This window comes from Chiroxiphia lanceolata, chromosome 9, assembly GCF_009829145.1.
Source record: "Chiroxiphia lanceolata isolate bChiLan1 chromosome 9, bChiLan1.pri, whole genome shotgun sequence".
In the NCBI taxonomy this organism is placed as follows: Eukaryota; Metazoa; Chordata; class Aves; order Passeriformes; family Pipridae; genus Chiroxiphia; species Chiroxiphia lanceolata.
In genome coordinates, this window is record NC_045645.1 from 30586820 (window position 1) to 30869042 (window position 282223).

At 45.0% G+C, this 282223-nt stretch overlaps 7 protein-coding genes and 1 long non-coding RNA gene across 13 annotated transcripts; 5 read left to right on the plus strand and 3 right to left on the minus strand.

Moving 5' to 3' along the window:
• Positions 1 to 63830: 63830 nt before the first annotated feature.
• TSEN15 (tRNA splicing endonuclease subunit 15) lies at positions 63831 to 75591 on the minus strand. The gene is made up of 4 exons (XM_032696757.1): positions 75396 to 75591; positions 74664 to 74745; positions 73174 to 73309; positions 63831 to 64275 (listed from the first exon to the last, which is right to left on the minus strand). The coding sequence occupies exons 1-4, from the start codon at positions 75570 to 75572 to the stop codon at positions 64071 to 64073; spliced, it is 600 nt and encodes a 199-aa protein (XP_032552648.1). The 5' UTR covers positions 75573 to 75591; the 3' UTR covers positions 63831 to 64070.
• A 4276-nt stretch (positions 75592 to 79867) lies between these two features.
• On the plus strand, positions 79868 to 127536 carry COLGALT2 (collagen beta(1-O)galactosyltransferase 2). The gene is made up of 12 exons (XM_032696755.1): positions 79868 to 80139; positions 108966 to 109076; positions 110515 to 110632; positions 111895 to 112029; positions 115581 to 115785; positions 120260 to 120379; positions 120797 to 120873; positions 122671 to 122777; positions 124031 to 124163; positions 124668 to 124795; positions 125328 to 125534; positions 125931 to 127536. Exons 1-12 carry the CDS (start codon positions 79877 to 79879, stop codon positions 126205 to 126207), a joined length of 1881 nt encoding a protein of 626 aa, XP_032552646.1. The 5' UTR covers positions 79868 to 79876; the 3' UTR covers positions 126208 to 127536.
• Positions 127537 to 127908: 372 nt separating this feature from the next.
• On the plus strand, positions 127909 to 130970 carry LOC116791059. The gene is made up of 3 exons (XR_004358599.1): positions 127909 to 128057; positions 128682 to 128775; positions 129517 to 130970. It is a non-coding gene; the product is annotated as an uncharacterized LOC116791059 (long non-coding RNA).
• Positions 129759 to 183518, minus strand: RGL1 (ral guanine nucleotide dissociation stimulator like 1). Its single transcript, XM_032696723.1, has 18 exons — positions 183416 to 183518; positions 182424 to 182534; positions 163541 to 163749; positions 158533 to 158610; positions 149246 to 149430; positions 145994 to 146118; positions 145133 to 145348; positions 141917 to 142020; positions 140818 to 140902; positions 138844 to 138933; positions 137590 to 137676; positions 137327 to 137359; positions 136400 to 136521; positions 136001 to 136090; positions 134577 to 134760; positions 133470 to 133877; positions 131626 to 131740; positions 129759 to 131086 (listed from the first exon to the last, which is right to left on the minus strand). Exons 1-18 carry the CDS (start codon positions 183440 to 183442, stop codon positions 130989 to 130991), a joined length of 2367 nt encoding a protein of 788 aa, XP_032552614.1. The 5' UTR covers positions 183443 to 183518; the 3' UTR covers positions 129759 to 130988.
• An 8103-nt stretch (positions 183519 to 191621) lies between these two features.
• Positions 191622 to 202614, plus strand: APOBEC4 (apolipoprotein B mRNA editing enzyme catalytic polypeptide like 4). The gene is given in 6 exon segments (XM_032696773.1): positions 191622 to 191645; positions 191909 to 192010; positions 201259 to 201376; positions 201379 to 201414; positions 201417 to 201461; positions 201464 to 202614. Coding segments are annotated over 6 exon segments (1002 nt in total). The 3' UTR covers positions 202141 to 202614.
• Positions 202615 to 204158: 1544 nt separating this feature from the next.
• On the plus strand, positions 204159 to 209054 carry ARPC5 (actin related protein 2/3 complex subunit 5). Its single transcript, XM_032696959.1, is given in 7 exon segments — positions 204159 to 204188; positions 204190 to 204302; positions 205112 to 205184; positions 206859 to 206919; positions 206922 to 206969; positions 206972 to 207033; positions 207824 to 209054. Coding segments are annotated over 7 exon segments (450 nt in total). The 3' UTR covers positions 207887 to 209054.
• A 1787-nt stretch (positions 209055 to 210841) lies between these two features.
• NCF2 (neutrophil cytosolic factor 2) lies at positions 210842 to 220978 on the plus strand. The gene is given in 18 exon segments (XM_032696774.1): positions 210842 to 210874; positions 211929 to 212138; positions 212140 to 212157; positions 212566 to 212648; positions 212959 to 212975; positions 212978 to 213066; positions 213254 to 213388; positions 213707 to 213814; positions 214546 to 214605; positions 215440 to 215483; positions 215701 to 215842; positions 216127 to 216189; positions 216548 to 216626; positions 218159 to 218202; positions 218704 to 218855; positions 218933 to 219044; positions 219274 to 219436; positions 220739 to 220978. Coding segments are annotated over 18 exon segments (1650 nt in total). The 3' UTR covers positions 220837 to 220978.
• Positions 220979 to 221994: 1016 nt separating this feature from the next.
• Positions 221995 to 272237, minus strand: SMG7 (SMG7 nonsense mediated mRNA decay factor). Of its 6 annotated transcripts, none has more exons than XM_032696558.1 (24): positions 272131 to 272235; positions 251492 to 251523; positions 250174 to 250291; positions 249037 to 249169; positions 245937 to 246108; positions 245009 to 245080; positions 243833 to 243983; positions 243361 to 243496; positions 241630 to 241792; positions 240406 to 240562; positions 239247 to 239317; positions 238865 to 238925; positions 238089 to 238208; positions 237420 to 237855; positions 233743 to 233887; positions 232397 to 232537; positions 232146 to 232279; positions 231073 to 231438; positions 229414 to 229563; positions 226954 to 227034; positions 226242 to 226401; positions 224896 to 225066; positions 224632 to 224783; positions 221995 to 224128 (listed from the first exon to the last, which is right to left on the minus strand). In XM_032696558.1, exons 1-24 carry the CDS (start codon positions 272157 to 272159, stop codon positions 224015 to 224017), a joined length of 3465 nt encoding a protein of 1154 aa, XP_032552449.1. In that variant the 5' UTR covers positions 272160 to 272235; the 3' UTR covers positions 221995 to 224014. The 6 variants fall into 6 exon arrangements, with proteins under 6 accessions (XP_032552449.1, XP_032552448.1, XP_032552447.1 ...); XM_032696557.1 differs by adding an exon at positions 266345 to 266429 and having other exon boundaries at positions 232146 to 232537; positions 272131 to 272170; XM_032696556.1 differs by having other exon boundaries at positions 232146 to 232537; positions 240409 to 240562; positions 272131 to 272237.
• Between the last annotated feature and the right edge of the window lie 9986 nt (positions 272238 to 282223).

Consider the following 282223-nt stretch of genomic DNA (forward strand, 5'->3'; position numbering starts at 1 on the left):
TTTTTACCCAGGCTGATGTATATTATTTCCAATGCAATCGTAGTGGGAATATGGACTTGTTTCTCACTTTTGTACTCATTTCACACTGTCAGAGTGCCCTGACATTCACAGAGGAGCATTTTCACTAAATAACACTAACTACACAGGCAGAGGTAAAAGTGTTACTGATGGTGCATGTGTAGAACAAGCCTTGAAGATGCAAAATGCAGACAGGAATGCTGGAAAGAGCAAACCTCTTAAGAAAGCAGTTAAAACAGTGGTGGAGAAACACCAGTTTGGCCTCTTTATGAAGAAAAAAGTTATTTGGCTTTCATCCCACTGCTGCAGTGAAATCAATGTCTGTGCATGCGTGCCACACGTTGCCTATGTTATAACAATACAGCAATGCTTACAGGACTCTATCTGCCTTCTTTTCTCCTAAAAATGGGAATGCAATTCACTTGTCTATGCCAAAGGTATGCATGTTGTACCTGTGTGCTAGTTGTTCTGGGTAAAAAATAGACCATTACTTCAGTCAGGTAGTTGTTAGCAGCACAATTCTCTGTGTTTCAAGCTGAAAACTGTTGCAAATGCCTAAGTTACCCTGTTTTATTTTCTGAAAGACACCGGTGATCTCCTGATACTTCAGTGAAGCTCTTCACTTCAGAAATGGGAGCAGTTATATCTCAGCTTATAGATAAATAGGTGAAATTGCTGCACATTTATCCCAAAGAACAGGAATTCAGAAGGAAAACTAAAAATTAAGTATTCTGATTAATTGGTGTCACCTTGATCCTGGCAGAGAGATGCTAATGCAAACCTCACAATGACTAATTCATTTTCCCTCTAAGAATTGTAGTCCCAAAACATTGAACTATTTCCTAACTGTGCTGATATTCAAAGATCTTTGTAAACCTTTGTAAGATCCTGAGGGTTGGAAAATACAGTCGCTGTGAAAGGACTCTGACTGCCAGGGTGATGAAGCCATTCCTCCATCCTCCAGGACTGGAGGAGAATCAGAGTCAGGCTTACAAGGACCGCATAGCTGGTGCTGCTGGATAACAAAGAGAGGGCACAAGCTCTGCAAATGCAGTGCCTTCACATGGATTTTCCATGTCCTGTAAAATTTGAAATGTCAGGTACCAAAAATTTTTACAAGATGCCAAACTTGCTGAGGTGGGTTTGATGCTGCAAACCAACAAGCTGCTCTTTGAGCTGTTCTGCTGCTTGACAAGCAACACAGGAACAGACAGTGTGAACTTCCCAGCTCCTTTTTAATGGTGCATTAACATCAAAGACTAGCTTTACCTATTTAAATGACTACAAATTTGTGAATGTTTGTTTTGCACAGTCTGGCCCTGCTTGTTGCATTCACTATCATTATTAAAATGGAAATGGGTGTCAATCTGCAAGAAAGAAAAACTTGGACTGCAAATTCTGGGTGTATCAGAGAATGCATTTTAACCAATAAATAATTATGAATCCCTCAATGGCAGGGAGGCCCTGCAGAGAGACCTCGACAGATCAGAGGACTGGGCAATCACCAACCACATGAAGTCCAGCAAGGGGAAGTGGCCACATTCTGCACATGGGATGTGTGGACAGACTGGGGATGAGAGCCTGGAAAGCAGTGCTGGGAAAGGGCCCTGGGGGTCCTGGTGGGTGCCCAGTTGGCCCTGAGTCAGCAGTGCCCTGGCAGCCAGGAGGGACATCCCTGTCCTGGGGCATCAGGGAGGGGATTGTCCCGCTCTGCTCTGCCCTGGGGGGGCCTCACCTCAACATTGGGGCAGTTTGGGGGGACACAATGGAAGGAAGAGATTGAACCATTGGAGAGTGTCCAAAGGAGGGACAGGGAGATGGGGAAGGGCCTTGATTTGAAGGCGTGTGAGGACACTGAGGGCACTTGGTGTGTTCAGCTGAAGAAGAGGAGACTGAGGGGAGACCTCACTGCAGTTCCAAGTGCCTGGGCAGGGGCAGAGGAGGGGCAAGGACTGAGCTCTGCTCTGGGGGGAGCAGGGACAGCACCCAGGGAATGGCTGGAGCTGTGTCAGGGCAGGGTCAGGTTGGATCTCAGCAAAAGGTTCTTCCCCCAGAGGCTGGTTGGGCACTGCCCAGGCTCCCCAGGGCAGTGGGCACAGCCCCAAGGCTGCCAGAGCTCCAGGAGGGTTTGGATGATCCTCTGGGGCACAGGGTGTGACTCTTGGGAATGGGCCTGTGCAGGGCTAAGAGCTGGACTCAATGATCTTTGTGGGTCCCTTCCAACTCAGCATATTCTGGGATTCTCTGACCTCAGAATAAATAATGCCCTTGGAAGCATGAACTGCTCTCATTCACCTCACCCAGCAGTACACCTGTTCAGAGGGCAAAAAGGAGTCTGAAGTATTGAAAAAGAGTCAAAGATTAATCTGCATCAGTTACAGCTGCATAATTCTCCAGAACTTTCTTTTTCACATTTTCATCATCACAGAACATTAAAGCTCTGGGACAGAAAGCTGTAAGAAAGAAAAGAAAAGAGAAACCTATAGATACACATGGGAATTTTCAGATAATCTTTACTTATTTCAATTCTGTGTGCAATGTTTGTTTATTTACAGATTCAATTATTCTCTTTATACCTGAGCTTGCAATTAGGCAAGATAAGACAAAATAGGTAGATAAGCTCTCGGATAAACCATCCACATTTTGGATACCGTATAAACAAGAACAAAAGATCTGTGTCAGAGCATCCGATTCTGAGGTCCTAATTCCAGATTAACAGTTTAGCAAAGCTGTCTGTTAATTTCAGGGAAAGGCAGAGAGAGGAAAGAATAAGCAGGAACTTTAGTTTTCAGTTGTTCAATATTTGGATGCAGCATGGATACTTCTAAAGTTAATACATTGGGGGGTTTATCCTAAATTATGTTATGTTCTGTGTGCCTGTACAATAATAAGATTAGTCAACCAAGATCATAGAATCACAGAATCATAGAATACCCTGAGTTGGAAGGGACCCACAAGGATCAACAAATCCAGCCCCTGGCCCTGCACACAGGATCAACTTTGATTTGTGTGTTTGGAGGCCCAGTTTGTCAGAAACCTCCATCCTTTGCTATGCTACTTCTCTAAATAGGCAATATATGGTCTGAAAAACCAGGAAATTAGTGGTAAGTGAGGACTGGGTACTATGGTCCCATTCAGGACACCACCTCTTACTTTGGTTATGCAGAATTGCATCCAAAGCACATGCTGAGTTGTGCTCATTACTGAGTTAGCACCAAAAAAGCCAAGAACATTTTCTTCTAGCCTACACATTTGTTTCTCAGTACCACATAGGCGAGCACAACTTTCTCTTTAAGCCTCTTAAGCTTTAACACAGCTCATTTTGACACTAAATTATACAGAGAACACTTATGCGAGCAGCTCTACCTCCTCTGGAGAGGTGGGCATCTCCTGGTGGGAGCACTGAGGGACACTGCTCACTAGTGATTTTTTCTCCTAGCACAGGTGTTTGCAAAGCACAGACCCACTTCCACTCCTGACCTCCATCAGGAGTATACAAAGTACTAAGTTAGAGCCCAGTTTTAAGTTAGAAATTTAAGTTAGAGAAAGGGCACTTGTCTGACCCAGAGACCCTCCATACACCAATATTTTGGGACCTGCACTGCCAGCTCATATGGGCTCCTGATGACCACAAACCACATCCATTGGGATGTGCTACTGTGGCAAATGCCCATGAGGAATCTGCCGAGGCCTGGGATCAAATGGGAAGGGTTACTGGGGAGCAATCCTTCACATAGGGTACTTTGTGTTGGATTTTGCTGTCTGGGTATTTAGGAAAGGATTGGGTTAGTGTGATGGGAGATAGTAATGGCTGTGTAATGGTTCCTTGGCAGGATGGCCAGAATACAATAAGAGTAGTTTAGTTGTGATAAGATCTCAACTGCTGATGTTGAATATTGAGATGACTACATTAAGAGATAAACATTGTTAAACTGTATGTAAATCAGTCCTTCAGGGGCCCATAAAAATACTGCTTGCAAGAACATAAAGCAAAAACAAGTGACTATAACAGTAATGAAGAATTTGGGCATTTTTAATGTGTTTTATGCAAACACAGAAAAAACCAAAAGCAAACCACAAAACAACAAACAACATTGCAAATTCATAACTAGTTGAAGAATGGCTTCAAACAGTAAAACTGGAATGGGTGAAGTCATCATTTCTGCTCTACCCAAGCCATTTATCAGCATCTCAGTAAGGAACTGTGCACCATGTGCAAAGTTAAACCTGTACACAGTTTTTATTAGATCAAGTCTCAGGTCTCAACATCTCAAACAAGCAAACAGGGGGTTCAGTAACTACCCTAAAGCCCAGAGCAGGCCTGTGAAACAAAGCTACAAGCCATGGCTAACAGGCCATGTTCTAACTTCCTCCTTTTCAGGTACTGGAAGTGGGCATTAAAGAGAAACACAGATGGATTTTCCTGCATCACTTTTCATACCAGAAAGGAGAACAAGCTAACTTGAGAATCCTGCTGTCCATATGGAATTGAAGGTCTATTTCCTCATGCACCACTGTGTGTTATTCCCTTTTAATTTCCAAGCTGAGGAAATAAAGAAAAAATACTCTTGTCATTATGCTGCTATTATGGCAAAGAATTTAATTGCATTCAAATCAAGGCAAAGTTATGATTCCCTTAGAAATTGTAACTTGGTCCAAAACACTGAGCTCTTCTGGAGCGATGGTTGCTACGCACCTTTACAGAAAATATTAAGTTGACAGAAAGTGTGTATTATGGTCCATAAGGGAACTATTACATGGAATTTCACAGCTTGTAAGGATATGTGATTAATCGCAAATGCATTTTTATTGTAGCTTTTATATGTAGGTTATGATACAGAGCTGTAGGGTAGGATTTACCTGCCTTATCCGAGGCATCTCGGAATTAGATGTCCGTGCTACAGCTAATGCTCGATGGATCTTTTTAAAGTCAAATAAAGGCAAGTAAGGACCTCCAAAGGCTGATTTATCTCGAGATGAAGTGAATGACCTTCTAGAGGCTTGTGCTCTGCTGGGATAACTGGCACCAGCACAGGCACCTATGTCATGATGTCTAACCCATGTGAGGTGAATCCACCCTTGGGGGCAACTCAATGGTGTTTAGTAAGACAGTAATTCCATCATCACTTTAGAGAGTTTTCTCTCAATAAACCTGTCAAAAGTTTTGCCTTTCTTGCTCTCTCACTTTTTTAATGTCTATTTGTCCTTCTTCCTCCTTGCCATTTTCAACTCAGAAATTTGTGGAAATGCCGCCTCTTTCTGAAACAAAAAAAGTGGTTTCAGTTCATTATCATAACTCCCTTTCTCCCTAGGCTGTTCAAAAGATTCTTGGAGCAAGAAGAAAAAAAATTAGTAGAAAGAAGGATGTGCCTTTAAAAAAGGCAGAGAGGGTATTGCCAGCAGTTTTGTCTTAATCGCCTCTGTAGCTTAGAGACAGAGAGAGGAATTGGGATGGCAATAGGATGCATTAAAAGGTAGGCATCTGAGACCACACTTTGGAAAAATCTACATGAAAGTCATAATAGACACTTATCATGATTAAGAGTTGCAAATTGCTTAGGAGTTCACTCTAGATAAGTTTAGTTGGTTTGAGGCCAAATCAGAATTAGTGTTTCTATTGAACTGTATTAAATACGACACATGGTTTGGATGTTATTTATGCATGTTTAAGCAGAATGAAAAAATGGGCTTTCCATCATAATGTCTGGACAATGGGTACTATTATGGATCTAGAAATTCAGATTCAATGTCCAGCTCAAAAATTTATACATCCCAGTGAGAGGCTGTGGAGAGGCTGTTTGGTCAAAACTGGCATGAAAGCATTCTGGCCACTCTCAAACCAGTGAAGGGCAGTAGCAAAATGTAGTTCTGTGTTATTTGTTCTCACAAAATTCAACTATATTTCCTTGTTCTTTGAAGTCCAAAGACCTCTGTGAAGTGGGGTCTTCTAATCAGCTTCTTCCATTGCTGAACAACAAAGAGAGGTGAGGGGAAAGCCAAGATAGGTCCATAGGATGATGTGGGAAAGGCTGAATGTCTTACCCAGCCCTCCCTGAGTCTGTTTTGCAATAACCTCTCTGAAGGACTATGCAGAAAATCTCCTAGTGTCTTTATTCTTGTGCAAGATGCCAAATGGATTGAGTAGGGTGCCCATCTCCTGTCTTGCCCATCACAAAACAAGTCCAAATTCGGACCTCTGAAAGGAGGAGAGATGCAAGTCTGCACGTGGGTCAAATTGTGCTTTTCATGGCAAAAAGATAGTGGATCCCCAGAAGAATGTCCATCACCAGTGGACATGAGGAATGGAAGGGAATCTGACTAGAAAAAAGATAGAGGGTCATTTCTTCTGCAGTCTGAGCCTGTGATAATCCATGTTAATTGTAGTTTTACAAAACCAGCTGAGGGTCACTAACAGCTTCCCTAAACTGCTGAGCCACAGCAGAGGCAGGAGTTGGGCACATGACTATGTATTAATATATAGTCACCTTGACCTGGGTGATCAAGCTAAGTATAGAGATAATGCATCCTTTCCTGAGTGGGGGTACAGGAGACGAAAGGGAAGCTGCAACCTTTCTGCATCAGCTCCAGCAACATCTGCAGCCTGCTGCTGGTGGGATGGGGTGCTCCAGGCTTCAAAAAATACGGAGGCATCTCCCCTAAGGTTACTATTGCCCTGGGAGTCTGAAGAAACCATAAGGCAAACTAAATATTAACCTACCTCCAAGGACTGCAGCAGTGTAATTTTTTACGGTATGCTACGCCTGAGACCATGCAAACATCTGTTACTGGGTTTGTTGTTTGTTTTGTGTCTGTTTCTCTGTGTGTATGTGCTTTTGGAGAGGGAAAGAACTGCCAGTCTCTGAAGTTTACTGTGACTCAGAAGTCCAGGTGCGAAGCTAAAGAAAAGTTGAATAAAAGTTGAATCGAATGAGATTGAAAGAAAACACTTTAAAGAGCCTTAAACAAGCCTCTGTTAATGTTCAGAGGTGGCACACTTCATCTGGTGTTTAAAAAACCTTGGTTTACATTGTCTGTGCAGTGTTAAAGGGAGATTTCCCAACTTTGCACAACTGTGGTAAAGAAGTACAAAGTGTTGTTTCCTCCGTTTGTTGCCGTGGGGTTGTGCTTGTCCCCATGGCTGTTGGCCTTTCAAAGGAGCAAACCTGAACCTCTAGCTCATGCTATTCATGACTCCTGCTCTTGGCCAGAAAGGGGAAGGCAGTTCTCAATACCCAATGTCTGTCCAGCAAAGCCTTTCAAAGATGGAAGAACACTGGTGTTGTGTGGTGTGAATGGATGTCACACTGTCTCCAAATGTCTCCTTTAGGCTGACCTACTCCACGTCAAGCTTTGAGGTGTCTGGATGAGCAGGACCTGATATTTCATTAGTTCATTTAATGTGCTGAAAGTGGAGGAAAAAGCCTGACCCATTTGTACTCTTTAGCAGACGCCACTGCTTGTGGCTTCAGCCGTAGGTGAAGCAGTTAAGTGAATGAAAAAACAGTAGTTAAGAGACTGAGCACATCCCAGTTATCAAGAAGCAGAGGATAAGTGCTTTTTTGCTTTTGTTTCAATGAGGACCAAATCAAGCTCTTAAATGACCTAATACACATCCCAATAACTGGGGAACGAGAAGACTCAACTCATCTCCGTAGCCACCTGTGCTCCTGTACTTCCTTTCAGAAAATAGCTACCTCCATTAATCTTATTCCATTTAAATGGATTAAGTGCTATCTGTATTTTCTACACTGTGATCAGAAGGGAGAATGAATGCTATACACAGTCTCATACATTTATGTGTACAACTAAAAACGTACTAGAGGAGGTTCACCCTTGCCCAACTCTGTGGTGTTGGACGGGGAGAAATTTAGCCGAGTAAGTTCTGAGACTGCATGGGAACACACCAAAGGCTCTGTTTCTGTGGTTCGAAATCGTCTTAGGGCTTCTTCAAACGTGAATAAGCATTTCCAAAATAAAAGGAGCCTGCTCTTTGCTCGGTGTGCTGAAGTCGACACCATGCCCCAATATCGACTTCAGCCACTCGCTTTCTGGTGAAACAGGAATAAATACTTCTCAGCTCCTCACCCCAATGGTACAAAGTTTTATTTGGCTGTATTTGAAGAGCACTTTGAAGGTACAAATCCCAAGCATCACGATTTGTTTCAACATGCATGTCCTGCTAGTAAAGTGCAGTGAAAAAGCCCAGCACTCCCCTCAGCCACAAGGGTATTAAAAATAATGCAAATGATTCAGAAATGTCAGTGGTGCAGAGCCCATAAAACATAGCAGATGTAAGCCAAGCCAACAAAAAAAGTCTACATACTACAAAGGTGTGTTACAGAAGACTCATAACAAAAGGTGCAGAATGTAATTTGTATTGTAGGAGAAGTGCTCAGTATCCTCTCTGGCAAAAAAATCATAGGTAAATCAAAAAATCTTTTCCAAGATATTCTATGAATACATAAACTTTGTAGGCCAGGAGATGAGTTGGAGACTGTTACCCAATCTGCCCTGCAGCAGGCCAGGAAACTGGACCTGTTGCTGAAAGAGAAACAATTTTCCAAGATTTACAGACTGTAAATATTTTTTTTACCCTCCAAAGATGAAGTCCATACTTGTAGCAAAGAATGTGTACAAAGAGTGAGGAAGGTTGGGTCCTCTTTGTTTTGGTGTGACTGAAAGTAAATTAAAGCCTCCCTGGAAGCCAAGAGAGTTCAGGTGCCCTTTGGCCCCATCCCATTCATCACATGGAGGGATGAGGAGGTTCCTCAGGCACGTCTGTCCTGGGAGCACTGCAATGTCCTCACATGCCTGTGACTGCACAGAGAGTTTTTCAGACCTTACTCTGAGCTGGAAAAATACAGATGAACCATGAATACAGAGCATTTTGATGTCATTTCCATTTCACAAGATTGTGTCCAGCACAAACTGCAAGGTCCTTCTGCTTTTAGCTTTCTTACACTTGGGTCTAAATTAGCTGAGACACAGCACATCTTTCCATCGCTCTGTACCCTCTAAGCAGTGCCTGAGGGTAATGAACAGGGGGGTTTGGTGTGTGCATTCTCCAAGTCTCATTTGACGTAGCACTAATATTTACCTGTTTGCATTTCAAATGAAAGGGAGTCTATTTAATACCATCAGCGATTTGGTCAATATTGGCACAGTCCAAGTGCCAAGTGGAGAACTGGAGGATGCTTTCCTTAACCTCAGCACTCTCTGTAATGCTGCAGATTTCCCCAGGAGACTGTTTTCTGTCACCACAGTGTGACAAAGGCTGCAGAGGAAGGGTAGTTGGTAGGGCTGTCTGCTAAAATCTCAGGTTGGTTCCTGAATGAGGTGCTAAAAGTGCCTCCAAGTTTTACTCCAGCATGGTTGTCTCCATCTCAGAAACCAGCTTGTCTGTGCTTGGTATGTTAAGCATCTTCTCTTCCTTCTTCTGTTCTTCCTCCTCAGGTTGAGCCCCGCAAATCTTCTACTCCATGTGGGAGACCTCAAGTTTTTCCCCTGACCTGCCACACCACTTGATCAGTGGTGCAGCTGACACTTGTTCATCAGCATTTGCTGATTATAGTTGTCAATATAACTTCCCATTCTTAAGTGTGGTAGCTGGGAAGAGGGATGTAATATATGTATTCATTTATGGATACTCTTGTGAGAGAACATTAAGGATTTTGTTGCTTGCATATTTTTCTGTGGCAGTCATTGCAGTATTTTGCAGATAGAAGTGGATTTGTTCTTAAAATTGATCCAAGGAAGGGAAGGTTACTGATTCCCATGTTAGAGATGGAAAAGCTGAGGCAGAAAAGGAAGATGACTTGCTCAAGAAGACTGTGGAGGAAGAGTAGGAGGGGAAATCCCATCTGCCAAAGAAGGAATTAATCCAGACTACAGGAAACATGGGAGATGACTCCAGCTGCAGATTGATAAGGAGATTGAAAGGCAAGTGAAAGCTGGCCTGAAATCTGGATGGATGAGAGAGAGAGAGGAACTACATTTTTTTAAAAGACTCAGAAGAAAGTACCTGTAAATAGGCAGCTGAAAGGGAAACCAGTACCTGGGACTTATCTGTCAGAAAATACAGAGCCTGTAAATTCCAAGGTCTTCTCTATTTGGCTGCAGCACACTGCTGGACAGCAGGCTTGGAGCAGCTTCTGCACACAGGGAGTCTCAAATCAAGTCTGAGCAAAACACCCACTCTCAGATCAATAGTTCTGTTCACAGCAGAGGTTGGTAGACATGGTCACCAGAAAGAAGTGTTATTTTGCTACTGAAAATTCTCAGTTTCTAGCTTTTAACCATTGCTGTTTTCTGCCTGGTTGTATGTTACTGGGCTTTGAGCTCATGTTACTTTATATATTTTATATTTTTATCTTTGAAAAATGATGGTGAATTAGTCCTCCATCATGCTCCTAAGAGTTTTTATCATTCAGGTTTTTGCATAGTGACATGATGGCAGAGATTTAGGTGAAATCTAAAACTACACAAACAGGTATTCATATTAATTTAGTTAAGATAATCTATGCTGGACCAAGTCCATAATTCATTTAAGTAGTTTTTCACTTGTCCAAATACTTCCCAACGCAACCATTCCAAGATGATTTCTCTTACTCTTAACTCCAAGCTTTGTATTCAATCACCAAAACACACTTCTACCTCTGCATCATCTGATGGTCCTACTCAGTTGTCTACTAATATACATGTCGATGTCAGTAGTGAAAAAACTATGTCTAAAGTCAAATGTTCTTAGGGAAAGGAAGAAGAATGAAATTAGGTCAGCATGAATTAGTTCAACAACTGTTGTCTTGCTGGGATCAGGATTTCACAGTGCTCTTAGTGAAGAAATATTGCATTGTATGAGTAAAACTCCAGGCTTGTATCTCCCATCAGAGGAACTTACCCGTGTCTTCCTTTTAGCTGCTGACAGAGCAAACAGGTGTGGTGCAGAGACAGTACCCCAAAGGAAACAGTGACTCAACAGGAATGAGTAAAGCCCGGTGAAATGTGAGCCGGGATGTTTTCCCTGGGGACAGTTCAGATAGCTCCTATTTCTATGTGGGCTACAGATGGTGAGCAGTGATAGCTTCACAGCAGCTCTCTGAATCACAGAGAGCAAAAGGGGAGGCAAGTGTAAATCATCAGGCCAAGGCAACTCAGTCACCTGAGCTGATCATCTACGGCTGATTTGAGGTTTGCAGGGAGGGTTGTTGGATTGACTCGAAGGACTCCCCTTGTCAATTCGAATAGATCTATTATTGGTAGTTTCTGTTGTGTAAGGTGGCTACGTGTGTTCTAGAGCTACTATCTGTATATACCTTGGTGCTGCAATGTGCTGCTGTTACTTTATCTTCAGCTAAAAGAGGAAATGAGGAAGTCTTGCCCCCTGTGATCTCTTCTGGGCCAGCCCAGACGTGTCCTGAGCGTTCCCCATTGTTGTCCCCTGGCATCTCTTGTGACCACTGCCCATGGACCTAAATGTGCTGTCTAATAAACACAGTATTCCTACTTGATGCGAAGCCAACTGTCCTTCCCTGGTATTCACAGCTTCCTGACAGAGGCAGTTGCTGATTTTATTAACAAACACAACCCTCCCCTTCTGGAGCTGGTTTTAATTTACCTCAGCTCTGCCATGAAATTTCCTTTGGATGCCAGTAGGAGGTAAAAGAAACTTCTGGAAATAAAGACCCAATAAAATATAAGTAAAATGTAGCTCCAAAGGATGTAATATTTTAGATGAAAGGCATCCTTCAAAGCGGTCCAGGGGATAGTGAACACGATGCCTTCAAAACTGGCAAGCACCCCAAACCAGCTTCAGTGTTTAGATAACTGAAACATCCTTCTTTGAAACCTGATGGTGGGAGAAATTGATGCAAAGATAAAAATCTCATTTGCAAAGAAAGAAGGACTGGCAGAGACATACACATTTTTAAGACCTGATGAAAGAATCTCTTCATAAAATTATATATTGAATTAGCTTTACTGCTGCAGTGTGCAAAACAAGTCTTGAATGATGTTATAAATGTCACTGGTATATTTGCAGTCCCTCACTGGTTGGACACTGGAACCAGCCTCCCCAGGGCAGTGGACACAGCCCCAAGGCAGCCAGAGCTCAGGAGCGTTCGGACAACGCCCTCACGGACAGGGTGGGATTGTTGAGGTGTCTGTTCAGGGTCAGGAGTTGGACTGAGTGGTCCTTGTGGGTCCCTCCCAATTCAGGATATTCTATGATTTTATCACTAAACTACCTGTCATGTTGATGTTGGTCTGTCACCAAAATGAAATGTTTAATACAATTTATTCTTTTAGTCCTTAGGGCCACAATACCACTTCCATCCTGAGTGTTGTTAACAGGACCCTGACCTTGCTTTAGGCAGTAAAAATAAATTTTTGACTCCTGCACTATCCTCCAGTAACGTGATATGTAATTCCCACCTCTTCGCTGTGGTCTTTAAATCTGAATGGTCAACTTGGGATGAGCACTGGGCAGGAATGGACATTCACTAAAGGGACAGTGCAGGCAGTAATCTCATTGCCTAATTTAAACATCCACAGTGGAAATCTGCTTTGCCTTGGCTCTGCTTACAGTAAGTGGAGCCTCATTCACATTTGGTCCATCCCAGCCACACTGTGCTCTCCGGTGAACACCTTTTTTTTTAGCATTTCCTAAGGCCCCAGTGCTGGATGCATGAAACCAGGCAGGGTGAATAACCTTCCCGAGGGAGGCAGTCCTGTGGTTTTGCCGCTCAGCCCTCACTGGGTGTCCCACTGTGCTTCCCCACAGGACCAAGAGTTCCTTTACAACAGGCTGGAGGAGTCCGTGTGGTACCACACACGTGCACTGAGGTGGGCCCCAGACTGACCCTCCAGCCACTGCTTTTTAATCCAATGCTGCAGCAATTCCTTACCAGGAAGAGGAAAAAGCGGGTGAGTGGAATGCCCATTTGCTGGTAACTGTATGTTCTGAAGCACAGCTTGCGGGTAAAAGGATCATCTGGGGGTAGAAGGGAAAATGCAACTGTTAGTCTGCAATGGCAACTGCACCTCCCTGCACCTGCAACTCCAGGTGGGATTTTTCTTTTCTGAGAGCAACATGCACCAGAGGTATGACCTCGTAGGAAGCTGAGTGAAAATTGACCAAGCTATCAAGAAAAAACTCCAATTCGGGAAGGAAGTGTGGTGAAGGTCACAACAGAAGGACAATAGATAGATTCAAAATACACACAGTTTAACTACAAAGGTGTAAAAGGAGTAAACTTCTTTGGGACAAATGAGAGAAGATTTAGAAATCTTCTCTTGAAGGAAATCTTCTCTTCCCAGGAAACAGCTGGTATATTAGGAGGAATATATTTGAAGTAGCTTAATGTTACTTAAAGATGTGTCAGCTTAATCATATTCATTAACAACTCTTCTTAACATACAAAATCAAGTAGATGGAGAACCAGAGAAGAGACCAGATTTTATGCTCGGCCCTGAAAAAAAATCAAAGAATAATAAAACAGCTGTGGAAAGAGAAAGAACTGTTTGCACTTTGTACCTAAGCAGAGCCTTGTATCAGGTATGCAGGATGTTCATCTTTGGTCTGGTTTGTGTGTATTTTATTGTTCCATTTCCAAACTTTCTATCTGATAATGTGTAAAAAAATATGTATTCTAGACAAGCACCTCATTAAAGTAGAGATTTGTTTCGTGGAAAGCCGGATGTTTTCAATGACATGCAAAAATGCTGAAGCTAAAAAGCATTAAAATAGCTACAGCTTGTGATGCATGTTAACACAGAGGGAGCCTGCTCGAGTATACTGTGCAAATAGCTGCACTTCTTCCAGTGGGCTGGAAATTATTGCTTGGTTTTCCTTGCTAAATGAAAGATGTGCTGTTAAAGTTATGCCTTTGCATTGTACACAATTTTATTTTCCCCATTGAAAAAGTGGAGAATAAGCTCTTCATTTTTCAATGACATTTGCAGATGTTTTCTGAAATGTGAAACCTCCTCATTACTCCATGTCACTTTGGAAGGTGCCATTGGGAATTTGGGGTGGGGAAGGGATTGCTCAAAGCTCTTCCACAGTCATGGGTAATTAAAAAAAAGTCTTTCTAAGATCTCATCAAAATAATATGTATTCCTGATTTAACTCCCAAATTTGAAATAACGGTTCATTTACAAATTTCCCAGTGCCTCCCATTAGCTCAGCTGGTTAGAGCATGATGCTAATAATGCCAGGATTGTGGGTTTGGATAATTCACGTAAGAGTTGGACTTGATGATCCTTGTGAGTCCCTTCCAACTCAGAATATTTTGTGATGAGAAATGTGGAAGCAGCAGCTCTTTAACATCATGGAGTGATATTTCAGAATTGTCTAATTTTGTTAGAGGAAGAATCTTTCCAGTTATAGGTACCAAAGACAGTAATTTTCTGATTTATACTGTACAGCTAGGTATGTATCACTCCGGTGTGAGAACAGGGAACAGCTGAAGCACCCTTGTTGTGAGGCAATGATACAACTAATTTGCATTATTTTGTGTTCTCTAAGGATATAAAAGACAACAATATTGTGGCAAAGAGCAGCTCGTTGAACGTGTGTGACGATCAGGGCCTCGCCAAAAGCCCCTCGGAGACATTTTAGTATTGTTAATTCTTGTGATCACATCAAGTTATTCATCTTTTATCAGTTCAGATGGCTTTCCTTCTGGGGACAGCCCGTCTCCCTGCTGACATGTGATGTGTGCTGTGTGAGCGTTGCTGCGTCTCCAACAACGACGGGAGGGGACGGGAGATCAGGTGGAGCTTCAGAAAGATGTTCCTGCAGTGCCACCCGGACCAGCGGGGGCCAGTCTGGTGGCCACAAGCGAGGAAATCAAGGACAGAGATGCAAGCCCAGCGCATCGGTGTGAGCTGGAGCTGCCTTTCACACTACAGGGCAGCGCTGGCACGTTGGACCAGCGAGGCCCCCAGTCCCTCTAAGAAAGGAGAACTGTGCGTCCAGACGAAAGATGCCCCGGTGATGAAATTGGGCGCGACGTGCAGAGTGTGCTCTGTCGCTCCCAGCGAGCGGGGGCACGAACCGAACCCGTTTCCTCCTCCCTGTCGCGGAGGAGCAGCCGAAGGGAAAGGAAAAGGCAGCGCCTCTCCGGGGCCGGGGGCAGGACGCGCCCCCGGGAGGGCAGCGCTGCTCGGGCTGTGGGGCAGGGCTGGCACAGCATCCCGCGGGGCGTGTTTACATCCCCTGCATCAACTCACATTACTTTCTCGCTCTATGCACTGACCCTTGGGAAGACAGCCCTGCTGATTGCTCCTGCTGCAGTGCTTTAACTCTTTCCTGTTGGATCGCAAGAAGCCGTCTGGAATTCGTCTGGAACGGTGTCATTTTCTATAACTGATTCTTTAAGGATGCTGGATTTCAGTGGCAGCAGGCCTTTGAGCAAGGCCAGCAAGAATTGAATGAGGCACAGCCTTGGCAGCTTCCAGGACACAAATGGTCTTATATAGACAATTGAGATGAATAGAGAAATGTAATTTTGTTTGCAGTGGGAAGATGCTAAGGGAGAAGCAGAGATTTTGAGGGGTGAGCAAACCACGCCAGAAATTAGTGTAGCTTCTGGATCCAGCTAGGGCTGAGGTTTTTTCCTTTTGTTTTATGTGTCAGATGAAAATTCCAGCTCTACAGAAGAATTTTCTACCATAAGAGTAGAGAAAAACTGGTGTCAGTTGGCCAGAGAGGTTTTAAAACCTCCTCTTTGGAGACATCTAAAATTCGACTGGACATGGTTCCAAGCAATCTGCTGTATCTAGGCCTGCCCTGATGAGGAGGTGGGAGTAGAGGACCTCCAGAGTCCTTCCCAACCGCTGTGATTCCATCCCAACAGTAACGTGATCTCTTTCATTTGCATATCAAATACCAGCAGAGGTGGATCCGTAAAATGTTTAGTGATATTACCTGTTAATATAAGTTTAAAAGCTCTCATCCTTTTCTTTATTGTCTTTAATATGATCTTAGAATAGGAGAAAACAACACTTTTCTGGTTCAGTGTCAGCTAGGTGAGTGGGGACACAGGCAGGTACATGCCCTGATCGGAGCAGTTGGATGTGCAACCACAGCCTGAGAAACAGCAGGAACAGTGACTCCAACTCCAGTCCCCAGTTAAATCCTGACACACAGACCTGCCAGGAGATGCACTGATATGTTCAAGGGGATGTCAGTGTCACACTGAGCAAACACATGGATGTACCCTGAGGGCATCGTGCATGACCCACACCTACAGCTGTGGATGGCTTTACGCTGCAGGGGGGAAGGTGAGGAGCATTAACCCCACTCAGCACTGCCATGCAGGACAGGATGTGAAGAAGGATATGTCCCTCACTCAAAACAATGTGAAGCTTTTTTTTTTAATCTAGTCAAAACATAGAGATTGGAATTTGGCTGCAAAACCTGGGCCAGCCTGTCTACAAAGATGAAGTGAACCAAGGTTATTCAACCTTGGTCCTTAGAAATGTCTTTGGGTTTTTAGACCATGAGAATCTGAGGCTGCCCCATCCCTTTTTTATGGATGCTTTATGATTAACCTGAAAAATCATGTGAATTTTTTAAAACTTTATCTACTTATGCCTACATTCCTGTTAAGCCTAAAGTCAAACTGCTTCTATGGGAGTAACAGCTCAGATGGGAGTGAAGAGCCAAATGAAAATTATGTGGAGATCTCATTGACAAGGCCACTTCAGACAAAAGAAATGTTAAACAAATAGCCTTACACAATGGGAAATGGTGAACTTGAGCTGAACCTCACTGGTGGCTGGGTGCCAAAGGAAAGTTTGAAGCTACCCACATGTTCTCTTTTGGAAAGCTCTCTGGTTTTAATGTCTGGCGTTTGTATACCATTTAAAATGGAAAATGAAGAGTGTTTAATTATCTTACCAGGATATGACAGCTGATGGAAATTAAAATGTCTGCCCAGGACTCCTCTGCTTCGTGGAGTGAAATTCTGGCAATTACTCAGAATATATAAACCTAGGCCATACTGAGCTGTAAACAATAAATAGATAAGATAAGACTAGATATTGCAACATAACCATAGTAACAAAGAAAATAGAAACATTCAGGTGTATCACCCTGGATGAGTGTTGCTTTCAGGCTGCAATCTGCTGCCACAAGCAGTAAAAAAGATCATGGTCTGGGTAACTTCAGATTTGTCTGCTTGGCCAGGCAATGAAATGTAAGGTCTGTGGTTAGAATTTCTGTGGGTAAACGGATTTAGAAGAAGCTTTTCAGCTTTCAGGACCGCAGGTCCATCAAATTTTAAAATAAAACTTTGTTTTCTCTGCCTTATATAAACCAAATTATGGCCAGGAATATGAACTCTGCCTATAAAACACTATAAGGGTCTAACATCCAATCACCTTGTTACTACCTTCTGATATTCCAGATTTACTTTTATTTTGGCCATTACAGAAAAGCTGCAGTCTAATATTGTAAATACTATGTTCATTGCTGTCTGCAATGACTGCAGAGAACAAATTGCTAAAGGGTTTGATCTCACAAAGTAAAATTAACTATTTGGAATGGAGAGCTGCCATTACAATCTGATGGCACCAATTACACTTGCAGAAAATGCAGCTCAGTGTTTGAGGCAAAAGAAAGACAAACCCCGGGCCAAGTTGTTTTAAGGTTTGTGCTGAGCATTATCATTTTAACTCAAAATGAATCTGAGGTTCCAATGCAAGTGTCCCGAGAGGAAGAGGCAGTTTTGGGAGTGTTAGTCACTTCTCTCAGGTAACAAGCAATAGGACAAGAGGAAACAGTCTCAAGTTGCACCAGGAGAGGTTTAGTTGGATATTGGGACATTTTTTTTCCTCCCAAAAGGTTTTCAAGCCCTGGCACAGCTGCCCAGGCCAGGGGTGGAGTCGTCATCCCTGGAGGGATTTAAAATACATGTAGATGTGGCAGTTTGGGACATGGGTTAGTTGTGGCTTTGGCAGTGCTGGGTGGACTTGATGATCTGAGAGGGCTTTTGCAACCTTAAATGATTCTATGATTTTGTGATTTTATGTTTCCTTCCCCAGCCCCATTTACTGGGTTTGGCCTGTTTTGTTTAGGGAAATGTTTCTGCTCTCCTCACCTGGCACAGGTTCCTGAAGTGAAGAAAGGTGGCTGATGACTTGGCTGCACTGGTGGCTTTAGGGGATGCCATGACATTATGGGACAGGGCTTGCTAGTCAGGAAACACAAGTGTCAGGCAAATCCAATGGAAATACTGATTATACAAAATTGGCCTGATGAATAATTTGTCTTCTGAGGAGATGCTGGTTAAAATTTCACTGTCAAATAGCAAGAGAAGCAGGATGGGTCAGTCCCTCTCATTAAATCCTCCTTCACAGAGATGATTTGACCCCAAGGAGTTACAAAAATAAATCACAAAGCAGCTGAGCCTTTCACATGGGCCAGACTGCAGTGAGTGGTGGGTGTTCTAATACAAGATACACCTGAATCCACAGACTCCTTGTGAGATAATTGCCCAGCTCCCTTCCTTCAGCTGATACCAGCTGAACACTTTCCAGTGTGATGACATACTCAGTGCTGTGTGCAGGAACGAATTATAGATACCAAAACAAATTATAAACACTAAAACAAATTATAAACACTTCTAGCTACAGGCTAAACACAACTTGGTTTGCCAAGTGTGGCTGAATGTGAGATGTATTTCTGCTGATGCAGGAAGACCCATGAACAGCTCGCCCAGCCTTCTGACCCTGTTCTCTGCAAAAACATTAATATATGGCACAAAAATTACTACAAAAGACGCACGAAAATAATAATAAAAAGAAATCCACAAAGCCCTGGCTTCTTGCAGACTGACTTCTTGCTACACCTCTTGCACTGCCATAGCCCATAGTCGAGAAAACCTCCTATGATACACAATCATAGGGCTATGCTCTCTTCAAAACAGCTTCAGCTCTCCTCTCCTCATCTCCTGGATCTTTCCTTTCATCAGTTCTTCTCTCACGTCACCTGTGGCCACCACAGAAAATATGTCCCTCTTTTCCTTTAGTGTCACCCAGCCAAAAGACCGCAGAAGCCGTTCCCTGGGGTGCATTAGTTGGTGAGTACATCCATGGCCAGCGGTGGCTGCTGAAGGCAATATCTAGGAGGAAAGCTATCCCTGCCCTTCCCTCTGTGACAGCATCAATAACATCACTTTTCTCTCTGGGCTTCTCTATTCTTATGATATTTAGAGGACTTCAATTTTAAAAAGATCTTTAGAGGACTTCAATTTTTTAAAGATCTTTACCGCAGCTTGCTCGCTAGCTTGGGTTACAGCTGATCACAGCCTGATGGTGGCAGGCTCCTTTCCACAGGAAACCAGGCTAAAAGCCTTCTCCTCACCTGCACTTGAAAGCTGCCAGTTTGACAGGCTGCCAGAGCCTGCCTGACAAAAGCAGACCTCTTCACACTTCCTCCTGCAATTACTTTCCCATGGAGCCTAAAGGTGAACTGCCAGGTCATGGATCTCACTGCAAACAAGGCATTGGCAGGAGATCTCCGTGGGGATGAGGTGTCTGGGAATGACACATGCTGATTGCTCGTTACATCCATCTGTTACTAACTAAATGAAGAGGAGTCACCGAAAGTGAGCCACAGGCCATTTGACTTATTTTCATTAGTAACTCCAAAAAAAGTCAAAAGGTAGACAAGGCCAGGGCATATCACAACTTTATTTCAGCTTCAGCTCCCTTGCAAGTTCCCCCAGTTTTTGAGTGGAACCCTCGCTTTAATCTTCGGAGTACTAAATGCCAAATCAACAGCACAGGCTACTTCTTCCTCATTATGCAGTGACTGATCCTGTTTCATTTCAGCACAGATTGAAAGGCTGATAGGAGATGGAGTTTATTCATTCCTGCATGTGCTGGTGAGTGGCATCGCTCAGTCTGCTGCCTCACCCCCCCTGCCAGGCTGGGGACTGGCACTGTGACTGTCCTCTGGATAGGGCAGGGTTAGACGAGATATTAGGGAGAAATTCTTCCCTGTGAGGGTGGTAAGGCCATAGCACAGGTTACACAGAGAAGCTGCCACATCCCTGGAAATGTCAGGTTGGATGGGGCTTGGAGCAACCTGGTCTAGTGGAAGGTGTTCCTGCCAGTGGCACGAGAAAGGTGGAAATGGATGATCTTTAAGGTCCTTTCCAACCCAAACCATTCTGTGATTTGATGACAGGGATCTAAAGCTCCTAAAGTTAAAGCCAAAGCCAAAGCTCTCTTAGTTTGAGTATCCATCCATCCGCCCAGGCTCCGGCTCTCCAGAGAGACCCTTCAGCCCTTGCAGCCACGGTGGCAGAGCCACCAGACTCCAGTTGCAGTTGTGAATGATGCACATTTCTGTAAATCAGACGAGCAGGACCTCAAGCCAGTCAGCAGAAATCTGGGGAGCCGTCAGCCAGCCGCCGCCTCTGAGAAATGTGTCACACGACACCCCAGCGACAGTGGCACTGGTGGCAGCTGTGGACTTTCCATAGTCTGGTCCATAAGGTCACTCCTTGCCTTGCTGTGGGCTCTGTCTCACTCTGCAGCAAAGAGGAAGGGGTTCCACAGGACAGTTTCCATCCTCACAGGGACCTTTTCACCCCCAGGCTGACACAGAGCACATCCCTCCCATGCACTGCAAGAAATGCTACACTTTGGGGCAAAGCCATTCCTTTTTAGACTGGGTAATGTCCACAGCTGAGCTGACAGCCTGGCCCCACAAAGAGTTGTCCTGTCACCACCTGGGGACAAGAAACTGTGGAACAGAGGAAGCCTATGGGTAGCTGGTGAGAGAAAACTTTGGGCCCATTACCAGTTTTGCAGCTGAAGCCAGTGTCATGTCAAACCACGCGTTAACCACACATTCCTGAGGTCTGTCTGCTCAGGGGAAAAGCGTGTGTGAGCCAGTGAACAACAGCTTAGAGAACTGATTTGAGTTGGATATGAAACTTTAATGGTGGCACTTCTGAAGTGCTTGTACTTGCAAATCTAACAGCCCCAGCTGAACACTGATATTTGTAGGTGTTCAGGCTTTTGAAAAGGAAGCTGAGCTCCTGACTGTATCCAGAAATCCCACCCTGTGGGATTTATCAGGACCACCAAGAAGGCTGAAATCCTTCGGTATGCTGCCCAGACCTCTGCCTTAATGAGCTGAATGATGGATGATGGGGCAGAGAGCACCCTCAGCAAGTTTGCAGGTGACACAAAGCTGAGAGGAGTGGCTGATGGACCCGGGTGGGTGTGTTGCCATCCATGGGGACCTCAACAGCCTGGAGAAATGGGTTGGCAGGAACAGCATAAATAAAGTTCCACAAGCAGAAGTGCAAAGTCCTACCCTTCCGGAGGAACAACTCCAGACACAAGTATGTGCTGGGCACCAACCACCTGGAAAACACCTCGGCAAAAATCCTCCCCTGGCTTCCATATCCCATCTGAGGTGTGCCACTGAGGGGAGCAGGTGGGGACCTGCCTGCCAGCAGCTCTGTCTGCATGGATATGTGGAGACAACCATGTAGAGAGCTTAGATGTTAAAACAGCCATTTCAACAGCTTGGCATGACATTTCTTACACTGTGGAAGGGCCTCAGGCTTCTGTTCAAGGGGTGCAAATGGAAACCAACAGGAGCGTGTGCATGATCCAATTCACCGCCTTCTGCTCTTATCTTTTACCTCCACATCTCTTTTAATCCATCAAGACATGGGATCAGAGCCATGCACTATTTTTTCCATGATGTCTGTCTGAGACAGTGAAGTCATAATGAAGTTTTTTAACATTAGAAACAGAACAAGTTAATTATGGTGCCCAGAACCCCAGGGAGATCGATTTCTCAATGCTTACAGATGTCTGAAAAAAACCAAGGTTTCAACATTTTTTTATCAAAAGCTGGGACAATGTGTGAGAGCAGGATGAAATGGCTGGAAAACCTGACTCTTATCAGGTGTGACTGAAACTATTTCAGTATATCCCAAAATGCTCTTGCAACTCTCTTTGCAGAAAACTTCTTTGTTAGAAGAGGTGCTCAAGGACCAGGATGGAGCTGGAGATTGTACTATTATTGATTTGCATCTGCACAAATGCACAGATTTGTATAATGTGTCGTGTTAACCAAAACCTCACCCAGTAGGAGCGATTTTTAACTGCAGCAATTAGTTTATTAAAGCAATACATCACATTAACCAACAGAGTTTATTCCTAATGGAATAAGAAGAGCTGGGTTTTACCTTTTCCCTTTATCACGTGGAAAAGTCTGACCAATACAGAAGACAGAATCTCATTTTCACATGACAGTTCCCCCCTGCCCAGGGTAGGAGCAAAGAGCCAGGGCTGTGCATAGTGAAGGGGCTGGTGGTGATGGGAACTGTCTGCGGCAGTAATTGGCAGGAGGCAGGCTTTCTCCTGAATTATTCAGAGCTGTTAACTAGAAACCAGTCTAGGGTGAGATGAAACCATGACATTAATTTTGGTTTAGTTTAAACCAAGACCAAATTAGTGGCCAATTAATTTTCACTGTTTGTACACAAACACAGCTCCTCTGGTGTGTCAAAGCTTTCACCTCTGTCATCTGCTGATACCTTCTCATCTAAAAAACCTTGACAAATCTCATCATACGTGGGTATTACTAGTCGCTGCAGCCTGTGTGCACAAAGATGCTTTGCAATTCACATCCTATTCCTTCCTGCTTCACTAGGTTTTGAGTCTCTTCAGACAGGACAAGTAACATGTTCAAAAATTACAGTTGGTGGGTTTCATGGCTTAGCCAGAAAAGTCTGCACTCAAAATATGGCACTTAGTCCATGTGGCTATCCCGGTAAGCAATAATCATAAAAAAAGCTCTGGGGGAAGCAGCTGGACTGACTTTTATCTTGGTTTTCTAAATTACGTGTCCTAAATCATGTTTCTAAGTTTACCCTCTGTAGAGAAAGGCAGAACTTTAGCTGGCTTTTCCCCCTCTAACTGCTTCAGCCACAAAACTTTCCACTGGTGGAACAAATTCCTTCCAAATGCCAATAAGCAGCCTCAATCTCAACATCCTCATCAGTAGCCCCACGGGGGAATCTTGCCCTACAGTGGGACCTTCGGCTGATGTTTTTTAGCCCAGTGGTACTCAGAGGAAGGAATATTTATTTCCCATTCCCCTGGGCTCCTCAGAGCCATCACTGCTATTTACAGGCTGATGAAGCTCGTCATGAGGTGGGCATGCACTTTTTTCCACTTGCCAGAGGCACTGCAGTGATGTTGTACATCTGCCCAGCACGGCAAGAATTCCTTGATGAGAATAAAAAGTGGGGGGAGGAAAGAAGTGTCCTTAAGTTTCGCAGTCCTTGGGACAGATCTGAGTGCATGACTATAACTTTAGCCATTTAAATGGTGCCATGGGTGTTAATCTGGGGAAGACCAAAGAGTACAGTTGATGTTTCTTGTTCATGAGATAATTCATAGTCTAGTCAGCTTCCCCCTTGCTGTGATGCTGCTGAGCTCAGCAGATGAGAAGACCTGACTGCTGGCTTTACCCTGGGGTTTTCACAGCCCTCACACATGGATGCAGGCAGGAGCAGCATGACCATGGGCTCCTGTGGAACCTGAGGTGCTTCTGCAAAAATCCCACCATGCAACTTGCCAGCAAGGGATGCAAGGTTTGTGTTCAGGGTCCCTGCTGCTTCCAGCTCCTCTCAGGGAGGAGATCATCAAAGTTACTGTCTTCCATTTTTTCCTTCACTTGTGTTTGTAACTGGTGTCAAAGCCTCCTCAGTCCATGGGGGGGATATCTCTTTCCCTTAACTGTTTTCCCAGTGACCCTCATGATCTGCCACCTTGGGTTTGCAGCTGAGGCCCTGTTCAGTCAAGGTTTGCAGGTGAAGAAGGATTTTAATGTCAAACCCAGGTTTATCAAACCATGATCCACTTTCTAATAATTTGTCAGTTGCTCTAGCAACTTTATTGTCCAAACATGTCATAGAATTGTGGAATGGTTTGGCTTAGCAGGGACCTTAAAGCTCATCCGGTCCCACCCCTGCCATGGGCAGGGACACCTTCCACTAGCCCAGGGTGCTCCAAGCCCCGTCCAACCTGGCCTTGGACACTTCAGGGATGGGGCAGCCACAGATTCTCTGGGCAACCTGTGCCAGGGCCTCCCCACCCAGTTAAGAGACAAAAAGAGCCCTTTGTGGAGGCTTAGATGCATAATTCAGAAAAGCAAGATAAAGCATTGGCTTGGGGTGTTATCTGAGGCACTGCCTGTCCTCCGGCTCACAGTGGGCTCAGTTCAGCATCCCTGTGTTCCAGCAGGTTTTGTGCCAGTTTCCCTAAGGAGATGTCCATCCTAAGCCTAGCTAGAGCTGAGTAGGGCCAAAAGAAGAGCAGAGGAGAGCAGGAAGACCCAAATGGCATGAGGGTGTCTGTTCCCTCCCCCTCCCCTTTGGGGCAGCCCAAAGACAGCCCCCACCATGGCTGAGCACAGCAGCAGTGCCTGCAAAGAGAGGCCAGCACAGACACCACACGGCTCAGGGGCTGAGGGGACAGCTCATCCCTTCACCAGTAGCAGCTCCTTGGATCAGTGGAATATCTGGATATGTGACAATACCATTTTCTAGAAGAGACTCTGAGCATGCCCAAATTTCACGTCTCTGTTCCCCAGGGCTTTTGGAAACAAATGGCAAGTATTTTTCTCCTGATGTTTTTTTAGCAATCACATGCCTGGGACTGACAGGAAAGACCAAGCATACTATTTTTAATTTTTATTTTTTTTTTAACATGTCATGGATGTAAAATCACAGGGTGATGACTCAGGACACAAGAGGAATATCATTTCCTGCTGGACACAGAGTATCAGAGCCCAGGGCCCTGCCAGCATGTTGATGGTGATGACTCGAGCTGTGAGGAGCCTTGGACATGGCCAGACTCCCCCAGCCCTGCCAGTGCCACTTGTCATCCTGACCTTATGTTCCAGTTTGAGGGCAAAGGGGCCTATTTTTCCTTTCTGTTAATTTTAAAGAGATAAATATTGTCAGTGAAGTGACCTCCTACCTCCATGGAAATCTTTGAGTTTGAGGCTGAACATGTGAAATTTAGCATTAGCTCTTTGTTATTTATAGGCTGTTCATTGTTTTGCTTAGCATGAGGTTATGCTGTGTGCCTTCAAGCGTGGTTAATTAGCACAAGGTCAGCAAGCTTTGCAGAACGATGACATGAGCTTTTATTTGCTAAAAAAATATTTTCTAAGGAAAAACATGTTAGCAGCAGCAAATAGTGTCCAATGTTGAAACGTGATTGAATATAGTAATGAATAAAGTTTCCCAAATGCATATTTTTGTTTGAACAGTCATCTGTTCAAAGGTAATTCTGGTCCCACTGAATTTGCCAGGGCTTGGGTCTGGATTCCACCCTGACTGATATAACTCCCAGACCTGCACTTTTATCACCCAGTACATGTGTCATGGTCAACAAGAGATGGACATCTACAAGGGAGAAATTATGTTCCCATAACAGCAGATCCAAGGAGGACCCAAATGAGCAGCACTGACCAAAAATAGGCTGTGATAAAGAAAATTGGCTTAAAATTGAGACCCTTCCTAGAACTGTCCAAAGCTTTTTATTTTCCCCATGGTGACTGCAGGACTAATAGGACACATGTCCATTAGTCTGACAGAGGTTATTGTAATGAATAATAATGGATTTGACAGCAACCCTGAGGTAACTCAGTGACTCTGATGCTGCTTCCTGGCTCTCCCATGTTTGGCTTTTATCCTCCCTGATTTCTATCTTCTGCCACACGCAGGAAATAAAAAATGATTGGGACAATGCTTTATGAAAAAAAAATAATGGAAATGAAACTGTGAACAAGATTTCTGTTTGGGAAAGCCTTTGCTTAAGGCTCAGGGAAAGAAGCATGGTTATGGTGCCTCCTTGGAGACAAGCTTTTTCCCAAACCTCAGCCAAAAAGGCTGTGAAAGCACATCCATGTGCTACAGAAAGATGTTTGCAACTCCTTTCAATAGTCACAATGATGTTTTCAGCTGAGGTGACCAGATCATGGAACATGAGGTTGGGGATCATGGATCATGAGGTTGGGGATCTCTCCAGGAGCTCTGAAGATGTCTAATCCAACCCTCCTCAAAGACGGACCAGCCAGAGTAGCTTGTCCAGCTCTGCATCCAGGCAGTGCTTGAATTTCTCCAAGGACAGATAATCCACAACCTCTCCTGACAACCTGCTGCCTTGTTCATCCGCTTTCACAACAAATAAGCTTTTCTTGTGTTTAGATGGAATTTCATATATTTCAGTTTGTGCCTGTTGTCTCCTGTCCTGACACCACTGAGAAAAACCTGGCTCCATCTTTACCCCTTTCCACCTATTTTTAGGTAGGATGGAGACAAGTGAAGTATCCTCACTGAAGATGAACATGAAGGTTGGACCTAAGGAGGATTTATGTGGAGAACCAAAGTGCAGTTTGCTAAAATGGGAGCTCTAACTGTACTTTGGATCTCATCTGTGACTCCACAAGAGCATCATCTTTTATGTCAGAGGGAAGCACAAAAGCCTGTTTGGAAGATCATTGGAAATAACTGTACCAGCGAGCCAAAATCTGCTCCTCTTTCCCCTGGAAAAAGCAAGAGCTGCTTTACTTGAGTTTGGATTCACCCCAAAGCTGCTGCAGATGGAGGCGATCCCAGGCTGTGGCTGGAGACAGGAGGTTCCTGTCATCACTCCAAGGGCAGGAGGGACATTCTTTTCAGCCAGAAAAAGGGGATTTGAGGGAGCGGATGCTCTCAGCACCACGTGGAGCTGCCAGCACAGCCCTGGGGAGCTGCAGAGATGTGTGAGGAGAGACAGCAGAAAGCAGAGCTCTGCAGGGACTCCTGCCAGAGGCTGGGTGGAAGCAGTAGGGGCTGCTGGCTCTTCCCAGGCTGAGCCCATGGAGAGATGGCACAGCTTGGTAAATGCCTGCAGACACACCACGAGCGTGGGCAGCAGTGGGGGAGGGAAACAAGAGCCTTTTTGTGGGTACCAGATAGAGAGCTGATGGTAGGCTGCAATATCTGGTCAGGCAGAGCTCAGAGCAAATGCCTGCTTGCATAGTGTCCTGTTGCCTCCAGGGATGGACAGTGTCTCCATCCATCACTTTCTGAGTTCTACAGGATTAAGAGATGCTCCTGGTGAAGGAGATTGGACCCGCTGGGTGCTGCTTACTGTGCTTTGATGCTTTTACTCAGTGTGCCAGGGTGAGAAGGAAGAAAGGGACCCAGGAAACTCAATTTCTGTGAATTTTGCATGGACCTCTGTGTTCAGGTGAGCAGTCCTAATCATTCTGGATTTCCATTTCACTGGGAGGAAAAACATTTGGGTCTGAGATAGCTCTGGGTAGTATTTTATCTCCTGGGGGGTTGTTTTCTCTCTGACATGGGGGGAAGTTCTGTACTCTTAAGTGATATGCCTTGTTATAAACATAGATTGAAGCTCCATATGTTATAGAAAATGCTCCCTCAGCTAGGACGCACAGAAAGCATGGTGTGCAGTTCCTGCTAGACCACTAACAGGAATGCTCATTTGAGTTGTCACAACACCAAGCTTTGAGCAAAGGCTGGAGTGTTTGAAGCACAGGGATCCGGTCTTCCAGCTGGCTGTAATGAGGAACACCTTCCCAGAGATGATTAGCAGTCTTATGTCTTCCAGATCCACCTTCTTAGCAGGCTCATCTTTGAAAGAGCCTCCACAGTGAACCATCATTAGCAAACAGACAAGGAAAACATGAACAGATGGATGCTCAGGGTGACACTGGGTGGGAGACAGTCAGTGTGACACAGCTCCTCCAGAACGGCTCTTGGGTAACAAGTTCAAAGCCATAATCTCAATGGAGGTAGTTTTCCTTGTGGAAGTAAGGAGTGATGGGAGTACCCTGATGGGGTACACCCCAATGGATGGTCACTGAAGCACAACTTGAGCTCAGGTATTTGGTGTCAAGCACCCAGATTTGAATTCTGGTTTTGTGGGATCACTGAGCGCCGTAAACATGAGCAAACTGGTTACAGAACACAGGAATTAAATGGATTTAAATCACTTTGATTTCCATGAGGGGAAAAGATTTCACAGCTGCACCCTGTTTTTTGTAATTTTTGAACCTTTGCATGAAGAAATAAATTCTAAGCACAGACTTGGGCTTGTTTGGCTTTTTCAAGTCAAATTCCACATCAGTGGTAGTCCTGTAAAGTCTTTCCCCCTATTTATATTAAAGCTACAAATAATTTCTAAAAGTGTTGGTATTTTCACAAAAATTAATTGTTTAACTTCTGCATTAACAGGCAAAACCCCTCAAGCAGAGTCACTCTCTGGTACAACCACTCACCCCCTGCCAATTCAATCTGTTGACTCAAGCTGGATCCCACAGGTCCTTTGAAAACACACAGCATGCTACGGCATCCTCAAAGTTCAGATAGCTCTGAGGTGGCTGTTCTTGCCCTCTGGAGACCGAAACACAGCAAAACATGTACCAGCTTGGGATGTACCAGAGTAGGTCTGTACCAGAAAAATGTTACTTGCTTCTATGGCAACACTGGGGACATGCAAGAAATAAGACACTGCACATCCCGCACATGAAAGTGATGGAACCACCTGCAGTGACCATAAAGCCCTCTCAATTCATGTTCTTGTTTATTCTCCTGTGTGCATGACTCAGGTGTCTCAGTGCAGAGCACCACAGAGCCTGACATCTCCCACCGTGACCCTCAACAGCAAGTTTTGAGTTGACTGCAGCTCAGCTGCCTCTGATCGAAATTTTAGGAGTCCTGAGGTGTAGGGAGGCTGGGAGGAATGAACTGGTGGCTGAGGAAGGCTGTTGGCAATCCTGTCTTCTGCTCTCCTGTTTATACAGGAAAGAAGACAACATCTCACTCTGTATACAAGATTATCTGTCCATGGTCTGGTGCTTCAAAGTTTAAATACTATCTCTGCCAAGGGTGGTCCTAAAAGCAAAGTCCACATTCTGGGCCTCCCCAACTGGAATACAGGGTGTGGAGTTTGGGGTTTTTCTCTTTTCCCCCTCTGTCAGGGTGCTCTGAAGATAAAATGACTTGCTTGAACCTTATGTACTGCAAGAACAGCATGAGGGTGAGAACAACATGTGGTGGGATTTTTGTGGCCATGGAAAGTTTTCCGGGCCTGACTTTGTGCAAAAAATGTCTGCAATTTTCCTGAGCTCCTGAGGTGATCTCAGTGTTAGGTCAGGGAGGCAAAACATCACTTTTACCTCAACATCATGGATCCCAAGCCCCAAAAATGCCCCACAAACTCACCAGATAGCTTGGGGTTTCCCACCCTGAGGGTCTGGTAGCAGACACAACTAGCTTAGGTGGCAGGAGATGGAGTTCCCAGGCTGCCTGGACCAGGGAACTTAGTAGGGGTGCCAAGGGCAGACCAGACTTGAGGTGCTGCCGGATGGCCCTAGAACTGCTCCACCTGGGACCACACATTCCCTTGCCCACAGGTCTGGGGGCCCCTGAAAGCCCACAGAGCTTCATGGGAGCCACGGGTTTCAGAGTGCTCAGCTCAGGGCTTGAGATGGCTCAGTTGATGTCGGGGAGCAGCAGGAGACTGCCCCAGGAGAGGACATGAGCCAAGAGCCCAGGGTACCACACTGACCACCTGTACCTCAGTGAGGTGACCACGCTGGTTTCCAGCAGCCTCACGATCTTGCAGGGCAGCAGCAGGTCCAGGCTGAGGTCGGTGCAGGAAGGACAGACAGCAAGTCAGTCAGCAGCACAACCCAAGGCATGTCTCAGTTGTGGCCTGGGAGCACCTGGGCAGCCAGGGGTGAGGCCCAGGGGAGAGTGATCAGGGCAGTCAAGGCCCATTAATGTCCTCAGTCCCACCTGTGGAGGAGTGAGAGAAGGATGACTCCAGGTGTGACTCCAGGGGTAACTGAAGCCTTTACCTACACACCTGCACACAGGAGGTGTCAGTAGGAATTAAAGCTGGAGTCTCACAAGAAACACTGTGCTTTCCTGGCTGGAGCCTGTCTCATCAGTTCAAAGGACTAAAAGCTGCCTGCTGCCCTGAAGGGGAGCAAGTGGCTCCCTTGGGCTGACTCATCACCTCTGCTGCATCCCTCCAGGAGCTCTCAGGATGGGGAGGTTTGAAGGTAATGTGCTTAAGCAGCTTTCTGCTTAGTCAGTGGTACAAGTGAAGGTTTTGTTTGCTGTCATTGTATGCCTTCTCCTTAGTTCTCTTGTTCCAACCTTACTTGAGCCAGCAGGAGTGGTGGGAGAAGCTTCCTTAATAATGTCAGCTCGTAATTGTGAGCTTGGCATCTGGTGGATCAGAGGGGATGAAATCATTTGTGCTGCTGTCTGCACAAGGCTGGAAGCAATGCAGAGGAGGCAGCTTTAATTAAAACCAGCCACCATAGATCATAAAGCAGCCTTATCAGCTTGCAGGCGCAGCACACCGTGCTCCGGAGAGCACCAGGCTCTGGGAAACAGAGATGGCCCACAGCAGGAGCTGGAATAACAAGCATGGAGCAGTGATATCTACTGCAAAGCAACCCTATCAACCCTGTTCCTGGCTTTTTCTCGTGAGAAAGAGACCCCTAAAGCCATCCAACTCCACCATGTGGACGTTGGCACCGTGCAGCAAGGGTGAGTCCGTGCTTCTGGGACCACGTTGCAGGACACTTGCTCTGTCCTGTATGTTGGGTACCAGAAATCCTGAAGGCTCAGCTTCTCCTACCCAGTTTGTATGACATCTGAAAGTCTTCTAGACTCCTGGGGATTTGAAGTGGTGCAGCAGTGGATATAAAAATATTTTGTATATGTATAAAAAAAAAATTTGCATCCCATCCTTGGAAGTGTTCAAAGGTCAGGTTGGATGGGGCTTGGAGCAACCAGTTGCTGGGAAGTTTCTTTGTCCATGGCAGGGAGTGGAACTAGATGATCTTTAAGATCCCTTCCAACCCAAACCTTTCTATGATTCTATAATTCTCTGATTTTCTAGTGCATAAAAAATATTCATGCAGCAGTACACACAAAAAAAATCTCTGCGCTGATTGTGCTGAAAGAGAACATCCAATAGTGTAAACCAATACCTATAAATCTAATAGGTGAAGCAGCACATTTAAAGCAAAGCTTTGGCTTTCTGTGTGCTCCAGGCTATGCCAGGCTGAAGGTCTGCATCCTGCCCCTGACCGTGGATTTGCATCACTGGGATCTGACCTGGTGCCCAGCGAAGCTCAAACTGGGAATATGCCTTTGCTTTTCATTAAAGGTTTGGATTTGCTGAAAACAGCTAGATGTATTATTCATATCTCCTGTAGAAGTCACAAGCCCGTTTTCCTGGACTGCATTCAATGGAACAGATTTCCATGGAGCACGGCAATGGGGTTGAAAGGCTCGTGTGAAACTTCTCTTAGCTATGAGCAAAGAAAGTCATGGAAGTCTCAATCCACAGGAGACTACAGAACTACAGAGTTCACTGCCTCCAAGAATTTGAAAATCATGAGTCAGGCCTCAGTCATAACTTTTTTTTTTTTTTTGCTTTTAAATACAAAGAAACCTCGGGGTCTTTATTTGCTTACTGGTTTGTGAACATTGAGTTCTTGTTCTCAAACACTCAGGTCCTCATAGTCTGGAAATAAATCTATTTCTAAATGAAATTCTCTTGCAGTAGCTATCCTAGAGAAGCTAACTGCATGTTTCATAACTTTTTTGGAGTGAACTGAACGCTCCTACAGGCTAATGCTACCACCTACCATGGACCTTCTTCAACGTGGACTTATGTGTAGTGCATCTTATCACCTCCAAGGTTAGGAACTGGTAGCTGGTTTTAAAAATCTCCCAAACTGAGCTTCCTAAACCAAGCAAGGCATGTCTGAGGGAAGAGCTGCATGAAGCTGTGGACACCTCATCCCTGGAAGTGTTCAAAGCCAGGTTGGATGGGGCTTGGAGCAACATGGTCTAGTGGAAGGTGTCCTTTCCCATGACAGGGGGTGGGACTAGATGAGCTTTAAAATTCCTTCCAACTGAAACCATTCTGGGATTCTATGGTTCTGTGAATGTCTCCAAATAATGGCTGTGAAAAAGGATGTTTCTTGCCTCCTGCTTGTTCCAGAGGAGCCGGAGCTCGCACGGTCCACGCTGGCAGCAGGGGCAGAGCAGCTGACAAAGCACAGAGGTGCCCTCTGCTTTTGCTTTGGGATGACACAAAGAGATTATTTTAATCTTAGGTCTGAACTCCTGCCAAGCTTTATTTAAAATTATATATATATATAAAGGAAGGCAGGCATTGCAAGCATGGGAAACTTCTGGGTACATTTTAGCCACGCAAATAGTGCCACATCTGTTTCCATTCACCCTTCCCTCCTCCAGTGCCCAAATGTGATCCTTTGGACTGATCTCTTCTCTCTGTCACAAGTGTGGTGGGAGGTACATCAGCCGCTGATGCACAGGGACTGTGTTTTGCTGGGGTGTTGAGGTGTTGGATCAGCTGTAGCGGGGAAAAGCCAGCACACACAAAGGACTCGAAACTTCAGATCTAGTAAAGTTTCATGACAGAAACCAAGAGCATAATCAAAAGGAGTCTTTCAAAATTCATTCATTTCTGTGAAATGCTGCCCTTAAATGTCCCTAATTGTCGAAAACTTTGGTTTGCAAAGTGCCTTCTGAAGAAGGTGCATTGCACTCGTCTAGACCTGATGTTGGATCAAGTTCATCAGCTGCCACAGTTGCATTTAACCATCCAACACTTTGCCTGTTTTAACACGAATTCCACTTGCTGTTAAGCATTTTATTTCAAAAAGCATTTTATTTCAAAGCTGATCTCTCGATGTGAGTCCCTATTTGTGAGGAAACATCTCCAAAACAACCTGGCCTGTGCTTCCTCCTGTGCTCACCTGGGCTTGGAGGTCAGTTGTCTGAGTGTCAGGTTCCACTGAAAACATTCAGCATAGCTTTGCTGACAACCTTTTCACCTTAGCAGTTAATCTCTCCTACTGGCAACCGTTGCTGTTTATCCATCCAAATTTAATGTCCCTTTCTGAAGCGTGTCCCTGCAAGGAGAACCTGGTGGGATGGAGGTGGCTGATTCTGATAAACTGAATTAGAGCTAAATCTCTGCACCGAAAGCTCATTGGGCTAAAAAAGCCAGTGCCACAGTCATGATGTCAAAGGTCAGTAGCTGCATTTGTCTCCTGAGCTATTTACCTTCTCCCAGAGGGAAAGCTTCCCAACATGTTTCTCAGTTTTGTAATAGCTTTAGGAAGAGGATCAGGGTGTGAAGATCAGGTGTGCCATCCCTTTCAGAGCTGCTCTGAGTGTTGCAACTCAGGGCTTGTGAAAACTCACCATGGTGGCAGGTGGCACAGATTCATGCAGCTTTCAGAGAGGATTAAGCACTGCTTGGTTGTGAGGCTGTGAGTAGCTGGGCCAAGAAGAGCAGGATTAGTGCCTGGGGGAAGCTTTCATCTGGAAAGCCAAGCACTGACTCGAGCAGCCATAACGCCTTTGTGCAGTGACCTCCCGGCGTGGCTGGAAACGCTCCCCCAAATGGGAGATGTTCCCATCCTGCCCAGGGCAAGCATCAGGGGAGACAGAGGGAGAACAAGGAAGGCAGGAAAAAGCATAAAACTGTATGAGCTTTTTGAGAACTCGGGAGATTCTGGTAGGGCACATCTGAGTGCACCATCTGGGACGAGAGCTCTCTCAGCTCTCATGTGGTGCTATGGAGGTTGGACTGTTGGATATCAGAATCTGGCTGCTGTCATCTGACAGAAGGCTGAGTCATTGACTGTTGAGTCTTAAAAGTGCTCTGCCTTTCCTCATCCCCTCTGCTCATGGGCCTGGCTGCTGCACAGCTGTCCTCAGGTGCTCACTCGGGGGTGAGCAGGGGTGTTTAGTCCACTTGGGTTCTCCTTGGAGTGCAGTTACAGGTGATTTCTGACTCAAAGGCGGCGTTTGGTTTTCATTCTCTGGGTTTTGGAGAGGGTTTTTTTGTTTGTTTTTCCTTAGCAAAGGAGCCAAACTTCTGATTTCTTAAGGAAAACAAATTCTCCAAGAAGATGGTAATCACTTAGGTGGTTTCAGAGGCGCTGAGGTTCCTTGCTCGCTTCTGGTGGCTCATCTGGCCACTGTTTGACCCGCGGTACTTGAGACTCCTGCCCATCAACAGCAGTCACTTTTATGCAACTTGCCATAAAGAACAGTTTTGGTACTACTCCAGAGGTGGGTGGGGTTTCTTCTCTCAACACTTGTACAACACCAGAACACTTGGTGTTCTGGGGGCATCTAAAATGGCAGAAATCTATGTATGCAACGTGCTTCTTAAAACATGAGCACTCTGAGCTCTGATATTGCTTTTAGTCAGGCTTTTTTAATATCTGCATATCTCTAAATCTGGTGTGCAAATTGTTCTGTATACATATATTTTTATTTTCTCTTTGCAACCTCTTTGTGGCTTTGACCTCTAAAGGACAGTAAAATGAATCTGTTTATAAGAGTGCTGAGCCAATGTCGAGACACCTGGGTTTTGTTACCTTTTCTTTTTTTTTTTTTTTCAAGGACCTTCAGCAAGTTTCTTAGTTTCTTTTGACCTTCCTTTCTTTCTTGGCTTAAACACTTGGTGAACTTAAGAAAAATATGCTCGATAGTACTGTAAATTGTGAATGAAAAATGGGAATTACTTAGAGATAATAGATTATTAGCATAGTGGGAATGTCTCCTGGGAACTTAATGCAGGATATCAAATGTACAGTATATTTTAAATGTTCATAAAGTTGGATTTTTATTCTTGCAGAACTTTTAAATGGCTCCTAAGATTGATGAGGCCTGGCTGGCTGTGTGTGGAGGTGCAGGGAGCCTTGCCTGGAACTGCTTTACATTTCCTTGGAGATTGTGGGACATTCATGAGACCAAAAGGCCTGAAACAAATATTTTTTGTGATAATCAGCACGTTTGTCTCAATGCATTTGTGAACAGATGCAACCATACTGTTCTTCTGCTAAAGAAGAGTAGGGCAGAACAGTGACATCATACTCGGATTAAGGACCTGGATAACAGGCTGGGAAGGGCAGAGGACGGCCTGTGCTGCTGAGCAGGACTTGCTGCCTCCCTGCTCTTGGACAGTGCTCATATAGCCTGGTGACACAATTATAAATGTCCCGACAGGTCTGACTGGACCGCTGGGTTTGGGAGCTGTAAACAAGTCTCCAAATTCATGTAACATGAGCTTGGATGTCCTGTAAGCAGATCTTTCAGACTGGGAAATACAACGTGTCCTGTGAACCACAGTAACTCATTTCTGTGTGCAGGAGGACACTGAGGGGACAGGGACCCCCTGTCCTCATGTGGCCTGCCTGAGGCAAAATTTTAGGGGAGAATAGCAGGAGCTTTCGGACACAGTTACAAGAATAGAGGACACCCTCAGATGCTGAGCATTCATTATTGGAGCTTTGCTGGTGTAGAAATTGGAGACACCCGAGAGCAATCTCAGCTTTATTTCTACCTGCTGGGCACAGATCATTGCAGCAAGAGCTCCCACCCTTGTTTGTGCAATAAAACACTGCCCCGGTCTGGTGTGAAACCACGCTGGGTGTCCCACCTGCACAACAGCATCATCCTGGAGGGACTGCAAAACACAACCCACTGGTTACCTCAGCCTCCACAATTCAGGTTGAAGAGATGGTTTCAAGTACTAAAGGTACTCCAAATTGATAACTAATATATGGAAAGTTGTCTAGGTGTCAATATAGACTCCAAAGAGCTGTTTGAAGCAGATGTTTTATTCCTGGTAGAATTTATACATTCATTATTCCTCCTGTAGGCATTTGGAGTAAGGTCCCTGCTTGCTCAGAGGCTCCCAGTGAGGTTTTTAAAGTCAATATTTGTTAGGGACATAGAAGGTGTATTTGGTGAAGAGGTGCTGTAACTGTGATATCCTCTGAAGGGTCAAACAATTATTCCTACCTGTGGTCAAACAAAACATTAGAGCAACACAATCCTAAAATCTTCCTATGACCTCAGTGCTTAATTACATTTTCTTCAAATGGATGCTAAATTACAAAGATGTCTTTTCACGGACCAGAAGTAATAACTGTTGCATTATTTTAGCCTAAGTCATTGATACCTGTCTTGTGGTCTGTTACTTTCTGTGCAAAAATGGTCCCCTCTGGTGCAAAATTCTCACTTGTAAGCAAATAAATGAAGGGACCATTAACAGCAAACCATCCTCTGGGTATTTAGTTAAAGAACATTTGAAATATTCAGCTAAAAAAAGAAAATGGGTTGGAAAATCCTCTGAAAACTGGATGACTTTATCTTTACTGGCATCAGTCAGCTCTTGAGTTAATAAATCAAAGCCTTGCCAGCTAAAGTGTCTCATCAGGAGTGTCAGTAGCTGTACAAGGTAGTCCTTTGTCAGAGGCTGGATGTGTGTGCATGGTGGGCATGGACGGATGGCTTTGGACTTGTTAGGCACCAGAAATATCCCCTCTGGAGAGCCAGATCCATCTGTTTTCCCAGTCTTTGCCTGGATTCTGTACTTCGTTACGTGACTTCCCCTTGAGAACATTTCCTCTGAATATTGTTCATAAATATTTCCAAGAAACCAACAAACTATTGTTTGGCTTCTGTCTCTATTTTGTTCTTTTTTTTTTTCTTTTCCTTTTTTCCCTCTGGGTAGTTTTACAGCAGGGAACATTGGTCTTTTCAGCAGGTTGGGAGGGAGGGGGTTATTGTTCTTGGGTTTGGGCAGTTTGTTTGGATGGCTGTTAACTTTGTTGTTGTTGACTTTCCCCTCCATTTTTGGCAGTCTGGGGAAGTGGGTGGTTCCATGTTTTGTTTTTTTGACCGTTTGTGATTTATTTATGCAGGCAGAGTGAGGTTTTCTTTGGGGTTTGGTGTTTTCTTGGAGGGTTTGTTATATCTTGGGGCATTTTTTGTTGTTGTTCAGCATTTGTTTTTCTGAAGTTCAGCTTGCTCTTGGTAACTTCCAAGTGGCTCCTGTGGCTGGGAGCTTCTGTTGCTGTTTCTTGACAGTCTGATTTACAACCTAAAAGTGCTTTTCCCTTTACTCCCAGGCTGCCACTGCTCAGGGAGAATGAGGCTCTGAGAAAAGTCATGGAGCAAGTCCACATTCCTGAGCAGTGGAAAAAGAAGGTGGTGACTGGCAATAGCCAGCATGCACTTGCAAAGGGTTAATTATGCCTGTCCAACCTGATTGCCTTCTGAGAAGAAATGACTGGTGTGATTCTTGGAGTTGTCCTGTGCAGGGGCAGGTGTTGGACTTCGATGATCCTTGTGTGTGTCCCTTCCAACTTAGGATATTTTATGATTCTATGACTGAATCTACAGATGAGGGAAAGCAGTGGATGCCACTTGCCTTGTGTTCAGCCAGGCTTTCAATGTGGTCTTCCTCAGTATTCTCATATCCCAGTTGGGATGTTGCTGTCTGGATGTGTGGACAACTGGAGGTGTAGGAAAACTGTCCAGATCATGGGGTCAAAGTGCAGTGATTGGTGGTTTGTGCTCAGTCTGGTGGCTGGTTACAAGTGAGGTTACTCAGGAGTCCCTCCTGGGACCTGTCCTGCTCCTGCTTTGGGAAGGAGGTTGACTAGAGACCTCTGGAGGTCCCTTTTGGCCTGAGTAACTGTGTTATTCAAGCTGGTGCCAAACAGATATCAATGTCAAGAGCACATAGTGCAGACTGACAATTAAAATCGGGTTGTGTGGAGGTCTGGTTGTTTTCCAGCTGTCAGGATGGAGATAAGACTGACTCTGGAGCCTGCTCTGCCATCAGGAGCAGGATTGCAATGATGGAAGATGCACTGATGGGCCATTTGTGTACTAACATCCTCATTTATTCCCAAAATCAATTCGGTGCACACAAACTACACACACCCTTCACCACACTTTTTTACTTACTAAGCTGCAAGAGCAGAGTTTTGCTGCCATATCCAGGAGCAGGAGCAATAACCCTCTCAATAGATTTCCTTCCCTTAGTCACAGTTAGAAGCAGAGGAGCTTCTGCTTCAGCATGCACAGGAGGAGAAGGGAGACCTGCCTTCAGCTGGATCCTAAGCTCTCATGGCCCATTCAGAAAAGCTTGGGAAGACAGTCTAGATCAACTCCAAAAGGGAATTGCTGCCTTGACAAAAATTGTTTTGGGAGGGATGAGTAGCGATCCCACAGCCGTGTCATCTGAGACTTGCATTAGAGCTACTCCCTGATTTTTAGGCTCAACAAAAACTTTTTGCATAGCTCCACGGTATCCAAATAGCACCTCTGAGTTATTTCCTAAAGTGCTGATCCTATAAGGCACTAGAAAAACCCATAAAACAGAAAAAAACCCACGAACACATTCCTCCATTAGCTCTACAGCTCTATAGGTACCTGGTGGTCACACCGGACATTTCGTCCACCTACCCTAGCCAATTCCCAAAAAAGGCCACCCTCAGAAGGTGTTTTATCCCTAAAATATCCCTTCCAATAGGCTATGAGGTCTCCAGTGTACTGAGCCAACTTAAAAAGATTCAACAAAGTTTACACTTGTTTGCACAAATGGTGAAAACTTGAGTTTTCTGGATTTTAAGTTGATCAAAATCAAAATTCAGAAGCTGAAGTATTGGGGTGGGAGGTTTTTTCCTCATTCCTCTTCACTACTCCTGCACTCCCCAAGGGTTATGAGATGGAGGGTGCTTTCTCCTGCCTTACTTTCTTCCCCTTTCCAGTTGAAGATCTGGAAGGTGAAGATCTGGACTAACAGAGTAGGGCTCCTGCAAGTCTGAAAGAGGCAGTACCACCTCTCTTGCTGCACCTTCATCCTTGAACTTCCAAGCACAGGAAAACTGGCCTTGCCCTTCTCAACAAAAACCCTGACCTGGGAGCACCATCCTTATTTAAACCTGAGCTGGTCTGAGCTGGTTTATCAACTCTGCATTTCCGCATTGAACTCTCCTGTCAGGGAACTTGTTTGGAGAAGAGATCATGGGCTCATGTGGGTCAGGACCTTGAGCCCTGTTCCTACCCTGGGCCCCTTCCCTTACCCACACTGAAATCACCCAGCTGGGAAGAAATTCCCATTTTTCATTCCTTTGATATCTATCAGTTCTTTTTTTTGCTGCCCTAAAACACATTTTAAAAAAGCAAAAATGAGCAGGCAGTTCCTTCAACACCTTCATGAAAAGATGTAGAAACATTATAAGCTGATTTCACTCTGTCTCCTTAAAGGGAAAGAAATAGCCTGTGGTATAAATGTGCAATTAAAAATAGTAGCAATTAGTGTGTCTCAAGAATGAAACAGGAGCCTGCTGTGAGGTAGAGCTGCTTTCCCTTTTGCCTGTGCTTCTAATTCGAAACTCTTTGACATTGGGATCCAATCCTGGCAGTCGACACTCAACTCCTGGTTTTGCCACACAAGTTAAATGTCATAAACTCAGACCTGCTCCAGACCTTTGCTGCGTGTCACTGTGAGGATATCCACGTGAACCGCCTCTTCGCTTCTCTGGGCACACCTGCACTGCTCAGTGACACAAGCCAGGGCCAGGAGGCCAAGCCTGAACACAGGTGGTCTTGTGCAGGCTGCATCCATAGGACTGCGCTTCCCTTCTCTGCTCCACTTCTCCCCAAAAACTGGGAGGATTTGTCCTGCTGCCTTCTGGGGTGAACCAGGGACTCATGCTCTCCCAGTAACCAGGTGCTGCTTGAAAGAGTGATATTTGGTGCAAGCTGAGACCTCATCATCACTAAAGCTCAAACAGCCCCTGCCATGGCCCTGAAATGGTTTGGTTTGGAAGAGAACTTAAAGATCATTTAATTCCAACCTCGTGCCAGAGACCAGGTTGCTCAGAGCTATTTCATTAAAGCTAATTGGTCTAGTACAAACTGGGAGCCCGTGGAGCTTCAGCTCCATTTCTGCAGGGTCCTTAAGGCTGTTTAGAACTCTGAGGCTCTTCAGTGAATGCAAACAGTTTTCAAATGAACTCCCCAATCCAGGTACACAGCTGCATTCCAGTTGCTCATGGTTGGCACTCGTGGCTGACCCGGTGATTGCCCACCACTACCTCTATGTCAGCTTTTCTAGCTGATGTTTTAGGGCATGCAAACATAGAGGTCACCACAAAGGATATATTTCCATTAATTCTTCTCATGCCATGCTTTTGGAGCCTGCTGCTCCTTCTGCACCAGTCCATGTCCTGAGGTGCAGACATTTAGGATGGGCAGAAGTGACAGCAAATGGAGGTTTCAAGCCCCTGTGTTCCTCAGCATCCAATTCCTTGTGCTGACTTCAGCCACAAAACCAGAGTGTTTGAAGACAAATGCATTTTCTCCCTGTTCTCCATTACTTCTGACATATTCTAGTTGTATTTCTAGTCTACTTTCGACGTACTGTTAGTAAAACCTAGAAGGTTAAAGGCTGGGTAGGTAGGCAGCAAGCCTCTGTCTCAAGGAGTGCTTTCCATTTGGGGATCAAAGCTTAGTGCAGAGCATGGAGGTGCCCAGAATCTTTTAAGCACTGTCTCCCATCTGCAGTAAGGAATTATATTGGGCACAAAGCAGCATCTTGTGCTCCTGACACATCGCTTCCATTCTGCAGCAGTCTTGAGCATGACTCAAGAACTGCTGTTACCACACTTGTGTCTAGACACTACTGGCTTTTTTTCACTAGTCATTGTACACTTAGAAAGAATAATAACCTTTGATGTGTGCTTCAGGTACTCGGCTGCATGTGGATGACCCTGGTCATGAGCATAACTCTGCACACAAGTGGGTGGATGGATGGGACAGCCTGGATCCCTCTTTACCTGGGAAAACCCTGCATGAATTTACTTACCTCCGAGCAGTGCAAATGAAGTTGAGTTTAAAAGGGATCAGGCATTGGAGAGTTGTTGGCTTCACAAACAGCTATTTCAGTGCACTGCAGGCAAAGGGATGCTGACTCAACCCTCTGAGCAACCCATGTGTCCGTGCCTGTTATCATCATCTTCCTGAGCTTTTGCTGTGACATCTGTGCCTGTCCCCAGATGAGCTGGCAGACTCCTTGGGGCAGGGAGCACAACTCACCCGGAGGAGTTTAATTACCCCAAACACCCTTTTTGTTGCTCTCAAAGGGATTTTGGCTTCCATGGCTCATGTTGGATGAAGCTCAGGGAAATGTCTCTACCAACAGTGTGTGGGTTGAAGGCAGTGCCAGCACTGCCAAGCTCTGATGGTTCTCCTCACCAGCAGGTATGTTCTGCATCTTGGAAGGAGGAATGGATGGAGAGGATTCAGCAGAGCAAACCAACAGCAAACAGGTCACTGCAACACTCCTGGCTGCCAACGGAGCCAAAGTGGGTCTCCAACGCACTCGGGGCACCAAGTCTGTTTAAGCAGTGACAATGCAATGTTGCAGCTCCTTCTGTGCACACAGAGCAGACACGGGAACAACATACCCTTACGAGCTCCTGTTTTCCCTGGTTGTCCTTATTTCTACTCGTAGGGTGGCCAGTCTTTGCAAAGAAACACAGGAGGCAGGCCCCCCAGGCTGGGTCATGCAGGGTGACCATGAGCAGGGGTAATGACCCTGTGAAGAGACGTCTGTCCCTGGCTCCTGCCGGGCGCTGGGAACAAGCTCATTCCCAGGGCTGCAGCCTGGGTGGGGGTGACAGGAGACAGCACGAAGCCTCTGCCCCGAGCAAACCCCAGGGCAGCATGCTGACTAATCTCACAGACCCAGTTAAACCAGGACTTCTGGGCACATCAGTGGTCCCTCCTCATAGCCTTGGAGATATCATAAGGTGCAGACTCTTGTTTAAAAGCTTAGAAGAAGTGTTTACATCTTTTGTTGTCTTGTTCTCTAGAAGGTTGTGTTTAACTGGCCATGTGGTGGGAGGTTTTTCCTACTGTAGGTCAAAAGGCAATTGGGAAGAACTGAATTTTTATTTAAGGCAGTGACCTGCCTTCTGTGTGGCATCAGACCAGCACATATGAAAAAGCAGCACAGCCTGAGGTGTGAGAGATGTCTAGAAGTGGGGATCCGATCCTTGATGCTACCACCCACCCATCTGCTTTTAGCTAGAAGCCTCCTGTGTCTCCACTTCGCAGCCTGGGAAGTGCAGAACTGCCTCAAACACAGCTTTTACCCATGCTGGCACACTCCCTAGTGCTACTCGCTCCAAGAGTGCTTAGAATTTTTTCCCTGACTCTTTGCAATCCCCATGCTTCTCCTGTGTGCTTCTGCTCCAGGCCGTTTGCTGAAAGCACAGCAACATCTCCTGGAACTGGGTGGCTATTGCAAGTTCAGTTGTCAAAGTGCCATCCTTAAATCCCCATAAATTTACTCAATTCGAGAGACTTTGGATTTGTTTCCATTGTGCAGGCACCAGGGATGGCACAGGGGTAGTGTGTATCCTGCATGTTTCCTCACCTTTGTGAGGAGGAGGAAGAGACCAGCTACTGGAAACTGCCTGTTTGTTATTCAGATGTCCCTCAGGAAAGTTTATCACACCTAATGAGGCAGACACCATGTTAGGTGAAGCATTTAGAGGGAAACCAGGGAGAAAGAACTGAACTGGTGATACCACACCAAAGGAGACGGGAGGGATTCACCTCACCAACAAGCACATGAGCTGCTCAATGTCTGGATTTAATTACCAAGCAGATGGTCTCCTGTAGAGAAAAGCAAGTGGGGACATGAACCATCGTATTCTTGACACTGGAACAAGAAGCCACCAATTGCTGTCCTTGCTGACCTCCTTTATAAGGAAGAGGCAAATACAGAAGGGCAACAATTGGCACCTCTGAGGAAATGTAAGAGATGACAGCAGTAAGGTTGGGTAGGATTTGTCTCTCAGCTGCATCTTCTCTGCTTTCAGTGACTGCATATCATGGTACCACCTCAGTACACAAAAGCCCTCGGGGCAGAACTGAGCTGGACAGCAGCCCAAGCCCACCTGCAGGTTCCCTCCCTTCTCCTTCTTGCATAAGAAGGAGGGAAATACTGGAAGGGAACTGTTGCTCCCATGGCTTAGAAGAAACTGGAAGGAGAGCGAGGATGGAGGTGAATGTAGATTTCTTGTCTGGTGCCATACAAAGGCACTGCCTGTACTACAGCAAACCCGGCAGCATTAGCAGCCAAATTATTTGTTTAATTTTAACTGCTGTCCTTGTTGCATCTTGGCTTGCTAATTAGTATTTTAAGTGCTTGTAAAACAGTTTGGATGTATTCCTTCAGCTTTCACACACATCACTATTGCTGTTGCTATTCCTTCCTCCTGTCCTGTGCCATCACCTAAGTAACATCCTTTCTGCTTCCAGATGGGTTGAATTCTCTAAAGCAGCAGGAAAACACAACCTTCTTTGCTTATTCATGCACAGAGCACTCTTATTTGCATGAGAAGAGATGAGGCTGTGGAGCAGCACTCCCTAAAGGCTGGGGAGAAGGGAATCTGTGCTCACAGGCAGGGAATAATAAGGCATAAATGTGGATAAGCTGAATTTTTTTGTTCTGCAGCTATGCTGGGTTTTGATACCCCATTTTCATCATTCAGACTGCTCTGTGCAGCTGATATGTGGAAATGGTGGGATGGGAGCACCACTGGCAGTCTCAGCTGGATTGCACCGGGCAACTGCCTTGGCTCGGTATGCAAAGGATGCAGAGGAGGAGGACGTCCTACATGGCTGGCTCCAAAAAACAGGCACGGATTTCTGAATGAACACAGAGACTGGTGTGTCATGGTGTGTCAGGCTGCTAAATCTGCTTCAGCAGTAACGCTGGCAGACATGGACAAAGGTGCAGCAACGGGGGGGACCTGTTGGATCTGGACAATAGCTGAGGAATTTGTTAAATTGCCCCCACAAGCTGATTAACTTTGAATTACACTGACAGGGAACCTCAAATGCTGCTTTTTTTTGCAAGTAGTATCTGGCAGCTGAACAAAGGACCAAAAAAAACCCCTTATTTAACAGATTTCCTCTTAGTTTTTGGAATGTTCCTTTTGTAAGTATGAAGGTAGGAACTATTACAAACCATTTTCAGCAGATTTCAAAGCACACAGTCATGTGAGCTGCTATTTATGAATGATATTTGGGGGGTTCTGCAAATGGAAGAACAAATAGATTTTTGAACATGCACAATTCTGGATATTTAGCACACAGAGGCGCTTCCCAAATGTATTGTGAGAACAAAAAGCCCCTTCCCTGGCTGTTTACAGATGACTTGCAAAGAATAAGCGAGAGGTTCGAGCGTGGCTGAGCAGCTGCTGAGAATTCAAATAAATAGTTTCAAACCCTGTTTCTTCCACAAGCTCCGCTTTGGAGGATGCAGGAATGAGACACATCGCAGGCTACTGCTGTCCATCAAAGCAGTGGTGAGAAGGAAACTTTGCCTCATTTCCACTCTCCCCACTTGCTCTTTGGAAGTTGGTTCTTTAAGCATGATCGTTTCTGAAAGGTTTTTAGTGCTTAGGCTCCAGCTGTGATCTCATGGGCTTTGATGAGCTTTTTTTGAGCTGAAAGGAGCTTGTGTGAACCACTTGCACCTGTATTTCGTGTGCACTGGGATGTGTCAATCCATAGGATAAAAAACTCACCTTTGGTTTTCCCAGCATTGATTTTCAACCGTTGCGTATCTTCAGTGAGGCAGAGTCTGGCTTTCCAAATTTCCAAGGCCTTCCAAATGTATCTTCTGTAGCGATACTGCTGTGATGAAGACCACAGGATTTCTTCCAAAGCCAAGTTGGCCCCTAATTCCTGTGTTGCCAACACCTGCATCCAAAAAAGCTGAAAACAAAGTCACCTGTAATGTGTCCTGTGCATCCTCCATCACCAGAGCTAATAAAACAATCCCCCATTAGGCCATTCAAGGACATAAAAAGAGGTTTTAAATCACAAAAACATTTTTGCCTCAATATAAGCAGGAGGTTTTTTTGTAAGCTTGTTTTACTTTTCCTTTTTTGTTCATGAACTGGGAATCTCTCACATCCTATACAGAAGCTGTTTAGGATATTTCTTTCTTTGTAGGTGAGGTTACTGAGCCCACAAGAATACTTGGCTCAGACTTTACAGCAGGCAAACTGAGGACTCAAATGCTATTTAAACCAAAACAAAATCAAAGTAAAAATGCACCTCTTGTGAAGGTGTTTCTGCACAGCTGGTGTAGTGCAGGTGGAGGCCCTCAGTGTTGCCACAAAGCTTTCCCAGGGCTCGTTAGACTCGACCTACCTCTCTGCTGTGTTTGAAACTCGTGGAGAGCAGCTCCTTCAGGCTCACGGTGACATCGGCGCGAAGGAGATGTCTTCCCACTTCTGAAACACAGGCTTCAGCTTGGCTAGAGTAGCAATGGCATCCTGCAGGGAGGGTGAATCAGTGGTGACTGCTTTCTCTAACACATAGTTGTGCATCGGTCTATAACATAAAATGAATACCTTCATTGTTAGATGTAAGACATCGTTTAATTTTTCACTCTGGTGTGTCAGAGTTCCCACTGGAATGTCCACTAGAAAAAAAAGAAAAAGGACAAGTCGTGGTTGTACTCTACTGCTTTGACATAAAAAGGGAGTGGAATAACTAAAATCCTAAATTTGCACCCCTTCTGTACAGGGTAACAAGATGATTTACTCTACATCAGCTCCTACCTTCACACATGAATTTCTAGGGCTACAGAAGTTGACTAAATTTGGTCCAAGCTGATATCCCTTGGGTGGGAATGGTTGTCACAACCTCTGTCCTGCACAGAACAGGGACATGTCAGGGGCAGATCCAGAGTGGGTGTTACTCTTCCTTTTGTGGATGGCTTTGGGGATGTGTCTCTGTTTTGGTTCCCAGACACACTAAATAACCACAAATGAGGTTGTTATGAAAACCCTCAGAAGCGTGAGACAAGGGAAGCAACACTCTAGACTGAAAGGTCAGAGCATCACAGAATCATTTAGTTTGGAAAAGACCTCCAAGATCAACTCCAACTATTAAGCCAGCACTGCCAAGGCCACCACTAAACCATGTCCCCAGGTGCTACACCTACACGTCTTCTGTGAAGAAATTTGCCTTAATATCCAACCTAAACCTCCCCCGGCAAAACTTAAGGCCATTTCCTCTTGTCCTATTGCTTTTTACCTGGCAGAAAAGAACAACCCCCACCTGGCTCCACCCTCCTTTCAAGTCCTTGCAGAGAGCGAGAAGGTCCCTCCTGAGCCTTCTTTTCTCCAGGTTAAACACCCCCAGCTCCCTCAGCCTCTCCTCATCAGACTTGGGCTCAAGTGGTCAAGTGGTGGTGAGGTTTGTCAGGCCAACTTCAGCTTGCCCATGGGTAGAATTAGCTGGGTGATGTTTGGACAAAACCTTTGTCTCTGATTGCATTTAGTTTGTAGTTCTGTAATTCTGTAATTTGGTAAAAGGAGGATTTCTGACCTGAAAACCTGCTGCCTGGTTGGTATGGACATGCCCCTGTCCATTTTCTTGGAGCAAACCCAGTTCGTCCCATTGCCTCCAGGGAGTCTGTGCCCCCCATGTACAACAGTTCACTTCCACTGCCTACGTGTGGTTGTGACTGTAGTCAGACTTCTTCAGGAAGGTGTGCACATATTCCATGTGGGATTTTTGAGCTGACAGAGAATGACTGGGACAGACTTCACTAAAACCTGCTCATGAGCTGGACACTAATGTCATCTGTTCTTTGGATCAAAGAACTGATGGCGAAAGTGCATAATAATGAATTAATAGAGACCTAGGGGGACTCAGAAGTCAAGTGTTTGACAGCAGTGGTCTGCTTTGCCTGTTTTTCTGACAGTTTCCTTGTCAGGTCATATTACACAGTCACTTCCAAGTCTGAGGGATGACAAAATGGATTAGCATATCCAAGATAGATGACATGGAAAACAAACATCTTTCATCTGCTAAGTATTCCCTTTTGGAGCCATTCCCATCCTGATGGCTGCAAGGGCCTGTCAGAGGCCACACACTTTCTGCTTCTTCCTTCTGCAAAAGGATCAACATCCAGTGATGGCATCTCAGAGCTGAGACAGGTACGTGCCAGCTGGAGCTCTTATCCCGGGACTGTCATCAGCGCTGGGTTCCTGCCCGTGACCCTTCAGCCCATAAGCTGTACAGCTGGAGATAAGGAGCTCGGAAGAGCTCTAGGGCTCATACACCCCCAACCATGGAGACATGAATAACTCATAATGCACTACAGTGCATTAATCAGCAAAGGTTGTAGAGGCTGTTGGAATCAGAGGGAGGGTGCTCTATGGTCTTGAAACAGTCAGATTGCATCCATGCTCCCTCTGAAGTCAGTAGGAGCTGGCTTGTTATACTGTTAGATTTTTATTGTATTTATCTTGGATGAGCTCTAAAAAAATTGGTTTTAGGTATCCATTGATACTGACGTGTGAAAACTCCATCTTGGAAAATAGTCACATTAGTACTAGCCCTGTGGATTTATTATAAGAGCAGATCCACTCTATGTGTTGGTGGCGTCTCCCAGACTTACCCTTTTTACATTTTTGGGGGGAAAACCTTTCCAGGCACCGGAGAGTCTGCCAGGCTTAAGGAGGACAATATCGAGTAGACTAAACCGGTTTCTGCTTTTCAACTGGGATTGCATTTCTTCTGTTCCAACAGGTTGAGATTAGCACTTTGGGTGAGCACCTAAGAGATGTATGTCAAAGGAAAGAGTAACCTGGCAAGTATTCATGTTTACTCCTTGCAAAATATCAGCACAAACTGCAGGGAGTGACTGAGGAAAGGACCAGCACCACCCCATCTGAGATGGTTCATCAGGTAGAGGTTTCCCCACCCCAGGCTGGTGTATTGACTAGATCAGTCATGCTGGGGCCTGAATTAGTTCACTGCAAATCGATTTCTGTGAATGAACACAACTGTAAATGCAGATGAAGACCCAAACCCACCTACAGGGTCAAAAGATGAGGCACCAATTAGGAGACAAGCTTGTCTAAAATGAGATCAACTGTCAGTGGGGGTGCCACCTCTGTGTGAGGTCCCACACCCTGTGCAAATGGAGCTCAGACCCTCACCCCCCGTAATTCAGAGGAGGTCAGCAAGAGCTCAGCACCCACAGATCTATTAACAGGTTGGTAGCAGGAGGCTGGCATGCATTCATGCTGGCTAACACAATCTCTCCACTGACTGGCACCACGTTTCCTGTTTCTGCTGTGACCCGATGTTTATTTAGAGCCACAACACGAGAAATTTGCTGCAGAGTGCTCAGGACGTTTGTGACACCCAGCTCTGTACGTCTGATGCTGGTGTATTCCCATGCACTGGTATCCATCGGGGTGGAAATGCAGTGTTTGGGAAAAGGCTGGATTTGACTCTTCTGTCACGACCTCACATCCTACCCCACTGCTGGCACAGTTATGTCAATACTGTGTTGTAAAGACAAAGTCATGATGTCTAACACTTGCCTGTGAAAATGCTTCTCAATACTGCTATTCACAGCACCTCAGCTGGGATTGAACACTGCAGAAGATGCATTTCACCCACTTGAGCAATCAGGTTTATTCCAGCACCAACAGTAATAGTCATTTTTCTAGACAGAATTGACATTATAAATGAGTTGTTGGTTAATTTGCTGCTTTCTTAACATCATTGATCCTACAACTACATCCTTAAGCAGCAATGTCTGAATATAAACTACCCAGCAGTAAAATTATAACTCTATTTGGATGCAGAACACAACCTTCTTATTGCCAGACTTTCAATCCCATCAAGAGTTTCAGGGTTACTCATGCAAAAATAGCTTGTCTGCTTGAGTGAGTGTACGAGGGCTGTTCATCAGCACCATACACAGAAGTGTAAGTATTTTACCATCATGAGCTGGGGAGCAGTTTAGGAAAACCTGTCTTTTCAGGGATATACAAACCCATCTCCCAGGGAACTCCCCGTGGAGCTCAGTCCCATCTCCCATCAGCAGTGCTGGCTCAGCTTGGTCAGGCCCTCATCCTGCTCCAGAGATTCCCTGTTTTTGATAAGGCCATCCTCCAAATGTACATCTAGTTTAGCAATTTGGGGAGGACATTAAAATAGGGCAAGTTTTAATGCTTGTAGAAGCAGAACCGCCCAGGTGAGCGTGAGGATGCTGGGCCTCACCTCAAGGGGTTTCTGTCTTAATTGGAAAAACTGTGTGGTGGAAGCCTAGTGGGAGGTGTCCCTGCCCATGGCAGGGTGGGTGGAACTGGATGATCTTTAAGGTCCCTTCCAACCCAAACCATTCTGTGATTCTAAGATTCTCTCTTTCAAAAGCTCTCCTCCAAAATGTAGGCAGCTGTATTTGATTATAACTGCTGCCTTTCCCATCCCGACCTTTTGGAAATGCGACCTGCTCCCAGGCAGTTGTTGGAGGGAGCTACCCTTGACAAAACTTCCAGGCAAGAAATTAAGGGAAGTGGGTAAAAAGCACAGGAATATCCCCCAGAGGGGGAGCAACCATGCAGAAAACAGGGAACATGAATAGTAAAACCGAATGGTGAGGAACAAACCACAGCCCGTGTTGTGCACCTTCTGGAGCAGAAAGCAGAGCTATAGCAGAGTGATGGCATATTTTTCCTTGAAGAGTTTGCCTTGGTCTCCGTGGGAGTGCACAAAGACCTCTGCTCACCTTGCTGTGACAAGTCGCAAATGGAGGTTAAGAAGAAGATTATTAAACTTGGCCCCTCTTGTCCACCAGAGGAATATAAAACCTTTAAACACAAATTATTTGATGTAAGTAGGACAATCCAACCTTTATTCTTTGCCAGGGGCTTGGTTAAATAAATGCTTTTCTCTGGGTGAGAAAAATGAACTTTTTCAGTAAAATCTGTCTGCCAGAAATAACTTCCAGCAGACAAGGCACTGAGGGCCATAGTGAAACATCCCCAGACACTCAGGAATAATTTTTTTTCCTTATTAAATCTACTTTTGATATAAACAGCCCCCTCTCTCACCTATACTTGTGTGTTTTTATGCACATCCCCACACAGATAGATATAGAGAGATATATATATGAATGCAGAACTATGTATTCCTGAAACTTAAAGTAGCTTTTAAATCATGTGATGAGATGTAGATGCTCATCTCACAGGCTCATACCCATGGCTGAAATGTCAGACCTGCTCCCACCAGCATGGATGCGAATATTCAGCCACACCTGGCTTGGAGCTGGGGCTGGAACCATCAGATAGCAAGGAAGGGGTGGATCTTGATCCTATACATTTCCAAGTCACTCTAAGTCATGTTTCCTTGGGAGCTGAGAAGTGGGGGAATAAGATTTCTACTCCGAAGGTACGTGCCCAGAGCACCAGGCCTTTAATTATGCAAGGGACTGGAGCCAGCTTCCTCCTGCCTTTTCAGATAAGTGGTTTCACCAAGAGATTACAGCGAGCAAAATTTGGCACCTGGCTCTGTTGGCACAAAGGGGCTTTTGTTCTTTGCCCACACAGACTCCTGGCATGGAAATTTGTGCTTATCCGAGGATCCACCCGAGTGGATCCAGCTGTCATGTCAGCAGATTAGTGCCTACAAAAGACCAGCAGCCCTGGGCAGACATTTAGCATCTCCCAAAGCCTGTGAGCTGAATCTACAGATGCTCATTTGTCCTCTTCATCCCATGTGGGAAAAGCTGGCTCCAGCCCCATCCCACTCCAGTCCCTCCAGCTCTGGGAACTGGAAAAGCAGCAAGCAAGCCCTCCTCCTGCTGAGCTGGCTGTGCTGGAGGCTGTTTTACCCAAGCACAAACTGGTTATGTGTGTGTGAGTGATACCTGTGCAGGGGTGAATTGCAGAAACCATCAGAAATTCAGTGATCTCACTAATAGCAGCTCAGTAGCCTTGGAATAACTTTCACTGTCTGATAATTCAACACAAACCCAGCCTTGTTTTAAGGAGGATTCCTCCTTTGCAATCTTGTAGTGGCTGGGCAGGGCAGCTGGTTACCAAGGCAACGGAACTTTACCCAGGGAGAAGCAGGACAGGGTGGCCTCGAGACTGGGGTAGTTCCTGCTATCAAACAGTTTCATATCCAGAAATTAGCTGAAATCAGATCTATAAAAGTGTCTTTTAAGTTCCTACGGATACAGTGAATTGCTGCACTCACAGAAAATACACAGAATATGTCTTGGGAAGCTTTGGGAGAGGCGAACCTTGGTAGTAGAAACTTGGGTGGAGGCTTTGGAAATGGCCTCAGTGTTGGGTGAATACTTCTAATGGAAGTGAATGCTAAAGCTAATACAGATTTCAAGGGGAGAAGTTACCCCAAGGGTAAATCTTGGAGATAACTGGGAAACTTTCTCTACATTTCAATGTTTACATGAAGGATAGCTGTGTATTTACTGTGACTGTACTGAAGAGAGAGTGACATCTGAAGAAACATATGCAGCCTTTCTTCTCCAAAGAGAAAATTGGATCAAGACAAAAATGAACTAAATAAACATTGGAGGATCATAGGAAACTATTCCTCAGAGGCAGAGAGAAGGAACATATACATGCAGATAAGGATTGTGTGCGAAACTTGAGTATTGTTCTTTGGGGAATTTCAGTGCATCAAAGGAGCCTGATATCAGCCCTGGAATAACATCAGAAGAATCGCATGAGGAGAAGTAGAGGGGCTGAAAGAAATTTATCTGAGCACAGGAAGATACAATGGACTCTCCAGTGTTAAATACTGAGGCGGTTTCTGGCTTTTCCATTTTTCTCACAGGGCTTGAGAGTGCTTCTCTCAGCTCAGATGCTTGTGATGATGGAGAGATGGATGAGTAGAGTTTGTGTTGGGGCCAGGAAATGACAGTAATTTATTTGATCAGTTTATATAATAAATATTATAATTTATGGGCTCAGTTTTCTATTACTGCTTATTTCTATTACTTTTCTATGTATCTGCTCTGTCTCCATATTGGAACAGTTTATCAGCCCACTGTGGCAAAAACCCACAGGATAATTTAGAAAGGAAAAAAGCATCAAAACAAAGACAATGAAATTCAGGAATACTTCAACAGTATGTATGCTATGGAGCACTGACCTCAGGATGCTATTGAAAAGGCTATCATAACACATGAGTTTTAGGGCAGAATTTATTGCTAAGAACAAAGAAAAATTCAGGACAGAATTTGCTTGCTCCTGCCCACCTCCCTTTTTCACTGCAGGTAAACTAGACTGCAAGAGGGAATGTGCAGCTTCTGAAATTATTGTAAGCCTCCAATGAGCAAACTGCTGGGCTTCATGAGCACCTTCCTGTGTGAAAATAGTGTAAAAACTAAACACAGCTTCAAGACAGTGCTGGGTTAAATGCATCACCCTCAGAGGCACCAGTGTGCTGTCTGTGTGAATGAATTGATGCTGCCAGTTACAGAGAACGAATGAGCTTTTAAAAATAGACCTGTGGGCTTGAATCCAGCTCGGTGGCTTCTCCCCTTCGGCTTGGCTGGATGCTAATGGGCATCAGGTGGTGGCTTGTCATTGTGTGCTGTCCCCATCAGTCCAAGAGGGTTTGGAGTAATCACTGAGCAGGATTTTCAGCTTCAGGTTCCTCCAGTTGTTGTGCCAGAGTGTCACAGCACTGCTGTTTTCACCTGCTTTGGGTGAGTTTCTCAGTCATGGGGCTATTTATATACTATCTATCATGCTAATTATATGCTATATTTATACATATATATATTTTTACATTTATATAGTTATACATCTATCTCCATGCAACCCCATGTGGGCAGAAAGAAACGGCTGCAATGAAGCAGGAACCAGTCTCCAGCCCTATAGTGCCCTGACCCGTGCAGGTGTCAGAGTAGGGACGGCAGTGGGGAGGATGCCAAGGAGAAGGAAAACCTTTCCGGGTGCTATAGGGGAAGGGGGAATAGGTGTGGGATGTGCTACAGGAAAGGGGAATGGGCTGTGCATCAGCATCCCACTGGCAGAACTGGGCAGTGGCACAGGTGAATTATCCATGTGCACGGCAAACAGAGAGCTTCTCCCTCCCAGTGCTCGCACGGATCGGAGGCGGCTCAGCTGCTTTCCTGGGAAATGGCATTTACAAAAATAGAAAGCTGGAAATGCCACCAAACAGCAACTAAATATAGCCTGACCGAGAGACGAGCTGCAGCGCTCGCTCCAAAACCAAAGGTGGGGAAAGGGGACACCCGGCTGCCACGTGGGATGGAGGGAGAGGTGCTGGAGCTGCTGGCCATGGCTTTGCTCTGGGGCCACTACCTGTGAGCAGGAGCTGCACAGGCAGGGGAGTTGCCCAGAGATGATACTCTGGCTCATTGTGAAAAAAATGAACTACAAAATGTCCCAGCTTTCCGTTAAAATCATATTTTCTTCCCTAATGCTTGTACAATGTGATTAGGAGCACTGGGGATTTTTTCCCCAAAACTGATGACAGTAGGAAAATAAGCAACTTTTGCTGAGTCAGACTTCGTTGGTTTCCCCCCCCCCAGCCCCAATGTGAGGGTTTCTCTGGCTCATACAGTAAATGCTGGTTTGTGCTGGCAGCTGGGAGCACACCAAGATTTGCCAGGGCCAGGACACTGCCACAGCCAGCTCTGCTGACCAGGAAAACAGGACACATGCATAGAAGCAGAGAAACACAGAAGGACAGAATGCCCTGGGTTGGCAGGGAGCCACAAGGACCATCCAGTCCCACTCCTGGCCCTGCACAGACACCCCAACAATCCCACCCTGTCCCTCAGAGCATTGTCCAAACCCTCCTGGAGCTCTGGCAGCCTTGGGGCTGTGCCCACTGCCCTGGGGAGCCTGGGCAGTGCCCAACCACCCTCTGGGGGAAGAACCTTTCCCTGAGATCCAACCTGACCCTGCCCTGACACAGCTCCAGCCCTTCCCTGGGTCCTGTCCCTGCTCACAGAGGGCAGAGATCAGTGCTGCCCCTCCTCTGGTCCTCACGAGGAAGCTGTAGAATGCATAATTGAGCTGCTCTTCTATAGGGCTGCTGATTTTGCCATCCTTGGAGATGCTCAGCATTCCCCCCTCCCCAAAATAATACCAACTTGGTTACAGTTGTATGTTTGCCAAATGCTGATTTGGGGGCTAATTCCCCAAAGGCACCGAAGCAGAGGAGGATGGATGTAGTGTGACCCTTCCAAAGGTGCTGGTGGTGGAGCTGGGCCTGGGGCTCAGCACATGAGATCAGTGGTTCTCTTTTTTATTTTTTAATAGCCAAGTCTCCTCAGCAAACTTGGTCTGGATCCAGCAGGGAGGTAAGCAAATAATAGATCTCAACGCAGAGGAAATTGCAAATTTATTTTGGGAAGGGGAAAAAACAACAGAGATTTAGAAAATGAACTTCAGCACCAACAGTAACAATAAACCAAGACAATTCATCACAGGCAGCTAGGACAAAAACTGAGCTAAAAGTGAGATTGTTTGGTAAATGGAAAGGCTGAGGCATTCTGATGAGGGCCCAAGTGTGTGAAGTTATCTAAAAATAAACAAACAAATAAACCCCCAAAGCTCTGAAGATTTCAGCACCATCTGGAGACTCTGGGCAAAGAAGAACAGCTTGCTGCTGTAGGAGGCATTAAAGAGCAGGGTTTCTATATACACAGGTAGATGTATGGAGAGGTGTATCAAAGCAAAGCACATCACCAACAGAGGGGAGTCCAAGGCTCAGAAGTTGAATCCAGTCGGCAATATCTGAAGTAACAGTGGAATATGTCCCTGTTCATGGCATGGGGTTGGACTGGGTGACCTTTAAAGGTTCCTTCCAACCCAAACCCTTCTGTGATTCTGTGATTCTAAAACTGCACACCAATCCTGGAGCAGCCACTGCCTTGGAAGGGTACAGTAAATCCAACAGAAAACCATCTGAGCTGCAAAGGTGTTGAAAAACCCATTAAGATTTGAATATATTGGCAGAAAAACAATTCTATGAAGAAAAAAAAAAGATGTTTTTGCCAGTTTGCTTGGCTGAGGTGCCAAGTGCTGAGAAAGGCAACGCTCAGCCAGAGCCCAACTCTCCACCCCAGAAACACCAAGTGTCGGGAGCTGTGCCAAGCCCCAGCCAGGGGACTGAGACTTGTAGCTATCTTAACATTGTTTAATCCACAGGATTATCCCTGACATGAAATTTAAAAATAACCAAAAAAAAACAAAACCAAAAACTAATCAGGAGGTGCAGGGCTTTATTGCTGTGAGGAGTTATTTCAAGGTGGACTTGAGGACTCCCGAGTCTTCAGGAGAAGAACCATGCTGCATACCAAAGTGGTGGGAGCACACACAAGCCCTGAACAAGTCCCTTCTCCTCTTTATATCCCAATTCAACCCCCTGAAATGAAGTTTACTTCAAGGTGTGAAGACTTTTTGGTTTAGCTATTGCTTCAATGGCAGGTTGAACCAGTGAAGTAAAGCTGAATTGCTAGGCACAAGCAATTAAATTAAATTAAAAAGTTAAGCACCCATTATCTGAAACTCAGCACTGGAAATTAATAGACACTTACGGCCTTAATCTCTGTTCTTCAGATCTCTGGCTGCAAAAGGAAGCAGCATCACCCCTGCCTAATTTTCTTATCTAATTATATAGGATTACAATGCTCACAGCTCACTAATATTTGTGCTTTGTTTTGATATTCTGGTGAAACACCCCAAAGGTAGGACTTCTGTATTCAGGGCCACATCCAGACACCCTTTGATTTATAACTTATAAAGTAACATGCTGATGAGAAGGATAAGAAGGACTTTTGAGCAGCTCCACATTTACTGAATGGAAAAATAAGTACTGAAACCTACAATAAAAGACTTCTTAAAACTTATTCACAAGAAGATCAAGCCCAGGGTGACAAGAAGGTCAGGTTCAGGATGCACAAGCAGCCTAAATTCTGGGATCTCCTAGTGCCAGGCTTTTCAACCCTAAAACTTCCTATGACAGACCCAAATTCCCTCTTGTTCTTTGATGTGCCAACAAAATTCACCTCCCTGAAGTATCCTAGAAATACCCTGGACAGCACAACACAAACACCCTACCTCCATCCCAGCTCTCCCTTTTATCAAGCCACTAGAACAAAATGATTTAACCAAATGATAAATGTTGGAAAGGAAAGTCCCTGCAGGCTCACAGCAATGGCAAGAAAAGTGCTCAGCTAATTATTATCTTCCTTTCCTCACGCGGGCTCCAGCAATTAAAGATGCTGCTGGGGAACGAGCTAGAGGGTAAATTACCACCCAGAGGTTTTTGATTTTTTTCAGCTGCTATGTAAACCCCCTTTGCTCTGCTAAAACTCTTTTAGCTGAATGCATTACTTTGACAACATATTGTAATAGCTGGGTTTAAAAAAATACCCTTCAAAACTGTTTCTAGCTAGCTCTGATCCTAGCCTGATGATCTTGAAACCAAATTCTTGGATGTAACACAACCTCCATGCTGTGGGAGGCAGCCTGCATGTGGGAACTGTTTCCTCTCATTCCCACCATGGAGAAGAGGGTCTGTGTGTGTGGAGTCCTCTGAGGAGCTGCCTCATCCTCTGAGGGCCAGAGGGACCAGCAGAGCGCTGCCTGACCTGATATTCCTCACTGTGGAGTTCCATTTCCAGGAGAATCGGGGTTTATCATGTGGGGAAGAAGCCTGTGAGCATGTGCAGATGCCTATTTAAGGACCCATTTGTGCTTTCTGACCCCCAGTTCTTCACGCTCTGTTCTAGGAGGGATTCACTGTTCCCACTCTGGCTGATGGAACCCGAATGCCCAGCACTGCAGGCTGGCAGGGGCCTTGTTCAGTGCTGGTACCTACTGGGATACATGTCTCTACTGAGAATATTTCGCCTGAGCAGTCCTAGAAATTGCATTTGTCTTCTCACAGCCTTGTCATTTGGAGACACTTCGCTGAGAGTGACCAAATTACTGGGTTTGCCTGGCCACGTTTTGGTGCAGAGGTGCTACAGGGGTGGCTTCTGTGAGAAGCTGCTAAAAGCTTCCTCCGTACATTCAGAGCTTGGTTTCCATCCATCCTAATCTGGAAACCAAAGTTTACGGCACAGAATTTCCATATTTTTCCATATTTTTTTCTGCCTTGACACTTCATTGACTTTGTGCTTGTGTTTAGTCCAACACCATCAATTAAAACACTTGAACCATACCAGACCTGAGATCAACCATTGAACAAGTCCATGAGCAACCTCCTTCCACCCTGATACTTCCCTTGATATCTACAACTCACAATTTCTTTCCTAAACACTTTCTCACCATCACACTATCTCATCTCCAAACCCATTTTGCTGATAATTATGATCACTCTGTTTTGGTAATTTTGTTTTAGCAATAGCTCAGCAAGGGCATCAGCTCAGCCCATCCCTTCTCAACACAGGGATGATTATAAATTCCTGACTAGTAGCAACCTGCTTCTCAGGAAAACAATCAATATATTTTAAATGCTGGAGTTCAAGTGATTTAATACTTTCCTTCTACTTTCAATTTTGTTTTTTCAGTAAATTAAATTTTCCTGAGAGAATGACCAATTCCTCCTTAGCTCTACAATTTCCTGAAGAATGCAACATATTTTTAGGCACAGCAAGTAATTTTTGTCTCTCTTAGCCACTTATTTTGTACAATACTGTATTACTTATGCCATCTTTATGTTCTTTTATAGTGAATATGATCTTTTATGACTGGTTTCAAGCTGCAGTTTTCCCTCTGGATATTTATTCTAGGCTTTCAAAAGGTACATGTATGAATCCAGGAGGTAGACTGCAAGGTTCTGGGCAGGAGGTGTGTGGGCAGTTGGGATTACCACTGTGCTGGACTCAACTATTACAGAGGATGTAATTTTATATCATATGAGGGGGAATTAAAAGATAAAGGGGTCTTGAGAAACCTATTGGTTGTTTAATTAGAGGCTACCACAGTGTCTAACATATGCAGACAGCAGAGGGGAAGCACTGGACAGCCAAAAGACTCTTCTGTGGTGTTTTGCTGTAACTGCCTTTGCTTCACACCCTGCCCGAGGCTCCGGGCTGGAAAAATCAGCTGCAGAGGATCCAGACGGTCAGGAGGGATTTAAACACCCCAAAGTCCTGTTTTTCTGCTAATAGATGGACAAGTGGACAACAATCAGTGTTCTGAACCCTCTACCATTCAGCCTAATTAAGTCATGTAATGCCATTAATAAGCAGGGAGGTTTAGCTGAGCCCCCCTGGAATGCCAAAATCATGGTTTTTTTCACTCCATTGTTTAAAAGTCCATTGTGATGGAAAATCTCACCCACCAACTTTATGGTGATACCATAAAATGGTCCTATCAGAGCAGTGTGTTGAGGAGATGCTCACTTGTCACAAAGGAGGGGACACCTGAGTACACAGGGTCTGGGCTGTCTGGGAGCATGGGGAGGGCAGGGGACTTCAGGTCTGCAGAAGGATTTGGTAACTCCTGCCCATGGAAATCAGGGGCATGGTCAGACAACGGAATCAGAGAATCATTAAGGTTGGAAAAGACCTCCAAGATAAAGTCTAAACTTCAGATCCATTTAGTTTCTATGATTTGCAACGCGTTTGTCCGTGAGAATACGAAACTACTACAGCAAAGTCACTTGCAGGACTCAAAATTAATGTGAAAAACGGGGCAATTGTGGTCTGTATAGCTCAGGGCACGGGATTTCACCTCACAGCATCACGCAGCATCCCCCTCAACAGACATTGTGTTTCCAGGATTTCAGGTGGGAGGGCAAGGGCAGCCTCAACTTCCACAGCCCTTTGGCCCTTTGGTTGTTTGGGAAGATCCAGGACTGAACCTGCCAGCATCCCTGAGCCCTGTTCTTAGACTGAGCCATCATTCCTTCAGCATCAACCCAGGCTGGCATTTCAGAGAATCATAAAATCCTAGAATGTTTGGAGGGGACCTTAAAGATCATCTCATGCCAACCTCCCTGCCATGGGCAGGGACACCTTCCACCAGCCCAGGTTGCTCCAAGCCCCGTCCAACCTGGCCTTAGACACTTCCAGGGATGGGGCAGCCACAGCTTCTCTGGGCAACCTGTGCCAGGGCCTCCTTACCCTAACGGTAAACAATTCCTTCCTAATATCTAATCTAAACCTACTCTCTCTCAGTTTGAAACCATTCCCCCCTTGTCCTGTCACTACATTCCCTTGTCCAAAGTCCCTCTTCAGCTAGGTTTCAGTAATATCATTCCAGCATTAAAGAATGGAGCATTGCCATCGCAGGGGTTGCTGCTGACAGGTTTTTTCCCCCCTCCTTTCGTTTATGAGATCCAGGAGCAGAGTGCAAGGGGAGTTTTGCAAACTCCAGCTTTCCCAGAGCAGGAAGGCTCGGGCTCGGCAGTGTCTAAGCGCCCTCTGGTGCAGACACCTCCGGCTGGCTCCAGCCAGCTCCACCTGCGGATTTATCCAGCCAACAGCCGTGCTGGGGGTTCATTGAGGTGTTTGGGGTGGTGGAAGGGGGGTGACAGCCACCCTGCACCACGAAGGCAGCGCTTTCCAGGAGCCTCTTGATCTCTGCTCTGGGTGAGCAAGGACAGGACCCTGGAGCAGCTGGAGCTGTGTCAGGGCAGGGTCAGGTTGGATCTCAGGGAAAGGTTCTTCCCCCAGAGGGTGGTTGGGCACTGCCCAGGCTCCCCAGGGCAGTGGGCACAGCCCCAAGGCTGCCAGAGCTCCAGAAGGGTTTGGACAACACTCTGAGGGACAGGGGGGGATTGTTGGGGTGTCTGTGCAGGGCCAGGAGTGGGACTGGATGATCCTTGTGAGTCCCTTCCAGCTCGGGACATTCTATGATTCTGTGCAGGCTGGACATCTGAAGCAAGACCTTGCTTCAGATTTTACCCAAATTCTTGGTGGTAAACGAAATTGGTCTGGTGAAATTAAGAGGACCAGTTGGTAGCTGGATTAGGACAGAGAAAGGCATAGATGGCTCTTCACGGATCATCCAGGCATCTCAGTTGAAGACAGGAAGGTTGGAAAGAAAGGAGACCTCCCAGATAGCATGAAAAGATAAATTTGAGGGTAATGAAAGGATGTGGAGCTATGTATGAAACACAGGCCAAGAGGGCAGCAAGCAATAGTAAAAAATTTGCTGATGAGATGACTAGAGGAGTGAGAAAGGAGGAAAAAAAAAAGCCATGAAAAAGATGAGCAGAGCCATTCTGGATTGGCAAACTTGTCTGGAAGGCCAGACAAGAAACATGAGGAGAAGCTTGTAGCTAGGTGGGGATGCAAAGAATGATTAATGAGAGAATAAATTGTCAGGGCAATAAATTATGTCAGTCAGGTGCTTTGAAAACAGCACACTGTGTGTAACTAATCAGGAGTCAGAGTGCTCATTAATTCTGCTGGTAAATGGGCTGTCAGTCTGATTTGCTGAAGGCAATGAGTCTGGGTTCCTTGGCCTTATGGTGCCAACCTAGGTGGGAGCTTCTGAGAAATGAGGGAAAGAAACAGAGAAGCCATCAGCTCCCTGGGGTACTCTGAAAATATGAGGTGCAGCTGCAGCTGTTTTTAGAATTATAGAATATCCTGAATTATATCCTGAGAATATCCTGGAAGGGACCCACAAGGATCATCAAGACCAACTTCTAGCTCTGCACAGACACCCCAAAATCCCACTCTGTCCCTGAGAGCATTGTCCAAACCCTCCTGGAGCTCTGGCAGCCTTGGGGCTGTGCCCACTGCCCTGGGGAGCCTGGTCAGTGCCAACCACCCTCTGGGGGAAGAACCTTTTCCTGAGATCCAACCCAAACCTCCCCTGGCAGTTTCATGCCATTCCCTTGTGTCCTATCACTGGTCCCTGGAAGACTAGAGGAGGTTAACAATGAGCCCATTTATAGAAAACAGGACTTGCAGGCTAGTTAATAGCATTTAGTTTCCTGGAAAGTACTGGGACAACTTATGATACATCTAACTCCTACGGATCTGCAATACTGGTAGGATGATCAGTAGATTCACATGAATTCTTTATTAGAAAAAAAAAAAGTTTTAAATTAAACAAATAAACTTTGTTGGTTTGCTGACCCAGAAAAAAGATGAAGATTGCTTGGCTTTAGTAATGTTATTAATATTCCAACGTTGTGTCCAAGCAAAAGATCCTGAGGAAAACCTTGTCCAGCTTGAGAACGGGTTGCAAGAGCCCATATATTTCTTCTAGTGATTTCTGAGTAACAGGAGTGTTTTGTAGGGATGCTGAGGGCCATTTTTCAGGGGATGGGATCCTGCTTAGGATGTGGAAGCAACACACCTTCACCCCATCACTGTTTGCCATCTCTGCCCCCCTTGCATGCCCTGGGAAGCAGGGATGGATGACAGGCCAAAGCTCCAGTGTCCCTCCATACTGAGCTGACACAGAGCACACACAGAGCCACAAAGGGGACTCCCAGAAGAGGAGCTGCTGCCCAAACAGCCACACGTGCTCCTGCTTGCCCAGCGTGGACACAGGGAAGCAGGAGTTGCTCCCTTCCGCTGCAGCGTGTTTCTTGCAACTGCAGCTCCCCTTCATGCATCTGACAAGGCTCCCTGCTTCTCCACTGGTGTTTTTTCACATCAAACGTTCTGTGTGCATTGCAAACAGTCAGGCTGAATGCAGGAGTTGGGGTGATGGTGCCAGCAATGCCTCAAGGAAGCACAGTTTGCATAAGCAAAGGCGGGCACTGACTTACGTAACTGGGCACCAAGTCTCGCCACCAAACCCACACCAAAACATCACTTTGCTTTTCCGTCATTCTTAACTCGGTGGGGAAGCTTCAATGCAAACATCCTTCTGAAGAGAAAAAAAGCTTGAAACAATAATCTAACAGAAAATGATACTGTCAAGATTTTAAAACACCTGCTGTTGGTCAAGGGGGATCAGTAAAACAAATCAAGCTGTGCTCAGCAAATAAAACTTAAAAAAAACACAACCTTTAAAAGATGGCAAGATGTAGCCTGTAAAATGTTTTGGGCTGAAATAAGAGCTGGCTTTGCAGTGGTGTGAAGGCCAGCTGTCATGGCTCATGCTTCCATGGATGTCTCACAAACACTTAAAGCAGAGTTATGCTTGAACACTTCAGACACAGCACCAAGATACTACAGATTCAGGAACGTTAATGCACAACTGCTCTGAACTGATACACTTCTAAGGGAATTCTCTCCCCATCTTTATTCAGTGCCTGGAAGACCAGAGGCTCCAGTCTGTTTTGTTGACTTGACAGAGAGAAATACTTCAGTGGCATGTAAAGGAACAGCACAGCTGGCTCCGAGCTTATTTAACATCCCCATGTTTACATTGTAATACCTATGGGACAAACAGTGCTGTGATATTATTTATTCTTCTATGCTTTTTTCCCCTCAGAAAAAAGGAACCACCACAATCTAGAGAGGCTGGAAAAAGGCCCATGTAATCATTTCTCAGTGGGACACAAGAAGAAACAGAAACCAAAGCCTCTGGACACAGTTTCCCCAACTCAGCTTCTGGAGCCTGGATCAGCAGTTTTCAGAGGATAGAAAATGAGGCTCGAGTTATACTCCTCTTTCTGTGCATGGAAATAATAAAATGAAGGGTAAAGCCAAGCATCAGTCATACAGCAAACTGCAAACTGGCAGCATTTCCCAGAAATTGAAGCAAATGCAAAATAGTTTGCTTTTGGGGTTAAGTACGTGTCACTTAGATATAAATTCTGCCATGTGCACCATTTGTTAAAGCCTGTCACACAAACCCAGCTCTTTTCCAGCACATGCTCACAGCAGGGCTGAGGTACTTAACAGCTTCTAACAAGGACAATTTACCTGGTGGGATGTAGCCCAGTGAATTGCAAGACCTACTTTATGGAATAAGCCACAGAGCACATGAAATATTGATGTGAAGGGCACACGCAGCACATCAAGAGTCAGCACACAGGTACCCTTTTAAGGCAGTATGGCATTGGACCAAAATAAAATGATGGTTTTCCTCCATGAGAGGAGCAACACAGAGAGAGAGAAGTTTTCTTTGCCTTCCTCCATGACTAAAGCTCTCAGACCCACAGTCCTCCCTTGCTCTATGGGAAAAAGGTGCTATGCAGAGCTCCAGATGACAGTGACCCTTCTCCTCCAAGGGTGCAAGGGTCATCCTGCCCCAGGCTCCTCCTGTGGGATCATTCTGTCTCTCAGCACATTTGGCCAAAGCAGGTTCAAACTCCATAACTAGAGAAACATCCACCCTAGTCACAGGGATAGTAAACAGTCTTTCATTTCCAGCTTGGTTTTTTGGATTCACTCCCATTCTTATACCCACGCAGAAAAAGAGCTCTTGTGCTTCACGTTCTGAATGTGTGATCCTTGGCCTCATAGCTGTCACACGGACATTTTTGTGCTCAAGAAGCTGCTCCTAGGATGCTATCTGATTGCCAAGGAACTCTAAGTTTAACCTGAAGAAGATTTCTATGTGAAAGAGGTGGAAAATTCCTGTAGAAGAAACTAAAAGTAATTTTTTTCCTCCTAACTGACTCCTAGCTGAAGCACCTCTTGGGCAGCCAGTTCCAACATGCAAAGCTATGTCCAAAAAAATAATAAATCCTAGGAATGACAATGGGCTTAGAAACCTGCTTGGTCCATGAAGTAGATAACTAGTGTTCACTTATACCACAGAAGGTGACATACTTTGGTGTTTTAGTTGCCTGTGGTGTTGCTATAATCAGTTTTCCCTCTGCAGGGAAAAAAATTAAAGTATTTCTGTGGAAAAGCTTTTTCTCCAAAAGCAGAGGAAAGCAAGCAAGCGTTCAGAAATGTAGCCTGGGGGGCAGCATGAGTGCTTCTGACAGTGCTAAGAACAAAGACACTGTAAACTACAAAGCTCTTCACTTGGTATCAGTATTCCTGCCAAAAACCCTTCAGATTTACCTGTAAGCAGTAATTACAGTATGGGTAAGGATGTGTTTATTCTGCTGTATACCTGACCAGATAGAAAGGAGCCCAGCTCTGGAAACATCTCACAGGTACATTTATTAGTCAGGATCAATCTGTCTCAAAGCATGACCCATTTCATACCCCAAATGGCATTTCATTACAGTGCAGCTGCACAAGCCTCTGTTCTCCCTGACCAGATCCTTGATTTGCCAAGTCAGAGGGTAGCACAGCCCTTATTTACACACATCACTTCCTGGATTTGTTTAGGTTTGAGCACAGGAGTTCAAGAAAAGTCTTTGGTTTTGTCCTAATCATTTGAAAAGCTTCTTTCTTTTCTTTCTCCACTGTTTATTGTCCCCATCTTCAGTATCATCAGGAGGGTCTGGCATTACAAAGCCATCAGTCATTTTATAATAGACTATTGTGGAATCTGTCTCAACTATGGCCAAGGTAACTGACAGCGGGGTGTCAGGATCCTCTGGGGGGAGAGAGGCTTCTTTCAGTATTTCCCTTAACCTAGAAAAAGAAAAAAATTCAGTTAGAAAGGAGTCCACAACCACCTGTGATGGCACAAAGGCAGAAGTGCACAATTGCTATTTTTATTCAGCCTAGTTTTATTCTGCAAACTTGTCTTCACTAAAGAAAACATCGTATCTGTTCTAATAAAATTCCAAATTCATATAATCAAGAAACAAAAGAAAATAACAGAGAATCTTATACAAATATACCGGTTTCATACATTTCTGTTGGAAATGGCACAACATATGCTTCTAAGCTTTCCTTAGGTGCATTCCTGTGCACGTGCCTCAGGCATCCTTCAACTACCACAATCCTAGCATGGCAATCTCTAATGGCCCTGTTTTCATTAGGCTAAAATAAAAAATCTAATTAAATAACACCTGGTGTTCAATTAGAGAACTAAATAATTAAGACTTGATCCATCTGTAGAGGCAAGTCTTCCAGTCTCTGTGCCACAGTTCTCTGCCAGATTGTGGAAGACCCAGGAGCCCAAGCCAGGTTTCTCTACCTCCCTGTCTAGACTAGAAGCCACAAGACTAATGTTCTTCAGGACAGTCAGCATAAATAATGTCTTCTTTAAAAATTCAAGACAAAGTTATGCAATTTTTCCTGTTTAGCTTATTTTAAGAGTAACATGGCAGTTACTTTTCGGTTCAGAGCTGAGGACAACACTGATCCCTGGAGTCTTTGGATTCCTGGCACGACTGGGGAACAAGTACTGAAGGAGAGTGGTGGCCAGGGGCAGAACAATAAAAACCCCCACCCCGAGATTTCCACAGGAAGCTTCCTCCTTCATCCAGAGGGCTTGTCTGGGATTGCTGGAAGAGGTTATATTCTGGGAACAGGTCAGCTACACACTGGGAAAAACCACCCTCACTTCACCTGCCCTGGAGATCTCCCCCACCAGAAGACATGCATTTCTGAAGCTGGACACTGCAGCTGAAAATAAGGCTCTTTCTAAATGCATCAGCTTTCAAACTTTAATCATCATCTTCCTTTGAAACCTCCTTGATCCCTTAATAAAAGCCAAATGGAAGGCGGCAGAGAATAAAGAGCAGCCTGGAAAGCCTGCACTGTTAAGCCCGTGACCTTCTTAAGATCCATCTGTGTTCTGAACTGTGCATAATTCAGCCTGGCTAAATCCAGGACTGCCTTGCCTTTTGCTTTCACCACTGGCCCATACATAAAGCAAGGCAATACAATATAGGCAGTGATTGCATGCAACAGGGATACTGTGAAAAGCTACAGTCTGGCTCTCCTACAACAGCACACTTCATAACAACTGAACAAATAAGGTAAGAAAGACTGTACTGGCCACCTGGGCACCTTCTGCTCCTGTCACTTCCAGCCCCTGTTCAGGGGTACACAGCAAGAATCCACTTGTCACGCACGGAGTCATGGAATGATTTGGGTTGGCAGTGACCTTAAAGGTAATCCAGTTCCAACACCCCTGCCATGGGCAGGGACACCTTCCACTAGCCCAGGTCACTCCAAGCCCCGTCCAACCTGGCCTTGGACAATTCCAGGGATCCAGGGGCAGCCACAGCTTCTCTGGGCAACCTGTGCCAGGGCCTCCCCACCCTCACACCTCACCACCAAGTGTCTGGACGAAGCTCTGAATAAATTGGTGAGGCCAGACAACTGGCAGAGACCTACTGAGGAAAGAACTATCCATGGCTTTTAGGAAGCAATGGATATTAATCTCTCTCCTTCTCCTGGGAACATGATATAGAATTAACAATAAAAGACCAAATAAGAGGACACAGCTACCCACGAAAGATATTTTGGGAGCCAAAGAAACCAAACTGCTGTTGAGTGTGGACAGCCCCGTATCTGGGAGCAGACTCAGGCAGTGTCTGTATTCACCTGTCAGCCAGGGCCGAAGTTCCTTCCTATTTTCTTTAGTACCTATCACCATTTCTCCTCCTAGTCTGTTGGGGGATGGATGGAACACTGAGGCCTTAGATCTAGACTTCTGATCATTCATGATTTCTCCTTACACTGCAAGATAAACTCCTTATAGCAAGCATCAACATCTGCACCTTTATTTCCCTCCATTTAGAAGATGCACCATGACCCAAACGCGGCCAGGTCCTGACAACAGATTAACCGCATTTCTTTGCATTCCTGACTTACTTTTCAGGAGACCAAGTTCCAGGGTTTATGTAAAGGGTACAAAGCCATGCCACTGCCTCAGGATGATCTGCTAAGTGCTGTCCCCAGAGTCCAGTGCTTTCCACTGCACATGGGGAATCAGCTGCTATCGCCATAAGGAATTACAACTGCTAATGCAGTTTTCCTCTTCCCCATTCTCTCAAACAGGCAACCCAAACCAAGAGCTCTCATTTGTGCATACCACAACTAGCATAATGCAATGCAGCACATCTGCAGACTGGTGAGAGGGTATCTTTTAGAAGAATAAGCTTTGGAATTCAGGAAGTCTGTATCAGACGCCGCCGTCCCTTCCTCTCCTCCCCTGAAGGCATCACCGTCAGCCTCTGTGTCCAGCATATTCACATTTCTCTGCACCAGCAGACATTTCAAAGGAGTCAGAGAACATCTGGGTTCTGATTTCACTGCACTTGCTACCTGCCATAAACAGGAAGATGAAATATTGCAGGAATGATATAGCTTTTTGATGTATCTAACACCGTTTAGGGAGAAAAAAAAGACAAGAAGTGTTGTTGGCCTCCTGAAATTCAAAGAATGCAAGTCTGACCTAAACAAGGCAAGAAGCCTTTAATTTAAGAGATAAGCTCTCAAGGCTGCCCATCTCACACAACAGTTCTATTCAATGACTGAAATTAAGCCCTAGACAAGAAGCTGGTGTGTTAACACCCCCAACAGAGCCAACTGATTTCAGTTACAAGTTCATGGTTATAAATAAGCTCCTTAATGACCAGTACACCTGCTGTACCATACAGGTGATGTCAGTTATAAAAGACGGGGTTTGCTTTAATAAAAGTGGATTTAATGTTTCTGAAAATGTCAAACGTGAGAAGCCTCTGGAACAGAGGAAACCAATACATGCAGCAGAATGCACCATGTCACTTTGTCACCTCCTGAGGGACACAATACTCCATCACCTGAGCAAGTGTTCATCCATAGGCTCAGCCTGGCTAGGGAGATCAGGGGCAGTCAACCCTATCCATGCCAACTTCTCAGGATTTATGACAATAACCACCTGGTTGGGGGGGGGGGAAAATCTAGAGCCCCAGGAGAGCACACAGAACAATCAGTCCTGAATGTTCCTGCAATGCACAGGGAGAAGTCTGAGCTAAAATACCCTGCCAACCACTCCTTTCCCTTCTCTCTCCCTCCTCAGGAAGAAAAGCCAAGTAAAGTGAGTAAGTTCAGAAGTTCCAGAAGTTTCAGGTTTCCCACACAAAAAGGCAGGTCTTGAACAAAGGCACCGTGAAAGGAAAATAACATATATAAGCTAGGGGAATACAGACATCACAAGAATTACTGGAAAAGTCTTATTTAAGTCCCATAAGTAGAATAAGATTAAGTATTTTTTAATAAGTATTCTCATCTGTTACAGATCATGCAGTCCAAGGCTTCCTGAAAGGAAGGCATAGCCTGAAAACCCATTTCTGAAGACTGATGGTGCCTGCATGTTCACTACAATCCAGAATCTGCTCCCAAAAAGCCAAATACAAGCAGGACAAAGCCCTTATTTTTCACCCGGGAAGCAAACTCACATTCACCTCACATTGCAGAAGATGCAAAGGAGTTCACCTCACACAGTGAAGGGGACACTGTTATCCAAAGTAAAGAGCTGGCATTTCTAAAGCACTTTGCATCAGAAAAAGGGCTTGGAAAAGCTTTTCTAGAAAACTACAAACTACTGTCAATAGAGGTTGCTTTTTTTCTACCAAAGGATTAGTCTTAAGAGCAAGTGTAACTTATTTAACATCATGCAAGGACCACTCAAGTGAGTGTAACAGCACTGTAAATGTTACCTGTATCTGCCTTTACTAAATGGCAACAGTGAGATTACCTGGTCTTCTATTACTGTTGTAATTAATACCTTAAAACCAAACCAAAACCCAATAACAAAACAAGGAAATCCATACCAATCCATCCAAAGAGATGAGGGGAATTTTCCATCTTTCCCCTATCTCGGTACTAAAGTAGGCCTTCAACACCCATCAGAAATCTGTGCTGTCTCTCCTAATGATCTGCTCCTAAGAAGACAACACTGCCCTTCTCTCCCCAGAGAAAGAACCAGGTGTACAGCTGGGGACTCTGAGGCAGCTGTAGCTTGAGGTTTCAAATCACCGCCCAAAAACTAAGAATAGAATCATAAAAGAAAGACAGCACAAGCAGAAAGTTTTGTGATGAACAAAAGAGCATTTCATTGCCACATCCCATGCAAGCACCTCTGAGAAGCAACGTAACACTGAAAGCTCAGAGCAGTTTTATGGAGGTTGCATAGTGCTCCATTGAGCTGAAATGGAACTACTGCCTTCCATCCCATAAAAGCCAAAGGCTTTCAATCTGCCCTTTATACTTGGATGAATAATTCATTGCAGGCTTGGCCAGCCCCAACCGCTCCCTCCCCTCCACCCAAGGCAGGGCTGCAGAGTCAACACAAGTTGGTCTCTGTGCCACTAGCAGAGATCATTACTCGGTGCACTGGAGCATGCCATTGTACCACACTGGGTCAGCACCAAGCAGGGGAAACCTCCCAGGAAGCACAATTCCTTGAATTTAGCCAGCACAGTTCCCCATCAGGAATGCTGCTCCAGGCCCAGCTGCAGGGCAGGCAGCAAGATTAACCCAGTGCCTTGAAGGATGTGAGAAGGAGCACACGGTGGTGGGAGAAGGTGTAAAAGGACACCACTATTCCTTGGGGTTTGTTTCCAGATTACAGGAATGGGGAATGCTAGAAGAAACTCAGCTTTTTGTAATTGGAAAAAAAAAAACCCTACAAAGCAAAGCAAACACCATGTTCCACAGCGGTCAGGAAAAGGAGTTGAAACCCTGAGGAATATAAAGACTTTTTCTCCACGGAAGTTGAAGACAAATCACACAAAACGGAGGAATCAGAATGCAGCAAAGTCCTACAAGACACACCAACTACAGCACATTCACTCACAACACTGTATAACCAACTCTGCTGTAGGAGGCACATCAATCCCAAATAAAATACTAATAAAGAGTCTGCATTTAGGAGCCTTTAATTACATTTTCAGTGTGTGATTTACTGTATCAGTAAACTCAGATGATGCTTATAGCAGGAGAGTTACTGACAAAACCATCAAGAGGATGCAAGATGAGAATCACATCACATTTCCAGTGCATTTAAAATAACAGGACTTCTTCAGATTAGATATTTATTTCACAATCTATGGATTTTGAATAGAGTAAATCACTTCCAGTCCTCAGATTTCTTTCTCAGGATGTTTATCAGCTTTACAATGAAACATTTAAATTAAGTTAGCATTTTAACAATAGAAGTCTTTTCCTCAGCCTAAACCAAACTTTGCAGGTCTCCATGACCTCAGGCAACCAACTACATCCTTCATTTCCAACACTTGCACACAGAAGACAAACAGGGCAGGGATATATAATTTAATCTGACAGTTTATCAGTAACATTTTGCTTAGAGAGTGTTATTTGTCTAGGACAGACAGTGTCTAATTCTATTAGATCTGGAAACTGAACTCCCTGGTCCTCGAAGGACCAAGGCTTTCAAGGCTATCTGAAAAATCCAGCTGTCAACACTGTGAGCCCTCCTACCTTTGCTAAGCTTGGTTTATGCAAGTCATTCCTACCAGCTCTGAAGCAGCACTCCCAGTATTTGACTGCTTCCTCTCCTTTGGGAAGCCACAATTCTGGAAAGCACTGACAATTAGGTACTTGGTGTGCACTAAGGTGTCCTGGTGAGCAGCAAACACATCCCAGCCAATGGACCAACAAATTCCTCCAGCAAGTCTGAATCCCTGCAGAATTCAGAGGTGTACAAACACACAGCTCTCCAAACCTCAGAGAGTGGGCCAAGACAGACAGAAGCTGCACCGTGTTCCCCAGGTCTCTGCTCGCAGAAGGTTCAGCAATCTTCATTTGGAGAGCAAGCACGCACAGCACGAAGCAGACTGCAAGAGACTATTTACATTGGTGGTCTCTTTGCTTCAGAGCCCATAATTTTGTGATTCAGCAAGTTCCTGTGCAGCCCTAAGCTGTCAGGGCAGGATGATCAGCTTCCATCGAGCTGTTTTAGAAGTGGGCAGTGAGCTTAGTAAGCAGAACAGCTTCTGCCTTCAGCAGTTAACTGTCATGCACAAACTGGACACTATGAAATCTCATCACGGGTTAAAAACATTGTGCAGGTTATTTTTCTTGTAGGGCACTTGTATTTGTAATTTGCTTAGGTGTCTCGCTGGTAATTTCCACAGCAACTTTACTGTGGCCTTTTAAGGACACACTTTCCAGTGGCAGCAAAGTAGGAATCTTCATGAGACACCTGGGAAGACAGAGCTTGGCTGACGTGGCTTTGAAGAGGAAAACCACCCTTTGTCTCTGGAAGACCAAGCCCACAAGAGTGATTGACTCCTATTTGCAAATGTGAGACTGTTTCAGCACATACATAGTAATAAAATCCATCAATACCTAATAAATTATTCTCTTTCCCCTCACCAATAAGCTCTTAGAAAAACACAGAGAAGAATGAAGATGGAAGTCTGATTGCAAGGGACTGATTTGTCACATTCAAAGCTACCCAGGCCTTACTGTTAAGCAAGGAAATGCTGCTCATAAATGCTGCCATTTACTGGCTGCTTTTGTTTTTTTGCAGTTCCAGGCCCAGAAATGGGGATAGAATGTTTTCACTTTCCCAAGTGTCTCCAAGGGCTTATTTTCAACATTAAGTGAGGTGCATTCACTCGTACTCATACCTCCTCTACTTCTAGCAGATAACACCAAAACTCAAGGCACTGCTTTGAACAAAATGTAGATGCACGTTCAACAACACAAACACAAGTGCACACAATCTTCCAGCCTGACAACACCCATGGATATTGAGCACATACAGGCTTTTACAGACTCACCTGGCATTCCAGCCTGGGATTCAGCTCATTTTAGTGACAGCATGCCCTATGTAGTTGCTCTGTAGCAAAACCTAGTCACAAACTGTACTTTTAATCAATGTGATGCATTCACTCTTTGCCTCCCTAACACATATCCTTCCAGTAAAGGATTCCAGACACTCCGGTGCCAGAGGCAGAGCAAACAGTATCACCACAGAACAAACAAGGTCAGAGGCTCCCAATGAAAAGCTCCAATGACACAGTGAAAGATAGGACATACATGCAGTGGAATATCTGTCATTAAAAGTCAATCAGAACACACTTCTGGCCTTGACCCAATGCCAGGAATCGAAGTTTCCAGCCTAGGGGGAAATGTACTGTGTTAAACAAGCACAACGACTCAGCACGTAGGTGGAATTCCTCAAAGATCCCACATCCTAATTTGCTGCCTTCTTTTCCCACTTAAAATCTTGTTTGAGATGAGAACTGCACACTCAGATCACTGAGTGTGATCTGCTTCTGGATGACACCCAGCATTTCATCCTGCAAGACCTCTCAACAGCCTTCCTCTGCTGAGATTACACCATATTTCTCTTGCAAGACCAAGCCCACAAAAGTGATTGAACAATACTTGCAAATATAAGATTTTTTCGGTACATAGATAGTACTAAACCCCATTTACTCTAGTAAATCATTTTCTTCCCCCTCACCCAACGCACAGCAAAGTGAAGATAGAAGTCTGTTGGCAAGACAGCAAACTGTCACTTCTAAAAACCTAAAAGTAAAAAAGCAAAAACATCATTCCTAGAGTGCACACACACATCTACTAAGTGTAATTAATTAGCTACCTACTACTGTGTCAGGCTGCTGCCCAGAGAGCAAGAGGGAACAGCAAAAGCCTGCAAGATCTGTAAAACCAGCCCTGAGCCACCTCCTACCAAGAGCAGAAACAGAAAAAATTGAAAAATGTACAACCATATTATGCTGCTGAAATAGTCCAGGTCTTCAGAGACATCACAGGGCAGACTGGCAAATACCAGCAAAAGAAAGAAGTCTTTATCAAGGTGTAAATCCCATTATGTGTCTGAGCTGCTCTAAGGGCCAGTTAAAATACACTAAAATTACTGAAGTGGAAGTCCTCTAGTCTGCAAATATCTGCAATATCACACATTCAGAGCTGTCTTGAGAATTGCTCTGCCATGTGTAAGGACAGTAAGTCAAAAATAACAGACACATTAAACTCTAGATAAGTAAGAGGAATTTCCTGTTGAAAGTAGCGTAAGTATAGTTTCAAAACAAAAGCAAACCAAATCACATAAGGTTTATCCACAGACTTGACAATAAAACAAACTTATTCTTAGACAGGTCCAAGTGGATTTCTTTCCTCTTAGGTACTTTTAAGTCCAGCAACTCGAAAAGTATCACTAGATTTCCCAGACTATAAAATCAGCACAAGAATGTCCAAAACATAAGCTGTGAAGGTCTTTTATCTAACCTTGTCTCTCAAACACATACTTTGGTATCCATGGTTATCTCCTAGAGCACATGCAGCTCTAAACAATAACAAGTGTTTAGCAGCAGGCATCAGTTGCTGCTAAAGCTGACATCCAAGCACCACTTCCAGAGCGGGAGAGGCAGAAACTGATGCAAAGTTGAGATTTCTTTAGTGTTCCAAGCTGCCTGTATGTTTGCAGCACCCAAATTAACTCTGCTCACAGGCTGAGATGTTGCTTTCCTACAACACTCCTTTGTTTCCCCCGTCCCTTCCACTCTTGACAAAACCATCAGCAGCCTGTAAAATACATCTGTGCTTCATTTTATGTCACTGGTAACACGAGACAAGCACTGACCACATCCTCACCTCTCATGGCTTATCAAGATGTGGGCAGGCACCGGCACCATCACCTGGAGACCCTCCTGCTCTCTCGCACGTGCATGTAGACACACCAGTTGCAGTTCTGCTACTCCAACAGGCTTCACCTCGTGCCAGTTTCTCCCTAGAAAGGTTCATCAGTGATGAGAAGGACCAGGACACAAAACACAACTTTTAATCATTCAAATATAATATTCAAGTTAACATCTAAGGTTCTGTTTTCCCTCCCTCTCCTCACAGGAAAACTGCCCCGTTCATCTGCCAAATTCCTCTTCTGAGACAATCCTGTTAAAGAAACCCATGGAGCAGGTACCAGCCTGCTGACTGCAGATCTCCGCTGAGAGATGGTAAAGAGGGATCTGTCTGACAAAGCTTTTCTTCCAAAAAGGCAAAAAGAAGATAAAACCACAGAGCTTTTGTCATCTGCAGCACTGCAATCCAAATCTGGACTTTATCAGTATCCCGAACTGAGAAAGAGCAGGTGCTAAAAACATGATTCATGATAATACACAGCCCTCCCCTTCTGCTTGAAGGGGTAAGGCTGAAGCTTTTGCTGCACAATTACAGAAACCTTCTCTTAAAGCCTATTAAGGCATTTTCTTCAGAGGTGTAACAATGACAGACACAGCATTTTCTGGCCTGTAAAATCCCTCCCTTCCCTGACCTTGAGAACCACCAGGCTCCAAGCAAAACTGAAATACTTTTATTAGGCTGGCTGGCTGCCTACTCACAGTCCCTTTTCAATAAAGCCAACTTGGAAGGACCCAGGCAGAAGTTTACGTATCACATAACTCTGTTCCACTCTTAGCAGACACCAGAAGACTACACTGGATTTCACAGAATCATTTAGGCTGGAAAAGCCCTTTAAGATCAAGTCCAGCAATTGACCTGACACTGCCAGGTCCCCCACTAAATTGCATCCCTAAGCACAACATCTACAGTTTGTTATAAATTACTACATTATTACATAACATTACCACAGTTGTTATAAATTACTGTCACCACACTTGCAAACGATCTCCTTTCCTAGAGGAATCCTTGCCCTTTCCAGAAAACAGGCCAGCACACATCAGCCATTTGCTAAATGGTACCCTTAGTGAAACACTATGATTTAGTAACTTCACATTAATCGACAAATGAGGACTCTATGCACAACTACTGAACCTGTAACTTTACCTTTCTATGTTCCTTTTCCTTCCCCTACTCCTCTTTTGCTTATTTTTTGCATGCTGCCTGTCTTTGCCCTGGAACCCTGCACCTCTAAGTGCTGGATAAGATCTTTGTAAAGTCTCCAGGTAGGCACAGGATAAAAACCTTCAGCAACAGAAGTTTCAGAAAGAGCACCAAGGCCTTCCTAGGAAAGGTCCTGCCAAGGCCTTCCTAGGAAAGGTCCTGCCAGTGCATAAACAATTAATTTAACAGCTCCTACAGGCAAAGACATTTGTTGAGATGTCCACCCAATCAATTCCATGATTTACCTTCTAGGAGGTCCAGGTACACCAGAAATGCAGCGTAGACTTGAGTACTGTCAGATATATCAAGTGACATCATTTCTGTGAACTGAGACCCAAAAAGTAATGTTGGTGAAGGAAAACACAAGCTATATTAAGCATGCACAGACCAAACCCAGAATCTGTACAGCCCTAGGAGCCACTGAAGCCTGAAACCAGTTTTAAGGCAATCAAAAGCAGAACTTGTTTTCTGACGGTATCTTAAAAGCTCCTTTTTCCGCATTCCCCATATCTTGGCACTTAAAAAAGCAAGCAAAATAAACAAATAAATGAGAATTCACACCTATTCCTGGAACAGCTCTAGCTTTGTGCAATTTTACCTATTTTTGAGTAAATCGTTTTACCTATTTTTGCTATAGCACATCAACACAGGGTGATGGCCAAAATTAAACTCCTCCGTGGTTTTGGTGAGCTAAAAATTAAGATGGAGTTAACATTTAAAGGCATTTACGTTTCCTGACTGCGTTTCCATGATTTACAACCCCCTCCTCTGCTGATCCGGGGCATTCCCCGACCACCCCACGAAGGCCGGAGACCCCCTCGGGACGCCCAATATGTGTTATACTGACATCTCCACGCGCAGCACACCTCCTGGGGGGGCCCGAGACGTCCCTCAGAGCCATGACGGAGGAATCCTGTCCGGATCCAGGAGGCAAACCGGGACCCCCGAGTGATCGAGCGCCCCCCGCCCCGGCCTACCGTGGGGTGAGCCGTCATCCAGTTGCCTCCAGCCGCCCCTGCCCAGCCGCCCTGGGTCCGCCCGCCCGCGGAGGTGCCCTGGCCCGGGTCGGCGCCCCCCTGGCCCGGGTCGGTGCCCCCCTCGCCCCCCTGGGTCGGGCAAACGCCCCCCGTGCCCGCCCTGGCCAGGGGCTCCATGCGCTGCCCGGGCTGTGCAACGCGGCTTCGCTCCGGGCGGCGCCGCGCGGCCCAGCGCTCCCCGGAAACGGCGGCGCCGCCCCAATGGTTCCGCCCCAACTTCGTTCCGCGCCCCCTCCACCTCCCCAGCCAAGGCCAAAGGCGCTGCTTTAAGCCCGATAAATTTTATATATATATACATGTGTATATTCCTTATCACAAAGGGTCCTTTCCCGATACCATTTTCTAATGGCTAATTTTTTCTTATTTATTTATTTGTTTATCTATCTATTTGTTTGTTTGATTATTTTGTGTCCAGGGAATAGAAGTGCTGGCTAAAATAGAGATTTTTTTTTATTTATTTTTTTTTTTTAACAGGCCAACATCCTCGGAATTGCTTAAGGTCGTCCCCAATGTGACTTCCTGCAGTTACAACCCACATACCGATTAAATACATATATGGATTAATTTTCAATGATGCTTTATTATAAGATTATCATCAAGCCTAAGAAGAAGGGTTAAAGTGTTAAAGCAAAGAATATTTAATTAATATACGGTGGCTGAAGCTTTCATAGACTGCTTAAGGGATATAGATTCAAGGTATTGTTATTAAAAGCACCTTGTACCACTTTACTAGAAATATCTCTGACTTCCAACAAGAATCTGCTTTGCCTAATGCAAAGTGTCCCAGGTCTGGCTTACCGGCTCCATCTGCCTTAGTGCCTCTTTGGATGAATTTCAAACACTGGTTTGAATGAAGTCAGGCCTGTCTCTGTCTCTGAACAGCCTCAAGCTGGTGTCCATGCAAAACAAAGCTGTGTGCTGTTTGTAACATCAGGTGAGAGACTGCAAAGACATCACTTGTACACTGGGGTTGTACTTGGCCAGGCTACACCAAGAAAAATCTGGCTGAGGTTGGAAAATGTCAACCATCTGCACTGACTCAAGGAAACACCAAGTATGATCTTGGGAAGATCAGTTTGACGCAGGGCCTACTGAAAAGTGAACTGTCCTGTCTTTAACCCTTCTTCTTTATAGGCTTAATGATTATTCTGTAATAAAGGATCAATGAAAATTAATCTATACATTTTTAATACTTAAATTGGTGTGTGTGTTGTAACTGCAGAAAGTCATACTGGACACAAACTTAAGCAATTCTGAGGAGGTTGGCCTGATTAAAAACCACTATTTTAGCTAGCCCTTCAACTCCCTGGGTACAAAATAAATAAATAAATAGACAGGAAAAGTAATCCAGTCTCTGAGACTTTCATGGAAGAGTTGGCAACAGTCATTTACTCAACTGCTGGGAAAATAATTGGATGGATTTGAGTCCTCAGAGATGAAGAAGTAAATGAAAAGAAATAGACTTGTCTATAAATATCAGCAGGATAGATCCTCTGTTTTCCACCGTGTGAGAAACAAGTCTAAATTAGAAGAAAGCTGCCTCAGAGAAAATTTGTCACCTGTCAAACTGAGGGAGTATGCCACTGCCAGAGACAGTTCTCTCAGCTGGAATCTTCGTGTTTGATGTGGATGTTTAGAGGAGGCTGAAACAAATGGCTTAAATTAATTTCTGTGGGACTTAGATCTGCAAAAAGCTGCTTCTTCCTCAAAGCTGAAATATTTCACCACACAGTGGCTCATTGTCCTGTCACAGCAGGATTGAGTATGGGCTAAAAACAAAAACAGGATAGAATTTTGGCCACTAATAAAGAGGTCAGAATGTGCACAGATTTCTTTGTATATGCACATAAAGTAACATGCATTTATAGATGTTGGAATGACATGAATTGTCAGGGTAACTGTTTACCTGAACTCTCCAATCTTTCCCCCATGCTGTGTGGCTGGGAGTGAGAGACTAAGCTGAGTTGACTCCTTTCTCTTATGCATGGAAGAACATCTCATGTTTCAGGCATCTGCTGCTCTCTCTCTTTTGTGTGCCACAGGAGCCAGCAAGCACCATGAGTGGTGTGAGTGAGGGGAATGTCACCCTGAGGAGCAAATTACTGGTTTTAGGATGCTGCTGGAGGCATTGCATTTGCCCTCAGCAAATTGTTATGGCTCCGATGCTGTTCTCAAAATAGAAAATAAAGGAGAAGTGTGAAGAGAACTGAAAATACTTTAGATTTCACTGAAGACATTGAGAGCTGCACAGGATAAAAAGCACAGTCAGCCTTGTGCAAACACTGACTGCAACACCACCAAACTGGATTGCACCTTCACACTTTGCAGGTAGAACAAAGGTTTTGCTTCCTTCCAGATCTTCCTTTCTTTCTGGGGGGAAATAATCTCTGCTTGGCCCTGATCCTGACCCTGCATTCCCTCCCATGAGAAGCGCCAGTGTCGTCATGACACATCCACAGGGGAGGCCTGGCCAAGGGGAGTCACAGGAGATGCATATTTCTCCTGAAGTCTCCTAAAATCGGGATTGTGACCCAGCTTGAATATGCAGTGGATGGAAAATGCCAGGTTACATCCCTCCACATCAAGTATAACTCAGTAGCATTAGTCCCCATCCTCCAAACTGGAACAGTCCTGTGGGCAACAGCAGAATTCTGTGTGTGTGGATTCAGCTGGCTCCTGTGAAACCCTAATCGCTTCACACAGGCTACAAAGCTGCTCCTTCTATTTGGTTAATGAATCCAAGCATAAAAGCAACATGTGGCAAACTAACCATGAAAGAAAAGCCTCATTAATGTATCATTCTAGAAGGACAATTATAAAGGTGTCATGAAGGGCAAACAGGAAGAATATATTTGCAGTAATTGTTCAGGACGATGCTTACAAATTGAGGGAGTTTCTCAAATTTTAGTGCAGATGATTCTGTGACCTTTGGAGATTCTTTATTGAAGTTTCCTAGGATGTTTTTGTGTTAGTTTTTTTGGGAGTCATCTGATCAGGAAACTGAGACTATAATTTGGTGTGGGTGATAAATTAAGTTCTATAAACAAAGAACAGCAGACATGAATTCACTCTCCTTATATTTGAGTTTTGCAAGCATACAGCCAAGAGTGCTGCCTGCTTAAAGTGGATCTGTCTGCATTGGAGAAACCACCTACCCACAGTAAAACCCAAATATGCCATGGTGGGGCCCTTAGAGTTAATTAGAGATTTCATCTTGAAAAGGGTTTAGCATGCCCAAATCCTATTAACTTCTAAGACAGCTGTGATTACTATGCCCCTTTTAAGATCATGACCCAATAATTTTAATTGCTGGAACACGCTTTATTTATTTTGATGGTAAATTGTCGTTGGTCCATTCATACAAATGTTTCCAAGGCAGAAAAGTCAATGAAATACAGGGAATATTCTCCTTGTATTCCCTTTCTTTGAAGGAGAGGTGCTGAGATCTGGGGTTGTTCAGCCTGGAGAGGAGAAAGCTCCAGGTAGACCTTAAAGACCCTTCCAGTACTTGAGCAGGGCTTGTAAAAAAAGAGAGAGTGACTTTTTAAGTGGGCGGATAGTGACAGGACAAGGGAAACATCTTTAAACTGAATCAGGGTGGCTTTAGACGGGATACTGGGAAGCAATTCTTCCCTGTGAGTGTGGGGAGGCCCTGGCACAGGTTGCCCAGAGAAGCTGTGGCTGCCCCATCCCTGGAAGTGCCCAAGGCCAGGTAGGAGCAACCTGGGCTAGTGGAAGGTGTCCCTGCCCATGGCAGGGCGGTGGAACTGCACGAGCTTTAAGGTCCCTTTCAACCCAAGCCATTCTATGACTCCATGATATTAATTTTCCAGCCACGTTCCAGCTGGGACAACAGCACTGAACACATCCCTCCTGCAGCGTGGGATGGGCATGGGGTGTGCAGCTGCTTCACACAGACATCGCGGGGATGTTTGACCAAACCTCTGATATAAAAGCACAACTAACCTTCATTCTCTACCTGCGTGGGAATGATGAGGGTTAGATCTTCACAGAAGCAACGAACTAAGGGATGTCTTCGCGTTCGCACCCGCGCTGGGAGGGAACTGCCGAACGCCTCCTTCAAACCCAAACGTGGTTTGGTGAGAAACGTGGGGGTTGCGACTTTCGCCGGGCCCAAAGGCGGGTGCTGACCGCCGCCTCCCGGGGGACGCGGGGATCCATCGGGATCCCACCTGCGCTCCCACCTGCGCTGGGGCGGCCCCGCGGGGCCGGGGCGGGGCCGGCGGAGGTGCGGAGAGCCGGGCTCGGGGCTCGGGCCGGCCGGGCGGGCAGGCGGCGCTGCTCCGCTCCTCCTTCTCCTCCTCAACCTCCTCCCTCTCCCGCCTCCCCGTCCCGTTCCCCCCTGCGGCGCGGCCGCCCCGCACAGCCGGCGCGGCTCCCGCGGCCGCCCCGCGCCCATCATGGCTGCGAGCGCCGGGCGACCCCCACTCCTCCTCCTCTTCCTCCTCCTCCTCCCGCCGCTGCTGGGCGGCTGCGGGGCCAGCCCGTCCCCCCCGGAGCCGCCGGAGCCGCCGAGCCCCGAGCCCCCGGCGCTGCCCGAGTCGGCTCTGCAGCAGCCCACGGTGCTGCTCGCCATCCTCGCCCGCAACGCCGCGCACACGCTGCCGCACGTCCTGGGCTGCATCGAGAGGCTCAGCTACCCCAAGAGCCGCATCGCGCTCTGGTAAGCGGGGAGGGGTGTGCGGGGCCCTCCCCGCGGTCCCACCCCGGCGGGGAGAGGGGGCTGTGCGGGGAGCGCAGGTAGCGGGGCCGGGGCACCTCAGCTCGGAGGGGCAGCCGCAGCTCCCGCCGCGGGAGCCGGGCTTTGGCACCTGAGCACAGCTCGCCCACCCGTCCCGGGGTCCCCCGGCTCCTGCGGGGGAGCCGGGAGGGCTTTGCCGTGAGCCCGGAGGGAGATGAGTTATCCCAGCAAAGCTGGCCTGGAGCCTGGGAACATTCACCGCCCGAGCATGTGTCCAAATCCACAGGCAGGGAGAACTCCGTCTGGGAGCGTGGGGCTGGCTCCCGGCTGGTAAATCCCGGGCTTTGTGGGGGCTGGGTGAGTTGTGCCAGGGCTGGAGAGCAGGCGGGCTGGGTAGGTGCCGGTGGGCATTGAAAGGAGCATTGTTGCCAGGCTGTAGGCTGGAAGATGGATTCAAAGATGTATTCAGAAATCGCAGCATGGGGGCAGCTGTAGTGGTCAAATGGGGGTCGGGATGGAGGAATTAGAGCAATCTGGGAACTGGTCAATCTGTCTTTGCAAGGGGACAAAGAAAAAAATAGTCTTTTAACCTGAGATAAGTGTTGGGAGGAACAGGAGTTGCTTGGAAGGCCCCAAAACAGGTTTTCTTTTGAACTGTGGTAATGGTGTAAAATAAGAAATGGTGCTATAGGGCCTGATCCAAAGTTCGCTGAAGTCTGTGGGGAGGCTCCTGTTAACTTAAAAAGTCAATAAGGTTTAATTTTACTTTGTATAAAGGGATGTGGGAAGGACCTCCCCCCCCCCCCCCCCCCCCCCCCGGTCACGTCACTGAAGTGTCATTAAACAGATGCTTCTGTGTGTGCTTCAGGAACGTGGCTGGGATTGTGTTCAGGTACAGGGCTCTGCAGAACATCAGTACCTGGTATAATCAGTGCACGCTCTCTTTTACCTTTTTTTTTATCCTTTTGAAGATGCACAAAGAAAACTGTGCTGTTAGCCCAGATTTGGGGTGCCACACTTGTGAATTACAAGTAGAATTACTGTGGAATTACAAGCTGGTGTGGGGCAGTGGGTAAATCCACACTCAGATGAGTGTAGATCCATGACTCTGCGTTCGTTTGTATCAGTAGGAATTTTGCCAGTTTGGATTTCATTGTAGCAGATGTGTATAAGAACAGATATTATCAGACCCCATATGGCCTGTGATTCAGCTAAGCTCAGTGTTTATAAAACCTTGTGGGAGTCGTAAGTGCATTCCTGATCACCAAAGCAGAGTGGATCCTCACGTGCCTTTCTCACTGTACAAGTGTAAAATAAGTTTTGGGCTTTTTCTTTTTTAAGTCCTGTAGATAATTGGTTGGCCCTACAACTTTTTTTGTAAATTACTTGCATCATTCTCGTTAAACTTAAGGACTCTACAGTGTTGTGTGAAAGTATTCATGGGAACTTATTTTAAGGTAACTTAAAATATGCTAAGATTCTTATAAGAACATCACTCTTTTTAAGGGGATTGCACACAGAAACAAGATATGGTTAAACTGGAAAATCTGTGGTTGAAAATGTCAGGCTTTATAAAATGAGAATGACTAAAATGCCACAGCCACTGGAAAGGAAGTTCTGAGGATGCTCTGAGTTGCCACAGAGAGTGAGAGGTACCTATAGGGTGTCAGTGATTCCTTGGAGAGGTTTAGTGCAGTTCACTTCAGCTCCCCTGTAAGACTTTTCAGAGCCGGAGATGTTGAGGACACAAAGTACCCACCCAGAGGAAGTGAGTATGGTATCTATCAAGTCTCCTGAGAACAAACAAAACCATACAGTCCATTTCTGGAAGCATCTTGTATTTCAGAGTCCTTTCAACAGATGAATTCCAGGATTTACCTGTGTCCCTGTGTTACTGGTATAGTTTGGTGAGAAGGACAGGGAAGTGGTGTTTGTCAAGGACTCTCATTCCTCCATTGCCACTTATATTCTACTTCAAAATTCTCTTGAGTTAAGTCAGCATTTTAAAATGCCCAAATGTAGGTCTTAAGAATGAAAATTAAAAGCATGTATCATCTCTCAAGCTCCCATATGCTCTCTTTGCATAGCTTGAGGGCTGAAATTCAACAGTGGATTCCTCAGACGAATTTCTAGAGGGAAGTTTTATGAGTGACAGTAAAGATGGGTTAAGAGATAATGAGTTTGAAGCAGGCATTGAATTTTCTTTGTGCAGTCTGTATCAATTAATCTCAAGCTTTGTTATCCTGATACTGAGCAAAAGATGTACGCTGGGCAGCCTTGTGCTCCCTTCTTCCCTTTGGTCTTAATTATGACTTAATTTGGGACTTAATTCTGAAGACAGTAGCTGTCGTGGTGAGCAACCTCAGAAGAACTTGCTGGCTACTAATGAGTTGAGCAGGACATCTGGCCTGGGGCCAGCTGGCATGTAGTGACCCGTGGCCTTTCAGCTAAACCCTTCCTTCCTTTCTTACTTCCCTCTACAGGAATCAGGAAGTTGCATCCGAACTGCCTCCTAGGCTGGTCCCTGGCCTGTCTTAACCTCAGCTGTCCTTGTCTTGGAGGATCATAGGTCATTCCAGGTCATCCCAGGACTGTACTGATGACTTAGTGGTGGGAATTTCTGTGAAAAGTGCTCCTGTCTCTGTCCTGGCCCGGCTGAGCTTGTTGGGATGGACTTGACTGTAGGCAGTCTGTGAGCCTTTGGAGCTGCCCATCCAGGTGGGAACAGCAATGCCTCCCAGCTTTAGCCACAGAACCCAGCTTCCCTCTGTGCTCCCCGAGCTGGTTCTGGTGTTGCCATGGAGGAGTAATGCTGGAGGTGACAGTCACCCCTTCTTGTGAAGGAGGAAAGGTCCCAGCTCTCCCCTGGGACCAGTCAGCTCAAAAATACGCAATGCTGTGAGAAATGCACTGGTGCCCAGCAATGGGAGAGAACCTTAAGAAGACATGGCTTTTGGACTCAAGACAATCTAATTTGTAACCAGGGAGAGTTCTTCTAATGGGCTCCTTGTGTGGCTTGGCATGATCAGCAGGGTGGGCTGAGCCCAGCCCAGCCAAGCTGGGAAACTTGGACGTGTGGGGAAGGTGGACAGCATTGTTTGTGCTGGGGTTGGAGAGCTGTTAAGGGAGGGAAAATGATCTCTATCTTGGACAAAAATGACCCAGAAGTTACACAGTCAGCATGTCCCAACCCTCTTGTGGGTTTTTTGTTCTGTACTTTATCAGTGCTGAGTGTGTTTGAGATCCGTTTGATTATAGGTGCAGAGTATTTGCTTGTTGGACAGGTTCATCTTGGCTGTAGTGGACAACCTAAAAGTCGGTTTATTCAGAAGTTTATCACATTGCTTTACATTTTCCTTAGTCTTGGATTAAATGGTGGTATAGCAAAGAAAGTTGTCTGTAATTTCATCTTTAAATACCTGCTATTTCATCATTGTGGGCCATCTGCTCCCATCTTTTACTAACCTGAGGATTGAATGCCTGCATAAATTGAATTGGTGCTTGAGAGCAGTAATTAGGTTCTTTTGTGCTTGAAAAAAATCTGTGCTTGCTTTGAGGATCACAGTGTGCTTAGATTTCACAAATGATAATGTGAAGGATAGTGAGATGGGTGGAAAGCTGGAATAAATCCCAGCTGAGAGATCAGTGGATATACTGTAACACAGCTCCAGGGAGTGAATGGTTTCAACTTAAAAGAGCTGGTTGTAGCTGAAAATAGAAGCTGATGAGATCAGTATAATAATTATACTTAATAATTACATATTATTAGTCTAGCTGATAATACTGTACCTGAGCATTTTCTTATTTTTCAACAGTTTATTTTTCAAATGTGAAAAATTCCACATAAAGGACTAACGCCAATGAGATGCAGGGATCATTTAAATCTTTAATGGCTGCTATTGCTCACAGGGAGGTGTTGGCTTTCAAATGCCCTATGCTTTCTGTCCTTGTTTCCATTTGAGCAAGGAGGTCACTTTAATCTTCATGGTCACTATTAATCACTTAGGAATGCTGAAGTTCCAGTGTGCTGGCTCTGCCTCTCCTGCTTCTGTCCACTGGTGTTTTGCATCTATTTCAGATGTGCTCACCTGCACTGTGACAGCCACATGGCAATATTAAAACATAGGGTTTAGAAATTCAATTGACTTTTCATTTGGCTTGTTGTTTAAACCTGTGGGATTTAGTTTCTCATTAGTATTTGTAGGTATTTTAAATGTATTTATTATATAGTTTTAATAACAGTCATAGACTAAGTCGTGCTAAGAGAGGTTAGACTTGCACAGCCTTGGATTAAGCCTTATGATTAAGGTGATGTTCCCGTTGCCCGAGATGTTGCAGAGAGTGTTTCTACCAGAGAACTTGCATTTAGATGACTACATCAAAAGAAAGAATGGGAGTAAATACTTCCAGTTTCTACCTGGGGAAATTGGGGAAGAAAGGTTAAGTAACCTGTGCAAAATTCTTGAGTTTATCAAGACCGGAGATAGTATTCATAACTCACATTGCTTGCTGCTTCTTACTTGTTGAGGCCACTTTTGCACTCAAGTGCAGTAAATTTGTGTAAGAAATGGAAAACCAGAGAATGCTAAAGAACTGTTCCCATCCCAACATCCACAATCACTGGGTTTTTTTGTCCTTTTGGTCTCTCTCCCTCATCTAACTCTTGGCAAACTGAAGCAAGTGATATCATGAAATTGTTCAGTAGAAACATTTGAAGGGAAACCAAAAATTACTGCCATGCCTTGCTGAGGTCTGCGTGGCAAGACGTAACCTACACTTCAGCTAAAACTTTGCAGTTCTGCAGAGAAATGTTAGAGGCATCAGCTCTGTGATGGCAACTGCTGAGTAGCAGGAGCTTCTTTGGTTTTTCCTGCTGTGCTCACATGTTGATGCCTTTTTGATGCCATTAAAAAGCATCTTGTTGCACACTTTGTATTAGGGTCTACCAGACATCAAGGTGAATATTGGGATATTTCATGAAATGAATAAAAAGCCCCCCAGAGGTGCAGGGATTATACTGAAAAATTGATGTCTTGAAGTGTCTTTTAACCTGAGATAAGTGTTGGGAGGAACAGGAGTTGCTTAGAAGGCCTGTGAGATTATTGACCCTAATACATTGTGTGTGTTGGATCTATTTTTTTAATATCTGAATCCTGCATGCTCTGTATCTCTGAAAATACAACCATTTATTTGGTCTGGTGTCTTTTGGCAACCACATTTTGAGATAGGTCTGTCCCTTGTGTCATTGTTTTCCTGGTGCCTTGTAGTGCAGTTGGTGTGTTTGGAGTTTGGAATCCCATAAAATAATGTCGTCACGAAGAAACAGCAGGACAGAGTTTGATAGCAGAATGATATGATAAACCTTTGGACGCTTTCAAAGGTCAAGGAGAACTAGTTTTCAAGATTTTTTTGATGTGTACAAAGTAGGGGTGAAAAGACCTCAAGGGGTCGCCTAGTTTATTCCTGCCCAGGGCAGGATCCCACTTCATCCCCTGTTTGTCTATTGCCTGGATTTGGGATTCCTCATCCAGTTCAGGCTGCAGACTGTCCAGGCTGTGTGCTGGCATGTCCTCTGAAGAATCTTCAGGTGTGGGGGACGTGGAGGCAGCTGTGGGAATGTGTCAAAGGACCAGCTGCAACCAGTATTGGCTGTTAAGCACTGGTGTTAATTTGTCCCTAAAAAAAAAAAAAAAAAAAAAGGCAATTTCACCTGTATGTTCCTGGCATACAAGCTATTTCAGCTTCTTATTTCTGGAAGCAGAGATCAGTTAGGTCTGATCCAGGGGAAGCAATTCCTGCTGTCATTCTCTTATTAGAGAGGGAAAAAAAGCTTCTCCCCTTCCTCAGTGCTTCTCCAACTGGCCTAATTCACGGATCTCCTAGGACAGTTAACACTGGAAGGCACTTCCAAAGATTGTCTGGTCCCTGCTCAAAGGAGGCTCAGGTGAAGGCTGCCCAGAACCATTTCAGGTCAAGTTTTTAATATCTCAGGGAGGGAAACTCCACAATCCCTGGGCAACCTGCTCCAGTGAGACTGTCACTGTCAAGGAGTGTCTTGGAAATTTGTATTGGCTGAGGGCAGTAGAAGTTTGGGATGAACTGTTGTTCCAGCAGCTTTTTTTCCCTTCTCTTTTGCATCTTTCTGTTAAATGGAGCATGTCTTCTTTTCAAAAAACTGCCTGATCACGGCTTATCAAATTCCTGAGGAATTCCAGGTGTCTGACTGCAGCTGGAGAGGGGTCAGTCCCTGGGAGGTGTGGCAGGGGCCTTCCTGAGGAGAGAGGAACAGGGGTTTGCACTGAAACAGAGACTGAAGGGCTTTTTTGATCCTCTGTGTAAATTATCACACACCTGCAGTTATTTATCGGAGTCCCCTGGGACTGAAAGTCTTCACGTACTGGGTCAGAATTCTCTAAAAATGGGTCTGTGATACATGTGGTGTGCAGAACATCACCCGCCACCAGCGCTCGCTGTCGGTCCTGGGAGACACCCTGAAAGACCATATGGGCTGCAGGGCAGAGAGGACTGAGGTGATGTGGGGTGCTGTCTGTGAGAACCTGGAATTTCCTTCCTGTGGGATGATAGCTCAGGCTGGATATTATTTCAGTCTCTTTCTGTGCATCTCATTTCCTTTATTCTAGTGAAGCACAGTGTACACTGATGGTGCTCCTCGCCAGGGGTGGATTACAGCTAAATGGGGCCCACATGCACCAAAGTTTCAGGGTAAAGAAAGATAGGAATAAAAAAAAATCTTGGTGTTCTCTACAAGGTGGATTTTTGACCCTCTTCTGCCAAAATGCCCAGATCCTTCATACAAGCATGTGGCACTACTGATAGGCTCATCAGTAAAGAAAAAAGGGATTTTTTTTTCCTTTTTTTGTGTACAATTTGCTTCACTCAGTGCCTGAATCCACTTTTTGAATATGAAATAATTGGTTTCGGTTATGTGTGCAAGCACATGCATTTGTCTATATATCTGTATCTGGTGTCCTTGGATCAGAGCACTTTTATTACTGTAAAATGACTCCAGTTTTCTTTCTGGAGAATTAACAGGGAACCTAATAACTACGTGGTGATTTAAAACTTTTTCCAGCTGACTAGGAATCTGGTATATGCTTTCAAATGGAGTTTAGTCACCAGAGTTTTCTGCAAACTGCTTTGGTTGTGACACTGTTTTGTAATGTAATGTGTTGATCCTCTTCTTCACAGATGTGGCACTGCTGAAAAATGGCTTAATTTTGTATCAGAGACTGAATTCACTACAGAAGATTGGAATTATGTTCATACTCCTGCATATCTTCCTTGTTTTTCTTTGGGGGAGGTGGTCACTTATTTGAGGTAGCCATAGAACATGCTACAGAATGAAATCTCATTCAGAAGTGAAGGCTGGTGTCTCTTCTGCTTTTATTCTGACCAACTATTTACATGGTTAATATGTTTTTTCCCCCTTACTGGCATGTAACTATACCATCAGGTAAAACAATGTGAATTTTTTGGATTGGGAATATGTTTTTGCCAAAGTCTGTCCTTACTCCTTTTCCAGGGACTGTTAAAACATGGACACTGCTGGGGATCCCTGCATCAGTGTCATCCCTGATGCCTAAGTGGTTGTAATACATGGAATTAATAGATTTCCAGCTGTTTGCCTTTTGTTCTGTCTGGGTGCACTGATAGGAGTCATACACCTCTTCTAAAGAGAAGCAGATCTTGATCTGGACCAGAACATGGATTAAGTTTGAGCCTGTCACCCCTGGAGCTCATGAGGATCTAAATTCATGCTGAAACAGAAGATGGTGGGTGGCCATGTAAGCTACAGTGCCATGGTAGGGCTTATTTAAGCTCTTTCACATTAGTTTTGTAAAGCTTAATCTCCAATAGGGAATTGTTTATTTTTACGTTTCTTTTAAGCTTTTTTTTCCTGTAAGGAGGAGAAAAATTATTTTTATTTGTGTTTTCCCCCCCCCTTTCCCCAGGCAGGGTACAGGCTTCGATTTTTTTCTAAAGGGATTGTTTGCTTAGTTTTGCTCTTTGATCTCTCTGCAGGGGAAAGGTTATGCCTGGCTGCAGCCTGGTTTGAATTTCACCCAGTGGCAAAATGAGGTTGCATTAGCTGTGAAGTGTTAGTTCACATCCTGCAGCTGATAGCAGTGCTTATCTCTTCAGTTAGCAGGTCAGAATCTTGGATTTGCTACTGCCTCAACAGCTGCTCTTAAAGCAGATGCTGCATTGTACCTTTGGGGGTTGAATGAGAATTGAAGACTGTTTGAGTTATTTCCTAGGTATTTTCAATAGTGCTTGTCCTTACAAGGTACTTGGGAAAATTCAAGGTCAGGTTGGATGGGGCGCTGAGCAACCTGGTCTGGTTGAAGATGTCCCTGCTCATTGCAGGGGGGTTGGACTGGGTGACCTTCAAAGGTCCCTCCTCACCCAAACCATTCTAGGTTTGGAGGAAAAGGCTGTTTTCCAGCAGTCCCACTTTAAACTGCTAATCATGATGTGGAAGTTGAATATTAAACTCTGACAAATGCTTTTGTTTTTTTCTTTTCCCTTCTGCCTGTTAGCTTGAATCCATGAATTATTCCCCACCAGACTTCAGCCAAGTAAACTTAAGCAAGTTCCTTTAGTTGGACTACTGTGTCATTAGATAATCAAAAGCCTGCTTGTGGCAAATCCTACAAAGATGTTAACTAGGAAACCTGAGCTTTAGACAGCCAGGAAAAGCTGTGAGAAACCTGTTCTGTTCCTACAGTTTATTTCTAGGAGGCAAAGAGGAACATGACCTATAAAGCTTTGCAGCGAGGCTCTTTCCACCAGTCATCAGCACTTCCCAGTTTATGTGAGGATGCAGGAATGTTATGTTGATATTGTGTCAAAAAAACCCCCAGAGTGTTTAAGAGAGATTAAAACCTCGTTGGAGAGGATCCAGCGTGGTTTGATGTTTGCTGCAGAGAGGGGAGCAGGTGCACAGCACTGACCTTGGCTGTTCTCCCTTTTCCCTGATGTGTGTGCAGTGCGGTCCTTGGCTGCTTCATCCCGCTGCCTGCCAACAGGGAAGGGACATTTTGGGGTAGTTCTGTCTCCCAGCTGCAGCTCTGTGTGAGAATATAAACAAATGGTGCATCAGTGACCCAGCCCATGGAGAGGAGAGATGGAGGGCAGGCTGGGATGCTGATTTTGTCATGTCCCGGGGTGCTTATTTGCAGTGCTGGCTTAGGTGTGAAATCCCAGGATCCTGAGATTTAGCTGCAGATTTTCTACTCAGTGCAGTCGCAGCACTGGGATACTTATTAATGCTCTGAACTCCTCTTGAGGTTTATTGAGGGTGTGTTTTCACTCTTGAAAATTCTTCTTCTTAAATGAAGTCAACAACTACATTCCTGTAGTCTAACCAGAACTTGTAATTAACACCATAACCCGTAAAGACAATGACAGAAGTATTTAGAGCTCAGTGAAAAACACAGCAGTTACATGCACAAGTCGCTACACTAGACTAGAAAAAATCCTAAAAAAAGGACTCATTGAAAGATGTGTCAGCACAGGAACTATATGATTAGGATAAAGACTTCTGGTTTTATTTTGGAAAACAGCAAAAACCATGCTGTTTCTCTTTTCTGCAAACTGAGGGATTAAAGGAGTTCTGGTGTCCTGAGGAACTGCTGGCCTGCATTTTATTTCTCCTTAATTCTTGTCTAGAATTGGCTAGAGTTACCAGTGGGAGGAATAGCTTGGAGGTTAACTTTCAGACTTTGAAGTATAAATGTTCTGGGGCCTGTTTTACTCACAGGCATAAAAATTTAGGAGAAGGAGTGGTGCGAGTGGGGGGGATCAAGATTGGATAATCTCTTGTATTATGGAAATGATCCTGTAATAGATTAGTAGTAGTAAAGTAATTTACTCATCAAATTAGTAGTGTATGTTATATTCCTATATATGTATGTTATCGTCTGTTAAGGCTGGGAGACTGTAAGTTGCAGAATAGTTAATTAATCTGTCAGCATTACAAGCTGATAGTCCTGCAGCTGGCAGTTCTCAAGCTAACAAAGACAAGTTATTGTGCCTTGCTGAATAAGTATTTTGTATCTTGTTTTTCTAAAAGCATATTTTCTAAAAAGCACGCATAAAGTAACGAAGAGAAGGACAAGGATCAAAGGGTACGATAAAGAGAATCCAAAATGAACATCTGGAGAGGCCTACACACTAGGCCTCAAGGACGGATGAACTAATGCACCTGGCAACTGAAGCGAGCCTGAAAAGAACCAAGCAGACCCAGACTTGCGAACTCGGATCCAATAGAAGGATAACAAGTGACTATGGGAAGGGAATTGACAATGGTATAAAGAATACTGGTTTTGCCCACTGCTTTGCTGGCCGTGAGTGGAGCAGGGGTCTCCCTGGCAGCCCAGTGTGCTGTTTTGCTTATTTGCATTTTATATAAATCTTTAATAAATTTTTTTTGTTGCTATATTTCAGCCTAAGTTTCATTTACCTATAACAATCCCTTGCCTGCACAAGGGATTGAAGTGAAGTTAGGTCTTGGGAATGGTAAGACTTTGACAACTCCAGTTACTTCTGACCTTTGCAGATCCTACAGGTGGAGAAAAGGGGCTGATAATGGTAGAATGCATGTATTATGACCTTCTGTTTTAGTGTGATGCCCCTGCATTAAACTGGTGTTCCTTAGTGGTTCGGGATTAGGAGTAAGATTTGGAAATCTGATTTTGCTGCTGGATTCTGCGTGGCTGGCAGAGTTGAGAAGAAGTTGATGTTCATTTGGGGGAATGGCATTTTTTTCTCTGTTAGTGTGCATAGGGAGTTTCTGGTAGTACTTTTACAGAGCACTATACTTTTAGTGCCTGGAACTCTATACTGTCTCTATTTTGGCTTGGGTTCAACCTCCTCAGCGCCTTCAGGCAGAGGTGGGATGTTGGTAGAGTTTAATTCCATCTGTTCTATCTTGCTGTATGGAACAGCTTAGTTCAGAGTTGGGGTTTGGGAGTTTCAAGCTGCACGGACTCAGAGATGAGCTGGTTATTTGGGTCCTGGAGGTTTAGAAAAGCCAGTTGCTGGTTGGGACCAAGCACTGCATGTGTTCTGTGCTGTTGGTGTCTGGTTTAACATAACCAGTTCTTGTAAACAAGTGAGGAACAACAGAGTAGTAGCCCAGCACTGTGCTCATTTTTCCTAGTCTTGTGCCATTAGATTTCCTTGACTCACTCACATAAATCAGTTCCTGGATGCTGCTGGTGTTTGCTCCCCATGATACGTGCTGCTTCAGTAGGAAGCTCTGGATGGAGTTTCCATTTAGTTGTCCCTTAAGATGGGCTCCAGGGTTCTGGAGGAGCCTACCCAGACTCTTCTAAATAGGTTAGCAGAGAATAATAATTGCTTTTGGGTCTTTTGCCTCTTCAAATATTTTCTTCCTCCAGTTCTGGCTGTCAGAGACTTTGGTTAGACTCATTTTTCAAAACACTACTCTGAAATAAGTTCAATGCGTGTGACTGGAATATGAAAATGTCACTGCTGCTAAATACCTTCTCTTAATTTATGATTTATTTTAAAATTTGTTTTTTTCTACTTGAAGCAGGGTTTAAATGCAAATTATCATTGTTAAGTCACTGAGTGGGCTTATGATAACATGTTTTATCACTCCTAACACACACTCACTTCCCCCTTCCCCGCTTTATTTCTCACACAAACAAGTTGTTGCTTCCACAAAAACTCTTGTCAATGAAATATTATTTCAGACTAGTGAGCTCATGCCTGTCTGCTGGCAGAGCTCTGCTCTGACTTCATACAAATGAAGGCTGCTGCCAGGATTTTTTGTCTAATACCTGAGCCTCCAAAGAAGCTCTGTTTCACAGAGCAAGAATCAAGCTGCTATCAGGGGTGCTTCCAGCAGCTTTGCCTACAGCATCACATCTGGCTTTTTGGACAAGCCTCTCTTTATGTAAGTGCTGCAGATATAAGGGGGAGGAATACATGTTCAGGGCTAGGCTGGGGCTAAGCAGGGGTTTCTTTTCTGCTCTGAACAAATCACAGTGCAATGATGTCAGTTGATTCTACCTGTGGAGAACTTCAACCACCTTCAGGTTTGCTCTCTTGCTCTATTGCAAGGTACATCCTTTGCTGCATGTGGAGCACGTGGAAATCAGAGATGATAGACAGAATAAACTCGGCATACCACAGAGATTTGCTGAGGAAAAACGTGGTTCAGGTCTCTCAATTATTTTTACCTCTCCAATAGAGTGAGATCTCGAAGGAAAAATAATTGTGTATTACATCTACAAGTGGTAATCTCCTGCCTGACAAACCTGAGCAGCTCCTATTGCTCCTGTAGCTGTGTGGCTTGTTGGTTACTACACATACACCTTTGGGACAGTCCAGAGATTAACAGAAACATCTGGTTCTAACAGTTTGGGCACGTAGCTGGACCAAACCTCCAGCCTTTCCTGCTTAGGAGGATGTATTTCTTCCAGGTCTACTGAACCAATAAAGGTATATTTCTTCCAGGTCTCTTGAACCAACAGTGCAGATAGAGCTGTAGAGCTGCTGTCGTAAAAATTAAGAATATACTTGGAAGCAAACAAATAAAGAGGCAAAACCTCTAGATTTCAGCTCATTAGATCTCTTACTGGGTTACGTGACCTGAAGAGGTTAATGAAACTCCTTAAAACAAAAGTTCTGCCCAGCTACTTCCACTGAGAAACTGGCAGATGTTTAAGAGCACAATGATTTCTCAAAGGAGACAGAACCAGTCTCTGAGTTTTCCATGAACTGTCTTTATTTTCATATATTTAAGAAATCCCTCTAGTGGCCTGGTACTTCCATGACATATCAGCTGTTTGCTTGCAGCTGATCTTGCACATCAGTTGCTGCTGTTGTGTGGATTTCAATGGAGCTCTTGAGGGATTATTTGAAAGGCTGCACGAGAAGGATCTGAGACAGTTTCAGTTGAAAATCAGAAAAAAAAAGAGAGGTAGTGGGGTTTTTGGGTTTATTTATAAGTGGCAAGCAGGCAATGCTAAAAATCTTTGATACAGACACATTAAGTGATGCTTTAGATTAAATGATCTATAGGAATATAACTCCTAAGAAACCTAATATCTTCAGCAAATAAATTAAAATAAGCAATTAGATTTTAATTTGTCTGTGATACATCACATCTCTCTGTAAAACCCAAAGTCTCCAAAGACAGCCTGTGTTATTTTACGTGGAGTGGGTGCATATGTTGTAATAATATATAAGCAGTTACTGCAAATTATCTGATATTCCTTGTGTAGTGCTAGGATTGTGGTTAGGCCAACATTTATCCCTGGCAGAGGGAGAGCCTGGGATTGGATTCCTGCACACTCAGCTCAGGGTTCATTGAAGCTGGACTGTCGCTTTTCTTCTCTGCTCTTTCACCCTTACCACAGCAATGCCTTGTGATGAGGTATTCCAAAAATTCAGTTCTGCAGCCTTTGAAATTGCCTTAAAGCCCCAGGGAGCTGAGCTGTCCAGGCGTGGGAATGCTGCTGGACAAGTGCTGTGATGCGTGAGGGCTGTTTGGGTCCCCGAGGGGACAGACAAGTCTAGCACCTGCAGATTTGTTTGGGTTGGAAAGCCCTTTATCTCAGGCACTTCATCCACTGGCAATGGAGATAGCTAAGCTGGGACTCTTTCCCACTGGAAAATGACATAGTTAGGAACCACCAAATAAAGGCACACATGTATTTTTTGAGGCTTCCAATTACCCAATTTACTATTGAAAGACCTAAATGCCTGTTTCCTCTATTTACATTCAGGCAGTGATGGGGAAAAAACTACCTATCCTCAAACTGTGCATTTGTGGTAGGATTAAACTTAAAAGAGTTAAAATAGATTGTGCCTTTGCATTCCTCTCCACACCACACTTGCTGATGCAGCCTTCAGTGCTCGACTCTCCCTGAGATTTGCAACTTTCCAGTGATGCTCCCTGGAGTTTGCACCTCTCCAGTGATGCTCCCTGAGATTTATCTCTCTGCATTGATGCTCCCTGAAACCTCCACAGACAGGGCAGACCAGGAGAAGGGAGGATTGTGGTGATGTGTACTGCAGTGGGAGCAATTCCATGCTTTGTTTTGTCCCTTTGTTTCCATGATCTCACTTCCTTATTCTGGGATGAGAAATACAAAGCATTACTTACAGAAGACTGCAGAGCCTTTAGCATACAAGATTAGAGGACTGTTAAGAACTCACTGTTTTTCTTTCTCTCCTCTTTAGAGTTAAGTCAGCCATCAGCAGAGCACCGGTTTTCCATCACTTTTGAATCCAGATTCAGTCTTTTCCAAGAGAAAATGTGTTCCGACTCTGGCATCCATAGTATGTCCTGTGTGTTCACCCCACAGTAGCCGTGTGTGCAGCACATGTGTCTATGCCTGCCTTCACAGCAGAAGCCAAGTGTATTCCTGTATCTGTGAGTGAAACATGAGATCACAAATGGGAGACATTCAGCTCTAGAAATCTTCGCTAGCCCAAAGTATTTGTAATTTAAAGTAGAAACACTTTGCCTTTAATTTTTTTCTTTTCTCTAGTACTAGTGCTTCACTGCTTTGAGACCCTAAACACTTGACATCTATAACCTCATCTCCAAAAACCCAGAGCTTTTTTTTTAGTGCTGAAGACAAAGTGCTTGGATGGGAAGAGAAACTTCTGCCTGTGAGCTTGTGAGAGTTTCTGAATAGCAACACAAAGGAAAAGTTGTTCTTGAGATTGCCACGGCCACAAATTTACCACTAGTCTGACAAATACGCTGTGAATGTGCTAAGTAAACTCATCTGCAAAAGCTGAATATCTGTAGTTTATTTCAGTATGTATTTTAGAAGGAGTGTTGCTTTGTTTTATCATTCCCAGCCCTGACACCCACTCTTTTTTGGGAACTTGTGGAAATCCAATAATCTCTTTGCTTTTGTTTCCCTTTCTGTAAAATGAAGTTGTAATGCTGTCTCAGTGCAAGTTGAGACCTTTGCCATTTGGGTTTTGGGGGCCTCTGGCCGTGCCCTCTGACCTCTCTGATTCATATCACCTAATTCACAGAGGTACATTGAAGACAAGTACACTTTGCAATTCAAAGCAAGAACGCTAAAATCTGGTAGAAATTCAGAAGATGATAATTCATAAATTGATTATTTCATGCTAGCAAAGTGGTGTTTGTTGTGTTTTTCCCCCCACACTCAGAATCCTCTCAGCATATGAGGTAGTGTCACCTTTTCAGCTGTTTCTTCATTGGAAATATGATGGACAAAATTACATCCAGGAAAACTCTCTGCTTATATCTCTAAAGGTTGAATTTTTTTTTTCCCTATTTGGCTGCGGTGGTTGTTTTTCTATTCTCTTAATTATGTATAAAACGTTTTCAGCCTTTTGCCAGCAACTATGACATAATCCATTTATTTTGGGACACTGTACCATTCCATGCAATTCAGAGAACCTCTGTTTTCCAAGGCTACTGGCTACTTGAGGAAAATTGGGCCAAAATTATGAAGTCTCAAGTTCCATGCTGGCTTCAGCAAAGTCTTCTCTAAAATAACTCACTGATGACTGTAAGATTTAGTTCAATGTCAGTGAAAGCAAAGTTTGGCATAAATACCTTTATGCCAAGTGAAACCTGTGCCAGTGAGAGGGTAATGGAACCTGCTGTGTTTGTGTGCTGTGAATTTGCAGTAGATGAGGAGAAATGCATGGTCTGATGTTAAATACCGTCTGTTGTAGGTGTATATTGTAGGTTTACAGGGATTATGCACTGCTTGGGTTATTAAACTGCATATTCTGAGAGGGAAGGGCTGGTTGTATCTTTTGCATTAACACTTTGGTTTTGCTTTTTTTGTTGCTAATTTCTTCATCCCAGAATATGGGAGGTGAAATGACTCTGAGGAAGAGGTGCTGTGACAGCAGGAGGAAGGCCAGCTTGCCTGCAGGTTTGCTTGTGACCTAGTGCAGTGCCTGGATCCCTTGAGAAGTATGAGATGAAAAGTGTGGCAGCTCTTCTCCTTGTGAAAAATTTGTTACAGGCCCCTGGTTGGCTTTCTTGCTGTACCTCCTGGCTGTATTTTAAAAGCAGATTCTGTGTTACCACTTTTCATCCCAAAAGTCACTGACTTGGTCATATAGAGGCTGTAGAAGAAGCAGTCAAGAAATTTACTTGTTTCTACTCCTCAGTGTCTGTACTGAATGTTATAAACACCTGGGATTTTATCGTTCCTACGCTTGCCCAGTTTTCCCATAAGCACCCAGTAATTCACAGCCTGCCCAGGAGAGCAGGAGTGTTTATGATGTGCCTGTGCCAGCCTTGACTCTGTTATCTTGCACTGTAAGAGTAAACTCCAGATATGTTTAGTGTCCAAGGTTCTACGAGTTTCTAGGTACACAGATGGCTTATTGTGCTGCCTGCTGAGACTGTGCTGGGGATCCCACAGTGAGGTTTTAGCTGGGGGTGTTGATTCTGGGGAGGGTGTTGGTACTGACCTTTCGAGCATGAGTGAAAGGGCAATGATGTTCTGTCAGCTGAGCATAAACCCAACATGTTTTTCCTGTGCTGCATAGCAAACTTTGACTTAGGTATGATAGTGTTGGGTTGTTTTAAGTTACCTTTCACAAGCAAACTCAAAATAACCCACAGACATTTGCTGGTCACAATTTGAAATCTGCTGTTCTCAAGTCACTCTGAAGTTGAATTCCTTTGAAAAAGACTTGTTGACTTTGTCTGCTTCTGTAATCGTGAAATCCCAGAATGGTTTGGGATGGAAGGGACCTTAAAAATCATCTCATTCCACCCCCTGCCATGGGCAGGGACACCTTCCACTAGCCCAGGTTACTCCAAATCCCATCCAACCTGGCCTTGGATACTTCCAGGGATGGGGCAGTCACATCTTCTCTGGGCAACACTGGTAAGTCTGGTACTGGGTACAACTCACCCATCTACCTGAGGGTGATCTTCTCTGGAAACAGGGATGCCCTTCCTGTCTGTGTTCTGTATCATCCGCTCCTGGTGGGAGCACTGAAGATCATCGGGGTGGAAAGTTTCACATGCATAAGTAACGAGGAAAAACTTAATTAAATTACTGGAACTGCTTTTGCCTGTGCAAGGCAAGCCTGGAGCTCTCTCTCAGGGTCTAAACCTTTAAACTTGGCAAAAGCTCCTACGTGAGCTGTTGGTTTGACAACGATGCTCTGCGCTTTGATGGCAGCGCTGGGATTTCTCCGTGTGTCTGTAATGATCCATTCATCTGGTACATTATCCTGCCACAGCCCTCTCCGTGCCCAGACAGTGAGCCCTTTCACGGAGGAGAAGTGCAGAGTCATATTTCTGAGTGCAAATTAGCCGGGGGATTTATTTGTAGTGTGGGCTCGGCCGAGCTAATTTCCCTCAGCAGCTCTGCCGTGAGTGAGCCGCAGGGAGCTGGAGCAGGGAAGGTGTGAGGGGACACCCGTGTGTACACTGCCAGCAGACAGACGAGCAGAGGGCTGGCCCTCCTCTCCTGGGGGACAGGTTACACAGAGGGCCAAGAATCCTTCAGCCGAGTGCTGTCTTCCTTTTCTCTGTGTCTTTCATGATTACACACTTCAATAGAGTGGTGCAGCACAAATATAACACTTTGCACCAGGCCCCTCATCCTACATGCCTCAGGAGTTTAGGGAAACATCCCAGCCCTCTGGGAGTTGTTGGGATGCTCCTCAGTGTTGATGGTATTGCACTGGGAGACTGTGGTGGGGCTGCTGCGGTTGGGCAGTCCCGAGCTTGGGATGGTGGCCAAGTCCAGACTTTCTGCCTGCCTCTAACTCCCCTTTTCCAAGCCTCTGCGGGCAAGGACAGATTGCTTCTTCTGCTGGAATGGACATCTACCCACAGGGCAAACGTGTGTCTGAGCTTTTCTCTAGCTCTGTACAGCTCATGAGGGGCAGCACTGATCTCTGCTCTGTGTGACCAGGGACAGGACCCAGGGAAGGGCTGGAGCTGTGTCAGGGCAGCTTTAGGTTGGATCTCAGGAAAAGGTTCCTCCCCCAGAGGGTGGTTGGGCACTGACCAGGCTCCCCAGGGCAGTGGGCACAGCCCCAAGGCTGCCAGAGCTCCAGGAGGTTTGGATAAGGCTCTGAGGGACAGGGTGGGGTTGCTGGGGTGTCTGTGCAGGGCCAGGGGTTGGACTCGATAGTCCTGATGAGTCCCTTCCAACTCAGCATATTGTATGAGTTTAGGTGTTGATCAAAGGAGCCTTCTTGGAGGTGGGCACAGAAAAGCACGAGGTCCTGCAATCGGTGTACAGGTTTAGTGTGGAACACTGCAACGTGCCTGCTGTCCAAAAGCCTACAGAGGTGGAATTTTTCAAGCTTTAATTCAGTGAATGTGTACCTGGACCCTCAAAGTCCAGACCTGCTGAGCTGAAAGATCTCTCCCACCATTGGTGCCACATTTTTACAGAAATTGCCATGCATACACCAAATGTTTTACTGCTGGGGTTTTCTTAGTGATGTCTCTGTGCACCTGAGTATGTAGGCAGGTAGCAGCCTGCTGGAGACAGGTCTGGAGGGCTTGCTGCTGTTGACAATCCTATTCAGCCTGCAGCAGCAACTAAGGAATTCTGGTCCATTGGAGAGGTGCAGGGTCTGGATGGAAATCAGCCCTAGATGTAGAGCTGACCTCAAATGGATGTGTTGGGGTGGCAGTCCTGTTGCAGGGTCTGTATGGGGGCTTGTTGAAAGCCTTCTAACAAAAGCTGTGAACTGTTGAACAGAATGAAAAGCTTTCCTCAACCACCGGGAGGTTGAGCTGTGATCTGAAGGTCTCTGCAGGTGAAAGAAATCTGCATGTTTTGGTCATCTTTGCATCAGGCTGCGTATAAAGATTGGAAGTTCCAGGGAGTCTGATGTGAAAATATGAAATACTCTTGATTTTCAGTGACTATTTAACTTTGAGCGTGTCCTGCCCTCTAAACAGATCCATTTTTCTCTATCCAGAGGCAAAATCTTTCTGGCTAGCCAAGCATCCTTTGCCACTTTGCTTGTAGGAAGAATAGTTTATGGCTTGTTCTTACATTTCTTTTGCAATTCTGTCCTATTTTGAAGTAGAACTCTCCTCCAAATGCTAAATTTGAGTTTCACCTCAGAAAACACTGGTACTGGCACACTCATTGAGGTGTTCTTCTGGCGTGTTCTGGTTTGAGATGCAAATTATTTTAGATTTCTGATGGCCTCAAAGAAAAACTGGCTGAAAACCTTTGGAAGAATGGCTTTATTGTTGCATATCAGCAAGTTTTCACATGAAAGGGTCAATTATTGTGTAAAACTCACTCTGGGATCACACAAAACTTCCTGCTGGTTTCCAGATCACAGAGCAGATTCTCGATGGGTAAAAAAGCATTCTCCTTTGCTCCAGAATTAGCTTGGTGTGTTTCTTACTGCTGCTTGAACTCTTCCACATTAATGACATTAATTAAAATATTCTGGTTTCGTTCTCTAATTTTTTATGTTGTTTCTGTCAGCCAGCACTGGACAAGAGATGACAAATCACTTTTATTTGTAGTGATTTAATTATACAGTATTTGGATTCCAACAAGAAGTGTTTCTATGTGTGTTGAAATGACTTTGATTAAGTCTTGTAAGATGTGTTTAGAATGCAAATCAATTCATAATGAAAAGGAAGTCATAGTTCATATTTTAAGTCGAGTTCCTAGAAATGTCTTGCCTGGGAGAGTACATTCTTAAACACTTTGGAAGAATGGAGCATACCAGTCTCAACCACATAACTTGGTTATGTTCAGCTAATCCTGTTCTCTCCAGGTTGCTGTAATCTAAAATAAGTATTCCTTTATTTTTTGCCTGCTTCAGAGGAAAGGAAGTCTGTCAACCCTGTAGCAGAACTACAGTTCATCAGCAAAAAACAGGAAAGGAAGTGAGGTTCAGGGGAAGGTAGGGAGGTAAAGAAAGATGTAGAGAGGTATTTGTTTAACTTTCCTGGTATGTTGCAAAACTTACTTTTACATTCTGAAAATCTCAATATTATGTATGTATAGAAAAGGGGGAGTGGCTTCAAACTGACAGAGGGCAGGTTAGATTGGATGTACAGATGAAATTCTTGGCTGTGAGGGTGGTGAGGCCCTGGCACAGGTTGCCCAGAGAAGCTGTGGCTGCCCCTGGATCCCTGGAAGTGTCCAAGGCCAGGTTGGACGGGGCTTGGAGCAGCTTGGGCTAGTGGAAGGTGTCCCTGCCATGGCAGGGGGTGGGATGAGATGAGTTTAAGGTCCCTTCCAACCCAAACCTTTCAGTGGTTCTGTCATTTTATGATTCTGTGTAGAACTGATGAAAGCTCTTGTTGGGTGGTGTGGGGCAGGGAGGCAAGCACTGGGTGCTTATTGGTACTTATAAGGCATGGTTCTAACATTTTTTGGGAAAAAATAAATCATAAATAAAAAAAGAAAGCTAATGAGTGGAAGGACTGGGTTCTGTCTTGCCCTTCCTACTGGGTGTCTGGTGGAACAATCATCTGAGTCTTCTTCCCAGGCGAGGCAGGCTATGAAGGCTTGCACTCTTCTTGCTGCAGGTTTGGTGCAGAGACTGAGAGCTTTTCAGATATTTCTATTTTGGGGGACCTCTGCTAAGGTGGTGTGGGCCCATATTCAATGTACCCATTCAAAAATCAGTGGTCGTGATCACCTAAATGTAAGCAGATTCTGCCCTTTAAAACTTATCCATTTTTTGTTACCACAGCCAAGAATATTTCTAAATACCAGTGTTCCTTCCCAATGGCTTACACACTTCCATTAGTCTGGAACAGCTGCAACAGATGGTGTCTGATTTAGCACTGGTGGGAAGAAACTAGCCCTTCAGAAATTACAGAACTGTTGCAGTTAATTCCTTGTTTGAACAAATGGATTTCAGAGGCTCGTCACAACCCTGATCCTGCACATATGGGATTTCCTGAGCTTTCCTTAGGGGACTTGTTCACTTGAACCCCAGTCTGTGTGGAAATACTCACAAGATGCAGATTTCTTTTTTGTTTCTTTTAAAGCTTTGCAGCAGGGTGACCATGGGGTAAATTAAAACAAGGCAAAAAGAACTTGGGATTGAAGCAGCAGGCACCTCTTTTACGTTGCAAGAGACTTCCCCTTGCACAAATGCCAGAGAAGCTGTTACACAGATTTTTGACTGTTAGCAGGAGGGAACCATGAGGGTCAATTTAGATTAGATACAAGGAAGACGTTTTTTACAAGGAGGGTGTTAAAACACTGCCGCAGGTTGCCCAGAGAAGCTGTGGCTGCCCCATCCCTGGAAGTGTCCAAGGCCAGGTTGGACGGGACTTGGAGCAACCTGTGCTAGTGGAAGGTGTCCCTGCCCAGGGCAGGGGGTTGGAATGAGGTGAGCTTTAAGGTCCCTTCCAACTCAAACCATTGTAGGATTCCATGATTCTGTCTGGGGGAGTGAGGGACGAGAAAGTGAGGGATTTCTTGTGGTGCAGGGAAAGAGCAAAGATCCTGACGTGTGCAAAAGTATATACACACATCTGTGAATCATTCTCTCTCTCTTGGACGTGGAACATCATTGGAAGTTTTAGAATCAGTGCTGCTGCCAGCAAAATCCATTATCCACAGCTGCTGAAGGGCAGGGAGAAAGAGTTAGAGGGGAGCCCTATGTGTTGCATTTCTGTGCTGTGAGATCCTGTTCTTGTACAGCTGCCCAGCCCAGAGAGTATCTCTGCTCGTGTTACTGGTTCCATGCTCCCACGCAGCTCCCTGCCACTGGTCTGGGCTCAGATGTCTTGGGGACCCAGTTCAAATAATTAAAAACCAAAAGAAGGTACTTCCAAAAGTCTGTCTTCAATTAAGGAAACCCTAGGAAAAAATGCCAAGTCCCTACGAAGCCAAAAAGTCTTATACATATGTTAGGATTTTGGCAACTTGTTTAAATGCTTAAACAGTTCTTTGAACTTGGGCTGAATGTTCAGGCTCTATTAATGAAGTGTGCAAGCAAAATTGTGATATTGTGACATTGTGTGATTTAGAGGGTTTAGATCTATCCAGAGTCTCTGGACTACGTTGTTGGGAGCTGGCTCAGTGGTGTCTCATGACGTGGTATCCCTGATGCTGTTGATACTTGGGAGATTTGAGGTATCAAGTCATGGATTAATAGATGCAAGATAGGGCTGGCAGAGCAAGAAAAGAAAATTGTTTATTGGCTGGGTCTCCTCGGTGCTGGATGAGCAAGAGCCATATGTGCCTGTTGGTGGGGAATGCTTGGAAAGATACAGGGAACTCTGCTTGGTTTGCTGCTTTTTTGGAAAGATCCTGAACAAGAGAATATGAAGTAGTTGATAGCAACAACTCCATTTAGAGTCATATAATAGACTCCTCAGATGGTTTGGGTTGGAAGGGACCTTAAAGATCAACCTGTTCCAACCCCTTGCCATGGGCAGGGACACCATCCACTAGACCAGGTTGCTCCAAGTCCTGTCCAGCCTGGCCTTGAACACTTCCAGGGACTTCATCACTTGCTCCTCTGTGGTAAAGACAGACGTTTTCACAGCTGAAATGAAATCCCTCTCGCTGGGCTTCAGAAGTGTTTTGCCTCTGTCTTGTTTTGAGTTTTTTCCCTCCCCTTTAGGATCCATCCCTTCTCCTAGCTGCACTGTTTTCTAGTCGAGGTAGTTAGTCTCTGGTTCACAGTGGAAACTGCCACTTCAGTGAGTTTTATATTTTGAATTGGTTTTCTAAGCCTGGCAGCATTCAGACAAAAAAGGCAGGGAGAAATTACTCCCTGTTACTTTATTTACCGCTTGTTTTGGGAAATCTAAATCCAAATTTGTGTTTGACTCATATTAGGACTCCATCACTGGACTCTACTTTTTCTGTTGTTTTTGGCAGGGCTGAGCTCACACCCAGAATGAGCATAGTCATTGGTCAGGGCAGCCTGGGTGACACACCTCAGCTCCCCTTAGGCCATGGAGCTCTCAGGGCTGCCTGAAGGAACTGGAGGCTGAAGGCTATTGCTGCAGGATCTGAACAATTCTGAGGTTAAAATTCACATCCTGTGCTCCGTTCATCATATGTCATTAGTGCTGTGGTAAAAACTATGCGACCTTTGGAGTAACTTGTTAGTTATGGTTAGGGCTGCATGAAGTGGTGTGGATTTTCTAATGCTGGGGGGTTTGAAATCCTTGGTGTTTTTCCCTGAGCATCAGGGGCCCCCCCATTCAGTGCCTGGTTGCTGCTGGCTCAAGGCTGAAAATGGTCAGGAAGATATTGAGTCCTGCTCTGAGGGCTGAACTTTGTTCTTGAATATTTGGGCACCTCTGTTAGCACAAGTTCTGGAACACAGCACACAGAAATGTGCTTCCTCCATCACTTTGTTTTGAGCCTCTCTCTGAATACTTTATTGTTGCTCAGCTGTGTGGAAAATGGCCAAGGGGACCTACTGGTGCTTTTGTCACCAGTTTCGGTGTTACAGTTGTTAGGAGTGATCTACTAATAGGCTTTCCATTGACTTTGGGCTTTGCTTTGGATGAGACGCTGTGGGTTTAGGGCATGTGGCCAACCTATGGCTCTTGCTTCAATGAAACTCAATATTGGACGACATCCTATAGCAAGCCTCGTGGGTGAATTGGATCCCTGGCTGCAGGCAGAGAGGAACCAAGGGAGACGGTTAAAATGAATATCCCTGGGGTTTCCTGGGATTTGGTTACATACTCAACTCAGTTCTGCAGTGTGTGGAAGCAGCAGGAGCCCTGGAAAGCCACAGGCAGCCTCTTCATGTGAGCCATTTTCAATGCAACTCCAACCACCGGCAGCATCCTGAGCATCGTCATCCTTCGTGTGTTCTCAGCGGGGTGATGGGAAGGGCCCTCTTGAACCTGGGTGTCTGAGTTCCTCAACACCTTCCTCAAGCCCAGCAGTCTTCAAAACACTGTCAGAAAGGGAAAGGATCCTCCTTAGAGCTTTTGTTTTTGAAAGCTGGCTGCCTCCAGTCCTAACTTTGCAGCGCACACATCTTGAAGGTGGAGTACTGATCCCTGTTTGAAGCTGTCCCTCCCACCCCGTTTGCTCAAGAGAAGAGGTGGTAAATGTTGAATTCGGTAGGAAAATTACTGCAGGGCCCTCTGGCTGTGGAGTTTCCCACAATTTGTGTCACAGAATGACCCATATTCTGACAAGCCGGCAGCACACAGGGTGGGTTTTGTCCTCTAGTATTTTTCCTAAACAGAGGTGAAGGTAAAAATTTTCTTCTCTGACCCAGTGCCTGAGGTAAATAAACTGCAAATAGCTTGGGAGAGCAGGCTGGAGTGTGAAGAAGTGAGAAAGGGAGATTGTTACTTTTATTTGTATTTTTAGTTCCTTTTTTGGAGAGGAAAAGAGAACAACCATCAAAGTTTAAATTAGCTCCTCCTTGCAAACATAGGTTGAGGAGACATTATCAAGCTAAAATTAGGAGCAGTTTGTAAAAGGAGCTGTTTTCCTCGTATGCTGCTACTCACATTACTTAGTTAAAACAGTAGGTGCTTAATGTCGTGTTTTACTTTTCCCCTATTCATGATCCCTGAGTTTTTTGGGAGGGGGTGCTTTTGCTGAGTGTGGACAATGAGGGCTTGTGTCCATGATATGACTACTGGTTAAAGCCAAAGTAAATACTGCAGTGGTGATAGTTATGCTGACAAAAGCCCCTATATGAACATTCCCCCTCAAACTTTTCAAAAATTTAACTTGTGTTTATGGTAAATGGGTTTAAATCCAAGTGGAAAAAGCTGCCATGTTATAGGAATAGGAGTGTCCATCTGGAGATGTGTTCCGGTTTATTTATTAAACTTTCTTTTCAGAAAAGCTCGGCAGGAATTTGAATTTTTTTTTTTCCTTGTCACTCCATTTTTTCCAGGTTATATTGCACAGGCTTTAGATTGTAAATCTTGCAGGGGACCTTTTTTCTCTAATTAAATTCTGGATGTTCTTAGTCAGCTCTTGAAAATGAAGTTGCCTCCTTTTTAGTGCAACCATCATGGATGTAATCTGTTCCTTTCGAGAGAAACCAACTGTTTCAGTCTTCTCCCCCAGTCACTGGTTGCAGGCACAGTGTGTTGGCTTTGAGAGGTGCCTGCAGGGAAACTCTTGAACTTCAGCACGTCCTGCACCTAGGAAGGAAAGAACGTTTGGCAGTGATTCAGGGTATGTTTGATCACATCTGAAACACCACGTCCGGTTCTGAGCCCCCTTGGTGAAGAAGGATGTTAACAAACATGAGCGAGTCCAGCAGAGAGCCATGAAGATGGTGAAATGTTTGGGAATGATGGGAAAGACTTGTGCTCCTCCAGCCACCTCACCTCTCCTTTTCCTGTGCCCTTGCACTAGACACATCTTCTCAAAGCTCCTGCTGCTTCTTGTCTGCACTCAAAAACCGTGATTTGAACCTGATGCCAGGTCAACAGTAGTGCTGATAGGCTCTCACTCAAATAATAATACTGTGCTCACCAACCTGCTTCCAAAAACTGCACCAAAAAATCTAGGCACTGCCTTAGCCTAAGGGCCATGCTGGCGTCTGAGCTGTGTCTGAGTGAGCTGAGCCGAGCTGGGTTGCAGGGATCCACTCTCCTCTCCCTATCAAGTGCAGATCATGGACCAGTAAGGATCAGAGGATGTAGTAAAAGCAGTTTTCCAGGACAGGCAAGAGAGGAGAGGTGATAACATCTCTTGTGAATGTACTCTCACCATCAAACTGACTCGCAGGACGTACAGAGGAGACACGTTGAGGTCCCACAAAGTGTCTGTTATAGAAGTGTTTATAATGTGGAGTGTCCTGATGTCCCTCTCATGGTTTGAGGAGCTCTGGCTGCCAGTGAGAAGTCCTGCTTGCATTTTTATATGCCTGTTTTTCTTGTGCAGGGGTTGTCATTAAACAAAAAAAGAGGAAAATAAGTATGTGCCTGTTTTTCCATACAGTGCTATTGCAAACACCAAAGGTGCTGGGTTTTTTTCTGAGAGGAAAGGTGGGCTGGTTCAGATACTACAACAGGAGTCAGTGCTGATTCTGTTTGACCTTAAATTAGTTATTCTGGAACTAATAGTGGTAATTGCTTTGGGAATGGCTTGGGTTATTTTTTTGGGTTTGATTTTTGGTTTTTTTTGGTTGGGTTGGTTTTTGAGGCTTAAAGCTGGGAAAAACAAAGGTCTGCCAAATTGCTAGTCATAGGGCTTGTTTCATCCAGAGCAGAACAAACATTATTGCCTTTGAGAACTTTTGGGCTTAGAAATGCTGCTGGGTGGATATTTCTGGAGAAAGCAGTCTGTCCTTTGTGCCAGAGCCTTGTCTCACCAATGTCTTCGAAAGGTCTGCTGGGATGTGAATTTACCTTCTATGTATCACCATTGCAGCCTGGGCAGTAAAATCATGGACTCATGGAACAGTTTGGGTTGGAAAATGCCGTTTTTCTTCTAGTAGATTCCTTGTGGGTAGATCTGGAGGTTGCTTTAGCCTCCCATTCACGTGTTTCACTTCTGGCTGGAGGACGTTAGCTGTTGGGGTCTTCTAGGGGGAATTTTGTCAAGGGCCTGTTGTCTGTTGGGGTCTTCTAGGGAGAATTTTGTCAAGGGCCTGTTGTCTTACCAGGAGCAGGATGGAAAACTCCAGGTGTGATGGGAAGAGCAACCTTCAGTCCCCTTGTTGTGCCTCGGGAAGCAAAAAAGGTCTTATTGTAACTTTGCCCACCACTTTAAAGCTTCTTCTGCCAGTCAGAGTTTTGGGCTTCATGAAGCAGCTCTGAGCGATTGAGGAACTGCCTTCCATCACGTTAATAATTTTCACTGAGGTTGAATGGCTCAATGTTTTTACATTGTCAAGGAAGTTTGTGTTTCGTTTGTGAGCTCTGGATTTGGATTTCCGGTGCACATCCCTGCAAACAGCTCCCTATCTAATACATTTTGGGCTTGTGTGTGCACAAAGTTGAATGGAGAGGGATCTCCTGGCTGAGATGGGAGCAGCCAACATAAAACTGAGATTAATTTGACATGTAGGCAGCTGAAGCTTCCCCTTTCCCTCCCCAGACTGTAGCAAATCCCTTCATGTGTCCCCAGTGATCTTAGAAGGACTGGGATTAGGTTTGCTGAGGGGGAAGAGGCACGTGGACCTGACTCTATGGGAGCTTTGTGCTTACTTTAAGGTTTTGCAGGATCCTTAAGATTAGTCTGGACCTGACAAAGAGTATGTTGTGGGATGAGCTATGATGTTCATCAGGGTGGCCACCATCATCTTTGCTTTGTTTGTGTGCGGCCTAATTGCAGTGTGGTCCTACTGTATAGCAAGACCTTCTTGGTGCCACTGCAGCTCCAGTGATGACCATGAACATAAAGCCATTTTCACAATTCTCTGGTATTTTAGGAATTCTGGAGCTGTTGTTTGCTGACTGTGGAGCTGGAGCGTGGGAGGAGAGCAGAACACCGTGGTGGGTGTGGGAGGCCAAGGAAGTATGTGAAAACGGGCTAAAGGGGATGAACTTCATCCTGAAAATATATGGAGCAAGTTGGACTTATACCAAGTCAGCACTACGACTAGTTTAGTCCAGTTTAAACATCATTGCAGACTAGATCTACAGTGCAGTCTGACCCAGGGTCTTGATCAAAAGCAATGACTAAGCCTGGCTTTGCTCTGTCACAGGAAAGCAGTTAATGACACAGGAACCAGCCTCTCTTCATTTGCTGAACTCTCATTATTTATTGTTTCAATAGACAGGAATAAATAAATATTCAACAAATAGTCTTCCTGACCTTAAGTGATTATGGTGTTCTGATTATAAATAAACTGAAAATCTGAATTCTTGATTCTTTTTTAATTTAAAGCAGGCTAACCCTCATGGGAATTATATCTTCCAGTGGTTTGAACTAAAAAGGGTTCATGCCCTGGTTTTCATCTATAGGATAATACACTGACTTGGAGTGGAGGTATTTTCCTGATAAAGCTTTGGAATAGCTCTGGGGTTTAGGATGAACTCCCTTTGTCCCTTCTGTGTGCCCTCCCCTGACTGTAGGTAGCTTTGGTTTGAAGCAGAGATGCTCTGGGAAGTGCCTTTGTGTCTTTGGAGCTGGAGGATGCAACAGGAAATCTATAGCACTTGAGGGGGCTTCCAGCACCCTCCCCTGAGGGATGTGTTCCACACTATCTTTACTGTCTCCGTGAGATCTCTTAGGAGTATTTATACTCCCAGAGGAATATTAAGAAATTACAAATTCCCAGTGGAGCCTACTGAGCTGTGCTCTGCTGTGGGGCTGTGCTGTCCTGCCTTCCGCCCAGGAAAAATGAGCAGCCCTTTCACTGATGGGAATTTGTTGTGGAATCTGCCATGGCCGTGTGAGCGACCAGGGGTTGGGTGTGCAAAGCCCTGGTCCCAGGGAAAGGCGTGCTGGGGAGGAGCAGCTGGGATGTGACTTGGCCTGCTCACCCTGGGACCTGAAGCCTTGAGGATCCCAGGCAGAGAGGAGCCTGTGGCTCCCTTGGGAACGTTTCCACGTGGTTGCTGTCAGAGTTGTGGATCTGTGCCTCCTGTTCCAGTTTGTGCAGCTCTGCTGCTCAACCCCGAGGAAAAAACATTCCCTCCTCTATCAGCACGTTTCAGTTATTAACCTGTTCTTATCTCATCCCACAGGTTTTTTGCCTTCCCTGATTCTCCTCCCCATCTCACAGGGCAAGGGGGACTGAGAGAGCAGCTTAGTTGTCAGCTGGGCTTGAACCACAACAGCCTGTCTTGTTTTTTCCAGTGATAAAACAGGAATTTAGGCGAAGGACTTAAATCTTGTGTTAACATGCTTCCTCTGCCTCTGCTTTCCCAGGGCAGCCACTGACCACAACGTTGACAACACCACAGCAATCCTCAGGGAGTGGCTGAAGAATGTGCAGCACCTCTACCACGATGTGGAGTGGAGACCAATGGAGGAACCCCAGTGAGTACCACAGCGAGGGGCTCACCTGGTTTGCTGTTTCCAAAGCAGGAGTTATACTAGATGTCCAAGCATTAAAATGTGGATTATTTATTTTGTGGGGTCTGTCCCATTAAAATTGTGTTCTTATGAAAAAAAGGTAATGTGAGGTCTCTGTGAAGAGGTCTCTGACTTCAGTAAAGCAGCTCATGCAAGCCTTCGAAGAAAGCATTTTCCATTCAGTTATTTAGCATCTGCAGCTGCTCTCTTTGCGTGGTAAACAAACCACATCAAGAGCTACAGGGAATTAAAACTATCATGCTTTATTTGCAAGGAAGCAGAGAAATCGTAGCCTGTTCCTGTAAAAAGCTCTGAGACATCTATGAAAGCTCTGAGACATCAACTATTCAGTAAGTGCTGAGCCAGAGAACTAGATTTAATTCATTATATTATGCCTTTGCATGATTTGCAGGAGCATTGCTTTGAAATATGATGTGTTGGGGTTTTATTGCTTTAATTTTTATTTATTTTTGAGATCAGCTGTTCCTGGTTTTGTTCTGTTTTCTATTTCTTCCATCAAGGAAAATTACATCAGTTTCCCCTTCCTTTAGGCTTGCTTTTATTTTCAAGGTCCTCGGTGCAGTGGTTGGGTATTTGTGGTACAAATCCACAGGGAATGCTGGGTTTATTGACATTTTTAATCCTTTCATTGGAATTGAGTTTTCTTCCTGTGACACTTGGCTTTTTTAATTTCTGCCCAAAGCCTTTGAAATTCTTAGCTCCTTCCCTGGCTTATACAGGTGCTGTTTCAAAGTCCTGCATTTTTATTCCGTGTAGGGATCTATTCCCAAGTTTCCTTACATCTTTGTTACAAAGCCTTTGTTTTTGGACCTGACCCTTGGAACAGAGCCACGCACACAACTGTGGTGACGCGATGGGGCTCCTGGGGCTGGGTGTTGGGTGTTTGGAGACTTAGGAGCTGTTCCTGGGATGTGTTAACAGTTCCTAATAATGCCCAGACCCCGATGGAATCCGGATTGCCTTCATCTGGCTCTGCAGGGCTGAAGGGAACTGGATTTGCAGGGCTGAAGGGAGCTGGATTTGCAGCCCAGAGGGCAGATGAGTTTCTACCAGAGGGTCAGACAGGGTAAATCAGCTGCAGTTCATTTTGGGGGGTACCCTCTGCCGAAGGAGTTCCTGGGTTGGATGGTGCTGCTTTGCTGGGTTGTCAGGAAACACTGTGGCACTGCTTGTTCCCTGGTGCCCTCTGTGCTCATGCCAGCACAGAACTTGGAATCATTCTCCCTCAAAACGTCTCCTGGGTTGCCTGAGGTGACTCTTAACGCTGTTTTCCTTTCAGCATGAAGGCATCAAGGGAACTCTCTCTCTCTCTTTTTTTTTTTTTTTGACTGGTGTAATAAGGCCCAGACATGTTTTACAGTCAATTTTTTTCCTTTTCTAGATCTTACCCAGAAGAAATTGGTCCAAAACATTGGCCGAGCTCCCGATTCACTCACGTGATGAAGCTGCGCCAGGCTGCCCTGCGTGCTGCACGAGAGAAGTGGTCAGACTACATCCTGGTAAATACAGGCTTTGACTTATTAACTGCCTTCAGGCAAAAGCTTTTCAGGTGGTCACTTGGATACTGGGGACTGTCAAAAAGTTTTCTCTGCATCTAAAGACAAATGGAGATGCTGTGGGTCATTTCTTGATCTGATGAGCCAGAGACTTTGCAGCTGGGGAGATGAGTCCTGGGGTAAGCTCGGGGCTTTCTCCACGGGCATCAGGATTGAGCATAGTCCTGGTGGTGGGAGGTACCTGCAAGGGTCCCCCAGATTGAAACCCACCTGATGAAATGTAAGGGAATAGTTTTGCAGAGCAGCTGTGGGAAGATGCTGCCCTTGGTCACTGCAGTAGCAGTTAATGGGGATGTTCCCACAGCCCCTGAGCAAGGCGAGGGTGTGAGGCCAGTTTGAGTTGTTCTTGATCCTTTTCACAGAATAAACTTGTCCTGAATTTTCAGCTATGCTGTTTTCCCTTTCAGCTCCCTTGTCCCTGTGCTGATGTAACGTTGTGTGGAGTCAGGGAAGCTCCACATCTTCTCCCATCTCACTGCGTGTCCTAGGGGCAGCTGCCCCTGGGCTTGCTGGTACCAGCAGTGTGCCCTATGAAGCCAAACCCACCAGCTCACTGGGGGTTTTTTTTGCGAACTATTGACTCATAGAATCGTATAGGTTGGAAAAGATCTCTAAGATCATTGAATCCAGCCATTAAACCAGCACTGCCAAGGCCACATCCACATGGCTTTTAAATTCCTCCAGGGATGGTGACTCCGCCATTCCCCTGGGCAGCCTGTGCCAATGCTGGACAACCCTTTCTGGGAAGAAATTTTCCCCAGTATCAAACCTAAACCTCCCCTGGCACAGCTGGAGGCCGTTCCCTCTCCTCCTGTCCCTTGTTCTCTGGGAGCAGAGCCCAACCGTCCCCGGCTCCCCCCTCCTGTCAGGGAGTTGCAGAGCCAGAAGGTCCCCCCTGAGCCTCCTTTTCTCCAGGCTGAGCCCCCCCAGCTCCCTCAGCCACTCCTGCTGCTCCAGCCCCTTCCCAGCTCCGTTCCCTTCCCTGCACATGCTCCAGCCCCTCAAAGTCTTTCTCGTCATGAGGGGCCCAAAACTGATCCCAGGATTTGAGGTGCCACACCAGTGCCCAGCACAGGGGGACAGACACTGCCCTGGGCCACACTGTTGCTGATCTCGTGCCTCTGGCTGCCTCCTTCCCAAGGAAGTGTCAGGGGAAGCATATCATTTCATCTGTTAATGAATGTCTTCTTCTCTTCCTCCTCTAGTTTGTTGATGCAGATAATTTACTGACCAACCCACAAACCCTGAACCTGTTGATAGCAGAAAACAAGACACTGGTGGCACCGATGCTCGAATCTCGCTCCCTCTACTCCAACTTCTGGTGTGGCATCACCCCCCAGGCAAGTGACCTCATGAAGGGTGTTAGGTGACTGTGTGAGCTGTGTTCTCAAAGGCTTCCTACCCTGTATATGTGGAGCAATGGGCATTTTTTTTTCTGTTCTGTGGACTTTCCCATCTGCTTCTGTAGTGTCGTCCTGATCAGAAGCTACTGCAGCTCTGAGGTGTGCAAGGATGGTATTAACATGTGATACAATCCCACTTACTACACAAAAAATACTGATATGCAGTCCAGAATTTTTTTTAAGGTGATTCCATGTGTTTCTGTAATGGCCTTAAAAACTCTTGGTGCATAATTTTGGGCTAGTTTTCCTGTATAGTGATGCTAATCCGAGAGGAGTTTGCTTTTCTTTCCACAGCTCTCTTGTGTATAAGTTGTTTTTCTCACTTATAAACAGATATAGTTTAAAAACACCCTTTACCTTGTTGGGAGTGTGTGTGCTGTAAAACTGGTACTGGTGCTGAGCCTAAAAAATCAGTTTTGTGTTACCTTTTCAAACCACAGAAAGTATCAGACACAAAAATATTGTATGGTAGAAACAGCATTATTTTAAAGCCAGCATGAGGTTGAGCTGTCACTTTACAAACTGACCTACATCATTGTGGTGTGTACCTGGCTAGTGGGTAAGTCCCCACCCAGTCACTTGCTGGATCCTGCCCAGTGGGATGAAGGAGCAAATTGGAAAGGCAAAAGCAGGAAAAAAACCCAAATGAACCCAAAAGCAACCCTCATGGGTGGAGATAAAGATAATTTAATAAGTAAAGAGAAAAAAAAAACCAAACAAATGATACAAAATCAGCACTATCCAGGCAGCTTTAAAGAAAATCAACTGCATACAACCAAACCCAGCACAGTCACCTTGTCCATAAAAGGGTTTTGCTAAGAGAATCAAATGTATAGAGGGCAGATCTGTTGTCACAGTGTTTCTTTGCCTTTTTTTCCTTTGAAATATTCTTGATAAAGCTCTGGATGGGCTTTACAAAACATTCAGCCTGAAATGGGGACCGTAGTTAATGCCTTTTCTCCCAGGTAAGCCTCAGTAATGAGATCAGCTTTTTGACCTGTTCTCCAGTCTGTTGCTGACCTGTGTATTGTCATCCTTTGAGGAGTCAAGATCCTAAGCTGTTTGTCTTTGGAATAGCAAAAGAGTGTGTATTCTCTTGAAAATTTTTCCCTGTTTGCCCTGGAAAGCTTAAGGATTTCCTTCTTAATTCCATGCCTGAGTCTTGCTTCCTTATTCATAAAGCTACTGCATAGACAAATGTGTTTAATCCTGAGCTGCATATGCATCCCTGAGCTTCCCTGGGGCAAGTTCCACATTCCTGCCCTTCCCTACCCTCTTGCTTTATTCCAGAGACCTAATCTGACTCTATTTGTTATTATTGCTGGAGTGAAATAAAGAGAAGACTCAATTTTCCCATTTCCTTTATTTATCTGGCACAAAACATCATTATTACTTCCCAGTGTTACCAGGGACACAAGTAGGGATCAGAAGCAGGATGAAAACATAACAACTGTACTGGGTCAGAGGAAAGGTCCATCTGATAGTGACAGTTCCCTGCAGATGCAAAAAAAGTGAGTGATACTTGCCCAAATTACTTCTGTATCCTCTGGCAATCCCCTTCTTTTTTTTTTTGAGGAATATACTTGTCTTTAGATCTCTCAGAGATTTTTTTCTTCTCCAAAAATCACTGTCTGAATCTATTTTTTGGCACCTACACTATCTTATAGCAGGGAGTTCCACAGTTCAGACTAAGTATTTGAATAAAAATAGCAGAAAAAGGTCCCGAACTATCCAAATCCTTGGTAAGTAAATATGGAGATAAGAAAAGGGGAGTGGGGAGGTGTGTTTCCTTGTTTCAGTTTTTGTTTTAAAAGGAAGATATAAATTTCCTAGCGAAGGTATTGAGCGTCCTTAAGGTTTTTAAGGCTAAGTCCTGGATCAGCCGTGTTTTCCACTGGTGTAAGTCAGCACTGCTCCACAGGCTGCAGTGGATCTCTGCCCGTGTGCACCAGCCTCAGCCCTACCTCCCCAGTGGGGAGTTTCCGGCATTAGCTGAGAAAAGTAGAGGGAAAAACCTTGCAGCAAGTGCGTCTTGTAGAATTTGGTGGGAAAAAAAGCTGCTCAAGTGAACAGCAAAGTTGCTCTTTTAATTTTCTCTCAGTTGCTGCTTTTTGTTTCTGTGCACAGTCCCAGGGCTTCGTGTGCTCAGCCTTGCTCTCCCAGGGGACTTGGGGAGGGAATAACAGCTGGAGCATGCCCTGAAACACAGCCTCCCTCCAGCACTGAGCTACGGCAGGCCAAACCCAGCTCCAGACAGCCTGACACCGAGCTGTCACGGAGCAAACCTTGGGAGAGAGAGCACGGCACCAGCGCGGATGAGTTGGAGTCTTTCTTGACTTCCCCTGATTTATGAGCAGTGAACAGCCCCAACACTCCAGGGCCAGTGACTGGAGGAGGCAAGTTTAGTTTCCACAGTCCGTCACCTGTGGGCATTCTTGGATGTCTGGTAAAGGTTGGATGTGTTAACCCTTCCTTTGGCTGCTCAGGTCTCTACCCGCACACTCCTTTCCATGGCAGTCGGGATTGCTGTGTTTGGGATTTCTGGTCCTCACAGTGTGGTCAGAAGGTGTCTGAAGGGCAGAGGGGAGGGTGACAGATGCATAAACAGGCAGATGCACCACGCATGCTTCTGCACAGCTCAGAATAGAGTGGTTCTGCCATGATTTGCTCAGCCGTTGCCTGGATGCTCATGGAAAATATAATATAAATGGAGCTTTAACTTCTTTTAGTGACTCATCATTTCTGTAAGGCCCGGAATCTGCTCTGGATTCAGCCATCCAGATGTCAAATTGGTGTTTCAGGATTTTCTTTCTGGAGGAATTTAGTGCATTTATTTCCAAATCTGATGGCTTTAGCCATATGAGGTGCAGACTGTGGGTGTTGCACCCCACAGTGCTGGAAGGCTGGCAGAACTCCTGGGTACAGGGAATTACCCATGAGCTGACTGAAGTGCCTCCCCCAGACAGGCTCAGGAGTGAATATTAAACCTACTTGCCCCAGGATGGGGGAAGCAGAGATTCTTACACTGCAGTGACACAAACCATTTTTTTAAGGTCATGGTCAGAATTAGTTTGCAGCTCCTGTTCTGTGAGACATATCTGTGCCTGATAAACGTGGAGGACGTCATGGATGCTCAGGCTCAGCAACTTCAAGGATCAGGCTGGAGAGTCTATGAGCAAAAAAGAGGTTTTTGGAGAGCCAGGAGAATATAGTCTGAGGTTTGAAGGCCCATTGCAGGGGAATTTTGCAGTGGAAAGTTTTGGGTCTCCAAGAACAGCTAAAAAGGAAAGAGAAGGTCAGTCTTTAACTTTTGGGATAGAGACTGTTTCTAAACACTTGACTGGGCCCTTTTCAAATGGGAGATGCTGAAAAAGCTGAGAGTTGAGCCCTGATGCACCTCTGCTGGGAAGAGCTCAGGGTGAGAACTTTTGCAAAGGAGCATCTCTGAAACAGGAATCTCTCAAGCAACTCCCTCTTTGTGATTTCAGGGCTATTACAAAAGGACCTTGGAATATCCCCTGATTCGGGAATGGAAGAGGATGGGCTGTTTTGCTGTCCCCATGATTCATTCCACGTTCCTCATTGACCTGAGGAAGGAGGCCTCCACCAAGCTGATGTTCTACCCCCCCCACCAGGATTACACCTGGAGCTTTGATGATATCATGGTCTTTGCCTTCTCCAGTCGCCAAGCAGGTATGTCTGGAGCTTTGGCTGGGGAGGAGTCACTTGTAGAGACAGACAGACCTCTACTGTGAGTTCACAGGCCAAAAGTCCTGTGTTAACTTCAGTGGGGGGTTCAGACACTGTTCCCTTTCCTCTTTGGGATCTGGTCAGGGATAACCAGCAGCAAGTGACTGGAAAGGCAGTTTTGGATTACAGCTGGCTTCAGAGGATGTGGGAGCTGTTCTTGGCCTGGGGGCAATATTTCAGAGACAAAATGCGTGGCTTCCACCCATGGTTTGTGTCACAGCAGGGAAACAGAGAAGGTGTTGTGAAGTCTGTAGGTGAAGTATCTAAAGTTACCACTTCCAGAAGATCCATGAGGAAAGGGGTGAGGGCAAGAGACTCTTCTTAAAGAACAGAGTCACAGAATGGTTTGTGTTGGAAGGGACCTTAAAGCTCATCTTGTTCCAAACCCCTGCCATGGGCAGGGACACCTTCCACTAGCCCAGGTTGCTCCAAGCCCCGTCCAACTTGGATTGGACACTTCCAGGGAGAAGAAATCTTTTGCAGGCAAGAGCCAGTTAGAGCTGGTACAAGAGCAGTAAAATCTCTGTTGTACTTCATGTTGTGTCAGGGGTACTTTGGGAGAACACAGAGCACTGAGGTCCGTGGGGCACAGCAAGGACACCACTCTGGCCAATACTGGGATCAGGTTCTCCTGGACAGTGGGAGGATTTCAGTTAGCCCTGAAATACAGGGGTCTTTTCAGCCAAGTCACAACCTCCATGTCCTCTTCCTGTGCCTGGAATGGCTGTTGGTGTTTGCAGAGAGCTCCAGGTGTCTCTGAGACATCACTGTCCCTCGAGTGCCTGATGCTGCTGCCGTTTGTACTTGTGGTGAGGATGTTTAGTCCCATTTGTTTTCGGAGAGTGGATCTTGTGAGTATTCTGTCTGCAACAAAGTCCAGGCTGGCAGACACAGTGTTGCAGCTGAAAGGAACTCCCAGGAAGGACATTAATGTGATGGCCAACTGTGTTCTTTGCCTGTTGTGTTGAAAAGGGCACAGTTTGGGGCATTATAAGGAAAAAGTGACTGGTGGAAGCTCGGCGACACCCATAAATGCCTTCTAATCAGAGATCATGACTGGATTGCTGACTTACAAAGTTGTGTATGAGTCCCCTGAGTGATGTGCAGTTGGTGCTACCTGTCCTCTGTGAAAGAGAAGTTAAGGTGAGCAGGAAAAGCTGCTCTTTGGGGGACAGCCAGGCAGAGAGAAAGCCAAGGGAAGAAGGATTGTTGTTGTTGTTGGCAGTTGTTCTGCAGAGAAGGCGGGCTGTGACTGCCTTCCCACCATTCCCAGACAGCACAGCAGCCACCAGCTGTCTGTACCTTCCTTTTCAGGGGTGTTTCTGCTTAACAGCAGAAGGTCTTAACAGCACCAAAAAAGATGGTGTTTTCTTGGCAGACTGAGCAGGGCATTTTTTAAATCAGCTTTGAGAGGATGAGGAGCATCAAATAAGACAAACTATGGAGGAGAGGCAGCAAGAGCTGCAGTTGGAGTCCTTGAGAGGCAGAGGTGAGATGTGAACTTGCAGAGCAATTCCTGTGGTCCTGACGTTCAGAGTCAGAACATCGATATAAAATCACAGCATCAAGACCTCCCAGATCATCAGGTCCAACCATTCCTCCAGCACTGCCAAGCCCACCACTAACCCATGTCCCCAAGTGCCACATCTTGGCTCCAGATGAGAATTGAGGTTTAGGGCTGGATAGCAGAGCAGACTGTCCCCCCACTTCTTCCCTGTGACAGCTCTCTCAGAAATGCAGCATCCCACCAGTGTGGTAAGTGCAGTGCATTAGCTCCAGCTGTTTCAGAAATATTTCAGGGATTCAAACCCATCATTTTTTCCTTCCATCCTAGAGCACTTTAGCTTTTTCCAGGACTGACCCATGACATGAAAGGCTTTGCTTCATCTGTCTGGCCCATTGATCTACTCAGATTGTTGGCTTGTGTCCTGGGATGAGTTTTGTCACCCAGGATAACAGGATGACAAAATGTTTCAGAAATGTGAAAAATGTGTGGGCTTTGAGGTAAACTTCTCTTTGGAGTAATTTCAGTTCCCTGAAGTCATAAATAATCTTGGCTTTTGATGAGGGCAAGTACTGGGCTTAATGCCTCAGATAAAGCCATTGATTTCCAACAGGGAATCTACTGCTGGAAGCAACTGTTTTGTGATGCTTCAGAGAGATGGTCCCACTTCTGCTGAGGACGTGGCCCGTGGTGGAAGTCCTGACTCAATAAAACTCATTGTGGGTGTGTTTTTACCAGCACTGTACTCTGTAGAGCCCCTTGTGCTCACAGGAGTGTTGAGCCAGGCTGATCAGCCTTCCAGTGCCCAAAGGGGCTTCAAGAGAGCTGGAGAAGGATTTTGAACAGGAACCTGGAGTAAGAGGGCAAGGGGGAATGACTTCCCACTGTCAGAGGGCAGGGTTAGATTGGATATGGGGAAAAAATTCTTGTGTCTGAGGGTGGAGAGGCCCTGGCACAGGGTGCCCAGAGAAGCTGTGGCTGCCCCATCCCTGGAATTGTCCAAGGCCAGGTTGGACGGGGCTTGGAGCAACCTGGGCTAGTGGAAGGTGTCCCTGCCCATGGCAGGGGGTGGAATGAGGTGGGCTTTAAGGTGCCTTCCAAACCGTTCTGTGATCTCCTGAGCTACCTTTCAGCCTGAGGCTCTGAAGCCCTTGAGCAGCCAGCAGGAAGGTCCAGTCACAGGGATGTGGAGGAAATTTAGGTTCCTTAATTATGGGTTTAGGGCACGGCTGCGAATCCTGGGCATTGCTTATAAAATGTAATAATAATAATGCAAAAACCTGTTGTTTTTCTGTAGCAATCATCCAATTTTATTATAAAAAGAGAGCTGGAGAGAGAGTCCCCCTCCCCATTTTATGGGAGCTTTACCTATATGGTAACTTTATGGTAAGTTTTATTCCAGAAAGAACAGGAATACTGGCATGAATCTGCACAGATTAAGTGTGTTTAAGCCAGCGGAAGGTAAGAACAGAGATCAGTGAGCCAGATAAGATTAGTTGATTAGATCAGTGCCAAACCCATTAATGTCAGCAGGTAGTATTTTTTTATTCTGCCATTTACCTAAATTGCAGCTGACAGCTGAATGTGTTTTGGCAAGTAGCATAGCCAGCAATTTACTTGCAGAACTTAAAATGAGAGAAACACCGGGGTCATTAGTGCCGAAAATTCCGCTCTGCTAAAAATACCAGGGATTAGGGAAACTAATAGATGAAAGCATCAGCACACCAGGTAGTGTCTGCTTTTCATTTATTTCCTAGAGGGAAGGGGGTGGTTGTCCTTGTTCCATTAAAAAAAAAAATGAAAAAGAAAGGCATTTTTTTGGCCAGTTGTGTGGGTTCTAGCAGCTCTGATTGGGGTTAGATAATAAAGGACCTTACCAGAACTCGATGAGGAACAACAGAAATACTTTCCTTGGCTTCTCTCTGTGTGGCTTTTGAGTGTGTTGTCGGATGTGACATCAGGCCCAGTGCTGCCACAGTTACAGGCAGTGGTGAGCAAATCCTTGTCATCCCAGAGGGAACAGCCTTTTGCTGATGCTGGGATGCTCCCAGTGAACAGGCAGTGGGTGGGTCTCTTCCTTACCTGCTCCTAGGAGAGGCTTTGCAGCTTCCCTTTGTTTCCCCCCTCCAAAAAGCAGTTGCAAAAGCTTTTGAGTAGAAGAATGTTCTATTATCACCTCTATTTGAAAGCATATGTTCTCCTTGCTGGAGTCTCTTTCTTGGATTTTCCTCTAACCTTCAGGGCACAGTAAAAAATAGTCTTGGAGAGGAAAGGACCATGTTTGGTGTAGACTTAGCAGTTCTGAGATGGTTGTCGTACATATTCATCGAAGTCCTTTGCCAGCACAGGTGAAAATGTGTTGTCTTTATTTTCTAGCCAAAGCAAAAGGAAGCAGTGATAAAGAATAGAATGGGTTGGGTTGGAAGGCACCTTAAAGCTCATCTCATTCCACCCCCTGCCATGGGCAGGGACACCTTCCACTAGCCCAGATTGCTCTGAGCCCCGCCCAACCTGGCCTTGGACACTCCCAGGGATGGGGCAGCCACAGCTTCTCTGGGCAACCTGTGCCAGGGCCTCCCCACCCTCACAGAGAAGTTCCCTCCTAATCCCTAATCTAACCCTGCCCTCTGACAGTGGGAAGCCATTCCTCCTCGCCCAGTCAGTTCATATCTTTGAAGGGTTAGTTAGGGAGCAAGCTGAGATTGGTTTCATGGGAGAGGCTGCTTGCTGCCAGCCAGGAGCCAGGCAGAACAGCAAATGTCACTGGAATAGTTTTGAATTGTTTGCTTAGGAAACAGAACTTTTTGGGATTGAGGTCCTGGCACAAGTTTGATTGTGGCTACGTAGCCACAGAGCAATGAAATCTGCTGGTAACAGACCTGATTCTAGTTTCTGCTTTTCTGTGATCCTCAGGAATACAGATGTTCATCTGCAACCGTGAACACTACGGGTTCCTTCCCATGCCCCTGAAACCACACCAGTCACTGCCGGAAGAAGCTGAGAACTTTGTGCACACGCTGATCGAGGCCATGAGTAAGTTGCTGTGCCCTTGCCATGATCGATCCCTCCATGTCTGCAGAGCTCTCCTGCCACTGGCCTAGCTCTCATTCCCTTGGCGGTCTGCATCCTGATCTGACTGCTCTCATGCTGTTTTGACATGCAGTTTTCCACCCAGGAATGTAAGCACTTCTTGATCAGGTCAGCCCCATCCACAAAATCCCTCAACTTCCCCTTGTCAAATGCAAAAATGCATCTTTCATGTGGAAAAGGTGCTGCAGGACCGTGTTGTCTGTCTGGCACATGGCTGCTGGCTCCAGCCTTGCAACGTGGCTGCTCCCTGCTGTACCCATCCTGCACTGACTCCTCATCCCATCTCCCTGGGGTCTGTGATGGAAACGTTGATGCAGGATGTACATGGGGGTGATGTTTGGGATCTCTGCTCTCTTTCAGTCGATCGCCCTCCTGTTGAACCCTCTCAGTACATCTCTGTTCCTCTGAAGCACCCTGACAAGATGGGATTTGATGAAGTAAGGACCCTGTTTGCTGTTTATTGTCTTGTCTTCCCACTCATCACCTGGAGGACCTGGGTTCTCCCTGTAGCTGAGCTCCCAGCCGTTTCCCTTGGAGTATATTATCTTTTTGCATAGTTACCTGTTTACTCATCTTTTGGGTTGAAACCTTTTGCAAGGAAAAAATAGCCATCTGTATATGGGAAGAACTGCTGAGCTCAGGACAGCAGAAGGGAAAGGGCTCAGGAAGTGGTCTGATGTTTGCTGTGGAGAAAGGAGGCCATCTGTGGGCACTTGGTACCTGCTACAAGACCCCTGTTTGGGAGTGCAGATTTGGGTGCAGGGGCAGTGCCCAGCGAACCTTTGGTCTTCCTCTCTTGATAGTATGGATGTGGGGCTTGGAGCAACCTGGTCTAGTAGAAGATGTTCCTGCCTATGGCAGGGGGTTGGAACTAGGTGGTCTTCAAGGTCCCTCCCAACCCAAACCATTCTGTGATTCTGTGTTTTAATCCAGCCAGGAGGAGATGGCAGAAGTGAGGCTGAAAAACAGGTTATTTAATTCCCCAGTTCTTGTGCTGTCTTCTCTACATCTGACTCTGCAGAGCAGCTTGGCCGTCCTTCCAGCTGTGACAGAAACTGGTCTTTTGGGAAAGCCCTCCTGCTTTCCAGTGGCAGGAGGGAAGGATTTCTCTCAGCTGAGAGAGACACTGGAGAGCCCGGGGCAGCTGGGGGCTGCAGGCTCACCCCGGGGGCTGCAGGCTCACCCTGGGTACCCTCAGGAGAGGAGCAAACCATGCAGGGGGAGAAGGGGGAAGAGGGATCTGCCATGCTTTAATGAACTGCTGTCTGTGTTATTCCCAGAGCCAGCAGCCCCTGTGTGTGCAGCTGCCAGGGAGGCCCTGGCTCCGTGGCCGAGGGAGCCGTGGGGATCAGGGGAGCCTTTGTCTTCTTGCTGTGTTCTGCTCCATCTGTTTGTGTGACTCGTGAAGCCGAACCCGACCCGGCTGTGTGTGTTTGAGCATCTGTGTTTAGAGCACAGCTGGTCCAGGTTTTTTCCATGTTTTCCTTTGTGGCTGCACTTTATTTATCCAATTTATTATTTTTGCATTTGTCCTGAGCTGGAATTTGTTCCGCTTCTTACTGGGATGAGGTTTTGCTCCCTGGGCTACACCACTGCACTTGTACTTGTCTTTCTGGGACTGAAAAGTATCCTTGAGCCTCTGAGGTTTATCTGCAATGAGGGCTTCAGTCCTCAGCCCTCTAGAGTCTTTTTGAGGCTTGGATGGAGCCCTGCCCAGACATCTCTGTTCCCAGCCTTGGCTCTCAGCAGCAGCTTCTCGGTGCCTGAAGTAATTACCAAAATCCTCTCTTTACCGTGGCCTCGTACTGGGATGGTGGCCCTGCTGATAGTCCTCAATCCAGGCAGTGGCAGCACTGTGGGTCAGTGTTCCTGTGGGACTGAGGCTGCAGGTGGCTGCGTTACTCTGTGTTTAATATAAACCTAAATGTCCTGCATCTTTGGAAATTATAGACTTGGCTGTAACTGGTCTTCCCTCCCTTCTATTCACCCTCAAAGAGCAAGTTTCCCCCGTGAACATCCATCAAAAGTAGTTGTTTAGGAAGAGAACGAGCCTCTAGGCTTTCAACTCAAAACCAACTCCCAATTTTTTGACAAATTCTAAGCAACCTGGAATGAAAAAACACCTGTTATTTTCACAAGACCTGCTTTTCCAGAGGGGCTGCTGGAGAAGAGTGGATCAAGACTTCTCCCTCCCTCCCCAGCAGGGAGGCTGATGTCTTTCTCTTCTTACCCAGATTTTCATGATCAATCTGAAGCGCCGGAAGGACAGGCGGGATCGGATGCTGCGGACCCTCTATGAGCAGGAGATTGCAGTCAAGATAGTGGAGGCTGTGGATGGAAAGTGAGTTTTGATTGGGGTTGATGACATTTTCAATGAGTGGGATGTGCTCAACTGCTTCATAACATCTCCTTGGATGCCCTGACCTCCTTCTGGTGGGGCAGCATGGGCTGAGGGGGAGGTGAACACCCCTTTTATCTACCTGACAGCTGTTTGGGGCAGTTTTGCTCTGTTTCTTTCTTCTTTTGCAATTAGTCAGTCTCTGTGAGAGAACCAGGGCAGTGGGGTTCAGACTAAGGTGAAAATCAGATTAAAATTGTGCTGATTTCTGTGAATTGTGCAGTTATCTCCTGAGAACATTGTCCATCCCAGGGCTACAGAGCTGTTGTGCTACCATTAGCCCTGACCCAGCCCTTCCCAAGCTTACTCTTAAGGTTTGGAGCACAACTGTGATGAGGAGCAGCTGGAGAGGCTCAGCCTGGAGAAGAGGAGGCTCAGGGGGGACCTTCTGGCTCTGCAACTCCCTGACAGGAGGGGGGAGCTGGGGGTGGGGCGGGCTCTGCTCCCAGGGAACAAGGGACAGGAGGAGAGGGAATGACCTCAGGTTGTGCCAGGGAAGGTTTAGGTTTGATACTGGGAAAAATTTCTTCCCAGAAAGGCTTGTCGAGCCCTGGCACAGGCTGCCCAGGACAGTGGTGGAGTCCCCATCCCTGAAGTGTTCAAAAAATCTGTAGATGTGGCAGCTGGGGACATGGTTTATGGTGGGGTTGGCAGTGCTGGGTTAATGGTTGGACTTGATCTTAGAGGGTTTTTCCAACCTAAATGATTCATGATTCTAAGGTATGTTAAGACCATTTTATAATGAAAAATCAAGGTCTGCCGAAATTTTGGGTCTATGAGTTGCAAAAAGGCCTCAGAGAGACAGGAGCCCACATGCCATCTAGTGGTCTTGGAGACTTGGGATCCCTTCAAGGATGGGAAAATAATCTTAGCCAAGGAAAATAAACTTAGGCTAAATAATCGAAGGAAAATAATTGAAGCCAAGCACCTGATGTGCTGATGGTCCCACAAGAAGTACTTGGCATAGTTAAGGAAAATTGGTGGTCTCACGAGAAGTCTTTGGCAGAGTTAAGGATATGATTTATCAGCTTGATTTAGAAGTTATTTTCCTCCGTGTTTTTGAGCAAAACAAGTGGAGGAATTTCTTGAGGTGTGGCTTTTTCCTGAACATGAGCAGCATTCCCTGTGTTGTGCCTGTGTCTGGCTTGAATTGGCTTGTGTTTCTGAAATGGTGATAGATACTCTGTCTTTCCCAGAGCACTGAACACGAGTCAGCTCAAAGCTCTCAGCATTGAAATGCTCCCGGGATACCGGGACCCGTATTCCTCCAGGCCACTGACCAGAGGAGAGATCGGCTGCTTCCTCAGCCACTATTACATCTGGAAGGAGGTATGGAGTGTGGGTGCCTTGGCATTCCTGCAGGAAGGTGCTGTGAGTGCACAGCCAGTCCTGGGGCAGAGCATGAAATCCAGTACAGTTTTCTGGAAGTGTAGGATGGAACTGATTTCCTTGGGTTGCAAGGGTTTTCTTCAACACAGTATTCAGCTTTCACATCTCCCTTTTCCCTTTCTGCTACCTAGAGGGGCTCCAAGAGAGCTGGAGAGGGACCTGGAGTGAGAGGACAAGGGGGAATGGCTTCCCACTGCCAGAGAGCAGGATTAGATGGGATACTGGGAAGGAATTCGTGGCTGTGAGGGTGGTGAGGCCCTGGCACAGGTTGCTCAGAGAAGCTGTGGCTGCCCCTGGATCCCTGGAACTGTCCAAGGCCAGGTTGGAGGGGGCTTGGAGCAACCTGGGCTAGTGGAAGGTGTCCATACCAGGTCAAGGTGACCCCATCAACTTCAGGCTGCCCATGTGGGCCACCGTGCTCATTTGTGAACCCCCCTGTCTCAGGTGGTGAACAGAGGACTGGAGAAGACACTCGTCATTGAGGATGATGTGCGCTTTGAGCACCAGTTTAAGAGGAAGCTCATGAGGCTGATGGATGACATTGAACAAGCCCAGCTAGACTGGGAGCTTATGTAAGTTCCTGGTTCTCAGCCATCTGGGAGCTCCTGGGCATGTGGGGGGGTTGGCAGCACTACTGGGTCATGACAGAGGGGAGCTGCAGGTTGATGCTGGAGTGCAGGGGACAGTGGCGGACACTTCAGTGGCTCTTCCCATCGGGACAGATCTGCCTCTTGGGGCAGGCTGGTGCTGGATGCCCAGTGGGCACCATCACTGCCCTTTGTGGGCAGCATTGGCTGATCTCAGCAGTGTAGGAGATGCTGCTGTGACAGAGGAACTGGCACAGCTCAGTCCTGAGCCTTGGACCGTGTCGTCTTAGTTCCTTATGGAGCTGAGGCTCCTTATGGAGCCTTTCACAGCAGTACCACCCACGGGGTTAAGACTTGGATGTCTGGGAGAGGTGCAGGACGGAAATCTGTGAGCCAAGTCAGGGATTGCTTCTTGGATTGACCCTTTGCCCTACCCTGGCTGACACAGTCTTGTGATCCTGGTTGCTGCGAAGAACTCACTTTGATCCCAATCTCTTCAATCTTTTCACCCTTTAAGCTACATTGGCCGGAAAAGGATGCAGGTGCAGGAGCCTGAGAAAGCTGTTCCCAATGTCAGGAACCTGGTGGAAGCTGATTACTCCTACTGGACCCTGGGCTATGCAATCTCTTTCCATGGGGCTCAGAAGCTCATTGGAGCTGAGCCCTTCGGCAAGATGCTGCCCGTGGATGAATTTCTGCCAGTCATGTACAACAAGCACCCTGTGTAAGTCGGACGCCTCCATGGCTCAGGGGGACACGAGCTGGGACCTGCTGGTCTTGAGCTGGATCATGTTGGTGGCCTACTTAGTGGGGACTCCTTGTGCTTGTTGGTTGCACCCTCCCCAGGTAGATCGATGAAGGTGACAGTGACAGTGGGGGGTGTCCCTGCCTGGGGTGGGGGTTGTGGGCTGGTTCTGAGGGGCTTGGCTGTCTGTGGGAACAGGGTTTGGTTGTACAGCTGTGTGGTTGTAAGGCATGTGGTTCTGGCTCTAGAGAGCCAGGCTGTACTCCAACAGCTACCCCCAATCCCTGGGACCCCCTGCTCAGTGGATTGACCTGTCTCCCAAGCCTAGTGCCAGTGAAGATCCACTGTTTCTGATGGCATTTCTCCCCTCTGCAGCACTAAGTACATGGAGTACTATGAGTCCAGAGACTTGAAAGCCTTTTCGGCAGAACCCCTGCTTGTTTACCCCACCCACTACACGGGGCAGCCGGGCTACCTCAGCGACACAGAGACCTCCACCATCTGGGACAATGAGACCGTGTCAACGGACTGGGACAGAACACACTCCTGGAAATCCCGGCAGCAGGGCCAGATCCACAGCGACGCCCAGAACAAGGATGCCCTGCCTTCCCAGTCGTCTCTCAACGCGCCGTCATCCAGGGATGAGCTATGACTGCCCGCTTCCCAGGAACTCTGTGACAGCTGAACCTGCCTCACACTTCTGCTTTTCACCCTTGAAAGTTGTAGAGCAGCTCTTCATGTGGTCTCCTTTCCCACTGCTTCCAATGGCCGAGTGCAGCGGTTGGACCAGATGCCTGCCCAGGCCATTGAGGACAGGGTGGAGGATGAAGGAGGAAAAAGAACAAGTGTTCCAGACTGGCAGAGAGAGAGCTGAACAAAAGCCCTTGGAAAGCTTTTGCTAAAAAACAAAACAAAATACCAGCCTGGAATGACATCTTTCTTCAGTTCCTCGTGTAGAACACAGTATTTATAAAGATTAATATATAGAGGTGTACAAGTGTTAATGCCTTTTGGGATGGCTGTACCTGGGCTGCTGCCTCACTCCTTGTAGGTCTGTAGGCTTTTACCACCCTCTCTGCTGGGCGTTTGGGGGATTTGGATTTGTTTTCCAAAGGGATTTCTGTCAGAATCGAGGTGTTTCCCAAAAATGTTCAGTGCAGGGGAGCAGCGCTCCTCTGTCGTCCTCCCCCATCACAGTCAGTGCTGGCTTCCCCCAGCTCATTTTTAATCCTGCTACATCCCATCTAAAAAGGTCTCCCAGTCCAGAAGGGATGTCTTGGCATGTCTAAAATCATGGAGTGCAGGTGGTTGGTTTTATTTGTCTTCCTGAAGGGAACACAGGGGGAGTTAGTCGGTGTCATGTCCTGCTTTACCCCCTGCCTCAGTTTATTCCTTCAGGAAAACAAATCCCCACAACCTTTTTGCAGGCCTGTTTAATTAGGCCATAAAAGCAAGTGTCGGAGTTTTGGGAACTTAAAACCTAAAAAGGTAGGTTACAAACTCTCCTTATTAAACTGAAACAACCTACAGCAATGTTACTGTCTTGACAGCCCAATAGAATTGTGTGTTACAGGACAGAAAGGCAACTTGCCTGGATACTTTTTCATGTGAGGAGCAAACTTGTCTGTTTTTTGGGTGAGTTCTGATGTACTTGCTGTTGGCTCACATGCCAGCAGGGTATGGTGTTTATTTTTTTAAAAAGAAAACCCTTTCTTAGAGGCCAGGTGATCACGGACTACCCTGCTTAGAGCAGCTGGCACAGACCCCGAGCTGCTGGGCAGTGGGAGGGTTCCCTCCTGGAATTGCCATCTAGGGACTCACCTGCTGGCAGATCTGTGCATTGAGTATGTGTGGCTGGGGTTTTGTTTTTAATTTGTGTTTGTTTTTAATAATTACTGATCAGTGTTGTGCTTTCTGCTAAAGAAGACATGTTATTACCTGTCAGCCGGTCTGATAATACATAGAACCTGGTGCAAGATGAGCAGCTGTGTGTGTTCTTCATTGAGTGAGAGAATCATGGAGTGGTTTGGGATGGAAGGGACCTTTAAGAGTCACCCAGTCCAACCCCTTGCCATGGGCAGGGACACCTTTCACTAGACCAGGTTGCTCAGAGCCTTGTCCAACCTGGCCTTGAGTGTTAAATGTTAAGGTTAATTGAAGGCCCTCAAAGGGATTCTAAGCTGTGTCACTCTCCCCTGGAGTCACTGGAGGTATAAATGTTCCCCTGGAGTCACTGGAGCTGCCTGTTCTGCAGCTCCCACCTGGAAGCTTTGTTCCTTCTGCTGTCCAGCTGGGAGCAGGTGCCCACAGGACTGGTGAGTATGGTGGTGCCCTGAGGGCCCCATGCACAGCCTGGGTGGGGTTCCTTCTTCACAATCCCTTTTGATTCCTCCGCAGGTCTCACTTTCCCAGCTCAAGTCTGGCCTGTTTGAAGGACACTGGAAACCCCAGAGGTGTTGGCTGGATGCTTGGTGTGGCCTGCAGCAGGATTTCCATGACCAGGTGAGCATCCAGCATGTTGGCAGGTGTTGCTGTGGATACAAGAGCCACCTCTCTTCCATCCTCATGTGCTTGTTGTTCTGTGATAGACCCACCTGTGTGTCTACGAGTGACCTCCTTCCTTCCTTCCCCCTGCCATGGGATTTCCCTGTGTCAGCACAAGGTGCTCCCCACTAGGAAACAAAGCATAGATTTTTTTAAAAAATACAAGCAATTGGAGCCCTCTCATGCCCCCCACCCCCCTTTTTTTTTTAACCTCATTCAAATAATAAAAGATAGAAAAGGTCTGATTTCCTTAAGCAGAGCAGTAGCAGTTTATGAAGAACAACTTTACAACAGGGCTGGGTTTTTTAGCTTGGGTTTTTTGTGTTTTTTTTTCCTTTTAGTTGACTCAGGAAGCGGGTGGTTCAGGAGGTTGATGGTGCTTTCAGGGAAGGGAACAAATGAAGAATACATGAATTAAATGACTTTGCCTGTTTCAGAGCAGACAAGGCCTCAGTCTTGCTGATCATTCCTTTACCTTGTGTGTTTATACATACAGAGATTATTTATTGACATATGCAAGGCCTGGGGGATGCCAGTGGTTCTACCCTTGTGACAAGTGCTGTTCCCTGTCTGTGTTTTCAGTTCCTTGGCAGGTGCTGGCCAGGCTTTGCCCTACTCAGAAATAACCGTGTTTTGGAAAAGTAGGAGCCAGTTGAAACACTTGTGGATTGTTCTGGTATTTTTCCAGTTTCCATGTACTTACTTAACTTTGTGGTTTTTTTGACTCATCTAAAGGGCTTCAAAGCTGATGAGCAGCACCAGCTTTGAACCAGCCTTCTGGCAGCTTCTTCACATGAAAGGTTGTGGTGACAGGCCCTAAAAATTATTAATTGCAATAAGACTGCTTGGACCCAACAGCTCTGTCTTTGCTTTGGCTTAAGGATGTGTAGTGGGTTGGGTTTTTGGATTTTTTAGGCCTTCCTTAGCAACAGGGTCAGGAATCTAAGGAAGTATTCGATATCATCCCTTTCCATAACACGACATATAAAAGGCGCAGATAAGAGTTCGCTCTTCTCTCTTCCAGTGGCTGAAGGTGACAGGTCTCTGTAGAGGGGCTTTGCTTGTACAGGCCAGGGCCTGCTGCTCAGCCCTGCCGTTATCTCGGGTCCCTCCGGGAGGCGTGGAGGAGTTGGTTGTGCCTCGCACAGTTCTGCTGCCCCCTTCAGGGAACTGTTTAATCCGGGTTTTTTTGTACTTATCCGCTAACTCTCTGTTAACGGGTATATTTGGAGGGTATTTGGTTTTAGTTTTTGTCCCTGTTTCCCCTTCCCTTTTCCCTTTTTTTCCCCCCGGGAGCTCCCTATCGTGTGTACAATATATTCAAATTGTATATATAATTGTAAATATATATTTTTTATATAATCTGGTTGATTTTGGTTTCTCTCAGTTTCTATAGTTTTTTTTCCTTTGCCTAAAGGGGGAAGCAGGGGAAAGGCTTTCACTGAGCGTTGGAGATTTTTAGCAGGAAGCCAGCTCAAACTTGCTCAGGATGGAAGAGTGCTGTTGTGCTCTCAATGCATTTGGCTTTGCTGTTTAGAAGTTAAAACAGTAAAAGTGAAGAAGCTGAAGAGAATGACAGTGAGGGAAGTGCTACGAGGTGTAAAAGCCCCACAACTGACATGCAATAATAAAAGAAAATCAACTGACTCCAGGCAAATATTAATGAAAAACAATTTATATACTTATCATATAAAGATTACAGGTAAGCAATTAAAAACCTCTTATATATAAACATTTGGAGAGTGTAATTTTAAAATCCAGAACATTCACTTTTCAGCTTAACACAGACATACAACCTCTGAGTGAACAGTACTATATACATTAGGAACTATGCTGTATGTACATGGGAAACTGCTCTGTACAGACACTGACACTGAACCAAAATGCAGAGAAAACTTAACTTCTGGTCTTGCCCTAAATTTGGACGAAGGTTAAGGCTCAGTAACAACCCCCTCCCTCTACCACCCTCTAAACCAAGATACAACTGGAATTCATAAACTGTTCAGACTAGGACCTGCGATAGGTCTCTTGGATGTACAACAGGCCTGTTGGACCTACAATAGGTCTGGTTTACCTACTTGTAAACAGAAGTGATAAATCCAAATGTAGTGTAAAACTTACGGAACCTGAGCCCAGTTTTGAAAATTAGTGCGACAGAACTGGGGGGGGGGAAAGGCCCAGGCATGGATAAAACTCTTATTTTAACTAATGATCCTTAACAGTCCTAAGTTATCTATTTGGATAATAACTAACTCCTAAATTTGCACAATGCTATCTAAGGAAACCGAAACACTGTATCTATTTAATGTATCTCAAATAAGGGCTGTTTACAATCCAGCGTCTCACTTATGGCTTTTAAAAAATTTAAAAGTTCTGCTCATGAAGAGTAATTGCACATGAGGAGGAGGTACATCCATCACACGAGAAAGGCATCAAGTTCTGCTCCCTGGGTTAAAGTCCAAGGCAAACCACCCTGTCATGGCATTAAGACCTCAATCCAACACAAGTAGTGTGTGTTTGTCCCGTTCACGAACAATTCATGACGATCATCCAAAGGCAAGTGCAGTTCATTCATTTTAAAGTTCTTTGGAAACCATATCCAAAACAGGTAATTCTCTGGCGCAGAACAAGTGCAAAAAGCCTTCAGCTGGTTCAGGCAGACGTGCACTCAGAACTTTCTTCAGCTGTGTAAAAATAAATTCAGATGATCTTCTGTGTAATACTGGCACGAAGGAGACTGTTTTCTCACAGAGTTGGCTCGTGGGGTGTCCCTTAAGCCAAAGGTGGCAGCCTCTTGCCCCAGGGCTGCCCAGTCCTCCAATTGCACATTTTCAACAGGTAATACTGACACATCCACCCCTAACACTGGACGGCAGCGAAGGTGAAGTCTCAGCCAACCAGCTCTGCTTTCTTCCGCAGGATGAAGTCGAAGTTCACGTGGCTGTTCATGCCATAGAACACGTTGGCATCCCGTGGGAACACCAGCTCTGCAAAATGGGGCCCAGAGCAGCGTCAGCACGAAGGAAAGCTGGGAAAGGACAGGGAGCAGGGAACAACAGAGCATGGGGGGCTTTCCCTGTTTGGCCAGAGTGGCATCGGGAGCTGCCCTCAGCAGCTCTCCCACAGGGAAGGGGAGCAGGGCAGGAGATGGAAGCCAGGCCCAGGCTGTGTCAAGGCTGGCGGAGGCCCTGGCAGCCTCTCCCAGAGGAGGCTGTGTGGGAAGCCAGTGATTCAAGGGATCTGCATGCTCTGGTCCCAGGGAGGCAGAACCCCACCACCCAGACCCCACGCTTGCCCTGCAGCCGCAGTGCCCACGGGAAGGTTGGCCTGGCAGCCCAGGAGCTGGCTCTGCCCATGGGAAGTGGGATGTGCTGACAGGCCATCAGAAGTCATCCCTGAGCATCCAGGGGGTTGTTCTCCTTGGCAGCTGGGACCTGTTCATGGCATTTCTAGTGCTTCACATATTACTCTTTCCTTTGAAATCCAACAGAACTTTTCAGGCAGCAGCAGAGTTTGGCTTCCCTACCTTTGTCCTCAGAGATGACCTGCACAAGCTCGTAATCTTCCACTGCATCAGGCTCCAGGTTGTGCTTCAGCAAGGCTCTCTGGGTGACATCAGGAATTCTGTCTTGGTTAGTTATCTGGAAAGGTAAGAGTTACAATGAGAGATTCTGCTTACTCATGAGAGTAATGATTTAGCAATTAGCAGAAACCTGTTTTTGCTGTTTTGGAAAAAATGTCACAGAACTGAAAAAACCATAATGGGTCAGTAACAGAGCGATAGGTGCTGACAGATATTAAAATCTGGTGTTTATGACACTGGGAAGTGGTGGCTTTTTAGCTCAAGATGACAGATACAGCACTAGATGAGACAGCAGTAAATCAGTGTCTGCTCTCTTGAGCAAAGCTTGGAGAGGTGGGACATCATTCTCACAAGCCACAAAAGCCCACAGAAACAGCTGCCCCATCTGCTGTTTGCAGACTCCTGTGCTAAGCACTCCCATTGACATCCTGCAGAGATTTTTGGCCTGGTAGCTGGGTTTGCTGTCTGCTGTGGAAGTGCTGTGCATCCGGAGCAGACACAGGGCTCCCTCCAGAGCCTTCTGCCGTCTCACCAGAAGCCAAGTTTGTCAGGCCCTCAGGAAACAGCTTGTAGCATTTGGGGAGGTCCCACCATTAAAATTGGAAGGTAGCTAAAGGTGCTAAGCGCTACCCTGCTGTGTGTGTGTTCCCCCAGGCAGGCCCTGAGGGTGCTCACAGCCCAGCACTGGCCCGGCCCTGCCAGGATCCCTCCATGGAACCAGCAGAGAGGGAAATGAATGCTGGGGCTGCTGCTCTGGCAACCACCACCACACAGAGAGGCTGCAGAATTAAAGGGTTGTCAGCTTTCTCCCCTACAGCTCCCTGTTGCCAGAAACCAGCCCTTTGGGAAAGCTTCTCCAGGGAAAACTTGGCATGTGGCATCTTATGTCAAAATCTGCACACCAATTTTGAGCTGGAGGAAAAGCAGCTGGTGCAGCAGGAGGGCAGAAGCAGCAAGGCCTGCACATGATCACAGTGCTTCCCTTGGAGCTTTTGGATAAAACACAAACTTTGATTTCCAGACCGGCTGCTGTTTTTTTCAAACCTCTCATCCCTACCCTGCTCCACATATTCTGAATGGTAACATTTGTCATTTTCCCTTTCCAGCCAGGTTTGATGAGTTGGCTCAGTGAAGTGGTCTCAAAAGAAGGGTGCATTAGATGCTACGTCAGCAAGCAGTTAACGATTTAATGCAGTTTAGAGAGATGTCACTCACTGCTTTTCTACAGTATTCATTTGCAAAACACTTCAGAGTGCGGATATTTTGACTTCAGTCTTTGAGCTCTGCTTTATTCCATGCAGCTCTCTCTGAATTCCTGCTAGTCTCTTGTTTCCCATGTCTAGCTGCATGTCCCTGTTCTCTACCCGCCTCCTGTTTGAACTGTTTGAATCTCTGTGGTATTCCACCAAATTGGGCCACATCCCCATGATATTTTTTCCTTCTCCAGCATGAAGGAAGATTGCTTCCACTATCAAATGCCTTTTTGCTAACCTGAATTTTCATATTAAAATCCTGCAAGGAATTTTTGCATGTTTATAACAATTTAGACTAATAACAGTCCAGACTTTATCCTCATTTCCTCTGTTTTGCTTCTGCATTCAGGGAAGTCATTACACAATAGATACTTAATTTATAATCCAGCACTAAAACTGTTCCTTTTCCCGACACCTTGGAAAGGGTTGTTTGTTTCTAATCTCTTTTGTCATTAATAACCCTCAATGACTGCAATGATTGTTTCAGTCACCCTGGATGAGAAGGTCAGCCACTGCCAGCTCTGTGCCCCTCACCAGGATGCTCTTGTAGACGCTGTCGTTGATGCCATCCATGCTGACCCGGATGATGCAGGCGCCTCCGTTCTGCCGGTTGTAAACAGGGAGCACTTTGGAAGTGCTGCATGTCGTGGAGCCAGAGCTCTTGTCGGAGACAGGGCCACTGTCAGAGCCAGAAGCCTTGTCGAAGATGGAGCACTTGTCAGAGCCTGAGCCCTTGTCGAAGATGGAGCACTTGTTGGAGCCAGAGCCCTTGTCGGAGCCGATGGAGCCCTTGTCGGAGTCATAGCCCTTGTCGGAGCCAACAGAGCTCTTGTCATCACTGGAGGGCAGCAAAGTAGGGAATGAGGGTAAAGGTGACACCCCCGAGGAAGGTGTGCTCATGGAAGAGTCAGGAGAACAGGAGGATAAGGGGTATCCAGGGATCTACACGACAAAGAAAAGCACTGTCACAAATAGGATGTTTTGTCTGTCTGCCTGTGTCGTTCTGCAGGAAGAACAGGAGAAAGCAACAGGCACAGACATAACCTCAGTCACATACACTCTCCCCAGCAGGCTGGCAGTGGGATTCCTTGCCTCCAGAAAAGCTGAACTTGATTGAGTCCCCCATTTTAACAACAATTTATGTCCCACTGGGTGTGCTGGGCACTGGACACTGCTCTGGGCTCGCAGTAAGAGCAGCCCAGGAGGTGGCAGCAGATCCAAGGAACAGCATCAGGCTGTGGGCAAGCAGCCAGGAACTGGGATGGAACAGAGGGAGGCACAGGCACCCCTGCTCCAGCTGGGAGCCTTCACACGAGTGGAAATAACACACCCTTCCCTCTCTGCCATTCTTCTTGAAACTGCCCCCTTCCTTCCCCTGCTGCTCAGGGTTTGCTTTCTCTCCATCTGCTTTGCTCAAAAGCTTCCTGGTAGGATCAAAACCACTGGAAGAGGCAACACAGAAGGGATTGTGCAAGAACCTGACTGGATCACTTCCATTTTTACACATTTATCTCTAGTCTCTCCATTCACACTGAAAGCAACGCTCTAGTCAAGACCAAGAGCCTTGGGCAAGGGTCACGGGGCTGCAGCATGCAGAGCCTCTCCCAGCTGCTCATGGTGGCACCAAGGCCCCAGTTGTACCTTTTTCAGAGGGTCCTCAGGACTGGAGATGGGAGTCACGCAGACATCCTCACTTTCGGAGTGATTAAACTCACATGATGAAACACTGGCCGAATCTGTGCTTTCCCCAGAGCTCCCTCCTAGGGGAGAGCTCTTTGGGGGTTGCTCTTTGGGTGGGGTGATCACATCAGTGCCCAGAAAAAGTCTGGTATGGAGGGAAAAAAAAAAAAAAGGGCATAAAAGCCAGTAAGTGAGAGCAGAACAGAGCAAAGCTTGTCACTTGCTTCAGAACTCTTATATGTTGTTTTGTTTTCCTATCTCGAGTGGCCTATTGTTTTCATTTCCTCCGTGTTGTTTATACAGTTTGTCCAGAGAGTTTGTTAACACACCAACACAATACCTTCCTGACCCAGTGTGCCCACAAGCTGCAACGCCAAAATCGGAGCTCATGCCTCACTATCATGAGATTCCCCTTTGGTCTGTTAAAATTTTCAGGCTCACCTGCTCGGAAAAAGGGCTTCAAAAAGGGCAAATTCACCCTGCTGCCAATTTCTGCCCTCACTCAAGGTGCCACAGATACCAGTTTCCCTCTTAAGAGGCCTTGAGGTGTACACAAGAAAGGGTAAATTAAAGGCTTTCCCTCTCTGAAACTCATTCCTAAATGCAGGTCAAGTGAATTGAAAGGAGTGTCAAAGAAAACAAACTGCTACAATACACAAACTGGAGAAGCAGGGTGCATTAGATGCCACGTCAGGATGCAATTAGCGATTTAATACAGTTTCGAGAGGTGTCACTCACTGCTTTTCTACAGTATTCATTTGCAAAGCACAGAGTGCCAATATTTTGACTTCAGTCTTTGAGTTCTGCTTTATTCCTGTTAGTCTCTTGTTTCCTGTCTGCTTACCTTCATGTCCCTGTTCTCTACCCACCTCCTGTTTAAATCTTTGTGGTATTCCATCAAATTGGACCACGTCCCCATGATTTTTTCCTTCTCCAGCATCAAGGCAGATTGTTTCTACTATCAAATGCCTTTTTGCTAACCTGAATTTTCATATTAAAATCCTGCAAGGAATCTTTGCATGTCTATAGCAATTTAGACTAATAATAGTCCAGACTTTATCCTCATTTCCTCTGTTTTGCTGCTGCATTCAGGGAAGTTATTACACAATAGGTACTGGATTTAATCCAGCACTAAAACTGTTCCTTTTTCTGACACCTTAGGAAGGGTTCTTTGTTTCTAAACTCTTTTATCATTAATAACCCTCATGACTGCTTCTAACAACAGAAAGGGACAGCTTCAGACACAAAGATGCATTTCTCCTTAAAGCAACACAGGGATCTGGATCCACAGCCAGGTTCTGCAGCTGATGAAATGAGCACCGCTTGTTTTGAGTTATTAGGGTCCATATTCCCACCCCAAACCTCCTCTGCCCCATCATACTCACGTGCTGATCCTCTTCACCATGCTTTTCTGGGATTTTGGAGATAGGATGTTAGTATCAGCAGCTGCTTCCACCTCCCGTGACAGTTTGTAACTGCAGGACAGAGGCCACTGGGTTAATTTTTTACAGACAATACTATGAGTTATACATCTCAAAGTAGCAATAGGCAAGAAATTCAGAAACCTTTCACAGAATGTTGCAGCCCCACAAGGAGGAATGTTGTTCTGCCTACACTTTACCAGGGTGAAAGGGACATTTCACTGCTGTATCATAGTTTTTAAAACCAGTGCTCTTTAGTACGTGTGAGTTCCTGTTAAGAGGAGAGCTGAAGGCTGCAATAACCTGCCTGTAGGTGTGTGTGAGGTAAGAACATCTGCTTTGCCAGCTGGAATGAGAACCTACCTCTCCTCCTCAGTTAAATGCCGCTGGCTCCTGAACCACTGGATGAATTTTTGGTCTGGGATCAAGCAATAGCTGTTGCATGAAGATTGTAAGAGCTTAATTTGGGCAATGACTTCAAATTCCTAAGAAAAGAAATAATCAAATAAAAATTTAGAATTAGAAAACAAGATAAAACCAAACAAACTCATTCATGCACTAAACATATGCAACAACAGATCCAGGACAGAGTTTGACCTGAAGTTCAGTTTCAGTTGAGTGACTATTTCAAGAACCAGTTTTTCCAAATAACAGAGGTGGGGTTTTTTCCTCAGCATCCATAATGTGCACTCACACTTGTTCCAGAGGAACATAAAATGCTACCCTTAATATGCGTGACCAAAGCGTGCTGCTCTTCTGTAACTCCACTTGTATACACACTTTGCCAAAATAACTCGTAATTGTTTAGAGCAGGTTATAGAGCAGGTTAGGGCAGGAAATGGCTCCATCACAGCCAAATCCAAGTCTGCTTTCAGGCCCCAGGATTTGGCACAACTTCATTGAGACCCAAGTAACCTTTACTCCTACAGAGTATTACTTATCTCTGACCAACAAGGATCTGGCTGAATGGAAAGAGTGACAGCATTTATTTCTCAGTCCTGTGGTTTGTGCTCTGCAGCCTTTTACCTACAAATAGTTTACTGCAGCAGAAGGAAGATATTTACTATCTATCTTCTGGAAAGCAAAGGTCTCCTGCCACCAGGTCATAGGACAGACGCAGTCAGGCAAAGGCTCAGAGCATGAGCATTGCAGGGATCTGTTCTTCCCTCATGGACTTGGATTAAAATTGCTCAGGTACATAAAACAGCTGCTGAAGACAAATGGCCTTGCCAAGAGAATGCTCTAAAAGAGGGTATCAATAAACCAAAAACCACAGAGCATTCCACTTACCCTTCGTCTCTTCTCAAAGTTGATCAGACCACCCTGTTGGAAGGAAAGGGAAGGGATCAGAGAAGAGCTAAGCCTGCCCCTTGAGACAACTGCATTCAAAGTCACACAAGATTCTTGTTAGTAACACTGCATATTGCTTCCTTTTTGATTTGAAAACAGATTTGTAAGAGCTGCACAAGAACCCAGTAGAAGATACCAAAATAGACACAGTGCTGGGAAGGCAGGCAGGATATTTAGGATTCAAAAAAAGTGCCCCAAATTACCTCGACATAGTCCTGAAGGGCTGTGTCGAGCATGATGAGATCAGTGAGGAAGGTGCCAAGGTAAGGGACTGTGCCTTGCATCACTCCCTGCAAGTGATCAGAGCAATGTTGGATTAATTAACTGAAAAATGATAATAATTAGAATTCTAGAACACCCCTGTGTAAGAAAATGAAATAAAAGTAATCTGCTTAACCAAACAGCAGTCTTGTAATTATGTTTTCTTTCATTACATCATTCTCATTATCTAATCTAGAATTTAAATCAAATTCCATTGAGAGCAGGATGCTCTCATAGATATTGCCAGGTGGGTTTGTACTGCAGTATTGCCACCATTGATTTCCAACAGTGGGTCCCCAGGAAACCCTGCTTGTGGAAGAAGCACTGAGGACCAGGGACAGAGTCCCTCAGTCACCTACTCCAAGAGGAAGAGCTGCGGAATGGTCCTGGCCAGCCTGTGTGAGCCATTTCTGCTTCATTCCAGTAGGTTTTTAATTCATGTGTTACACTATATAACAGTCAAGTCAAGGCACAGACTTTTCCCTCTAAGAAGTGACGATCTTCCCCAGCCATCCACTGCACTTTACTGGTAATTATTCACATTTTAAACTTCTAGACTGCCAGCACTTGCAGAGTTCAGGCTGGCTCTACACTTGTGAAGGAAACACTTGTTTCTACCATCCAGAAGGAGCTGTATTTTTTCCAGTCAAACAAACAGATAGACAAAACTCATATTCAGCACTTTGGCCTCCCTATCCCAGATTTCTCTCCCCCTGTCCTTTTAAATCTTTGCCAACTTTGAGACAAAAGCCATTTTCACCAGCAGACTGGAACCCAGACACATTTTACAAAGCAATCTCTGTAAAAGCCCCGTGCAATTTTCAAGCTGGTATGTCAGAAGCTTCATGACCTTGTTTAGAAGTAAATGAGACTTCTGCTCTGGCCAGAGCTAATTTTCCTTATCACAAGTACTACAGTATTTACAGCATGTGTTTTACTACATGGAAATTGTGTGGCTTTCCCATGTTTCTCTCTAAAGGAGTAGATAATGGAATTCTTTCTTGTAGGACAGATACAAGGCTGCTGAAAACAACTGACACAAGTTCATGTCCATCAATCACCTGCACACTCGCTCTGGTAAAGACCTTTCTAGCTTTTGCTTCTTACGAATTTACGAATTTTGCTTCTTAAGAATTAATTACACCAGTTAGGGTTAATCATGTTACCAAAAAGGGGAGGAAAAACCCCAAACATACCTTATTTTTTTGAAGTTGCAGTCGCTTCTGTGACTTTTTCTGATTTTCTTTCTCACTGCTGTCCAGATTTGCAAATTTGGATGTTGCTTCCTGTGAGGTAAAAAGGGATTAAAGGCAATTAATGGAGGATCCAAGTGGTAAGCTGGAAACTACACCTGTGTAAAATAATTGCAAATATGTTTAACCAGACAAGCTGGGCCAGCAAAATTATTTGCTTTTCAGGTACATATGTGTAAAATCATATTGATTTTCTGGGACTTGGACATTAATTGGGAATTTTGGAAAAAATCCCACAAGAGGACTATACGGGAATTTTTCTGTAAAACAGCTCTACTCGGGCCAAAGCTAAGTGCTGCTGCAAATCTCCTGAGAGTTTAAATCAGAGAAGCTTAGACATACTTTCAGGTGTCCAGATGCTTCCCTGAACTCTATCCCAACACTCCGGACCCTCAGAATTTGTGTTTAATTCCCTAATCAGGTCTGCTGCAAGTAAACATCTCCATCTTATGTAATGCTTTGCTGTTTTTCTTCTGCTGGAACACCAACACAGAGAACCAGCGACTGCGGCTTATTGACTAATCCAAAACCACGCAGGAAATGAAAGGAATAGGTTTCCATCCCCACAGCTCCAGCTTTCCTATGAATGGATGAGCTATTTCACAATAGATCTTTAACCTTTATTTCCCTGGATGTGTGGGGGATGTTGGAGTCACTGCTGGTTTTCTCCAATGGTTGGATAGATGCGACACGAATCATCATGAATGTCTGTTCAGAAGGAGAATGCTGCTCCCTCTCTGTGCCAGCCAACCTGCTTCCTAGGGCATTTTGTATGCTCTACACTTGGATTTGCAGACTGGATAGGCAAGGTCAAACACAGCTTCCCTAGAGAGGCTATTTATAGTGAAAGAAAACAAAGACTTTGAGGATTCAGTGGATAATAATCCTCCAAACAGCCCAGATGAAAAGTAGGGTAGAGGTTCTAGCTATTCTGTGGAATTTCTCTCTCACTGCTTTCAAAATATTTTGCAAATCTACTTAGGGAAGCTGGAGAGAGTGATTTGCTGGGAGCCAGAGGTCTGGGCTCAGATTGAGGTGTTTTGTCTTCTAATATTTAGTTAAATAGGCTGTTTTGAACACACATTTTCCCCTTTTATGCTTATTATTGTCTCACCTGCTTTAAAAATTACCTACAGATATTGATAAATGGATGATAAACAAAACAGACTGACAGGTTTGAAGGTGTTCACCCACCATTCCTGAGCAAAACACAGTGTTCCAGATCCCAAGGCAAGAGGGGTGAGGGAGAAATGCCAGACTGACTGGACAGAACTGCCAAGGAGTAAACTGGTTACCCAGTTTATAGGAACTTTTTTTATGTAAACAGAAGAAACCTGCCACAAACATTCCTTAGTTCCTGCAGAATATAACCTTTCCCTGCTTTCTTCCTTACCCCTTTCAGGCTCCTGAGCTTGTTGGGGTTCACCCAGGGGAGTGCACAAGTCAAACTGTTCCAGACAGAGCCTGCTTTGTTGTCCATCTGGCCACACACAGAGCAGGAAGCCTGTTCCTTCAGAATTCCCAACCCTGTCCTTCTAGTTCTAAGAAAGGTATGGGATAGTCAGATAAACATCTAGGATTAATTCCTCAGCTGAAGCTGAGTGGAATTGTTCCCATGAACTCAAAAGCACTACAGTGGTGCAACCCAGTGGGCTGAAGGGCTGCAAGACCTGCTGTCCCCCCGGATCCACGCTGCTGCAGCCTGCTCTTTGTGGGCATCCAAGTGCCACGGGCTAATGCTAGAGCAGGTTCTTCTAGGAACACAGAAATCAGCTCTCAGCCCAGCAAAAAGCCCGGGTTTTACCTCCCTGAAGCACCACATTTGGTCACTGAGGGAGACATGAGCTTTGGCAGCTGGTTACGAAAAGGGTTAACCTCGGATTTAATTGAGATCACAAGCCCCACACTAATTCTCACCTTCATTAGCAGCTCTCTACTTGTCAGATAATTGTCATGGTCTGAGAAGATCTCAGACAGCTCTTCATACATCAGCAGGATGTCCCTGCACAGGAAAAGATTAAATCATTTAGGTCATTAGTAAGCACTCAAAATCAGATCAGGTTTCCATTGTTTTCTCATGAATCATTAACAGTTGGGCTTATAAAAGGTGATGCCATCAGAATGCATTCAGTGAGATGCTGCACATCTACTGGGAGCCTTCCTGGGATCTTCTGGTGCTCCCAGTCAAGTCAGGCCACACAAACCCTGAACAGGGTTTTCAACTAAACTGCAAAGTGTGAGACTGGTGTAAGAACAGGTTAAAGGGATAAAAAGGAACAGAAGAATTGCTGAGAGGTAACCCAAGTACTTCATTTTTGCCCTGTTCCATGCTCTCTGGAAAGCTGGAAGCATTTAAGTGTGGGAAGAGTTTTCTCTTGCCCAGTACTAGATGGTATGGGGAAGCAGAAGGCACATCCCACCTCTATGTAGGGAAAATACAGAAGGATACTGCCTGGTAGAACGATCTTTAAATTTATCAAAGGCAAAGAGATCTGTTTTTCCCAAACTGAATGAGCAGAACACCATCTTTTCTACACAGAGACTTCTGGTGTCTGTGAGGCAATCAGTAAACATGCCAGGTAAAGAATTATTAATACAAAAAGGTGTTCCCCTGGAAGAAATATTATCTTCAATACTAGATTTTGTAGTTTGAGGATATATTTTATGGAAATATCAGGACTAGATTAGTGAGGGCCTGTAGCAAGCTGGACCTCCTCAAACTTCATGGGAAACAGGACAACATGGAAAGATCATGGTGACCTGGGAATGGTGTGCACGAGCTGGGGGAGCAGCCAGTGCCAGTTTTTCAAAAGAGGTTGTGGAAGATCCAGTATGCTAAAAAGGACAGAATCCAGTAGGGATTGCCCTTGGGAATGAAAGAGGAGCTCACAGCAGGGGTCTGAGCCTCCCAGGAACGGGAGGTTCTTCCAACAGAAGTGATGTCCCTGAAGAAGTGAGAGGATGAGAAGAAGGAGCCCTGAGCTTTGTGCCCTCAGGAGCTGAGGGGGAGCCTTACTTTGAAACACACATCCAGGTCGTCTTCAGCCGATAGATGGAGTTGGACTGCAGTGCTGAAATGATGGCCCTCAAGGAGGAAAAGTTCTTCAGGATCCTACATTCCTGTGAAAGGAGCAGTTAGAGACACAGGAGCATTAAATGGCAGCATTACAGAGACCTTAGAGCTCTTCTCTGACCAGTGTCACGCCTGTGACAGGTTCTCACTGCTGAGCAGGCAGCTGTGCAAATACTGAGCATCAAAAATATCACTCCCCCCTCTACCTACCAAACACTTTATAGGCTTTGGCATTTATATCTTATTTTCCTCACTGCCCTGTATTTGTGCTTCCAGTTCTCCCAGTGAAAACAAAAGTGGAACCAAGTCCACAAAGCCAGGCTAAAAGGCACAAAGGTTGCACTTCTTAAAAAGTTCTTTATAAGTACCAATCCCTTTTACCCTTTAGGGGAAAAACAAGGCTTTACCTCTTTGTATGTGGTATTTAAAATATAAACCCTCAATGCAAAGGAATAACCTGTTATTCAAGTGTGTCTACACTCTTTAAAGAGAAAAACCTTCCCAGCTCTTCCACAATTGGGATCACAAACATTTCTTATCCAGCTTCTCTGTAGTAAAAGCTTTGACGGAAAAGGATAAGGAAAAACTTAATTCTCAGAAAGAGTAGCACAGATTCCTGTTAAAGCAGATGGAAGCCAGAAGGAGGGGGCAAGTCTGGTCTGTGACTCTTCAAGAAACTCCTGGAAATCTGTTGGTGGTTCATGAACAAGAGCACGGGCACCACAAACTTCAGAATAGGTGTCTGTACATGCAAATTCAGCAGACAAAACACCTGCCAATTTGACTGCAGCACGGAGATGAGAATGTATTCAAACTCCAATTCTGCTTCTGAACATTTTTATGGAGCTGATTATTACCCTAGTAATCCTGATTACCTAAAGGATCCTTACAGTGAAAAATAGACATGGATTTATTTCCTTTGTAGGACCGAACAAATGTAAAGCAACCTCAGCATAAGCAGAAGTCAGACCTTAATAAAGCAGAAACTCTGTTCAGGAGTTGCATTGAAAATGATTTAACAACTAAGGCAAGTACCCAGTTATTTAGCTAAAAAAAAAGGTCTTTGTGTAAATTAGGAGGCTACATTTAAGTGTGGCTTAAGCAGACAGGCTGGGCAGACAGCACCTGAAGCAGGTGGACAGTTATGTAAGACAAAGACCAAGTTCAAGATCAGGTGGTAGGACATGCCAGACCTGAAAGCTATTTTTGCATGGTTTGGGGCCAAAAAAAGCCACATAACAGCTCTTCTTCAGGGACTGGCACGTTTAAGAATGAGACCTTTCTTTATGTTCAACTTGAAATTCAGGTTAGGCAGAAAACGAATTCAGAGGCACAAATTATCAGCTTTTCCTTTTTTTTTCCCCAGTACCACAGGAGTTTGGACTGGAAGATCCAATTTAGAACCATCTTGACTTAACTGCATATTGTATAATTTAAAGGACATTAGGAATTCAATACTGGATTTAGTGTTCCCAGTGATTTAACTGACTGCAGACTAAACTTGAGCAAGTTTTCATTTGTATGTAAGAAGAATTTTTAAGACTGGTTTGAATAACTTTGTTTCATGCTGTGTCCTTCACAGGGAGAAAACCAGAAAGAATCCTGTGTAGAAACAGCGTTAATTTAAAAAATGTAAGCATAACAGGATATTAGTGATTTCATTTTTACTTCTTATTTTTAAAGAAAATATTGTTTGAGTGAAATTGGCTGCTCCTGCTCAGGAACTTCAGACCTAGGTGGAGCAGAGAGGACTGGCAGTTGGAGAAAGCATTCACTTTATCTTTTAAACCAAGAAAATAGATCCAAAAGTCACAAAGAGATAACAAACATGGAACTCCATGCTGCTACGTTACAGGCTTAGTTGTCAGTGAATAACTGCACTTTAATGAGTGGATTATTTTCTAATTCAGGTATCTAACTATTCAAAACACTCATTTGCATGCACAAAGCAAGCAACTTTCCTCAGAAGTGGGCAACTAAGTATATATGCACCCAGGTGCTGTACATGTGCAATTATTCTGTAGAGCGTGCACATGCTTTTTTCTCATGTTTAGCTACGACTGGAGCATTTAATTATGTGTAGGAACTAAGTACAGGGAGAAGCACTGGATCAACAGAGGTGGAGAACAAAGTTCTCCATCCACAGAGCAGGTATGATGAGAGCAGTGCCTGTCCTGGCTTCCCTTCTGCCTTGTGACGATGAGGGAGCTCTTCATCCTTGCCAGCCCAGGCTGCCCCACGAAGGCCCTTTGAGCTGGTGCCCTCTGCAACCTAAAGATCTGCATGTAGAAAATAAGAAATCAAACTTCCCAATGCCTTCACATGGGCTATAAAGCATCCATTAGATGATAACAAAAGCAAGCAGACGTCAGTGCCACAGGAGAGGTGAAAGACCTTCCCCATACCAGTTTCCTGAACCATGCAGTTGCCAGAGCTCAGGTCCCAGGACTAAATGCTGCCTCTGGAAGCACAGAAGTGCATTGTCAAGGTTCTGTCTTGAGGTTTTCCTGGCTGCTTGTTATGTACAGCTCAGAAAGAATCCACGTGATTCTTAGAAGTCAACACACATCCCTATGGAAGTGCTTGAAATGTTCTCTTACGAGAGAGAGACCTTGGTTACTGCCAGCTGCCCAGTGCTCTGAGGGGAGTTAAAAAGGTGACAGTAAAATATTAAAGACAAAAATCTAAGAAACTATCAAACTAGAGTTATGGAAAAAACCCTTTCATGCAAAGATTAAGAAACATGGAATCTGCTATAAGAACCCCCTAGAAGCTCTGCTGAGGCACATGGAGGACAGGAACGTGATTCCAGACATCCCGTACAGCTTCACCAAGGGCAAGTCCTGCCTGACCAACCCAGTGGCCTTCCAGGATGGAGCAATTCCATCAGTGGACAAGGGAAGAGCTACAGATATTGTCTGTCTGGACTTCTCTAAACCCTTGACATGGCCAAGTAGCAATTCCATTTCCATGGTGGGGAAGAACTAAGGAGAGGAAGGGCAATATTCCTTTGGTATCACAAAGAAAATCAGGTTAAAATAGAAAGAATTAGAGCTAAGATGGCCTGGGACCAATGTGTACAACCCCCTTCTCCCCTCCCAACTCCCTCACTCCAAGGCACCTGCCCAAAAAAAACATTAAACAGAAGAAATGCTTTACATGTGCAATATGAATCCACTTCTCAATGATTTTGGCTCTCTGCTGGATTTTGAGCTCCTTGGTCCCCAGGATAGTGCTGACAACACATTTGGTAACTGTGTTGAACTGAGTAATGGTGGCTCTGACAGTAGGAGCCAGGTTCTTGTTTTCTTTCTTAACCCTTTGAGACCAGATGGATCCCAAACAGTGGTAGGGCACAACTTTCTTGAAGAGCATCTAGAGGGAAACAGAGGTGTGGTAAGCCAGCAGGATTCTCCTAAATCTCTTTTATCCATGAGGAGAAATGCAGGTTTACAGTACAAACTGGATTTAAATCTAATACGGTATTCAAAGATAAATATTTAGGTTTTTTTAATTTAAAATATACATTTTGGCATAATCTTTACAGGTTTGGTGCCCTAAAAGAACTGTTAGTTAAACAATACTGGGAAAAAAAGGGACACCTTTATATTAGTAGCATAACCAAGGTGAAATTTTTTCATATAATGATATTTTGAAGGAGATTGATACAGACAAAGCAAATCAGAACACTACAGTTCAGAGTACCTAGACATCTTCAGGCCAGGTAGCAATATAGTCAAAACATGCTATTTCTCAGGTGTCAAGTCTTAAATTTTGCAAAAAAGGCGACATATATTCCCACTTGTTTTTTTAAAAACAAAACACATCTTCAGTATGACTGAAGGCAAAAGCCCAGTGACTGAAGCAGTTGGAATAATGACAGAGCTGTGTTCTGTGTCCCAACAGCAGACCTGTTCTAGAACACTATATTACTATAACTTTAAATAAAATAATATATACTATATATTATATAATGTTATACAGACACTTATATATAATTATATGTAATACTCTACATACCACATCCATGTATGTCAACTGTTCTGCCACAATATGGTCTTGAAAAGAGGAGAATTCTTCTGGATTGCTGATCTCCAATTCCTCTCCATCAACCAGGTCACTGGAGGAAGTGCTACAGAACCCATCTGGACAGGATGGAAACCAACACTCAGTAAACTTACACAGCAAACAATGAATCAAAGCAGGTGCTTGTTTATTTTGAAACATTCCTGTATTACAGCAGAACACCCCAAGGGTCTTGCCTGATGTGATGGCCCCACTGTGCTCCATACGTGACAAAATGACCAGAAGATTAAATTGGCAAAGAAAAGGTGGAAGAAAAAGGAATAGAGAGAACTGAGATATTCAGGGTTCTCTTAGCAGAGAAGTGGCTTAACCCATTTGCTAATTTTTTCTGAAAGAAAAAACATCACCATCACTCCAGCAAAAATTCCTTGTTAACATTGCAGAATTTTGTTAATTTACTTTCCAGTGTTTATAGTTTTTAAAAAATTATCAAACTACAAAGGGATGAGGCTGCAGTAATATCCCCAAAATATTGCATGAGGAGTGCTCTTATATCCAGAAATAAAAGGAGAAATTATATTTCTCAGCACCATTTATGGCTACATGGACTATATCAAGGAGGGTTTATTCCAACATTCTTCACCTTTCCCTCTCAGGGAATTTCTCCCAGGAAAGGGAATAGAGTGAGCACCTACAGCATTCTGCTGAATGCTTCTAAATTTGCACTGGGCAGCAGAGAAAAGGTGAGAGAGCAGAGCTTTCCCCTGCGAGGAACCCGACACAGTGTAGCAGGGAAAAGGTTTCACAGCCATGTCACCTTTTGGCTCCCAGAAGTTGGGAATAAAAAATTAAACGCCAAGAAATATGCCCTTGTTTCCCAAACAGAAAACCTCTCAAAATAAATCTTAATCCTTTTTACTGTCAGGCAACAGTAACTCCATAAGGAGGGAGGAAAAATTATGGACTTGTTGAAGACTAACAATGAAAGTACTGAGTTTACTACTAGTGATATTTCATTAACAAAAACAAAGTATGTTATGCAAGACTTCGTACCCAGTTAAAGCAGAACATTCAAACAACAACAGCAGATAAAGTGATACAGAATCACTGTTTTCCAAAATACTTCATTTTTCCTTCCTTCATTCATTACCAAAACGATCATCACTGTAAATTGCTATGGTTTTGATGTAACAAAATATATCTACAGGCTGATTTCCATCTGTACATTCTAATTGCACAATTTACTGACAGAGCTCAATGTGATAAATGGAGATCTCTGTTCCAGAGTTACTTTCCTGTGGCTGTTTTATAACAATATGCATAACTAAATGGACTTTGACTGAACTGTTACAAGAATCTCTCTCTTTTTGACTTTGTGACTCCTCCTTTCCCTTTCAGCTCTTGAAATTCAGCTCAAAATCCTCATCACTGAGTTGCAGCCCTACCCAAAACCTCACAGCTCCCTTAAAGTCAGGTCCTGGAATGCAATGCAAATTTTCCTTTTCTTTTTCCATGCCTTTTTTTCTCCTTCATAAATGTGTAACCAGTCTTTTCCCTGCTCTCCAACAAGCTGGAATCCTCTTGTACTCAAGCATCTCATCATCTCCAAAGCCCTCTGATCCATTCAGTCCTCTCAAAGCCTGACTGCCCTCTTGACTGCACTGAGAACAACCACGTGCCCCTTCTGAATTTGCAATCTCTGCCTGTCCTTGCTTTGATTTGCTCAAGCTGCAAGACTGGGGCCAGGAACAGCTTTTATCTACCTGTCTGGCACTGCAATCTAATCTACTGGCATGGCTGATGGAAGCACGGGGGGTGGAGGTTTGAATACCCAAGTCAAGTGGCAGCATTGGGATGCAAATTTGTAAATTCAGAGCACAATGAATGCTTGGGAACAATAATTATCATCAAGGACTGCAGACAACATACTAAGAATTTTGAAAGAAATCTCTGAAATGTACAAAGATGGAGCTCTGATCAAGTAAGGCAATCCTAAAACTCTTCTCTGAAGACTCCACAGATTAATTTTGTTATCCTACTCTTATGTTACCCTAATTACCAGGCTCTATTCTGTCACAATTTGGGAAATGTTATCATTCAAATTGACTCATCTGTATGATTCAAAAAAGAATATTTTCAGCTGTTACTTGAGGAAACAAATGCAGAACAGAAGCAGGTTGCTGGAATCTTCTGTTCACTCTGAGGAACAGAGGACCCAAATATAGCTCTCTATAGCTTTCTTTGTTTGACCTGGGGGAACCCAACCCAGGAAAGGTCATCAATGGGCACACATTAGCCATCCTGTACCTGTGTTCAATAAGGAAGAGGACTGGGCTCTGTGCATTACTTCTTTTCATGTCAGTGACTGAGTTTGTTTGGCATTTCACAGTATTATGCACTGACATGGTATTTCTGGAACATCCGGTAGACATGATTTTTATGGGATGAAAGGGGTTTTTTCTGCCATTTCCTTTATGACATGAATTATTCCCTCTCACCCCTCTACCAAAGCTGGAAGTTGATTCCAGTTCTCATTCACATACTACGTGAGCTCCTATGACTTTCCAGCTCATGCCACAGGAAGCTTTCTGAGCAGGATAAGGGGATGTGTCATGCTTGATGGTGCACACAGATTTGTGTTACTACAGTTCACTATTGTTCCAGTAGACTGTGACCCCCAATAACGTAAGTTTTTCCTCTGTCCTTGGATTCCAGCAGCCAGCCACTCCAATAGGAAAAAACAGCCACAGACACTTCCTTTGACAAGATGGTAACTAGGAAGAAAAGCTGCAGGACAACAAAGCCTGTGACTCAAGCTGTATTTTGCCACAGTTCTGTTTTTTGTTGGTCAGGGGTTTCCTTGTGTGTGTGGGGGGGGGAGATTTGAAGGGAGGAGCCCAGCTAGAGAGCAGCTGTGTTTTAACTCAACGGCATGGGAAGTGTGCTGACAATTAACCACTTGGCTGCTGCAGCAATCTCAAAGCTTTGGCTAAATATTAGAGAAGTGCTGGATTTCCCAATCCACTCCAGAACGGACAGATATGGGCACCTATACTGAAAGAGTATTTCCTCCCTCACAGAGCTCCACACAGAGATTTAAAAAAAAGAAAAAAAAAAAGAAATGAGAAACAAGCCACTGGTGAGCCTCACATTATTATTGATAAGCATGAGAGGTGTTGAAACATGGTCCACATAAATCCCTTACAGTCTGAGAGAACAGAAAGACAGAAGCGAAAGGCAACTCACCAACAGTTTCCGCTTCTTGGTTCTGGAACTGCTTCAAGAGGTTCTGCACCTTACTCTCCATGTCAGAATTGGGCATATTGTTCTTCAGGTAATCCAGCAATTTCAGCAAACATGTGTGGTCAGGTGGCTCTCTGAAATCCTCAGAGCACTGATCGAGCCAGGCCCGTAAGACTGATGCTATTTCACTGGAAGCAAACACAGAGAGAACACAAGGTTTGCATACAGCATGTGCTGATGGAATTGGAATTGTATGTACCTACAACTGATGTACCTGTATCTAACAGAACAAAAAACACACCCAGTTGAAGTATCTTTGCTGAGCTGTGCCATGGCCACTTTGCATAACTACCACACATTACAAACATAATCAACAGGAGAATGTAATTTCTTCATTCCCTCCTGTGCCAGTGGGAAAAGCTCAGTGTTTGTTCCATGGCATATTGTGGGAAAATAGCAGAGAGGAAACAAGGTATTCATGGCTCCTTCCAGTGGAAGTGCTAAATCAAACACTTCCTGTGGGGCCTTTCACCAGTCGCTGCTGCAGAGTCTGGGGACCAAGCTGAAGCTGCATATCCACACCGTATGACTAGTTGTCTGCAGTCTTTGTACTAAGCTTCCTTGTCCATGAAATCTTGGGTTTCGTGGAGGAAAAAGGTGTCTAATCCTGAAACTAACCTCCAGGAGCACACACAGTTGGTGGGATTGCCTCGTCTGTGAGGATAAAACCCTCACTGGCACATGTGCAGCATGACGCTTTCCATGCCAAGGATCAAACTTGAAGCACCAAGAGAAGTGAACCCAGGAGACACACTGTTCCTGCTAATCTTGGGGTGAAATGTTTAACAAAAATATATCAGCAGAACCTAGGTTTCATTTTTAGCCCAAATACAAGGAGGGGCTGTCAAATTACACCATGCAAAAAAGCATCTCGCTCATGCTAGCAGCGCAGGAAAAGGATGCTTAGGGAGTTACAGGACCATTGGATTTTGTTCAGGAAACTTATCCCAGACTTTCTTACACGCATGCAGCTAAAAGGACACTAACCGCCCATGGACAATCCTACAGACTGGGGGGGATGAGGGGAAACAAAGCTGATGAATCAGCGTGGTTTCCACCTGTCCTGAACGGAGGGAAGTGATCTGTTTATCTGCTTTTCCTGGTTTATGTAGGTTTTCATCCACACCCACTTATTAGATTGGTACTTAGATACTGCACAAACGTATGCTTGTGGGAATGCCCTTAAATCCTGCCATTTGCAAGGAATTTTCATCATTTCAACTTGATTTTGATAAATAAGACCAAGTTATGTTCTCCAGGAATAACTTAGACAGTTGTTGACAAATTTCAACTAAGTGTGGAAAAACCAGAAGACAACTGGAAAATAACCAAATATCTTAATGTTTTAAGCTCCTTTTTTCAGAATAAAAGGTACAATAAACATCTAAACTTTCTGAGAAAAGAGTCCTGAAGATTTCTTCTGTGCCACTGAAACCACCAAATTTCTTCCAGCCTAGAGAGCTCTCCTATCAGAGCTGTGTACAAATACTGGCATATTGCTGCTGCAAGTTGGGAAACCACAGCAGTCTCTGGTTAACTCAGTTGCTCACTGGCATCCAAAATAAACCAAGTTAAATAAGAGTAAAGAGAATTTCTCCCACTTTCCGTATCTCATCTGAACTGTATTGGTTTTTCCTCAAAACTCACTTAACCTTTAATCTCATACAGATTTCATTTTACAAGTCCCATTCCATTTAAGTCTGTTGTTTTCTTCCGTTTCTTGCCCTGATATTGTGGCAACTTTGAATTTTCAATTAGAGTATTTGGATATCTGTCAGTAATATTGTTTGGTTAGGCTTCCCGACAGGAGAAATGCCGGAAATACAATTTCAGAGCTACAAAAAAGTATTTACGACCAAAAATTAACATGCAAACACGTTCTGGATTTCAGGTTTCACTGCAAACATGAAACACATTGTGCAGCTTGGAAGACTCTACATTTGAAAACCATTTGGACTGAATTTTCACAAGTCAGCTCAGGCAAACTACCACCAAGTGTGCAACAAGCACAGCCTTCATAGTTTAGGTCAGTGGTGGCCAAACTTTTTATCTGGAGCTTCAGGACTGTTTTATTCCCTCAGGACAGCTGTCACATAACAGCCAGTGCTCCATGACCACCATGGCAAAGCCAACGTTGCCAGCCCAGCTCCACATCCCAGTGCCAGGAAAGGCCACAACAGACAGATGTGCCTTGCTCCATGACCAAATTGTCCATTTCCTCCTCCTCTGTGCTACTTTTCCCCACCCACATCACAAACTCAGTATCATCCCCACTAGTTCCACCACCAAAAACTAGGTTGGGTATCCTATTCTTACGAGCATTTATCAGCTCAGCAATGATCTGGAAGGAGGAGCCTCTCCACAGAGCAAGTTCTTGTACTAACTAATATTGTTCACACACCCTTTACACTAAGCACAGTTTCCAGAGGCTTGGTTGGTGGCCACTTTCATAAGCTGAAGCATAAACAGAGTTTAAGACAGACACAGTCTTCCAGAGCAGGGTGAAGAGTTCACTGCTGTTACAGACACTGATTTTTGCCAGCAAAATCATTTCAGTCAAGAGGGGAAATAGGAAAGAGAGAAGAGGTACACTGTGCCCTACTGACCTCCTATTGCCCAATTGCTTCACTGGTGCGTCAGGGAATGCAGCTTTCCAACAACAGGCTGGAGACTTGCCCATATCTTGCAGTAGCTTTACATTTACTGCCCTTGCGAAGAAACTCCCTGTACTCGACAGCCCCAGATAGGAACAGGAGCCTTCCGAGAGCTCAGACAGGAAAGAAACATCACAGACTACATTTTTCATGGGTTTATTATAAGCTATAAATTTTTCCTTTCTTGCCTATAAGAAAAAAAAAAACACCTCAATGTTTAACTCCTGTCCTGCCAACCACAGGCTCCAGGTTCTGCTCAGCAATGCTTCCAAGTTTCACATTTATCAAAAAACCTTCTGAATTCCACATGTGCTTTGCTTGAAGCCCATCTCTGAAGGTTCCAGTCTCCAAAATCTACCTAGTGTTAGGTGGAAGAAGTGTATCTGAGTCTGTCATTTACAAACTGGGAACAAAAACTACTCACCCACTCCCCTTTGTCCAGGAGCTACCACAAAAGCTGGGTGATGGGGCAGCTCCAAGTCTGACAGCTCTGTTAGCTTAGAGGGCACAGAGAAGGTGGAAAATGAGACCTTCCCACCCCATGGCCACATGGGAATTCTGCATGGTCTTGTCTCAAAAGTGAAGACAGCTATAACAGTCCTGAAGAGATCTGATAGGAATTAGAAATCATTTCTTCCTGACAAAAAAGGCAAAAGCAGCATTTTCTTCCCACCACAATTACTTCTAAAGAACGGGTAAAAGGGAATCTCAACAATTAAGGAGAACCTCAGTTGCAAAAGGAAAGTAAATGATTGATTTCTTATGAAATTATACAGCAATGTGCATAAAATTATCTGTAATTTGCCAAATGCATACTTAAGGCATCAACCTCTTTATAGAGGGCTATTCCCTGTCTTCCACTGTCCATGCTCAGGCTTGCTCACACAGACTAAATTAAGACAGCTGCCTTTTCTCAGTTTTCCTTGTTAAACCAGGGATAAAATCAGGGGTAAAATGGATGTAAACTGCAAACAAAGGTTGCTGCAAGGGTGGCTTCTCACACCCAGTCAGTTTATACTGTCCTGATGACTTCCAGCAAATGTCTGCTCCTTCCGATTTGGGAAAAACTCATTGAATAACATATAGGAGGCTTTTGCTGGGACACAAAAGCCACTAAAGGAAGAGCTCTGCTAGCTGTTCTCTGTTTTAATTGAGATGCCAATCACTGTTTTTCTTTCTAATTATTCTTGTCTGCTTGGTTCTGGTTGTTTTCATAACTCTCCCACTCTTCCACTGCTTACCCTGTCCCAAGTTTGACTCTGCTTCTCATGTAACCACACTGGTTTCTGCTGTTGTTTTAGCTTAATTGGCTTTACTGGAATGAATGCTGATTGTTGCTCTCCCAAATGCATCTTAACTGCTCCCCACCATGGATTTCCCAGGCATCAGAAGCTTCCAACTAATTTTCTTCTATTTGTCTCACATTCCTTTCGTGTCTGTTGTCCCAATGTTTCAGGACCGGTTTTATTTCTACAGTGCTGTAACTGTGCACATTGTTTTCCAGTGGGACTGTTTGGTTCAGGAGGAATTAAAAGACAAGTTTTTGGTCAGGAAGGTCTAAATGCAAAAAAAGCCATGGGAGAATGTTTGTTTGTCACTATGAGAAACTCCAAATGCTGTGGTATTACACTGAAGGTTTTGGTATTTACTATTTTAGTGCAAAAGAGGAAAGGTAAACATGCAAGACATGCCATGTGGTTAAGTGATTAATTCCCTAATTTTCTCTATTTGAACTGTTTCCCCCAGTTGCTGTGGTATGAAACAAGGAGAATTCAGTTTAGCTTTGAGATGCTTTGTCTATGGCTTTCATTGTGCCACATTCCAAGTTTTAATAACAAATAAATCCCACACTTTGATAATAAAGAAGATGTAACTATGAGCTGACATTCAAGACAAGCAAAGAAGCCCCAAGTATTTTGATTCATTTCTGTGGTCTGTCATTCATCTGAGGGAGAGAACCACCAATGCACTCCAAACCAGCAAACCAAAGCCAGTAGCAGAAGGAAACCACAACCTCATAGTCCAAGAGGAGGCTTGAAAGGACTTTTGCTGTGACTCAGAGATTCAAAAGCCTCAGGACTCAGCCATGGCAGTGCTAATGTTAGACCTCTGGAAAGCAAACAAACAAAAAATCATGGTCCAAGTCCACAAACCAACACGGCAACATTGTCTGCCCCTTGAAAAACTCTTCCTGTGGATAATCTCAGGTTCCTACTACTGGTTTTTTGAGCAAGGTCTTCAAGTAACTCAATTCAGGTAACGCTGACCTCAGCTTCCCTGAATGCAAACATTGCAGGCCAGCCTGGACCGCCAGCCTGGCCTTTTCTCTGTGTGTCTGGGCAGGAATGAATCACTTCTGGGAACTCTACCGACAGAAATCTTTAAACCTTACGGTAGCAAACTCAGCACCTTTTGTGGATGCAGCGTGATGTGCTGCCTCAGCTCCCCAGGCACAGCAAGTCACCTCAGTGCCACATGCTCAGCACAGTTTGGGACCCTCACCTTACTCAGAGGCACCTCAGCATCCAGGGAAGCCATGACTTCCAAGAGGTACAAGCAGATATACAAGATATTTTAGACTTTGAGGGCTTTATGATTCTTTCTCTGTCCTCAGCCAGGTCCTCAATGCCCACCTTCTGGGAAAGCAGTGTCTGCATGTTTAATAAATCACTTCTTTAAGTTCACAGAGCCTGTGGGTTTGGGTGTAGTTGTCTGCCAGCAATGGACTGGTTGCCCAGAGATCAAAATTAACCCCATCTTTTGCTAGGGGAGGGAAATAGGGCACAGATCATCCTGCATAGAAACCCCAACCTTTTAACAGCGAGTTAAAAGCTCATTGAGGAACTCTCCTGCTCTGAAGAGAGATCAGGGTGATCAGGTCCTATCACCAGAAGCATTGTTTCTAACTATCTTGTGGGCAATACACAAGCATTTTGGGAGGACTGAAGGTCCCAAACAGTACTAGTTGTTTGGCTTGCTGATCCCCTTCCCAGAACCCGTAAAGGTGCTTAAGATCTCCAGGAAGTGACTGTCTCATTCAAGCTTCCCATGACTCCTGGCTAGTAAGGTGCAAAGAGTCTTTACATTAGATATGAGCAAGAGAAAGAACTACCTTTTGCTCTAATTTCTTTCCTCATTTGCTTTTTGTCAGATGCTGTGTACCAAACAACACATTTGAACTGCATAACCTCATTTAAAAAAAAAAAACCAAAACAATAGCTGAATTATAGTACAAATTCTATGAGCCTCTCTCTAATTCTTAATGCCACTTGTCATACTGATAATTTTTGTTTGTGTTTAATGTATATATGGTTGTATTCTGAATTGTCACCTATCGTGGTGTTATTTCTAGTCTCTTCTTTTTTAAAGTCAATAGAAGTCCTATGCTAAAAAACATGCAGTGAACAGAGAACTCCAAAGACAACAACAACCCAAGATGAGGAGGGAACTCTGTCACACCTTGACACAAAAACATGCAGAACTCAGACAGAGCACCAGGCAATCTTGTTTATACGATGCAAGGAAGAGCAAAAAAATTGCTTATAGGAGGTAGAGGGTCAAGTAAGTTACTCCTTACAACTCTTATCAGACAACTAAGAGAGACATATTTCTGAAATACAGGCTGAAGTCCATCTCATTCAGACATTTGACTGGAATATATGACCTTTGCTGGACTTAATTCTTCTGTTACTTGTGACCATGAACCTTCTGACTGACTGAAAATAATGTGAAATGTGGAAAGCAAGCTAGTGAATGTGAAAAGGTAAGGTGGGTCCTGATAGGAAAAAAAAGGCAGGTTGTTTCAAGCTTACAAAACTTTTGATGGTGTTCATAGTCTACTCATAACTGTAAGATCCAAGGCATTTTGAAAGTAACAGCACCTTTGTTTAAACTATATATTAGATGAAATTTAGATCTAACAGGGATCTAACAGATCCCTGTTGAAAAATACAAATTTTTGACCACTCCAGCAGCCCAAAAATGATAGGAATGATGTTTAAGTGAACAGGAGAAAATCCCCTTGGCACAAGGGATCCTTAGAAGGCATGTTTCTGAACATAGCTGAAGTGATCTTGGGTCAGTAACAACTATATGTCACTGCAGCAAGTGTGAAAAGTGTGCTGGCTCAGCCTCAGAATTTGGAAACACAAGGGCAGATTTATAGCTCCCAAAAACCTCTCAAGCAAGGCTGTGCCACAAGTGTGCTCAAGGCCTAGTGCAGAGCTTAAGGTTCTGCACTACATGAACATTGGGTAGAATACTGACATAATTTAAAAAAGAAAAAAATCAGATAATTTACACACATCAGACATTCTCCTCAAAATATATCACAGCTCTATACTACAAGTGCAAAAGCACAGAGAACTTCAGTGTAGAAATCGGTAAGCTGTGAGCTCACAGTTCTTCCCACATGTACCCCTAAGATTTTGCAAAACTTCACCCTTTCTTTAAAGCTCCAGGAGGTATTTAAATAACCATACATTCATCTGCAGTTGCTTTTAACTTCTGCTGCAGTTTTTTATGTCAAACCACTGGAAATGCTTTAAATTGCATCCCCATTTCTAATGCCCTAACTGGATTTTTAAAGCCTCTGAACTGTCACAACAGGAGTCTGACAAATCCAGAAGGTCTCTGGCCACAGACCACAGGCTTCCCCATGAGATATTTTTCCTCTCAGAAATACAGAGTTAATGGTAAGAAATAACATGGCTCTACTGCTTCTTCCTCTTATTTCTCCAAGTCATGTAAAAACAAGAACACAATTATATCATGTTTCTGTTCTATGAGAAAAGAGGGTAAATGCAATTACATTGGAATTATCCCAGACAAGAGAAAACCTGAACTACTAGAACTACATGTTTCACAACAGGACTACAAAGCCAACCACTTTTCCAGATACCATTTATCATACCTAAGAGACAAGTAGCCAGAGCAGCTGAGAGCCATGGAAACTTTTAAAGGAGGAAAGTAAACTCACATTTATATGGGATCTGCTAAAACACGTACACCTGACAAATTTCTTTGTTGACAACTTCATTGTTGAGCTTTCTACAGACATGTAGTTGGGTAAAGGTATCAAACTCACACATAAAAGGTATCTTATGAAGGCCGAAGGAGCAAAATCAACTGTGCTGACTATATTAATGAAAATTCTGTCAGAAAAACTCATCAGAAGTTGAGCTACCACAGGGACAGGACACAGGCTCCATCTGTTTGTCAGTCCCTGGCTGAGCAAAGGGGTTACATGATGATCCCATGTCAAGAGGGAAGAAACCATTGATGCAGCAGGAAGCAACCTGACAGGGTTGGTAAACTCTGCGCATGTCAGTAGGAAAACAATTCCAGTTAAAACCAAACCAAAACAAACATGCTTCTCCTAAATGTTATTCCCTTTGCACGCTCACCTCCAGGCATAACAAAAACTTGATGCAGTTTGCCCAAAGCCTTGGTGACACAACTAGCGTCAACAATATTTTCACCCCTTTTCTCTCTCCACTTCATGGACTCCTCCGGGTCCATGAGAAGGCAGGATCCATCCCAACATGATTTATACTGGTGAAATGATCTTCCACATCCCAAATATAAATCCCTAAAGTATTTTGCAAGAGGGTACTGCTTTAGCTCACGTTTTATGACTGAGATAGGGCGAGGTTCAAATGGTTTGCCCAACATTGGAAGAGACCCTAGAGCTCAGTTTGGATGGAAGGTAACCACTGGCTGTGTATTATTGCCTCTGCTCACTCCATAATGCTGCTTTCTTGGTGCTTGTGACCAAATTTTAACTACCACCTGTTCTTTGATGAGTTCTCATGGCAAATTAGGAGGAAAATATTACAGCAGCCAGGAAAGAACTGGAAAGTCGAGCTCCTATGTCCGAGTCCCATGGGGCAAGGGGAACAGAAAACCAGTAACACTGACAAAAATCAAGCATCTTCACACTGTAATCAAATATAATGACACATGCCACACTGCGTGCAAACCACAGACGTCAGAGTACAAATGCTGATGACCTAAGGCATATTTTACACCCAATGTCTAAAGATAAAATGCTAGGAGGATAGCCAAACCACCTTTTTCTCATTTAAACAGCAGTTCAAAACAGCTTTGCTATTTCTCTTGCAAATTAGGATGACCTCAGAATTTAAATTTCACTCTAAAAGCAGCACTGTAAATCACAGGGGCACTAATGGAAAAGATACATGCACACACACGTTGCCTGGAACACCCTCAGCTTTGGTGTGCAGGCACTGCTGTAATCAGTCATAGGCAATAACCATTAACTGCCATAGATAAGGCAGAGGAAACAAACACTCCTTGTTTGTTTAATCAACAAAATGATGGCCCAGATGTGTTCATCTCATGTTTAATTCCGAGACAATTTCTCTGCAAAAGATCCCTGGATTATATTATTGTATATGTTACAAGCCAACTGTTATTTGGCCTTTCCATAGGCTTGTTTAAGCATGCAAACACTGCTGTGAATTTTCAATGGAAACAACAGCTCTGCTGCCCACATCCTCCTCCAGTACCAAAATCCTGCCTCGGCCTTGCTCTGCAGTGCAAATCCATACTTACGCCCTGAGCGCGACCTCGGATTCGAAGGCATTCAGGTTTGCCACTTCTCCATGGCTTGAGGTTTCCAGGTTTCCAAACCTGAAAAAGCAGAGGGGTGTTTAGAAGAAACTCTACCAAATAAAAGCAATATCCCAAATAGCAACACTCATATACAATTATCATAAACAACTACCAAGTGCTTCTAGCTCAAACTACAAATATGGAATCTAACAGGTGAGCAAAATTAAGGAGCTTGAAGATTATTTCATCTAGGAGGGAAAAAAAATCCCAAAGAAGCAGCCAGGATCTTCCAAGGTAATTTATTAATTTATATGAAGTAGCCTGCACACAGGAGGGATCAACCAAAACAGCTCCACAACCCTCTGCCTGCTTCCACTCCATCCTTTCCCAGAGCAATACTGCAGTGTGCAAGGAGACTGTAACACAACCCCTTTCTCCAGTTCAGCTTCTGTTTCTCTAGCACCTGACATTCCTTCGGAGTGTTATTCCACACCAAGTTTTCTAGGGGGAAAACGCTCACTTTGTGCCAAAACTCCTACACATTTGTCACGGGTGGGAATGGCCCACAATGCTGTGAAACCACCACTGAGAAAGAGGAAACCATGGGAACAACTCCAACAGCAGCAAAGGAAAATCTCCTACCTACAAGGCTGTGCCTTGCAGGCAGCATTATGCACTTCATTTTCAATGGGAGTGCCCATTGTTTCAGATATACAGCTCCATAATTATCCGGAAAGAATTCCATGGCTCCTTACAGGCAGCTTTAATGAAGGCAGACGATTGCTCACTGTTCAGAATAAGACAAGGTGATTTTATACAGTCAGGTTTATACACCTGAAATTAGGCTGAAGGGTTAGAACTAGAGCATTCTTAAATGTTTGTGATACAACAACCTAGTTTCAGATAGAGAAACACAGTGGGCTGTCGTGTCAGAGCTGTCACAAACTCTTCCAAAAATGTGTCAAAAGAAATTATAGTAGTGGTAGCGTTAAGCTCCTCTAAAGTATTGGTTTAAGGCTTCATGTGTAAGAATCACAGATCTATTGCTAAAGCGAGAGGATTTCACTCTCCACTGCCATCCACGCTGTAAGATGCCTAAAATACATCTCAGCCAGTAGACAAAAGACACTCTTCCCCCAGGTGGGAGAAATTTTTTGATTAAAAATTCAATTTTTATATTCAGTTTTCAAAACTTGCCATTAACTCTTTGAGCAAAATTCATTGAGATGATTCCCAATGTCATTGTCCTACTATTGCACGAAATATTAAATACGTCTTTAGGTACTTTAGGTACATTAAGTACTTATGTTCAAATCCCATTAGAGACACGTGCTGATTTTTATAAGATAAATCCATAAGACAGCAATGAAGAGCAGGCAGTTTCCTATGCAGAACTGGAGAAGAATAACACTTTGTTATGCTGCCAGATGTAAACCTCTGTCCATCTCTCATCTCTACCTGAACAACAGTCATTAAATACGGGTTAGGAGGAGTTAACGAGACAGCTGATGTAAAGAACAGCCTTTCTGCAGCCTTCCAGGGCTCTGTTCTCACCAGCTCCTGCACAAAGAGCCATTCACTGCCCAGCCTTGTATGAATGCTTTGCATACAAAAAGAGACATGAGAAACAAAAGGATCCTGTAGCCCACAGAACTTTTCAGCCTTGCTTGGCATTTGGAAAGTTACAGACTCCACTCAAAAGGGACTGACTAAGCAAATGAGACTAGAATGTGATGGGTAGGACTGAATGTTTAAGTACTGAAAAACAGAGTGGAAAATGCACCCCTGGGTCTCTGTAAAGAAGAGGGAGGAAAATACTCTAAATAAATCAGAACTAATAAAGGAAAGGTGGTTCTCTGCAACAGCCCCAAACAAAGCCCTAAATAAGTTTGTGAGCATTGAAGCAAGCAATTTGGAAGCCCAGACTCTCAGCAAGAATAAGGTGGTTTGAATCCTACACATAAGGAATCATGGGAATGAAGTCACTTCTCTAGCTGAGTAGGCAAACCACCTGGTATAAAGGGGAAAGAGAGGGAATAATAGACGCTATAGGGCCAGCAGTGAGCCAAACACCACATAAAGCTGCTGTCCCAAAACATGTGGCTCTGCTACCACGGGACACATCCCTTCAACATTTCCCCCTCTGCCTTCCTTGTCCTCTCTATTGACCCTCTAGCAGACCATCCTCCAGCAAAAGGAATGAACAGAAAACATAAAACTAACTTGTTCTTTGCTGTCATTACCCAGCTCCAGCTCTCCCATAGTTCCCTCCTCTGCACACTCCTCCAGATAGGGACTGGTTGCTACTTTATCTGTGCCCGAGCCAAGCACAGCACGGCCCGGCTTTTAAGGAACACGATTATCAGGGGAAAATAAAATATGTAAGAGAGGAATCTGGCCTACTTCTACCCTCATCTGGACAGCTAAACATCTTTGGCTTCCATCACACTTGTGAGAATACCACTCTGGAATATCCCACTGGGGATACCAAAGCACCCCCGCATCCCAGGGCCAGAGGAGTTGCTCTCCTTTCCTTCCCTCCAGAAACTTGCATCGAGTGCTTTCACATAAAAATACAAACAAGATCTTTTTCTTTTAACTCTCCCTAGCCACTTGTACCAAAGAACTAGAAAATATCAGCACATACAGTGTTAAAAGCTTGGCAGGTTTTCAAAGCTGCCTGCTGCACTCAGTTGCCAAACTTCCATGAGTACTAAAGGGATTCGGATGTCCAATTACTCTTAAATAGCTTTGAAAACACAAGTCATCCCCCTCACTTCTCAACATACCAGCTAATGCTCAAAATATTGCTCAGTGACTTCTAATCTGTGGTTAAAAGAAAACCTTTATAGACTGAATCTGGCCAAAAAACTTTAACAGTGCTCCGGTCTGAAATTTAATCAAAAGCAAAAGCCTAATGTGAAGTCCTGGAGTGATAATAATAATAGGTTTCTAAAACTGAAGTTTCTCTTCAGTACAGCATCTGCTTTTTTTATTTGCCTCTGACACACAGGGAAGAGCACTCCACCTGCTTTTGGACAAATTCAGTGAATATTGCACTGCTTGGACAGGATACTCTTCAGACAGCATCGAATGACCAGCAAATATCCCCAGGCACTTAGGGTACAGAATACCCAGATTTCCCAGGACACTATTTTAACAGTTCCAGGACTCCGCTTAATCTGGATTTCTGTATGTCTAATTCATACATCAGAAACGGATAACAAATGCCAAAATTGTACTTTTTTTTTTTTTAAGAGATTGCCCTTTTCATTACTTCACTGGAACACAAAACAAAATGTAAGTACTTATAAAACACAGATTATTTGACACATTGACACCCACTTTAGTCTCTGTGCTGTGATTATTAACAAGTATCATTAAAAAGAAACTTGGAAAAACACAGACTCTTTGCTACTTATCCTGAACCAAGGTAGAGATGAAAACCAAGCTGCTTAAAATCAATTACCATCCATCTTTTTTTATAATTTTTCTTTGTAACATCTGCTTTTCTTCACTGGTCCATATAGCTCAGCTACATGTAAATCATTCCAACTTTTATAGCTTAAGTTTAATCTATATTTTGTCCCAAGCCATAAAATTCTAGATTATCCATGATATTCAAAAAGCCAAGAGAAACATCCACGGATTCTTAACCACTGCACTCCTAAGATTTGTGAGAGGGGAAGGAAGCGGTGACCTCCTAGGATTTCCTGTGGATTCTATAATTTATTATAAAAGGTTGGGCATAATGTTGACAAGGTCAGACACCCCATTCCTCTGAAGGGGACTTGCTCAGAGCACAAAAGGCAGTAAGATCAGAACTGGGCTCAGAAAAGAAAGTTATGTTCCATGGACACTTTTCCCCTGGACCTCCTTGCCCCCTCCTCACATTTTAATGCAGCATCAGAGGAGGAGGGCAGGATCAACTTCCTTGGAGCCTCAACATTTTTATATTCTTTTATATACCCACCATCAATTTTTAGCATTCCCCACATTCTGTGTCAGACTTGGGATGGGCTGAGAGGTAAAGCTCAGAGTAGTAAATTCTAAGTTTGCACTCCAGGATGGCTGCTCTTTTCTCAGCGGGTTTCTTACCTGACTGTCAAGTTATTATTATTAATATCATACAAATTAAGCCACATAATATTCCTACAAAGCAATTAGTATTATCCTTTTCAGATACAAAAGAAAAGCACAGGTAATTTATCCATGCCTTGTTCCTTATGTACCTAATGGGAGAGCCAAAATTAAATCCTAGGAGTTCTTATGCCACTTCTACATCCTAATCACTAATTCTATGTTCTAATTACTATATGCCAAAGTAGCCACTTCTGTACACCATTTGATTTTGAAAATGCAATAAATACGACACTCCCAAAATAAGACCACCTCTGACCCAGCCGTGTCTCAGTTCGAATTTAGGGTGAGAAAGCAATGCTGCATGTTCCAAGCATTTATGCAGACACAGCAGCCATGACTTAACAGTCTTGCCATAAATGCTATTCTTATAACATTTAGCAGTTCTTGTGCTGTCTGCAAAAATTTAGGGCTGCATATTCATGTGAAGTTATAGAAGGGGGAGGCAAATTCTTTGTTGTGTTTGTACAATCCCCATTTCAAATCTCCCCAAATAGGAGAGTTAGGTCTGAAAATATCAGCATCCAGCAAAACACTGGAATCTATGCTAGTTATGACTTTGCAGCCCCAGCATTCTGTTGAGGTTTTCTGGGGGGGAAAGCTGTATTCATTTTCCTGTGTTGGCCTGGTTTGGGTCTTTAGCAGCCAGACATGGCACACTTTCCCTACTTGGTGACTTTAATAAGAGTTGGGACGTAGGCAGCAATGCATTTATACACTGGATGTTTATGCTGAAGTTCTGGATTTTGCAGCATTCTTGACATGGGTTATTAAATCCATGCCCACTAAAAGCAATGGAAAAAATTCCTGATAACATCCCACTGTCATGTAAATGATGGCTCTGTTTCCATTAAATACTGGCTCTTACCTGTCCAGGAGAAGTTCCAGGACTGCCTTGGTAGAAGCAAAGGCCCTGTATGTTGAGAGGAAGATGCTGATGTAGGAAAAATCTGCATCCCCAAAAGCTGTGAGAAGGTTCTCCACCAGTTTCTCCAAAGTTCCAGCTTTTATAGCCCTGATCTTGGATGTTTCATATTGTCTGACAGTATGCTCTGGAGGTAACTGGTCTCCTTCACCCTACAAAGGGAAACAAAAACAAAGCACAAAAATCAGACAGGACTCAGATGCCTGACACAGCTTTCAATGGATTACATTCCATCTTATCACCAGAACTGCCCATCATCAGTTCCAAATGATTTTGTCAATTTTGGCTCTCTAAGCCAAAGATCAAGTGCTATATCAAATAATGGAGTTTTAAAGTAACTTTAAGATATTTCTCAGACGTGCTCCTCAAAATATTTTAGAGTGTGACCACTGTCAAGTTAACTCATGATTCTATCACATATTATTATCTAAAAGAAAATCCATTATCCCACAAAGAATAATATTTCTGAAGGGGAAAAAAGTGATAATTCAGTGTTTCACTGAACTTCTGAATAAACATGAAAACTGACCACAACTTTAGCACTGGCCCTTGTGATTCCCTTGCTGAAAATACCAGCTTTGGGGTGCCACACAAAACCAAAGGTCAGGAACACATTTGGATGCAAAACATTTCATGACACTTTTGCAAGAGGGTGTCAAAGTCATCTTGCCAACATTCCATTACAGCATTTCAATTTTCTCCTATAGTTTCCATTTGGCACAATATTTGTCCACAAATCAAGGGTTTGGAGTTGGGTGTGTTTTTTAAACAGCATTTGTTTTTAATGCTTAAAGCCTGATTAAAGTCTGAAAGAACTAGAAACATTCCCTTAAATTCTGCCATTATTTAGAGGACAGTTCAAAAAAGTATTTTTGTGATTGGTTTAAATCCTATTTTGTAAAGTATGTGGGATAAAAAGCCTTAAAAATGGGATTATAAATATAAAATATCCAACTGAGGGCATGAAGGCAGCATGTTAATGACTTGTAGTCACTACCAATCCTGGCTTGGAATACTGAAAAAACCAATCTATTAATAAAATAATTAGGAACAGATATCCAACCCACTTCCTATTTACGTTGCTACCTGCCACTGCTTTGGAATTGCTTCTAATAGATATCCCCCTTTGTTTTAAACAGTATGTATGTCTTTAACATTATTCTAAAGCCTATCTTTAACATTATTATAAAATTCTACCTTTAGCATTATTCTGAAGCTCTGCTATCTCATTTCCCAGCTTGCTGGGAATTAAAACACAACATGCTGTCTCCACTAAAAAAAAAAAAAAAAAAAAAAAACACAAACAAAAAACCAAAACCAAAACTGACTAAACAGGGAAAAATTTTGCAAACTTTTGTTCCATGGATCTTACGGCTTTTTTAAAGGTGTATCATGTGTAATATATCTGATTTAAAGGCAGTTCTGGAAATATATATTAATGATATACTTGAATTAAAAGTGTATCTGGAATTACATGGCCTACTGTCACTACAGAAACCCTAACAGGATATGTTGTTACCACTATATGTCTCCTACATTCAAATTTTCCCTAACCAAAACTTGGTTGGAAAAAAAAAATTCCAATTTTCTTGCTGACTTTTCATCTTACAATTAAAATGTACTTTTGAAAATAACTAGTTACAGAATGCAACCACTTTCAAACAGGGAAGAAAGCCTGCACCACTGCATTTAACTCTTAATTTTCTATCCAGCAAGATTGCCCCACTCACAATGTAATGGTTTATGAGCATATTTACTCAGTGCATGCAAAAAACCTCTTGTTCACTGATGTGGCTGTGTTCAAGAGGAGGTCAGAATCTGCTTCCAAGGCTGATACATGCACAAAATTTTCCATTAATTGCAACATTGCAACTTCCCCAAGACATCATGTTGTGAGAATGTTAAAAAGAAACAACCCCCCCACCAAAAAAAAACCACCAAAGCAAAAAAAGAACAACCCCAAACTCTGAAAAATATAAAACTGAATTTGTCAGCAAAACACTAAACTGTTAGAAATCATTGTGAGAGTTTGGGGATTGCTTGTATTTGTATTATTTTAGCAATTCTGCTTGTAAGTTTAAAAGGAAAAGGGACTTGGCAGACGAGCTCAATAACAGGCTTGGAGAATAAGACCTTGTGGGCTGAGTTTCATGCTAACAGGAAACTGCTCAGTCTGGATTTAATCAAGAGGCCATCTCTTCACTGACATAACCAGGCTACCCAAAGGCAAAGGAGTTTTTATGGTTTTTTGTGCGCTCTGCTCAGAGGAACAATCTATCTACTGCCATTAAAAGATGCTCCTAAAGCTCTTTGCAGTTTTTGACAGTGGCACACGGTGACCAGTGTTAGTCATACTAATAAATGCCACCAGCTTGGCATTGTTTTGTGCATCAAAACAACAAAAAAAGGCTCTCCAGCTCCTGTTTGTCTCCTTCAGCACCGTGTCCAGCAGTCTAACAGAGATGCTGAATCCCGCATCTCAGGGCTTCAGCAACATTTCTTTGGTCCTTTACCATAAACAGATGCGGCATTTTATAGTCTGATTTACACTTTTTAACAGCTCACTTTGATTTTTCAGGCAACAGATCAGAGCTTTGATAATCTGCAAGTGCAAGTGATGAGCAAGTACTTCCTACAAGACTGACAGTCTTTCAAAAGCAAATGTAAAAAGATTGAATGGAGGGATATCCCTGCATATCCTTATTTTTTGCTGTTGTGCATGTACTGATCTAGTGTAATTCCAACATCTTTACTAACCCTTGGCAATGCTGCACCTTCAGAGAGGCCCACTCTCTTTTAAGGTGATCATCTTACAGCTATACAGCACAAAACATTACCTACATACACAGTTCTTGCTGAAACAGGAGAGCTCCACGCAGACTGAAACGCATCCAGGCTGAAAAAACTTCCTGTAAACACTACCTCTTAACCTTCAATGGGATTATAAATTAATTCTAAACTCCATCATCTCCTAAAATAATGTTACGCCCTAGCAAGAGGGATTAGAGACTCAAGGGAAAAAGGAAAGTTAAAACTCCGATCAGCACAAAAACAGAGACTGCCCAAATAAAGACACACAGAACTGTAGTCATTATTTCAGAAATGTCACTGGAAACAATCATTTTTACCCAGAAAACCACTGCTCTGCAAGTTTTCTCCAATGCAAATATTATCTGTTGAGATTCTGAAAATGTGAACCATGGAATGAAATCAAGGTAATTGTTTTTTATTAGACAGAGTGGAAAAAATACTAAAACAACTGGGGTGAACAATAAATGAGATATCACATCTTTTTCATACTCAGTCATTTGAAACATTACCACTCGACCAAAGACTTGTTTTATTCAGATATTCTGCAGCTATTTTCAAGAACATCTAGCTAACTCTTAAACTCCATTTTTACTGATTTTGACAGATTTTAAATGCTTTTCACTTTCCTTGAAACTTACAGCTTTTCCAGATGGAGTTTTCCACTCTGGTTTTAGTAACTTACTGGACAGGCACCCCATGCTGGAATAAAACTGCCTAAAGTACACTTTACCTTTTAAGTTAACTCAAAATAAGGCACTCTAATCAAGAATTTAACTCTTTGTCTAAATGTGATTCTGCGTTAACCTTCTGAAAGTAGAAATACGATACTCTTATTTTTTCATGTTGCTTCCTCACACACAGGTTTACCAACAAATATCCTTAGTATCTACACTCATCCTTGGGGGAAGTGAAAAAAAATAAAAACAAAAGGAAAAAGAAATCAAATCATGGAATGACTGAGCTTGAAATATTAACAACTTATTTGACATAGTGTTTCCTTCCAACAAAGCCCTTAATGAACTTTATAACTGAGCCTGCTCTCTTTTAAGGGAAAGAAAGCAGGATTGTCCTGTAGGTGTATTGACAGATAAAACCCACAGCAGCTGACAATCATGCTGGACTGACTCAAACTCACACCACATGACCATTAAATAAAAAAAAAAAACAAACCTGGGAGAAGTGGTAATTTTGCCCTAACAATTCCACATAGCAGTGACCAGACTAATCTTATCAAACAGTCACAAGAATTTCAAGTGGGTTTGGGGCAGGCCCTGGCTGTACACACCCCTCCTGACACCAGTTCTGCAATCCTGGAAGTATTTAAGAGCCCTGCATCCCACCACTGTCCTCTCTGTCCTTGTCCCCTGCTCTACTGAACTTCCAGCCTAGAAAACAGCTTGTATGAGATAAGACTGAATTTGAAGCAGAATTTCCAGCCTTGGGAAGTGCGGCTCGCAGTGCAGGGCCTGCAGTGCAGACTTGCCTTCCCAAGGGCAGCTGCTTTTATCCCACAGTGCACTTGGAATTAAAATGAAATAAAACTACTACAGAACTCTCTCCATTTCACTAACTCCCATTTCCCCATTTTGGATACTGATGAAAAAAAGAAAAATCAGAATTCTGCATGTTGACTGCACCAAACTCAGAAGCCAAAATAACATCATGAGCTCTTTCCTATGCTCCAACAACAAGGGGTATTCCCGGATTTCCAAAGCTCCACCCTTTTCCTTTCCTTCCTTACCACATAAATAACCATTCTTGGCAGCAACCCAGAATTTCCAGGACCAATTAATTCCATGATCATCACACAAAAGGCATTCTCATTTTCTCCTCAGAGCTCACAGCCTAGCTGGTATCTGTCTGAAGCGCTGGCAAACAGTAATAAAAGCTGGGGGGCAGATTTAGGGGAAAAAGGAAAAAAAAGAAAAAGCCTCTTATAGAAATGCTGTTGCTCAGTTAGAACCCTTTCACTGAGGCACATTGCAGCTCCTTGAAGCCACTCTGAGGAAAATAGGAAACATTCCATAGTGCTGAGCTATGCATTCTCACACCTTCTGAAGGGATGCAAATTTAGACTCATTTGGGTATCGGTGCATTATGTGGGACTAGCTCTAAATGAATCAAAGCAAAAGTAAAGAAGCCTAATTTACACATCACCTCTCCCTGCATGCATCTAAAGGAGTTTGAGCAAGTGCATTAAGAAACTGAATCTTCAAAGAGGTCTAGGTTAAAATGGCATTGTGCAGCTCTTACAAATGGTGGAGCTTATCCAGCCATGGGAACACAGAAATTCCTGCTCTGAATTTACCCACTTAGAAGCATCTGTGCAGGAAAGGAATGTAGCCTTATTATTCAGTGAGAATTCAAGTCCTCCAAGAGGTTCACTGTGCAGCACACAAGTTTTTTAGAGACCAAAAATCCCCCCAACAGCTCCAAATCCCCACCTCTACCTCGTATGATATATGCACTTACCTTCTCGTTGCTTCCTACCTACAGAAAGCTCCTTCTCATCCTGACTCTCACCCCTCTTCCACAAGGCTTTTAACAAAACCAAGACAACCCCTCCAACCCTCTCCCCTTTTCTGAGTGTCCTCACTGAGTTAACTGAACCTGAAAAATCAGATTACTGAAACCCTTTTCATTTTTGTTTGTTGTGTTTCACAGCTCTACAGTTTACCACAACCCTTAAGCATGCCAGAGCTGTATTATTATTTTCATTGCATGTCAGTATTATGAAATATTGCTTGTCCTGGTTTTGATTGGATATTGAAGCTTAGCAAGTTCCTAAAACAAAAGTAAGAAGAAGAAACCAGTAAGTCAGGTAATACTCTTAGTCATGTGCATCTTATGCTGTTGGGGGAAGATCAGCCATCAAATGACTAGAAATATTCTTCTAGTCCAGCAAATGAAATGTGTCCCACATTAAGTATCTTCCCAAAGCCCTTTTGTGTTTGAGAAAAATCATTAGTAAAACTCCTCTCTTCAGTGGACAGGAACACCAAAATATCCGATCACCAAACGGAGCAGTAAATAAATACACAAAATAATAAACAGCTAAGGGAGAAGGGCACCAGGATGAAGGCAAGGGAATAGGTTTTAGTGCCCACTTCGGCAGTAAAATCAGCTCATTTTATAATATATTTTGACTTCTGGAGCCGAAGGAAGTGCTACACAGTGTCTCCGTGACGGAAGAGCTCTACAAAGTCTCTTTGAACTTGCATAAAACAGTCTGTGATTAACTGTCAAAACTAATAAAAGCTTTCACAGGTATGGATTACAGAGGGTCCCTAAGGAGGGCAACAGGCAGCTGGGGCAGCTCCCCTGTGCCCCAGAAACAGTAAATAGTAATTACTGTTTCTGCTAACAGCCCTATCTTAACTCCTCTTCCTCCTTCTCCACACTCTCACTGCTTCCAGTCTGTCCTGGAAATTCACAGGTGCCAAAGCACCCAGGAACCAATTCTAGGAACCATAAGGGAAAAAGGAAGGGGTGCCAAGCAGGGAAAAACAGAGTATAAAAGGTGGCAGACAGCTCGAACATTTCACTGGACTCTCATCATGGCTGGGCTTCGCGAACGAAGATTTGGGAAGGCACTAGCCACATTTGCTGCAGACACGCTGGTGGCTTATGAGCCAATACGTGACAGACATATCCGATTGCAAAAGGCGCAGCAGAAAGACTCCTTAGATGGTGTATTCTGCAAGACACGGTTCTTTCTGCGTTGCCTTTTTTCCTCGAGAGTGATCCTGCGTGTGTTCTCGAAGGAGACAGCTGCGTTATAGATGCTGTGTCTCCAGGCCTCCCGATTTGAGGCCAGAGTAGACCAGTTATGGTGATCAATATGGCCAAGGCTGAGATGTTGTTTCAGGGAGTCCTTGTATCTTTTCTTCGGGGCTCCTCTCATGCGGCAGCCAGTGGCAAGTTCACCATAGTCACTGGACTCTAAACCAGCTTTTAATGATTCTGATTATAGATTACAGGGATGGGTACAGTGCACCTTCCATCTGAGGAATACTGAGAGGTTCAAGTTCACAGTATAGCAAATTCTGTATTTATATACAATATTTCTAAGCTGCCTAGATGTTAAAAATGATAACTCTATGCCTACCCTAAGAAACACCAGAGGAAAGCTATTATGGAAATTTTGTTTGTGAAACACTGGTCTGTAAACCATTTGCCATGTTTCTTTCATGAAAAATGCTAAAATATGCTGTCATTTTTTTAATAAACACCAAGTGTGGCAAAGAGAGGGTATGACTGATATTACCACTAACATAGACAGATTTCATATGGTATCATGACTTTTGACTACCAATAGAATATTTGCCCTGTGAAAAGTAACACTATTTTTTCCTCCTTCCAGAAATGCAATTTAAATTCATTGTGAAGCTCATCAAATCACTTTCTGCTCAGTCAGTAGAAACAAAGAAGGTCCTGTATGAGACAGCAGGCAACAGTGCTAAACTCAAAATGGATTAAAGGGTGCCACAAGTAATAATTCTGTTGCATAATGGTAGCATGAATGCATATTACATAACCCAAAATGCTTTTATTCATCCTGATTATATTGTTGGCTCTCCTTCCACACTGTAAAGCTTGCTCAAGCAGTACACAGAAATTAAATTTATATGAGTCAGGAAATCAGTGTAAACTGCTACTGCACTCAGTGAAAACACCAAGGGCAAGAGTGATAGATTTTTAACAGTATGAAGAGCGGGAAATTAAAACTGTAGGTATAGGGAGATTAAATGCATCCAGACAGAGAAAACAGCAGGATACTGATTCGGATTTTAGAATAAACTGAACCGGAAACAAGGTATTTTTGTGGAGCAACAAATATCTAAGAAATGCTGTTATGTGTTTCATAATAATTACTGTGAGCAATCTCTAATGGCAAGCTTTTTAAGTATTTTATAAAAGAAAGAGGTTAGCAGTAAGTAACCACTTTCATGACCACAGCATGAATATGTACCTAAATTGAGTTATAAACTTCATTTCCATGGCTGTGCTTTTTACTACCCTTTGTTTCAAAACTAAGAGACCTCTACAGGGTGGGGTCTGAGTAGAAAAAGCAGTAATAGTAAGCTAATGTTTCCTAATATTAAGTGTTACCAGCTTATTTATGTGCTGAAAGAGTCCAAAAATATTAAGGCAATTATTAGACCAGGCCAAACTGCATTTTTACTGTACCATCTAGACATCCCAGGGGATTGACTGTGGAATCTCTTTGGGTTCTTCTCTTGTACACACACCCCTATAGAGACAGGGAGTGACTCTGTGTGACTACGTGTGTGTGTTGTGTGTGTATGTACCACACCTGGATGGCAGCATCCTTGACCAAATTCTACAGGTATTTTCTCTATGATAAATTCTGTATGACAAACAAACATATGACAGCTAAACACACTGCATGCCCCCACAAATTACTGGATTCTTCTAACCACAGCACCAGCCCTTACCCCTTCTCTTTTGACACAGCAGAAACAGCATGAGCTGGCCCTGAACCCACTGTAGAGATCTGTATTTTGGCTTAAGAATGCTGCACTTGGACTTAAATCCCTAGGCAATGGACACAAATCAAAACACATAATTATGTGGCAGTATTGAGTCAGAACGCAAATAAGTATAGCTTATAAGTAAAGGGGAAAGAAAGAATGAAAAAAAAAGATAAAACAGAAATTGTCCACGTTTTGCTGTCTGTTCTTTTGATTTTTCTTCTTTTGGGGGGGTTGTTTGTTTAATTACTCATCAGGAGTTAACAGCATACTTCTGCTCTTCTCAGTCCTGTTCTGACTTTATGACCACCTGATGTTTTCCTGAACAAAGCGCCTGTTTTTGCAGGAAGAATGCAAGCCTCGTGCTTTAAGTAAGTGTGCAAGAGTTCATTCACATTTTGTCTGCTACAGGGAGCCAGCAGCCCGGAGCACAGCCAGAATCAATCCCAAGCACTCCAGGGGAGGAATGCAAAGGCCTAAGATCTGCCTTCCAAATGAAACACGTTGGTGTTACTTATTGGACATTTCCAACAGCAGCACAATGGCATCTTCAACAGAAGGACACTGTCCCTGCCTAAGGATTTCTACTCTAAAAATACAAAATGCACCACAGGTAGAGGACAGACTTTACTACAAACCAAACAAACAGAAGTATAGGATATCTTCATAATAATTTTCTTATTGCATGGAATATTTCAACCAGGTTCCAAACGCACCTCAGGAGCATTTGGTTAATTCATCTCTTTTGCACTGAACAGAACAGTTAACCATAAGGGGGTACTCACTTGTTTGCATCCCAACACCAACAAAGCTTTGAAATGTTATGAACCTCATTTGACAAGTTGAGAAACACTCCAAACAACTGAAGGACATTCTGCGCTTGATTCAAGTCAAAACAAAAGCTCAATATATTCAGTGTATGAAAGCTTATGTGGGGCATCAACTATATATAGGAAGGAATAAAACCTGAGATAGTTCTAACGTAAGGGTTTATTTCTGCTTTAGGATATATAGATACTTACAAGTTTAGATCACTGATTTTTAAGAGTCAGAGCCACTGAGATCTGGAAATCTGACGAGTCTCCAGTTTGAAGCCAAGAGCTCTGAACACATCTCAAAGCATTTATTCACTCCATATTGTCAATCATTCTGAGGACTTTCAATACAAAAATGCCAATCTGTAATAAAACATGTTGTTTTACTCGCACAAAGAGCCCATGGAGCGCCCAAAAAGGAAGAAACAGCCACTGACCCGGGAGAAAGGTTAAGCCTTGGTAAGGAGAAAGGCAACTGTACCAAGTAGCTGAGGGGGATGGGAAAGGAGAGAAAATAACCCCTTAAACTCCTTTCAGACCAAAAGGTGGGAAAAATATAAGAGAAAAATAGATGAAATAATAGAATGTAATAACAGGATCACTCCACAAAGCATTTCAAATGCCTACACCTCATAGTGCCACCCACCATGGCCCAGCAGCAGCATTGGTGGCTGTTGTCCGCAGCCCTGTGTGGGAGATCCACGCAGGTGGCAGAGAGGAACAAGTCACAACTCCATCAGGCTGTAACCCAGTAACCTGCAGAGCAAAAGCTTCTGAGTGCTGCTACCACGTGGCACGAATGTCCCCACCCTTCAAAGGTCACACAGTGGCACACAGATCAAAGACCTGAAGGGTTGGAATAGGCAGAACATTAAATCTTTCAGCACAATGCTTGGAAGCGATAACAAAAAGCAAACAATTCTGCAAAGCATAAATAAAGGGTACCAAAGCAAGTCAAAGGACATTATTCTTCCACTGCATGATGAGACCACATGTAGAGTATCGTGCTCTGCTCGAGCTGCCTTATTTTTAAAGTAGCTATTTCGAAGCTGAATGGAGTAAAGCAAAGGGCAACCCACACAACTCCTATATTTGCAGAGCCTAAAACAGCGAGGATGCAAAGTTTTGCTTTACACACACCAAAAAAAAAGGACCTGAACACTCAGAGTTCTCCCTGACCAGGAGGAGGTTGCTGGGCTGCTGGAAAACTAGCCCCCACCAAACTCCTGTAGGGTGTCACAATATGGCCCTGACACCTCCTCGCCATTAAAGTTCTTGTGATTCTTTTGGTAAGTGACTGTGTTCAACCTTATTCTGCCTCATTAAATCTTTGCTGCAAACAAATTGTAACCTGAACTTTAGAAACAGCCACACACAATAACTGGGGGGTTTTTCTCTCTAACAATGGCCAGATGCTATGGAGGAAGGTAACACCTGTAACATTCAGAACAACCAGCCCAGAGGAAAAGACTCTTCTCAGCTGCAGGACATGTTTGTTTTGTAGCTAAATCACAAAAATTAATGTCTTGTGTTTTCAATCTAATATAGCATTCATGCATTTGTTCTCATTATTTATATAAATGTCCAGTCCTTTCTGAATCCTCTTAGACTCAGCTGGACTCGGCTACTTTTCCAGTGGTATGTCCCTTCAGGTTCATTTCATGCAAAGCAAAATCACTAATTTCTTCCACCCCCTTGCTTTCAAAACCACCAATCTCCGGAGGTAAAGTGTCCCTTCTCCACTCACTGTTTTAAATATTTTTAGTATATCCTCCTATTCACTGCCAGAACAGAACCTCAATCCTCTGAGGATTTACTGTTAAACCAGCACATCAACTCTACTTGCAACAAGACACAAATTAAACAGTCCTCACCTTTTCAGTGTCACCAAATCCTTTCCCATCTGTGGACCCCTTTTACTAGGTCTCTGATCTTTGAGATGAGGAAACAAGCACCAGGAATGAGTGATGCGCTACTGTCATCCCCTTTTCTCAGCTTCGCTTCATCCCCCCCTTCCCTGACACAGTTTCATATTTGAGCTTGCTTTCACAACAGCATCATGGTGGGCAAATGCTTCCACAGAACTCTGGACTCTCAGGAGCCCAGGTCTTCTTCCCAGGTGGTTTTAATTAATTCACTTCTGGTCCTAAATTGTTTCCATGTGCTGCTGTGCCTTGTTAAGCAGCTGCTCCTTGTAGCATATATGTCACATGTGGGGAAGATATCCATGTGATAACATTATGAAGCCACTAAGTAAATATTACCAGGCAGCTCTGACAGCTAATCCATCTCCCCCTGACTTTTATTTAATGTTTCCAGCCCTTCAGCAGCCTAAAAAAAAAATAGCCTTTTTAAAGTTGCATCATCCCAGGAAAACTTCTTCCTCCTCTCTTTCCCCCCTCCCCCCCCAAATAAAGGGGAATCTACCAAACCCAGGATACAGCACTGCAGCTGAATTTTAATCCCCACCCAAATCATACTTCTGTGCTATGTTACATGACAACACACTTCACATAGTCAGTCTGCTGAAAATTTGCGGCTGTGCTTTGGAAGTTATTTGGATGAAAGATGCTTTAAGAATGCAAGACCATTATCATTTCACTTGGATATGTTTTTACTTTCCTTCCAGTCCCTAACTTGTCACCTATTGGTGACATGGTGCTGAACCGAACCACAGCACAGCTGGATTCAGGTGTTAGCAAGAGTTCAGTTTGGTCCAAGGTAGCAGGATTTCCAGGAACAGTAAAAGGATTTCCATATCCAAACCACAGAATTCCTCACTACAGCTTTAAAACTTGATATTTAAAAAAATCAAAATTAAAAAGAAACCCACATCCTCACACATCTCAATAAAATTCTTATTCCAGAAGGTGTAAATACCTAACATAGACTTTATAGTTGCACCCCATGTGCTAATGTACCACCCATGAAGAACTACGAGTCACTTCTGAAGAGCTTGCATGGCCACTGAACAGGAAAATAGAGCATTTAGGGGGTGAAACAAGGGCAAAAGTAGTTCTGGAAGACTGGAAGAGCAAACCATGACAACTTCCTGGAGACAACTCCTGGTTAGCTGCTCAGCTCTTTAGGAATGAGATCCCAGTTCCCTTTAGGAATAATGTTTTACAATCTCTGATACCATGTTGCTGAGGTGAGAACACTAAGACATCACACACATTTTGCCTCTGCTTTACAAGACACAAGGCTCTGGCTACACAAAGACAAGCAAGAGCAGGATTCAACACCAAGTTAGCGTTTATTTACCCCTTTCACACAAAATAACCTCATTTTTTCAAGGGGCTAAGTCACCACTTTGTGCTCATTTCTTCACACAGCTGTACCCCCTTACAGTGCTGGCTAAAGGAAGTTATATACTTAGCAACAGATTCCTAGAGCAGTAGTAAAAGATGGAAGTTCAAAGTGTGCATTTACACACAGATTTTTAATTAGCTTTACCAAGGTTAAATTTAAATCCAAGTGTGACTAACATGCTTGCGATGCTTCAGCCTGTTCCTTAAATGAAAACATCAAAACCCAAACTGTAAAACTAATGGTTTCTCCAGGGCTATTCTCTGTACAGCATCTCAGTCCAGTTCTTATGCTGCTGCTCCCAAGCTTTCCAATGACACATAGCCACATTCCTTGCCAGCTCTTCTTTAACCCAAGTGACCTACATCTAAGCATTCAGAAAGAAAATACCAGATTTTTTTGCAATAAGCTGATTTTTGGGTTATTCCTTTGACTTTCTACTTCTTGACAAAGCAATTCAGTGATGTCAGCAGCAAGACATTTAAGGTGCTGAATTCAGGGAGAACCTCTACCATCCAAGCAGCACAGTTTAAAAAGACAGTCATCCTGGCTGTTGGAGGAATTCCCAGGAGAGCAGAGGATGTCATTATATTCCTACATGTCACAGGTAAATTGAAAGTATGCCAAGGGCAAGTTTTTGTCCATAAGCAGGCTGGCTGTGAGCTTTCCAAAATGCAGATACACACCAGTGCAACAGCAGAGCAGTCTCCAACAACTTTTGCTCAAGAGGCTCCCTTGGCTCTTGTCATTCCACTTAATCTAAAGATCATTAGCAAGAGATGCCTCTGCACAGCCCTTAGGAAGGGAGGCTGCCTTTGTCCCTCTCCCCGGTTCCTTGCGGCCATGCTGGAGTATCCCTTAACTCTGTTAATAACACCACAAGATTAAAGCACTGCCACCCTGTCACGCTTTGACAGCTTGGAATGGGAGGTTTTAAACCCAACTGAGAGCATGACACTGTGCTGCAAAGCCAGTTACCCCTCTAATTATGCACTTTGGATTTGCAACTGGGAAAGTAATGGACAGTAATCTTTCAGGCTTCCATTTTAAAACTCTTAATAGGCTCAGTTTCTATTTTTGAGTGTGTGTTGCACACACAGCCTCTATTACCCAGCTGATGACTGTATCCAAGAGTGCTCCTTAGGATATCCCTGGAGCAGAGATCTGCGCCTGAACCAGGAAGTAAGGAGAAAAATATTCCATCAGGAGTCATTAATAAGGGCTATGATACTATGGTACTATTATGCCCACAACTGAAGGAAGGACAGGAGGAAAGAGCCTACTCCAAACCAAAAGACAAGCTGAATGAGATGCCAAAGCTTTCTTCTGGATAACTGTGTACCTGTCAGAAGGTAAAACCATTCAGTTCCCTCTGCATACACCTACTTTGTGGGTCTCCAGCCCTTGAAAGCACTTCCCCCATGCAATACCAATGTGAGCACACCCCATCTTTCTTCCTTCTCCAAGACAGTTTCCCGGAGGATCTGGAGTGGACAACAGCACAACTCAGTTTCCATAGGGAGCCTGTCAGCTCCTTGGGAACCGCCTTTCTGCTTCTGCCAAACACACGGCCAGAACTACACCCTGGCCTTGGTCTACGTGGTCAGGACAGGCTGGAGGAACCTGATTGAAGAGTCTGATTTAGCCAAAAGGGACCAACACATGCTCTAAATCAAGAGACAAAACAGCAAGCTGCAGCAAGGACAATGATCAGCCAAGCCCTGGCCTGCTGCTTCCACAGGAAACTACACTCAACCAGAACATCTGGGATCTAAGAGTAAGATAAAAAAGAAATCACAGAGCTGGCTTGGAAGACACGTGGGAGGGCAAGAGCAGGCTCAAAGAAAATTTGAGGTTTGCTTGTTCCTAAAATGTTGATGATTCCAGGCACCATTTAAATCTCAACCCGTATTTAGGAGGTCTGTGTTGGAAAGAAATAAATCCAAACTAAAGCTTCTTTTCTGACAGTTCAACTCAAGAGAGAGGATCGTGTCCTAGGTCCTAACTGGGATACAGCTTAGTTAGACACAAGTTTTTGCAATGTTTTTCTGACTGAACTCTCCAACACAAGCATCCTGCCAGGGTATGTGACTGTAGAAGTGTTTAGAAGCCAAACCTGTGGTCACATGCAGTTTTCAGTGCGAGACAAGCACTCAAAATTTATTTTCAAAACACCACAAAATTCCCAGGAAAAGTAATTATCAAATAATATCAGTGTTAAGAAAACACACAAATGTTTAATGATAGACTTGGTACTTTTCAGCTTTTCCCCCTTTCAGCATTTTAAGGTATTGAAAAGCGCCTTTCTACAGCAGTTCATTTTTAATTTTGGAAGAACATGTTCTGCTATACACCCAATGTTACAGTATTAAAGACACCTTGAGACAAGTAATATTTTGAATCCATCTCTGCCTGAACAAACTCCAGAGCCAGAAGTTCAGCTGTGACCGAGAAAGTGGAAAGAAAAAACCAAGTCTCTCAAATCTGCTCTAGACGTGCATACAACAGCTAAAGAAGCCAGGCAGGCTGGCCATGAGGGAGCAGAGTATTCCTATGTTATCTGGATATTTAAGACTCGGAGTCTGCATCATCTATCAGCAAAGCACGAAACTTGATGTGTGAGGATGGGCTCTGAAAGCTCAGCAGTCATTTAAGATGTGGAAATACCGCACGGAGGCTCGGGAGAACTGCCGTTCCTGGCCGCAATTCCTCTGACCTGCCCCACGAAATACTCCAGAGGCAGACTGTAAGTCTCTTCCTCACTCTTCCCGGATACAGGACTCTGATAGGAAAAATATCTGCAGGCTTTAGGGAGCCCCTCCTGTCTCAGAGGTTCATTCCTCACTGCTTCACTCAGACTCCAAGGGCTAGACAGCGGCCACCCACCCCTCCCTAATTTCTGGAAAGGTGAGATAAAGCAGCACAGCGGTGAACACAGAGCTCTACAAAAGTCATTTCACAGCTCTTTAAAACCTCGTTAGCTTTTTTTTTTTAGTAACCCTCTTGTCCACCTGCCCACACCACATCCATGCCTCTGTTCTTCCTACACCACTCTTCCCCACCTCCCTTCAATTCCACCTCTTCACTTCTCTACCCGCTGCTTTTTCCATTCGTTTTCAACTGTTTACTTCTCAGTTTACTGTTTACAATAAATCACTGAGTGCAGTTCACCACTCCAACACCATTCATGCTCTGTCAGCATATTGCTCCTGGCCACAGAAATTCAGGTATTTAGTGGCTGATCTACTTTTACAGCCACTGCTTTGCTGTTCTTATCTCTTTCAAGCTATCGTATGACTCAGCTTGTCTTTCTAGCCACACATCCCTTGCTGCACTTTCAAACCTTCTATTCCAGTTACTGATACAGCTTTTTCTCTAGCCTGACATAATGCCACCCAAAATCCTGCTGCAGAAAGCATCCTCCTCACCTGCTCTTTGGAGCGTGCCATCCATCTGTACAAATCTCTACTTCTCCATCCTTTTCTCTCACAAAGAAGTCAGGCCATGTACCTCAGCTTCCATGGCTTTTGTGGCTTGTTCCTCTCTCTCAGGACCCTGGAGATCTCTCAAAGTATATCCTGGAGACACCAAAACCCACTTTGTTTTCAAAAAAAAAAAAGCCTTTTCATGTTTTCTGTGGTTGAACCTATCATGTTTGGGATTCCCTCTCACTGTCTCCAGAAGGTACACTTGACTTCTGAAGCTTTGATACCAATCATCAGCTGAGACAACAAGTGTGTACAGACAAGCCTCTTCAGATATCACATCTGTAAGTTTTTTTTAGCCAAAATAGTGCTTTTGTGTAGCATCTCACAATGCTGAGCTCCTACCAGGGCTATTAATACTCCCTAATACTGTAATGCTTAAAGTCCTAAGCTTCACTAAATATTTAGTATTAAGTATTTGGTGACAAAAGCAGTGGCTATTATTGGCAGCCTTTGATGTCTAATATTAAATTTAAAGCTAAGAAATTTGGTGATTATCCAAAAGCTTCACACTTCTGAAAGTTATAGAACTGCTGATGCCTGCCTAAGTCACAGCCTGTTTTTCTTTTATTAACTGTAGAAATTTGAAACACAAGACAGACATTTCTATATCTAAATAGGCAAGTGTTTACGGTGCTTAAACTGGAATTTTATGATTGGCCTTTAAACAGACCATTCTCTCATCACAGGGCCAACCACTCAGTGACCCTGGATGGGTTCTCAGGATGCAGAACTTTAAGAAAGGTTTATTAGACTTGACCTACACCAACAAACCAAAAGCTCAGTGCCTCAGAGAATGTCAGACTGCTAAAGTAGTCCTTTACAGGTCACAAACTGACTTTGAAAAGTAATTTTTGAAAAAGTAAATCCAGGCATGCATGTAATCAATAAGAGAGTTACTATGTTTGCGACTCAATACTTGCTGATTTACAAACGGTTGTTCCCCCTCTTCAGCTGACCTTGAGTCTTCAGCCTAAGCCTGACTTAGAGCACCATCAAAAAAATTAAGTCCAACACTGATAAATCCAATGTCTTGTTAGTTTAGTGCTATGAATTTCAAAGCATAGGACAAAAAAAACATCATAAACCCCTATAAGCTCCAGATAAAAAAAAAAGTCACCTGATGATGATTTTAAAAGAGACTTTTCAAGGCCAGACTGCTGGGGGCAGGGATGACTATTCATAAATAATGCTCTGGGTTAGAGGCTATTTATTGATTTTAGGACCACAAAAAAAGCCATTAATAAAACAAGATCACAAAAAGGGCTTAAAATATTTTATGTTCTGAAGAGCTTAAGGGAAACAAACAGCCCATATGTTTCAAAATATGTTCAGATAATATGCAAGAGATTTTTTTTGTTTGGGGTTTAGTGTTTTTTGGGTTTTTTTTTTTTTTTGGTTTTGTTTTTTTTGTTTGTTTGTTTCTGAGAAAGGCCGGCCTGGAAGCTGAACTCACCGATTTATGCCCAGAACAGGTGTGGATTTCTGACACACTGCCTCCTTCCCCACAAACAGGGCTTGATTTTGACCTCAGAAAACTAACACTAGCCACAGAAAGCTAAGAGTCACTGCTCTGACCTTGCAGTCCCTTGAACTCCCGGTAAGATGGGCACCATCAGCTGTGGTGATGACCTCAGGAACACACATGCTCCCTTCCTTTGAGAACACGACCACGGCCTGGCAAACTCCTTCTACGTAAAAGGAACAACACAGCCCAAACAGGACAAAATTCTACTCTTCTAAACTATTTTTATGGGCCACAGACACATGCAAAATGAGCTCCACCTCTTACACAAAACCACCATCTGGGAAAGTTACAGGAGCTCAAATATACTTTGTAGTATTTTTCCTGGTAAAAACAGGAGGCAGAGATAGGAAATCTGCCACTCAAAGGAAGTAGATTTGAAATTATCTGTTCTGATTAGAACCTTGTGTACTTCTTGGAAACAAGGGAAGGGATGATTCTAAGCACTATCTGTATGCAGGACAGAATTTGCTTATTTTTCTTGACTGTGGTTTCAGCACCGCTGTATTGCTTCATGTCACAGAAAAATGACTGGACATAAATATCAGGGCAGTTTTAAAAGCCTTTAAAATACATATCTTGATACTAGATCAAAGTAACTTCTTATATTATTTCCTTTGATCCCAAAGAAAATACATAAACATAACAAAATACTACAAAAGTTACAGGTATCTCTTGAAGATTTGGCTCAAACTGCCACAGCTGCACTGATTCCAGTGAAGTGAGGATATTTCATATCAACTGGGGACTTGGTCTGAGAAAGCTGAAGGCACTCACCAGCATGTCAAATCGAGTGCCTGTGCATTTAAGCTCATTTTACCTACCACAGAAAGCCTTTATGCTTTGAAGACATCTTTGAAAAACAAGACAGAGTTGTAATTCTTGCAGAAATGCAATTAATTTCTCATCTGGCTGAGAAAACAACAGAAAAATAAGACCCACGCTATATTTCCTTAAGTTCTGAGGAAGTTCAGCTGAGTTTTGAGAGCTTCATCAGTCAAAATGCCATGACTATTTGTTTGGCAGACCTGAGATGGGTTCCCAACAGCAGAAATGAGCCACAGTCCAGTCTGAAATAAATGTTCAGCTTCTCATGCCATAAGCTAAGATCCTTATTTCTGCACCAAGAATCACCTGATCCATGGCCACAACTGGCCAAGTTGTTTTTACAGGTCAAGAAAAGAGGAAGAGTCAACACAAGGAGAGTGCTATTTCAGATGACCCAAGCAGAATATTTCAGTGTTTTGGTTTGACTTTTTTTTTTTATGAGAGCAGTCAGTGCTAGAAGTTAATATTGTAACAATTCATGTGGAATTCAGCTCCCTGGAGAAGGCTCCAAAGTCCATGAGCAGCCTTCCCAAATGCCACTGCGCCAGCTTCACTTACCCCCAGCCACCTTGCTCCTTTGTTGGCAGCCTGCTGAATCTGCACTTTTTTAAGGGTGACATTGTAGACGGCTCCCTCTTCTACCTCTTCACCCCCATCCTGAAATGTGGTCTGCCAGGAAAAGGAGAAAGAAACAAACAACAAAAAAAAGATAAACATTTTTCCCCTTCTGCAGACCACAATCTATACCAGGTGCTCTGCTGCTTCTCACAGAGCCGAGAAGATGGGCAGCACAAAGTAAACACAACAATCAAAGCAATACAGGATACCTTTAGGTTGGGGGAACACTGGAGATATTCTTGGCAAGCTGTCCTTTCCTGTGGTATCAAGATACCCGATTTTCCATTTAACTGTTTTTCCTAGACTAGCGCATATTTTAAATAGTTGCATAAAGTCTTTTCTAAGTAAAGAGTTTGGTTTTGATTAGCAGTCTTCTCTTCCCTCTCCCCCCCCCTCCTTTTCTGCAGCAATTAATCTCTTTGGCTTTCTAGTTAAGGGACAAATCGCACTTTTATAACTGCTGAATTACTTCGGTGGCCAGCCTTGAAACTTTGAAGCTAAAAGCACTTAGAGCAACATTTTAATTGTCTTGACAAGGAGGGATCTGAAGCGCTTTGTGGTTTGCTTTTCCAAAACCTATTATTGCAAGAAAAACAAGGAAAAAAACAGCAAACAAGGGTGGCAGAGAGCAGGGTTTAAAACTCGCAAATAATGTAAAGCGGAGGAAATAAAACAGAGGGCAACGTCTTCCAAATTCCAGCTAACAGAGACTCTGCTCGGCACCGGGTACAGCATCGCTCGGCACCGGGCACCGCATCGGCACGGGGAACAGCATCGCCGGCACCGCATCGGCACCGGGCACAGCATCGGCACCGGGCACTGCATCGCCCGGCATCGCTCGGTAGCGGGCACGGCCCCGCCGGCATCGGGCACGGGCAGCGGGATCCGCCAGTTAGGGGAAGGATAGGGAGAGGGACGGGACACCCGGTTACCATTTTGGCTCTCCACAGCAGTTTCATCCTCGGTGCCTTTCCGGGCGCCTGGACGGGACACGCCGCGCTGCCCCCGCCGCTCCGCCCCGAGCGCGGCGGCCGCGGGCCGGGCCGGGCCGAGCCGAGCGGCCCCTCGGCTGCGCGGGAGGGAGCGGGGGAGGCGGCCCGGCCCTGGCCCCGCCTCGGCCCGGCCCCCCGAGAGCCTTCCTGTTTACTGTGGGCAGCCCCGGCCGAGGGGCGGTGGGAGCGGGGCTGCTTGCTCGGCTGCCCCGCTGGTATCCCCTCACAGGGACGGGCGCGGCGCGTCCTGCCCGGCTGCCGGGGGAAAGCGCCTCTGCCTCCTTCCTTCACTCTCCCTCCTCGCCCGGTGCTCGGGCAGGGCTGAGGGGAGCGGGGCGGTGGGGGGCCAGGGTGTTAATGCCGCCGTAAGGAAGGAATTTTAAGCAAGCTTAACTTTAAAAACTTCTACGAGTTGGAAAGTAAGGAATTAACGGTTTATAGTGAGCCCTAGCCCTGTCCAGCAGTCTCCCACAGTATCACAGAAAACACAGAATATGCTGAGTTGGAAGGGACCCACAGGGATCATCCAGTCCCACTCCTGGCCCTGCACAGACACCCCAACATCCCACCCTGTCCCTGAGAGCATTGTCCAAACCCTCCTGGAGCTCTGGCAGCCTTGGCGCTGTGCCCACTGCCCTGGGGAGCCTGGTCAGTGCCAACCACCCTCTGGGGGAAGAACCTTACCCGAGATCCAACCTGACCCTGCCCTGACACAGCTCCAGCCATTCCCTGGGTCCTGTCCCTGCTCACACAGAGCAGAGATCAGTGCCTGTCCCTCCACTGCCCCTCGGGAGGAGCTGCAGGCCCCGATGAACTCTGACCTCAGTCTTCGAGCTGAACAGACCAAGTGCCCTCAGCCGCTCCTCATATGACTTCCACTCCAGACCCTCACCATCTCAAGGCCCTCCTTTGGATGCTCTCTAGTAGCTTAATATCCTTATTTTTTCCATACTGCTCACAAATGAGCCCCTATGAGCCATGACCATCTCTGTAGAAGCTCCAGCTGCAGGCACTTGGGTGTGCTGACACGAGAATCTCAAAACACCCTAAAAAACCCACTTAATTATCTGCTGAGCTGTCTAATTACCTGCTTTTTGGGGCTTACAAATTAAAATATAGGTGATTCAAGTGTGCAAATTCCTGTGCAAGTCAATGAAAACGCTAAGAATTGACCCAGAGAGCTGAGATCCTCCCAAAGCCCAACAGTAATCTCCAGCATATTAATGTTTTTTATGTACACAAGTGTTAGTGCTGATGACCTGAGGAGCAGTGCAGGTTCACAGGCTGTTAGCACAAGCAGCTGTTAAGATGAGGCACCATATGAAAGCAAGGAACATTATTTTAAGCTATGAAACTACGACCGAACGGTGTGGTCACGGGTGACCTGATCTGCTCACTTGCAGGCTGTGCATTTAGTTTACCTGTGTGATCCTGAAGTGACCCTGAATACGCTGAGGCACACATAGGCTTTAATAACCTGACTCAAACATATTGTACCATACAAATCAAAGTCTAGATTTCCCAAAGTCCCTTGGCTTCTCCTGTAAAATTGCACAGAGCATTCTGAATGCTTTACATTTTGCAAACCGCTTTTCCACGTCATAATTTTAAGGTGCAGAAACCAGAGTGTGAGTTGAATCCCTTGTAGCCAGCCCTGCAGGCGTGCGAGCAGCTTCTGAACAAGTTGCTATCGAACAGGACCACGTATCAGTACATGAAAGGGATATCTGGCTAAAGGACTAAACACCAAAGCCAATAATTATTCTGAAATAGAGGTTTTTTCACAGTACCGGTGTTCTGGTGCTACAGTAGTGCACTACCATCAATTTGGGTGGCAATCACCAAACAATGGCTGTTACTTCTATTTCTTTAATAAACGAAACCAGCAGTGAGTTAATGCAGTAGGAAGGAGTTCGTATTGATTCAATTTGGCAGTCATGGCAGTTATCTGAAACAATCAAGTTTCAGACTGAATCCTTAGGGAACACCTTATGGAGAGACAAGCTCAGGACTTGCCATTCAAGGTAGGGCACAGCACTCCGAGAGATGATGTTCCTGAATCATTTTGGCCACTGACAAGTGACAGAGGGAAACTCCGTCAGGAAGGAGCACCAGATGACCTCATCCAGTTTAGCAAGGAGCAAGAAAACTCTTTTTTATTCATTAGCTTGCCATTAGTCCTGCACAGAGTTAGAGTCTTTTCCAAATTATTTTTCGTGAGATACAGTGCCCAGACTTCAGAATTATTGAATTGTTTAGGTTAGAAACAGCCTCTAAGATCACCGAGTCCAACCATGTCACAGTGAAAGGTTACAGGAGGGACAGTAATCAGGCATTCTATTGATAACTGTCTCCCTTGGGAAAAGGATATTTCAAGGCCCCTAAAAATCTGCTTTATATCCAAACACTGATTATTTGACATTGAAAAGGGGGAAAAGCATATGTAACATTTAACTTCCATTTCGTTGCATTCTGATTCCATTATACAGTGTTCAACCACTTATTTGAGACCAAGAGACAGAGTTAGAAAGCACAGGAAAACACAAAGACAAAGCAGGCTCTGATTCATCTAAAAGATGTTCTCTTAAGGTTTCAAGGACAGAAGGAAGTATGAAACTAATAAGACAAGTCTGCAGCTCAATTTAGCAGAACTGCCGGGTTGCTCTCTTAGCAGACTTTAATCACAAAACCGATCTACACCAATGAAGCACGTGGTCAACGCTGTGTTAAGTATTGGTTCTTTCCAAATCATGTTCATATGCAATAACTACATTCCAGCCATAATCAAGCTCTGTGCCTGCCCTTTCTACTGAATCAGAATTGTTCCTCTAGTACATCTGAGCATTCCTTACCCCTCGCGACAAGAGAGAAACACAAATCCACTTGTGAATGCAACCTTACGCTTCTCACAGTGAAATGTTATCTAAGAAAATACTTTGAGGTCTGGAAAGTTCTCAAACTGCAGATCATTGACCACTTACAGCCCAACAAGAACGGGCCAACTGTCCACAGAGAAATAAGTCCGTTTGCAGAGTGATGATTTTTCCTTGTTTTCAGCTGTTGCTACAGCTGGCACGCAGATGCTTTCATGAGGAGACAAAGCAAAAGACCTATAAAGCAGCTGGAAGTAAAGGAAAGCTCATCTGACTGCCTCTGCTTGGGGCCTGGCAGGAGGGGAGAAGGAAGCACAAGTCAGAGATACCCAAATATGGAAAATACTTGGGAGAGCAAAAGAAAAGGACAAAACAACCAGGTGATGTAAGAATGGTCCCAAGCTTCTCCAGGAGAGGAAGAGGTCATGCAGCCTGAAAGGAAAGAAGCCGTGTACCTGAGGGCTGCACGCAACGTACCCTCACTGGGAAGGGATGTTCCTCGGGAGCTGGGAAAGCAAAACACCCCACTCTCTCTTTTTTTAAAAAAAAGTATTGAAAAAGAAAAAATAGGAAAAAACACAAAAAGCCGTAAGTTCAGCCGTGGTTTCAATGGTCCTTTCAATGGCAGTGCCAGCTCAAGCCATTTCCACTCCTGGTGCTTGATTAGGCCAGGAGCCAGAACTGTTTGTGTGTTGGTTATGTGAGACATTTCCTAGTAACCATGCCTTTGCAGTCAACATTTTACAGTATTACCTTTCTTTCTGAAGCAATGCCACCTCAAGGCCACTACCTAAATGTTAATCGAGAAAAAAAGTTCCATGACACACTCTGTCTGTTCATCCCATAGGAAATATAAGAATCTATCATTTTGAATAAAGCCTGTCCGAAGAGAGACACACCTGCAATGGATGATACATTACAAGTGCACTGCTACAAAAGGAAATAAATACCGTTTCTATTAAGACTATCTCATTAGTAGTTATTCATCTGTTTTCTATAAACCACATTTAGTTCTTGCTTTTCTTTATCCACATGCCTCAATTTGATAATTAACAGGTGCTGTGGGCTACAGTTCTGGAGAAAACTGAAAAAAAAATCATATGCAGATGAACCACAAAAGCTACAGAATGCAGACACTATAGAAACCCCAAACACAAATCAGTTTTATATGTGTTTGGCAGCAGACTGAACTGTTAGCTTGGCTGCAGAGAGCTCTTTACCACAGAGACTATACAAGGTTCACCTGGGCCTGTTCCTTTCCGTTGTGAACACCTGAGTTCCAGCTTCTCACTCAATACACAGTTAGTTTGTCAGGGAGTGCTTTAGAGCTGCTTAACATTCAGTGCACTGCAATCTCACCTGCACTGAAGGTCCTTTATGGCACAAAGCACCTCACAGGCACATACCTCCTGCAGGCATTTCCATCAGCACGGGAAATGCTTGTAGAGGGTAACAGAGGTGAGCCAGGTCCTCCATCTGCCTCATCTGGAGATAAAATAACGTGGATATTTATATTCTTTAAGTGACTGAGGTGCAGTATCGTTACATCTCAGCACAGTAAGAAAAGTTCTTGTGATCAAACATTCAATGTCAATTACAAACCGCTAACTAATCAGAGCAAAAAACCTGTTACGTTATACACTATATCTGGGCTTCCACTGCCTGCAACCTTTGCAATCCTTGCTCCTGTGCAAAAGGGAAAACACTACTCTCCACTCATTCTGAACACTGTTGAAAGATGTGACAATGCAGTAACAGCTCAGTAAAGAGCCAGACACAAGTTCATCATAATCTATCTTTGTTGACACCAGAACTAAAGAGAAGCCTACAAGTAATTGCAAATATTAACCAGATTCATTGTAAAATGCCAGAGGAAATGCACCAGAGCTCCCATACATAAAACTAAATTAATGATTCATAAGGCTGCATAATTAACAATGCTAAGTCAAAAAAATATGTAGTTAAAGAAGTACATCCAGCCTTCCCTGGCCCTCTCATTTCACATGTGATTGCAATTAGATAGGCATGCACGGTTTCACAGGCTGTGCTGTCCAGAGGGACATAATCTCAATCTGAGGGGCATATCTCCTCCAGAACAGCGAGTCCCTGGACTCCATGGGAAAGCCTTCAAAGCAGCACTGCACAGGCACCTAGCTGGGAAACTGCACACCTGCTACAGCATGTGGAGAAACAACAGGGTATGTGATCCCGAGCCTTTGACTCAAGAGGGGTTTAAACAGTGCCAGTGTACCTCAGAATTTGCTCTTATCCCTATCCCTACTCACACTTTATCCCTGCTCACTCTGCAGGAGCCTCTCTTGGCTCTTTGGAAATTACCTGAAGGAGCAGAGACTGCAGGTCGTAGAACTTCAGTTTCAGTTGCACATATCACAAAACACCCAGAACTTTTCCTAGGCCATAAGTGCTTTGTGAGGTCTCCTGATCTCTTTCCATCCCCACGTGTCCCTGCAGTTTCAGAGCAATATCTTTCTCCAATTTCATGCTGCAGAGCTCCTCAGTTGCTCACAGCAAATCCTCTCCATTGCACCCTTCAGCAGCTTTGAAGGAAGAAAAAACCACCCTGGAGTACATACTGAGAACACGGTTTTCTAAGGCTCATAACTCAGTCAAATCAAAGCCAAAACTAAGAACTTCATAGTTATGGCTATTCAATGCCAAAATTTTAGCCCACAGGCCTCAGCTACTCATGCCGCAGAGCTGTTCAAAAGAAGGCAGTCAAAAGTCTTTATGGAGGGAAAATAGTTTTCCACTCTGCTCATACTCACACATGGACGAAATGTTTTCGCTCAAACTTTCCAAAAAATTCACCTTTGAGCGGGGGCCAAGAGCCTCATTTGAACAATTTTTAAAGCTTTCTGCAAAGAATAAATACTTTAATAGTATAAAAGGCATGCTCAGTTACAAATGTGACTGTGGCTACTTCTCCTGACATCAATTCCATTGTCATGGGATCAAAACCACCTCGGTGCCTACGCAGAACTAATAAAAATTATTACTTCCTTCTCCAACAAAAAGTTATGAAACAGTGAAAAGAGAAGGCTAATATATCCAGCAAGCTTTATATCCCTACAAGAACAGCGACACAAACAACAGCGCCATAAGAGAACAGACCAATTTCATCTTCATACCAAAATCTTCATGCCACATTAAATCAAATGGCTCTCATATTCAAGTGTCACTCAAAAGATTGCCTTCACTGTGATTTAGATCTCTGGTTTTGCACCTAAGTAAGGTTTAATAATTAAATTGATCATGGCACAAACACGTATTGGCTTGATTCAGCACAAAAATTCTGGTTTTCCCTAATGCTCTCTTGTTTCCATAAACACGTTGATTCTCCATAAGAAGCATCTTTCTTTCAGTACATTGACAGACTTGTACTTATATCATTGGCTAGTTGGTACTCAATCCTCCCCTTCATTCCCAATTGCTTGCCATGGTCCTGTTCTTTTCCAGCAAGCTTCAGGTTTCCAGAAAAAGAAATTTAACTATTTGATTAAATGAGCTCTCAAAACTTCCCAGTTACAAACATGCTTTTTTCCCTTCTGCCTTGTTCATTTTGCCTTGGTTACAGATACACTGCACTTTTATGGCCCTGCTACAGTATGCTTAAACAGGATAAATCTCTGTTGGCTGTGAGGATTTTCATCTCCTTAATTCTGGCACTAGAGTATTTTTCATTTTTCCTCTTAAAAAAGAAATATCTCCTCCTCAGAAGCCTGTATCACTCTGGTATCCTTTAATTCAAGCACTCCTCAGAGGACTCTGGGCTTAATAATTGTATTGGAGTCTCTATTATTTAGGATACTGGGAGTACTCCCCACTCTATCTGGGCCTCCCATTCCTCTGAGCAGACCTTTGCCAGCGAGCTCTGTATTTATATCTAAACTAGTTCAAAGCCCAAGGACTTTGTCCCTCCCAACCCATTGGGTTATAATAAGATGGCATGTCTTAAGTTTGACTCATTCCCTTCATGCATACTTAGTTTCCAGAAAGAATAAATGAAGAGTTTGAATTTAAATGCTGTTCCTAGAACAAATCCCAGTACTCAAATTTTCTTGACCTCTAAGATCAAGTAACAGGTATAAATTGATCACAAATCCTTGTATTACCATAATAATTTATCTTATTTGGATTTTTATTCTAAATGATCCATTTTTAAACTTTAAAACTATGTTCCCCCTTTCTTGTGGGACATATTTCAAGATACTCAGAAGTTCCTAGATGCTGTTTTAAGAAAGCCTACTGAATGTCAGTCATATAAGAGAGATCTTCTGGAGGCTGAAGATGGTTGGTTGCCCACCCACAAACAGATTTCTCAGACAGTTCTAAAACAAATTCCTGGACGCTTTCTGCTAACCCTACCTTTTTTCCAGCACTCAAGCAACAGTTAAAACCAGAGTATCATGGTTTTTTTCTCCTCTTCCTTGGGGTTAAAAGGGAATATTTGAAGGGAAGCAACAATTCAGCTTACCTACAGGTCTCTTGTTTCCTTTAATGCTACATTCATCCTATCTGATTTCACCAAATCCTACAAAGATTTTATAGCTCTGCTACAGAACTCTTTTTTTGAGCTTTCTTTTGAGCACTGTTTAGATTTGCAGGGAGGAGCCACAAACAAGAGAATTGTAAACAAAAATGTAACAATTAACTTTAGCAACAGATATACCAGTCCCTCTGCGACCACGTATTTTTTTTTTATTGTACATACGCCTCAAACAATTAAAATTCCAGGGCTTTACTAACTACTACAGCCTTGAACACAGGAATCGCTAAATTAGAAAGGATATCTTTTGAGTGCAGTGCAATGAAATCCAGGTTTGGGGAGGCTGGGGCTTGGGGGGGGGTTGAGTTATTTTTCTGTTTGACATCTTCTCTTCCATCTCTGAAATGTTCTGTAGTCACATACAACAATCTGTACACCAGTGACTTGCCTTCTTCAGCTTCCTTGAATCTTCCTCAGGGGAGTTGCTCTTTCATCATCTAAAAACTCTCCAGCAAGATCCACCCTTGGAGAAGAAAATCCATAATTGTTTTAAAAACAAGGCAAAGGCAGTTTTGAAATGCAGACAGCAGTACATTTACTTTTAATGTCCATTATGTTTCTCTCTCTCTTGTGAAACACAGTTGAATAAGATGATCACGACACAGATAAGGAAGATGCTCAGTCATGTTCCTCAGATGCAGCACCAGCCACTCATAACCCAGGGCATTGTTACATCCACTCTGGATCAATAAAAGGAGTGCTAAACATGTTCTGGAAGGGACCTATTTTGGTAGGGGAGGTGAAATGCTTTTACCAGCATAAGTAAGCTCTAACATTTTCCCTTATGATATTATGACTTTTGTCTTCCACCTATTGCAGACTGAGGTTTCCAAAGCCCATATCCCCATCCTCCAAATCAGTCAAAATGCAGCACTGAGACTTTCTCATTCGGAGCAGCATAGTGCTTTCTCTTTCTTCCCCTGTCGTCACCATGTGGTGACCATGGTGATAACTATTTTTCTCTGGCTCTGATCTCTTTTTTTCTTCTTTGAGGTAAATGTAAATGACGATGACAATGATGTTCATGTTGCCACCGCTGCTGATGACATGGACGATGACAACAATGATGACAGCGACCACCGCAACACCAAAGCAGTGAGGCTTTTCCCCCCTGGACACAGGCAGGCACCACGCTTTTGTGCTAATGAAAAATTGATCTCTTACTACAGGGAAACATTTGTGCAAGAGAATGGAGTTTCTGGACAATAAAATCTGCAAGTATCCAACTTAAAATGCCCCCCAGACTGTCACCGGTCTGACTTCCATGGACTGCTCACCTCAGCCAGGAGTGTCCAATCCTAGTGTGAACGAATCATAGAATCAGCAGGGTTGGAAAAGACCTCTGAGATCATCAAGTCCAAACCTAATGCCTTGGACCGCGATGTAATTTACATTTTTTGCTGGTAAAGACCACTTGGGTGACCCCCAGTCGATGGAAAGACCGGAGCAGGGGACTGACTCCCCGAGGGCTCCGGGGCTCGCAGAGTCCAGCTGTGCTCTGGAGAGAAGAAATGCAGAGCTGGGGGAGGCTCCAGCAAGCAGAATTGCCGATTTTTAATTCCCAGCCTCGGAACCCGGGCGGTGCTGAGGTGCACTGGTACCCACAGCTCCAGCGAGCCTTAGCCCTGCCCCTGATGTCCCAGGACGCGCCCGGGCTCTGTGCCGGCCGGGGGAGCAGCGGGGCCCCTCTGGCAGGGAGGAAGGAATGTGAAGCTGTCCCGGTGGGACCGGGGGCTCCCTTCCCGACCCGCCGCCTGCAGCGCCTCTGGATGCGCAGGGAGCCGGGACAGAGGTGCGGGGCAGGGACGGCGCTCGCTCCCCGGGGAACGGGAACGGGCAGGGAGCGGAGAGCAGGAACACTGGAGCTCATCTCTAGCGGAGAGAATGAACCCTTTGCACAGAAAGGGAGGCGATCAGGAGTGGACAGGTAAGGAAGAGAGTGCAGAGAGCAGGAAAAGACACATAATTACACCGTTTATCCTGCCCCATGGTTTGCAAGGGGCCCGTGGACACTATTGTCTTCCAATCTTGAGAGCTCCAAGGAAAATAACTATGGTTGCACTGAAAATGCCACTTCCTGACACTCCCGCCCCAGGGCCACGGCCCAGCAGGTTTCTGTGGGAACCTGAACTATCTGTGCAGTTCAGAAAGTGGACATCCCTAAAGCGTCATCCCCTGGGAAGATGAAGCTCCCCAGATGCCTTTTCTGCTCCTCTCCAAGTTGTACTTCCAGCATATTCAGAGATAGTTTCAGTCAGAGCGACGTGACTTGGGGGCAGCACAGCGTTAGATCAGAGACATCAGGACACTGACCAGGCAGTTCTGTTGCTCGGCTCTATTCAGGACTCCATCAGGAAATCGATGGCTGTTGCCAGAAGCAAATACCCAGGGTGTCCCCACCTACTCCTTAATAGCCACGGCTCCACCCAGGAGCCACCTAAAGGAGGCTCCCAGGTGCCTTCCAAGACCCGATGATAATAGGTGGGTCAGGAAATGAGTGTTTTTCCTTGTTAACTCCAATAATCTGGAGCAGCTGCATGTGGGCCCTCAAAACATTCCCTTCCTGCCCTGGAGAGGAATGATTGCTGCGTTCTGCCCCACAGAATGCTTCTGTTTTATTTTATTTTGTTTTGTTTTAATTTGATTTTATTTTTATTATTATTATTTGTATTTAATTTTATTTTAATTTTTTTTTTTTAATTTTATTCACTTTTGAGAGGACAGAATCCCAAAGTTTCCCACACTGGGCTCCTGACAAGCAAAAGACAGCCCTTTCCTCCAGGAAAGAATGCCATATTCTCAGGCTCTCAGGTCAGATTTCTGGGCAGCCCAGGGCACTCCATGGACAGCAAGATCTTTGTGTGCTGGCCCCTTCTGTATCTTCTGTCTGGGAGGAATCTTCAGCCTAGTGCTGAAATTTCTATTCTGCCCCCCAAAATTGAATATGAATGAAGATTCCTCCCAGAAAAAAGGTGCCGGGACAGAAACGGTCTTGCTGCCTGTGGAATGCCCTGGGCTGCCCATAAATCTGCACCTGAGATGCCGAGACTACGGGCTTAAATATTTTTATTTGAGGTTATTTAAAGACAACATTATCAACCCAGAAATAAAAGACAGGAAGGAGGTGGAAAACCTGCAATGCTCTAGACAATGCCAGGAAACAACCTGTGTTTTGACAGTTCCCCCAGTTCTCCTCCAGATGATCTTCACCGAGGAATTACACAAAACCCAAAAAGCAAAATAAAAAACGAAAACCAAAGCCTGTGAAGGGGAAATCCTCCTGTATTGGTAGTAACAGAGTGGAAAATTTTAGAAAAAATTCACATCTGTCACCTAGACTATTGGCAACAGACACGGCAAACTCAAACCCCATCCACTGTATCAGGATGACATTACTAAAGACGTATTTCCACATTTTCACCTGAAGATTTCCTCAGTAAAAACCAAGAACTTCAAAACTGGCCAAAGCTGAACAACGTTACACAAAGTTGTAACAAAAGTTGGCGCAGAAGCAACTGTTTTGTTCTCTGGAGATCAGCTGGAAACACACCAACAACCAGGATGGAAGATCCTCTTTTCAAGGGCGTATTATAAACAACATGTTAATTGTGCCATATGTTACTGTGCTCGGGGAGATGAGCTGGATTGGAAATCAAAACCTAGAGCAGGTAATTAATAATTATGCAGTTGTACTAAAGCACACCCCAGAAAGTCAAAGGAATATTACATTCTTTCACTTGGGGTTATAAGCTGAACACTGAGAGGATCCATGGAGGAAAATTTCCTGTAAAAAGTTATTCCATACTTGTCCACAACTGAACTGTCAGGACATATATACACACTACACAGGCAGTTGGTCACTCTTGATATGGCCACAGCTGCCTTCTGCATTACAGGGATTTAGCAGCATCCTCAAAACAAGGAGCTCTAAACCATTCCATCTTTCATCCACAAATCAGTTCTTACCTGAAATCACCTTACTAGGGAGGCCTATTCAGACTGCAAGACAATAACTTGAGTATTGCTGCCAGCAAGAACACCAGATAGTGTCAAATAATGCAAAATAATACAAAAGTACAAATAGAGTGGTCACCAGTGCTCTGAGGACTGGAATAAAGCACCCAATGCATTCCCCATCCAGTACCAGATAGCATCAGGTCCCAGTATATTTCTGTCACTACAGATTTATCCTGAATTAAACCTGCAAGCAAGAAGTCAAATGGCTCTTTATCTTCCTCTTCCCCCAAACACATCTTAATATTCTTTACAGCTTGTTTCTTTAACCTTTTCTTTTGTAAAGCAAAAGAAAGCAAGGAAGCCACAGCCTTATATCTTTTTTTAAGGAAAAAATAGAGAATTTAGGCTCACTGCAAGCCGTGACCAGCCGTGCATTTATCACCACAACATAGAATGATGGTACTTGGTAATTTGGCACCCTCTTAAGAGAAGGAATTCTGCTTATTTTTTCTTCCACTGGCTAGTCCAAAACCAAGTGCAAAGTTGCACAATCCCTCCAACTTTGTTGGAGAAACAACAGTCAGAACCAAGATTCATGGAAGAGGGAAAGGAAAAAAAAATTCTAGTCCTCTTTTCTGTATAAACTGTTGTATGTTAAAAAGCAAGAGTTCTGTAGAGAAAAACACTGCTCTTGCTTTCCCAGGCAGGTTTCTTGCTCTTCCAAGTGGATTTCAGACTTTATGTATTTCTTTCCCTCCCTGCCTCACTTCCTCCCCAACCCTTGATGATAGTATTTGGCAGGAACTTCTAATTAAAAAAAAAAATCCAGACTGTCTTTGCGCTACCCCAGCAAACATCTCTGGGGAAATTATGTTCTTTGCTCAGCAATTCCTGTTCAGCACTGAGTGCCAACACGAGGAAAACAGCTGGAGTGACTTCCCATTCTCCATTCAGGCCTGGCAGCCTAGGAACAAATCCTTACAAAAAGAAAGAGGGGCTGAAACCAAAAGGGAATCACTGGCAAAGAAGTGCACGACGCCTTTGATAAGATTTGGTAAGATCTGGTGAGATGTTATTTCCAGCTCTCTCACAACAACACAGGACTCATTAACAACCTGATCTGAACGCCACCAAAGCCGTGGAAAAGCTTCTGTGTCAAGCAGCAGTGCAAACATTACTAAGTTTTTATTTCTACTTTTATTTAAGTATTTTACATTTTTAAGTCCTGTAGTTATGTCATCCTTGTTGTGGGGAGGGAAGAGTTGCCAGATGGGGTTGGATAGTTCTGTGGCTGCAATCCTAGCAGCTGCCATCCAGACACATAAGGATATTGTCCAGTTTAATCTGAACACCAAGAAATTTACTGTAAATCTCTTTCCACATGCAATCCTAGCGATGCAGCTATCACTGTATCTCCCCAGGATTCAAGATTATTTTGATGGACATTACTTTTTTTCCTGAGAAACACAATGTCTATTTACAAGTGCAAGGAAAGCCAATGCTTAATCCAAGGATTACAGCCAAGAAGTCCTGCTATGCTCAGACTGCTCCTTGGGCTTTAATTTGAAAATCCGTATACTACTTGCTAACTTCCGTACATTTAAATCCCAAAATACAAAGCATCTGAGATCATAGCTGAGTTCTAGAAGAGACTCAAGAGTTAAATCTCCAGGGAAGTCAGGCAAGGCTGATAATTGGCTAAATAACACGATTTAAGATTTGCTGCTCTGAACCCAATGCTCATCCCTGCATGGTAAAAGAACACAGGGCACCTAAATGGAGAAATATGAATTGTTTGGGATGCCCAGGCTCACAGCCCACAGTTAAAGCATCCCTGGCATCTGTTCCCAAAGAAGACCAAATTCTGCCTCCTCTTTTTCCTTGAAATACAGCCAGTGTTTGTCAGTTTGATTGGGATCACCAGGCAGCTACTTTGGAAGGAGGGGATGATAGGTGTAATTACTGCACTACTAATTAGGATTTGCCTGGTTTACCCCATGAACAGAGTGGAGTCACAACTCCAATGGGTTTTCTGCCAGCACAACTCCATTCATTCCTAAAGAAGGCCTTGAAAAGAGACCTAAGTAGAAACAAGCTCACACTTGGACTGAACATTGGTGCAATATTCTACATGTATGTGGCTCACAGTTCATACCAAAATTAAAAGGAACATTTCTGCCTGTCTCATAACACTTATGCCAGTAACTGGTAAAATTTTCCCTGGCCCTGTGATTCTGGAAACCATCCAAGCTCCGCTGATCTTCATGGAAGCAAATCTGTGTGCTCATGAATCATTTGACCCTGAATCTTAAATTATTTCCTGAGCTGATATTTTCTAAGAATTAAATATGTCGCTTTGAGTCCCAAGAATCATCTTCACTTTAAATGGGAAGAAGACGAAGCAGAATATTTTATATATATATATATATATATATATATATATATATAATTTATTTGATATATATATGTGTAAAACATACAATATATATGTTATATGCAATATATATATATATAAGGTCTCTTTCCATCTCTAAACTTTCATTTTGGTCTTTTATATTTTCTATCTACAAACACAGGCTCTTGGCAAGTTCCTTGGCTCTTTCTTAGGGCAAGAGGAAATCTATCCAATTGTTTGACAAACAAAGCATCCTCACAAAACTTTAATATGGAAGAAATTCTCCATCTAGCATCTCTAGTGTGACCACACTCAGTAGAATGGGAATTTTTTTAAAAATAATCAAAATGCTGGGTTATTTCTCTAATTTTTCCCTAAGATTTTTGCTGTCCTAAAATTTAACCTGGTTACCCTGCCTGTGGCATTTAAATGTCCTTATTTGTCATTCCCCTTACAGACTGTTTGCTGCTCTGTCATTTTCAATTCTATCTTTAATAGACAGAACAGGGAAAAATACTTATTTTTAGGCATAAAAGGAAACAAAAAAGATAATAGAGCTCTGGAAAAATCTCAGGAAGCAATGTGATAATTCCAATCACTTTGAGACTGGACAAGCCAGGTAAGGAAAGTTTGGTGGAACGGTTTTGTGAAGGTCTTTAACAGCAGCTTGAGCAGGAAACGTTCCCAACTCAGGACCTAAATCCTGGCTAATCTTTACGGTCTGGTGGCAGAATGCAGAGCACCAGGGCTCCACTCCGGAGCCAGGAGCCAGAGTTCCTGCGGCACAAGATATCCCACACTCTGTCCAATGAGCTGGAGACCGTGGAGTGTGGAGGCAGGTTATGCCACAACAGCTTGGGTTTGTCTGGCTGTGGTTATGAGGAGCTGTGGACAGATGCTGCTTCTTCCTTCACGTCCTTTATTCCTTATTTTTAAAATCTTGGGGCTGCGCAGGAACATCAAGTCTCTGGCTGTTAAGGGACCATGTGACTGCTCTGGACTTTGAACTCAGATAAACTCCTTACTGAATGAAGTCATCTGTAAAATGCTTCCAATAGAGATTATTTTGCACCAGGCTGTACTAAGAAACGCAACAGAATTTCAACACATTTCAGAGGCAAAACAAAGGACCCGTCCTTGTCCTAAGTGCAGCGTTATCGAGGAAAGCGCCAGAACCCCTCACACACACAGAGGACACTTGGACCAGACTGTGGAACCAGATCATGGTTTAGCTTGGGGAATAGAATCATCCTGATTCCATATAATCATGCATCAGCTTTTGCCTAATCAATGCACACAACTTCATTTCCAAAATATGTCTTCAGAAATCCCAATATCCTACATTGAAATCAGTAAAATCAGGTCCAGACTGGACACGTTGGGATGGATCAGAATTTCTGTGTGCTTTTTAGTCTGGAGAGATACCAGGTTTTAGCTAATATTTGGATTTTTTTTAAAAAAAATCCCATCCCTGATCATTATGGGTTTTTTCCCTAGGAGCAGAACACCTGGCTTGGATCCTGGCTCCCTTCCAACCTGAGTCATTATGGACTGACCATGTAAGTTTTCCCTGTGGTTTTCACTGGATAAAGCATTCCCCTCCAGTTCCTCCTGTGAATGTTTGTACCTTGTTGTGGGGCACTAATCAACACCTCCTGCCCTCTGCCCCAGAGAGGGCTGCATTTTAGTAATAAGTGAAAAAATTCCCTAGAGTTATAATTATGTCCAGGTCCCCTCCAAGTATAGTTGGGATAGGCAGGGATATAATTATAATTTTAAACATAATTGTACAAGGAATGTGAAGTTGTTAACCCACGTTTTGAGTTTCCAGGGATCCATCAGCCATGATCTGTATCAGGATGGTGGCTCCTGGGGAGGGACAACACTGGTAAAGGGGCCAAAGGCTGATGCTGTACACACAGAAACACACTTGGAACACTCTTCCAATTAATCCATCCAACTGGGTAGCTTGGGATTTGACTCCCATCCCGTAAGGATGTGACACTATTAATTGAGGAGACTGAAAATATGATGGGTTTTGATCAGAGCAAAACACCGAACAAACAAACAAAAAAAGGGGCAGAGAGAAAATTTCGGGTGCCTCTGGTGGAAAAACCTTTAGCAATACCGAAACAGAGCTCAAGCCATCGGCCCTTTCCAGCAGGGAACGGGACACATCGCCGAGGTGCGACATTGCCATCATGTGGCCACCCCAGCTCTGCAGAAACACCAGTAGAGGGAATCGGAACTTCACCCCAGATTTGCAGCTTTTTCAACTGCCTTTGTATTTGCAACCTGCAAGTGGTGATGCCTCTCCTGACATCCCACTCCAAAGAAAAACAGTCTCTTCTCCAGACCTGCTCTCCTCTGTGTCGGGGAGCAAAGGCATTTTCCCTTTCCAGAGGCCCAGCGCTGCCAGGGTGATGCTGCACTGCCCAGAATAGAGCACAACTGAACATCAAAAATGTACAGAAACATCAGAAATGACAAATGGAACATTCCTGATGTCAGGAAGCCAATCTTTAGGAATAATTTGAATGAGAACAGCACAATGGCCTGGATCAGGAAGGAACTCCAGCACAGGAAAATACATGGAAGTTAGTGTAGAGTCAGGAGTGGAAAACAAAGCTAATTAATCAAGTCAGGAATTTAAGAAGAAAATGAAGCAGTGACAGAGGGCAAATCGAGGTGGAATGCAGAAGCAAGCTGGGATAAAACATGCAGATGGAAAAGTTGTATGTACTCAGAGAAGCAGCAACAGAATTAAACCAGATCCAGGGATGACAAGGGGCTCAATGAGAGCAGCGGTGAAGACAAATAAATAATTTTCTGCTTGAGCCAAAAGCTGTTCATCCACACAAAAGTTGTGTTTTCCCTCATCTGGCACCCCCACCCATGCAGAGCGGATTGAGCCCAGGAAATTACAGCCTTGGTGGGGGGTTACAAAACTTCCTAAAGGAGGGACAACCTGTTGCAGAATTACAACAGGAGCTTTCTGCCCAGCTGGCACAGCAGGCAGATACACAGAGAAATCATTTGGAAAGAAACTCAGTAGGACATTCATCAGAACACCCAGCTTTCCGCTATAAAACCTCATATCAAAACAGCAACAAAGAACCAGTGAGTACTAAAACTCCAGAGATGGAAAAAGTATTAACAGGCACGAACAGCATCTCAGCTCCCACTGGTGCCTGGCCCTGCAAGAGCAAATCCTGTTTGTGTTCCTGTCTCCCAGCACCTGGCACCTGGCAACAACCTAAAGGAACCTGCCCTGCCTTGGAACAACTGGGGCTAAGTTCTGCTCTGGGAAAGATCCTTCTGCAGCTGAACTGCCCAGACCGAGGAGCCAGGCAAGAGGAACCCTCCTTCTTATGCACCATGGAATTTGCAGAGAAAGCTTGCAAGAGCCCTAAAGTGAAAACCTAAATTCCACTGAAGGGCATCAGATCGATATTTCCTATTATCCTGAGCTGGAGCTGCTGAGATGGTAATTATACCATTTTTTAAATTTTTTTTTCTCATGTTTGCATGTTTCTTTTGCAGATTGAATCACAGATCACCTGTATTCAATCCTGAAAAGTGTGGTTGTTTCTATTACACAGATTCTCCTGTCTAGGGTTCAGAGGGCTGAAGGCCAGAGAAATGTTTTTTGCTCATGTTTCTAGCAAAAATGCTGGTTTTGTGAAACTGAAGGATGCTCCCTGGCTGTGAGAGTTTTGTTCTGTGTGTCCACCAAAGCAAGTTTTTCATATGCTGTACAAGTCTCAGTAGCCTTTTTAAAGAGATTGTGCCCTATTATTTTTGTTGTTTTAAGTACAAAACAAATCGAAGGGTTGAATTAAAATATTACTTTCCTTTTTCACTCAGGACTGCCAGCTGTGTAGCTGACATAAACAGGGAGATTTTTCAGCAAAACATGAATGCAGGAGAGAAAACCATTTTCCAAGAGTTTCTGACAAACCAGGCACTGTGGTAAGCCCTGCTGGGGCAGAGACAGTGCCATGCCTGTGCCAGGTGTCCCTTCCACATCCAGACGGGGGAAGAAGCCAGAGTGCCATATACAGAATTTCACGGGCTCTTTGGCTCCCCACACAGGCCCACAGCGACTCCCCAAACAGGCACCTTCTCTTCTACGAACTGAGGAGCTTTCAGGCAGAGTCCTGCAGAAAGGCCACGCCACAAACTGCACTGCCGAGCCAATCACCCGAGGCTGTGCTGTTCGGGCGGCGGGTACCTGGACGCAGCCACAGCCGCCTGTGAAAGCATCAGGCGCATCATCCTCTACTCGAACCTCTCCCCCTGTGACGAGGCTCAGCACTGCTGCTTAAGGAAAATGTACAACTTCCTGCTGAGACACCCACACATCACGCTCTGCATCTATTTCTCCCAGCTCTGTCACACCGGGAGCGGTTCTCCCCGTGTCGGGGAGAATGCCCTGGCTCTGCGGAACCTCCGCAGCCTCTGGCCTCGGGTGACCCTGCAGAGGCTGCCAGAGGGGGCACAGCAGTACCTGCTTCGCCATTTCGTGTGTGGCATCACAGAGGCGACCCCTCGTCACCGAGTGCTGCCATCAGGAGCCTCAGCAGGTCGACAAAACGCACATCAAATTAACTTAACAGGAGCGAAAACGTATTTTAGGGAAGCCTTTCCCCAGGGAATGGAGGGGAACCTGGCTGTACAGCAGAATTTAAAGGCCTTTCCCTCTCCCAGCCCGGCCTCCCGACAGCCTTTCCCAGCCATGAAAGGCACTCTGCTCCCTCCAATGTCTCCAAGCCATGTGCTTTTCCCAAGTGTGTTTCTGCCCTCTCAGAGGAAACAGCTATACCTCAGACCCATAAATATTGTAAGGCATTTAAAAATGCCAAAGGAATGACTCAGTGGAACTCCTCATTCTCACATGTTTTCCGTGGCACGCACCTCTTCTGAGGATGAACACATCCTTCACTTTTGGGTGTGAAACTTAGATCACAGATGGCAAAAAGTACCACTAAAGTCCCCTCTACCACAGTATAATCGTGTGTCTTAAATAACTGATTGTGAACATACTTTTGTTTATACCTCTACCTTTCAAACATAAATCCAGAGTAGTAAACCCCAAACCTCCATGTCCCTGCCCACAGCAGGGGGTTGGAACTAGATGACCTTTAAGGTCCTTTCAACCCAAACTTTCTGATTCTGCATATTCTTATTTACCTCCTGCGATTAATTTATTGCCTTTAAGCCAATTTCTACCGGAAAAATGTCAGCTACAGTCCCCAAGCTACAACCTCATTTACAGCTGGATTGAAGCTTCCCAGCTGAGGCAGCTTTGGTGGAACACGACACATCCTAAATTCCTCCTCCATCAACAAGGTGGTCCTGCAGTAGAGCTGATGCAGGAATAATTTTCCCACAAGCTGTTCCCTTAATAAACAGGGGGGGTTATATATGCATATATATGTGTGTGTATATATTTATTTCTAGGGCTGCTGCCTTCCTTAAGAGGACTCTCACAAAGCTGTGTAATTTCCTAATTAGTAATAGGGTACCTGCACAGTCCAAGTGTAACTTTAAAAAAAATAATTCTACACTTTAGAGCAGTGTTTGTTTTTGTGATTCAATATCTTTGTTAATATACTAAAGGTCTTAGAGAATGGGGCAAGGGGTTGTGGACAAGGGACCCAGGCAGGCTTGGGAAGTGGGAGCATGGGAATCTCATGCAGTTTAACAGGAACAATTGCTGGTGCTGCACCTGGGTGTGGCAACTCCCAGAATCAATCACAGGCTGGGGATGAACAGATGCAGAGCAGCCCTGGGGAGAAGGCCCTGAGGGTGCTGGTGGGGAGAGGCTGGACATGACCCAGCCATGGGTGCAGGGACCCAGAATCTCCCCCCATGCCCTTGGCTGATCCCCCAGCGATGGGCAGCAGGGCAGGGGGGAATTCTGCCCCTCTACCCCACTCAGGTCAGGACCCCCCTGCAGAGTGCTCCAGCCCTGGGGAACAGCACGGCAAGGACATGGAGCTGCTGGAGAGAGTCCAGAGGAGGCACCAAGATGAGCAGCTCGCTGTGAGGAAAGGCTGAGAAAGTTGGGATTGTTCAACCTGGAGGAGAGAAGCTTTGGGGTGACCTGATTGTGGCCTTCCCGTGCCTGAAGTGAACTTATGGAAAGAGGAGAGGGACTGTTTACAAGGGCCTGAGTGGACAGGATAACGGGGAATGAGTTCAAACTGACAGATAGTAGGTTAGATTAGAATATAGGATAGAATTCTCCCCTATCAGGGTGGGAGTCCCTGGCACAGGCTGTCCCAGAGAAGCTGTGGCTTGCCCATCCCTGGAGTGTCCAAGGGCAGGTTGGGTGGGGCTTGTAGCAACCTTGGTCTAGTGGAAGGTGTCCCTACGCCATAGCATAGGTGGGACAGAGGAGCTTTAAGGTCCCTGTCCAACCCCAAACCACGGCTTGCATTCTACGAACACTGCGGCCGGTCCTCCCGTCCCCGCGGTTATCCCGGCGCTGTCCCGGTGCCCTGCTTCTCCGACTGTCCCGCCGTGTCCCCCGCTGTGTCCCCGACCTTGTCCCGCTGTGTCCCTGCGCGGTCTCCAGTGCCGTACTGGACGCTGTCACCGCTGTGCCCAGTGCTGTGCCCGCTGTCCCCGCTATCCCCGGGCCGTCCCCGCTGTGTCCCGGAGCCCTGCCCCGCGGTCCCCGCTGTGTCCCGAGCCCTGCCCCCGCTGTCCCCGCTGTGTCCCGGGCCTTGCCCCGCTGTCTCCGCTGTCCCGCTGTGTCCCGGGGCCCTGTCCCGCTGTCCCCGCTGTGTCCCGGGGCCCTGCCCCGCTGTCCCGCCGCGCCGGCGCGGAGCCCGTGTGTGCGCGGTGCCGGGGCGGGGCGGCGGCTGCGCGGGGCGGGCGGCGATGGCGAAGCACACGGTGTCCTCGGCGCTGGTTCCGCCGGGTGGATGTGGACGAGTACGACGAGAACAAGTTCGTGGATGAGGAGGACGGGGGCGACGGGCAAGCGGGGCCCGACGAGGGCGAGGTGGACTCGTGCCTGCGGCAATATCCTGGCGGGAGCGGCGGGCGGGGGGAGCGGGCGCGGCCGAGCGGCCTTGTATGGGAACATGGGCGAGCGGGGAGGGAGGGAAGGGACTGAGCGGGGCCAGAGGGGAAGGGGCGAGCGGGGAGAAGCCGCAGGGGCTGAAAGGAGAAAGGGCTGAAGGGAAAGGGGCTTTTAGTGGGCAAGGAAAGAGGCTGGCAGGGGAAGGGTCTGTGGAGGATGGGGAGGGGGCTGCAGGGGGAGGAGGGAGGCAGCCCCGCTTCCCCCCCTCCCCGCAACGGTACCCCGGGGCTGCGCTGTCACCGGGAGGTCTCACGGCTGGAGGGACAACGGGGGGCGCTCCCTGTGCCCGCTCCCACCGTGCCCGGCTGGCCGCCCCTGGAGCAGCGCTCCCCACCCGCCCGCGCTGGGTTCGCTGGGCTGCTGTCCCGGCTGGGCTCGGCTGCTGTCCCGGCTGGGCTCGGCTGCTGTCCCAGCGGCTGCTGGAGGTGGGTGTGCCCGGCTGAGGCCTGTTCTCCAGGGCTGCAAATTGCAGAAGCGATGGAGAATGATTTCTTTTACTTGGATCCTCATTCACTGAAGGGCCTAGGAGCTGTTCTCCAGTCCTGGAGCTGTACAGCTGCTTGTCGGTGCTCTTCCTGTCTTAAGTGGTCTAAAAATTGCTGCCTTAGGCTGTAATCTGTGCTAGCTGGTGAGGGAATCATTGCATCCACTGAGCTTGCAGTGTTTTCAGTCATGCAGAGTATGGCTGCCCTAGTACTTGGTACTTGATTTCCGTGCATTTGGTGTCTGGTCCTTAACCATCTGGCACAGGGAACATGATGGCTGCCCTGCAGGCAGCTCTGAAGAACCCTCCCATCAACACAAAGAACCAGGCAGTGAAGGTGAAATAGTAACTAACTCACTCATGGGTTACTCCCTAAAAATCCTTTCCTGTCTCTGTTGCCCCTGTCCTGCCAGGTGTACTTTGAGGAAGCAGGTTTTAGGGTATTCCCTGATATCAAAACATCCATGACCATTAGTGTTTTAATGTTGTTGGAAGTACTGTAGCTCAAGTGTCATCTGTCACGGTAACTTTAACTTGGTGCTGGATGAGGTGTGGTGTGTTATCCTACCTGTGTTGGTTGTGTTTTGTGTGCCCAGGTGTCACCGGATGCCTGTGTGTGACCCTGACATGGCAGCACACGGATGTAGTTGGTGCTGAGTGATCTGGGAACCAGAGTTGCAGTTATCACCTCTGACAAATGAAACCATTAGCAGTGAGCCTACAAAAAAGGAAGAATTGGTGCTTATCACATCCAATCAGAGTGAAGCTGTTAAAACCTCAGAAAAGGCCAGCCCTCCCCCTGTGACAGAGAGTGGGTGTGTGCATTTCTGAGTGTCCCCAGAATAACCCCTGAATGGCTCATGATTGGGTGGTGGGAGGAACGGGCTGATAAGATGTGACACTGCCCAGGTAGTGAGTGCCTGCAGTCAGTTCTCCCTGTCCACAGGCACACCTCTGTGCTGCTCATGTGGCAGAGTTTTTTCCCTTTAGCCTCAGCCTATTCCTGAGGGATTTCACGGGGCTCTGAGAACCAGCTGTTACAGATGGCCCTGACATTAATAACTTGTTTCCATTAGCCCTGTATTGATGGATTTAAGAACACACTCAGTAGTGAAATTGAAGAGGGCAGAGTGAATGAATATTAATGTCTGCTTTCATTTTTAGTTGATCTTTAGAACTTCTGTATTTTTACTTGCAGTTCTTCCTGTGAGAAGTCTTGCTAAGCCAAGTGGTTATGGGATATTAAATTGGGCAAGAAGACTGACGTCCACAGTTTATGTAGGGGGAAGCTGCTTGAAGTGTTTGTGTAAAGTCCAATAAACCCAAGACCTTTTTTTTGTCCTCAGTTAGTGATGGATGAACAGGAAGAGAAGAAGAGCTGTTTCTTTGCTGATTACGTGGCTAAGTGCCACCATGAGCATGCCACACACATTCCCTGGGCCTCCACGAAATGACATGCAGATCAACTTGCAAATGCTTATTAATGCACAATATTAATGCTGCCAGTCTGCAGCCAGTGTGCCTGGGACAGAAGCTGACTGTTTGGAAAACACGTGGCTTCCAGCAGTCACCTCTTCCAGGCTGGCCATGGCATTTCCATGGAATATAATAGTTGTGTCACATTAAAGAGTACAGAGGCATGGAAAAGGCTCTGGTGGAAAGAGAGGTCAGACAAGCACTTAATTGTCATAATTCTTTTGGAGCTTGCTAGACCTTGAGCTTTAATATGAACATTAAGTATTATTTAATTAAAATATTTAGTTATAATTGTCTAAAATAACTGCATTATTTATTACTATAGCCAAGAATTGCAAACATGAGCAGAGGGACCGAAAAACTAGAGCAGGGCAAACTCTTTACACTGTTTATCCTTGTCTGTTACATGTTAGCATCACACACTGTCCTGTTCAGAACTGTTAAAGAGGAAAACATTCTCATTCACTTTTTGAGAGAGGAGCAGTATTGGATGCATCTTACACGAGAATGGATGGTCTAGCCTGCCTGTTGACAGGATCGTGCTGAGAGCATTGTGCTGAAGGTCCTCATCTCCTTCAAAGCCAACGATATCGAGAAGCGGTGCAGTCACTGGACAAGAACAGTGTGGACCTGCTCATGAAGTACATCTCAAGGGCTTTGAGAGCCCCTCTGACAACAGCAGTGCTGTGCTGCTCCAGTGGCACGAGAAGGTGCGTGGGTAGGGTGCACTCCTGCTGGGTTATCCCTGGTGGCAGGACCTGGGCCTGGTAAGAGCCCCCTTCCTGTCTGGTGAAACTCCAGAGCCGTATTTCAGGCTGTGAGGAGGGTATGGTCCCATGACCTCACGGCTGAGTTACATCCTGTGCCTTCTCCTGGTTCCTTGGGTAAAAATTCTACAGTTAAAATTTGGTTTTTCCTTACACTGAGGCAAACAAAATGGTTGGATTTGGTGGTTCAGGCATATGGAAGCATAATTTGCAGCTTGGTTATGCAGAGAAATCAAAGCTTACTCTAAGTTTAAATAGCTGTGTTTAAAAGTGAGTGTGATTATCCTGCCCTGGCACCCTGGGTGCTGGTGTTTGTGGAGGTCAGGGAGATGCTCATTTGAATATAGTTGGGTCTGAGTCATTCATAGAATCCCAGACTGGTTTGGGTTGGAAGGGCCTTAAAGCCCATCCCATTCCACCCCCTGCACGGGCAGGGACACCTTCCACTAACCCAGGTTGCTCAAGCCCCGTCCAACCTGGCCTGGGCACTTCCAGGGATCCAGGGGCAGCCACAGCTCTGGGCAACCTGTGCCAGGGCCTCCCCACCCTCCCAGGGAAGGATTTCTTCCTAATAATCTAAAACGCTCTCTGTCAGTGTGAAGCCATTGCCCCTTGTCCTGTCACTTCATGCTCTTTTAGAAAGTCCCTCTCCCTCTTTCTTGTTGGCTCCTTCAGGTCCTGGTAGCCTGTAGCTCCCCTGGCCTGGTGTTAATTGTTGTGTTTCCCCTCCCAGGCCCTGGCTGCTGGAGGAGTTGGGTCCATTGTCCGTGTTCTGACTGCCAGGAAGACAGTTTAGATCCAGCAGTGAGTGGGAACTGCTGGTGCAAAGCCCGACCAACCCACCGCCACAGCTGCCCCGGGGGCAGCCCTTGTCTCTCAGCTTGCCTTCTCTCTGCTTCTTTCATTACCTGACAAGTAATGCGTGTCGTATCTCTTTCGTGTTAAGTTCTGGAAAATTATGAAGGTGCAATTTTACTTCTAACAGGAATATTTGATACTGGCCAACATTTCAGTGACTCGTACAGTGACATGAACACTTGGTGTTTAGGTAATGTGCATTTGTGTGTAATTGTGGCAAGATTTGGACCTGACTCTCTGAGCAAATGCTGAGGGACGCAGGGCAATGTCTTAATTTCTTTTCTCTAGCCAAGCAGTGTTTTGAGCTAAAATCTGTATTTGAGAAGTGGGGGCAGCTATTATTAACACAGGTAACTGGACCCACATTGCCTTTGGTCCAACCTCTGAAACCTACACCCGTGAATAGGACAGAAAGTAAAAGCTCCTTCCCAAGCCCAAATATCAATTCCAGAGAGCTGAGTTTCCCTGTTTCTTGGGACCAGTCCAACGCTGGGTCTGCAGCGGGAAAGTCACAGTGGGATGAAGTTGCAGTTTGGATGATGGAACTTAAAAGATTGATGGTCCATTTACACTGGAGCTCAGCCCAGTGAACTCTTTATTTTGGGGAGCAAAGATCCTGATGAGAAGAAGAAAAAGCAGCTTTTACACAACAAATCACCTTTCAGCAACTGGAAAGTGATTTGATTTTGTCAAGCACAACCAAGTGGCTGCTTGGGGTAGGCAGAGACACATCCTGGTATCCACACCATCCTTGCAGAGTTCCCATACTTTGCTTCTGGATGTGTAGAGTCTGTAAGGATACCAAACAGCTCACATTCCTGTTGCATTGTGCCTCATTATGTTAGCTAGTGGGCCAATTGGGTTCCCAAATAAAGGGGAGTATTTTAAAAAGAGTTAGGAAAGCCCAGGGCATCCCAGGCACAGATCACCATAGAAGGTTTAGGGCCAGGACTGAAAAATACATATTTTACTTTCACTATTTTACTGCAGTTCATTTCTGTAAAACTGTTGGGGACCTTCTGAAATCCTTGCTGGTTTTTGATATCTGCTTTTTTTTTTTTGTAATAATAATAAAGACCAGACAATAAATCTTCACTGAATATTTATTCCCATGTCTGACATACCTTCAAGTTTCAGCAGGCTCCTCCTCCAGGGTGGACAACACAGATTGTCTAGTTGTCTTCCTAGGATGCTTTTCCTACGTACCACCACAGGAGCACTGAGCACACCAAGTGGAAACCCCAGCCTTGCTGCAGAGGCCACAGAAAGTCCAGGTTTCACCCATACGCACGTACCGGAGCCTCCCCTGAGCCCATGCAGCCATGGCTCCATCTGTACAGCTCTCCCAGGGTCTGTGGTTGGCTTCTCTGCTTCCTTCCACTTGTCCAAATTTGGTTAAGACACCAATCAATCCTTATTTAAAAAATTAAACCCTGCAATCTCAGAGAAGTTAAAAATATTTTCCAAAGCAATTGGTGCCAAAGCAGGTCATTGATGCTCTAGATAGCATTAGATAAATGAAGGGAAAAAAAAGAGTGATCTTAAGGTTCTCCAGATCCCCTCAGGTGAGGCTGTGGTGGATTAGGAATATTTCCAAAATGTGTACATCTGTAATTTGTGCTCAGGATGTGCTAAAACACATGCTGATGTGGGGATAGTGCAGGACTTGCAGGGAGGCACCTCTGCTGGTAATGAGTGACAGGAAGGGAAAAAGCAAACCTGTACCTCTTTCCTCCAAATCCCGCCTGGTTCATATTGGTGGATCAAATGATCACCCCAACAGGGGGTGAGATTCCTATTAGGAGAAGGAAGCCTTCAGTGGAAAACTTGGTGTAGGTCAGACCTGCCGGCAGGGTTTGCAGAGCTCTGCTGCCTTCAGCTTGGACTGGAGCGCAACGGCACCTCATCAGTCACATCCTGCCTTCGTCACAGCCAGGAGACACTGCTGTCCTTCCTCCCTCCCACCATGGAGCTGCAGCCCACACCAGGCCCAGGGCTCTGGTCATCACTCTTGGCCAGAGTTCCCATGGCCTCCCGTGTCACTCCCTGTCACCGTTGGGAAAAGAGCCATAAAACTTCGAGTCCTGCACAGAGAGCCCTGACGAGCCTTCCTGGGAAGGAGCTGGACATGCTCTGCCTCCTCCAGCCCAATAAAACTCCTTGTAAAAAGGTCTTCCCTCATGCAAAATGTTTTTTCAGTGCCCAGATCAGTCTATTTTTGAATCTCCTCTCCAGAGATGATGATAACCTTGTGCAAATTGTACAAACTCAAACACAAGCACTGCACCCCAGCTGGATTTTGGGCATTTCTATGTATTTCTGACCTGTCTCTTGGTGATCTGCATCTGCTGGTTTCCAAGAATCTTCCACAGGAGATGTCACCATCTCCGATACTCATTTCCTCTCGGATGTTATCATAGAAGAAACTGGTTTGCCTACTAACTCAGCTTGGTCAGAGAAAGGGGCACAAGAGACTTGCTAGAAGGGCTGTGTTTATCACGGCTCTGAAATCAGTTGAACGTTACATGACAAATACCCAAACAGAAGGGTGAGCATTCTGTGTGCTCCCATCTTTCTCTGAAATACAAGGAAAAAAAAAGCCAACATTGTCACAGGGATGATCTCACATTCTCCTCCAGCTCCCCTTGTACCTGTTTTGGGGTAAACCTGACCCAGCAGTGCACCAGTTCAGTCAATTAAAAGAGCAGAAATTATCCCCTGCAAGAAGGTGAACCCTTTCCTGCTCCATGGAGTCTTCCATTCCTCACAGGAGTGAGATAAGGCACCTCAGAGGGGTGTTGCACACCTCACCATGTTGCTATTCCCCACACCTCTCCTGCATCATGAAGTGTTTGCATTCCTCTGCTTTTCTGGAGGTCACAGAGCCTCCTCCATGCTCCCGGGGAAGCCCATTGGGAGCCAGTTGGTACGGGTGGGATGCGAGGGTGCACATACAGCTGGAGAATGAGAGAGCCCCAGGCTCAGGGCTGTGCTCAGTCCTACTTTGACTAAAACCCAACTCCTTGCTCAGGGCCTCAGGTTTCTCCCAAAGCAGGACTCAGAAGTCTCCTCCTCAGCCTCCCTCCCACTGCTGGAGTTCTGTAATTTGCTGAGGAAGTTTGGGTAAAGGCACAAGGGCAGAGTCTTGCTGACATATTTTAAGCCCTTGCAAAATACACATCACACCTCATCGCTAGTAGATGTGGCAGCGGCAAAGTACTTCCAAAAATACTTAAAAGCCACGTGTGGAGCACTCAGCTCCAAACCTCTGAGTCAGCAGCAGGTCAGACTCCTGCCATCCCTGCTGGTCACATGCTCTGTGTGTCCCCGTGCTCCCAGCAGCGCTCCAGAGCCAGGTCATGCTCCAATGGCCATAAAATACCTGGACAGAAGTGATGTTGGGCTGACCAGGAGTTCCCACTGCTGTCAGGACACAGCACAGCATGGCCCTGACACAAGAAACCCCATCCGTGGGCAGCTCCGTGTCCCCCCGGCAGTAGAATTCCACACTGAGGCAACACGGTGGTGGTGGGGGGAAGGACCAAAGTTTTCCCAGGTGGTGCCTTAGGTGTGCTTCACCTTTCCAGCTGGGCAGGCAGCCTGCCAGCAGTTGCCTGGGGGAACCATTTAGCAACGCCCTCCATGGAGGACCGCGCTGCAGAGGGCTCCGGGGGCTCAGCTGAGAACTGCCCTGCGGCTTTGCAATCCAAAATCTGTCCTGATGAACCACCTCGCTGACAAAATCGTAGGGCTTTCATGGAAAAGCCAGAGAAGCCAATCCGGGGATATGAGGACCAGGGGTGCACCCCACGAAAGTCCACTGATTCAGGGGCAGCCCTCTGCCCCACTTCCCCATCCCGGGGCTGTGATGCAGTGAAGCAACTTCCTGCCAGGTTTGCGACACGGGCAGGGGGAAGGCAGAAGTACAGGCAGAAGGGAGACAGAGAAGCTGAGCAGCGTCACGAGGAGGACGATGAGAGGGACGAGACCCACGATACAGCCGGGGATCCACACCCTGCTCCCATCACGCCCATTGTCCCCTGGTGGAGACGATCCGGCTGTGGCAAGAAGGGGTGTGTGGCAGCGGACAGGAAGGAGTGGAGTGCTGCCCTGACGCCTTCACAGCCGTCCAGAACCCCCCTGCTAAAATCTGCTTTAACATCGGCTGCATCCACCTTGTCCTGGGGGAGGCTGGCGGAGGCGGAGGAGGTAAAGTACAGCCAAAGCGCTGCTAATCCTTCTCACTTGTTGACCTGCAGACACGTGGACGCTGTGGGGGAAGGGAGGAATTGAGGGTCATGGCCTAAGGGAAGGATTTGGGGACTTTTAAATCTGTGAGAAAGGGAGACAGCCCTGGGCTGTTCCTGCTGAACCTGTTTTCCCCGTGAAATCAGAGGGGAGGCAGCAGCGGCAGCCCATGGCTCGCTGCTCAAAAAAAACCCAGGAGCCTGACACGGGCTCCCCCCCCCAATGCCCAACACTGCAGGGAGACAACCCACAGAGCCCAGCCTAGGCCACTCAGCTAAAGCAGGACAGGTACAACAGCTCTATGCCCCCAGTTTTCTAAAGGTGTCCTCCTTTTAACCCCCTTTTTGCCCCACTCCTACTCCCGTGCAGGCATTCACCCTGAGCATCGGCTGTGACAAGCACCTGGCAGTGGCTTAGTTCCATCGGGGGACCCGTGTTTACCAGAGGCAGAAGTGAGTGGAAGGGTTTAAAATTAACTTTTGCTGCTTGTGGAGACAGTTGCCTTCAGCTCAGGATGGCCCGAGGCAGATTGGTACCTCAAGGGCCAAACTGGAACCCCTTGAGGTCAAACAGGCTCCTGTTCTTCAGCACCTGCAAGTCCTGGGATTAACACCAGCCTTGGATCATCTCTCCTTCCTTCCCTGGGGTGTCTGAAACACTGCAAGGAGAGAGCCAACTGAACTCCCACAAGTTTAGGCATAGGCTTGGAGGCAGGCAGGTTGCCACCACAACCTGGTGACACCCTTGTCCTCTCCTCCACAGCAATGAAAAGGCCATTGAAGATTCAAAGAGGCGCTGGCCCAGCTGCGAGGCAACCAGCTCATTGACTACAAGATCCTGGGGCTACGCTACAGGCTCTTTGCTTGTGAGGTGAGTTTTGATCCCAAAAGTCTGTTCTCCAGCACAAGAAATCTAAGAAGCCAACCAGGCTCTCTTTGTGCTTTGCAAAAAACAAGCAAGCTGGTGCAATGCCACCGTCCTGCTTGTCCTCTCCTATGCTGCCCTCCTGGTCTGGCTGCTCCCATAGCTCATTTCCTTGCCCCCATCCCTCCGACAGATTCTCTGCAACATCGCGCTGGTGTTCGCCACGGTGGAGAACTGGGGGAAGGCTGAAGAGCACCTGACTCTGGCCATGAGCATGAAGACTGAGCCCCAGCACAACAAGATTGACAGGGCAATGGAAGCCATCCTGGTAGGGAGGAGCAGGTCTTACAGCTGTGTTGTCTCCCAGCAGCCCCTCAGGCAGGAAAATCCCAGTCACCTTTTAGCAGGAGAAAAGCACAGTGGGAATGGGCATCATAGTGAGACACGAGTCCATGGGAAAAGCTTTGGGTCACTGGGAAGGCAGACATAGGAAGATTGGGTTCAATGGACCATGTCAGGGCTGGGGTCAGGCTGTCACAGAGTGGTTTGACTTTATGGAGCGAGACCCAAACCCCAGAGGCAAAAGGGGACATTCAGCAGTCCCTGCTCTCACTGCCAAAGACTCCATGTCTCCCCTGTGCTACAGAAGCAGCAGCTCTGTGAGCTGGTGGCCATTCCTGTGGGGAAGCTGTTCAGGCCAAATGAAAAGCAAGTGGCTCAGCTGGAGAAGAAGGACTATCTGGGGAAGGCAATGGTAAGAAAGAAATATATTTATCTAGACCAAGCCTGTGGGCTGAGGAGAGCTGCTGTCTGCCCTCTCACCACCCCTCTGAGCTGCCATCTGCTGCCTGGTGGGCAGCCAGAGATATGGAGCTGGTCCGTGCCTCTGGGATCCCCCCAGGTGTGGAGAGAGGGATGTGGAACAGGGACTCTGCAAGAACAGAGGAGCTAAAAGCATGTTCCTGCAGAGCATGGCCTATTTCCATTCTGTCTCCTTAGTGAGACACGAGGGACAGCCAACAATGAGCTGGAAAGAACCCACTGGAACTTTGACTCAAGCCACGATATTTTCAGGGGTGGGGGAAAGAAGCTATTTTGCATCTGACACCCACAAACAACCTCCAGTTCTTCCCCTGCTCTGTTTGGGATGGGCTTTTCATCTCAGATAAGCAAGCAGGCTTTTCTCCTGTGAGTGTGCAAAACCCAGTCACTGGGATATCACCCTTTGGCTCAGGTCTCAAAGCACAGTGTCAGCGAGGCTGAGCGGAGAACTTACCTCACTGAGGGGAGCTTTGCTGCCAGAAGCACTCAGCCTGTAGTCCAAGATGCTTAGCCTAAAATCACAGTCCCTCTCGAGCCTGAAGCAGGAGCTTGGCTTGGCCAAGCTTGGCTTGGAGGAGCTTGGCTTGGCCAACAACAAAGGAAGAGGGTGGACATCAGAGGTCTACAAGCACCAAGTCACTATTTGTCTGTCTTTGGCTCTAGGTGGTGGCATCTGTGGTGGACAAGGACGATTTCTCAGGATTTGCTCCCCTCCAGCCACAAGTAAGGCTATGAATCAGTGAACAGTCCAGGAGGATGTGGGGGTGGATGTCACCCCGCAGCTTCCAAGGGCTCTGGCCTGTGGTGGGGAGCAGACAGCACCATCAGCAACCACCATGAACTCTCTGCCACTGCCACAGGGAGGAGGCAGGCGCTGCCTCCACGGATCAGCTGCTGCCTCCATCATCAGGAAGCTTACCCACCTCCATGGCTGAGGTTAACTGGTTCCCTGAATGGGGAAGTGGTGGCCTGGTGGCACATCCTCTGCCCCCACCATCGCTGTGGGATGACAGCTTTCAGCAGGGAGCAGTCTCTGAGCCTCCACGAAGGATTCATTAGGGATCCTCTGCCTAAGCTTGAGTGGGCAGTTCTGCTCTCCTTTCCATCCTCCTCCCTGTTCCCAAAGCCCTTCTCATTTCCCGTGCCATTCTCCAGATGTGTAGCAGCATCTTCCATCTCTAAGGTGTGTGAGAATTTTTACAGGAGCTTTTTGAGAGAACATGGGGAAGCACAGCCACTGCTGCACCATTGTGCAAGATAAACGGCGCCCTTCTCAATGCAGTCAGGGGTTGACATCTCAACCCTCTGTGAGCTGAAACTACAGTCACGAGTTGGAAAGAGGATTGTGCCTCTGAAAACCAACTGCAGGTGGGAGAATTTGAAAACAACTCCTTAGAAGGAACAAAGCCAATGATATTCCTCACGGCACTTAAGGCACCAGCACAGGGAGGAAGGTGTTGGGGTGATGGCATGGTAGAAGGCTGCAGAATATTCCTGCAAAGCAATCAAAATCTTCCAGATTACTGCTGATTTTCCTTTTCTTCTTCCTGTTGGCAGACCTCTGGTCCTCCACCCAGGCCCAAGACCCCAGAAATCCTCAGGTAAGTTGGATGAAGGATGGTCGATGCTGTTTAACCCACGCAGCCAGGCACAACCCCATCCTGCACCATCATGGCTGAGCATCCAGCTGGCACCCGAAATTCAAGGGGGATGAGGAATGGATGGTAGAAACAAGGAGGCAGAAGTCTGGATTATCCCTACAGAGGAAAATAACAGCATTGCCAGCATTCCTGACCCATCCACTGCTTCTACACCCAGGGCCCTCCAAGGGCAGCCACACCGTGTCATGTATGAGTTCATCCCTGAGACCGCTGAGGAGCTGCAGGTCCTGCCAGGAAACATTGTCTTTGTCCTGAAGAAAGAGAAGGACAACTGGGCTACAGTGATGTTCAATGGAAAGGTACCAGGAGTGTGCTGGCAGCAGGGCAAGTAGTGGGGTGGATGTGGTGAGGTTCTGCAGAGGCAAAGCCTTGCCCAGAGCAACTAAATGGGTTTCTGATTTAGGTCCCTTATGCCCTCCCTGGCTTAGGCCACAGGGCTCAGTGAAACCCATCCAACCTGCAGAAACTAAAATTCAAGCCCCAGGAACTCTCCTGGATGCAGGGGAGGGTGAGGATACGATTGGTTGTGTCCTCCAGCGGTGAGTTGCTTGGCAGTCACCACTCATTTCTCCTCCCCCTGCAGAAAGGGATTGTCCCCTGCAACTTCCTTGAGCCTGTGGAGCTCCAGAACAAGCTGTATATCCAGGTGAGGAGGCCCAGGAGGAGACGGTGTCCTGGAAAGGCAGATCCCCACATATTCACCCACCACCCACCTCCCAGTAGGATCCATATCTGTAGTTCTCTCCCCCTCACGATGGTGGGGTTGGTTCTTCTGGCTCATGGTCACCTTAACTTGAGCTCAGAGATCTGCAAAATCGTGTTGGTGGCACCCTGGGTAGCAGTTGGCAATGCTGGAGAGTTAAAGGGTAGCGAAGTCACCCCACCACAGTTCAAGACCCCAAACAGACTTTGGGAAAACAGCTGGTTGGAGAGGGGGCTGCACAAGGCAGCAGCACCTCAGGAGGGGTGGGACTGACAGCACTACCTTCTTTCCACTGGCACAGGAAGAAACCTTTGTGGAGGACGAGATGCCCGAGTCACCCACCTCCACAGTGCCAGAGAAGCCACGGCGGCCGGTGCCAGGTCAGAGGGGGGGAGCTGAAGGGATGGAGGACCCCAGCAGCAGGTTTGAGGTGGTTTCCTCTGTGCCATATCCTGACCCTTTGAGACCAAGGCTAAGGCTCATCTCCGTCTTGCTCCCAGCCCCATTTGCAGTCAAGGATTAGGACACATTAGAGCAGGAGGCAAAGACAGCAACTGCAGTGCTGACGATGGAGTAAAACAGTGCCCGTGAATATCTAAGAAAAGCAAGTCCCTCTGTGCTCTTAATTAGCACAGTGACTAATGAGAAGAAGGGCCTGGGGGTAAGAATGGGACAAGAAAGCAGCTGAAATAGAAGGCTCCTTACAGGCATCTCCTTCAAGCAGGGCACCCACGATGGTTTTCTTGCTGCCCTGAGCAGGGCTGGGCTTGAAGGAGCTCTGGTTGCCCTGGGAAGGGGATTCCTGGGCAATATGACCCAGTGGTCCCACATTCCAGGCCTGGGGCAGAGCTGGCGGCACCAGGGTCACCACGTTGCCCCCAGCACAGTTGGTTCAGCATGCTGGGAAGCTGAATGTCACTGCTGCAGTCTGAAATGGCTGTTCAGAGCCAAGAGCTGAGAGGATGCACTGCGAATTGCCCTCTCTTGAAAAATCACACAGTGTCACAGGTCTGTGGCTGAGCTGTGAGCTCCGCACAGCTGCAGGAAAAACCCTTTTGGGGTAGAAAATACCACTGTGCAGAGACTGTACCACCCAGGTGTTAACCTGGTGCAGTTCAGTCTGGCCAACCTGCCAAAAAAACCAGGAATATGTGAAGAACCAATTGCCAGCCCCATGTTCTGAGGTAGGCCTGAGCCAGTTGGTCATGGAAAAAGGTGGATCAAAGGATGACTATCGACAGGACAGGGCTTGTGTCCCAAGCAGAGCAGCCTCATAGGCTGTCCAGGGGTAAAGCTGACACAGAAGGTGGCTGTGGCTCAGAGCTAAGAACAAAAAGCTCATAGATCCAACAACCCCAAAGACCACCTTTAGGCCATCAAAAGCCATCTTGGATCAATTAGTGGGACCACATTCAACAGCATAGCTGTCTCTTCCCGTAAGGAAGAGTCATGTCACAGCACTGCCAAAATGTAGACCAGATCCTCGTGAAGAGGCTTCAACAAACCTGCATGAAAGCACCCTGCCTGGAGGTCTAAATTAAGCTTTACAGCCCCAGTGAAGGACAGGGACTGCCTTCAGTTTTCACAGTGGATCTAGGGAAATTTTAAGAGAAAAGACACTAAAACCAGCAGCTTGCATTTATCTTTTAAAAATCCACCCAGGAAAGACATCCCACCCCTAAAGCTCCCATCCCTGCAAGAGGGAAGGCACAGAGCCCAAACCTCTGCTCAGTGGTTTTATCTAGATCTTATGGATGAAGCCCATTGTGGCAGATGCAGATCCCTTCAAGGGACCACTGCTGGCCCCAGGGTTGGTTGGTGTTGCTGCAGGAGATCTGGCCACGTATTTAGGCACAGAGCAGCAATGCTCATCCCATTCCACCTGCTGAGCCACCTCTTTCCTCCTCCACAGACCACATTCCTGATACTGTGATGCAGCCAAGAGACACAGCAAAGGTAACATCCTGTGAATGCAGACCCCAAGGTCCTGTTGGTGCCACAAACTTGCATTTACCAGACAACTAGAGCTGCTTTTTGGGACTCTCATCTTAGTTAACCTGGTGCAGTTGCAACATCTTAGTTGACCTGAGGCACTTGAGAAGGGAGAAATAGGAGTTTGGCTGGAGTGCACACACTCCTGGGCAGGGGCAGCACATCAGAAAGTCGTGCTGGGGAGAGAGATGGGAAAACAAAACATTCCCAACTCAAAAAAAAGAATGAGGGGGTTGGAGGGTGGACAGAGCTTGAATTTGGTCACCCCAAAGCCACAATTCGGTGCCAAGTGTCTCATCTGTTACTGGGCTCTCTCCAGGGGCTGCCAACCAGCCAACATCCAGCCATAGCTTGGGTGGCACAATCTGACCAACCACAACCATGGCAACCACAGTTTCAACATCCCAGTCCCTCTCCCTTCCCTTGCCAAGCCGCACAAGGTGACAACTCCTTTATTGCCTGCAGGAGGCCGAACCACCCACCTCCAGCCCCTGCGTCCTCAAGGTGCATTACAAGTACACGGTTGCCCTGAGGGCCGAGCCAGGCCTCTCCTACACAGAGCTCCTGGACCTGGTTTGCAAGAAGCTGGAGCTGCAGCCCAAGCACACGGAGCTGAGGTGAGGCCCTGCCCATCGCAGGGAGCCAGAGCCGTGTTCCCAGGGCTCCCAGCCTCACCCACATCCCTGCACACCAGGTACAAGCCTGCGGAGAGCAAAGAGCTGGTGACTCTGACTGCAAAGAACCTGGATGCAGCTTGGAGCCAGAGCAAGGGCAACTGCCTCACAGTCTGGTGTGACCTCACGGAGGTCAGTGACACCTACAGGTGGCAGCCACCTTTTCTTCCCCCTCCTGCCTTTGCTTTCCTTGCCATGAGTGCAGGCTTGTGGCTTCCAACGCAAGCCAGCGCCCTCCTGAAAGGCAGAGGAGCAAAGAGGGGGTGAGGAGGAGAAGCAGAGCTTGTCTCTCTTGTTCTATTACAAAGAAAAAGGAGAAGCCAAAGGGTGTGTGTCCTTACCAGCTTGTTCCCTGCCCTAGGGAGAGGGGTTTTTACCAGACGGCAAACCAGAGGAGTCTCCGCAGGAGGCAACGTCGGAGGAGATGGGACCAACCCAAGTTGTAGCACAGTACAACTATGAAGCCACCCAACCTGAAGACCTGGAGTTTCAGGCAGGAGATGTGATCCTGGTTTTATCCAAAGGTAATCGTGCTCCTCCTGTGACAGGGCAGGGGAGGGACCTGTCAGCTCTGCTGAGAGCAAGGCTAGTGTGGCAGCAGCAGAGCACCTCCAGCTCTAGTGGAGCTTCCCATCCACACATCTGTGTCACGCACACTTCCAACACATTTTCATCACAGTCCTGTTTCTGCCATCAACCCTTCCCCAAGCATTTAAGACAGGAGTTCCACCTGAGCTGTGTTTAAGCTTACTGTTCACAGTGGATTTTTCCAAGGAGATGCCTCATTTTGGCTGCAGCTCTTGCTCCCATTCCTCTTACATGGCACCTTTTCCTGTCTGCTTTGCTTGTTAAGGGTACAATCTTCCATTAGCCTGAATCCTGTTAAATATTAGTCTTTAGTGCTTCTATGAGAACTGAGGCTTAAACAGAGACAATCTCAGCAAGATCTAGTACATATGTTTGAGCTGGATCCTTTCAAGCCTGTGCAGAACACACAGCAGAGGGGACAAAGCCACTGCTTCAGCAAAAACTGCTGGTAAGCCCCTATCAGCTGAAGAATTATATACACAGGGCATGTTTCCCTCCTTAATGGGGCCTCTGAGTGAAATCAAGACATCAGGAATAAGTTTTGAAGGCAAAAAAATTGTGATACCTTGCTAGCTGTAGCTCTGTCAGTAATTGTGGTGGCTGGCAGGCTTTGGCAGCAGTACACAAGTAATCACAGTCCCCCCTCTATGATTTTACAGGTTAGTATTTGCACCATACAGCACTGATGACTCCCCCAGTCCCAAAATCCTACTCTCTCCTTCACTGCTGAGCTAAATATTTCCCGTTGAAAGGTAGTTCTCACCTCATTTGGTTCCCCCACAGCAAGATTTTCGAGCTCCCAGGCTTTACTCAAACCAAGGGTAGCAGAGGCTTTGGGGGTTTGTTTTGGCGTTTTTATGTGAACTTGTAAAACAGGTGAAAATACAATTTAGTTTTATTTTGAAGAGGACAGCCCAAGTTATCAGATCATTTCCTTGCTCTCCACACTCACCTTGTTTCCACTCAAGGCAGTTTCCAAAGCCCTTGGTCCATGTTTTGATCTGATTTCCCACCTCCATTTGGCATTCCTTCTTACCTTGTAGCTTTGCTCTCTTCCTAGCTCCTTCTCATCCCCTTTCCTCCACATTCCCCTCTCTACCAGGCTCTAGCATGGCTCAAAGGCTTATCAGCAGAAGCACCTTAAAATGGTGATCTCAGGCCTGTCTGGAGCACATGGAGGCAATTATGTTCCTCTGCATCCCTGGGGTGACAAAAACCGTGTCAATTTTCTCTTCCAGTGAATGAAGACTGGTTAGAAGGCCAGTGCAACGGGAAGACTGGCATCTTCCCATCCGCATTCGTTCAGCAGCCTAACACTGAAGAACCAGAGAAGTGACTTCAGAAGAGCTTAAAGTCGTGGAAAAAAATTCAACTGTTGCCATTAAGAAGTTTCCATATTAATCCCTGCATCTGAAAATGAACTTCATAATGAAGTTATATTATTGCTATTTGTACTAAAAGCTTTATATTTTCTTTTACCTTTTGTGTTGTTCTCTTAAACAGGTACTTGTTAAGAAGTTGCTAATTGTCTTCCTGTTAGGAATTCCTAAATCCTGTGCTTGCCAAGCCCCTTGGACTTGCCCTGTCCCACCTGCCCTATCCTTAACAAAGCTTTTACACAGACATGCCAGGAGCTGGGAAAACCCACGAGAGGGCGGTGCCACCCGCAGTTACAGCCCATCAGCAGATCCAAAAAGGGAAGTGACGTTCAGGAAGCTACAGACCAGGAAAGGCCGAACAGCATTTGCTTCCTTAAAACATTACTGCCAACCCCAAGAGCTTAGGAGGCACCACACAGCCTCACCCTGCTCCAACTCACAATTCAAATTCGCAGGGACTTTACAACCCCCACCAATAAAAGTGGACACCTTTTTCACCATTGTTTCTTAAAGCTTTTTCTGATCAGTCAGAAGAGACCATAACTTAGAAACACACTGCCTGCAATCTCAGAGCTTTGCTCCAAAGCAAAGGCAGCAGTTTCTCCACTTTAGATTCCATCACACAGGTCCTGGACAACCCCACTGAGCCAGTAACCTAAATATCATATTTATTTCTGAAGAGCTGCCTGCATACAACAAACACCTGTCATTTCAAACCAAGGACATCTCTGGCGTTTTCTGTGACACATTTGGAAGTATGAAAACAGCCAACATCCTGATCTGCAGGCAGGTCAATGGCAGAAGGATCTGTGCCCTACCAGGTTCAGTCTGCAACTGAAGAGGAGCTTTGCAAGCTACTCCCATCCCAGATTTTTGGTTTGGTATGTAAAACACGCTACACGGGCAGCACAAAACCACAATCCAATTATCTGCACCAAGCCCAAGCCAGAATCACTGTGATTTATTTAGGTCTCTTTCAAATATGAGGGGGAAAAAAAAAATTAAAAAAAAAAAATCAACTTCAAACCTTCTTCTGGCTCCTCCAGAAAAATAATGTGCTTTTAAAGGCCTGCAGCCAAGTCACATGGGAAATAAATGCTACACACAGACCTGGATGGAGAGAACATGGTTTAATTAAAGGCAAAGCTGATTTCAGCAGCTGCAGTTCTTGCACAGACAGACAAAAAACACAAAAAAAAGCTTACGACACAAACCAGTTTGTGTTGGGGGCCCCTCGCCTTGCTCCCCCAGGTGCTGGAGGACGGGAGGGCAGTCGGAGCATTCCCGAGGCCGGACGCTCATGCACAAGTGGAACGGTGCGGCTGGACCGGGCACTGCCGGGAGTGAGATGGAGAACCTGGTTAGCTCGTCTGGGGTGCAAGAGTCAGTGACGGATCAAACACTGGAATGTCGCAGCTGCCGGGGTGCACAGCTCGGACACACACTGGGAGAGCTGGAGGGAAGTACACAGGGGTGGGCTGTATTACCACCGGGTGGGAACTTCACTTTCTGGACTTGTTAAAGGAAATACAGCTTCGAAATGCAACACAGAACAGTGATGTTGCTAAGGTGGAGCTCGTGGGGGAGCTGCTCCTACCCCCGAGGGGTATTGAGTCTCCTCCGCCTTCCCTTTTCGTGTTCTCTGGAGCTGCCCAGACTCCAGTCTCACTTCAGCTCCTGCATGTGCTTTGCTCTGCATCTGAATTCCAGCCCAGAGATCCTGAATCATCACACAAACCCCTACTGCTAAACACAGCAAATGGACATTGAGATTGTTTCCGTAACTTCCCTGGGAAACCTAACAAAAACTCTGTCCTTTAACGAAGCTTCCAGTCTTCCTTCCCCCTAATAAATAGCAAATAAAACATTTTTCCTTTTCCCTTCTGCACCTTTTCAGCTATGAACAGCACTATGCCGTTTCCATGTGTGGTTCACACATGTGTGTCCATGGGTGCCTTGGATTTGTTTCTGGAACTGAAAGCTTGGGGCTGCAGCTGGGGCAGGGGGGGACGGGTTTCTGCAGAGCTGACCTGTGCCTTTGCTGGGGGTGTGGACGCTCCACACTGTCCAGGCTGACTGTCGGATTTACCCAGCCCTGCTGGACCCCTGATTATTTTCTGCGAGATGTTGCACGTGGTAATGAAACTACAAGCGTTCAGCGAAGATGGGAGGATGGAGAGAAAAAAACAAAACCAAAAAACAAAACAAAATCGAAAACAAAAAAAGAAAACCATTGAAAGCTTTCTACCTACCTATTAAAATGAGTCAGGCCGTGAATGCACAGACTAGCCTGCCCTTTGTGGGGCTAGCCACTATGCTACAGTAAAATGTACAGGAATCACACATTAATTTAAAACCCCATAGCAGTTAACTTGCTTGTTCAGCAGAGTGCTGCGATGCCCCACATCACCCATTATAGCTCAAACACCTACTGAGAGGAGGGCATTTCATGCTGGAGTCTCTAACCCACCTGTGGGCTGGCCAAAGCCTCTGGGTGAAGCAGTGCCAAGTGCCAGACTCTCCTTCATGAAACTCCTTCGCTAGCCCAGGAGATAGAGCCCCACCTCGCCACCAACCACCTCTGACCAGAGCAGCAACTGGGGCTTTCATTGCTACACACTGACTATGAAGCACGTCTGTGTACGGAAGAATTCAGTGTGATCTTACTACTGAGATAGTAATAAAGATGTTTAGGAGTAATTTCAACTACATTCTCAGTCAGCAAAGCAATCATTAATGGATTCCTATTGTATCTCCCCAAAGAGGGGATAAGGATTGAGAAGTTCTCATTGGCTTCTCCCATCTGCCCTTCGTTCTCAGCTTTTACTTCCCATGTGGCTGGGGACATGCACGATGGAGAAGGTGAGAGGCGGTGATATCGGGTTACTGAGTGAGCCAAACAGCAGTTCCTCTCTCCCTCCAAAGGGCCCGGGGATGGGAGAGTTCCTGATGTTGTTTGCTTGCACTGCAGACATTTTGTGCACACTCAGTGGGTCGGTGGAGCACTTACGCCCTCCTGACAGCAAGGAACAGAAGAGAGGGCTGCCACCTGCACAGGACCGTGTGGGCCAGTCCCGCAGACCCAACATGCCATGGTTTATGGAGCCGTCGTTTGCAAGGGTTGCCTCCTCTGTCTCAATGTGGCGGGTTCATGGCGCCTTGTCCACGTTGCTGCTTCTGCTTCTGCTGCATCAACAGCTGCTCCAGGGCCGAGGGGCCAGGGTGCATCATGGAACTGGACCAGATGGACTAAAAACAAAGAGCCAACACTAGCACCTCCTGCATTAGATAGCCCCCTTCTGACAGATGGGAAAGCAGAGACAGAGTCCTATATTCTCCTTCTTTGTCACTCATACCTGGCTTATCATGAAAGTTATCCACGCTTCAAAGAAGGCCTTCTAAAAAGAGGCTCCCTGGAAGAACCTTCAGCTCCTACAGAATCCTCATTACCATAAAAATTCATCCCACGCTAACTATTACTAATTTTAGACTAGTCAAAGTAAATCTTATAATTCCTTCCAGTTCTGCCAGCCTGGGCTTGATCCACAAAACACTCAAAACCAGCAGGAACTGGAAAACTGTGATGTCTTCCAGCACTGGCGACACCTCCCACACTGCCTGCGTAAGCAAATCTACAGGAAAAACCTTCAGCTTCTGATATTGAACTCTGACACTTGCAACAGCCTAATGCCCATCACTGGATCCTCAGGCCCCACAGACCCATTCCTGGGCACAGTTTCAGCCAAACCTACCTTCAGGCTCTCCATGAGCACAGCTGAGGAGTCCTCCATGGCGGGAGGGCCTTGGGCTGCCCAGGTGCCACTGGGAGCACTGGACTGGTGCCAGCTGCTCTCCGAAGAGGACGATGTTGCTGGGAGATAGTCCAGACCAAACCCCCCCATTGCTAAAATGGGAGAAATACAAGTTCAGAGGGACATGGTAAAACCACTGCAAAGCAAACACCATCAGCTGCTAGTGTCTGATGGCTCTGCAGGAGCCTGGAACCCAGCACTTGCCTGGCTTATCTGTTTTCCAGCGGTCTGCGACTCTCCGGTCTCTGTTGTCTGGAGTCCCAATGGGTCCGAAGTTGGAGAAGGGAACAGAATTGTGGTTATGGGTAGGAGGGGAGCTTGGCAAGCTGCTGGGGTTGGAGGAGTGAGGAGATTGGCTGGCTGGTGTCGAATGATCTGGTGATTACAAGGCGAGAGAAAAACAGTCAGCAGAGACAGCAGGAGCCTCCCAATTTTGAATTTCTTAGTGCTGCTGCAAATTTTGCCATCATCCACTTTGCTCCAATGCTGAAGGGCAGTTTTTATTCCCTCCACTAAGATTGTAATGCAAATTCTGAAGTTCTGAGTGAAAAATTTACAAGAACACAAAACCCAAGAAGCCTCATGAGAGCTGGCCCAATAAAAAAAAAATCAGATTAGACCTTGAGGAGTTCACAAGTTTACAACTCAAACTCCCAAGTCTGAGAATGTTTTACACTTCTGTGAGTCTTAAAAAGACCAGAACCCAAAATTGAGCAAAGGAGTATGAAGAGTGAGTATGAAGCCTGTCTGCAGGCAGAGCAGAATGAATGAAGAGGTGAAGGGAGAGAAAGCTGAAGCCATGTGAGCCAAAAACCTGTTAGAATAAAAGCACTATGCAGCTCCCTCCATTTCACCCACAGTGGCTTTTCCTGGTTGGTTGCAAAAGTTTCAGTGCAATCAAACATCTCATCCAGTGCAGGTGTTATCTAAAATCTACTCATTTCTTAGATTCAACTAATTCCTCCTCTCATACTCTTCTGGATTTTTAGTAAGAATAAAATCATAATAAAAAAGTTATGGTTTATGTCTTTAAGATAATTAATAATGAAGAAACTGGTGTGCTTTGTAGGCTGCTTAACAGTAAAAAAAAAAAAATTCTAACAAAACCCACAACTGTCTTATTTTATTCCATACTCTTCAGTCATACAGTTTTGTCCCTTTTAAATCTCTATATTATGAAATCCAGTTCTTCCTGCTTTTTCCAGAAAAAGCAACACTGAAAGTATATGGATGTCTGAGTTAAAGCCCTACTCCCAAAGGGCTGTCAGGGAACCAAGTTAAAGAGATTTCAGGATTTAACACCTCCTACAACATTTATCCTGCTCAATTACTTAAATTAAAATCCAGGTTCTTCTATGATATTAATTAGAGAATCCCCTCACATATCTGAGAATATATAAAGAAAAACAGAAACCTTCAGAGACCTTGTCAAGCAGGTTTGGGGTTTTGTTGCTTTTTTAAAATTTCCAGTTACATATAACTTGCAGTCGGTTTAGAATTAACTCAAATCCTCTTAAATCACTAGACAAGAAATACCACACCAGTATTACCTGAGCTGGCTGGAAGGGATGGAGACCATGGAGTCCCTTCAAAGAGAGAATAGAGCGAAGTCTCCTGGTGGGCAACCGAGGGGGTAACTTCTGTTTTTGTGCTGGTATTCATGTTTTTCCCATATACCTCATTGAACATGCTGTTGTTTGGATATCTTTCCTGAAAAAAACCCAAACAGAATGTTTAGGTGTTGGATTTATTTCAAACACTGAGAATGTATAAAGGAAACAACTCTAGATCAAAATATTTCCTAACTCCTTTTTCACTGCACAGCCTCATCTTCTCTGTTTTATTTAATCCATCACATTAAATCCATCACACTGTGAACCAAGACTGATTTTTCCTGACTGGACTGCAAAGCCTTCACAAAATCTTTAAATTCCCAGTACTCAGAGACGTTGTATTGAGACCCTGCTCAATTCTCTGGAAGAAAACAAGTCATTCTCTGCTCAGGAAATAAAAGCTCTTGAGATGCACCTTTTCAGTCTATTCCGTGATTCTACTAAAAGCAAGGGGCTCATGAACTCAGCAAGATTCAACAGTACATCTGCACCATTACAGCTAATGAATTTGGGAAGACAACTGATAAAGGCAAAGATTAAGGTTGATACAGACTGAAATTAGGCCTCCATAAGGATTTCTTTCAGGTTTTCCACTAGTTTGACAGCAAGGTCAAACAGCAAATGGCAGCAGACTTTGACTCTCACTTACCTGATTAAGAGAAAAGCCACTGAGGGACAGGAAAGACGATGACTGAGACATCAATTCTGATGGTTTTTCCAGCAGGGACTTCTTCAGAAACCAAAAAGGGGAAGAGAGCAGTTAGTGATCAGTGTACTTAAGCAGGAGCAAGGTGTGTTGTCAGAAACTGCCACAGTGGGTTGGTCACATATAAAACCTCCCATGCACTTTGGCTCCAGCACCTTGGAGGACAGGGGAAGCAAACTACCAAGTGCAGAGAGTCAGTAGTTTCTCTACTAACTGTAATTAATATCTAAAAATCAACAATCAAGACAGCTGAGGGTCTCAGGCAAACCCCACTGCCAGAACAGCTTTTCAAATCCGAAGTCTAATACTCTGCCTGATACATCTGGAGGGGAGATTCCTGCCAAAAATCCCTTATGGTTGTGTGAAAACTTGCACAAATAGGACAGGATTCTTCCCAGTGATCAGAGGACTCCTTCAGACGTGATCAGACCCTTGTACGTGGCTACTGACAGAGTATTTTCCAGTTCTGAGAGCAGCCCTGCTGTTCAGACATTCTTAGACAGCGAGACCCGCCAAGTGCTGTGATTTCTTTAATTAGGTTTAAGAGTCCAAGTGTCATTTAGCACTGTCTCATTTCCATTATAAATTACTGTAGAGAGGAAGAAAAAAAAAATGCAACCCAGGCATTTAAAAGAGAGGTTCCAAAACTCCCCTGGGGTTCCATGTAAAGATATTATGGGCCATGACTTTTTCCATCATCTATGCCAGCCCCCCTCATACAGCTGTCATTTCCAGCATATTTCTCAGCTTTCTGTATGGTTTTAACTATGATTAAGGAGTGAAAAACAATGTCTCTGAAACAAGTGTATTTAAGGAAGAAATGGAATCGGTTATCATTGACACAGAAACCAACGAAAACTTATCAAGTTTGGCTGGTGGACAATGAACATCTCCAAATTTAGGATCACCAAGCCATGGAATTAATAAAGCCATAAGTAAAACTGTGTGTGAACCAAATAAAGAGCTGTAGTCTTGTTCCAAATAAAAGCCCTCTTGCACTTGCTCCAGCTCAGCATGTCAGATGTTTTTAAATTTATTATTCAAACCACAGAAACCTGACCTAGCGTCCCTCTGTCCTTAACACAGTCGCAATATCTGGAATATCTTTGCTTTTATCCTGTAAACTTAAAACAAACAGCCTCATTTTCTTGGCAAGCAGCTCCCAGATTGTTAAGATTTTAAACGTGACAACTCATTACTTTGAAAGCACGTTTTAAAAGGCAGACAAAATTCCCACTCTGCATATCCACACGGCTTGCACAGCAAAGGATTTCCTTCCATTTGTCAGCAGCCACGACAGTAGGAGCTTCAAAGGAAGCTGCTGATGAAGCAGCCATTAGTTTCCTAGTGAAGTTACCTAATGAGACAGAAATGAGTGTCTATTTTGCTACTGGCTCCTTGGGATGGCAGGTAAAATAACTGAGGAATAGACTTAATCAGAGATTTTGAGTCACTAGTAATTCTTTGTTACTGCCACTAATCTGAGTTAGTAGGATTTCATGAACATGCTTGTAGCCATACTGGAAAGGCACACTGCAATTTCAGAGGCAATTTATAAATTCAGCAGCTGTAAGACCCTCCAGCTAGTGAACTAGGAACGTTTTAACACAAAAATGTAGGAAAAAAAGCCTTTCAGTCTGTCAAAAATTACTGTATTTATATAAGAGTTACTGATTATTTAGCCCATTGCTTGCTATTTTCTTCAAAAGCTATCTTGTTTTGGAAGAAATCTGTATTTAGTGGGGCAGCATCCCCTGCCTCTATGGAAGTATTATATGCAGATTATAATCACAGAATCATAGTATGGCTTGTGTTGAAAGGGACCTTAAAGCCCATCCCTGCCATGGGCAGGGACACCTTCAACTAGCCGAGGTTGCTCCAAGCCCTGTCCAACCTGGCCTTGGACACTCCCAGGGATGGGGCAGCCACAGCTTCTCTGGGCAACCTGTGCCAGGGCCTCAGCACCCCCAAAGCCAAGAATTTCTTTCTAATATATCTCATCTAACCCTGCTCTCTTTCAGTTTGAAACCACCCCCCCTTGTCCTGTCACTACACCCTTGTTTTGGTGACTCCCCACAGTTCAACCTGTGCCTCCCCCTTCCCCTTTATTACTAAGCCCATACAACTGCAAAAGAGTGAGTGCATTAAATGAAGCATCAGCATCTCTCCTATGGATTGTACTTAAAAAAACCCCAGTTATTCTGATTTCTGAAGAAATCAGCAGGCCTGGATTTGGCCCAGGAGCCATATCATGGGCCTCCAGGAAAACTAGCTCAAGGTTGAGGCAGGGAATTGGATAGGAGGGATGGGGGAGAGAAAGGAATTTCACATTTCTTATCATTTCACAGAAGAAAGAGATGCCAGTTAAGAATGAGAAGCAGCAGTATTACATCAAATACATACAAAGAGGCTTCGTCCAGGAAGAGAGGCGAGAGGTCCCAGCAGAGCTGGGTAAAGATCAGGAGGATTAGAGAAAATCAGCTCTTCCTCCTCCTCCAAGGCAGCCAGACTCTTTAACAGGTCCGGAGGAAGCAGAGGGGAGCTCTTGGGGTCCTAGTGACAGAAATGAGCACAGTGAGACAACAGAAGGCAGAAAGAACAGCCAGAGACAGCAAGGGGAAGCTAAGCCAGAGCAGGAGACAGAACAGCAAGAGGAAGGCAGAAGGCAGCATGCAGAGAGTGAGGTGAGGGAGTGGCATTGCAGAAGTGTACTGAGGCACACAGAGAGAGAAGTCTGAGTAGAAAACACCCCCAGGCACGTGGTCTCACGTGCATGGGGAGCAGTGTCACGTCACCAAAGTGACAGGCAGCGAGTCCGAATTAGTGCAGCGTGTGCTTCCCACTGCATCCATGCCACACACTAAACCTGGGTCCACATTCAAGGACAAGGAACATGAAATCTTACAATTATTCTACAGCTGACCTGTGAGTAATTTAGGTTTCAAGTAAAATTATGTTTGCATCTTCTTTCCCCATGAGTGGAGTTTAAATCTCGTAAGACTTATTTCCACTGGTGACGGCTGCTACACCAGCATACAGCTGACCAGACCACTGGGCCAAAAAACCTGCCAAGTGCTGCTCACACCGGACATCTTGGCTTTTGTGAGGGATGCTTAGAGCACAAACATCATGGGCACAGCTTCTCTCCACACTACACTATGCTGGCAAGATTTCCTTTTTAGGAACAAGAATAAGGCTTTGACTCTGTTTCCATCTAAAAACCACAACGTGGTATCAGAGTAGGGGTAGATTCCTGTATATTGTCTGGCTTTTCGCTTGGAAGGATGAGCCAAGTGATCCCAGCTGACCTTCTCCAAGTCCTGAGAGCATTTACAGAGGCACACCACGACAAAAGGTTTAAAGAGGCCTCTGTTTAGGTTTCCTTATAAACACCACCAGGAGCACTCACAGACAACTCCAATAATAAATAACAGAGACTACTGGTTTTAGAAACAGCAACATGAAGCACAACTGCATGAACAGAAGTAAAGTATTCCATTAGTGCAACTAACAGTTAAGGAAGTAATTCAGCTCAGTGGTGGGATTTTCAGGAAAAACAAACAAACAAAAAATCTAACACGAGACTGCTGCTACCAGCCTCAATTTCCGGCCTCAATTGGACTGCTGCAGCCTCAGCTGTTCAATTCACTAGAGGGGTGTTAAGAGTTCATCTAAAGAGTAATAATTCAACTGCAATTATTTGTATGGCTTTTACGGTTTTCATCAGTTGCCAGACAAGAATTTTCCCCAAAACTAACAGCTGCCATGTTTCTAAACCTGTCAGACACAGTGCAGAGATCAATGTCACATCCACAGTGAACAAGATTTACACCTACTTGAAATCAGATCTTCAAGACACTGATCCCACACACAGCCAACTCAAATTGAAAATTCATCACTATTTTCTGGAACCCCATGTACCCCATGATACCCAGGTCTCTTCTAAATAAGCTCACATTGACCTACTTGGGGCCACTGGGCATTCCTGAAACAGGGAAAGCCCAGAGTTGTCAGGAATCCCAGAGCCTCATTGGTTTTCACCACTTGCAGCCTGGATCTTACCTCAAAGGTCATCCTGGAGACAGCATCCTGCTCTGAGCGGAAGACTCCTTGCCGCTTTCCCCTGCGGTCCATGTTCGACTGCTGGGCCACCACCCTGTTGTCAGCCATGCCATAGGAAGAGTCCCAGTAATATTCTGGCACCTTGACTTCTGAGGGGTTCTGGTTATATGGCTCCATTGGGAAAGGCTTCATTTTTTTCTCCAGAGGTTGCTGTTGCATCACAGGAGGCTGCAATGACTGTTCAAATAATTTGAGAGGGTCCTGGGCCTGCAGGTAATAGGGCTGCTTTACAGGCATGATCTTCCCCAGGGAGCCTTGGACTTGGGGGGGATTCCAGAGCTGCTTCGATGAGTCTGTCTGCGGATACTGAGGCAGAGACACAGGATTTCACCAGCAGTGAAGAACAATTAATGTTACCTGAATGCCTAACTCCATCCAAACTGTCAGCCTGGTTCATGTGTGACAGCAAATCAGAATGTTTGTGCAATGCCTGCATTATTCACCAAAATGCTCGGTCTTGACAGCATCTAACATTCTCTAGTCCAGCTTTAAACCAACAGCCAAGTACAATCCTTACTCCAATCCAGTACCTGATAAACTAAACCTATAAAGTAAACCTTTATTGAGGTATGAGCTGCCCAGAACACCAGGAGGGTCTCATCATCGAGTCCAGACATGCCAGAAGGGAGATTTTTCTCCAGCACAAAGTAAGTAACTGGCAGTGCACCATTAGCCAAAAGAAGAGTATGGGTGAAAGTTCACACTCACACAAGAAAACTAGAAAGGCCTGGGACAGAAATACCTGATAGAAATATCACCTTCATTCCTTGCCTATAAACACACAGAAAAAGGGTGACAGAAAACACATTCCCATTCCAGTACGTACCGTCCTCTCAGCTCCAGCATCACACAGTCATACCCACCAAACTTCCGCTCCTTTTCAAATTTCCCCAGAAGTTCACAATCAAAAAATTCTTTAACCACAACTTTGAAAGGTAATCCAGGAACACAAGTCTTGAAAGCTGTCATTTGTTTTTAAACAAAGCTTAGCACGTAGCACAGGTCAAGTTTACCTGCTGGAATCCGGAGTGGTGGGGTGGGCTCTTCCCCAGGCCCTGCACAGCTTTTGTAGGGGACTGTTGCTGCTGCTGCTGCTGGGCCAGAGCTTGGACCTGTAACTGGCTTGCGGACTGTGCTGTTGCCTGAGCTGGTAAAGATGAGAGGGGTTGCTGGGAAGGAGGTGGTGTTTGCTGAGGTCCCTGGGTCATTGGCCCTGGTCCAGAGGGCCGTTGCTGGCTGTAGGGAATGTGGGACTGTTTCCCACCTTGCACCTGGTTTCCTGCAGGTGAGTGAGCTGTGGGCTGGAGGAAGGTTCCTGGGACAGATACGCCACCCGGGAAGGTGTACCCCGTGCTCATGGAGAAAGCCACAGGAGGGGGGACGACATAGGTTGGAGGTGGAAATCCTGCAAGAGATGAAAATGCACCTTTAATTGCAATTTGGCAGAGCAGAGAGCTCCCTCCAGAAAACATTTAGTGGGGTTTTTCTTCCTGTGCTGTTCATTTAGACTATGAGGAAAGGAGGCACCAGTCTGCAGACATGCACTGTAATGTCCTTCCTCACCTTTGCATGTACATGGCTGTGATCACACAGGGATTCAGAGTTCTGGAGTTTTCTTGCAATATTCCAGGCACTGATAACAGTCAGCCAGGGAAGTGCCTCAGAGAATCATGTTTCCCCTCCTCCCTTGCCTCCATCTCCCAGCTCTTTCTTTTCCCCCCACTGCCTTTTTCTTCACCAGTCTGGGGTTTTTGACGCATTATCTCCAAAGTTCCCTCACCGTCAAACACATTTTCAGGGACTAAACTTCTGCAGGAATAAATAGAAGCAATCAATAAAATAAGTCTACTGCCTCCTCCCAGAGGATCACCAGTCTCTGGATTAATTTAGATAGAGACAGATGGTAAGCAAACAAATCCTCATATCTGCAAGATCAATTCCTTCCCTGTAGTTCACACTGAAAAGCCAGGTTTGGAAGGTAAGCTTTAATTCTGTGTCTCACAAGCCAGACTTTATGCTGACTTTGGGACAGGGAAGATGTCCCTCTATCTTATATTGAGGAACTCCACACAACAGCTTGCAGGGAAGATGCAGCTTCCAGCTATTCCACAAGCAAACAAGGACAGCAAGGTATGACAGGAACACTCCACAACAAAATGGGAACATGAACTGCAGCAACAGCAGCAAATAAGACTACACAAATTACAGCTTGAAACATGAGCATCAGTACAAAAGAAACTGAGCTATAAGGAAAGCTGTGTAATTGATCTTTTGTAATGGAGTCCTGAGCACAGGGAATGCTTCCTCCTGAGCAGAAGCCTTTGTCGTGTTTTGACAGGAAAAGCCTTCTGTGAACTTTCTTGATCTCACATCCACTAACCAAGAAAGGACATGGCAGATTTCATGACAGGCCTCGATTCCAAAGCATAAACAATCTTATTTATCTTGTTTCAATTTTGATATGCTCATTCCTTACTACTTGTTAAGATTCCCAACATAAAAATCCACATCATTAACAGAGCCCCTACCTTCAGAGGCTCTAACAACCACTATCGCAGGAATTTTCTTTGCAGTCAATAAATCACACTCCAAAAGAACAATGCAAATTACCTGGCCGGCTAGGAAGGGGAGGGAAGGCTCCTGGGTGATGAATGGGGATGAACTGGGAACTGCTGGCCTGACTTGGAGTCTGAGTTACAGGTGTTTTCCTGGCTTCGGACACTGGAGTCTTCCTCATCTCCGTCTGGGATTTCACCTGATGCAAAAGAAAGTATGAAGAAATTAGATCACTTTTCCTGTAATTACCCATATCATGTCAAGCCAAAAAATAAACTCTCAGATTGTCTGAGGGATCATCTTTTCCCTAAGTAACTGGGAGGGGTTTGGAACACAGGAACCCTCCTTACTGACCCCAGGCAGGTTACCCTGCGTGTCCTCAGGCACTCCTTGCCTCACAAAAGCACTCTAACGGTATCTACTCAGAAGATGTAACAGGTTCTTTCTCTAGCAAGAAAACAGGACGCAGACATAATAATCCTCAAACCATCCGAAGAACCTACCATGCTGCTCACCTGCAGTGTTTAAAAACAAAAGTGCAGATGCTATTATGCTTCTCCTAGGGCACTGCTTCAGCCTAACTCATGCCACTTACCTGCAGCACCTTAAAAAACAAGCAAACACTGCCACGTTCTTCCTAGGGAATTCTCTCACAGCCTAATGAAATTATTTTGACCCAGAGCATACAAGACAAACAGCAGAAGTGTTCAGTTTACTGTGTAACTGCTGGGTGTTCTGTTGAAAGAGCTGCACCAGTTAAAGGCAGAGAGAAGAATGTAATGTAATGTTTACCTGATTCTGAGTCTGCTGCAGTCTGGGTCTTCCTGGAGAGGAAGACAGAGGGGAAGACTACTTTCCCTTTCTGTTCAGCTCAGCAGAACTGCCTGGAATGCAAGATGGAGCAGGCAGGAAAAAGACAGCAAGCAAGGAACCCGGGCAATACAGAAAGGGCCCAGGAACAGACCTGACACCAAGCCTCAAAGGTGAGTGGAAAAAAAGGGCTGTATCAGGGGCCAAATTAAAAAAATCCAAACCAAACAAACCAAAACTGTAGGGTTTATTTCAACATTTAGTGCTACTGAGTGGAGAGGAGTTACAGGGTATTTTTTTTCTGCCAAAATACAATAGTAAAAGGGTAGATGCATTCAAATGTTTTCTTAAATTCTTTTTCAAATTGAATCTCCCCCTTTAGAAATTGTGGGAGTGCAGTGTTCTTTCTGTGCTTGTAAAACTCGGAGGTCTGGGTGAATTTTTGATCTCCCACTAGAAAAAGTCCAGAGGGAACTCTATGTCAAGGTTCTGGCTGATGCTAAACACCTCAAACAATGCAGCCCTTGCTCGTGCCACATTCTGACACCTTCACCGTCCATCACATTCTGTACATTCAACTTTTTTCTCCACAATAAGCCAAACATTTTTATAATCACACCAAGAGCTTTGTATTCTTTTACAGAACATTGGAGAATTCAAAGACGCTCTTACTGCCATGGGATTTCAAAACAGGAGTTCTAGTCCATCAGAAACTCAAAGGTGCTATAACAAATTTCCAAGGGATGGCTTCTAAAAGGCTCTCTGATTTACAGTTAACTTTATAAATATAAATACCTAAAATTGATTAATCAAGACAGACAAATTCCAGATGCTTCCTTGCTTCTACTTGATCTCACCTCAAAAGTGTCAATGCTACCAAATATTTAGTCCCACAGTGGTCCTAAGTGTTCCTACACAGTGCTTGAGAGGTACCATTTCATCACAGTGACCTCTGAAGAGTATGTTACATCTTGAGTGAGGCTGCATTAAACCTTCCTTGGCACCCAACATTATTTTCCCTACAGAGCACATATTCAACCTATGTCACATCCTGCCTGAGCGTGCAAGTTTTCCACTTATCTGCAAAGCAGAACTGATTTGTTCTGTGTAACGTTCTTCACATTTTTGCTAAGTAGGAGTTGCAGTATTTTCAGCAATTAAGCTTTTGAAGGCAATGAACTAGGGAGGAGATAAAGCCTGGTATTTCCAGGAAGGTCAAAGCAGAGCACTAAGAGTCCACTAACTGGTACAAAAACCTACATTCATTTTACAGGGTGGGGGGAAGGACTGGAGAAATAAGTCCACAAGCTACATAAAATAAAAGGCACTTATTTGGATTAGTTTTCATAAATACAGCTGATGGAACTAAAAAGTCAAAATTAATTTCTACTGAAGAAGAGAAGAAGGATGACCAACCACATCAGAGCAGATTCTGCTACTGCTGGGTTTCAAATAAGTTCTTCCTGGGTGTGTTGTCTCTTAAGACTAAGACAAGCAAATTTCTGATAAATAAGTTATCTTTCCTATCTAAAAAGCTACATATATTTCTCAGATCTGGTGGGTTTTTATCAGCCTCAAGTCCTTATTTAGCAAGACAGGGGCACAAAAACCAAAACTGGGAGTTATGCTCAGGCCTGCAACCACATTCCAGATATGTTTGACAAATAAATAAGAAACTTGCTACTCTAACTCACCTGTGTTGGTTTTCAGATACCAGTCGCATTCAGCGAGTCACAAACAATTCCCACACGGTTTCTGTAGCCTTTACAGTAACACTTTGCCCTCCCTGATAGGACCCTCTGCAAAACCAACTGAATAATGCTGCCAGTTCAGACTTTCCATTTCATATCCATGATGTTTAACAGCAAATAATCAGGAGGAGAACAAGAAGAATGATCCAAGAGTCCTAACACCACAAGCTAGAAAGACTAGGGAAAACAAGACCTCAGTTACACAGGACTTCAGAGAAGTCGCAAAGAGTTATTCTGCAGACCTGTCCTGGGCAGTAGTAATGGGCTTACACACAGGCAAGGGAGATAAAAGTGAATTAGGAAATAATTTCCACTTGCAAGTACACCGAAGAACTGACACAGTTTCTCTAAGGAGATATTAGTCTCCATTACTATCATTAAATGGTTCCACTCATCACTGGGGGAATGACTGAGATTGTCCAGGTACAGATCAGATCAGCCTGAGACTCTCCACTCTTATTTACTACAACTCAGTGGAAGTCAGATCAGTAAATTCATTGTTTACTTGACAGATTTTGTACATAATGCTCACAGAAATAGAGGAAAAAAGCATGCCCCTAAAAAAATATAGCTGATAAAAGAGCAGCTGATGTGAAAATCAACAATTTTGAGCAAGTTCTTGAGCACAGATTTACAATTTAAGAGCAGCATGGCTCTCCTTACTTCCACAGAGACACCTGACTGCACCCACAGTACAGAGGATCTTACTCCTCATATCCTATTTGGAGCTTTTGTGACGTGTTCAGTTTGTTGGAAGTGCACAAGTCAACTGAACTGAAAATGCAGAGTACCCAGGTCCTTCTCAACAGACCACAGCACGGGTGAGGCATGACTGCAGCCTGGCCATGTGAACAGTCTTGGTGGCCTGAATAACTGCTGGAATGGGTAGAAGTCTGTTTTTTTCTTTTAAGACAGTAAAATCACCTTTCATTGCTCCCTATCCTTTGCTCCCCCAAAATTGAGACAGGGAAAGGGCAGAGACCCAAAGATCACCAACACCTGGTCTTTGAGGTAGAAGTGCTTTATATTTTTGTGCATTAGCTGCATTAGCAGTGCCCACAGTGAGACCTCAGCTCTAGCATACAGAGGCACAGCTCTACAAGCAGTGCCTTCCCTGACACACTCGTGGTACCTCCTCAGACACAGTATCCCTTTGAGCTAAAGGCTTACCTGAACTGCCACGTTCTGCTTTCCTGCTTCCTGCATCTTATCCAAGCCGCATTTCTTGGTCTCATTCTTCCTTTTATTGTTGTCCTTCTTCCCATCGTTCTTAGTGGCCACTATTCCTTTGCTAAAGTCCCGCCTTTCCCTTGCTACGTCTTTCAGGGGATAGATGCGCCCTGGCTCCCTGTTCAGCTCCCGGGGCTTGATGTTCTCTTTGAACGTGACCATTGGTTTTTCTCCTGCATCACAGTTGTTGTTCAGGCTTCTGCCAGAGGCCAGAACTGACTTGAGTCCAGGGCTCCCATCGGCACACAGTGGCTCTGCCATGGATGTCTCCTGCAAGGCGAGACTCTCTTTGGCTTCACTAGGGTCCTCCAGTAACAGCTCTGGGATTTCTGTCACAAACAACAGCTTTCCTACCTCGTTTTCACACTGAATCAACCTGAAGAAGAACGCAATAGAAAAGCAAGTACAATTAACTACATTACTTATCACAACCAGTCTATGAAGCAATGGCGCGTAGACCCACAGAACATGCTGTTAGCGCTGTCAGCATCTTGTACTCACAGTACAGGTAATTGTTGTGTTGAACAGAAAGAAAAATAACATTGAGCTTTGGCACCTGTGTTATCTCAGCTCATGGCAGCAGGGAAATACAGCAGGTACTTCACTTACCTCGGCTGATTATCAGCGATCCATTTGCCTGTGAAGATCAGGCGCTGCTGCCGTATCCGACGTTGCTGCCCTTCTTTATCTCCTGTAATTGCCTGGTGGCCTTTGGAAAAATCCAAGTTCCTAGTATTGACACAGGAGAGGGAATATTAATTACACAATTACCCTCTGCAACATCGTATTTCTTTAGAAATACAACATGCCAGCATTACTCTATTAAAAGCTGTAAACTTTCATAAGGAGTTATTCAAAACATGACTGTTAAGAGACGTCTGATTTACAGATGTAATTTTCTTCAGGTAAGATCCATATTAAGAAGGTTTGGTGGGGGTTTTTAAATAACAAAAGGCCAAAAGCTCATCTGTGTGATAATCAAAATCAGAAAAATAATAGTTGAGTGAATATATCTAATATTTAGTCAGCATTTGTGGATGATGTTATGTACGGGAATGCAGTTAAAAATAGAGTAAAAACCAGCAAAAGAAAATCACATCAAGCAGGTTTCATGCAAAAGCATTTCTTTTCTCACTTAAATTTTTCCCTTTCCATTTATAAGTCTAAAGACGACACAGTAAAACCAAAAAGAAGTCATGAGCATTACTATAAACTCAAGATTTTCATAGAGTTTTGCTACATTGTCCATTACATTCGTTTTGAAGAGACCTACATCAATCCATACAGTAGTAAATATTCATAAATAAGATATTGCAGGGAACAGGTCAATGTCTGTCAAAGTCATGACATCAGCAAGAGTACAGGATTCTTCAGCTGTTACCCACCTGAACGAAGGCCTCAGAGCCAGGAATCCTTGCAATTCAAATTCTTCTGGAAGGGGGGTTGCTAGCAAACAGACATTAAATAACGTAAGGAAAGCATGAAAACACTGAGCACAGTATCATAAGCAGACACCTCAGCATGGTCACTACACATCCTAAAGCCTTCTATTAACTGGTCCACCCTGTGACCTGAGGAGCTCAGGAATGATAAAGCAGAGCAAAGTCTGCTCAGCACAAGAAAGCAGCATTTGCAAAGTATTCATATGCACTAATACTAGAAGACTACTTCCTTCCTTATTTGCTCTTCAACTGCAATTCTCCCCACCATCACGAAAAACCTGCATCATTCTCAGTTCTTTACAGCACAGACTAGAAGTGTCCTTACCATTATTACTGGATAGATCTTCTTCATGAGGCTGGAAGCTGTTTAGAAGAGAGATCAGCCAGGGCCATATGCTGTAAATTAGAAACCAGACAAACCATAAGTGAAAATGGCAAAACATGGGATGTGTTCACTTTACCAAGGAAACACGGAACTCCATTACACAGTCACAGCTTCCATTAATCCTCTGATTCCCAAGAAAAGGTAAAGTTTCTCTCAAGTGGTAGGGAAAAGATCACCTTCTTGAAAAAATTACTATTTTTTAAAAGCCAATCTAAGTTCCCAAGTGCTCTGTGATACTGTAGCACTGGAGCAGTTACCACAAAGGCAAGACGCTCTAGGTAAGGGTTGCACTGAGTAAGACCATTAACCTAGAGGTGAACTGGCAGTCCCCTGCCTTGTCCTGCAATACCAGTACAAGCAATGACTGGAAATTCTTCCCAAAGGCCCTGAAGCAAATAATTTTCAAATCACACTGATCACTGCATAGGTGGTTAACATTTAACTGCCACCAACAGGTTGCTTGCTCCAATTTTTCAAAAGATGCCACCCGAAAGCCCAAGCATCCTTCTGCTTTAGTGATGGGCACCATGGAGGCAACAAAGAACTATTTTAGGATGTTTTGAACTATTTAAGCCTAAATTTATGAGATTAGTGGCAGAAGTGAAAAATCAAAGCAACAGTCCAGAACAGAAATGCCTGCACTGACATTTAAGGACCCTCTCTACTAAATTCAATTTAATTTCTGGGTGATGAACCAGAAAAACTGGATTCCAGCACTGCCCAAGAGATGGCTTAGTACATGAAATTAAGCCAAGTATTCTGCTGCCACTTCCCTCAATAATCAGAGAAACCATTACAATAGATTAGACTACAGGAACACTCAGTAGTTATGCTCAAATCAGACATTATAAACTAGACCCCACTGATTTAAAAAAAAAACAAAAGTTATGGGCAAACCTAAAGCAAATTAAAGCACTGAATTTGCTCCTTTAACCCACAAGTCTCATGTTTTGCTTTATGAACTCTGTAGTACATATACTTTCTATGATTTTAATGTCTGTAATAATGAGTCATATGATCACTTTTCCTGTGACTAATCTGTGGATCACCAGTAATTATGAATTCATGCAATCAAAGGTATCGAAAGATTAACACTCACTACCGTCTTTCATCAACCACTGCCTCCTGGAAAACACTGGGCCTAAGTTTCAGCCAGTCCATGGAAACCTTCACAGCTGGAAGAGGATATGCAGCCCCAGAGTCCTCCTGGTAGTCATTTTGTAAAGGACACTTGCACAGAACTCCAAGAAAGGACACTACAAACAGAGTAAAGGGAAAAAACAGAACAAACAAATTCCACAATGTGGAATGACGTGCTAAAGTTGAACATAATCTAATCAAACACATCCCCCTGTTTTTAAGAGCTAGTTATTTAGAACAAAAAAAACCCAATTACTTCATCTCAAACAATTCACCAACAAATCAGAAGACATTTTTTAAAATACTTTTCTACCATGAAACAGAACCTTGGTGGGTTTTTTCCCTTTAAGTGTCATGGCAAACCATTTTGCTAAGTTAAAAAAATAGGGTGAGATGAGCCCAGTGCAAAATTATTCACTCACCTATTTATTAGAAATCATCAACTCAACTATCTACCTGCATTTTATCCACTTTCCCAAGTCAGTAGGCACACAAATGCACTGGAGCGGTCTCTGCAGGCAGGCACCCAGCCCAGACCCCTTAGGGCATAAGAGCTGAGAAACAGTAACCACACCAGCGTGACCCTGGTGTTTTCAGAATCAACTCCAGGCTGGAATCTGAAGAAATCCAGCTCTTCAGAAATTTAGGTGTTGACAAACAAGGCCAAGCTGGATCAGATTAGCCACATAATGCTTATTTTCTTAGAGTCTAAAATGGTCCGCACTCCCACTTATCTCCTAGTCAGTATTATCATAGGCACAAAAGCAGTTGAAGTCTTAGTTGACTCAGCTCCTAGTTCAGCCCTGTGGAATCAGGACCAGCTCCATTCCAACTTCAACTGCATTGCAGCCAACTGGGGAGCAGCCCCCCAGGAGTGGTACTACCCACTGCCAAGTTGGATCCAGCTTTGCACCCAAGTTAAAATGTTCTTTCAGAACAAGGAAAACGATGCAGAGTTCTGTAAAACTTCAGAGTACATCCAGGGCTCAGAAATCCAGTGTTAGTCAGCACTGCTGACATAAATGATGCTGTGCAACCATCTTCTCTCTAAACTTTCTCCCTAATGTCTATTCTCAGCATTTACCTCACATAACCATTAAGCTGGATACTGACAGGAAATTACTAATGGATTCCATGTAAAAACCAAAGAGAACTACAAAAATCAATTAGCCTGCACACTCACTGAAGAGAGCCAGGAGCTGTGTCCAGCAGAGCTGCTCATCCTGGCTGTAGCTGTGCTGCTCCGTTTCGTTGCTGAAGTCTCGCAGGTGATGCAGCTGGAACAGGTTGATAACAGTGATGTGGACTAACTGCTGAGAATTGAAGGCCTTCTGGAACAACAACCTCTGCAGCAAAGACACACAGGGGGTGTATTTTTAGATGGCAAAGCACACACACTTGAAAGGATTAGTAGTTGTTACTTCACTGCTTGACTAATGCTTCTGCCTTAAGGCAACACTCATTCTGGATTTTATTTTCAGGTCATCCCTACTGGCACAGCACTGGGCTTCCCAGCAGGACTTGGGAAGGTGCCTACTGTTAAGCCCAAGGATTTTGCTTGTACATCAGCTCAGATGCTCAACAAATCAACATCCCCTTGGTTACTGTTCTCTTTCAGAGCAAGTGCAACTTGAACGTGCAGTGACAGCACTGCAGCAGATCCACTGGATTTTTCAAAGAAACAGCACAGAGAAGATGACATTTAAAAAAAAACACCCCAGGAAAATTTAACTACTGGGTGGTTATGTATTAAAAAACTAATTCCACATCTGACTTCATGGGTCATGGAATGCCTTGGCGGACTAAAACAGCACGAGCTATTTACAAATGCCTTTCTGTAACTGTGCTGGAAAGTCACCTTTCTCAGGACAGGAAAAGAAGCTTTAATGCTTTTTGGGGAAAAAAACGGAGATATCCTAAAACCCAACCAACTTATCTTCAGACACAACAATCAGGGAGGCAAGTGGATTAACTAATGTAAGCATCAGGAAAAGCTCCATGTTCAACCTGGATTCTTTAGTTTAGGGCATGAAGTACTGTACAGTCAACAACTCAGACTGGCAGAGCTGCCAGTAGCAGCATCGTGGGCCTGACTGAACACTCCAAACCCTGTAACTGCTCTCCTCAGAGTTAAAATCAGCCACAAAGTTAAAATGATCTCTCACCATACAGTCAACTTCACATCCACATTCAACCCACTGAATCCACAAGAGTTGCTCTCTAGGAAATTAAGCCTTATATTGCATAATATAAACAAAAAAGTAATCTAAGCACAAAGCAGGGCTCAATTAGCTCTGTTTTAACACCCTAACTCAGTCCAGAAAACTAAGACTGTTCCACATGCCTGAGCAATGCTCATATTTATTGATCATAAGCACTGTGGAAAAAGCAGTACTTGTTCAACAGCCAACATCACACACAGAGATACACAATTATTTAATTTTGAAACAACATTAACAGCCCACATTCAAAGCTAATACAATTCACAGCTAGTTCTGTGGTTTTTTAATTTTATTTTAAAGACAGTTTGGATCTAGCTGTAGCTGCCCAATTCAAGGCAAAAAATGAAAAAAGACACTGTAAAGAACATTTGTAAGTTTTTCTATTGCTAAGACCATCTTCTCCTTAATTTTGAAAAGCAGCCACTGCTGTGTTGAACAAATCAACAGTGGTCACTGATTTCTCCTGTATCTCCACCAATAAAAGACCACACGTCAAATGGGAAAAGTCCCTGCTCTTGGCATAAGTTATCAGAACTACCCAGTGGTAGCTGCAATGCAAACCTTCCCTAACTGGCTACCTGACCTTCCTGTATTTTAGCACGTGAAAGAGTTATTATTAGACTGTAATTTCAGAACTCAACTGCTAAAAATATTCTCCTCAATATACTAATTAATATGTTGTTAAAACTAACCTTGAACTGTTCTTCCAGCTTTTCTCGAAGAGGGCTCAGCTTCTCCAAGCTCTTACTCAGGTACACATGGCCATGGAATTTAATAAATGCCTTGATGAAGTCAGACACGCTCCATCGAGTCTTCACCTCATCACGACTACATTTAGAACATAAATACCCAACTTCAGTCTTTGGAGTTACACACGGCTGCACATAACATTACAGAATTATTTCAAAATAAAGGAGGAAAGTCCATGCAAAGCTAATTTGTTGTGCTGGCACAACATGCTTATTTCCTGCATTCGCTAATCACAGCCAGGAGTATCACAAACTATTCTTTGTTCCACACTTGTGTGAGGATGCTCTGATTGGACAGGGGATGGAGAACTTCTGTGTCTACTACCAAAAGTTAATAACTTCTGGCAAGGGAGGTACAGCTGGAAAAAGTCTCTTCCATCTTATCTGAGTGGAAGGAATTCATCCTTAGTCTCACCTTTCCAGTGCTTTAGAAAGTGCTTTTTGTAGGTTAGTGGAGGCAGCTGGGAAAGGAAACTTCACAGCAATGCTTCTGCAGTAGTAGAAAATTGTGGTCAAGTGGTCTCCTTTGGAGGAAGCTAGGATAGCCAACTGATTATAAGGCTGACCTGAGGGAGAAAGAGACAAGTTGTCATGGAGTGAAGCGTGCTTGACGTCAGAGTAAGTGTGGCCACTTGAAAAGGGAGCATAGTCCTCAGTTCTCCAAGAGAAAAGGCTCAGATCCATCTAAGGATGCTTCTAGTGCAGCCTTGTATCTGTACCACTTAAATGAAAAAGCTTCTAAATTTGTGGTGCAGTAGCTGTTTGGTTTTCCTGGTTTGTTTGGGTTTTTCTAGAGGGAGAAAGATTGGTTGTGGAAGTTTCTGTTTGGTTTTGTTTGTTTATTTGTTTCTGTGATTTGAGTTTGTTTGGGGTTTTTGTCTAAATAAGAAAATACTGTTGAAACCCAGCTCATTTATTCATCTCCATCTATTTGGACAAAATCTTGCCCAGTTTTGCCTCATGAGGCAAATCTAACTGTCAACAGTTCACATTTTGTCGCCTAGAGAATAAAAGATTTCTATAGTTAGAATACAGAGAATTTTGCAGTTACAACACAACTGGCTAAAAAATTCAATTATTGGTTTCATCAGCCTGGCTCAAAAATGATTTATCCTTCTCTCACCATCCCTGCATTTTGGGTCACTAAGCCAATAGCTGAAAAGCTAGATCCCTGAACTGAAGAATTCATTAACTTACATGAGCAACTTGAAAAATGCTATTTTAGCTACTAAACTTTATAAAATGGGCATGGGAATAAACAATAAAAGAAAAAAAAGCAATGCCGGTGGTAGGCAAGTTTTCATTAATTGTCCTTTATAATGTATGCATGTAACACAGAACAGCAGCAGCAAAGCTGTGTATTACCTTCTTTGTTTCTAAAACTTCCCAAAAAGGAGACAGGTGACACAGATCATGCAAATAACCATTACCTAAATGATTTACTGGTGGGTCAGGCTTCGTTGCATGGTTGTTTGGAGAATTTGGGGAAGGAGACTTATATAAAAGTCCGGGTTTCCAACTGCCACACAGGAAAAGCTATACCCCAAACCCTTCTTTGGAATTATGAACTGAAAAGGTATCCCAGACTCACCATTGGAAGGGACAAGCTGAGCTGCATGTCTATAGTACGACTCTGCCTGGCTGGTCTGATTCCTATAGCGAGCTAAGAAAACAGCAAAAAAACCAAGTTCAGGCATAAAATCAAACTCTCCTGCACTTACTCTGATATAATCCAGTTTACCTGAAGAGCATTTTACTATTATTTTAGGAATAAACGTCAGAGGGACATACAATGACACCAAACAGCACCAGGATTTGAATCTTGAGGTGGTTGTTGAATTCTGAGGTGGTTGTTTTGCCTCAGACCCAGTGTTACAGCTCAGCAGTTCTTAAATACAAAGGTGTGACAGCACCACAGCCAGAGAGCTACAAATATTTTTCATCCCCATTTGCACAATTACCAACTAGATCTGCTTTTAGGTTGTTCCAAAAGCAGCTGCGGATTCCTGTGAAAAGAGAACTTTCTACAACACACAGTTCTACTCAAATCAAGAAAAAAATAAACCTGTTGTACTTAATCTAAAACAGAAACCTGGTTTATGAGAGTCTGGATTTCTAACTGTTGCCCTTGTATCTAAGATGTTGATGTTCTGGAATGGAGAAGTGTGCTAGCCTGCTGCAACAAGCTTTTATAATAATTACTGCTTTCAACATTTCCCTGTGCCTACCAGCTAGAACATGACTAGAACACTACAACACAGATTCTAGCAGATCACTAGAAAGCCAGTGGTTAACTGTGGCCATGTGTTAATGTGTTAACACACATTAGAAAACTCTTAACAGCATTTCTTTCCAGCTCTTTCCCCTTTCAGCAACCACCAAAGGCACAATCATCAAGTGGCTACTAATTTGGAGCACACTTGCTCCTGCAGTTGGCCATGCTATGTGAAGATCCCTCTCAGGAGAGCTGAACACAAGTAGAACTCAACATCCCACCTCTTTTTCCCTCCCCAACTCACCAATATCTCCAAGGTGAACAAGGCAGTGCTGGCAGATGTAAGAGCAGGAGCTGGATTGTGGCTTCACTATGGCGCTGGTGTGCGTCTGTTTATTGCTAATGATTCCCAGCTGGGAAGACTTTACACGACACGGCAAGTCTACATTAAAAACTGTGCACAATTCCTGTAATAACTACAAAAACACATCGAGTTTAGTAGCAACTAGAGACAGTCATCAGAAAAGCATAGAAGCAAGTAACAAAACTAACAGAGCATCACTTGGAGGCACAGATTAGCTAAACAGTGTAAACAAGTGAGACTTCAAATTACATTTTCCGTATGGAAATCATTGAGCTCCATAGTACAGTAGTCTGCCCAGAACTGGGAAGAGAAGAAAGAGTTGTCCATCCCAAACCAGTAAGCAACTCAGTCCTCGTGATATTTAAACCACCAAGGATGGAGATGGGCTATGGGAGGTCTACAAATCTTGTTGGGTTTTGTGGTTTTATCATTTTTTTGGTTTCATTGTTTTTAAGTTGGGCACTCAAGAGGAACACCGTGGGTTTTATACCTTGATGAAGTGACACTATTCTTTGAAAATAATAGAAAAGAATGTCCCTCAACCCCCAAATTGGTTTGTTCCAATGTAAGAAACAGCACTATCCCAACTCAAACTTTAGAGAGGAGCTGGAACAATACCAAATTTGTAAGCAATGAGGCAATAGGAACAGTACGGTGGCTGAGCTGTCAGTAAATATTTGTGCTAAGTCAATAGTGAGACTCTTTCAAGGAACAAGATACCAGCTACTCGATCAAGTATCTCAAAAGCTGATTGAATGAAAACCTGAACTCTGCCCTTCCAATAAGTACTTTTGAATTTTTTTTTAATGGACTCCAGCAAATACTCTGGAAAGAAACAGTAATGAGGGAGTGATGAAAAGTGTTTGTTCTGCTGAGTTATAGGGTTAAAAATGCAGGTAAGAAGTGACAGACTTTCTCCCAGCTGGGAACATGCTCAGTCTCCAAATAAAATAGCCCTGCAGCAGGGTTTCACTTTCAGATAAAGGCACAGAGAAAGCCCAGAGATGCACACTCTGTCAACAGCTAAACACACTACGCGATGCTTTTGTTTGCTGCAGAGAGAGGTTTGTGTTACACCTCCCTCCCTCTTTTGCTCTGTCTTTTACACAGTAGACAAAAATCCCTGACGAAGAGGGATCTCACAGATGAAAGCTGGATAAAAAAGAGAAACTTGACATCTTCCGACATGCTGAATTAAGAGAACTCATGCTCTCTTTCAAAGATGTCGTTTACGCAGGTCTCTCAGCTGGAGAGCAGGTATCTTGGCTGAGCCGAGTCTTCAGACTAAAAATGAGATGATTAACATCACAGCAAACAGAGGAAGAAAAAGCCAGTCTATGGTGTCAAACTCAAGAAGAGCAAAATTCCCTGATCCACTGTCAGGAAGAAGAAGGCTTTTGCAAGACAAATGGTGGAGATGGTAGAAAACCCTTAGCAAACATGCCACAGGGTGTCAAATAAGCAGCTTTCAAGAAACAATACTGAAGGGGAAAAAGGGTAACCACGAGGATTCTGTAAAAACATGTGGGGTGGCCTTGCAGATGTCTGGAATCAAACTGGGAATTGGTACGGTAAGAATGACCTACTGTGAATGCTGTAACCTGAAGGCAGTGCAAACCAGCCATGACAGAAACTTTAGTCAGACCACTACTTGAGAGAGAGGATTCGGCAACCACAATGTTGCTAAAGCACACACCAAACGAGGGGGGGAAAGGGAAAGAAGGGTAAATTATCTTTATTAAGGCCCTTATCACACACTGACTCTTATTCTCCATAATCTACAAGCTGTAATCTAACATTGGAAAGAGTGTGGGCAAAAATATGTAAGGAACAGGAATTGCATCCCTTTTGCGATTAACTGAAATTTTCACAAAATATACTTATCACAAGAGCACTCAACAATCGTTTTGCTTAAGGGGAAGAAAAGTTTCTAGAGCCAAAGTATGAAATTCTAAGTAAATGTTAACAAAAACATAGAATTAAGACTGAAGGCTTGTAAACTTGGGAGTCTTGATCAAAAAACCAGCAAGACATTACGTATTGTAAATGCTACATAATACTCTTAGGTACAACCACCCTACGTCAGTGTACAACTGTGGTGGGCACTAAGTCAGGTATTATTGAGAAAATAAAGCTGAATTTAAATATGTATGTAGCATGGACACGTTCTTAAAAACCTGTTCATCCTCAGTGTTAGGAGTTACAAGGAAAGGACACAGAAAAACATTAGGCCACCACACACATCCTGTGCATCTACGTTTTCTGCACTCAGTTCTGTACTTGAGTAACTCAGTCCAAGAACAAACTGATTATCTTTGCTTATCCTTCACTATATAGGGAATGAAAGGAATGTCCCACAAATACATACACGGTAATGAAAAGCTGAATGGGAAGTTTTAGAGAAGTGGTAGAAAAAAAAGAACTAAGAGTACCAACGAAATCATCAGCTGACGTGTTTGTTGGGCTTGGGCTTTTTTTAGTGTCATTGTTACTCACAGACATTACAATTAGAAGACAAAATTCTGAACTCACTGCAGAGACCAGAGTAAAGGGCTTCACGAAGGCCTGGAGAGCCAAGGAAGGCTAGACCTCCTAATAGCTGGAGGATTCACATATAAAGAAGCTCAAGAAGGCAATAGAGGCACAGTCAGAAAGCCAGAGATCAGAGCGAGGAAGGATCGTTCTACCCTTTCCTGCTGCTTTATGCTCACTCTGAGCAGTCACAGCACAGTACAGTAAGAAACGGACCTTTGACCTTACCGAAACAGTGGGGTTTATGTTTTAAATAAGGTTCTCTTAGAAGGGAAACTGAATTGTACCAAAACACCTAGCAGATGCACAGAAGTTCCAGTTCAAGACTACAGCTGATCAAAAGAAAGCACATGACCAGCTTTGCAGCCATGTCCTACTGAGAGCACCAGCTCAGTGAGGTGCACTGCTCGATCCCATACAGCAATAGTTTCCTATGCCAAGGGAAAAGAACAGCTCTTACCCCCCTAAAACTGACCCTCCCACCCTTCCTCTACTTACTGCAACTTACCTGTGTGTAGAAGCCACTAGCTGCCTCTAGGAACAGAGAAAGGTTCGCCTGAACTTCGCTCCGATTTGGATTTGCTCTGTTTTTCGCCTGACCCTGTAGCGTCGTGATCTGATTTTTAAAGGCATGATTCCAACTGAAAACAAGAAAAAGATTTTTCCTTTTTAATTTGGAAGCGTCTTACGTAGATGACATAAGCAACAGGAAAGAAGTGTTTAATTACATAGCATCAGACATGAAGAATATGCAAATTCAGGGAACATTCAGAAGAGATACAATGTTAAATATGGAATAACCACCTCTCCTCACCTCTCATACCTATATCTTGATATATGTGTATATCGCTAACATATATATACATGTGTATATATACAAGTAACACTGTAACAGCAATAATATTTGCTTGTAATTGTTCTGGTTTAAGCAGCATAGAACTTACTCTCTAAAACAAGATGTGGGATGTAGAGGTGAGGGTTAAAAAATCATTCAGTAACTGGAGGCATGGACAGGATAACTCAGCCAGCCTACTTATCTCACTTCTCTCAGTGCTGGAAAAACCACATGCTTCACTTAACTAAGCTTGTTACAACCCATGTCTGCATCTTAAGTAACAGGGAATGGACTCGGGGCACGGAGGAAACCCAGCAGGATCTTTTCCTGATTCTTAAGGTGCCATGAGCACCCCACTAAGTTTTCCCCTGATATTCCTCCCTCTGCTCAGCAATACCTAAGAAGGCTTAAAATGAGAGTCTTGAGCAGCTACCCAACTCCTGTTAGACGTTGCTCAAAGCTCCAGGTGATTACACCAGCCAAACTTTCTTCTTTCTGAAAACTGCAGCCTTCAGCCCTTCTCTGACAGCACCACAGACTGATGTTCCTTAGCTCTCTCCCCTCCATCTGGCTCTTCAAAACCCACTTCTGCATGACTTGGCTGCTACTAAATTGCCAGAGGTAAAATACTAACCTACTGAATGCTCTTCACTGGCTCTGCAGTGCATTCTCACACAGCTCTCATTTTAAAGGAAATAAGACAACCATTTCACAGGATACACTCACTTTTCGGGAAGTCTCAGGGCTTCCTGCTCATCAGCCCAGATTATATATATATATATACACACAAAAAATTACTGAGGTACTTACAGGTCCTGCTCCACTTTTTTATCTAAAGCATATTCCAAATCGGTCACTAGCATTTTTTGATATAAGTCCTGTAGAGCCTGTCTGGACGTCCAGACTTCTGCTGGACCCAGCTTCGAATCTGAGCAACAAAGAAAAAAAAAAGACACAACAGTTTTTGTAGCACTCAAATTTATGTTGTTACTCTGATTTTTCACTCACCTACCAAATGCAAGAACAGAGCTCAGTGTAAGATACACAACACCAAACACCTGCTTTTATCAGAGATTCATCAGAATAGTGAAATACAAGAACTACAGATGGGTTGGGGGCTGAGTGATCACTGATTAACTGATCAGTCTCCTATGACACCAGAACTAGACGTGAGCTAAATCAGCAGCTGGCAAGTTAAAAACCAAAACAGACAGGAGTCATTAAGCTGCAGAACTCCTTGCCACTGGATGAATTTAGAAAAACTTCCAGCATAGCCTGAAAAAATTCACAGAAAATAAATCCATAGAGGGATGCAAAACAGGACAGTCCCTGGACATATGCTGTTGGTATTTAGGAGAACACTGTGGGCAAGTATTCCTGCATGCCTGCCATTTCCTAACTCTCTGGTAGCCATCTGCTTTCCATCAGGGAGGGTGAGTGCAGACACTGTTCCCTGCTATCTGGAGTTACAGAGTCCAATTTCCTGTGCCTTGGCAAATCACCTGGGCTGGGGGCTGCAGGAGCACAGGGACGGGCCTCACCCCAGGGAAACCATCCAGATGTGTTAGGTGGATCTAGGTGGTTTTAATATTCCTGTGGGGACTACACATCAACCTGCTACATTCACTACACATGGCAAAGCACACCTGAGCAGAGGTTCATTAAGGGAACTGCTTGTACTGTGGAGCTGATGCCTTAATATAAACAACTTAAATCATAGCTTGTAGCATTTCGTAGTGTGTACGGCTGCACTTTCACAACACGTGGGGTAACGCTCAGATCAGCACTTCCACCACCAAGGTTCCTCAAAACCACCCAGATCCTGGCTAATCCCAAGTACAGCAGTCCCTGTGCTAGTCCAGGCAGGAATCTCAGAGAGGAGCAGAGGCATGACCTCCATCTCCAAATGTTTAGAACATCCAAAGTCGACTTTAAAAATATATTTTAGACACAGGAAAGAGGGGTACAATTGGTAAAATGCTATTTACTTACATAGAGAGGACAAGCCTTTAATATAAAGTCACACACTTTCCACAGAATTCTTAGGATAAGCATAAGGAACACAGAAGGAAAACAAAACCAGGAATCAAATATTAGCCTAGATCAATTATATAATCAAGGCAATTACCTGTCATGTCAGCCTTCAGGACTTCTGCCTGCCTGTAAGAAAGTAATAAAACAATAAATTAGAAACTGACTGATCAAAATAATTGAATTATGCTAAAGCACATTCACGCAATGGCGGTCTGCTTTACAACCCACACTGTTCTGGTTTATCCCATGGATTTGAGCTACTGCTGCTCAACCATGTGACTGCTTCTAGCTCATCCCATAAAGCACTGTTCACTTTTCCCTGCTTAAGCCTCTTTTCAAAAAACTACACCCTAAAAACCAGTTACATTATACTTTATATTTTAAGCTTTACGTGGCAGTAGCATCCTGCCAACATCAGTGATACCACTTACCTGACCTGGGAATTTGATATTAACTTTAAGTTGTCACATGTGAAATTCAGTAGTCAACAGTGAGAGCAAAGCAAACTCCCATCAGTGCCTGTCAGAACATTGGCAGAGCCCTCCTGCCTCTGTGCTGCACTAGTTTTCCTTAGTGAGAAGTGATAAAGACTATGGCTTCCCCAGTTACCTCTTCCTTGAACCGCATCCCTAAAGTCATGCTTTGATCAGGTTTTCAAGTAAAAAAACATACAGCACATACAGGAAAAAATGCCAACTACACGTGACTCCTGCACTGAACATCCTCTGCAAATCCCCACTGCTGGTGGAGGCTGGCAAAAAGTTTCTCAAGCAAAGGAATATTAGGATACAATCCTCAATAAATAAGTATTTAGGAATGGTCAATGTCTGGATGAAACAGGCAATGGAGATGCTACAATTAATCATTGTGTCAGCAATACATAAAATTTCAAGGAGCAGCACTGCTGGCCTGTTTGAGCGACACAAAATTAACCCAGAGCTGGCAGAGGGGAGACAAGGCTGGGTTTGGGTGGAACATATCCCTGTGCTTTTGCTGCATTCAAATGGTGACACAGATGTGCAGAGTGCAATTTTCCCACACTAGATGTGGAATCCTCCTGGCGCATTAAATGCTCGCTTCACCCGCTTCAGCAAAAAAACTAGATGAAAGCTGCACTGTGACTAACATCAATGTCAGGTGCCAGCTTGGGAAAGAACAGGGAACCAGGAGAAAGCATCACCTAATCCCTAAAGAGGCTTCAGAAACCAGCATATACTTTCTCCTGCCATTATGATGTGGTGACTGTAAAAACAGCTTTTCAGGTTGTTCTGGGTTCTACCTACTGGCCACAAATTACAGGGAAGGTTTTGAGATCCACATGAGGATTAAAAAGATATCAGAATAGGATACGCATCATTAGGAGAAAGTCCCTTCACAAAATATCTGTTTATTAAATACAAGAAATATCTATAGCAGCTCACCAAGGCCACTGCATATCATCCAAGAAGCAGTGGGATGCTCCCAGAGATTTAATTAAGTCAAGAATATGTTAACTGGTGACAGAAGGAAATCTGTACCTTCGTCACCTGCTTCACAAGTTTAATATCTTTAAGACAACTTCTCTTTATTTATTTCAATAAGGTGCTAATGCTTTTTTAACTCCTAACAGCAGGGAGCACTGGAAGAAGAGATAACCTATTACTGAGACAAGCGAGTAAAAATTTAGCTATTGTGTCATGAGAACGCAGAAAGCCCAAGAAACATTTCTTCCTTGTCCAAAAGCTGTCTCCCCATCGCTGCAGCCAGAAAGAGCAGATCTTGTCCCCCAGGGAGCTAAGAGGAGCCGAGGAAGGACGGCAGCCACCTCTGGGTGCCTCGGGAGCCTCTCCAACGCTGACCTGCCAGTCCAGTCAGGCACAAAGCTGAGCCAGGTTTGCGATGCCACTGCTCAGAAGGAAAAGCTGACTTGCTCAGGTGCTGGAGACTCTCTTTTTTGAACAGCCAGCCAAGTTCCTGCAGTCTGGCTCACACTTTAAACATCTACCTGCCAGTTGTGCAAATGTCTGCTTTGAGCTGAGAACACGAGCTGTGTTGCCAAAGCCACGGATCCTATTGAGCGGCTCAGCCCAAACAGGACACACAGTACTGCCCCAGCAAACACGAGCCCAAAATTCTCCTGCAGGCATTAAGGTTCTGTCCTTTAGAAGCCAAGAACTGCTCCTCTGAAAATTACTTGTGCAGAACTACCTTCCACTATGTTAAGTGCTAATTTTTAGAGGGGGAAATACAAATAGCACCACTATAAAGGTTTTTTTTTTCATAAAGTTTTACCTCACTGTTGTCTAGAAAATTCATATGAAAGAGAGCCTCAACCCATACATCACTGCAACTGCTAACAGATGCTCTCTAAATGCACAGCCCTAATAATATGCTGGAACTGAACTTCTACCAAAAAGACTTATTTTAAAAATTCCTTTTTTGGAGGAGAATACTCACGGGCTTACAGAACAAGAGCCTTTAGCACCAATCTCTTCAGCAGCCATAATGCAAACAACCTTTTATATTTTATAAGCTTGCAACAAGCTACACTGAGGGGATTATTACCGTAATTTTTAATAAAATGCATGGAAATTATTTCAATACTTCCTAGAGGCCACAGAATTAGTAAAGTAGGTCTAACATTAGCATGCTGTGTCTCATTTCCACCTCAAACCAACCTTTATTTAAAACAGACACATCCTAAGCCAGGATAAGAGGGGGTAGCCTGAGTACCACACTTGTTCTGCACCAGTAGCACTTCGAGAGAAGAGATGTATTACCTGTTCCTGGAACAGACTGCACCAAGGAGCCTTTGCTGGTGCTCAGAGACTTCTATAGGCACAGACTGGCATTCACTGAAAAGTGATAAGAGTTTCTGACAGCGCCAATGGTTCCTTCTATTGTCAAGCATTTTAACAAGCTTTTATTTGTATTTTCTTGCACCGCCGCATACTGAATTTCCATTAAAATGACTCATTCTGGGTCAAAAACCACTGCCTGCCAGGAGACATGGTGCAGCTTGCTTACACACTTCATCATTTCAAGAATATCCTCAAGTACCTCCTTGCCCAGCTGGATCAGAAGTTCAGTCTTCAAGTCAAGTTTCCCCAAGTCTGTTGGTCCAAAGCCAAATAAGCATAAACCATAGTTCAAAAAAATTGTATTTCAAGCATTCCCATTAGATGACATACCATCTTCATATATACTGTGATAGCTACTCTTTATAATTTCCTAACCAAATATAAACTCAGTCCCATGCTTCAGTCAAACTTGAGACTCAAATACAAAAGCCTTCCTCTCAACTCAGTAAGACAGTCTGACATCTAAAGGAATTTTCATTTTATTCATGAACTTGAAAAGCTTCAAAACTTTAAAACACAGTAGCCAGGACTTTCTTTTGAAGTTCTGAAGGTATTAGATATATTAAAATTTAAGTACTCACAGATGGCAAAGGAAAGTTTTCTTTTCTTAAGAACCTGGGAGTGTATAAACTCCTGGTTTGCTGGAACTCACACACTACTTTTAGCCTGGAATGAACCACTGGATTTAGCCAAGGAAGACAAGAAAACCACATTTCATCTTTCCATTTCCAAGTTTTTAGCATTTTTGATCAATTAAGTTTTCCCAAAGCAGAAAAAGTAAACAAGCCGTTCCCCAAACACTGCAGGAAAGGAAACCCCACAAATATTGGGATGTTTCTCCCATACGCACTTTCAAGTAGTTTAACCCATCACATTGAGAGGCTGAAAGGTACACCAAAAGATCATGCAGCCCCACTTAGCCTTCAGCACCAGAACAAGTTTGCTTAATTTGATGTTAAAATCCTATGAGAAAAGATCATACAACCTCTCTGGTTAACTATTCTATTCAAGTTTTCCTCTTGTTGCCACCTCACTTCAACCTCCATTTGGGTATCACTAAACAAATGGATCCATTTTACTGTCATCCCCAAAACAGCTCGTTTCTGTTCCAATATCTATTCTTCAGTTCTGTTATAATTAGTGTATTTTAATAACTAAATAACTAATAACAAATTTTCAGTTCTGCATACACCACGTTGCATCTCCAACAGAGCAATATCTGTTCTACAGAAGCAGGGGTTTGCTAATACGCTTCATAATCAAGCCCAGATAAGCAAATAAAATTAAGCCCAAGTTTCCAAAGCAGCAGTTCTGTGTTACCCAGCTAATACACTCTGTTTCTGAAAGTCAAAGTCAAGCCTCACTTGCACCACACCTCTCTCATTTTCACAGTGAGCATGAGCCAGCCATGATTTACAACAGCACAAGTTCACCAAAAAAACGTGGAAAACCCCAGACCTCATAAAACTAGCTCTGAACACAACACTCTGCTTTCCACCGTGCCTGGAGGGGAACTTCACCCGGTTTTCCCCTGGCAGCCCTAAGCACCAGCAGCTGCAACAGTTCCCCCTGCAAATCTCAGTAACACAGCTCCCCTGATAAGGAATTGAGGATTTACAGGACTAAAATGGGCAATGAATCCAGGCAGCTGGGCTTATGAAAGCAATCAGAATCCAACCACTTGTTCTGTGATTCTACAAACTAAAAATCATACTAAATGGTCAGGATAGCTTCACTCCAAGCAGGAATTTATATCCCTGCACTTCTCTTCCCAGGAGGTGTATGCAGAAATTGTACCACAATGAAAAGCACATGCAGCCTTAACCTGCCTTAGCAGGAGGTGACTGATCCCAAGGCTCATCAAGGGTACTGCCAGAATAAATTCCCTTTCAGAAGGAAAACCAGGGTTATTAAATGTAGAAAATTTTTCATTTTGGGTAGGAAAGGTAAATTTCCTATGCTAGCTTAAAATTGTACTTTAGCAATTGCAATATTTGGCAAGGCTCACACCCAGTAGGAACTCCAAAGCAACATCCAGCAACCACTACAGTAGATTTTCCTCAAAACAGTTAACTTCAAGAAAAACTTATAATACCTCAGTGGGCTTTTTGTTTATTTGTCTTTATTTAAGTATACCCATGCTGATCCAGGGCAGGGGAAAGCAGTAGGAAACACTAACAGCAGGGGTACTGAATATTCTACACACATTTTCTACATACCATTCTAGCACATTTAGGGGAACTTGGTTGCTCAGAAGCCCCCAAACACTGTACCCAAGACACATTCACATCTGGAGTTCAGCGCTGAGGAAAACTTGCTATCTGATACAAGTGGTTGACAGTTTTATGGGAAATAAGCGTTTTTCCTTCAATTCCTAAGAGTTCCCACTAACACTTGCTAAAATATAAAGCTTTATTTACAGTTTTTAGAGACTCACTGGGCACTAATCCTAAAGATTGCTAAAGATTGGGTCCTGAAAGACAAAGAACTCTGACTTCTCTGGACTATTTTGTTTATAGCAACTGTGTATCTAATTAGGACCCATCAAAGGGAAATATTTTTATAGTAATCTTAGGATTGTGTACAAACCTAGACAGTTATGCCTGAATAACAGTAGCAGGGAACTCATAAATAAACTTCATCTCTGATATTTCTTTTCCCTACTAATTCAACATCACCTGAATACAGACGTCAGACAGCAGCTCCAGTTAACAGCCTGACACATCTTTTCCTGAATAGGTGACTCGATGAAATGAGGATTTTGCAGTGGTATATGGTGTCCAATATAGATTTTACTTAATTATTTGTGTACAGACTCTACCTACTCACTTGTGCAACAGATATGTACTACTTAACAGCTTTTTTAACAGCTTTACCTTTATAGAACAAGTTCTTAACATTCCCAACTTGCAAGAGTTGCCACCTAATTTAAATGACCGTAATTTTCCTGAAGTGCTGGAATCACTTCCTTTGGGAGCAGGCTGGTTTGGGTGATGTCAGCTCTCACTGAGGTAGCAAGAGATCTTCAGGCTGTGGGTCACAGAGTTAAATGCTCCATGTGCCTTTTACACTGAAAGGAAACTCTTCCTCACACATATGGCAATGAAAAACATCTTCAACAGAACCACCTTATTGTCAATTTTACACGCTAACTAGTTTAAAGATTATTATTGCTGTTACAGGCAGCTGAAGTCAGGGTACAGCTAATTTCTTTGACCTGCAGCTTAATCAGATTATAGCTGAAGATCAAAGCCACGGAAACAATTATTTTACAATCAGTTAAAAAAAAAAAGCAACACTTCTGCAAGCAGATGCTAAAGCAAGGCAATTACCACCTGACCACAAACCCCCTCCACAGGGAATCCTGCGCTATTCCTTTTGTGTTTTCACCTTAGCTGAGAAGGATGTTGAGAAATGAGGACACAGAATAGGATTCTTCTTAATCCCATCTTCCGCTCTTCTCCTAGTCCAGGCTCTATTAGAAGCAAGTCATAATAATCATCCTCAAAATGCAATCACCAAGAGCAACTCTGTCCAAGTTTGATTAGAACTGACAATCCTCTTCCCTGGATAAGGGTAAAAGTACTCTCACAGTCAGCTTCATTCAAACTCGTTTTTTTACTCCAGTCTCAGGGAAGTCAGTTCCTTTGTCTCAAGATTTTAAGATTATGTGCCCAACAGGTAAAAGCTCCCCTAAGGGAAGTTCGTATGTGCTGAATCCCCAATTTAATCTGCACAAAGGGAAATAAAAGTCTCCTACTCTGCTCAGGCTCTGAGCATTCCACTGCCTCCACCTAAGTCTCTGCTCTCCCTCTCCTCAGCTGCATTTTCCACAGTCAGTGGTTTGTAAAGATATTTTTTAAATACTGATTATGCTGTTCTTTCACTCTCCATCTTGACCACCAGTTAATCTGGAATTTTAGTAAAGCCAACAGGGAGAAAAATAACCTCTGGATGGATGTTGCCCAAGAAAGAAAAGCACAAAAACTTCACTCACCTTTACCTTGTTTACCTTCCAGGAGCTGATGGTGTAGCTCCACAGGTATCCCTGACAGTGTTTTCAGTATAGAAAAATTCAGATTTAATAACAGTAATAACAATTTAATAACCATAAAAAGGACACTCAATAAATAAAAAATGGATGCTTAATATGTGTGGTGCTTCAAGACAGGGATACCTTTTCATATATTAAGGAATACCTTCAAACAAAAATTTCTAATAGCAAACAGTCAACAAATAATATTTTTATGGAATACTCTGTTTACCAGCATCCATAAAGTAACATATTTACTGCACTGGCTGACACCATGTCAGCTTTGCAGCTGACCTGAGAATAAGTGAAAGGCAAAACATTTAAAATGGAATACATAATCCATGTTTGTATCTCCTTAATCTTTACGCAACCCACTGGACAAGCTCATTTTTCAAAACTAAAGCAATCTTTAAGGTACACAAAAAGGGCACAAAAACTTCAAGATTGCCTTCCAATCCACTCAGCCATAAACAGCCCTCTTCCTTAAAAAAGGGATCAAAACCCATAAAGCTCTGCTCCCTCACTACCCACAATATGGAACTCTTGGGAAGCACTCAGGAGGGTTATTAGTTCTTAGGACTCCGGTGCTAAGAGGGATGTAAGAGGTTTGCATCTAAACTACCTTACTTCCCATGGTAATTCCCACAAGGTTTTGTGATTGAGCAAGGAGAAGCAACAGAATTACTTTCTGAACAACAACAAAAACCACAACAAACAAACAAAAAAACCCCACCAAAACCAAAAACACACCGCACAAACAAAACAAACAAACAAAATTACACCCTTGTAATATCACTATTTTTTTCTCTTTCAAATCCACCCTGATTAGAGTGCAGACAATACCAGCTCTCAGTTGTGACAAATATAAAGTAACACCAGTAATAATTTGTTATATTGCAGTTTCTGACTTGGTAAAACCTTCACTTGTGTTAAGAGCTGGAAACTGCAGAGAGTAGATATTAAAATACGTATTATTTAACTTCTTTTAACAGCTTTTGCAGTATGAAAGCCACGTCCAGAATTATGGAAAATGCAGAAACCTGAGCACTGAGATCAGCTTCAGCTGGGTATCACCAAATGAGTTTCAGAAAGTTCTGCCCTTGAAGCCAGCCTTGCAGAACCCAGATCAGCTCCGGTTGGGCGGCAGATGCCAGCCCTCCACAAACATTGCACAGGATCTCCTAGATAAGTGTAGAGAATCCAGCTCAAAGGAAGGAAATTACAGTCAGTTTAGTGCCACATTTGCAATGAAGATAAAACGTGCCCTCTCTCCTGCAGGGAGTTGCAGAGCAGTGACATGCATTTCCCCTGGAAAGTCCGCCCCACTCGGCATCAGGAGGGCAATACCTGCAGCCCTTTCGGTCCTGGTTTCAGCTCTACAAGCTTCCTGCTGCCTCCAGCCTCCACTAACAGTTCAGGATATAAACTCCAGATATCTTACCGATTTTTGGTGTTTTTATAGACCCCCTGCCTCTCAATCCCTGCCTCAAATTGCTCCTTGCCCAGTGGCAAACGCTGAGCCTTATGCTCAGTAACATTGGAATGACTCACATCGCCACGGGAGGAAATGACCAGTGAAGAGGAGGCAGTTGCTGGGAGTTCAAGACATTGTTTTCCTTGCTAAGGAGCAGATGGACAAAAAGCAAATGCATTAAATATGACAATCAGAGGGGGTAAGAATAAAGCATAAGTAATCCTTCTTACTGTGTTTGTAGCATTACCTACTACAGATACAGTGGAGTTCAGTGTTTTCAACACGCGCTCTCCCAGCAACTAACACTGTAAGATCTATGCCCAGACAGTCATGGCCTCCAAAAACATAAGGCCTAAAGCAAAATTACTGATATCTAAACTACTAGTTGCAGTCATTCAGCAATTGTAAACTGCTTTTTGCCCAATCCCATTCATTTTATTAACTCCCAATCATGTCAACATGACACAAAACACACATCTATGCACAAACGTGGTATACCTGAAAGTTTTAAACAATTTTTCATAATTAAGGGATTTTGCAGTGTGAAAGGACACTGCATGGTTCGGACAAGCCTCGACAAATAACACTCAGGTTATATCCAAGTATCATCCTAATTGCAAGCTGCATCTTAGAAACTATTTTCAATTCTCCATCTTGAAACTAAATGCAAACCACACTCTGGAAAGCACAACAGCAGCAGAAGGCTGAACACCAGTCAGGGAGAATTATATCCTCCATTTCTGGTAATTAAATGGGTACTCAGTATATCACTGTCAATCATTTACAAGAGTCTCATTAGCTGCTCCCCATTCTCTACCAGAAACACACAAGCAATGCTGTTCTGAAATAAATACTTTTTAACCAGAGAATATCTGAATAATCATTTTCCCCAATTAAATATGGAAATGAAAAAGAGATGGAATCCTCTACCATCACAAGTTTAATGCAGATCTATCACATACCATGACTTACAATAAACTAGAAGAGGCATGATCATAAAATACCACCTTAACAATACAACCAGCAATATTTACTATTTGTGTTAACAAAATGTGGCACAAAGTACCACGGATACCTCACTGAGCTCCTACATGGAGCTAAAGGAAAAGAGGGATTCTTACTGAGCCTTAGATTTAATTTCTAGTTTAGCAGCACACAACTCTCCCACAGTCCTCTGCTGTTGGTTCTCCTGAGTTCAGGAATGGCTGATCTAGAAGGGTTGTGAGGTACAATACCCAAGTCCACCACCAAAATACATGTACTCCTGAAATATGGAAAGTTACTCTGGTCTGTGTTCACCTGAAGGAGAAACATATGACCAATCCAACCAGCTCATATCTAATGAATGTTATTAGCCTGGGAGGAGGGAAGCAAATAGAGACACTACTAAAGAACTGTCCCTCCCCAGTAAAGGTGCAGCCTGAGGCTTTTGAGCTCTGTCAAACACAAACAGGTCTGGAGGAAAACCAGCCTGGCTGAAGAGGTACAGCTCCCTGGGCCAAGTCCATCTGAGCTGTGCAGCTCTGCTCCAGCAGGTCCAAACCGCCTCCGATGGAGCCGCCGCTGCCACTGCCCCGCCGAGCGCTCCCGGGTACTCCCAGTTAACCAGTAACCTCCTTTGCTCTTTCAAAAACTAATGGATTGGTTAGGAGCAGGCATCTGAGCAAATTTATAACTTCCAAGGTTAAACCTGCTTGTGAGGACTAAGTGTTTTTATAAAAGCCATTTGATTTCGAATGTGAACCTCAAGACCTTAAGGCAGAGTCCTTTCTAGTTCTGTGTCTAGGAAAGGTCACAGGATGCTCAGCCAGCTACAAATCGGTACCTCATTTACGATGACGTAGAGAGAAATTTGGGGGTTAGCAGATCTTTTCTGAACATAAACTCTGCAGAAAACAAAACTGAATGCGGTTTCTCAGACTGCACTCTCTCTTTCAACGGTCAGACCAAACCTGTTCATTATACTCATTTTATCTTCTGCAAGGGCTGATGAAAAGGCTCCAGAGCAATGGACTAACACATCCCACCTAAAGATCAAATCTTAAGGCTGGAAAGCACTTCAAAAGATTTCATAGTCCATTCCCTCACCCTGATGTTATCCCTGACAAACATTTTGTTGCTTGGTTTTGAAGTCCTACGGAGTCACCTCCATACCCCAAAGCAGCCTATTCTGGCCACTCTGCCAAACCACTTCCAGATCTTGCCTTCAAAACTCATTGTATGGCTTGGGTTCACCCACTCCGGCTCCTTCCTCCCTCCAATTTCCTCAGCAAACATCACCAGCCTTGCTCAGCCCACTGCTACCTTTGGAAGGTAGGAAGGGGACAGGGACTGTCCTCACTCAGAGGAGATATTCTCTGAATCTTTGATGCACATTAAGCAAGAAGGGCAACGCCGGCAAAAGATTTCACCAGTTGACTACACAGTTACGAGTTGTTAACTCACCCTGCACAAGCCAACTCAACCTTGGCATTTCACTTTGCAACCACTAAAGGCTGGATCTCATTGTCAAATGTTTTGTATAGTGTGCCAGCATGTCCAAGAAAAGTTTGAAAATAGAGTAATTTTGGCCCTGTACTTCAGCATTTAACAATAAAGCAGGGAAACCAGGTGAATCACGCTGCTCTAACACCAAAATCTGAAATCCGTATGTTCAACAGCATTTTCAACCACACACATAAAACTTCCTGCAGCTAAAGGCCAAAAGATTTTCATGTGTTTCAGACCAGTTATTCCTAAAGATAAGACTCTCTTGAGAATTTTACCTGATTTTAAACTAGTATCCCCAAATTCTGACTACACAGACAGACACACCACCTTTTTTAGTGCTGACTTCTGCTTGGTTGTCTATGATGGAAGCTACCAAATAGTCTGTAGTTGCACGAGCAAGCACTTGACATCTTCATAAGAAAGACACTGGAAATATCTTTCTGGATAGTTTCAAGTTTTAGAGGTTATTTTAGTCTTTGATAACAAAACCAGGAGAAGGCTAGTACTTAAGCTGAAGCCAGACACCCAGAAAGCCACAATTCCCTACAGCTGTCTTTGCCCCAAGCCCTCTGTTTTCAACCATTTACCTCAAAACAAAATAAATCTCTAAGTTAAACAGTCAGGGTGTGTTCAAACTGGGTGGAAAATCTGCCAGACGTTCATGCCCCAACATAATCTGTGTGACATGTTCTTAAATTAAGGCCTTCTGTATTAATTCAAATTAATGTTGACAATGCTTATTAGGCAGTTTATCACTTCTTTCTAGTTAAAGATTTCACATCTATGTTGAACTTTATGCCATTGATGGTATAAGACAAACCGAAACACCTTCTAGATTTTTACTGCAAGTTTACTCTGCATCTTTTAATAATTTAATTTATAACCATTAACCAAGATAGAAATCTCACCTTTTTCTTCAAACTGAAATAATATTTTTTCTATTTTACTAGTAACTGAAGCCACATGTTGGAGTTTTAAGAGCTGCTCCAGTTTTCATGTTTTTATACACTCTTGGGGTTTTTCTTTAATATCAGAAAATGTGGTTTAAACCCTTTGGACACTATTCTTAATGCCATTCACAAAAAACAGACCAACCGGTAGATTTTTTCCAGGGAATATCTGGCTGCATCAAGTCTCTGTGCTCAGAAGCCTGGTCATAGCATTGTCATCAACAAGTATTTACCTCAAAACAGACAGCTTCAACAGCCAAAAGTCTTGTCCCATCCTTCTTTCTCCCCTTTTCCATCGGTACAGATGATTAGCATTTCTATTTTCAGATATTATTAAGCTGGTTTGGAAAAACTACCCTAAAGTCCCCTCTTAATGGCTCAAGTGTACCTCAAATTAAGAGCTGGAATGCACAAAGGCCCTGCCTTTGCAGAAGGAACTGAAGCTGGAGCCTGTCAAAGGTTCCTTGGTTTAAAATAAGGAAACCCTGGTTTAAAAAAAGATTATCACACAGTTGCAGCCGTTTGACACACAGTAATATCCAGGTGCTTTCTTCAAATCACAGTGAGACCAAGATAGGGCATGGCAAAACAAATACCAGGAGAATTTCACTGCGACAGACAGTAGTACAATTTATGGGATTATCATAGAACAAAGGGGAAAAAATGGTCTTCCCAACGGATTAATCAAAAATTCATTTCTTCCTCACATGTAGGGAAGGTTAACTGTGGTAAATAACACAGTACAGACCACTGAGGAGTCCAGGGGGCCCCAGAACAGGCTGGCTCCAAACAAAATGCCCTCAGCTGTGGCCTGATCAAATAGGAACAACTATCAAGGCCTCATTAAATCAAGGCACCATGAAACACCAAAGTAAGTATTGAATAAAGTCTCTTGATGCCCAAAAAGTCTGTTTTACCACTTCCAAACAAAAAAGTCTAATCCCTGCCTGAGGTTCCTTAAAGTTAATCGAATAAATTTTTCCCACGTTGGTTTGGCTGAATCAGTCTTAAAGGTTTCCCACTCAGAATTAATTTCTCATTTTCTAGCAGCTAGAGAGCAGCTCTGAGATAATTTAGCTGTGTGACAAGTGGGGCCTGCAGACTCAAACCAGACAATGCTTCAGGGGGTGAGGGGAAAGGGGGAAAGAAAGAAAATAAAAATCAGCTTCACACATACCAATATTAGACAAAGCAGAAAACTGTTCAATCAGGCCAAGCACTAGAGGACACTTTCAACATCACAGACAATGAAACTAAAATATGAGAAACAGACTGATGTATTGGGGATATCATAAGTTCTTTGAGAAAAATGTCATTTATTTTCCCTAAAGGTGGAAGAGAACAGGACTCCTAAGTACCTCAAGGGTATCTCTGATTTGAGTCCCATCAGTGAAATTCAGTCTGTCACCCACGGCTCTGTAAAAATCCCAAGAGACTCCTCAGCCTTCTGATTCCTTATGATAATCCCTTGAGTGCAGAAGCCAGTGTGACTAATCTGAGAAAAGTCCTACTGGAATACAGAAAGAGGAAAAAGTAGGCCTAATGTTACTCAAAAAAGCTTATTCCACCCCAACTTACAGCATTACACTGATCAAACAAGTACCTGCTGATTTAACTCAGAGGAATTGAAATACTCTGCATCAGAACACTGCTTAAGCCACCTCCCCTTCATTTGGTCATCTGGGAAGTCCCCAGGTTTACGAAAAGAAGTTCTTCTTAAATTCAAATGGAAGGAGCAGCAGTGGCCAGACAATTCTAGAAACAGGACCTAAAGGCAGGACTGGGAGCAGGGCTGCACCAGTGGAAGCTGGTGATGACACCAGTACAACTGTTCTGCTTCATGCAACATCTTGTTAAATGTGACAACATCAGTGCTCCAGACGCACATAGAAAAAAGCCACCAGTCCTCCACCCTGTATGAAACAGGGAGCAACTATGGCCCACGAGTCCTCATGTCACTCCACAGCAAACATTAAGTTAGTCCTCTATTCTGCTCACTGCAGTAAGATGGAGTGGAGAAGCCATACTCCTCCCTCAGCACAGGAAAACCCCCGTGTTCTACCGAACACCACTGAAATCTGCGACCTCCCTCATAATACATTAAGAAGTACAGGAGCAGTGCATGCAATTCTGCTCATGATTTTAAGGAAAAATTCTGTGGGTTTATTCCCCAGCAGCTGTGCAGTTTCCCAGTGAGATGAGGTCAAGCCTCAAAATAAGGAAAGCACTAACTAATGTCCTCCTACATATACTCCTTACAAATTATAGCTGCATTCCTTAACTGCTCTTCCACCAGTCTGTTCCTCCTAGTGAGTCTCTTCTGCTGTTGTGAAGATCCAATTGCAGTGATGAAGGATCCTTAAAATTCTACAACCGCCAGCAGCTCCTCATCCAATAAAATCAGACCCTACAGCAAACTATCCTTTCCTCCCTCTACCAGCCACCACACACTTGAACTGCAATTACTCCTCTTCCATACTCATTTTTGCTGGCTGAGCAGGGCAGGGGAGATGCCATGGCATCTGTGCATCAATCAAGTCAGTCTTCTCCCAACAACCTAGCCTTTCCTTCTCCAGTGGGAAGCACCAAGACATCTGAAAATGCACACAATAGCCAATGCAGCAAACTGAAAAGCAGGGCAGCTTCAGGTTCCATGCAGATTTAAATAGAGCTTTAAGGTGCTTGACATAAAAGTTTGTGCTACAATTCAGTGCCCAGATCTTACTTAGAGACAAAAATTATCTCACTGGAACAGGCTAGGTTTACTTGTTATGACTTCTTATGACAAAAGATTTTATAAGGAGCGTGAACATCACAGCATACCTTATACTGAGATATAAAACAGCTAATTCACCAAGCAAATGTGTCCTCTCACTATGCACTGAAATGAAGAACCTTAGCAAAAAAAACCTCCAACCCCCTCTATTCAGGGCTGGGGAAAGCCTTCTCAAAATGCTTTAGTGCAGCTTCAGTCCCCCACCAAAACTTCAGATAAACATCACCTGGTTTTACTGCCACAACAGAACTTTCTCCTTTCCAGTAAGGATCAAACTACATAGGGATATGCAGGTTAGAACAAGAGTTAATTGCTACAGGAATCATCCCTGCCATCAAAAATAAATAAATAAATAAATACAGCTGTAACTTTACTTACACTAACCTGCACTTCTAGGTCACTGGAACACTGTTGTGCAAGTAACCTCATAGCAGAGCACAGAGTAACAGCATCCACAATAAACTGTGTTCTGCAGCAAAGGAAAAAGGAGGAGACTCTCGGTCCAGATTGAAAAGAGGGTGACAGTGATACCAGCTACATTCTATTTTTTTATGTATATATAACTCTATATATAGCTACAGCCATATTCTAGGAAAGGGGGCATTATTTATTAGTGTTACGGGTCAGCGAGCACTTCCATGATAAGGAGCACTATCACTCCAAGCAGCAGTCCCACTCTGCCCTCACCATTAGAGCTTCATTCCTGTTGCACACAGCCGCACCCTTTTTGTCAGCACATCTGTGGTAACGTGATGGATGGGATCGGGAAACCAGCTCAGACTGAGCTCCGTGGGTACAAAACAAAACAAAAGCGGTTCTAACCTACTGTGGTTCCCCAGTCCAGCTCACTTTAGACTGGCCATAAATCTGTGCCATCAAATCAGGCTGAGGGCAAAAGGGAGAGTGAGAAACTTCTGTCGGGAGCTGTTCAAGTTTAAAACACACCCTTTGTTTGTATGGCCAAGCTTTTGCCAAGTGCAAGTAGGGTCAAGTTCTCTGGTTACTGCAGCCCTCTTCCCTCTAGCACACATTCACAGAGTCACCTTCCTGCCAGTTCCTTCCAGCAGGAAAACGTGCCCAGCACCTGCTAAACTGCACAAGCACTCGAGTCCTTGCTGTTAACTCTGTACAGCGGAGCACACTCAAACCCTGCACTGCAGCTAAGAGAAGTTCTGGAAGTGCTGATTTACCCCAGCTGGGCTCTGCCTGCTTCTCTCAACAGGCACACTCATTTGGCTCACCTAAATGCGATCACCTTAACCAGTTAACTTCCCTAGTGATATAATGGCAACAACCAACTTTGAAACATCTATCCCTCTGTAGAAGTCTACTAAAATTTGTTAAAGCCACTTGAGAAAGAAGAAAAAAAATGATAAGCAGCACATGTACAAGCCTTGTTTCCTTAGGGATCTACAGCTGAAAAACAGAAAGTATCAGAGCTCTGATAGTACACCTAGACTTTAGAACAAGTTGTCCCTGCGTGGCAGCAGGATGCTTAATAATTCAAATCCCCATGACAGGAAGAAGGGAGCAAGTAATAGCTGCCCAGAGACCTGTGGAGTATGATGTGTGTCTTGGGGCTCTCAGCAAGATGTATTTTCTTCAGCAGAAAGCTCAGAGGGGAATTGCTTAACATTTTTTTATTTTAATTCTTTTTACTTCACAGGTCCCCACAAAAAGCTTGTTGATCAGTAGTAAGTAGTAGCCATCATCAATCTCATTTGCCTTTTTAAATCATTACCCTCGCCCTCAAAGAAGAATACAAAGTGTTGCTCATACTAAGTATTGGCAGAAATTCTAGTTAACAAATGCTAGAAATAACTTGTGAAGAGAAAAAAAGAAAAAGATAAAATTAGAAGGGAGACTTTCCCTTTATGTTCCCTCAAAGAAAACACGGTACTGTGAGGTGCCTCCTGGAAGGCCAAGGCTATATGTGATTTGCCCACTACTCCTCCCCTGTTTAAAATTCAAGAGTGAAGATCTTATGAAAGTAGCATTAATCATTTCAGAACATAAAAGAGCTGGAGGGAATACTTTCCAAGACTTGTTCAGATATCAAGACAAATCAAGAAAGCTGTGGATCAACTGGAGACAGGCCAGCAGAGGCCTCCGGGGCAGTCAGGGCTGGATTACTTGGATTTGGGACTGGAAGAGAGGCCGTGGGAGCCAGGCTTGGTCAGCCTGGGGCAGGGAAGGCTCCAGGGCACCCACAGCTGTCACATGCCCACAGGGAAGGGATGGAGAAGATGGATCCAGGCTCTCCATGTGGCAGGAGAACAACAGACAATGGGCATAATCATGGGCATTAAAATATGAGAAGTTCAGACTGGATCTACAGAAAATCTATTCCACCACAAGGACAGCCAAAGAGTAGCACAGGCTGCCCCAAAAGGCTGAGCTGCCTCCACCCCTGGAGGCTCTCAAGACCCAAGTGGACCAAGCCCTGAGCACCTGGTCCTTTGAGCTGCCCCTCTGAGCAGGAGATTGGACAGGGACCTGAGGTCCCTCCCCTCCAGCCCCAGTTACCTTGTGATCCTGTGAACTCCAGGAAACATGGTACAGTCACATAAAGTTCTCTATTAGGAGGTCACATTTATTAACTTTTGCCTTCCTATGCTCTCAAGTTAATTAAATAACTGACTCAGTCTTGCTGATACTCATTCTGTGTTTCAAAAAGATTTGTGCCTTTCCAGCACAGACAAGTATCATCTCTACATCCTGACCAGGAATCAGTACCAGAACATGCTCACACACACAGACTGCAACACTAAATCACCTCTGCTCTACCCTCCTCCACTAAACACCGCAAGAGGTGCGTCACGGACTGGCAGACAGCAAAGGAGCAACCGTGAAGAGACACGGCAGATACAGAAGTTAATGGAGCCACTGACGAGTCTTTGAAAAGAGAGCCACAATTTGAATTATTAAAGCAGTCAAACCTTTAATGAAGTTGGTTATAGCCTCATCATAAGGCTACAGGAAACTACCTACTGGTTTGTCAGCGCTAGGATTTCTAAGCAGTGCTCAAGCCCTCTAATTCAAGCACATTTCATTCTATGTTTGCAGAGTGCTAAAAACCACAATTTACCAGGGTAATGCCACATTTAACTGATAACTGAGCTCACATCTTTGTGAAATGCAATTGAGACAGTCATTGAGACTGCTAAACTTTTGAATCCTAGTTAACTACACTTTGAACATTAACATATAAAATTCGCAATGAGGACCATTTCCCTAAAGTGAACAAATATGGACTAAAGTTCAATAATATCTTATAAAAAGGATGTGCTTGGAAATTTCTGTGGTACTGTGGTAAAAATCCTATCAGTGATATTTTGCCTAAAAATGACTTCTTTTATACCTAGCAGGATACATGACACATTTACTGTAAGACAAGTGCCCCACGAGATTAGTTTGATTTATGGGGAGTACTTGTAGATTCCCAAACCAGCACAAATGGCATGGATATAAATTTTTAGCCAACTGTGATGAGCACATTCCCCTGAACAGAGAGACCTGAACTGTGCCTCTTTTTCCTAAAATCTCTTTGAAAGAACCTTCTGAAAGGCCTACTCACCTGACCCGCTGCAGTGCAAATCTTTGAGCATTGACTCAAACAATGACTCGAGAGAAGTATCTAGGAAACTAGATGGGAGAGAATACCCTCCAGTACTCTTGACAGGTCATCTCAAAAAGGATAATAAGACTGGGAAAGCAAAAATCCCAACACTTTATTACATAGGAAGATGACTTAAAAACAGACTCTCCTGCAACTTTGCGAAGACTCATTACATGAAGCCTGATCTTCTTTGTTCTTCCTGGAAGACTTCTGTAGGAGTCTCAGGTGTTTCTCAGTTCTCACACGTTGATTGAAGGGACAAAATCCTTTAAGGACAGCATTTTAAAACAGTTGATTCACACACATATATACAGGAAGCAAGAGACTGGTAGTGGAGGAGTTAAGGCAGTCCAGCTAAAAGTCCCTTCTTCCTTGCTCATTTTTCAGCAGCTCGATTCTTGCACAGTCATTATTTCACTAGTTATTCAACCATTACATGCTCACCTTAGAAACCCAGCTCTCTCCTACCTAAACCTCAAATACGTGGAGAAAAATTTCTCACAAAAACTTTTCTGTCTCTTCTTAGTTTTAAGAGGACAAAGACAGTCGAGACTAATTGCTGCATGTCTCTGTTTGGCACAATGTTTTGTTAAACTGCCCTGTCCCATCGTTGTACTTTTGTCTGTGTATTCCTTCCTCATTACACTCAGATTCAGCTTGTCATGCCAGACTAAAAAGGAGGATGCCCTCCTCCTTAAGGCAAAGGACTAACAGAACTGGCTCTGAGGCTCTGTTCCCAGTTCCTTTTATGAGCCTGGGCTGCAGCAAATTTGCAGTTCTACTTCTGCCCTATGCAAATCAAACAATTTAAATCTACACTCTGTGGGTATAAAAAGCAGCTTTTAAGGAAACCTTCCCCATGCTTACCTTCTACAGGGAGCAACAAGCCCAAATGGTCTTTAACAGGCAGAAGGTGAAGATGATGGACTACAAAGTGCTTGAAAAGTTTGGGAGGGGGAGTGTCCTGGTTTTTTAGGAGGAGGTAAGATTCTTGGTGACAAGAGCAAGAGTCACTGATTGTAATACATTAGTGGCCACATGCTTCAATCCTGCTGGTTTGGCAGAATACAAGCAAAGCAGTAAAGAAAAAGCAAGAAAGGCCCAGGACAAGCTGAAGTATTGGAAGCACAAAGCAAGGAGAAACGGGGGATTATTGCCCACGTGTTTGCAGGTAGGGAGGATCTCCAGCTTGGTGTTGTGGAATATAGAACACTAAGAAAGAGTCTGGTGGTGCAGGGAGGTGACAGGGGCAGGGACGTGTGAGTTCAGAGGTACAGCCTTGCCATGACTCAAAGCAGCCAAAGACTCACAGCCATGGGGAGCCAGATGTTACAATATTATTAAGACAAACAGTACAATATAGAAGCAAGTCTTCTCCTGGTAGAGGATTGCTAATAATGAGGCATTTAAAAGCTTTTTCTGTAATATAAGAGGAAAAAGAGAATGAAGAAGCTTCTATGACAGCAGAGGTGTACTCACCTGGAACAGAAAAAAGCTCATAAACTTGCTATTGGAGAAAAATATTAACATTTTTGCCCTTTTTTGAAAAGATATACTTGAGGCAGGATCTGGACTAGCCAAAGGAGACAGAGATACAAGACAAGATCAGGAGGAAGGGAAGGGTCTGGAGAACCAGTGAGGAGAAGTGTTTCAGAACTCTGGAGAGAAAGCACTTTCAAAATGTAAAAACTGCTTTGAATTCACTCCTTCTAAATCCTTCCCAAGCCCTGAACTCTTCAGAAGGAACACTCATGCCCTTTTGGCATTCCTACTCCTTTTCCATGAGGTGTTCCGGAAGGGTCAGGGCTGACACACCACCACCAACTTGGATATTTGGTATTTTACAGCTGCTGAAAAGCCATTTGTAGCTCATGATGCTGCTTTCCAAAACCACCAGAGGAAGAGCATTTGGATATGAGTGCACCCAAAAGGTAAGTTCATGCCAAAGCCTATCAAAGTCCTGCTCATACCAACGCGAGGTGCCCAGTGCTCTAGCTTCGGGGACTTGGGCACGGTTCTGTTCCCAAGCACAGCCCTGCCAGACTCGCTCCTCTCCCAAGCCCTCAGCTGCCGGTCCCCAGCACCGGAGACTGTACCAGCCGTGACTGAGGGTTCGCAGCTGATGGCGAGGGCTCAGACACGGCTCCTGCTGCTCCCGCTCTCCCACAGCACTCCCGGGGCTGCGAGCGCCGGTCTCGCTCCACCGCCAGGGTCAAACCGCGCGGTCGCTCCGCAGCGGCGGCTCATCCCGGCACCTCCTGGGGAAGGGCTGGAGAATCCCGGCGGGGAAGCCGGGGGGCTCTCTTGCCCTCCCCGCGGCCCCGGCGTGACCTTGCTGGGGAGCCCTCCGCCATGCGGCAGCCGAGTCCGCCCGCTCGCGGGGCTGGGGAACGCGGCGGCCGGGTCCCGCTCCCGCCCCGGGCACGTCCCGCTCGCCCCGCGCTCGCCGCAGCCGCTGCGAGGCCTCAGGACTCCACGTCCGCCCGCTCGCCGCCGCCCCCGGGGCCCCCCTGCCGCGGCCTCGCCGCCGCCGCACCGCGGAGACGCTCACCGGAGATACTGCGCGCACAGCAGGCTCATCCTCCGCCGCTCGCCGCCCGTCCCGCCGCGGCTCTCACAGCCCGGGCCGGCCCGCCGCCCCCGCGCCGCCGCCGCCGCCGCCTCCCGCCGCCGCCATCTTCCCGTGCAGGGCCCGCGGGGAGGAAGGGGCGGGGTGTCCCCGCTCTGCGCTCCGGCCGGGCAGGACAGCCTGCGCCGCGCCGGCCCCGCCGCTCCGGCTCCTCAGCGGCCCGGACAGCCCTGGCCCCGCCGCTCCGGCTCCGCCGCGGCCCCGGCAGCCCCCGCCCGCGGCTCTCCCGCCCCGCTGAGGCGCCACGGCCCTCCCGCCGCGCCGGCCGCGCTTCCGGGCCGGACCCCACCCCCGCCGGCACTTCCGGCGGCGCCACCGGCAAACCCGTCCCCCGCCCGCTGCCATGGCAACCGAGGGGGCGGCGCGGCGTAGCCATGGCAACCGCGGCGCATCCCGGGGCCTGCATCCCTGCGTCCGCAGCCCGTCCCGCCCCGGGCCCCGCGCAGCGACGCCCCGCTTTGTCACATCCCTGTCACGGCCCTCGGAGGGGCGCCTTGCCGAGAGACGGCTGCCCACGGCGCTGGCGGGGAGCCCCAGTCACAGAACCCCAGAATGGGTCAGGCTGGAAGGGATCACAGAGGCTCATCTGGTCCCACCTCCTGCTCCAGCAGGGTCATCCCAGAGCACACGGCACAGGATTGTGTTCAGACAGTTCTGGAATATCTCCGGTGAGGGAGACTCCACACCCTCTCTGTCTCTGTTCCAGTACTGGGTCACTGCACAGCAAAGTTCTTCCTCATGTCCAGGTGGAACTTCCTGGGCATCAGTTCCTGCCCATGACTTCTTGTCCCATTGCTTGGCACACTGAGCAGGGCCTGGGCCATCCTCTGCCCCTCTCTGCAGACCCCGACAGACGTGGATGAGGTGCCCTCTCAGTGTCTCTTCTCAAGGCTGAGCAGCCCCAGCTCCTTCAGCCTTTCCTGCACCCAGAGATGCTCCATCCCTTCAGCATCCTCACAGCCTCTGCTGGACCCGCTTCAGGAGCTCTTGTCCCTCCTGTCCTGAGGAGCCCAGAGCTGGCCCCAGCACTGCAGATCTGCCTCACCATGGCAGCAGAGGGGCAGGATCCCCTTCCTGACCTGCTGACAGTGCTCTTCCCGATGCACCCCAGGGTTCTGTTGGCCTTCTTGGCCCCCTGAGCATGCTGCTGGCTCAGTCCCTCAGCACAAAGGCAGCAGTGGCCTCACACTCTTCTGACCTGAAATGTTTTAGCTGAAACAGCACTTGTAGGCCTGAACTTCCCACAGAGACTCACAGAATTATCAATGTTAGAAGAGACCTTCAAGGTCGTCAAGTCCAGCTGTCAACAGTGTTGCTGAAGCACACAACAAATGGGGGGGGGGGAAGGAAAGAAAATTAACTTATCTTTGATAAGGCCATTATCGCACACCGACTTCTATTCTCCATAATCTGCAAGCTGAAATTAACATTGGAAAGAATGTGGGAAAAAATATGTCAGTAAGGAATAAATACATGAACCTACTCTCTGTCAGTGTGAAGCAATTCTCCCTTGTCCTGGTCCTTGTAAATAGTCTCTCTCCATCTTTCTTGTCAACTCCTTTCAGGTACTGGAAGGCCACAATTAAGTCACCCTGAAGCTTCTTTCTTCCAGGCTAAACAATCCCAATTCCCATAGCCTTTCCTCACAGCAGAGGAAATCATTTTGGTGGTCTTGTTTGGGCTCGCTCCAGCAGGTCTTTCCTGTGTTGGGAACCCGGAGCTGGACACAGTGCTCTGGGTGGGGTCATCTCAGCACGGAGCTGGGACAGAGCAGTAACCTTGCATCTGAATTCATCATTCTCTCACTGCTCAATATTTACACTTTTCCCATCATTTACACCATGTGGTGCTGCCTCTTGTGCCAACTTGGTGACTTGTTTTTTGCTTCAGCTTGTCTTTTTTGGACTGAGTTCAGTGTCCGTTCGACCACATGGGCCAGCCTGAAGGAATGAAGCAGAGGAGGCTGGCTAGTGCAAGTTGTGTCATTTGAGTCCGAAAGTGAGCCCGAGGACAAAATGAAAGATCATGTTTCATAAATAAATCCCCCGCATTTTTTCAGGTTGAAACGAGAATCTGTTCAAGGAAACGATTTTCAGGGCCCCACGTCTTCAAACAGAAGCCTCTCAAGACTACAGAATGGATTTCCTGGTTTCAGTGCAATCAGAGCTGGGCAGGAAGCCATGGCCAAACCTCTGGCGGAATCCTGTGCAGCACCTCAAGCAGGCACTGCAGCAGGGCCCAGAGCTCAGCTCCATCCCTCCAGGCTCTCAGCTGCAGAGCAAGAGCAAACTGGTTCAGAAGTGGACAAACTAGAGCTGCTCCTGCCTGCCTGGTGCCTGTCCTGAGCTAAAACAGGCTGAGTTTGTGCTCTGAGATTGTGTCTCCTGGATCAGAGCACAAATGCAGCTCTTAGAAGCTGCATCTCTCAGGGCATGTTGTCCAGGACTCTCCCCAGGCCCTTCACATTGTCTGTGTGACTGGGAGCCTTGTCCTTCTGCTCCTGATATAGCTGAGGACACCTTGCACTTAATTGTGGCCTTCCAGTACCCGAACGAAAGGTACTACAAGAAAGATGGAGATTATTTTCAAGGGCCTGGAGTGATAGGACAAGGGGGAATGGCTTTCTGCTGACACAGGGCAGAACTAGATTGGATATTAAGAAGAAATTCTTCCCTATGAGGGTGGAGAGGCCCTGGCACAGGTTGCCCAGAGAAACTGTGTCCAAGGCCAGGTTGGACGGGGCTTGGAGCAACCTGGGCTAGTGGAACGTGTCCCTGCCATGGCAGGGGGTGGAACAAGGTGAGCATTAAAGTCCCTTCCAACTCAAAGCATTCCAGGATCCTATGATGATTCAATGATCTCTGAGGAGACCTACCAAGCAGCATATAACTGCACATACACCTCAAACTTATCTCTATTCTTCCCATAGTTTTCAATCCATTCATTCCTTACAGAGGACTTGAATAAGCCAAGTTTTGAAAGCAGAAGCACCTTAAACCATTGCCACTTCCCCTTCACCAACCCCTCGTTCCCAACCCCTGTTTGCAGCCAGGCCATTCTCCACAGTGTCCCACAGCAGCCGTGGGAACAACCTACACTGACTTAAGCAGCAAAAGCCAAAATTGACAGGAATGCTTCCCTGCCTCCCATGGAACTATTTGGAATTTTTCTGTCAGTTTCCTCCAACACTCTTCTCCCAGGGATTATTCCAGGGCCTCCCCCTCCCTCCTTTTGGCCTTGGACAAACAAACTGTTGGTTTTCCACTTTTTTCTGCTGGAGAGGATCACCTCCAGGGGCTTTCTCCCAGGCAGAAAGATAACATACAACCTGACTATAAGGTAACCACCAAAGTGCGAAGAGCACTCTGGCTCATTTCCCCAGGGCAGCAATGTTATTGCTTAAAATAAAATGCTTGAAATAAAATAAGTGTTCACCTGCACTGTTATCACTTAAAATAAGAAGTGATTCTTTATTTTTCAGTCCACTTTAGCACAGTGGTGGACCTTAGACAAAGTCACTGAGCTGTTGTTCTGTGCAACTGTGAGTGCCCTTCTGAGCTCGACAGGTAGGATCTGTGCAAATAGGAGTTTCCAGGACTGCCTCCCCATGACTTTGGTGTTTGCATGTGGACAGGACAGGGAAAATTTTAAGGCAGAAGCCTGATTTGGGGTATTTTGGCTGGAGAGGAAGTGACATTTTCCAGCTTTCTGCAGTTTCTCTTTGGCAGAGTGGACTCAGTGACTGCCTTGTTTGGTCTTGTCTGAATCCAATCCACTTCCACAGCCACCCCAAAAGACCTGAGAGGTTCATGTGGGGTAGAGCTGAGTTCTGAGTCTTGGACAGCGGGTAACAGGCAGCCCTGAGTATTTTCAAGAGAATCTGATGGGTGTTGTTGCCGGTGTTATTTAAGCTGCTCAATGCCAATATGAATTTCCAAGCAGAGCCATACCTTGGGGCAGATGTATGAGGAAGACTGTGGCCCATCAGGGCAGCCTGCCTGTCCACAAAGCCTCCCTTTGCCTTTTCTCACTCCTCTTGAATATCTTCCAGACATAGGAGCAAAGGATACCAGAGCCTTTGCAGTCTTTTCCTTGTTTTTCAGGGCTTTTCCTCTGAACTGTGGTGTGTTTTGCTTCCTCCTGAGTTTCTGCACTGTTGGAATAAATCTGTCCATTAGGATACTGTGCCCACAAGTTTCTCTCCCCTGCACTCCCTTCTTGCCTCTTGGAGAGTTCTTCAATGTCCCTGCACATCCAGTTTTGGCCTCAGTTTCCCCCACACAACATTTTTTGAGGGCTTGACATTGCTGCTGATTGCTCTACTCTCTTTCTTATGAAATTCTATTTCAAACCTTTTGTTGCGCATGGCAAGGAAGGTAACTTCAATTTAAGGGGGAGCCCCAAGTCAATCTCCCCTTAATTTTGTTCCATGAGATTTGTAATAAGTCTTCTCTTCAAAGAAGTAGATTTCTCATAGAGATCAACTCATAATATCTTTTTTGTCATTAATAGGTTATGAACTGCAACCTACCATTTTATTAATTACACAGCATCTGGAAGGATTTGGTCCCCAGAGGAGGTGGGTAGCCCAGAGACATTGTTAATCCAGTGAATAAACCCCAGCCCTCAGCCAGCAATGCAGCCAAAATTCCTAGGAGTGAAGCTGCCCTGGTCTCCAGAGGGAAAGCCTCATAATTCCAAATCTGTTTTTACATCATTTGATAGCCTCTGCCACTATACGAGCTCAGCATTTCACAGACCTTGGATGTGTTTATCCTCAAAACACTGATTTAGCCTGCTCTGAGAGGAAAGCAAGGACCACTCCCACTCAACAGATAGTCAGAGGAGCAGAAGAGATTTCCTCAAGGTCGTTTAAGACAAAAATGGAGGGCTGGACCTCATCAGAGCCTGCTCCCATCTTTCTTCATTAACACTGACATCTTTAATTGTCCAGGAATATCCTGTGAAGCTCACAGAGGTCTCCTTTTTGTGTGCATAAATTCTCCCCTTGTTTTCATGTACAGATGTGGCTACTGGACATCCCTCTGTCTCTGTGCCAAACCCTGGCTTTTGTGTCTTTGAGGCATCCCATTTTCCTGCTGCTGAGGGTGAAAACCTGGGATCAAGGAAAGAAGAGAGAACAGCACAATAGCTGAATGATGAAACACAAGATTCTCTACAGGTTCAGTGATTATTTCAATCTAAATGTTGTGAATGTGGGAAATTAGCACTCAAAAGTAATTGAAGAATGTGAAGGAAGAAACAAAGTTTGAAGATACCTAAACAATCTTAATTTTGTCCTCTATTCATCCTGATCAGTAATTATGTTATCATGATTAAAGTGTATTTGTTGTCATCCTAGACTATACTACTTAGATTTTTAATTGTTAGTGACAAAAGCCTCATTTTACCCTAATTATAATCTCCTTTCCCCAAATATAGCCCATATGCAAAACTTCCAGAATTTCAGCTGTGTAGAGGTTTCATTATTCCCTTGCAAATATCACTCAGAACAAAGAAAAACAATAAAATAGGCCTCACTTCTTAAAGAAACCCCTTTTAATTCTTATAATTCATAAAGTATCTAATGGATTTCCTTTTAATTCTGTGAGAGTAAGTGCTGCACAATCTGAAAAGAAGTACCCTTTCACCCTAAATAAGCTAAACCCCTTGTGGAAGGGAGAGAGCAAGGAGCTGTTCCTGGGGATCCACGCCAAGTGCCTCTGCCTCACACCCCCATGGTACACAGCCCAGCTCAGATCCCAGCTGTGCGGATCGATCCGTCCTGCACGGCTGAGCTGTAACCTCAGGATCACAGACACTGAAAGGTCTGCAGAGCTAACTGTGTCTGTGGCCAGCGTTCAGCTGCTGAATAGGGGCACGAGAGAAATCTGCTACCAAGCTGCCCTTCCCCTGGAAGCACCTTGAAATGTCAGTCCAGCATCCCAGAAGCACCGCACAGAATTTGGGATCAGTTTGCAGAGGCCACAACACCAGGGTGTTGGGTCCACAACCTTGACACATCTCCAGGAGCTTTATCCCATGGCACCCTTTGGCATCTTCTTCCAGGATGTGATGAAGCCCTGAGAAAAACTCTCCAGGCTAGTTAGGAATTTTCAGACCCCGGTTATAGGCCACCTCTTTCAGCTGCTCCTCAGCCTTGCTTACTTCTTCCTTGTTTGAGTGTCTGCTCCTGCCTTGGGTCATCAAAAATAGAAGATTTCTCCCTTTGGGACAGGCTGTCTCATCCCATGTGGCCTCAGGGTTTGGCACTCCCTCCAGCTCAACCAGGCTCACGCCACAGCAGCTGCCCCCAGTGCTTCCAGTTACTGTCCTGTGCCATTCCTCCATGAGCAAACTGGTTCAGCTGGGCCGGTTCAGCCTGGCCCAATCTGCCAGTTCAGGCTGACTTCTTTTCCCTCCCAGGGGCTGAATTTACAGCCCTGAGTTTTGGTTAGATACATTCAGGTTACATCTCAAAAATGGGTGTAAATTAAAAATCTGCTTTTGTGGGAACCAGGGGTTTTATTCCAACTGGGCCACCAAGTGAGCAGTTCCCTAATTCAAGATCTTTTGCTGCTTAGTTCTCAAGGAAAGGCCTTTGGTTTTTTGGGTATGGGGGTTTTTTGTTGCTTTTTGGTTGCTTGGTTTTTTGGTTGAGTTTTTGGGGTTTTTTAAGTGCATTGTTGCATTACAAATATTTCGTAGAGATACATGACTGGCATGTGGGGAGTAGAACTGAACCCACTTCTTAGCCCTGTACAGAAAAGGCTCTGAAATGTGCCAGGGCAGATTCACAAATCATTTAAGCCCCTCTAATTGCCCTTTTCTCTAACATATTTGGGTTCTTTTAAAGAGTTTGCAGACTGCCAGTTTAAAAAGCATTAAGCTGGAAGGTTTCCCTTCCTCTTCCCAAGCCCAAGAGGATGGATAAGGTGAGGGGCAGTGCCAGGAGAACCGAGTCGTTTCCATCCCTCACCCCAGCAAACACAGCCATGACCTTCTGCTGGACAGCCCCACTGCTTGTGGGACCCAACTGTCCAGAGGTGGAAGAACCAGACAGATCCATGTGCAGATATACCATTGGTGTGAATCCCAGGTGATGTTTCAGGTGTGCTTAACAGGTCTAGCCTCACTTCTCAAGTCCTACAGGCAAGGATTTTGCAGTGCTGATGTGAGCTCCCTGTGTCAGGGTAGGCAAGTCACTGTGTTTCTCCATTTTTCTTCCTGAGAGAATAAACCCAAGCTAATCATCCTGCCCTCTCTCTGTCCCGCTGTACCAGCTCTGCAGATGGCAGATGGCTGCTTGCCACCACGGGCTGGGTTGGAGCCCAGATTGGCTGCAGCTCTTGGGGTGCTCCAGCGTTGCACAGCAATCCCAGGGAGGGCTGGCAGGGAACACCTGGATCCTGCAGCTGGGGTAGTTGCCTTCACCCATGGGAAATTTGCACCCACATATCAGGGAAAGCAACAAGGAAAAGAAAATAAAGGCCGGGTTGGAAAACGCTGAGGGGAAAAAAGGTGAAATAACCTCCACTGCACAGCCTTGCAGGCATCACTCCCGCACCAAACCCCACCGCGACTCCCCAGCTGGCACGTTGCTAAGTGACAGCTGATTTACTACATCACTCACCCATCCGGCAGCAGCAGGAAAGCCAAGGAAGAGGTACAGACAGTGCTGGCCAGACCTCATGGGCAGTGCATATCCCACACCTGCACAGGCCACCTTGACCTTTCACTGGCGCTTAAGATCAGACTCCAGTGTGAAACGGAGCAGGCAGAGATTCAGCTGCATGGCAGGAGCTGGTGGGCCCCGTGGGTTGTGCTTGGGATCACCAGGCAGTGCGAGAACTCAGCCATGGGCAATTTTCTCCATTTGTACCTTTTCCTGCAACAGCAGCACCTAATGCTCCTATGGCTGCAAGTGGTGCAACCTGAGGAAGGCTGAAGGGAAAAGATGCCACCCTGCAAAATTTCCTATGCAAAATTAACAAGGAGTGGGGGTGGGACTAACAAAAAATTCAACTTTCTCACCTGAACTTCAGCCTCTTCTGTACAAAAGGACTCAGTGAAGAGTCTTGTAAAGGGCAACCCCCCACATTTCATATCAGTGCAGTTGTACCATCCCGAGGGAAGGGGGTAGGACACCAGCTTAGGTAGGAAAGTGCAGAAAAGAAGCACCGTGTTCCCTACTGAGAAGACCTGTGTTTAAAAGGCAGAGCACTGATAATAAACTGCAGGGAGCCACTAAGGCAGTGAGTCTCTCCCTTTCAGGGTAAGCTTGTAGAAGCAGCACAGGAAGAAAACCAACACAACCCCAAAGTCTAATCCAGCTGAATCAATAGATGTCTGTACAGAGCAAGTAAGAAGGTAGAGTACTGTACTTTTACTGACTTGGTGTTGTTTGTACATTTATTTATTGCCCTTTCCCCATGCAACTGGTGGAAAGAGATGGATCCACCACCCCGGCCTTTCTTGCAGCTCAGCCCAGCAAGCAAAGGTGACGCTAATGTTTTTAGACACCTCACACCCCAGTCCAGCCTGTCTTCCAGCTGATCTGTCTCATCTGTGTCACCTACCTGCCCATTGTCGTGGGCTTTGAGACTGGCACTGAGAGTGAACCTCTGAGAACCCAAATAATTTTGTGTTTGCAGCAGTGAACTCCTCACCTGGTTTTCTGCTGGTGAGAGAACAAGATTCCTTGAAGGACTTTTGTCTGTAGACAGACATTTACACCCTTAACACCTTTTTTCTCCTACTTTAGAATATTCTCCTGGTAATTTTAGTTTGTGTTTGTTTTTTCCCTGGCTGTAAGAACCTCCGGCTAACGCATGTAAACTGTTTTCTTCTTTTCACACTGAAAGGGCTGTATGCTTGGGGTTTTTAATGATTTGTTTAAATTCTGGCAGCTCTGCCTGCTTCCCTCCTGATCCCCAGCTTGCAAAGCCTATTCAAAGGGGGCTATGAGCTCTCAAACTCTCCCTGGAAATCTCCAGGGCCAGGCTGGATGGGGCTTGGAGTAACCTGGTCCAGTGAAATGTGTTCTTGCCCATGGCAGGGGATGGAACTAGATGATCTTTAAGGTCCCTTGAACTACAAACCCTTCTAGGATTTTATGAAACACCAGTGGGTTTCGAGCCAGCTTGATGCCAAAGAGGATCACTGTTAATATATCCTACACCTCCCTGGGGATCTGGATGGATCTGAGGGAGCAAGACAGGGAGCAAGTAATGGATCGCTCAAGGATAGGACCAACGAGCGTCCCAGCACCTGGCTGAGTTGGCAGGGCAAAAGTTTTCAAGCAAAGGACTGGAAATAATTAATCTTACCAGGACAGGGAGAAATACAACCTGTTCCTGCAGGCAGGGCTAAGACACTGCCAAGGGAAGACAGAGATGAGGGACCAGTGCCTGTGGAGTCTGTACCTCTTCAGGACAGAAGGAGGAAGAGAGATGAAAAAAGAAAAGGAAACCTATTGGTGGCAAATCACTCCTTGCTGGAAGGAAAGGCGGTGGTGTGTAGGAGTCAGAGAAGCAACTGGCCAGGACAGCCTTTGGGAGGGGTTGAAGACAGCTGTCTACCAGCTCTCCTTCAGTGACTGTGAGCAGAGAGGGCTCTGCTGGCCCTTGCTTGGGATGAGGAGCCTCTTCAGCAGAGAACAGCAGTGCTGCAGTCCTACAAATAAGAAATGAAGAGAATTAGTCAGGCAGTCTGGTACTGGTTTTACCTTGCCATAAAGGATGTTTTTTGGTGCACACACTGCACCTGTTTTATATTGGTTTCCTTCAGACAGTGAAATGGAGGTGTTGGGTGCAGCTGAAGCCCCCCAAGCCAGTTTCCCCATGGGGCCCCAGAAAAGGGTGTTGCAGCAATACCGCACTGGGGCAGCTGGGAGGCCCGTGTGGATCCTGGGCTGGGACTGGGGTCTCCTGAGTGGGAGTGGGGGAATACACAGAGCACAGCTGCTGATGAACGCTGACTCCTGCATATCGCAGAATCATTTAGTTTGGAAAAG

Bases quoted from the DNA above. Each gene is read 5' to 3' on its own strand.
- TSEN15 (XM_032696757.1), bottom strand. From the start codon at position 75,572: ATGGAGCCCCTGGCCAGGGCGGGCACGGGGGGCGTTTGCCCGACCCAG. The intron at 73,310-74,663 runs GTAAATCATGGA...GAACCTTTCTAG, and splicing joins GTACCTGGACCTCCTAGAAG to GGAGAAACTGGCACGAGGTG. The intron at 64,276-73,173 runs GTGAGGATGTGG...TTCTTTTTCTAG, and splicing joins ATCTTGATAAGCCATGAGAG to GTTAAGGGAAATACTGAAAG.
- COLGALT2 (XM_032696755.1), top strand. From the start codon at position 79,877: ATGGCTGCGAGCGCCGGGCGACCCCCACTCCTCCTCCTCTTCCTCCTC. The intron at 115,786-120,259 runs GTATGTCTGGAG...TGTGATCCTCAG, and splicing joins CTTCTCCAGTCGCCAAGCAG to GAATACAGATGTTCATCTGC. The intron at 125,535-125,930 runs GTAAGTCGGACG...TCCCCTCTGCAG, and splicing joins ATGTACAACAAGCACCCTGT to CACTAAGTACATGGAGTACT.
- RGL1 (XM_032696723.1), bottom strand. From the start codon at position 183,442: ATGAAACTGCTGTGGAGAGCCAAAATG. The intron at 182,535-183,415 runs GTAACCGGGTGT...TTTTCCTGGCAG, and splicing joins TGCTGTGGAGAGCCAAAATG to ACCACATTTCAGGATGGGGG. The intron at 163,750-182,423 runs GTAAGTGAAGCT...TTCCCTTTGTAG, and splicing joins AAGGAGCAAGGTGGCTGGGG to GGTGAAGGAGACCAGTTACC.
- SMG7 (XM_032696555.1), bottom strand. From the start codon at position 272,159: ATGAGCCTGCTGTGCGCGCAGTATCTCCG. The intron at 251,524-272,130 runs GTGAGCGTCTCC...ACTTTCTTACAG, and splicing joins CTGTGCGCGCAGTATCTCCG to GCAGGCAGAAGTCCTGAAGG. The intron at 245,081-245,936 runs GTGAGTTGGGGA...CTGTTTTCTTAG, and splicing joins TGTTCACCTTGGAGATATTG to CTCGCTATAGGAATCAGACC.